The 262,782-nt window shown below is 45.9% G+C and overlaps 1 protein-coding gene, 1 long non-coding RNA gene, 1 other non-coding gene and 1 pseudogene across 4 annotated transcripts; 3 read left to right on the forward strand and 1 right to left on the reverse strand.

The window, feature by feature from the left end:
• The first annotated feature begins 64,755 nt into the window (after nucleotides 1-64,755).
• On the forward strand, nucleotides 64,756-198,258 carry LOC143764693 (uncharacterized; annotated as a pseudogene). The gene is made up of 7 exons (XR_013213252.1): nucleotides 64,756-64,803; nucleotides 117,846-117,995; nucleotides 118,337-118,516; nucleotides 118,600-118,720; nucleotides 118,804-118,901; nucleotides 119,398-119,488; nucleotides 194,706-198,258. The product of XR_013213252.1 is annotated as an uncharacterized LOC143764693 (transcript).
• Nucleotides 78,813-82,862, reverse strand: LOC143764702 (uncharacterized). The gene is made up of 2 exons (XR_013213253.1): nucleotides 82,578-82,862; nucleotides 78,813-79,825 (listed from the first exon to the last, which is right to left on the reverse strand). It is a non-coding gene; the product is annotated as an uncharacterized LOC143764702 (long non-coding RNA).
• On the forward strand, nucleotides 122,964-125,042 carry LOC143764699 (uncharacterized). The gene is made up of 5 exons (XM_077250550.1): nucleotides 122,964-123,113; nucleotides 123,244-123,330; nucleotides 123,405-123,615; nucleotides 123,703-123,859; nucleotides 123,983-125,042. The coding sequence occupies exons 1-5, from the start codon at nucleotides 123,030-123,032 to the stop codon at nucleotides 124,944-124,946; spliced, it is 1,503 nt and encodes a 500-aa protein (XP_077106665.1). The 5' UTR covers nucleotides 122,964-123,029; the 3' UTR covers nucleotides 124,947-125,042.
• A 37,804-nt stretch (nucleotides 198,259-236,062) lies between the features above and the next one.
• Nucleotides 236,063-236,135, forward strand: TRNAF-GAA (transfer RNA phenylalanine (anticodon GAA)). Its single transcript has one exon. It is a non-coding gene; the product is annotated as a tRNA-Phe (tRNA).
• The last annotated feature ends 26,647 nt before the right edge of the window (nucleotides 236,136-262,782 follow it).

A 262,782-nucleotide genomic window follows, 5' to 3' on the forward strand; every position in this document is an offset into this window, starting at 1 on the left:
AACCTACCTGTGGGTATTAATCTTGTCTTTAAGTTTGGCATGTGGTTCAGAGATCGATGTATCTACGTCCCTCAGGTCGTCCGTCTGCAGATCCTCAAGTTGGTACATGACTCCAAGGTGGCTGGTCACAGGGGGGTACAGAAGACACAAGAATTCCTGAGCCGATTCCTCTGGTGACCAACTTGCCTGAAGGATACCAAGGACTATGTTCTCTCCTGCGAGGTATGTGCTCGTTACAAGACTCCTCATGTGGCACCTATGGGTCTTCTACAAACATTACCTGTTCCGTCCCACCCTTGGGGGTCTATATCAATGGACTTTATTGTGGCGCTGCCTACATCGGGGGGCATGAATACAATCATGGTGGTAGTTGATCGCCTGACTAAAGCTGCTCATTTTGTTCGGTGCACCGGCCTCCCCTCAGCTAAAGATACAGTGAACTTGGTTATACAGAATGTCTTTGGGTTGCATGGGGTTCCGGATGAGATCATCTCTGACCGTGGAGTGCAGTTCACTTCAAGATTCTGGAAGGGGTTTTGCTCTGCACTCGATATTAATGTCTGTCTCTCTTCCGCTTACCATCCCTAGACAAATGGTCAGACTGAGCGTACCAACCAGACGCTGGAACAATATCTAAGCTGCTATGTCAGCCATCTCCAGGATGATTGGTTGGAGTTGTTGCCGTTAGCCGAATTTTCATATAACAATTCTCAGAGCGCCTCCACTAAATTTACACCTTTCTTTGCCAATCTGGGTTATCATCCGTGTATCTTACCTAGGTCTCCAATTAATTCTCCGGTTCCGGCAGTGGAGGAAAGGCTGACTGCGATGAGGCAAAATCTGGAGGTTCTGAAGGAATCCCTGACCACAGCTCAAGAACGTTATAAGAGATCGGCTGATAGATTCCGTAAACCTGCACCCATTTTCAAGGTAGGAGATTCCGTGTGGTTAGCAACTAAGAATCTGAAGTTAAACGTTCCTTCACAAAAACTTGGACAGAAAATTGGCCCTTTCAAGATCAACAGTATTGTGAGCTCTGTGGCCTGCCGGCTGAAGCTGCCTAGGACTATGAAGGTACACCCAGTTTTTCATGTATCTTTACTAAAGCCTGTATCTCCTAATACCTTCAAGGGATGTGTTGTGCCACCTCCGCAGCCTGTGGTGATTGATGGGCAAGAACAATTTGTGGTGGAGGAAATTGTTGATTCCAGGATTCGCAGGAATCGGCTCCAATATCTGATAAGATGGCAGGGATATCCACCTGAGGAAGACTCTTGGGAACCTGTGGAAAACAATCAATGCCCAACAGAAGATTTCTCCTTTTCATCAGAATTTCCCTGAGAAACCAGGTGCAGGATCATCCTGAGGCTGCTTCTAAGGAGGGAGTAATGTCAGGACTCTGAACATTTTTTATTACCTTTTGTGCATTACTGCCCTTTTCTTTGGTCTCATATGCACTGTGTCTTCCTGCTATAAAACTCCACCCCAGCCTTAAGTCTGTGCTAGAGTATTCTGCCTTGCATCCAGCTCCTGACCTCTGGTTACTCCCTGGCTATATACCTGCTCCTGTGAACCTGTGTGGTTATCCTGCTACTCTGCTCTGAGTTCCTGCTGCATACACCGGTTCTAATAATCCTCCTTCATCTGTATTTGCTTCCATCTGCATTTGCTGGACATGTAAGCTGTTTGCTGCTCTGCAAGAGCCTGAGACTATTACCCAGGCCTCCTTGGTTGAGCTAAGATATTATTTGAACTGCCTTATAGCATATCTATCTGTGTTTTGGACTAAGGAAGGACTTATTCGTGTCAAGTATCCTCAAGAATAATTGTGCTTCATAGACTTTCTGCGTGATTGCATTTTCCTCTGAAGTTTCCTATAGACTGCTAAGCTGCCTTTGATATTTACACCAAGTGTTGTGGACTTGAGTTTCTCTCTGCACCTGTTTGAATCACCGTGTGATAATATAGACTTTACCACTTATAAAACTGTGTCCTGTAGTTGTCTTGTTCCACGCAAAGAGTCTCCTGAGTTATCCCCTATAATTATTACAGTGTGACAGTCTTCTTACTGTGCCTTCTTAGTTAACCTCATACACTTTGAAGTTGTAGACTCGGCGATGTGGTGTGCTGGTTCCAATGGGTCATCTTGTGAGCATGGTATTGCTGTTAAGACTGCAGATTTCTGTTTCCGGCGCTGTTGTTGCCTAATGGCATCCTGTGATAATCTAATGACTTTTGCATCAGGGGACTCATGTGCTTGATGCTTACACCTATATATATATTGTTTTTGTCCCAGCAATGCTGTTGCTTTTCAAGAGTCTCATTTGCCCATTGTTGTCTTCGACATTGTGCCTTTGCTGCTTTCCTTTTATTGTCATTGGTGCAATTTTTAGGAGGAGCCATGTTGGCATTGATATTTGCTTTTTGAAGGGGTTTTCCCACGGATGAAAGTTCATTTTAAAAATTCTGTGTCTGACCGTGTACAGAACATACCACAACTCCTGGGCAGGGGAGGAAGCAAAAGACAATACTGACATTACAGCAGGAGATCCCAGAGGATACATTTTGTGAGGTAAAATATTGTTTAAAAACAGTCAGTGAAATATTTTACCTCACAAAATGAATCCTCTGTGATCCCCTGCTGTAGTATCAGTATTGTTTTTTGCTTCCTTCCCTGCCAAGGAGATGTGGTATGCTCAGTACACGATCAGACAGACAATTTTTAAAATGAACTTTCATCCGTGGGAAAACCCCTTTAATGTGATCGGCTTCCTCTGCCTGTAGACACGTCATGCATCTGCCGCCGGGATCAGCCGAATGATTCACTGCACCTGCGTGGAATTCACGCAGGAGCAGTAAATCAGACCGCCGCCATCTTTGTGCAGACAGATAGGGGCGGTCACATTAAAACAGTGCATGCACACCTCCAGTACAAAGATGGCAGCGGTCAGTGAATCATTCAGCTGATCCCGGCGGCAGCTTGTTCACGACGGTGTTCCCTTGGTGGTACTGTGCAAGAGGCTGCGTACGGCGTATACATTGTGTGTGTGTGGTGCGTACGGCGTATACAGTATGTGTGGTGTGACAGTATTCCGCTGGTTGTATCGCGCAAGAAGCTGGTAACACCAGCAGTTTACATATTGAGACACCCATCACTTGATTTTTTCAATATGGTGGTCGGTGAACTTCCGCCAGCTACTTATTCAAATGGCCAAAATCAACTGCCCACATTGATGCCAGTTCTGATGGCCAGAACCCCTTTGGGCCAGACTGAAGAGACCTTGTTTTGATGTTGGGCCTCCTGTTCTATATGTTTGCACTGTGATATCAGTGGGCCAAAGTCATTTAACCCCTTAAAACATCAGTTACCGTATATACTCGAGTATAAGCCGACCCGAGTATAAGCCGACCCCCCTAATTTTGCCACAAAAAACTGGGAAAACTTATTGACTCGAGTATAAGCCTAGGGTGGAAAATACAGCAGCTACCGGTGAATTTCAAAAATAAAAATAGATGCTCCATACCGTTCATTATGGCCCCATAGCTGTGCCATATAGTGCTCTGCACCATTATTGCCCCATAGCTGTGCCATATAGTGCTCTGCACCGTTCATAATTGCCCCATAGCTGTGCCATATAGTGCTCTGCACCGTTCATAATTGCCCCATAGCTGTGCCATATAGTGCTCTGCACCATTATTGTCCCATAGCTGTGCCATATAGTGCTCTGCACCATTATTGCCCCATAGCTGTGCCATATAGTGCTCTGCACCATTCATTATTGCCCCATAGCTGTGCCATATAGTGCTCTGCACCATTATTGCCCCATAGCTGTGCCATACAGTGCTCTGCACCATTATTGCCCCATAGCTGTGCCATATAGTGCTCTGCACCATTTTTGCCCCATAGCTGTGCCATATAGTGCTCTGCACCGTCCATTATTGCCCCATAGCTGTGCCATACAGTGCTCTGCACCATTATTGCCCCATAGCTGTGCCATATAGTGCTCTGCACCATTATTGCCCCATAGCTGTGCCATATAGTGCTCTGCACCATTATTGCCCCATAGCTGTGCCATATAGTGCTCTTCACCATTATTGCCCCATAGCTGTGCCATATAGTGCTCTGCACCATCCATTATTGCCCCATAGCTGTGCCATATAGTGCTCTGCACAGTTCATTATTGCCCCATAGCTGTGCCATATAGTGCTCTGCACCATTATTGCCCCATAGCTGTGCCATATAGTGCTCTGCACCATTATTGCCGCATAGCTGTGCCATACAGTGCTCTGCACCATTATTGCCCCATAGCTGTGCCATATAGTGCTCTGCACCATTCATTATTGCCCCATAGCTGTGCCATATAGTGCTCTGCACCATTATTGCCCCATAGCTGTGCCATATAGTGCTCGGCACCGTCCATTATTGCCCCATAGCTGTGCTGCTGCTGCTGCAATAAAAATAATAAAACACATACTCACCTCTCTTGCTTGCAGCTCCTCACGTCCCGTCCCGGCGTCTCTCCTCACTGACTGATCAGGCAGAGGCCGGCGCGCACACTATATGCGTCATCGCGCCCTCTGACCTGCACAGTCAGTGTGGAGAGAGAGACGCCGGGAAGATGGAGACAGCGCCCGGCGTGTGGAACGAGGACAGGTGAATATGCGATACTTACCTGCTCCCGGCGTCCCGCTCCTTCCCCCGGACAGCTGGTCTTCGGTGCCGCAGCCTCTTCCTCTGTCAGCGGTCACCGGCACCGCTGATTAGAGAAATGAATTATGCGGCTCCGCCCCTATGGGAGGTGGAGCAGCCTAGTCATTTCTCTAATGAGCGGTCCCATGTGACCGCTGAACCGGGAGAAGAGCTGCGGCACCCGGAGACCGTGGGACGGGCAGGGGGAGCGCCAGGATCGCCGGGACTAGGTAAGTATGCCTCAGCGCCCTCTCCCCCTCACCCGCCGACCGTGACTCGAGTATAAGCCGAGGGGGCACTTTCAGCCCAAAAATTTGGGCTGAAAATCTCGGCTTATACTCGAGTATATACGGTACTTACTAAAATCTGTGAAAATGGGCCGTTTGCCCACTGTGATGCCAATTCTGATGCCCAGAACTCATTTGGGCCAGGTTAGAGGGACCTGGATTTGATGTAGGGCATCACTGTCTATGTATTCTGAGTGTGAAATCAGCAGCCCAAAGTCATTTAACCCCTTAAAAACATCAGTTATTTATTCAAATCTATCAAAATCAGCTGTTTGCCCACTTTTATGCCACTTTGATGCCCAGAACCAATTAGGGCCATGCTGGAGGGACCTGGGATTGATGCAGGGCATCAATGTCTGTGTATTATTTGTGTGTGATCAGTAGCACACTGGTTCCACAAACCACGTCCGTGACAGGTTTGTGCTGTGCTTTCCTGTGTCTTGAGGTTTGTATGCTTGATCTGTTGCCTGAGCTTGGACTTTGTTCTGATCATCTGCCTGTATAACCCCTTCAGCTTTGATCCGTTATCCTCCCGGCACTCTGACTTTGGAACATTACCTGACTACGCTTTTGTCTCTTCCTTTTGTTTATGATGTACCCTCCTGACTAGCGTCACAATACGTCTGACCGACACGTTTTTCTTTTTCGACAGTATGGATCTTGTTCACACGCTTTGTGACCAGGTGGCGAATTTGATGCAGATGACTCAGGATCTGGCAAAGGATTGCCAGAGTCTGGAGTTGTCGCAATATCAGTTGCAGGGTTAGATAATTTGATGAAGAGCCCCCATAGTTCCCCCCCACCCGGCAGTGGCTGTGAAGTCAGTAACCTCTGATGTACAGTTGGTCTCTCCCAAACCTGTGATATACCTCCTTGATAAATTTTTTAGACAGAAATACCAGTTTACGGTATTCAGAGAGAGCAGTAAGTCATTTTTTACCCTGCGCCCCCAGTTTTCAGGGGAGAAGATCCAGCGGGTGGGAATAATCATGTCCCTACTTTGAGCTGGTCCTCAGACATGGGCATTTTCATTGTCCCCACATGCCCCAGAACAGTTTTCTGTTGATGCCTTTTTTGACCGTTTAGGTCCGATATATGATGAACACGACAGAATCAAGGTCGTTGAGGCTAAGATCATGAACTTGGAACAGGGGGGTCGCACAGCTAAGGACTACTGTACTGAGTTCCAGCAGTGGTCCACCAAAGTTCTATGGAACGATGCTGCTCTCAGATGCCAGTTCCAAATAGGCCTTTCCGAGACACTCAAGGATGCTCTGGTCCTCCATGATGCCCCTTTTTCTTTGATAGAGTCCATGACTCAGGCCATACAAATGAACCTCAGAATCCATGAGAAACATGGTGAACAGCAGGCCACATGTTATACTTCCCTGGAGCAGGTCCACTTACCCGAGGTCCGCGCTACAGAGAGAAGATGGAGACAAGATCTCAGACTCTTTCTATTACTGTGGTCTCTCTGGACATTTTCTTAAGAATTGCCCAACTCGTCCTCAAGCTATCAAACCATTGGGAGAACGTCTGAGTCTGGGTGATGGCCGAGGAGGTCACCCAGATTCCCAGGTATTTCCTTCCTCTAATAAAGTACTGCTAAATACGATGATTTCCTTTGAGAACCAGGTGTTATCAACATTGGCATTTATTGCCTGTGTCCACTACTATCTTTTTTGATTCTGGACTGGTTCTGAAGTTAGGGTTAGGGACAGTTAGTTTAGAAAGACCTATTCAAATCATCGCTCTTGAAAAGACACCGTTAGCTTGTAGTGAGCTGGCCGGCTGTGACTGTTCTATTATCATTGACATAGAATCTGTGACAGACACTGCCCCCGTGTGGCCAGAAGTTATACCTATGCCGAATGTGATTACAGAGAAACAAACTGTATTGGCTAAACTTCCCCCTGTTGTGTCATGTGAACAGGAAGGGGAGGGAAAGAGAGAGCCCGGAAAACTTTTGGGTGCAGAGAGAAGTCTGTGTGTGCTGGCGTCCTCCTGTAGATGCGATATAAAAGATTGCCTGGATGACCTCTCTCTCTTGGAAGCTGACATCCAGATTGTTCCCAGCTCCCACACTGCGGAGCACTCAGCGGTGACATATTCACAGATTCTGGAGCCCATGAACTGTAAGCGGGTCCTCTGTTGAGAGGCCGAACATTCCACCCTTACCTGCTGAACCCCAAGGACTACAGTCTGGACCTGAGAGACAGAGTTTGTTTAATCCCTGTTGTTTTTCTCTTCGGCCGGAGCGTCTCCCTGCAGTGACAGACAGGCCTGCGACGTGGTAAGATAACCTCCTGGAGCAAAGGAACTGGTAACGTGTGGATAGGGACAGTGAGGGACAGTTTGTTATTACACGTTATCTCTGTGAATAGGCATATTTTGTATTGTCTATTATTGTGTTCTGCTGTGTTAAGGAAAATGTATAACAGTAAAGATACGTTTGTTAAGATGGAATCTGAGTGTGGAAGTTTTGCTGGGCCAGATCATGGATATACATGGGCGACCTTACCCTCGGCCACTTCATCTGGCGTAGTCGGCAGGATCTGTGCCCAGCAAGATTCCCACCCAGGCCCAGTGTACAGTCAGAAACCGCCGCCGGTGTCCATTGTAAACCAGGTCAGGAAGTTTGGCGGGCGAAACTACCCCGTACCAGAGTGGGCGGAACAAGTGCGGATACTGGGAGAAATGTATAATATTGACCCTAAGACCTTGGCAGAAATGGCGGTACTGACGCTAGAGGGGGAGGCATGGACGACAATCAGACTGGAGACGGTCAGGGGGCAGCGTGCGTTGGAGGATTTGGTGCGGGTACTGGAAAAGACCTATGGGCCTACTACATACCAGGGAACACTGCGATACCTGTTCTTTAGACGGACACAGCTTGAATGGGAGGACATTCCCCAATATGCAAATGCCCTTCAGGTACTCCTTGAACAAGTCTGTGCAAAAGGGGAACAACTGGCTAATATAGCTCCTCGTGACCTGTTACTGAGAGACCAATTCGTTATAGGGCTGAGAGACCAGTACCTTAACCGTACGCTACAGGACTTGATTCGGATGATGCCGACTCTCACCTTTGCTGAAGTCAAGCAGGAAGCCATAGAACGTTCTAGGGGACCCGTCATGGATGTGGGGACTCAAAGCGCTGCGTGCAGATCCATATTAGACATTAAACAGCCCAACAGTGACACTGAGGAGCTGAAACAGATGGTAGCAGATTTACAGCAACAGGTGTCACAGTTAACACTAGAACGACAGAGAGACCAGCGGATGCAACCTAGCCGTCCCGCGGGACCGTGTTGGTCATGTGGTGACCCTCGCCATAGGGCGAATCGTTGTCCTCAACGAACAAACCATCAGTTACCACGACGAACAGAATATCAGCTACATCCACGAGCAGAGCCACCACGCCAGGTCTCACCACAATGGCCGCCGTTAAACTAGACACCCCTGCAGCTGAGGTTCGAGCAGCAGGGGGGGACAGAGAATGGGGTGTAGAAAAACAGAGCCAGCAGCGGAATACTCTTGCCTCAAGTAGTCCTACACTTGAAGTTATTCTGGAGGGAGTTGCAGTGCAAGGATTGATGGACACTGGGTCGCAAGTGACCACGATCTCTGAACAGTTTTATGAAAAGTACCTCAAACCAAGAACTGCTTGTGATCCAGATACCACCATTAAGATAATTGCGGCTAATAACCTACCCATTCCAGTAACCGGAGTCACCTGGATGGATACGAAGGCCTGCGGACAAGACCTAGGGAAACGAGGAATCGTCATTGTCAAGGAAGGCTTCGGCTCCAAGACCCCAGTAATAATCGGAATGAATATCTTGAAACACCTGGATCTTATGCTGTTGACAAGAAAAGGGCCCAAGTACTGGCAGAAAGTTACCAAACATAAACCGACTCGTCTGGCGTTCCAGCGCGTAATCCGGACCGTTGAACTTCAACAGATGGCAAAGGAACAACTACCTCTAGCAGCCATTAAAGTGTCCTGCTGTACCCGGATTACTTTGCCCGCTGAAAAAGAGACAGTCATTTCCCTATCTCTTAACACCAACCGACAGCTTGAAGGAGTTGAAGTGTTAATCGAGCCGAGGGCTCCAAGTGGGAGTAAGCTAAACCCACTAGTCGCCCGCACCCTAGCCATCGTGAGGAACGGAAGAGTCCCTGTCAGGCTGAACAACACCGCAGACGTAGGTGTAGCCCTTGAAGCTGGCACGCAACTTGCCAGAGTATATGCTCTATCCACAGAAGTGAACCCCATGGGACCCTTACAATTCACCCCGTCTACAGAAAATGGCTGGACGGTAACTGTCTCAGCCATAAATGCTCAAGCAGATGATGAAGACATTGGGCGAAAACTACTAGAAAAAGTGCAACTGGACCCGTCCCAGCACACCAAACAGGAAGTGTCTCAAGTGGAGAAACTACTGCGAGAACACCAAGACTCCTTTGCAAAGCATGACACCGACTTCGGGTACACCACCAGTATCCAACACGGGATTCCCACGGGAGATACTGCCCCTATTCGCGAGAGGTACCGACAAATACCACCTCAACAATACCAGGAGGTGAAAAGCCTCTTAGAATCTATGCTACACGCCGGAGTGGTACGGGAGAGCCAGAGCCCATGGGCTGCACCCGTGGTGATAGTCAAAAAGAAAGATGGATCCCTGAGATTTTGCGTAGACTACTGTCGGCTGAACGCTTGCACGATCCGGGACTCCTATCCACTCCCCCCGATCGAAGAGTCACTGACCGCCCTGAAAAAGGCCAAATATTTTTCGTCTCTAGACTTGGCCAGTGGATATTGGCAGGTCCCCATGAGTGAGAAGGACAGAGAAAAGACCGCCTTTATCCTTCCCATGGGCCTGTACGAGTTTGACCGGATGCCATTCGGCTTGAGTAACGCACCAGGGACCTTTCAGAGACTGATGGAACGCTGCCTGGGAGATTTCAACTTCAAATTCACGCTGATATACCTTGATGACATCGTGGTATACTCCGCCACTTTTGAGGATCATCTTCACAAGCTTGGCAAAGTGTTCCAGCGCTTGAAGAGACATGGCTTGAAGTTGAAGCCCAGCAAGTGCCATCTATTCCAGCAGGAGATCGATTACCTGGGACACCGGATCTCGGCTGAAGGTGTCCAACCCTCTCCAGAGAAGATAGCAGCTGTCTGAGAGTGGCCACAACCAACTACCATCAAAGAAGTCCAGGCTTTCCTGGGGCTAGCGGGCTATTACCGCCGATTTGTCAAGGACTTTGCCCGGCTTGCGGAACCACTGCATGAGACCCTCCGAGGGACTGCGAACAGTCCCAGAGGACGACGCATCAGCTGGGGCCCGACCAAGAAAAATCCTTCCGGGCGCTTCAAGCTGCTCTGACATCACCCCCTATTCTGGCATATGCAGACTACACCTTGCCGTTCCAGTTATACACCGACGCCAGCCTTCAAGGTCTCGGGGCGGTCCTCTCCCAAGTCCAAGATAACAAGGAACGCGTAATAGCCTATGCCAGTAGATCCCTCCGCGACACCGGAAAGAACCCCGTCAACTACAGCTCTTTCCACCTGGAACTCCTGGCCCTGACCTGGGCTATGACAGAGAAATTTGCTGGCTACCTGATGGGGGCGGAGGTGCTGGTCGTGACAGACATCAATCCTCTTGCCCACCTAGAAAATGCCAAACTAGGGGCAATGGAACAGCGCTGGATGGCAAGGCTCTTTAGATTCCAATACAAAATTAAATACAGAGCGGGGACGGAGAATCAGAATGCTGACAGCCTTTCCAGAGTGACATCATCCCCGCCAGTGGGGGACCGGGATGAAGAGTTGGAGGAAGATGAACTGCCCGACTTTGTCCGGCTAGCTAAACAAATAGAAGATGGTCGCCAGTATGCTGTAGGCGGGATCGAAGCCGTAGTGGGGTCCCCCCTGTCCCAACAAGAATGGGCCAAGCTTCGAGATCGAGACCCTGAACACGTCTTACTGAAACAGTACGTGAAGACACAAGAGAAACCACCCTCCGAAGTAAGGGCCCGACTATCAACCAGGGCCTCTGCCCTACTTGCCCAATGGGATCGGCTGATCGTGAAGGATGGAGTCTTGTATCGCAGGGCCCTTTTATCCCATATGCTGGAAGAATGTTTGCAGATTGTCGTCCCGGTGCAGCTAGCCCATGAGATGGTGGCTGAAGCCCACAGAAGGAACGGCCACTTCGGCATAGACAAGACCCAGCAATTCATTTTTTGCCCAGGACTCCGTAAGCTGGTTGAAAACGTCTGCTTAAGATGTCGTACATGTGAACTCCACAAGTCTACTGAGCAGCGTGCACCCGTCCAGACTATTAGCACATCCAGGCCCCTCGAATTGTTGATGGTGGACTATCTGTTGATCGGAACGGCGAATAGTGGCTACCAGTACAGTCTGGTGATGGTGGACCACTTCACGAAATTCGCCGTCGCTGTTGCTACCAAAGATCAGACTGCCGAATCAGCTGCACAGGCCATCTGTCAACACTTCGTTCGGGTCTACGGGTGTCCGGAGCGGCTACACTCTGATCAGGGGGCGTGTTTCGAAAGGCGAGTCATTGAAGAACTTCAGCAGATGTATGGAATCAAGAAGTCCAGGACCACCCCGTATCATCCACAAGCGAATGGCGCGTGTGAATGTTTCAACCGGACCCTCTTACAACTGATCCGAACCTTAGCAGAAGACAAAAAACCCGACTGGCCTCGATTCCTCCCAGAACTGCTGTGGGCCTATAACAATCAAGTCCATTCTGTTACCGGATACACGCTTTACACCCTCCTTTTTGGCCGCCCAGGCAAAGGCATCCATGAGCTACACCTGTCTAACTCTGATGAAGACACCTGTGGTACCTATCCTTCCTGGCTACAAGCACACCGCCAAAGGATGGAGACTGTCTACCGGCTGGTGGAACAGCAGATCTAGGACCAGGTCCATGCTGATCCACTTCCAGTACAAGAAGACCTACTGAATGTGGGTCAACTGGTCCTAGTTCGTATAAAGAAACCGCAAGGAAAACTCCGGCCCAAGTGGGAGACCGAAGTCTATCGAATAAATGGACACCCGTACCCTGGTGGCCCCGTCTACCAAGTACAAGGCGAAGACAGTGGCAGCCTCCGCACCCTGCACCGTAACATGTTGCGCCCCTGTCGTTCTCAGTCTGACTTCCCTCCTGTGATACCTAGAAAGATAGATATCACTAATACTGTGGGAGACACCGATACCGGGGATGTAGAGGTGGAAGACATCCCTACCCCTGCTCGCCTGACTGACTTACCGACTGGGGTAGAGGGTGGGGTGACCGATCGGGGAGAGAGACTAGCACCCATTAGGCGGACAGCGAGGACCACCGCAGGAGTGCCCCCGGGACAGTCCTACAGAGACCAATATGTGTGGCCCTCTTCACAGCCGGGTCCTACAACCTCCACAGCAATCGCCGCCCTGGAGTCAGTCGTTGACAGGGACTGCCAACCTTTGAGTGGGGGGGCATGTAGTGAGCTGGCCGGCTGTGACTGTTCTATTATCATTGACATAGAATCTGTGACAGACACTGCCCCCGTGTGGCCAGAAGTTATACCTATGCCGAATGTGATTACAGAGAAACAAACTGTATTGGCTAAACTTTCCCCTGTTGTGTCATGTGAACAGGAAGGGGAGGGAAAGAGAGCCCGGAAAACTTTTGGGTGCAGAGAGAAGTCTGTGTGTGCTGGCGTCCTCCTGTAGATGCGATATAAAAGATTGCCTGGATGACCTCTCTCTCTTGGAAGCTGACATCCAGATTGTTCCCAGCTCCCACACTGCGGAGCACTCAGCGGTGACATATTCACAGATTCTGGAGCCCATGAACTGTAAGCGGGTCCTCTGTTGAGAGGCCGAACATTCCACCCTTACCTGCTGAACCCCAAGGACTACAGTCTGGACCTGAGAGACAGAGTTTGTTTAATCCCTGTTGTTTTTCTCTTCGGCCGGAGCGTCTCCCTGCAGTGACAGACAGGCCTGCGACGTGGTAAGATAACCTCCTGGAGAAAAGGAACTGGTAACGTGTGGATAGGGACAGTGAGGGACAGTTTGTTATTACACGTTATCTCTGTGAATAGGCATATTTTGTATTGTCTATTATTGTGTTCCGCTGTGTTAAGGAAAATGTATAACAGTAAAGATACGTTTGTTAAGATGGAATCTGAGTGTGGAAGTTTTGCTGGGCCAGATCATGGATATACATGGGCGACCTTACCCTCGGCCACTTCCAGGGCCGGTTTTAGACAAAGTGGGGCCCTAGGCAAAAGTTTAAAATGAGGCCCCCAATGCTCACATACATATTGCACCATGACGCTCAAACATTTTGGTTGCATTTACATGCGTTGAGTTCAGACCGTTCGATGCGTGCGATTGACAACATTGAAGTCGTTTGGCTCTTGTTTCTCGGCCTCTTTACATCGTCTGAGGACGAATCGAATGATGGGGACAGAACACTAGTAGATCAATCTGTCCCCATATAGTATCATGCTATAAGCAGCAGGGCTGTGTGTGTGTGTTATATATATATATATATATATATATATATATATATATACACTCTAGTCTGTTCAACCATTATTTTAAAATGTGCATGGAACACACACACACACTATCACTGTATGTTTATATAGAATAATGCAAAAAAGTATATATATATATATATATATATATATATATATATATACACACACACACAATTAAACACACACGCACATGACACATGCTTATACACACACACTTATACACACATTCATACATGTACATGGCACGCACGCATACACACATACACGGCACACACTTATATACACACACATATATATGGCATGCACTTATACACAGACACATACATAGCATTCTTATACATACACACATACATAGCATATATATATATATATATATATATTTTACACACACATAAACACACACATGGCATGCACTTATACACACAAATATATACATGGCATGCATTTATACACATACATGGCACGCATTTATACACACATACATACACACACATATATATACACACATACAATATATATATATATATATATATATATATATACATACACACACACACGGCAAGCAAAGACACACTTATACATGCACACATACACGGCACACACATGCAGCACAACAAATGCTCATTTGATACATGTGATTCACATAAGCACACACTACACATGACACACGCTATACACACCACACACACACACACCTTTATGCTGGAGGGAATGAGATGATGCACACTATCAGATGCAGCTCCTCCTGCTCCCAGCAGACACCTTTCTGCCCTCTCCTCTGCTGGGACTGCCGACAAGAGCAGGAGTTGCTGACAGCAGGACAGGAGCCATCGTCACCAGGAGCAGCACACACACAGTGGGACGGTGCTCTTTACTTATCTGCCGGCTCAGGTTGTTACTGGTGCTGGGTCTCTCTCCCTTCCCCTCAGAGGCTCCGTGCAGGAGGACAGGGCGCTGGCCAATGAGCACTTCTATCACGCTGATGGGGGAGGTTCAGTGGCCGCTGCTCCTGTGCTTCACTGCAGGCTCCTATTTTACTGCTACAAACATTCCCAGAGTACATGGCCTGTGGTGACATCACGGTCACATGGCAGGTCACCTGATCGTGATGTCACTACAGGTCCTTAACCAGTCTCTACTCGGAAGCTTCACTGATAATGCTATTATCAGTGAAGCTTCTGCTGTAGATGCTGGGGGCCCCCAAGGGAGTGGGGGCCCCAGGCAGCTGCCTAGTCTGCCTGGCCCTAACGCCGGCCCTGGCCACTTCAAGCTCACAATTTGGTCAAGAGAGCAACGGTGGATTTCACTCTCCAAGTGGGAGCACTCCACTCTGAGTCCATCTCCTATTTTGTTTTGGCTAAATTACCTGCTGGAATGTTACTGGGGTTTCCATGGTTGCAGATTCACAATCCAGTTATTGATTGGTGTCAGAAGGAGATTGTGAAACGGAGCCCCAATTGTTGCAAGAAATGTCTAAAAAATGTACAAATATGCTCTGCTAGTCTGGAGGGTCTTCCGTGGTACCTGAAGGACTTCAGGGATGTATTCTTGGAAAACAGGCGGAGATACTACCTCCCCATCATCCCTATGATTGTGCTATTGATCTTATTCCTAGCGCCAAGTTGCCAAAAGTTCGCCTTTACAATTTGACAGTGTCTGAGCGGACCACCATAAAAGAATATGTTAGCGAATGTTTAAGGAAGGGTCATATCTGTCCTTCCTCCTCCCTTTAGCTGCTGGATTTTTCTTTGTTAGAAATCAAGGCAAGGATGGAGACCCAATCTTTTTTTTTTGAGAACTAAATAAGATCACGGTTTAAATTACTTACCCACTTCCACTCATCCCTGACCTATATAATCAGCTTCTGGGGGCCAGGGTATTTTCTAAACTTGATCTTAGAGGGGCTTACAATTTGATACGCATCTGGAAGGGAAAATCGTGTTTTTAACGTCTGAGGGTCTGTTTGAAAACCTTGTCATGCCTTTCAGATTATCTAATGCACCTGCTGTGTTTCAAAATTTTATGAATTATATTTTCTCTGATTTCATTGGAAGATTTGTTATTTACCTCAATGACATTCTAATTTTCTCACCAGACTTGGTTGTGTTACAGAGATTGAGGCTATATGCACACGTTGCGGATTAGACTGTGGAATTTTCTGTGCAGACTCTGCATTTCTTGGCAGAAAACGCAGGTCAAAATCTGCATTTTTTTTGCGGATTTTGTGTGTTTTTTTTTTAGGATTTGCTGCAGATTCTGTGCGGATTTCATACGTTTTTTACTCCTTTGGATTTCTATCATGGAATGGGTGCAGAAATGCTGCAGATCCGCAAAAAGAATTGACATGGTCCTTTTTTGAATATGCTGCGTTTTCCGTGCAGATTTTTCTGCACCAATAGCACAGCATTTTTTTTCCCCATTGATTTACATTGTACTGTAAATCACTTGCGGATCTGCAGCGATTCTGCTGGGAAAATAACGCTGCGGATCCGCAACGTATGCACATACCCTGAGGGAGAACTCTCTGTTTGCCAAAATAGAGAAATGTGTTTGTGCAAGAAATCTTTCTTGGGGTTTATCTTGTCAGTAGAAGGGTTTAGGATGTACCCTAGGTAGGTGCAGGCCATAGTTGATTGGGTTCAACCTCGTGATCTTAAAGCTTTGCAGCGTTTTCTGGGATTCGCCAATTATTATAAAAATGTATCAAGGGGTTTTCACAGATCGCTAAACCACTTACTGACCTTACATGTAAGGTGGCAAATCTCAAGGTTTGGTCGCCAGGTGCTATCAGGGATTTTGAAAAACTAAAAGAGTCTTTTATGTCCACACCCATTCTGATCCAACCTCATCTCCAAGAACCTTTTCATTGTGGAGGTGGATGCTTCGGAGATTGGAGTGGGGGCAGTCTTATCGCAGAGGCCCAAAACTCTGACTAGCCTGCGTCCATGTGATTTTCTTTCTAAAAAATTTTCACCAGAGGAGAGAAATTAGGATGTTACTGGCTGTCAAATTGGCCTTTGAGGAATTGAGGCCTTTTTTTTTGGAGGGGCTGTTCATCCAGTTACGGTGATCACGGATCACAAGAATTTAGCTTACATTGAATCGGCTAAAAGGATAACTCCTAGACAGGCCAGATGATCCTTGTCTTTCTCTCGGTTTAATTTTTCTTTTACATTCAGGCCAGGGTCTAAGGGTACTGTCACACAGAGCAATTTTGATCGCTACGACGGCACGATCCGTGACGTCGCAGCGATCGTATGATTATCGCTCCAGTGTCATAGACTGCGGTCACACGTTGCAATCACGGCGCTGGAGCGATGCCGAAGTCCCCGGGTAACCAGGGTAAACATTGGGTTACTAAGCGCAGGGCCGCGCTTAGTAACCCGGTGTTTACCCTGGTTACCAGCGTAAACGTAAAAAAAACAAACAGTACATACTTACATTCCGGTGTCTGTCCCCTGGCGTCTCAGCTTCTCTGCACTGTGTAAGCACAGCAGCCGGAAAGCAGAGCGGTGACGTCAGACGTCACCGCTGTGCTCGCTTTCTGGCTGGCCGGCGCTCACAGTGCAGAGAAGCTGAGACGCCGGAGGACAGACACCGGAATGTGAGTATGTACTGTTTGGTTTTTTTACGTTTACGCTGGTAACCACGGTAAACATCGGGTTACAAACGCGGCCCTGCGCTTAGTTACCCGATGTTTACCCTGGTTACAAGCGAACACATCGCTGGATCGCTGTCACACACAACGATCCAGCGATGTCAGCGGGTGATCAAGCGACGAAAGAAAGTTCCAAACGATCTGCTACGACGTACGATTCTCAGCAGGATCCCTGATCGCTGCTGCGTGTCAGACACTGCGATATCGTAACGATATCGCTAGAACGTCACGAATCGTACCGTCGTAGCGATCAAAATTGCACTGTGTGACAGTACCCTTAGAATGTGAAAGCTAATGCTTTATCTCATAGTTTAGATTACAGTTCTCCTCCAGAATCTCCATCCTCCATTATTCCTCAAGGTATTGTGGTGTCTATGATAACCTCAGAGCTGGAAGAGGAGATTCATAAAGCCCAGTCACTGGCCCCTTCCACTTCCCCAGGGTCCAAATTATTTGTCCATGTGTACCTAAGATTGCAGATGTTACAGGAATTTCATATTTCCATTTTAAGTGTTCATCCTGGGGTTACTGCCACAAGGAAAGCCATTGCTAGACTTTTTTGGTGGCCATCCATGCTTAATGATGTTAAAGATTTTGCATCTGCTTGTGAAGTCTGCGCATTCGCCAAAGTCAGTCATAGCCGGCCAGCTGGGGAATTCAGCAAACAAGCTCATTTTGCTCCTTTGTCAGGATACCTAATTCAGAGACACTCTCCACATTGTTTATTTCACATATTGTAAGTTTACATGGGATCCCTCTGAATATTGTGTCTGATAGGAGAGTACAATTTGTCTCTAAATTTTGGAGAACTTTTCGCAGTAAACTAGGGATTGACTTGTCATTTTCATCTGCTTATCACCCTGAAACCTATTGTCAGACTGAGAGGACAAATCAATCACTGGAACAAATTTAAGGTGCTTTGTGGCAGTGCGACACGAGGACTGGTCTTCGTTTTTACCTCTTGCTGAGTTTGCTTTTAACAGATGAGTAAATCAATCTACCGGTACCTCACCGTTCTTCTGTAATTTTGGTTTCCATCCCACTTTGATGAATTCTCTAGAATTCTGAATGCCCTGGGGTGGAGGTCACCGTGCAGAGACTTGTGGATGTCTGGAGGGAGGTTGAAAAGAATATTGGGACTGCCCAGATTCGACAAAAACGAAAGGCCGATAGAACACGTTCGGTGGGTCCTATTTTTTAAGATTGGTTGATAAGGTTTGGTTGTCTTCCAGAAACATTAAACTTAAAGTGCCATCGGTGAAGTTGGGTCCAAAATGTATTGGTCCATATGAGATCCTAAAGGTGGTCAATCCTGTGGCATTTAAATTAAAACTTCTTCCATCCCTTCACATCCCTAACGTATTCCACAAATCCCTATTAAACAAGTATGTCCTCCCTCTTCCCGCCTCCTCCGCTTTCAGTATGTGGTGGCCTGGAGTATGAGGTTCAGAGGGATGTGGATTCTTGGAGGGTCCGAAATTCCCTCCAGTGCCTCATCATCTGGAGGGGATATGGACCAGAGGAGATATCCTGGGTCCTTGCTTGATATTTGAAGGCCAATTGGTTAGTCAGGGCCTTCCATCTAAAATTTCCTGGGAAGCCTGGGGGTCCAATGGCCCCCCTAGAAGAGGGGGTCCTGTCACAGTCTGGGATGCAGCTAATGTCAGCATGGCCGTTAAATCTGGTTTAGGGGTGTGCTGAAGCTGTCAGTACTTTGGATGGTCAAGCTGTCAATCAATCTGGTACAGGGGCATGCTGAGCTGTCAGTGTGTTGATTGACAGCTCAACTATCCACTCTGAGACTGTGATGCATCGGTGGTCTTTATTATTCCAGTTAATTGCCATGCTTCTTAACTGAGCTGACTCCCAGAACTCTGCTAGACGTACTTTCAGCTTGTGATGTTTGTGCTGCGCTTTCCTGTGCCTTGAGTACTGTATGCTTGATCTGTTGCCTGACTTTGGACTTCGTTCTGACCAACCACCTGTTTAACCTCTTCAGCTCTGATCTGTTATCCTCCCGGTACTCTGACTTCGGAATGTTACCTGACTATACTTTTGTCTCTTCCTTCTGTTTATGAAGTACCCTCCTGGCTTCTGACCTTGGACTCCTTGAACACTTAGACTCACGGCTTTGCCGTGAGAAGTGACTAGCGTCACACTTATCAAATGGTATGCATCAAGGATGCCCAATATCCCTAACACTCTATTTCAATAATGGAACCATTTGTAGAATTATTAAGATGCAACCAATTAATCAAAGGCATCCCAGCCTGTTTGAGGCATCATAAAATGGGTCTTTCCGCTGACAACATTCTACTCTTCATCACCTTTTTGGAAGTGCATTGAACAGCAAGGTGGATTGCTGCTGAGGGGAAAAAGAAAAAAAAAATCTTTAAGGGTATGTGTCCACGTTCAGGAAACGCTGCGTTTTTGACGCAGCGTTGAGCAGCATGCATAAAAAACGCAGCGTCCAGATGTTACAGCATAGTGGAGGGGATTTCATGAAATCCTGTCTCCACTATGCAGTAAAAGACGCATGCGGCACACCCGAGAAAACTCACATGCGGCGCGTCTTTTAAGAACGCAGCATGTCCTTACATTGCAGAAAAAACTCAAGGACAACGCAGGTGTCCTGCCAGTGACCTCAGGTGCAGATTTGGTCAGGATTTTACCTGTATAAAATCCTGACCAAATCCTGAAGCAATCCTGAAAGTGGACACATACCCTTAATCTTCAGCTTAGCGAGTGTGACGTGAGCGTAAGCGTGAACGGCCGTAAGTGTGACTTGTGATTCAGTGACTTTGGATTCAGGGAGTTTCCAAGGGAGGAATTTCTGTCTGTATTTTATTAATACTTTGTATTTATTTTTATTTAACGCTTCTGTCTGATGCAATCCCCATTAGGAAATGTGCTCCACTATTGTTAATGTCATCCAGTGTACATCTTGCCACATGTATGCAGTCCTTGATCAGCCGGTCGAGGGTGCATACTGCTGTGCGAGATGTGAGCACGTTGTGCATTTGGAAGCCCAGATTCTGGATCTAAATGTGCAGCTGGCAACACAGATCCATAGACAATATGGAGAGGAGTCTTCTGCTCACTGAGCAGACGCTCAATGGGATAGAGGAGGCAGGGGATGGTAGGATGGAGCTGCAGGACAGTGAAGCAGTAAGCTGGGTGACAGAAGGCTGGGTAGAGGGAAGAGTGCCAGGGAGGCTAGTCCTGATCTGGCACACCCCAATAAGTTTGCTAAGTTGGCAGATGAGGGGGGTGCCAGTACAGGGGTAGCACTGCTGCAGCCAGGCATGTCCTCTGAAAGCCGGAGGAGTGACTGCTCCAGTAAGGAGGGAAATAGGTGAGCAGGGCAGGCCAGACAGGTGCTGGTAGTGGGGGACTCAATTATTAGGGGAACAGATAGGGCAATCTGTCACAAAGACAGGGATCGTCGAACGGTGTGCTGCCTACCTGGTGCTCGAGTCCGACACATCGCTGATCGGGTCGACAGATTACTGGGAGGGGCTGGTGAGTACCCAGCGGTCATGGTGCACATTGGCACAAATGACAAAGTTAGAGGTAGGTGGAAGGTCCTTAAAGATGATTTCAGGGAATTAGGCTGAAAGCAAAGACCTCCAACGTGGTATTTTCCGAAATACTGCCTGTACCACGCCAGAGAGGCAACGGGAGATTAGGGAGGTTAATAAGTGGCTCAAGAATTGGTGTAGGAAGGAGGAGTTTGGGTTCCTGCAGAACTGGGCCGACTTCTCAGTGGGCTACAGGCTCTACGCTAGGGACGGGCTGCACCTCAATGGGGAAGGTGCAGCTGTGCTGGGAGAGAAAATGGCTAGAAGGTTGGAGGAGTGTTTAAACTAGGGATTGGGGGAGGGTATTCATCTTATAGCAGGGAAGATAGTGCAGATAGAGACCTGGGCAGAAATAAGGAAGTTGGGGGTGGCAGTGGCATGGGGGGTGGAGTTAGAACAGTTAATAATTTAAGAAATAATAGAGGTACAGAGAGGAACATCAAGTGCATGTATACTAATGCCAGAAGCCTCGCCAACAAAATGGACGAATTAGAATTAATGTTGTTGGAGCATAATTATGACATGGTGGGGATATCTGAAACTTGGCTGGATGAGAGCCATGACTGGGCTGTTAACTTGCATGACTATAGCCTGTTCAGAAATGACCGTACAGATAAGCGAGGGGGAGGGGTGTGTCTATATGTAAAATCGTCCTTAAAACCCATTCGGCGTGATAATATAGGTGAATTTAATGAAAATGTAGATTCCCTGTGGGTGGAGATAAGGGGAGGGGAAAAAAATAATAAATTACTCATAGGGGTTTGTTATAAATCTCCAAAAATAATGGAAGCAATGGAGAATATCCTCGTAAAGCAAATAGATGAAGCTGCGACTCAAGGAGAAGTCATTATTATGGGGGACTTCAACTACCCTGAAATAGATTGGGGAACAGAAACCTGCAGTTCCAGCAAAGGTAATCGGTTTTTGACAACTATGAGAGACAATTACCTTTCACAACTGGTTCAGGACCCAACAAGAAGGGGGAACTGCTAAACCTAATATTAACCAACAGGCCAGACCGCATATCAAATATAAGGGTTGGGGGTCACTTGGGGAATAGTGATCAGTGATCACAAAATAATAAGTTTTCATGTATCCTTTAATAAGATGGGTAGTAGTTGGGTTACAAGAACACTAAACTTCAGGAGGGCAAATTTCCAACGGATGAGAGCGGATCTTGGTGCAATTAACTGGGACGATATCCTGAGACATAAAAGTACACAAAGAAAATGGGAGACGTTTATTAGCATCCTGGATAGGACCTGTGCACAGTATATACCATATGAGAATAAACATACTAGAAATAGGAGGAAACCAATATGGCTAAATAGAGCTGTAAGGGGCGCAATAAGTGACAAAAAGAAAGCATTTAGAGAATTAAAGGAAGTAGGTAGTGAGGAGGCATTAAATAAATACAGAAAATTAAATAAATTCTGTAAAAAACTAATCAAGGAAGCAAAAATTGAGACAGAGAGACTCATTGCCAGAGAGAGTAAAAATAATCCCCAAATGTTCTTTAACTACATAAATAGTAAGAAACTAAAAAATGATAGTGTTGGCCCCCTTAAAAATAGTCTGGGTGAAATGGTGGATGAGGATGAGGAAAAAGCCAATATGTTAAATGACTTTTTTTCATCAGTATTTACAAAAGAAAATCCCATGGCAGACAATATGATCAGTGATAACAAAAATTCCCCATTAAGTGTCACCTGCTTAACCTAGCAGGAAGTACGGCGGCGTCTAAAAATCACTAAAATTGACAAATCTCCGGGCCCGGATGGGATACACCCCCGAGTACTGCAGGAATTAAGTACAGTCATTGATAAACCATTATTTTTAATCTTTAGAGACTCCATAATAACAGGGTCTGTACCACAGGACTGGCGTATAGCAAATGTGGTGCCAATATTCAAAAAGGGAACAAAAACTGAACTCGGTAATTATAGGCCAGTAAGCTTAACCTCTACTGTGGGTAAAATCCTTGAGGGCATTCTAAGGGATGCTATACTGGAGTATCTGAAGAGGAATAACCTCATGACCCAGTATCAGCATGGGTTTACTAGAGACCGTTCATGTCAGACTAATTTGATCAGCTTCTATGAAGAGGTAAGTTCCGGACTGGACCAAGAGAACCCAGTAGATGTAGTGTATATGGCCTTTTCAAAAGCCTTTGATACGGTGCCACACAAAAGGTTGATACATAAAATGAGAATAATGGGGATAGGGGAAAATATATGTAAGTGGGTTGAGAGCTGGCTCAGGGATAGGAAACAAAGTATGGTTATTAATGGAGCACACTCGGACTGGGTCGCGGTTAGCAGTGGGGTACCACAGGGGTCAGTATTGGGCCCTTTTTCTTTTTAACATATTTATTAATGACCTTGTAGGGGGCATTCAGAGTAGAATTTCAATATTTGCAGATAACACTAAACTCTGCAGGGTAATCAATACAGAGGAGGACAATTTTATATTACAGGATGATTTATGTAAACTAGAAGCTTGGGCTGATAAATGGCAAATGATCTTTAATGGGGATAAATGTAAGGTCCTGCACTTGGGTAGAAGTAATAAGATGTATAACTATGTGCTTAACTCTAAAACTCTGGGCAAAACCGTCAATGAAAAAGACCTGGGTGTATGGGTGGATGACAAACTCATATTCAGTGGCCAGTGTCAGGCAGCTGCTAGAAAGGCAAATAAAATAATGGGATGCATTAAAAGAGGCATAGATGCTCATGAGGAAAACATAATTTTACCTCTATACAAGTCACTAGTTCGACCACACTTAGAATACTGTGCACAGTTCTGGTCTCCGGTGTATAAGAAAGACATAGCTGAATTAGAGCGGGTGCAGAGAAGAGCGACCAAGGTTGTTAGAGGACTGGGGGGTCTGCAATACCAAGATCGGCTATTACACTTGGGTTATTTAGTTTGGAAAAACAAAGACTAAGGGATGATCTTATTTTAATGTATAAATATATGAGGGGACAGTACAAAGACCTTTCTGATGATCTTTTTAATCATAGACCTGAGACAAGGACAAGGGGGCATCCTCTACGTCTGGAGGAAAGAAGGTTTAAGCATAATAACAGACGCGGATTCTTTACTGTAAGAGCAGTGAGACTATGGAACTCTCTGCCGTATGATGTTGTAATGAGTGATTCATTACTTAAATTTAAGAGGGGACTGGATGCCTTTCTGGAAAAGTATAATGTTACAGGGTATAAACACTAGATTCCTTGATAGGGCATTGATCCAGGGAACTAGTCTGATTGCTGCATGTGGAGTCGGGAAGGAATTTTTTTCCCCAATGTGGAGCTTACTCTTTGAAACATGTTTTTTTTTTGCCTTCCTCTGGATCAACATGTTAGGGCATGTTAGGTTAGGCTATGGGTTGAACTAGATGGACTTAGTCTTGCTTCAACCTTAATAACTATGTAACTATGTAACCAACCCAATGAATTCCCTTCGCGAATTGTGTTAATTAATAATTTCTCATTTATATCTCATTATAAAATTAATGAGAAAAAAATGCAAAAATGCAAATTCTTTAGCTTTACTTTAGACCCAGAAACAGTGAACTTTTAAGTCATTCAAATCTTAATCAATAAATATGACAAAACAAATACCTCACTGTTGGGTAGAATTGTGACTTAACCCCTTCATGACCTTGGGATTTTCCATTTTTCCGTGTTCGTTTTTCGCTCCCCTCCTTCCCAGAGCCATAACTCTTTTATTTTTCCGTCAATATGGCCATGTGAGGGCTTATTTTTTGCAAAACAAGATATACTTTTGAACAACATCATTGGTTTTAGCATGTCGTGTACTGGAAACCGGGAAAAAAAATTCCAAGCACGTTGAAATTGCAAAAAAAGTGCAGTCCCACACTTGTTTTTTGTTTGGCTTTTTTGCTAGGTTTACTAAATGCTAAAACTGACCTGCCATTATGATTCTCCAGGTCATTATGAGTTCATAGACACCAGACATGACTAGTTTATTTTTTATCTAAGTGGTGAAAAAAAATTCCTAACTTTGCTAAAAAAAAAAAAAATTGCGCCATTTTCCGATACCCGTAGCGTCTCCATTTTTCATGATCTGGGGTCGGTTGAGAGCTTATTTTTTGTGTGCCGAGCTAGCATTTTTAATTATACCATTTCGGTGCAGATACGTTCTTTTGATTGCCCGTTATTGCATTTTAATGCAATGTCATGGCGACCAAAAAAAGGAATTCTGGCGTTTCGAATTTTTTTCTCGCTACGCTGTTTAGCGATCAGGTTAATGCTTTTTTTTTGATAGATTGGGGAATTCTGAACGCGGTGATACCAAATATGTGTAGGTTTGATTTTTTTTTTTAATTGATTTATTTTGAATGGGGCGAAAGGGGGGTGATTTAAACTTTTATATATTTTTTTTTCACTTTTTTTTACTTTTTTTTTTTTACTTTTGCCATGTTTCAATAGCCTCCATAGGAGGCTAGAAGCTGGCACAACTCGATCGCCTCTGCTACATAGCAGCGATCATCAGATCGCTGCTATGCAGCAGAAATGCAGGTGTGCCATGAGCGCCGACCACAGGGTGGCGCTCACAGCTACCGGGGATCAGTAACCATAGACGTCTCAAGGACCTCTATGGTTACTATACAGAAGCATCGCTGACCCCCGATCATGTGACGGGGGTCAGCGATGCGCTCATTTCCGGCCGCCCTGCCGGAAGCGCTGGTTAAATGCCGCTGTCTGCGTTGGACAGCGGCATATAACTAGTTAATAGCGGCGGGTGAATGACGATTTCACCCGCCGCTATTGCGGGCACATGTCAGCTGTTCAAAACAGCTGATATGTCCCGGCTTTGATGCGGGCTCACCGCCGCAGCCCGCATCAAAGCGGGGGGTTCTGACCTCGAACGTACTATCCCGTTCAAGGTCAGAAAGGGGTTAAAAGATGCTAATCCTTCCTAGACTTCCATATATTTTTAGGAATGTCCCTTTAATTATCGCTTCATCCTGGATTCAAAAATTTCACAATCAACTATCATGTTTCATTTGGCATAAAAAAACACCAAGAATAACTCCAAATATCCTTTTCAAAAGTAAGGATAAAGAGGGTATAGCCCTCCCTAATTTACAAGCTTATTATGAAGCAAATATTACCCTACAGAGTGGAAAGTGGCTTATACTCAACATGAGACACAATTGGGTTGCTTTGGAAGAAGATCAAAATAATTAAAAACCATTAATATCCCTCATTTTAGTACATTTGTTAATTCCCTCCCTTCCACTACCTTCCCATTCATTATTAAATGCCACAATTACACAATGGAAAAAATTAAATAAATTAACATCTCAATCTGTCCTCTTTTCCACCAGAAAAATTGCCATTACATATTTTCTTTCCAATTTTTCCTAATTTTCTATACAGTAAATGGTCTAAACTAGGCATCAAAGACTGTTCACGTCTACTTACAGGTCCCAATAAAAATATTATAGCAAATTTTCAAACTTTAACATTTGCATTCGGTCTACCAGATGAGGAGCTCTACAACCTCCTAGATCTTAGAAAAGATGTGAGAAATAAAATCTCTCTTCCCTTAGTTTTACCTAAGGCTATTAATACTCTTTGAAGAATTCCCCATTTGGTTTCAGTGTGGAATATGAAAAATATATATAATCTTTTTAGTTCAGACACAAACTTGTCAAGCAAAATCATATAATCAAATGGGAACAAGATGTAAATCAAACATTTTCTAATAAAACTTGGCAACAAACTTTTAAATTGATATATAAAAAAACAATATACCGTAAACTCTAGTATTCAGGAAAATTATTTTAAAATTCTTGCAAGATGGCATCTTACCCGTTAGACTCAACTCAGCTTTCCCGTCTTATCCAGTCACATGTTGGATAGGATGTGGATTTAAAGGCAATATAATGCACATTTTTTGGTTGTGTCTACAAAGAAGACCCTTTTGGAAGGAGGTTTACGATCTTATTTTTATAATAGGGAAATACAAATTAATTATGTCTCTCAAATCTCTCTTTTGTCCAAAATGCTTATAGGCGCCTAGTGGAAATCCGATACCATTGCTAGTCTCAATATACTAATAGACAGATTAGCATCCCATAACACCTTCCAATTAGTTTTTGCCTTCAACAACAACTCCCTTACAAAGAATAAATCTAAATGGGCATTATGGAACTCATTTTTTTCTCCACATGCAGAGTCCTTTACAACTCACTGATATGACTCTATAGCCAGTGGATATGTCAAGAAGATAGTGGGGAAGAGGCAGAAGGTAGGGGGCGAGGCGGCGGCTCTGGCGATGGCGAGGCGGCAGAATGGTTATTGCAGGCTGTAGGCTTTCTTGAAGAGATGGGTTTTCAGGTTCCGTCTGAAAGATCCGAGGGTGGTGGATAATCTGACATGTTGAGGCATGGAATTCCAGAGGATGGGGAATATTCGGGAGAAATCTTGGAGGCAAATAAGTGTGAAGGAGAGTAGGAGGTCTTGGGAGGATCGGAGATTACGTGACAGAAGATATTGGGAGATTAGTTCAGAGATATACACTGTGTTCCAAATTATTATGCAAATTGGATTTAAGTGTCATAAAGATTTAATTGTTTTGTTTTTCAAATAAACTCGTGGATGGTATTGTGTATCAGGGCTCAATGGATCACTGAAATCAATCTTAAACACATGTGATAATTGGTTTTCCAGGTGATTCTAATTAAAGGAAAACTACTTAAAAATGATGTTCCACATTATTAAGCAGGTCACAGTTTTCAAGTAACATGGGAAAGAAAAAGGATCTCTCTGCTGCTGAAAAGCATCAAATAGTGCAATGCCTTGGTGAAGGGATGAAAACATTAGAAATTTTCCAAAAACATAAGCTTGATCATCGTACTGTTAAGAGATTTGTGGCTGTATCTGAGCACAAATGTGTTTGTGCTGATAAAGGCATAATGAGGAAGATTTCTGCCAGGCAAGTTCATCGGATTAAGAGAGCAGCTGCTAAAAAGCCATTACAAAGCAGCAAACAGATATTTGAAGCTGCTGGTGCCTCTGGAGTCCCTCAAACCTCAAGGTGTAGGCTCCTTCAAAGGCTTGCTGTGGTGCATAAACCTACTATTCGGCCACCCTTAAACAGTGTTCACAAGCAGAAATGGTTGTATTGGGCCCACACATACATGAAGACTAATTTCCAAACAGTCTTGTTTACTGATAAGTATTGAGCAACCCTGGATGGTCTAAATGGATGGAGTAGTGGATGGTTGGTGGATGGCCACCATGTCCCAACAAGGCTGCAACGTCAGCGAGGAGGTGGAGGAGTCATGTTTTGGGCCAGAATCATGGGAAACTGGTAAGGCCCTTTAAGGTTCCTGAAGGTGTGAAAATGACCTCTGCAAAGTATATAGAGTTTCTGACTGACAACTTTCTTCTATGGTCTAAAAAGCAGAAACGTGCCTTCAGGAGAAAAATCATCTTCATGCTGACAATGCCCCATCTCATGCTGCAAAGAATACCTCTGAGTCATTGGCTGCTATGGGCATAAAAGGAGATAAACTCATGGTGTGGCCACCATCTTCCCCTGACCTCAACCCTATATAGAACCTTTGGAGTATCATCAAACAAAAGATCTATGAGGGTAGGAGGCCGTTCACATCCAAACAGCAGCTCTGGGAGGCTATTCCAACTTCATGCAAAGAAATACAAGCAGAAACTCTCCAAAAACTCACAAGTTCAATGGATGCAAGAATTGTGAAGGTGACATCAAAGAAGGGTCCTATGTTAACATGTAACTTGGCCTGTTGGGATGTTTTGGCGTTAAATAGCTTTTTTGTACAGTGAATGTGACCTCCTAATGCTGCAAATTCCACAAATGAGCATTTTCAGTTCTTTAAAACATATCAAATGTTTAGAAATTCTACTGTGCATAATAATTTGGAACAGTGCATTTTGAGTTTTTATTCATTTTGGAGATTATACTGTTATCATTGGGAGGTTTCTTCAATAAAATTTGATGTATAATCTAACGGGTGATGACTTTTATTAGACTGACTGTCATTTGCACCAACCATTTAGGATAATCTGATAAAAATGTAATTTGCATAATAATTTGGAACATAGTGTAGGGAGGGGACAGGTTGTGGATGGCTTTGTAGATCAGTGTTCGTAATTTGAATTGGATTCGTTGGGGAATTGGGAGCCAGTGGAGGGATTTGCAGAGGGTAGAAGCAGGGGAGTAGAGAGGAGAGAGGTGGATTAGCCGGGCAGCAGAGTTGAGGACAGTCTGGAGCGGTGCAAGAGAGTTAGCAGGAAGGCCACAGAGGAGGGTGTTGCAGTAGTCGAGGCGGAAGAGTTTTGGTAGATTGTGGGCTGAGGAAAGAACGGATTCTGGCAATATTTTTGAGTTGGAGGCGACAGGAGGTGGCAAGAGTTTGGACGTGCGGTTTGAAGGACAGGGCAGAGTCGAGAGTTACCCCGAGGCAGCGGATTTCAGGTGCGGGAGAGAGCGTGATGCCGTTTACCATAATAGACAGATCAGGTAGGGGGAATACGTGAGATGGGGAAAGATGATGAGTTTGGTTTTGTCTACATTGAGTTTTAGGAAGCGAGAGGTGAAGAAGGAGGATATAGCTGACAGACATTTTGGGATTCTGGACAGCAGAGAGGTGACATCTGGGCCAGAGAGGTAGATCTGAGTGTCATCCGCATACAAGTGGTACTGGAAGCCATGGGACTTTATGAGTTGTCCTAGGCCAAGGATATAGATGGAAAAACGTAGGGGCCCTAGGACAGAGCCTTGAGGGACTCCAACAGAGAGAGGGTGTGATGAGGAGGTGGTGTGGGAGTGGGAAACGCTAAATGTGCAGTCAAAAAGGTATGAGGCAATCCAGGACAGGGCAAGGTCTTTGATGCCAAGGGAAGAAAGAATCTGTAGCAGTAGGCAGTGATCGACTGTGTCGAAAGCAGAGGACAGGTCAAGAAGGAAGAGGATGGAGAACTGTCTGTTAGCTTTGGCTGTGACTAAGTCATTAATAATTTTTGTCAGGGCAGTTTCGGTGGAGTGGTGGGGGTGGAAGCCAGATTGGAGGTGGTCAAGGAGAGAGTTAGATGAGAGGTGGGAGGAAATTTGAGCATGGACATGCTGCTCCAGGAGTTTTGAAGCAAACGGGAGCAGTGATATGGGGCGGTAGCTGGGCATAGCAGTTGAGTCAAGGTTAGTTTTTTTGAGGATGGGTGTGATGGTGGCATGTTTGAAGGCAGAGGGGAAGGTACCAGAAGATAGCAATAGGTTGAAGAGATGGGTTAGGGCTGGAATGATGTTAGTGAAGTTGGGGAGCAGGTGGGAGGGGATGGGGTCAAGTGCACAGGTGGTGAGGTGTGATTTGGAAAAGAGGCGAGTAAGCTCTCCTTCAGTGATGTTGGAGAGGGAGGTTACCAGGGAAGGGCAGATGTCTGGTATATGGAGTGGTTGGGGTGGTGGAACAGTTAGGGTTTGCCTTGTTTGGTTGATCTTGTTTTTGAAGTAGGTGGCAAAGTCCTCGGAGGAGATGAGGGGAGTTGGAGGTGGCAGTGGTGGGTAGAGGAGGGAGTTAAATGTGCTGAATAGTTGTTTTGGGTTGTAGGATAGTGAAGATACAAGGTTAGTGAAATAGGTCTGTTTAGTGGAGGTGAGGGCTAATTTGAAGTCAAATGTAGCTTGTTTGAAAGCAGTGTAGTCGTCTGGTAGGCGTGTTTTCTTCCAACGCCGCTCCGCAACCCTGGATGCTTGTTGAAGTTTTTTTGTGAGATTGTTATGCCAAGGTTGCCTATTGGTTCGTCGCACTGTGCCATGCATGAGATGGGCGACTGAGTCTATGGCTGAAGTAAAAGTGGAGTTATAGAAAGCGGTGGCGCTGTCTGTGTCGTGGAGTGAAGATATGGAGGACAGGGGTAGGATAGAGTCTGAGAGTCTGTGAATGTCTAGATGTGTGAGGTTTCTGTGAGGATGTTGTAGTGGCTGGACATGGGGGGCAGGTGAGGATGACAAGGATGAGAAGGTGACTAGATGGTGGTCAGATAGGGGGAAGGGAGAGGTTGTGAGATTAGATAAGGAACAGGGGCGGGTGAAGATGAGGTCTAGCGTATGTCCGTCTGTGTGGGTGGCTGTGGAGGACCACTGAGTGAGTCCAAAGGATGAAGCAAGGGCCAGTAGCTTGGAGGCTGCTGGCTGGTGGTTGTCAATAGGGATATTAAAGTCACCCATGATGATGGTGGGGATGTCAGCGGAGAGGAAGTGAAGGAGCCAGGTGGAGAATTGGTTGATGAAGGCAATGGCTGAGCCCGGTGGTCGGTATATGACAGCCATTTGGAGGTTGTAGGGAGCGTAGATACGGACAGAGTCAACCTCGAAAGAAGGGAGGATAAGGGAGGGTGGGGGTTGGACAGGGTTGAAGTAGCAGTTTTTAGAAAGAAGGACACCCACTCCTCCACCATGTCTTTTGCCAGAGCGAGGAGTGTGGGTAAATTGGAGGCCACAGTAACTCAGTGCTGCAGGTGAGGCCGTGTCAGGGTGGGTCAGCCAGGTCTCAGTGAGGGCCAGGAAGGAAAGGTTGCGGGAAGTAAAGAGATCGTGAATCACGTGGAGCTTCCTGCATATAGAGCGGGCATTCCAAAGTGCCCCAGAGAGAGGAAGCAGGGGGGTAGGGGTCAGTGGCACAGATTTTAAGTGTGAGGGGTTGCGATAGTTTCTCATAGTGTGAAAAGGATAGGGTGAGGATTAGTGATGAATGAGGTGGGGAGGCAGGGTTGGGGGAGGTGTCGCCAGCAGTGAGAATAAGCGCAGAAAGAGAAGCAGGTGACTGAAGGAGAGGGATTGGCTTATATTATATTTTGGTAGTAGAGGTCACTTAGAACAGAGGGAGAGAAGTACATGGGATTCAGTGGTGCAGTGGCTATTCCAGAGTAGGAGATAGTTCAGACGTACCACTTAGAACAGAGGGAAAGAAGTACATGGGATTCAGGGTTGCAGCGGCTATTCCAGAGTAGGAGATAGTTCAGACGTACCACTTAGAACAGAGGGAGAGAAGTACATGGGATTCAGGGGTGCAGTGGCTATTCCAGAGTAGGAGATAGTTCAGACGTACCTGTGAATGAAAGCAGATGGATCAGGGCATGACAGCATGAAGGAGAATATGCCATGGGTTATCATTGTGGTATATTTCAGATGATACACTTAAAATGTCACTTAACACATATGACACTTAAATCATCTGAGATAACTGCCATGCTTCCAACTTACTGGGGGTCAGGATATTTCTAATAGTGGGCGCTCTCCTAAAAGTAATGCCAGGGTTTCTGGGCAGGGGCTTGCCTAAAGTTTGATCATTGGCTAATATACACTGCTCGAAAAAATAAAGGGAACACTAAAATTCCACATTCTAGATATCACTGAATGAAATATTTCCGTTGCAAATCTTTTTTCTTTACATAGTGGAATGCGTTGAGAACAATAAAACATAAAAATGATTGCAGCGCCCCCACTGCCGCAGGGCCGGGCCTGTGAGTCTCTGCTCTGGGGTTATCACGGTGGCTAGGCCCGGTCCGTGACCCTGCCGAGGGGCGTACAGTGATAGATATGATGGATGATGGTAGTGATGAGGCTGTGGTGGTGCGGTGCAGTAAATAACGAGGACACCAGGTTGTAGTCTCTTTACCTCTTTACTGAAGATCTCTGGGTCCTCAGTCCAGAATCTGGATTACCAGGCTGCGCAAGTCCGGCCGGTCCAATGGCACCTCCAGAGTTCTCCTAGCAGGTGGAAATCTGTACCTTCCTGCTAGCGCTATGTGTTGCGGTCCTTCCCTGCTGTGCTTACAGAAAGTCTCCACAACTGTTGTGTCTGTTTCTTAAGTTCCCTCACAACTCGATTAGATGATGTTCTGCTAATCCTCCGTCCCTCCCTGATGTTCTGGTTGGGACGGCACCCGTTTGCCGGGTAGGCTCGGAGCTCTTCCGGGACCCTAGAGTCGCCCCTCTCCACAAGTTGCCCCCCAAGACTGCATAGGTGATTTAAGTTAGACAGCCTGCCTTAGACTGACTGTCCTGCCGCTGTTTGGAGTATTGCTTGAAGCTGAATGTTATTATACTCCCTCGGCGTTCCGGCCACCGGTAGTGCGCCTCAGTAGGGTGTTACTTCGGTCTTACAGCACGACCCCTACTGGTATTTCTCCTTTTGCTTGATCTCGTTTCTCACTCAGCACAATCTATCTCGCTTCTAATCCTTCCTTGGGCACCGCCGCTACCTGGAGCAGGCACGGTCCCGTTACGTTCGTTCAAGTTGCCAAGCCTCTGTCAGGATCCCACCCCTTACAGAGACCCTACTGTATCTTCCCCACAACACCCTCTGCCACCAGGTGTTGCCTGGTTCCAACCCAGTCAGCTTTCTCATCTAACTTCCTGCCTAACCCCCAGTTTACCCACTATGGTGGGGAGTGGCCTAGTGAATAGAACCCTTAGCTCCCCCCGGAGGCCCGACTGTGAAATGTATTGGTGTCTGTGATACCTGATCAGATGAACTCCTTCAGTGCCATCAGACGCACCATAGCTCCCCATAGTGGCGGAGCCACAGTACTGCAACGACCAGGACTCTGGGGCGCTGCACTCCCCCCTGGTTAAACACAGTACTCCGGGTCTGAGAAGAAAACAACAATACAAGTTAGCAAAAAGACATACAGTTTTGTTGAGTGCAATAACAATAAGTATACTTAAACAGAGCTTCCCTTTATGGGAGGTGAGGACACTTGAACGTTACAAACATGGTTAGATATCATAGCAACATGCTATAAATAGTAGAATACCCGGTTGGGTAAGAAAAGTTAAGTGCAAAATTGTTGAACAATAATTTAACATTGCCTTTAAGGACATACACTCTGAATTCACTAAAGACCTTCTTATAATCACATTATAAGGTAATTTAACTTTTTCATTCTCCTACTTTAAATCTGCAGGACCGCCTGTCCTAACGGCACCAGACCTACTGCCTCTCCTTTCTATTACAGGACCGCCCCGTTCAGCCCGGGCCTACTGCCTTTTCAACTACTATACACAGTATAGAGCATAACATGTTGTGAATTTGGATTCTGGGCTCCCCCGGTGGCTACTGGTGGAGTTGAACTGTGTCTTCGTCTTCTCTGTTCGCCTGTTCCCGTCAAGATGTGGGAGTCGCTATATGACCTTGCTGCTCTGTTAGTTGCTTGCCGGTCAACAATGTTATCAGAAGCCTCTCTGTGCTTGTTCCTGCTCCTAGACAACTACTAGATAAGTTGGACTCTTGTCCATGTTTGTTTTTGCATTTTTGTTCCAGTTCACAGCTGTAGTTTCGTTACTGTGTCTGGAAAGCTCTTGTGAACAGGAATTGCCACTCTGGTGTTATGAGTTAATGCCAGAGTTTTAAAGTAATTTCTGGATGGTGTTTTTGATAGGGTTTTTAGCTGACCATGAAAGTGTCCTTTCTGTCTTCTGCTATGTAGTAAGTGGACCTCGAGTTTGCTAAACCTATTTTCATACTACGTTTGTTATTTCATCTCAACTCACCGCCAATACATGTGGGGGGCCTCTGTCTCCTTTCGGGGTATTTCTCTAGAGGTGAGCTAGGACTAATATTTTCCTCTGCTAGCTTTATTTAGTCCTCCGGCTGGTGCTGGGCATCTAGAATCAACGTAGGCATGCTACCCGGCCACTGCTAGTTGTGCGTTAGGTTTAGTTCATGGTCAGCTCAGTTCCCATCTTCCAAGAGCTAGTTCCTATATATGCTTATGCTATGTTCTCTTGCCATTGAGATCATGACAGTTTGACCGGACCTCAAAGTGTTAATTGTTTGGGCTGAAGCAGGAGAAAAAGAAGTGTTGAAGGGAAATTTTTTTTTTTTTTTTTTTTTCCCCTCAGAGTTTTGCTGCCTAGCCCTTAATTGCTGTCTAGCTGCTTCTTACCTCCTCTTAACCCTTGAATGGCTCTGTGTCCACCTGTTTGTAATGGATCTTCAGAGTGTAACTGCAGGTTTGAATAATCTCGCCACGAAGGTACAAAGTTTGCAAGATTTTGTTTGTCATGCACCTGTATCTGAGCCGAGAATTCCTTTGCCGGAATTTTTCTCGGGGAATAGATCTGGGTTTCAGAATTTTCGAAATAATTGCAAATTGTTTTTGTCCTTGAAATTTCGCTCTGCCGGAGACCCTGCACAGCAGGTCAGGATTGTGATTTCCTTGCTCCGGGGCGACCCTCAAGACTGGGCTTTTTCATTGACACCAGGGGATCCTGCGTTGCTCAATGTGGATGCGTTTTTTCTGGCCTTGGGGTTGCTTTATGACGAACCTCATTTGGAGCTTCAGGCAGAAAGGGCTTTGATGTCCCTATCTCAGGGGCAAGATGAAGCGGAAATTTACTGCCAGAGATTCCGTAAATGGTCTGTGCTTACTCAGTGGAATGAGTGCGCCCTGGCGGCGACTTTCAGAGAGGGTCTCTCTGATGCCATTAAGGATGTTATGGTGGGGTTCCCTGTGCCTGCGGGTCTGAATGAGTCCATGACAATGGCTATTCAGATCGATAGGCGTTTGCGGGAGCGCAAACCAGTGCACCATCTGGCGGTGGCCACTGAGAAGTCGCCAGAGAGTATGCAGTGTGATAGAATTCTGTCCCGAAGCGAGCGGCAGAATTTTAGACGGAAAAATGGGTTGTGTTTCTATTGTGGTGATTCTACTCATGTTATATCAGCATGCTCTAAGCGCACTAAAAAGCTTGATAAATCTGTTTCCATTTGCACCTTACCGTCTAAGTTTATTCTATCTGTGACCCTGATTTGCTCTTTGTCATCTATTACCACGGACGCCTATGTCGACTCTGGCGCCGCTTTGAGTCTTATGGATTGGTCCTTTGCCAAACGCTGTGGGTATGATTTAGAGCCTTTGGAGACTTCTATTCCTCTGAAGGGGATTGACTCCACCCCATTAGCTAATAATAAACCACAATACTGGACACAAGTAACTATGCGTATTAATCCGGATCACCAGGAGATTATTCGCTTTCTGGTGTTGTATAATCTACATGATGATTTGGTGCTAGGATTGCCTTGGCTGCAATCTCACAACCCAGTCCTCGACTGGAGAGCTGTGTCTGTGTTGAGCTGGGGATGTAAGGGGACTCATGGGGATGTACCTGTGGTTTCCATTTCATCATCTATTCCCTCTGAAATTCCTGAGTTCCTGTCTGACTATTATGACGTCTTTGAAGAATCCAAGCTTGGTTCGTTACCTCCGCACCGAGAGTGCGATTGTGCCATAGATTTAATTCCGGGTAGTAAATACCCAAAGGGTCGTTTATTTAATTTGTCTGTGCCTGAACATGCTGCTATGCGAGAATATATAAAGGAGTCCTTGGAAAAGGGACATATTCGTCCATCGTCATCTCCCTTAGGAGCCGGTTTTTTCTTTGTGTCAAAAAAAGACGGCTCTTTGAGACCATGTATTGATTATCGGCTTTTGAATAAGATCACTGTTAAATATCAATACCCATTGCCGTTGCTGACTGATTTGTTTGCTCGCATAAAGGGGGCCAAGTGGTTCTCTAAGATTGACCTTCGTGGGGCGTATAATTTGGTGCGAATCAGGCAGGGGGATGAGTGGAAAACCGCATTTAATACGCCCGAGGGCCACTTTGAGTATTTAGTGATGCCTTTTGGTCTTTCAAATGCTCCGTCAGTTTTCCAGTCCTTTATGTATGATATTTTTCGCGATTATTTGGATAAATTTATGATTGTGTATCTGGATGATATTCTGATTTTTTCGGATGACTGGGACTCTCATGTCCAGCAAGTCAGGAGGGTTTTTCAGGTTTTGCGGTCTAATTCTTTGTGTGTGAAGGGTTCTAAGTGTGTTTTTGGGGTACAGAGGATTTCCTTTTTGGGATATATTTTTTCCCCCTCTTCCATTGAAATGGATCCTGTCAAGGTTCAAGCCATTTGTGATTGGACGCAGCCCTCTTCTCTTAAGAGTCTTCAGAAATTTTTGGGCTTTGCTAACTTTTATCGTCGATTTATTGCTGGTTTTTCGGATATTGCTAAGCCATTGACCGATTTGACTAAGAAGGGTGCTGATGTTGCTGATTGGTCCCCTGATGCTGTGGAGGCCTTTCGGGAGCTTAAGCGCCGTTTTTCCTCTGCCCCTGTGTTGCGTCAGCCTGATGTTGCTCTACCTTTTCAGGTTGAGGTCGACGCTTCTGAGATCGGAGCTGGGGCAGTGTTGTCGCAGAAAAGTTCTGACTGCTCCGTGATGAGGCCTTGTGCCTTCTTTTCCCGTAAATTTTCGCCCGCTGAGCGGAATTATGATGTTGGGAATCGGGAGCTTTTGGCCATGAAGTGGGCTTTTGAGGAGTGGCGCCATTGGCTTGAGGGGGCCAGACATCAGGTGGTGGTATTGACTGACCACAAAAATTTGATTTATCTTGAGACCGCCAGGCGCCTGAATCCTAGACAGGCGCGCTGGTCATTATTTTTCTCTCGGTTTAATTTTGTGGTGTCATACCTACCGGGTTCTAAGAATCTTAAGGCGGATGCCCTTTCTAGGAGTTTTGAGCCTGACTCGCCTGGTAACTCTGAGCCCACAGGTATCCTTAAGGATGGAGTGGTATTGTCAGCCGTTTCTCCAGACCTGCGGCGGGCCTTGCAGGAGTTTCAGGCGGATAGACCTGATCGTTGCCCACCTGATAAACTGTTTGTTCCTGATGATTGGACCAGTAGAGTCATCTCTGAGGTTCATTCTTCTGCGTTGGCAGGTCATCCTGGCATTTTTGGTACCAGGGATTTGGTGGCAAGGTCCTTCTGGTGGCCTTCCCTGTCACGAGATGTGCGAGGCTTTGTGCAGTCTTGTGACGTTTGTGCTCGGGCCAAGCCTTGTTGTTCTCGGGCTAGTGGATTATTGTTGCCCTTGCCTATTCCTAAGAGGCCTTGGACGCACATCTCGATGGATTTTATTTCAGATCTGCCTGTTTCTCAGAAGATGTCTGTCATCTGGGTGGTGTGTGACCGTTTTTCTAAGATGGTCCATTTGGTTCCTCTGCCCAAGTTGCCTTCTTCTTCCGAGTTGGTTCCTCTGTTTTTTCAAAATGTTGTTCGTTTGCATGGTATTCCTGAGAATATCGTTTCTGACAGAGGGACCCAATTCGTGTCTAGATTTTGGCGGGCATTCTGTGCTAGGATGGGCATAGATTTATCTTTTTCGTCCGCTTTCCATCCTCAGACTAATGGCCAGACCGAGCGGATTAATCAGACCCTGGAGACATATCTGAGGTGTTTTGTGTCTGCTGACCAGGATGATTGGGTTGCTTTTTTGCCATTGGCGGAGTTCGCTCTCAATAATCGGGCCAGCTCTGCCACTTTGGTGTCCCCGTTTTTCTGTAATTCGGGGTTTCATCCTCGATTTTCCTCTGGTCAGGTGGAATCTTCGGATTGTCCTGGAGTGGATGCTGTGGTGGAGAGATTGCATCAGATCTGGGGGCAGGTGGTGGACAATTTGAGGTTGTCCCAGGAGAAGACTCAGCTTTTTGCCAACCGCCACCGTCGTGTTGGTCCTCGGCTTTGTGTTGGGGATTTGGTGTGGTTGTCTTCTCGTTTTGTCCCTATGAGGGTCTCTTCTCCTAAGTTTAAGCCTCGGTTCATCGGCCCGTATAAGATATTGGAGATTCTTAACCCTGTTTCCTTCCGTTTGGACCTCCCTGCATCCTTTTCTATTCATAACGTTTTTCATCGGTCATTATTGCGCAGGTATGAGGTACCGGTTGTGCCTTCCGTTGAGCCTCCTGCTCCGGTGTTGGTTGAGGGTGAGTTGGAGTACGTTGTGGAGAAAATCTTAGACTCTCGTGTTTCCAGACGGAGACTCCAGTATCTGGTCAAGTGGAAGGGATACGGCCAGGAGGATAATTCTTGGGTGAATGCATCTGATGTTCATGCCTCTGATCTGGTTCGTGCCTTTCATAGGGCCCATCCTGATCGCCCTGGTGGTTCTGGTGAGGGTTCGGTGCCCCCTCCTTGAGGGGGGGTACTGTTGTGAATTTGGATTCTGGGCTCCCCCGGTGGCTACTGGTGGAGTTGAACTGTGTCTTCGTCTTCTCTGTTCGCCTGTTCCCGTCAAGATGTGGGAGTCGCTATATGACCTTGCTGCTCTGTTAGTTGCTTGCCGGTCAACAATGTTATCAGAAGCCTCTCTGTGCTTGTTCCTGCTCCTAGACAACTACTAGATAAGTTGGACTCTTGTCCATGTTTGTTTTTGCATTTTTGTTCCAGTTCACAGCTGTAGTTTCGTTACTGTGTCTGGAAAGCTCTTGTGAACAGGAATTGCCACTCTGGTGTTATGAGTTAATGCCAGAGTTTTAAAGTAATTTCTGGATGGTGTTTTTGATAGGGTTTTTAGCTGACCATGAAAGTGTCCTTTCTGTCTTCTGCTATGTAGTAAGTGGACCTCGAGTTTGCTAAACCTATTTTCATACTACGTTTGTTATTTCATCTCAACTCACCGCCAATACATGTGGGGGGCCTCTGTCTCCTTTCGGGGTATTTCTCTAGAGGTGAGCTAGGACTAATATTTTCCTCTGCTAGCTTTATTTAGTCCTCCGGCTGGTGCTGGGCATCTAGAATCAACGTAGGCATGCTACCCGGCCACTGCTAGTTGTGCGTTAGGTTTAGTTCATGGTCAGCTCAGTTCCCATCTTCCAAGAGCTAGTTCCTATATATGCTTATGCTATGTTCTCTTGCCATTGAGATCATGACAGTTTGACCGGACCTCAAAGTGTTAATTGTTTGGGCTGAAGCAGGAGAAAAAGAAGTGTTGAAGGGAAATTTTTTTTTTTTTTTTTTTTTCCCCTCAGAGTTTTGCTGCCTAGCCCTTAATTGCTGTCTAGCTGCTTCTTACCTCCTCTTAACCCTTGAATGGCTCTGTGTCCACCTGTTTGTAATGGATCTTCAGAGTGTAACTGCAGGTTTGAATAATCTCGCCACGAAGGTACAAAGTTTGCAAGATTTTGTTTGTCATGCACCTGTATCTGAGCCGAGAATTCCTTTGCCGGAATTTTTCTCGGGGAATAGATCTGGGTTTCAGAATTTTCGAAATAATTGCAAATTGTTTTTGTCCTTGAAATTTCGCTCTGCCGGAGACCCTGCACAGCAGGTCAGGATTGTGATTTCCTTGCTCCGGGGCGACCCTCAAGACTGGGCTTTTTCATTGACACCAGGGGATCCTGCGTTGCTCAATGTGGATGCGTTTTTTCTGGCCTTGGGGTTGCTTTATGACGAACCTCATTTGGAGCTTCAGGCAGAAAGGGCTTTGATGTCCCTATCTCAGGGGCAAGATGAAGCGGAAATTTACTGCCAGAGATTCCGTAAATGGTCTGTGCTTACTCAGTGGAATGAGTGCGCCCTGGCGGCGACTTTCAGAGAGGGTCTCTCTGATGCCATTAAGGATGTTATGGTGGGGTTCCCTGTGCCTGCGGGTCTGAATGAGTCCATGACAATGGCTATTCAGATCGATAGGCGTTTGCGGGAGCGCAAACCAGTGCACCATCTGGCGGTGGCCACTGAGAAGTCGCCAGAGAGTATGCAGTGTGATAGAATTCTGTCCCGAAGCGAGCGGCAGAATTTTAGACGGAAAAATGGGTTGTGTTTCTATTGTGGTGATTCTACTCATGTTATATCAGCATGCTCTAAGCGCACTAAAAAGCTTGATAAATCTGTTTCCATTTGCACCTTACCGTCTAAGTTTATTCTATCTGTGACCCTGATTTGCTCTTTGTCATCTATTACCACGGACGCCTATGTCGACTCTGGCGCCGCTTTGAGTCTTATGGATTGGTCCTTTGCCAAACGCTGTGGGTATGATTTAGAGCCTTTGGAGACTTCTATTCCTCTGAAGGGGATTGACTCCACCCCATTAGCTAATAATAAACCACAATACTGGACACAAGTAACTATGCGTATTAATCCGGATCACCAGGAGATTATTCGCTTTCTGGTGTTGTATAATCTACATGATGATTTGGTGCTAGGATTGCCTTGGCTGCAATCTCACAACCCAGTCCTCGACTGGAGAGCTGTGTCTGTGTTGAGCTGGGGATGTAAGGGGACTCATGGGGATGTACCTGTGGTTTCCATTTCATCATCTATTCCCTCTGAAATTCCTGAGTTCCTGTCTGACTATTATGACGTCTTTGAAGAATCCAAGCTTGGTTCGTTACCTCCGCACCGAGAGTGCGATTGTGCCATAGATTTAATTCCGGGTAGTAAATACCCAAAGGGTCGTTTATTTAATTTGTCTGTGCCTGAACATGCTGCTATGCGAGAATATATAAAGGAGTCCTTGGAAAAGGGACATATTCGTCCATCGTCATCTCCCTTAGGAGCCGGTTTTTTCTTTGTGTCAAAAAAAGACGGCTCTTTGAGACCATGTATTGATTATCGGCTTTTGAATAAGATCACTGTTAAATATCAATACCCATTGCCGTTGCTGACTGATTTGTTTGCTCGCATAAAGGGGGCCAAGTGGTTCTCTAAGATTGACCTTCGTGGGGCGTATAATTTGGTGCGAATCAGGCAGGGGGATGAGTGGAAAACCGCATTTAATACGCCCGAGGGCCACTTTGAGTATTTAGTGATGCCTTTTGGTCTTTCAAATGCTCCGTCAGTTTTCCAGTCCTTTATGTATGATATTTTTCGCGATTATTTGGATAAATTTATGATTGTGTATCTGGATGATATTCTGATTTTTTCGGATGACTGGGACTCTCATGTCCAGCAAGTCAGGAGGGTTTTTCAGGTTTTGCGGTCTAATTCTTTGTGTGTGAAGGGTTCTAAGTGTGTTTTTGGGGTACAGAGGATTTCCTTTTTGGGATATATTTTTTCCCCCTCTTCCATTGAAATGGATCCTGTCAAGGTTCAAGCCATTTGTGATTGGACGCAGCCCTCTTCTCTTAAGAGTCTTCAGAAATTTTTGGGCTTTGCTAACTTTTATCGTCGATTTATTGCTGGTTTTTCGGATATTGCTAAGCCATTGACCGATTTGACTAAGAAGGGTGCTGATGTTGCTGATTGGTCCCCTGATGCTGTGGAGGCCTTTCGGGAGCTTAAGCGCCGTTTTTCCTCTGCCCCTGTGTTGCGTCAGCCTGATGTTGCTCTACCTTTTCAGGTTGAGGTCGACGCTTCTGAGATCGGAGCTGGGGCAGTGTTGTCGCAGAAAAGTTCTGACTGCTCCGTGATGAGGCCTTGTGCCTTCTTTTCCCGTAAATTTTCGCCCGCTGAGCGGAATTATGATGTTGGGAATCGGGAGCTTTTGGCCATGAAGTGGGCTTTTGAGGAGTGGCGCCATTGGCTTGAGGGGGCCAGACATCAGGTGGTGGTATTGACTGACCACAAAAATTTGATTTATCTTGAGACCGCCAGGCGCCTGAATCCTAGACAGGCGCGCTGGTCATTATTTTTCTCTCGGTTTAATTTTGTGGTGTCATACCTACCGGGTTCTAAGAATCTTAAGGCGGATGCCCTTTCTAGGAGTTTTGAGCCTGACTCGCCTGGTAACTCTGAGCCCACAGGTATCCTTAAGGATGGAGTGGTATTGTCAGCCGTTTCTCCAGACCTGCGGCGGGCCTTGCAGGAGTTTCAGGCGGATAGACCTGATCGTTGCCCACCTGATAAACTGTTTGTTCCTGATGATTGGACCAGTAGAGTCATCTCTGAGGTTCATTCTTCTGCGTTGGCAGGTCATCCTGGCATTTTTGGTACCAGGGATTTGGTGGCAAGGTCCTTCTGGTGGCCTTCCCTGTCACGAGATGTGCGAGGCTTTGTGCAGTCTTGTGACGTTTGTGCTCGGGCCAAGCCTTGTTGTTCTCGGGCTAGTGGATTATTGTTGCCCTTGCCTATTCCTAAGAGGCCTTGGACGCACATCTCGATGGATTTTATTTCAGATCTGCCTGTTTCTCAGAAGATGTCTGTCATCTGGGTGGTGTGTGACCGTTTTTCTAAGATGGTCCATTTGGTTCCTCTGCCCAAGTTGCCTTCTTCTTCCGAGTTGGTTCCTCTGTTTTTTCAAAATGTTGTTCGTTTGCATGGTATTCCTGAGAATATCGTTTCTGACAGAGGGACCCAATTCGTGTCTAGATTTTGGCGGGCATTCTGTGCTAGGATGGGCATAGATTTATCTTTTTCGTCCGCTTTCCATCCTCAGACTAATGGCCAGACCGAGCGGATTAATCAGACCCTGGAGACATATCTGAGGTGTTTTGTGTCTGCTGACCAGGATGATTGGGTTGCTTTTTTGCCATTGGCGGAGTTCGCTCTCAATAATCGGGCCAGCTCTGCCACTTTGGTGTCCCCGTTTTTCTGTAATTCGGGGTTTCATCCTCGATTTTCCTCTGGTCAGGTGGAATCTTCGGATTGTCCTGGAGTGGATGCTGTGGTGGAGAGATTGCATCAGATCTGGGGGCAGGTGGTGGACAATTTGAGGTTGTCCCAGGAGAAGACTCAGCTTTTTGCCAACCGCCACCGTCGTGTTGGTCCTCGGCTTTGTGTTGGGGATTTGGTGTGGTTGTCTTCTCGTTTTGTCCCTATGAGGGTCTCTTCTCCTAAGTTTAAGCCTCGGTTCATCGGCCCGTATAAGATATTGGAGATTCTTAACCCTGTTTCCTTCCGTTTGGACCTCCCTGCATCCTTTTCTATTCATAACGTTTTTCATCGGTCATTATTGCGCAGGTATGAGGTACCGGTTGTGCCTTCCGTTGAGCCTCCTGCTCCGGTGTTGGTTGAGGGTGAGTTGGAGTACGTTGTGGAGAAAATCTTAGACTCTCGTGTTTCCAGACGGAGACTCCAGTATCTGGTCAAGTGGAAGGGATACGGCCAGGAGGATAATTCTTGGGTGAATGCATCTGATGTTCATGCCTCTGATCTGGTTCGTGCCTTTCATAGGGCCCATCCTGATCGCCCTGGTGGTTCTGGTGAGGGTTCGGTGCCCCCTCCTTGAGGGGGGGTACTGTTGTGAATTTGGATTCTGGGCTCCCCCGGTGGCTACTGGTGGAGTTGAACTGTGTCTTCGTCTTCTCTGTTCGCCTGTTCCCGTCAAGATGTGGGAGTCGCTATATGACCTTGCTGCTCTGTTAGTTGCTTGCCGGTCAACAATGTTATCAGAAGCCTCTCTGTGCTTGTTCCTGCTCCTAGACAACTACTAGATAAGTTGGACTCTTGTCCATGTTTGTTTTTGCATTTTTGTTCCAGTTCACAGCTGTAGTTTCGTTACTGTGTCTGGAAAGCTCTTGTGAACAGGAATTGCCACTCTGGTGTTATGAGTTAATGCCAGAGTTTTAAAGTAATTTCTGGATGGTGTTTTTGATAGGGTTTTTAGCTGACCATGAAAGTGTCCTTTCTGTCTTCTGCTATGTAGTAAGTGGACCTCGAGTTTGCTAAACCTATTTTCATACTACGTTTGTTATTTCATCTCAACTCACCGCCAATACATGTGGGGGGCCTCTGTCTCCTTTCGGGGTATTTCTCTAGAGGTGAGCTAGGACTAATATTTTCCTCTGCTAGCTTTATTTAGTCCTCCGGCTGGTGCTGGGCATCTAGAATCAACGTAGGCATGCTACCCGGCCACTGCTAGTTGTGCGTTAGGTTTAGTTCATGGTCAGCTCAGTTCCCATCTTCCAAGAGCTAGTTCCTATATATGCTTATGCTATGTTCTCTTGCCATTGAGATCATGACAATAACATTACTTTCAGTTTAAGAGCACTGAGCCATCTCTATTTGGCTCTTAGGAGGACTCAGGGTTCACCTTCTATCCTCGTTGTCTATCAACATTATCAAACGTTTTCCTTTCAATTAACTAGTTGGATACATATAACTTTCCCAAGTAAACATTATCATCACTTTCTTTCGTCCAAACATTATTGCTACCTGTCTTAAAGCAATATCACCATTTAAGTGCAACAAATGAACATCCCCTTTAAGAGGGGACCAAGTCTCTATGAGGTAGCATATCTTCTCAAGCTACCAGTCCATACTCGGCAAAGGTTCCAGTGTGGTATCTTCACAAAGAGTCCTCTTTGAAGTAAAACCAGTAGGGAGCACCTTTAATAAGGTGCAAACTATCTACGAAAAGTTTGTATCATGCACTGTTCATGATTGCGGCAGTTCTGGAAACTTGTGCAAAACTTAGAAAAAACAAACAAAACAATAGGGATCCCGGGTGAACAAAGGGATCCCTTTAAGAGTTAACCCTGGACGGGTTTTAGCAGCAACATAATAGAACAGTAACTATTTACATATTCAGAATACGGAGACATTTACTCAAACCACCCAGGAGGCAGCACCGGCGGAGGCAACCTCTTTGGGTATTGCGAGCCGCCTGGTACTGCATAAGGGGGTCTGTCGTCCCATCTGGGGGTCTGTGTACCCACAGTCTTCAGTTCCGCGGCAGCATGGGCACCACCCTCCGAGAGAGGTGCCTCCTTGGCCACGAGGGTGGTGGAGGTGACAATGCTGCATGTCGTGGTCTTGACCATAGTGCACGTGGGGGTGTCTTCGGTGGTCCTGGCCACGACCACGGGCTGACCGCAGGGGGACACCTTTGCTACAGGGGTCAGCTTTACTGGCACTCTAATCGGAGGCATCGCAGGGGCTGGCTCCTTATGGACATTCAGAGCAAACCACCCCTTTTCCCCAAAGTGCCTGGTGTATGAGACTTCATCCCCCGGATAGAGATCCCGGCCTGGGTGGCCCTCCCGGAGGTGCGACTCAACATCCCTCCGGTTCACAAATACCTCCGCATACAGACCCAGTTCTTTGATAAAGCCCCACCCCCCACGGAGCTTGAAGGTGGTGATGATGCCCTGCCTGCGCAGGGCCTGGTGGGCAGTGGGGTCCTTGCGGGCCCGGTCCTTAACCGCCAAGTCTTTCCGATGGTAGGCCTCCAGCCCGGCCTGGTATTTCTTTTCTTTTTCCTTCCACTGCTGCTCTAGCTGGACCTGATATTCTCCCCAGCTTAGGGCCTGCACCATCTCTCCCTCTTGGGTCTCCACCCCGGGGAACCCCATGAGATTGGATCCGGGGTTCACCCAGCGGCACACTGTGCGCTCCGCGTGGACCTCACACAGCAGGGGAGTGGGGGCGATTGGGGTTTGCATACGGTGTTCCATGCCCGTGGCTTCCTCCCATGGTAGCAGGCGCTGGAGTCTATGGGTTCCCGGGAGAGGTGGTGCTGCTACGGGACCCACCAGCAAACCCTCGGCCAGCGGGACGGGGTCGGCGGACTCACCAGCCGATGCAGGTTCCTCCGGCGGTGTCAGCGAGGATCCCAGCGGCTGCTCCAGTAACGGTGCAGGATCCGGCGCCTGAGGACCTTCTTCCGGCGCTGCCTGGTGCGGAGCCTGGGCCTTCATGTTCCGCTGAAGGAGCTGGTCGAGCAAGCTCTCCATCTCGACTCGCAGGAGTTCGGTGCTGTCCACGGAGAACGGGCCGCTGTGCTCGTCCGGGTAGTTGGGGGAAACTTCCACTTCAACCCCACTGTCGGGTTCGGAGCTGCTGGCCATGGCGTCCTCCACGTGGGTCGCTTCCTGGTCTTTTTCCCGCTCTCTCCTTCGTGGGCGGTGTCGTTTTCTCGATCTCCGCCCCCCATTGAGGATCAGGAGGTGGATCTCCGCTGCTGACGGACACGTCCTCACAGTGCAGAAATATTTAGACTGGGCGGCCATCGCTGTTCGCGCTCTCCAGCTTGCCTACGCCCATTCCACGCCCCTCTTCTTCTCCTGCGCTCTCCTCAGCGCTATAATGGCGGCGGATTTTCTGCGGTAAATGGCACAGCACAGTCTTTGTAATAAAGTACAGTCCAAGCACAACAAATCACAGTCCCAAGGCACACATGACCTGATTCTTCAGGCTTAAGTAGATCCTGTTTGTGACGCCAAATTGCAGCGCCCCCACTGCCGCAGGGCCGAGGGGTACCCGGTACCGGGCCTGTGAGTCTCTGCTCTGGGGTTATCACGGTGGCTAGGCCCGGTCCGTGACCCTGCCGAGGGGCGTACAGTGATAGATATGATGGATGATGGTAGTGATGAGGCTGTGGTGGTGCGGTGCAGTAAATAACGAGGACACCAGGTTGTAGTCTCTTTACCTCTTTACTGAAGATCTCTGGGTCCTCAGTCCAGAATCTGGATTACCAGGCTGCGCAAGTCCGGCCGGTCCAATGGCACCTCCAGAGTTCTCCTAGCAGGTGGAAATCTGTGCCTTCCTGCTAGCGCTATGTGTTGCGGTCCTTCCCTGCTGTGCTTACAGAAAGTCCCCACAACTGTTGTGTCTGTTTCTTAAGTTCCCTCACAACTCGATTAGATGATTGTTGTGAATTTGGATTCTGGGCTCCCCCGGTGGCTACTGGTGGAATTGAACTTGTGTCATCATCTTCTCTGTTCACCTGTTCCCATCAAGATGTGGGAGTCGCTATATAACCTGGCTTCTCTGTTAGTTGCTTGCCGGTCAACAATGTTATCAGAAGCCTCTCTGTGCTTGTTCCTGCTCCTAGACAACAACTAGATAAGTTGGACTTTTGTCCATGTTTGTTTTTGCATTTTTGTTCCAGTTCACAGCTGTTGTTTCGTTACTGTGTCTGGAAAGCTCTTGTGATCAGGAATTGCCACTCTGGTATTATGAGTTAATGCCAGAGTCTTAAAGTAATTTCTGGATGGTGTTTTGTTAGGGTTTTCAGCTGACCATGAAAGTGTTCTTTCTGTCTTCTGCTATCTAGTAAGTGGACCTCAAATTTGCTAAACCTATTTTCCTGCTGCGTTTGTTATTTCATCTTAAATCACCGCCAATACATGTGGGGGGCCTCTGTCTCCTTTCGGGGTATTTCTCTAGAGGTGAGCTAGGACTAATATTTCCCTCTGCTAGCATTATTTAGTTCTCCGGCTGGCGCTGGGCATCTAGGGATAAAAAGTAGGATATGCTACCTGGCCACTTCTAGTTGTGCGGTAGGTTTAGTTCATGGTCAGTTCAGTTCCCATCTTCCAAGAGCTTGTTCCTATATATGCTGATGCTATGTTCTCTGGCCATTGAGATCATGACAGTTTGACCGGCCCACTAAAGGGTTAAAATCCTTGGCTGAGAAAGGAGAGAAATAAGAAGTCTGCTGAGATTTTTTTTTTTTTTTTCTCTAGTTTGGAGTGTGCTCTTAATTGGACCTCTTGCCAGTCTGTCTATGCTGCAGCCTTTTTTTTTTTTTTTTTTTTCTTTCTCTCCTTCTAATCTTTGAATGGCTCTGTGTTCACCTGTTTGTAATGGATCTTCAGAGTGTAACTGCAGGTTTGAATAATCTCGCCACGAAGGTACAAAATTTGCAAGATTTTGTTGTTCATGCTCCTGTATCTGAGCCGAGAATTCCTTTGCCGGAATTTTTCTCGGGGAATAGATCTGGTTTTCAGAATTTTAGAAATAATTGCAAGTTATTTTTGTCCCTGAAATCTCGCTCTGCCGGAGACCCTGCACAGCAGGTCAGGATTGTGATTTCCTTGCTCCGGGGCGACCCTCAAGACTGGGCTTTTTAATTGACACCAGGGGATCCTGCGTTGCTCAATGTGGATGCGTTTTTTCTGGCCTTGGGGTTGCTTTATGAGGAACCTCATTTGGAGCTTCAGGCAGAAAAAACTTTGATGTCCCTATCTCAGGGGCAAGATGAAGCTGAAATTTACTGCCAAAGATTCCGTAAATGGTCTGTGCTTACTCAGTGGAATGAGTGCGCCCTGGCGGCGACTTTCAGAGAGGGTCTCTCTGATGCCATTAAGGATGTTATGGTGGGGTTCCCTGTGCCTGCGGGTCTGAATGAGTCCATGACAATGGCTATTCAGATCGATAGGCGTCTGCGGGAGCGCAAACCAGTGCACCATCTGGCGGTGTCCACTGAGAAGACGCCAGAAAGTATGCAGTGTGATAGAATTCTGTCCAGAAGCGAGCGGCAGAATTTTAGACGGAAAAATGGGTTGTGTTTCTATTGTGGGGATTCTACTCATGTTATATCAGCATGCTCTAAGCGCACTAAAAAGCTTGATAAATCTGTTTCCATTGGCACTTTACAGTCTAAATTTATTCTATCTGTGACCCTGATTTGCTCTTTTGTCATCCATTACCACGGACGCCTATATCGACTCTGGCGCCGCTTTGAGTCTTATGGATTGGTCCTTTGCCAATCGCTGTGGGTATGATTTAGAGCCTTTGGAGACTCCTATTCCTCTGAAGGGGATTGACTCCACCCCATTGGCTAATAATAAACCACAATACTGGACACAAGTAACTATGCGTATTAATCCGGATCACCAGGAGATTATTCGCTTTCTGGTGCTGTATAATCTACATGATGTTTTGGTGCTAGGATTGCCATGGCTGCAGTCTCACAACCCAGTCCTCGACTGGAGAGCTATGTCTGTGTTGAGCTGGGGATGTAAGGGGACTCATGGGGACGTACCTTTGGTTTCCATTTCATCATCTATTCCCTCTGAAATTCCTGAGTTCCTGTCTGACTATCGTGACGTCTTTGAAGAACCCAAGCTTGGTTCGCTACCTCCGCACCGAGAGTGCGATTGTGCCATAGATTTAATCCCGGGTAGTAAATACCCAAAGGGTCGTTTATTTAATCTGTCTGTGCCTGAACATGCTGCTATGCGAGAATATATAAAGGAGTCCTTGGAAAAGGGACATATTCGTCCATCGTCATCTCCCTTAGGAGCCGGTTTTTTCTTTGTGTCAAAAAAAGACGGCTCTTTGAGACCATGTATTGATTATCGGCTTTTGAATAAAATCACGGTTAAATATCAATACCCATTGCCGTTGCTGACTGATTTGTTTGCTCGCATAAAGGGGGCCAAGTGGTTCTCTAAGATTGATCTCCGTGGGGCGTATAATTTGGTGCGAATCAGGCAGGGGGATGAGTGGAAAACCGCATTTAATACGCCCGAGGGCCACTTTGAGTATTTGGTGATGCCTTTTGGTCTTTCAAATGCCCCTTCAGTCTTCCAGTCCTTTATGCATGATATTTTCCGCGATTATATGGATAAATTTATGATTGTGTATCTGGATGATATTCTGATTTTTTCGGATGACTGGGACTCTCATGTCCAGCAAGTCAGGAGGGTTTTTCAGGTTTTGCGGTCTAATTCTTTGTGTGTGAAGGGTTCTAAGTGTGTTTTTGGGGTTCAGAGGATTTCCTTTTTGGGATATATTTTTTCTCCCTCTTCCATTGAGATGGATCCTGTCAAGGTTCAAGCTATTTGTGATTGGACGCAGCCCTCTTCTCTTAAGAGTCTTCAGAAATTTTTGGGCTTTGCTAACTTTTATCGTCGATTTATTGCTGGTTTTTCGGATGTTGTTAAGCCATTGACCGATTTGACTAAGCAGGGTGCTGATGTTGCTGATTGGTCCCCTGATGCTGTGGAGGCCTTTCGGGAGCTTAAGCGCCGTTTTTCTTCTGCCCCTGTGTTGCGTCAGCCTGATGTTGCTCTTCCTTTTCAGGTTGAGGTCGACGCTTCTGAGATCGGAGCTGGGGCAGTGTTGTCGCAGAAAAGTTCCGACTGCTCCGTGATGAGGCCTTGTGCCTTCTTCTCCCGTAAATTTTCGCCCGCTGAGCGGAATTATGATGTTGGGAATCGGGAGCTTTTGGCCATGAAGTGGGCTTTTGAGGAGTGGCGCCATTGGCTTGAGGGGGCCAGACATCAGGTGGTGGTATTGACTGACCACAAAAATTTGATTTATCTTGAGACCGCCAGGCGCCTGAATCCTAGACAGGCGCGCTGGTCATTATTTTTCTCTCGGTTTAATTTTGTGGTGTCATACCTACCGGGTTCTAAGAATATTAAGGCGGATGCCCTTTCTAGGAGTTTTGAGCCTGACTCGCCTGGTAACTCTGAGCCCACAGGTATCCTTAAGGATGGAGTGATATTGTCAGCCGTTTCTCCAGACCTGCGGCGGGCCTTGCAGGAGTTTCAGGCGGATAGACCGGATCGTTGCCCACCTGATAAACTGTTTGTTCCTGATGATTGGACCAGTAGAGTCATCTCTGAGGTTCATTCTTCTGCGTTGGCAGGTCATCCTGGAATTTTTGGTACCAGGGATTTGGTGGCAAGGTCCTTCTGGTGGCCTTCCCTGTCACGAGATGTGCGAGGCTTTGTGCAGTCTTGTGACGTTTGTGCTCGGGCCAAGCCTTGTTGTTCTCGGGCTAGTGGATTATTGTTGCCCTTGCCTATTCCTAAGAGGCCTTGGACGCACATCTCGATGGATTTTATTTCAGATCTGCCTGTTTCTCAGAAGATGTCTGTCATCTGGGTGGTGTGTGACCGTTTCTCTAAGATGGTCCATTTGGTTCCCCTGCCCAAGTTGCCTTCTTCTTCCGAGTTGGTTCCTCTGTTTTTTCAAAATGTTGTTCATTTGCATGGTATTCCTGAGAATATCGTTTCTGACAGAGGAACCCAATTTGTGTCTAGATTTTGGCGGGCATTCTGTGCTAGGATGGGCATAGATTTATCTTTTTCGTCTGCTTTTCATCCTCAGACTAATGGCCAGACCGAGCGGACTAATCAGACCCTGGAGACATATCTGAGGTGTTTTGTGTCTGCTGACCAGGATGATTGGGTTGCTTTTTTGCCATTGGCGGAGTTCGCCCTCAATAATCGGGCCAGCTCTGCCACCTTGGTGTCCCCGTTTTTCTGTAATTCGGGGTTTCATCCTCGATTTTCCTCCGGTCAGGTGGAATCTTCGGATTGTCCTGGAGTGGATGCGGTGGTGGAGAGATTGCATCAGATCTGGGGGCAGGTGGTGGACAATTTGAAGTTGTCCCAGGAGAAGACTCAGCTTTTTGCCAACCGCCACCGTCGTGTTGGTCCTCGGCTTTGTGTTGGGGATTTGGTGTGGTTGTCTTCTCGTTTTGTCCCTATGAGGGTCTCTTCTCCTAAGTTTAAGCCTCGGTTCATCGGCCCGTATAAGATATTGGAGATTCTTAACCCTGTTTCCTTCTGTTTGGACCTCCCTGCATCCTTTTCTATTCATAACGTTTTTCATCGGTCATTATTGCGCAGGTATGAGGTACCGGTTGTGCCTTCCGTTGAGCCTCCTGCTCCGGTGTTGGTTGAGGGTGAGTTGGAGTACGTTGTGGAGAAAATCCTAGACTCCCGTGTTTCCAGACGGAGACTCCAGTATCTGGTCAAGTGGAAGGGATACGGCCAGGAGGATAATTCTTGGGTGACTGCATCTGATGTTCATGCCTCCGATCTGGTTCGTGCCTTTCATAGGGCCCGTCCTGATCGCCCTGGTGGTTCTGGTGAGGGTTCGGTGCCCCCTCCTTGAGGGGGGGGTACTGTTGTGAATTTGGATTCTGGGCTCCCCCGGTGGCTACTGGTGGAATTGAACTTGTGTCATCATCTTCTCTGTTCACCTGTTCCCATCAAGATGTGGGAGTCGCTATATAACCTGGCTTCTCTGTTAGTTGCTTGCCGGTCAACAATGTTATCAGAAGCCTCTCTGTGCTTGTTCCTGCTCCTAGACAACAACTAGATAAGTTGGACTTTTGTCCATGTTTGTTTTTGCATTTTTGTTCCAGTTCACAGCTGTTGTTTCGTTACTGTGTCTGGAAAGCTCTTGTGATCAGGAATTGCCACTCTGGTATTATGAGTTAATGCCAGAGTCTTAAAGTAATTTCTGGATGGTGTTTTGTTAGGGTTTTCAGCTGACCATGAAAGTGTTCTTTCTGTCTTCTGCTATCTAGTAAGTGGACCTCAAATTTGCTAAACCTATTTTCCTGCTGCGTTTGTTATTTCATCTTAAATCACCGCCAATACATGTGGGGGGCCTCTGTCTCCTTTCGGGGTATTTCTCTAGAGGTGAGCTAGGACTAATATTTCCCTCTGCTAGCATTATTTAGTTCTCCGGCTGGCGCTGGGCATCTAGGGATAAAAAGTAGGATATGCTACCTGGCCACTTCTAGTTGTGCGGTAGGTTTAGTTCATGGTCAGTTCAGTTCCCATCTTCCAAGAGCTTGTTCCTATATATGCTGATGCTATGTTCTCTGGCCATTGAGATCATGACAGATGATGTTCTGCTAATCCTCCGTCCCTCCCTGATGTTCTGGTTGGGACGGCACCCGTTTGACGGGTAGGCTCGGAGCTCTTCCGGGACCCTAGAGTCGCCCCTCTCCACAAGTTGCCCCCCAAGACTGCATAGGTGATTTAAGTTAGACAGCCCGCCTTAGACTGACTGTCCTGCCGCTGTTTGGAGTATTGCTTGAAGCTGAATGTTATTATACTCCCTCGGCGTTCCGGCCACCGGTAGTGCGCCTCAGTAGGGTGTGGCTTCGGTCTTACAGCACGACCCCTACTGGTATTTCTCCTTTTGCTTGATCTCGTTTCTCACTCAGCACAATCTATCTCGCTTCTAATCCTTCCTTGGGCACCGCCGCTACCCGGAGCAGGCACGGTCCCGTTACGTTCGTTCAAGTTGCCAAGCCTCTGTCAGGATCCCACCCCTGACAGAGACCCTACTGTATCTTCCCCCACAACACCCTCTGCCACCAGGTGTTGCCTGGTTCCAACCCAGTCAGCTTTCTCATCTAACTTCCTGCCTGACCCCCAGTTTACCCACTATGGTGGGGAGTGGCCTAGTGAATAGAACCCTTAGCTCCCCCCGGAGGCCCAACTGTGAAATGTATTGGTTTCTGTGATACCTGATCAGATGAACTCCTTCAGTGCCATCAGACGCACCATAGCTCCCCATAATGGCGGAGCCACAGTACTGCAACGACCAGGACTCTGGGGCGCTGCATGATCAATGTACCATATTTTTCAGACTATAAGATGCACTTCTTTGCTCCAGAAATGTGGAGTAGTGGTGAGTATTCCGGCAGCTGTCCTCGGCTTGTAAGCAGCACATGGCGTCCCTGCCATGCACTGCTTACAAGCATAAATCAGCTGCTGGCTTCGTAACAAGACGCTGCGAGGGAGCACAGGAAGGTAAGGTATAACGGTTTATGGGGTTTTTTATGTTTTTCTGATGGGGGCCAAACATATCAGGACAGAGATGGGAGGCAATCATACCAGGATAAGGATGGGGCCATGCCTACCAGCCTTGGGATAAGGGTGTCATGCATACCAGGATATGAATGAGGGGGCCATGCATACCAGGATGAGGGATATTAGTACAGAATTGACCACATTTTCTGCTTCAATTTTTTTTCTAATTTCCTCCTTTAAAACCTAGGTGCATCTTATGATCCTGTGCATCTTATAGTCCGAAAAATTATGGTTAATCAAAATAAAAATCAAATAAAGGTCTGGATTTGGAATAATACTCAAAATCAAAGTGGAAAATCAAATTACAGGCTAATCCAACTTCAGTGGAAATGCCTCAAGACAAGGAAATGATGCTCAGTAATGTGCGTGGCCTCCATGTGCCTGTATGATCTCCCTACAACACCTGGGCATGCTCCTGATGAGGCGGCGGATCTTCTTCCAGATCTGGATTAAAGCATCAGTCAACTCCTGGACAGTCTGTGGTGCAAAGTGGTAGATAGAACGAGACATGATGTCCCATATATGCTCAATTGGATTCAGGTCCGGGGAACGGGTGGGCCAGTCCATAGCATCAATGCCTTCATCATGCAGTAACTGCTGACACACTTCAGCCACATCAGTCCTAGCACTGTCCTGCTTCAGAAGGAACAAAGGGCAGACTGCACCTTCATATGGTCTCACAGTGGGTCTGAGGATCTCATCCCAGTACCTAATGGCAGCCAGGGTACCTCTGGCGAGCACATGGGGTAACATTATCTCTACAGAGACATCCGTATAGAAATAAATGCACAGCTCAGCTCCATATACCTTGTACACACATGGCTCCGCTCCGTTCACCTCATACACACGTGGCTCCGCTCTGTGCACCTCGAACACACACGCATCTCTGCTCCGTACAGCTCATACATATGTGGCTCCGCTCCGTACACCTTGTACACACGCGGCTCCGCTCCGTACACCTCGAACACACGCAGCTCTGCTCTGTACACATGGCTCCGCTCCATACACATTGTACACACACTTCTCTGCTCCGTGCACCTCGTACACACGCTGCTCCGCTCCGTACACCTCATACATATGCAGCTCTGCTCTGTACACCTCATACATATGCAGCTCTGCTCTGTACACCTCGTACATACGTGGCTCTGCTCCATACACCTCGTACACACGCTGCTCTGCTCCGGACACAAGTTCCGTACACAAGCGGCTCTGCTCCATACACCTCGTACACAAGCGGCTCCGCTCCATACATTTATGGAATCACTCAATTCTGAGGAAAAAAATATGGAATCACCCTGTAAATTTTCATACACAAAAATAACAAATGCATCAAATTAGATCTGCTCATTAGTCTGCATCTAAAAAGGAGTGATCACACCTTGGAGAGCTGTTGCACCAAGTGAACTGACATGAATCTTGGCTCCAACACAAGAGAGGTCAATTGAAACAAAGGAGAGGATTATCAAAGTCTTAAAAGAGGGTAAAGGCCCCGTCTCACATAGCGATTTACCAACGATCACGACCAGCGATACGACCTGGCCGTGATCGTTGGTAAGTCGCTGTGTGGTCGCTGGGGAGCTGTCACACAGACAGCTCTCTCCAGCGACCAACGATCAGGGGAACGACTTCGGCATCGTTGAAACTGTCTTCAACGATGCCGAAGTCCCCCTGCAGCACCCGGGTAACCAGGGTAAACATCGGGTTACTAAGCGCAGGGCCGCGCTTAGTAACCCGATGTTTACCCTGGTTACCAAAAAAAACAAACAGTACATACTCGCCTTTCGGTGTCCCTTGCCGTCTGCTTCCTGCTCTGACTGAGCCGCCGTACAGTGAGAGCAGAGCGCAGCGGTGACGTCACTGCTGTGATCTGCTCTCACTGTACGGCCGGATCTCAGTCAGTGCAGGAAGCAGACGGCAAGGGACACCGAAAGGCGAGTATGTACTGTTTGTTTTTTTTGGTAACCAGGGTAAACATCGGGTTACTAAGCGCGGCCCTGCGCTTAGTAACCCGATGTTTACCCTGGTTACCAGTGAAGACATCGCTGGATCGGTGTCACACACACCGATTCAGCGATGTCAGCGGGACCTCAACGACCAAAAAAAGGTCCAGGCCATTCCGACACGACCAGCGATCTCACAGCAGGGGCCTGATCGCTGGTACGTGTCACACATAGCGAGATCGCTACTGAGGTCGCTGTTGCGTCACAAAACTAGTGACTCAGCAGCGATCTCGCTAGCGATCTCGCTATGTGAGACGGGGCCTTAAATCATCACGCAATGTTGCAAAAGATGTTGGTTGTTCACAGTCAGCTGTGTCTAAAATCTGGACCAAACACAAACAACATGGGAAGGTTGTTAAAGGCAACTATACTGGTAGACCCAGGAAGCCATCAAAGCGTCAAGACCGGAAACTTAAAGCAATATGTCTCCAAAACAGGAAATGCACAACAAAACAAATGAGGAACGAATGGGTGGAAACTGGAGTCAACGTCTGTGACCGAACTGTAAGAAACCACCTAAAGGAAATGGGATTTACATACAGAAAAGCTAAACGGAAGCCATCATTAACACCTAAACAGAAAAAAACAAGGTTACAATGGGCTAAGGAAAAGCAATCGTGGACTGTGGATGACTGGATGAAAGTCATATTCAGTGATGATTCACGAATCTGCATTGGGCAAGGTGATGATGCTGGAACTTTTTGTTTGGTGCCGTTCCAATGAGATTTATAAAGATGACTGCCTGAAGAGAACATACAAATTTCCACAGTCATAGATGATATGGGGCTGTGCAGCGCCCCAGAGTCCTGGTCGTTGCAGTACTGTGGCTCCGCCACTAAGGGGAGCTATGGTACGTCTGATGGCACTGAAGGAGTTCATCTGACCAGGTATCACAGACACCAATACATTTCACAGTCGGGTCACCAGGGGGAGCTAAGGGTTCTATTCATTAGGCCACTCCCCACCATTGTGGGTAAACTGGGGGTCAGGCAGGAAGTTAGACAGAAAGCTGACTGGGTTGGAACCAGGCAACACCTTGTGGCAGAGGGTGTTGTGGGAGAAGATTCGGTAGGGTCCCTGTCAGGGGTGGGATCCTGACAGAGGCTTGGCAACTTGAGCGAACGTAACGGGACCGTGCCTGCTCAGTATAGCGGCGGTACCCAAGGAGGGATTGGAAGCGAGATAGATTGTGCTGAGTGAGAAACGAGATCAAAGCAAGAAGGAGAATACCAGTAGGAGTCGTGCTGTAAGACCGAGGCAACATCCTACTGAGGCGCACAACCGGCGGCCGGAACGCCGAGGGAGTATTACAATATTCAGCTTCAAGCAATACTCTAAACCAACGGCAGGACAGTCAGTCTAAGGCGGGCTGTCTCACCTAAATCACCTATGCAGTCTTGGGGGGCAACTTGTGGAGAGGGGCGACTCTAGGGTCCTGGAAGAGCTCCGAGCCTACCCGTCATACGGGTGCCGTCCTAACCGTAACATCAGGGAGGGACGGAGGATTAGCAGAACATCATCTAATCGAGTTGTGAGGGAACTTAAGAAACGGACACAACAGTTGTGGGGACTTTCCGTAAGCACAGCAGGGAAGGATCACAACACATAGCGCTAGCAGGAAGGCGCAGATTTCCACCTGTTAAGAGAACTCTGGAGGTGTCATTGGACCGGCCGGACTTGCGCAGCCTGGTAATCCGGATTCCGGACTGAGGACCCAGAGATCTTCAGTAAAGAGGTAAAGAGACTGCAACCTGGTGTCGTCGTTATTTACTGCACCGCACCACTACGGCATCACCACCACCATCATCTATCCACATCTATTACTGTACGCCCCTCAGCAGGGTCACGGACCGGGTCTAGCCACCGTGACAACCCCAGAGCAGAGACCCGGTACCGGGTACCCCTCGGCCCTGCGGCAATGGGGGCGCTACAACTTGGCGTCACGAACAGGATCTACTTAAGCCTGAAGAATCAGGTCATGTGTGCCTTGGAACTGTGATTTACTGTGTTTGGACTGTACTTTATTGCAAAGACTGTGTACTATTGTTTGCCGCCAGAAGTTCCCGCCAAAAAAACGCCGCCATTGCTACACCAAAGGAAAAGGAGGGCGTGCCATGGGAGGAGACTACCAAAGTGGCGCCAGAAGCGGCGACCGCCCTCTGCGCCTCTTGCTGCAAAGCGAAGACCTGCCTCAAAGCAGAGGACCACCCCTTGATTTGCAACGGCGGGAATCGGGTGACGGAGAAGCTCAACCCCGGAGAAATGGCAGAGCTAGGTGCATGCATTGCCACCGATTATCAGATAGCGACGATGAACAGCAAGTGCCGGAACGAGGAAGGAGCAAACCCGGCTTGCCCTCAACCACCGCAGCGGGAGAATCTGAACTCCTTGGAGCCTGCGACAGGGGAGCTGAGCCCACCTATCCCGACATCGGAGCCAGCCGAGGAGGAGCCATGGAAAGCGGAGTCGTATCCGGGGGCCGCAGAGGAAGAGCCGCGGTCCGGGCTGCAGCCGATTCCAGCGTCCTCGTTAGTGGACCGGATCGACATCGGTGGAATCACATCAGGCGCAGGTATGGAAGACGCCCCTGCTCCCCCGCTCGATCCCGCTCCCGCGACCGACCCTCACCCCAGTAAAAGCCGTCTCCTCTCGGCCGAGTTAATGGTGTTAAACCCCGACGCAATGGGGAAGCTGGTACCACCGCTGCCGACTAGGATGGGGGAACCCATAGACGTGGGCCCAGATGGGGTGATCCTCCAGTGGGACACCCCCCGGATTGGGCCGGATGGAGCTCGGGAGGAAGGGTTCACCCTTGCTGTGCTTACCTGGGAACAATACAAACAATGTTTGATCTTACTTTGGAAAAGGCAAAAAGAGGCAGAGCTGACTGACCCATCGAGAGTACAACAATCACCTCTTGCATGTAGTGATAAGGACGTGGTAAAGCGGGGAACTGTACTGGCCTTCCACCCGAAGAGGGGATGGGGCTCCATACAGGAACCGGGGCTACCAACTGACGTCTTCGTTACTAGTTGCAACGTGAAGACTCCCTGCTGCAGCCGAGATGGTGATTCATTGCAAAAGGGGGATCAGGTGACCTACACCCGTCATCGGAATGCATACGGGTGGTATGCCTGGAACGTTCGCCGCTGTGAACCTGGGAGAGTGTCATCTGTTACTTCAACCATGATGGAACCAGACGTGACAGATCTTACCAATATTGCCGCCGTATGTCTCATTGCAGCGACTGAGCTGGCGGCTAGAGTCCGCCTTCAGGTTCAGGCATCAGGCGGTCTGACTGCACCCGGGAAATCCACCAGTGACACTGGTGTAGCATCAGCCGTTGATCAAGGATCGAAGCCTGCACAGTCGGAAGGTGTCCACTTCCGGCTGATGTCTTGTGATCTACTAGGAAAGTAAACCTCGATACCATGAGAATGTAAATAGTTACTGTTCTACTGTTTTGCTGCTAGACCCGTCCAGGGTTAACTCTTAAGGGGATCCCTTTGTTGACCCGGGATCCCTATTGTTTTGTTTGCTTTTTCTAAGTTTGCACAAGTTTCCAGAACTGCCGCAATCATGAACAGTGCATGATACAAACTGCTTGTACATAGTTTGCACCTTCTTAAAGGTGCTCCCTACTGGTTTTACTTAACAAGAGACTCTTTGCGAAGATACCGCACCGGAGCCTTTGCTGAGTACGGACTGGTAGCTTGAGAAGATATACTACCTTATAGAGACTTGGTCACCCCTAAAGGGGACGTTCACCTGTTGCACTTAAAGGGTGATATTGCTTTAAGACAGATAGTAATGATGCCTTGATAGAAGGAAATGATGATGATGTTTATATGAAGAAGTTATGTGTATTTAACAAGTTAATGGTGAAGAATGTTTAATAATGTTGATAGAAACATGGGGTCAGACAGTGAACCTGTACGGGGTTAGTTAGTGAGTCCTCTTAGGAGCCATATAGAGATGGCCCGTTGATCCAAAACTGAAAGTAATGTTATGTTCTATACTGTGTATAGTAGTTGAAAAGGCAGTAGGCCCGGGCTGAAAGGGGCGGTCCTGTAAAGAAAGGAGAGGCAGTAGGTCTGGAGCCGTTAGGACAGGCGGTCCTGCAGATTTAAAGGGGAATGAAGTTAATTGCCTTATAATGTGTTATAAGAAGGTCTTTAATGGATTTAGAGTGTACATCCTCAAAGACAATGTTAAATTATTGTTCAACAATTTTGCACTAAGTAGAACACCCGGTTGGGTAAAAGAAAGTTATCTATAGCATGTTGCTATAATATTTAACCATGTTTTGTAACGTTCAAGTGTCCTCACCTCCCATAAAGGGAAGCTCTGTTCAAGAATACTTATTGTTATTGCACTCAACAAAATTGTATGTCTTTTTGCTAACCTGTATTGTTGTTTTCTTCCCAGTCCAGGAGTACTGGATTTAACCGGGGGGGGGGGGGGGGGAGTGCAGCGCCCCAGAGTCCTGGTCGTTGCAGTACTGTGGCTCCGCCACTAAGGGGAGCTATGGTACGTCTGATGGCACTGAAGGAGTTCATCTGACCAGGTATCACAGACACCAATACATTTCACAGTCGGGTCACCAGGGGGAGCTAAGGGTTCTATTCATTAGGCCACTCCCCACCATTGTGGGTAAACTGGGGGTCAGGCAGGAAGTTAGACAGAAAGCTGACTGGGTTGGAACCAGGCAACACCTTGTGGCAGAGGGTGTTGTGGGAGAAGATTCGGTAGGGTCCCTGTCAGGGGTGGGATCCTGACAGAGGCTTGGCAACTTGAGCGAACGTAACGGGACCGTGCCTGCTCAGTATAGCGGCGGTACCCAAGGAGGGATTGGAAGCGAGATAGATTGTGCTGAGTGAGAAACGAGATCAAAGCAAGAAGGAGAATACCAGTAGGAGTCGTGCTGTAAGACCGAGGCAACATCCTACTGAGGCGCACAACCGGCGGCCGGAACGCCGAGGGAGTATTACAATATTCAGCTTCAAGCAATACTCTAAACCAACGGCAGGACAGTCAGTCTAAGGCGGGCTGTCTCACCTAAATCACCTATGCAGTCTTGGGGGGCAACTTGTGGAGAGGGGCGACTCTAGGGTCCTGGAAGAGCTCCGAGCCTACCCGTCATACGGGTGCCGTCCTAACCGTAACATCAGGGAGGGACGGAGGATTAGCAGAACATCATCTAATCGAGTTGTGAGGGAACTTAAGAAACGGACACAACAGTTGTGGGGACTTTCCGTAAGCACAGCAGGGAAGGATCACAACACATAGCGCTAGCAGGAAGGCGCAGATTTCCACCTGTTAAGAGAACTCTGGAGGTGTCATTGGACCGGCCGGACTTGCACAGCCTGGTAATCCGGATTCCGGACTGAGGACCCAGAGATCTTCAGTAAAGAGGTAAAGAGACTGCAACCTGGTGTCCTCGTTATTTACTGCACCGCACCACTACGGCATCACCACCACCATCATCTATCCACATCTATTACTGTACGCCCCTCAGCAGGGTCACGGACCGGGTCTAGCCACCGTGACAACCCCAGAGCAGAGACTCAGAGGCCCGGTACCGGGTACCCCTCGGCCCTGCGGCAGTGGGGGCGCTACAGCTGCATGTCAGGTAAAGGCACAGGGGAGATGGCTGTCATTACATCTTCAATAAATGCACAAGTTTATGTTATTTTGGACACTTTTCTTACCCCATCAGTAGATGATAATGCATCGTGCCATAGAGCAAAAAATGTGAAAACATTCCTTGAAAAAAGACACATAAGGTCAACGTCATGGCCTGCAAATAGTCCGGATCTCAATCCAATTGAAAATCTTTGGTGGAAGTTGAAGAAAATGGTCCATGACAAGGCTCCAACCTGCAAAGCTGATCTGGCAACAGCAATCAGAGAAAGATGGAGCCAGATTGATGAAGAGTACTGTTTGACACTCATTAAGTCCATGCCTCAGAGACTGCAAGCTGTTATAAAAGCCAGAGGTGGTGCAACAAAATACTAGAGATGTTTTACAGAGTTTTTTTGTTTGTTTGTTTTTCATGATTCCATAATTTTTTCCTCACAATTGAGTGATTCCATAATTCTTCCCTATGGTTGGTTAAAGAAAGTTAAAAATTACTGACTACCACATTTTTTGTTCTTGATTTCTTTTAGTGTTTCTTGAAGCCAGAAAGTTGCCATTTGAAATGACTTTAGTTTTGTGCCATGGCTGCGATCTGCTTTTTTTTCAAAAAAATTAAACAACTTAATGAACATCCTCCAAGGCCGGTGATTCCATAATTTTTGCCAGGGGTTGTACACAAGTTCCGTACATCTCGTGCACACACGGCTCCGCTCCGTACACCTCGTACACACGCGGCTCTGCTCCATAGACCTGGTACACACGCGGCTCCGCTCCATAGACCCCGTACACACGCGGCTCCGCTCCATAGACCCCGTACACACGCGGCTCCGCTCCACAGACCTCGTGCACACATGGCTCCATTCCGTACACACGCAGATCCACTCTGTACAACTCATACACAATCAGCTCCGCTCCGTACACATGCTGCTCCGCTCTGTACACACACGGCTCCACTCCATACACCTTGTACACACACGGCTCCACTCACTAAACCCCCCGCACACGCCGCTCCGCTCTATAAACCTCGTACAGAAGCGGCTCCGCTCCATACACCCAGGGGTGAACCTAGCCTTTCTGCTGCCTGAGGCGAACTGCAAAATGGCGCCCCCCCACGTAGTAAAATCAGTACAAATAAATCTGGTTAAGGCTATGTGCACATGTTGCGGATTAGGCTTAGGAATTTCTGGTGCGGATTCTGCCTCTCCTGGCAGAAAACGCACCTGCGTATTTGATTTGTCGCGTTTTTTGTGCGGTTCCGCAGGATTTTTTTGTGTGTTTTTGCTGCGGTTTTCTTGCTGATTTGCTGCGTTTTTTACCCCTGCTGTTTTCTATAATGGAATGGGTACAAAAACACTGCAGATTCACAAAAAAGAAGTGACATGCTACTTCTTTTAAACCGCAGCGGATTTGCATTTTTTTTCTCATTGATTTACATTGTACTGTAAATCACTTGCGGATCTGCAGCGTTTCTGCACCACAAAAAACGCTGCGGATCCGCAGAGAATCCGAAACGTGTGCACATACCTTTACTCTTTACTCGCCTAACCTGACGCACATGTAAAATATATTCCTATTTAAAAGCGTAGAGCCGGTAGATGATCGCCGGAGATGTAGCAGAGCCGGTAGATGATCGCCGGAGATAACTCTCCAGCGATCACCTACACTGCAGCGTTCTAACAATCAGCTGATCAGCTGACCGTGAGAACCAGACTAGTGACCGGAGATAAGTCCCAGTCACGTGCACGGCAATTCTCACAATAAGTTATCGCGAGAACTGCAGTGGACGAGGGACTTCCGGCGGCGGGACAGGTGAGCCGGCAGACATGCGTGGTAAGCTGCATTTACGCAGTTACTACGCATGTGACTAATCATTAGATGTGATTTTATCGCATCTAATGATAGTCTATGGTACATTTACGGCTCAGCGAAGGAGCGTCGCCGCATTGTAAACAGACATGCTGCGTTCTGAAAAGACGCGCCGCATGTCAGTTTACGTGGGTCTGCCACCTGCGTGTTTTATCGCATAGTGGAGACGGGATTTCATGAAATCCCCTCCACTATGCTGTAACATCTGGACGCTGCGTGTTTGACGCTGCTGCTCTAACGCAAAGTATTCAACTCACCTCATGATAGCAGCGCTAGTGCATACACCTCTTACACACACGGCTCCACTCACTAAACCCCCCGCACACGCGGCTCCGCTCCATACACCTCGTACACACACGGCTCGGCTCCGTACACCTCGTACACACACGGCTCTGCTCCATACACCTCGTACACACGGCACACACGGCTCCGCTCCGTACACTTTGACACACATGGCTCCACTCCATACACATGCGGCTCAGCTCCGTACACACACACGGCTCTGCTCCATACACCTCGTACACACACGGCTCCGCTCCGTACACCTCGTACACACACGGCTCGGCTCCGTACACCTCGTACACACACGGCTCCGCTCCGTACACTTTGACACACATGGCTCCACTCCATACACACGCGGCTCAGCTCCGTACACACACACGGCTCAGCTACATACACCTTGTACACACACAGCTCCGCTCCGTACACCTCGTACACCCACGGCTCTGCTACATCCACACCGTAAACCCCTCCTGACCCCACACATAAACTTCCCCTCATCCAGCACCATGACAACCAGCACAGCAGAGTCCTGCTGCCTGATGTGTTGTTCCTGAATGATCCTATACAAAGAGCCGGCTCCCTGCTGTGAATGAAAAGAGTGAGCTCTGCAGTGTGAGGGAGCCGAGGTTTTTTTTTTTTCCTTTCTTGGCTGGTGCCTCCAGCTTATCAGATTCAGGTGAAGCCTGACCACTGTGAGTCCTGTGGGAGGAGGAGAGAAGTATGTGTGGACTGTTAGTAAATGCCTGTGAGTACTGGAGAAATGGCGCAGACAAGCACAGGACAGGGTGGATGGGAAAAGAAAAAAAGGGCTTCCAAGTGTTAACCCTTAAGTGCCCCCAGACTGCAACATCCTTCAGTGCTGGAGTCAGGATGTGAGTTACCTTAGTCCCAAATAAAGCTATAGTTTACCGGCCTCATCATGGCCTATACGTATATATAGTGTGTACAGGAGGACGACTCAGCACATTGTTTGGTATCATAGCATTAGTCAGGACTGAGGAGGCACTGAGGCCATGTGATCATGTGACCCCCTGACTCCTCCCCTCCTGTGACCTCATCACAGGTCCTGTGCGCACACAACAACCTGCTGTGTAGGTGGTGTGGGGCTCTGCAGGTGGAGGTATGGTTGTGGCTAAATCCAAGTCGGCTAAAGGACCTGGTCCTTCTGTGCACTGGGATTTAGCTTTCTCACACAGAGTCGGCTATTTCCCAGTCGGCAGAGGGACCAGGTCCTTTAGCCGACTTGGATTTAGCCTGCTCTATATAAGAATGCTAAATCCCAGTAGATAGAAGGACCCTTATTGTATATAGATAGATATGAATCCTGTCATGTGATTTTTTTGCAGTAATATTGAGCCGCAGACTAGATATGACATCTGATTACACATTTATTTATATGTGACAATTATACACACAAATTTTCCCCCTAATCCCAGTGTGTACAATATTCTGCGCCAATCTCATCTGCGACACGTTTTATTTACTGGTGATAATTTTTGTAGATCACACAACCACAGATTTTTTTCCATGCATGCTCCTAGGAGTGTTTTAACCCTCGGGTGATTTTCCGTTTTGTTTTTTTTTTAAATTTTCTTCCCATAACTTATTTTTCCATCCACATCGCCATTGGGATTTTTTATTTATTTTGGCCCCGGGACGTTCTTATTTATACCATTTTGGCGGGGATTTTTTATTTTTTATTTTTTTTTTGTAATGGAGCAAATGCAATTTTTTTTGTTTCTTATATTTTTATGATATATGACGTAACTTGTAGATCATGCAACCACAGATTTTTTTCCATGCATGCACCTAGGAGTGATTTAACTCTTTGGCGATTTTCATTTTTTTTTACATTTTTCTTCTTTCCCATAACTTATATTTTCATCCACATCACCGTTGGGATTTTTTTGTTATTTTGGCGGGACGTTCTTTTTTATACCATTTTGGCGCGGATACCATGTTTTGATCACCTCTTATTTCATTTTATTGCAATGTTGCGGCGACCAAAAAAAACGTAATTATGGCGTTTCTAGTTTTTTTCTCGTTATGCCGTTTACCGATCAGATTATTTTACATTTTGATTGGTCAGACCTTTCTGAACACGTCAATTCCAAATTTATTTATTTTTTTAAATGGAGCAAAAGCGATATTTTTTTTTCTGATATTTTTATGTTATATGATGTAACTGCATCATGCGTTGTGAAGGGGTCAATACTATAATTATTGGCCAAATGGACCAGGTCCTTCTGCTGACTTGGATTTAGCCTGCTCTCTGTGAGAAAGCTAAATCCCAGTCGGCTAAAGGCCCAGGTCCTTCTGTGCACTGGGATTTAGCTTTCTCACACAGAGTCGGCTATTTCCTAGTTGACAGAGGGACCAGGTCCTTTAGCCGACTTGGATTTAGCCTGCTCTATATAAGAATGCTAAATCCCAGTAGATAGAAGGACCCTTATTGTATATAGATAGATATGAATACTGTCATGTGATTTTTTGCAGTAATATTGAGCCGCAGACTAGATATGACATCTGATTACATATTTATTTATATGTGACAATTATACACACGAATTTTCCCCTTAATCCCAGTGTGTACAATATTCTGCGCCAATCTCATCCTCGTCCCGTTTTATTTACTGGTGATCATTTTTGTAGATCACACAACCACAGATTTTTTTCCATGCATGCACCTAGGAGTGTTTTAACCCTCAGGCGATTTTCCGTTTTTTAAATTTTTGTTCCTTCCCATAACTTATTTTTCCATCCACATCGCCGTTGGGAATTTTTTTTATTTTGGCGGGACGTTCTTATTGATACCATTTTGGTGCGGATACCATGTTTTGATCATCTCTTATTTCATTTTATTGCAATGTTGCGGCGACCAAAAAAAGTCATTATGGCGTTTCGAGTTTTTTCTCGTTATGCCGTTTACTGATCAGATTATTTAACATTTTGATTGGTCAGACGTTTCTAAACATGTCAAGTCCCAATTTGTGTATTTTTTTAATTGAGCAAAATCAATATTTTTTCTTATATTTCTATGATATATGACGTAACTGCATCATGCGTTGTGAAGGGGTTAATACTATAATTATTGGCCAAATGGACCAGGTCCTTCTGCCAACTTGGATTTAGCCTGCTCACTGTGAGAAAGCTAAATCCAAGTGGGATAAAGGACCAGGTCCCTTGGAGTGGTTTAATACCAGACTTAGTAAGCTAAAACACCAGGTCCTTCTGCCCACTTAGCTTTAGCTTGCTGTATATAACAAAGTCTAGTGGGCAACGCAGTCCACCAGAGATTCACCAATCTGATGCACTGTAATGATCCCACTGGTTCACTGTTGGACTTCCGTACTGTAGTGCCCCTGTGTCACGCAGGGGGCAGTCCGGCAATCCAACCTACTACAATGTTTCCGCCAGGTTATGCGTATTGCCGGTCACTGTGCTCCATGAGTTCACCTCAAGTGACAGCTCAGAGGGTACTGTGATAACCGCAAACTGTCATCTCCAGTGACCTCACAGGTGGCGGCTTCCATGCCACCCTTAGTGTGTACGGCGGACACGGGGAGGGGTCACGTTTTATGATGTCACTATGGCTTCTGTATGTATTGGAGCAGGGGATCATCTTGGGACCTCGATGTGGATTACGCTGGACCTTGTGGATCTCATTGAACCTGCAGGTGTTTTTTTTTTGGGTAAATGGGTGAAAGAGGGTGTCTGTTTTTATATTTTAATTACATGTTTTTAATCTGTGTTTCTTTAGTTTTACTTACAGTGTTAGTAAACGGGGTGTTTCATAGACACCTCTCTATTACTAACCCTGGGCTTGATGTCAGCTGTGATTTTTGACAAATCACAGTTGTAATTATACTTACAGCCCTGGCAAAAATGAAGAGACCACTGCAAAATGTCCAGTTTGTCTGATTTTTCTCTATAGGTATATTTTTGAGTAAAATGTAAATTGCTCTTTTATTCTATAAACTTCTGACATGCCTCAGAATTTTCAAGCAATAAATTTAGTATTTTTTTCTAACAAAGAAAAATGGTCAAAATAAAAATAACCCAGTGCTTTCAGACCTCAAATGATGCAAAGAAAACAAGTCCATAGTCATTTAGAAACAACAGTACTAATTTTTTAACTCCGGAAGAGTTCAGAAATAGTGATGAGTGAACATGCTTGCCACTACTCGTTACTCGCCCAGGTATCGGTGTACTCGGCGAGCAGCGAGCATTTCCGGTATTATTCGGCGGTAACTGCAGTCTTCACCCAGCAATTTTGGCGGACTTAAGAGACCCAATCACGGTGCAGGGATTGTCTGCCAGGCCATGAAACGCGGCAGCCATCTTTGTTGTGTCGTGCAGTGATTGGCTGGGCCGTACAGCATCATCCCGAGTATAAGAGACCTTGTGCCGCCCTGCTCGCCGCATTCTGTTCCTGTTTCAGCGAGAATAGGGAGAGCTGCTGCCGAGATAGGGTCAGAATCGTGGTTTTAGAGTTAGTGTAGGCCTGCAACTCTTACATCCACAACTCCTCAGAAACCAAAAGTCCTTTGTAGGGCTAATTTGTGGGTCCCGATATTGCAGCGCTAGGCAGGCAGGGCACAGCATATCCACATCAGTGCAAGGCCTGCAGGCACTGTATGTGCGTCCATTGCTCCCACTGCATCCCTCCCAAAGCTCCATAACCGCCTGCTGCTGCTGCAGCTTCTTTACTGTCTATATACCTATTTTTCCTTTTTTTTTCCAAAAATTCCCCCCCCCCTAAAAAAAAAAAAATACAGTCTGTTCTGTCAGACTGAGGCCTGTTGAAAAGTTATAGTTTGTCAGGCATACGTAGCATAGTTGTCTGTGCGACCCTTGTGCTCCCTTTTTTTTGGTGTTTTAAATTCACTGAAAAAGGCCTCATATATCTGCGTCCTCCATGTTTGGTCATTGGAGGCCTGTGTACTTATTTTTTGACTGTGTGATACTCAAATTCTATACGGCGCTATTTCGTATCAAAAAATTCAAAGGCCACAGATTTGCCAGTGTGGTATTTCCGTTAGAGCCGTCATATATCTCTGTGCTCCTAGTTTGGGCATTGGAGACCAGTGTACTTATTTTTTGGCTGTGTGATACTCAAATTCTATACAGCACTATTTTGCATGAATTAACTTAAAAAAATTGAATACAGTCTGTTAGGTCAGGCTGAGGCCTGCCTGGTGTTTGGGTTTGAAAAATCATAGATTTGCAGGCATACTGATCACATATTATTTCGCTACTAATAAAGACATTTGTGTTGAGCATTTGAAATAGTGCAGTAGTCCATTTAAAATGGTTAAGGCAAGGGACAGGGAAGTGGATGTGATGCTGATGGTGCATCCAGAGGATGAGGCCATGGGCAAGGTGAAAGTGCGCAAAACAAAGACCCACATCTTCTCTCTCGGCATTCCTGTCCCAGTTTCTAGGGGACCACAGCACACAACTATTGAAGCCACAGCAGTGTGTAACGGTGGTTGGCTGGATAGCGGAAAAAGCTTCCAGTCACTTAGCCACCACCACCTTGTCTTCCACACAGTCAAGTCTGAGTAGCCGTCAGTGAGGCCAGGATATTCCTCACCCTGATCCTCTTTCCTCCCACCATGCCGAGTGCCCTGAGACAACTGATCCCACATTGGACACTCTGAAGAGCTGTTCAGTTTTCCATTTCAAGATTCAGAAATCTCTCCCAGTCAACTTGAAGTGGGGAAAGATGAGATCGCATGTAGAGCTGCCCAAAGCTTTGACCAGCCCCAGTCACACGAAGGCAATGGTGGGAAAGTGTCACAAGAGGTGGACCATGATGAGACACAATTTCTAGAAAGTCAGGAGGAGGATCAGGGTGCAGATGTGGAAGACGAGGTGGTGGATGACATAGTAACTGACCCAAGCTGGCAGGAGGACATGCGTAGCGAGGACAGCAGCACAAATGGGGAAGGAGGCATATCCCCCAACAGGCAGGAAGAAGCAGTGTGGTGGCCACAGACAGAGGGCATGCATCCGTTCCTTGTAACACCAACATGAGTGAAGTTGCCATCCCACCTGTGAGATCTTCCAGAGTCTGGCTATTTTTTCAAGACTCTGCCGATAACCCTAAACAGGCCATTTGCAGCACCTGCCATGCCTGCTTCAGCAGGGGTAGTAAAACAACCAGCCTGACCACCAGCATGATCAGGCACATGCAAGCAAAGCACCTGACTTTGTGGGCCGAACCCCAGGCTCGAGGACCACTGCCTGCTGGTCACACCACTGCTTCTTCCACTGTTTTGCATAGAAGCCAATCCCAAGTACACCGTGCATGTGAAGATGCCTCTAGCCCTGCACCTGTTGTGGCCCACAGTCAAGCAGCACCATCAGCAAGCCCGTCCACGTCCTTGACCCAGCACAGCGTTCAGTTGTCTATAACCCAGTCTTTGGAACGCAAGCAGAAATACCCAGCCAACGCCCCACAGGCCACAGTCCTCAATTCTAATATTTCTCTTCTGCTTGTGCTAGAAATGCTGCCTTTTAGGCTTGTTGAGACAGAAGCATTCCGCAACCTGATGGGGGCGGTTGTCCCAAGGTACTCGGTCCCCAGTCGCCACTATTTCTACCGGTGTGCCGTACCGGCATTACACCAGCATGTGTCCCACAACATTACCCGTGCCCTCAACAATGCTGTTACCGGGAAAGTCCACCTAACCACGGACACGTGGACAAGTGCTTGTGGGCAGGGACGGTACATCTCAATGACGGCACACTGGGTTAACATAGTGCAAGCCGGGACCCAGTTGGACCTTGAGATGGAACACTTCCTCCCCACGCTGAGGATTGCTGGCCCTATGTCAATCAGGGTTGCCCCCACAGTCTACAGCTCCTGCACCTCCTCCTCCTCCTCTTCATCCTCCATCTATGAAATCAACACATCAGTCAGAAACTGGAAGCACTGCAGCACTGCCTCAGTCAAGCGGCAACAGGCTGTGCTGAAGCTAATCTGCATAGGTGACAAACCGCACAATGCAGAAGAGTTGTGGACAGCGCTGAAAAAGCAGTCAGATGTTTGGATGACACCACTGAACCTACAGCCAGGCATGGTCGTGTGTGACAATGGCCGTAACCTGATGGCTACTCTGAGGCAAGGTGAGCTCATACGCACACCTTGCTTGGCCCATGTGCTTAACCTCTTGGTTCAACGATTTCTGAAAAGCTACCCGGAGCTGCCGGATCTGCTAGTGAAAGTATGCCGTCTGTCTGACCATTTTAGAAAGCCAGCTACAGCTTCAGCCGCCCTTGCCATGCTTCAGCAGCGTTTTCAGATTCCAGCTCACCGACTATTGTATGATGTCCCCATCCCCACGCGCTGGAACTCTACGCTGCATATGTAGGAAAGGATTTGTGAGCAGAAGAGGGCCGTTGTTGACTACCAACATCAACAAGGCCATCGAATTTCAGGTCAGACTCCACACATAAGACCTCAGGAGTGGACATGGATGTAAGACATATGTAACATCCTCCAAAACTTTGAGGACTGCACTAAGATGGTGAGTGGTGATGATGCCATAATTAGCATCACTATCCCGCTTCTCAGCATTCTGAAAAACTATCTGCTCACAATCAGAGAGGATGCATTGCAGGCGGAGCACGAGGACATGGAGCAAGGAAACATACAGGGGGATTACACTCAGCCCAGCCTCATGTCTTCTCAACCTGGATTGTTAGGCAATGAGGAGGAGGAGGAAGAACAGGAGCTACTTTCATGTGCTATAGATGGTACTACAAACACATCTGTATTAGCTTCTGTTCAGTGGGGATGACCTGAGGACAGGGAGGAGGAGGAGGACAGCATCATCAGGTGTCCTGTTGATGAGGACACGGAAGTCTTGCCTGTTAGCAGTCTGGCACGCATGGCTGACTTTATGTTGCACTGTATTTCACGTGACCCTCGGATTATCAAAATTTTGGGTGACACTCATTACTGGTTGGTGACACTTCTAGACCCACGCTTCCAGGAGAACTTTCAATCTCTTCTGCCTGAGGCAGAGAGGTGTACTAAAATTTTGCAGTACCACAGGGCCCTTGTAGCGGAATTACTTAGAAAATTCCCATGTGAGAACGCTGGCAGCAGAAGTCAAGAGTTTGTTGTACAACCAAGGACTCCAAGCAAGAGAGAGACAGAAGTACAATCCAGCTCAGGCAGGGGAACAATGGCCAAGTTCTGGGACAGTTTTCTCAGACATTCCCATCGTGGCGGCACAGAGGCAAGGGGCGCTGTCACAAGAAGTGCAATGTTTGGGAAGATGGTGAGGGAGTACCTTGCAGATCGTACAAACATCCTCCGGGATTCCTATGTGCCTTTGAATTATTGGGTATCCAAGCTGGACACGTGACATGAACTGGCGCTCTACACCTTGGAGGTCCTGGTCTGCCCTGCTGCTAGCGTTCTGTCAGAGAGGGGTTTTAGTGCCGCTGGTGGAATTATAACAGAAAAGCGCATCCGCCTGTCAACTGAAAATGCTGACAGGCTGACTCTTATAAAAATGAACAAGGCCTGGATTGGGAAAGACTTCTGTACACCACCAAGTGAAAACAGCGAAACATAACCTCAAATACATTCTCTCTTTTGGGGAGGCGTATTCTCATGCACCTCTTCACAACCCCACATGGGTATACGCTTACAGATTTGGTCTGTTTGTTCTTATCCTCATCCTCCTCATCCAGAACCAATATATCACCAGGGTGAACGTGGTCTGTACGGTGCATTTTGGCAAAGGATGCTGTGATGGCACTTATTTTTTTTTAAAAAAGGACAACACATTGGGGAACTGGGCATGACATTACATTGGGCCTACTTCTTAACTCGGTCGCCTGCAATCTATCCTGTATCTGCCAGTAGATCACCAGGGTGAACGTGCTCTGTACGGTGCATTTTGGCCAAGGGGGCTGTGATGGCACTCTCTTATTTTTTTTAAAAAGGATCCCACATTGGGGAATTGGGCATGACATTCCATTGGGCCGACTTCTTAACTTGGTCTCCTGCAATCTAAAATGTTCCTGCCACTAGATCACCAGGGTAAACGTGCTCAGTACTGTTATAGGCCGTTGATATTTGGGCTAGGGGCATGCGATGGCAGTAGTGTACTTTAATAAAAGGTAACCCCATTGGGGAATTGTTTGGCAGATCATGCACTGCATTACAAGTCTCAGAGACCCACACCACTACATTGGCCCTAATTCTTAACTGTCTCCTGCAATGTCTCTTCCTTATCTCTGACGACATGACCTGGGTGAACATGCTTTGAATTGTTATAGGCCCGTAAAGTTTGGGCATGGGTGGCTGTGATGGCAATAGTATATTTTTAAAAAAGGTACCCCCCATTGGTGAAACCAGATCCTTGATGGCAAACACTTCACATTTGTGTACCTTAAAGAGCTCACTGGAAAAGCTCCTTTTTGTGTTGCCTGGTTGCGCAAATTGGACACAATACACTTCATATAAATTTGATAATGCAATGATGTTAGTTTGGCTCAGTAGTTCATTACAAATATTTCTTTGTCCACTATATTAGTTTCTCTCCTTGAGAGCCATAACTTTGGCTGCCTCAAATGTACAAATGGCGAATATACAAATGGCGATTTGTAAACAAGATTTAAATACTGTATACCGAATGCATTCAGACAATCACATAGCTGCATTTCTTGTAAAACATTTACAGATGTGACAGACAATGCTCATAGTGACACAATCTTGATAAATGTTTGTTTTCTCACTTCAGAAACAGTTCGAAGCCTCTATATGTTTGCGGTTTGTCATTGTAAAACATTAAGGTTTACTGAAACTCTGCCTGTGGTGGTTTGGTCTAAATCCTTGTGGCTTTTATATTCTAGTGGTTTATGGCCACTCGTCTGATGACTCCATGATATCTCAGTTTAACCCTGTTTTCTATTTTCTGTAAAAGTACTTTAGTTAGAATTTTGAAAATCTAGGTAATCCTCAGGTATATAGTTGTTAGTAATTTCCAGTTAGTCATATATTTTTATGTTACAGACATTTCGGTATAACAACCTTTTTTTGGGACTACCCCATATTCACGCTCCTGGGGCCTTTTAGGCCTGTACTAGGTTTACATGTGATACTCAATCTTTTTGTCTGTATTGTTGCTGGGGAAGAACTTTTATGACTCTGCTATTGCTGGGAAGAGTGTGGATTCTGCATGACAGCGCTGCTGTATTTGTCCAGCAAAGAAGGAAAGAAAATCGGAGCGTTTCTGTTCTACTTGCGGACAAAATGTATGCAAGGAACATTCAGCCGAAAAAATAATATGTGAGAATTTTCGGGGGAATATGTAAAGTTACAAATAAATATTCCTGCACCAAGTTTGCTACAACCAAAAAATGTTTTCATAAAAAAATTGCATATAAAATGCCTATATTTGGCATGCCCATTTACTTACTTTTTTGTTGTTTTATGCACATAATTATGTTTTGAAATATACACATCTTAGGCTGTGTTCCCAGTAGCGCTGGGGATCGCCAGAAGGGGATCCGTAATGGATCTGACCTCCTGGTAACTCCAGGATTCCGCCAGCCTTAGCTGGGGTCACCAGGAGGTCAGATCCATTACGGATCCCCTCCTGGCGGACCCCAGCGCTAGTTGGAATGCATCCTTACCTTGCAATTGTAAAATAAATTTTGAAAAGTATTTTTGACATTTCCCAGTGAATGCATTTGTAGTGGTTGAAAGCAATGTTAAAGTTGAAAAACGCTTCAAAAACGCTGCGTCTGAACTAAGCCTAAAGGCCCCGTCTCACATAGCGAGATCGCTAGCGAGATCGCTGCTGAGTCACAAGTTTTGTGACGCAACAGCGACCTCAGTAGCGATCTCAATATGTGTGACACGTACCAGCGATCAGGCCCCTGCTGTGAGATCGCTGGTCGTGTCGGAATGGCCTGGACCTTTTTTTGGTCGTTGAGGTCCCGCTGACATCGCTGAATCGGTGTGTGTGACACCGATCCAGCGATGTCTTCACTGGTAACCAGGGTAAACATCGGGTTACTAAGCGCAGGGCCGCGCTTAGTAACCTGATGTTTACCCTGGTTACCAGCGTAAATGTAAAAAAAACCAAACAGTACATACTCGCCTTTCGGTGTCCGTCAGGTCCCTTACCGTCTGCTTCCTGCTCTGACTGAATGCCGCCGTACAGTGAGAGCACAGCACAGCAGTGACGTCACCGCTGCGCTCTGCTCTCACTGTACGGCGGCACTGTCAGAGCAGGAAGCAGACGGCAAGGGACCTGACGGACATCAGATGGTGAGTATGTACTGTTTGTTTTTTTGGTAACCAGGGTAAACATCGGGTTACTAAGCGCGGCCCTGCGCTTAGTAACCCGATGTTTACCCTGGTTACCCGGGTGCTGCAGGGGGACTCCGGCATCGTTGAAGACAGTTTCAACGATGCCGAAGTCGTTCCCCTGATCGTTGGTCGCTGGAGAGAGCTGTCTGTGTGACAGCTCCCCAGCGACCACACAACGACTTACCAACGATCACGGCCAGGTCATATCGCTGGTCGTGATCGTTGGTAAATCGCTATGTGAGACGGGGCCTTAAGAGGGAGAGGAAATTTTCGGTCTGGGGTTAAATATTTGGCCTTACAGGCAAGTGATTAACCTACAAAGGATGTACCTTGACATATTTCGCAGCAAAACCTGTTTTGGTTTCGTTTTAATGTGTTTTTTGTGGCACCGGGAAAAATGGCATGAATCTCGGAAAAAAATGATTAAGGCCGGTTTCACACTTGCGTTGGTAGCAGCTGCGGAGGGCTGCGGACTTCCTCCTTGAAGCCCTGCCCTCCGCTGCTAGCTCCGCCTATTTCTGCATGCGGCCGGTATACAGCCTGTGTACCTATATTTAACATTAGGTACGCAGGTCGTGCCGCAGTATGCAGATGTTGCCGCATGCGTCGTTTTGACGATGCGGAGACCAGCATAGGACGCAGCTTGTAGCAATTTTTCTTCTCTGCATCGTCAAAACGACGCATGCGGAAGCATCCGCATACTGCGGCACGACCTGCGTACCTAATGTTAAATATAGGTATACAGGCTGCATGCCGGCCGCATGCAGAAATAGGCGGAGCTAGCGGCGGAGCTTCACGGAGGAAGTCCGCAGCTGCTACCAACGCAAGTGTGAAACCGGCCTAAGGCTGTGAACTAGGAGTCAGGAATGCTTCTAGGGCTTATCCCCATGATGTTCCTGTGTCTTTTGAGCAGTGTTTCTATCATTTTCAGATGTTTTTTGAAATTAAAAGGACCCCCGGGGGGATCGCAGTAAAAATACTTTGGTCTCACGTAGGCTTATATTGGGTTCGCTGTTCTGGCCGAGTACCTGAGAATTCCAATTTGCCCGACCCGAGCAACGAGCACCCGAGCATTTTAGTGCTCGCCCATCACTATTCAGAAATTAATATTTTGTGTAATAACCATAATTTTTAATCACAGTTACATGCATCTTGGCATGCTTTCCAGCAGTGTTTCAAATGTAAGCAGTTCTTCTTTGTTTGATGGCTTGTGACTATCCATCATCCTCTTGATTACATTCCAAGTTTTCCAATTGGGTTCAGGTCTGGAGAATGGGCTCCCCATGACAGGGTTTTGATGTGGTGGGTTCTTAATTTTGGCCAGAGCTGTATATATTACCCCAATTGCCACTGCACAAAAGCAATCAGGATGCTCCATTTCTCGTGCAGCTGAGGACTAGTCTTATTAGTGTTGGTAGGGGCCAATATCCATGGACCTTCACAGCTATTTAACATCAGCCCTTAGCGGTCTGTTTTGCCTTAGCTGGTTATTAAAAATGGAGGGGGCCCAATTAATTTTTTGGGTGAGTCCACCCATTTTTTAATAACCAGCTAAGAAAAAGCAGAGAGCTGTTCACTGATTAATAGGCTGAAAAGGTAAATGTTTATTGGGCCCTTCCCAGCATAATGAGACCATCTCACAGCCAATGTGGTCTCGAACTTTCGTGCTGTAAAATGGGGGTAGTAAGCGGTAAAGGTGAAAAATGGAACAACAGAGAATAAAAAGTAATAATAATAATAATCTTGAAAAAAGAGACATAGGTCCAAATGTAGGAGGTGTAGTAGGTGGAGGAGCTTGAGGCGAATGTGGCGATGAAGGTGGAAGAGGTAGGGGATGAGGTATCCAAGTTTTTTTTTTTTTAGGGACAGCACTTAGAAGAACATAATATAAAATAAAAAAGAACAATGTAGATACAGTAGTCGGATGTCCTAGTGGAGGAGGAGGTGGTGTAGGTGGACTAGCAGGAGGTGGACATTGCAGTGTAGGTGGAAGAGGCAGGTCTGATGGTATCCAACATTATTTTTGTGGATTTTATTTCTCTTCCTTTTTGGTAAGGCCCCAAAATAAAACAAATGGCAAATAAAATATAACAATGTCTGGGTGCAGATGGTACATTTGTCTGGTTTGCCAGAGGTACAGACAAGTCCTGTGGACTCCACTCCTGGTTTCTTTTAATGAATGCGAGAGTGGCCACGTTGGCTTTGGACAGGTGGATGCGCCTATGTGTGATATACACATGTTCCAACATTACACTTGCCACGGGGCATGCCGGCACTTCCAAGTCAAAAAGTACAAGCCTAGGCCATGTGTCCAGTTTGGAAACCAAGAAGTTAAATGGGCAGACCCAACTTAGTACATGCAGACGTGTGGACATAGACATGTACTCTTCCACCATGTTGTTATAACGCTGGCACCTGGTTGTATAGACCGTATCAGATGGTGGTGCTGGATGATGTGTCATGCTGATGAATTTTTTTCACATTTTAGCCATGTTAACGCTCCCTTCTGAGGTGGTGCCCCAGCTGCGTTGGCGACTTCCTCCTCCTCTGCCTTGTGTTTCTTCTGTCAGGTGGGAATGCCGTCAGTAGTGCCCCTACCAGCATGTGCTTGTATTCACACATTTTGCCATCCCGCTCCAGTGACGGAAGTAATAATGGTACTTTGTCTTTGCAGCAGAGATGCAGCAGGGTGGCCACCCAGTAATCAGTAGGCGTATGATCTGGGCAACTCTGCGGTCGTTGGGCAGGCACAGCAGACTGTATTGGCTCATTCCGCCCTCTCTCTGTTGGAGTCCCTCAAGGCTCTGTCCTGGGGACCCTAATTTTTTCCATCTATACCCTTGGCCTAGGATAACTCATAAAGTCCCATGGCTTCCAGTATCACCTGTATGCTGATGACACTCAGATCTACCTCTCTGGCCCAGATGTCACCTCTCCGCTGTCCAGAATCCCGAAGTGTCTGTCAGCCATATCCTCCTTCACCTCTCGCTTCCTAAAACTCAATGTAGACAATGCCAATCTCCCCTACCTGATCTATCTATTATGGTAAGCAGAATCACGTACTCTCCCACACCTGAAATCCGCTACCTCACGGTAACTCTCGACTCTGCCCTGTCCATCAAACCGCTCGTCCAAACTCTTGCCACCTCCTGTCGCCTCCAACTCAAACATATTGCCAGAATCCGTCCCTTCCTCTGCCCTCAATCTACTAAAATGCTTGAGCATGCCCTTATCTCTCACCTCGACTACTGCAACATCCTCCTCTGCGGCCTCCCCGCTAACTCTCTTGCACCACTCCAGTCTGTCCTTAACTCTGTTGCCCGGCTAATCCACCTCTCTACTCCCGTTTCTCCCCTCTGCAAATTTCTCCACTGACTCCCAATTCCACAACGAATCCAGTTCAAACTACTAACACTGATCTTCAAAGCCATCCACAACCTGTCCCCTCCTTATATCTCTGAACTAATCTCCCAATATCTTCCCTCACGTAATCTTCGATCCTCCCAAGACCTCCTACTCTCCTCCACACTTATTCATTCCTCACACAACCGCCTCCAAGATTTCTCCCCAATATCCCCATCCTCTCGAATTCCACGCCTCAACACGTCCAATTATCCACCACCCTTGGATCCTTCAGACGGAACCTGAAAACCCACCTCTTCAGGAAAGCCTACAGCCTGCAATAACCATTCTGCCGCCTCACCACCACCCGAGCTGCTGCACCCCCGACCTTTTGTCTCTTCCCCATAGAATGTAAATCCGCAAGGAAATGAAATTTCAACTCATAGCTGTCAAACAAGTTTATTACAAGTCAAATAGTTAGAAATAAAAAAAAAGAGAAATATATAAGTATGCATACATACAAATCAATAATAAAGAGTTTTAGAAATTAAAACAATGAATTAAACATTAAAGACAGATTAATTACAAAAAAGAAAAACACATTTTGTACCAAAGTCCCCTGTGCTTTAGCTGCAAAAATTGTATTGTGGTGCTTAAAGGCAACCTGTCACCCCCAAAATTGAGGGCGAGCTAAGCCCACCAGCATCAGGGGCTTATCTCCAGCATTCTGTAATGCATTCTGTAATGCGGTAGATAAGCCCCCGATGTATCCTTAAAAATTAGAAAAAGAGGTTATATTATACTCACCCAGGGACAGTCCCAGTCCTGTACGATGGGCATCGCGGGCCGGTCTGGCGCCTCCTATCTTCATCGGATGATGTCCTCTTCGTGTCTTCACGCTGCGGCTCCAGCACAAAGTACTGCAGTGTGCAGGCCCCAGGCCTCTCTGACCTTTCCCGGCGCCTGCGCACCGCAGTGTGAAGACAAGAAGAGGAAGTCATCCTATCAAGATGGGAGGCCCAGGACCGGACCGCGACTTGGATCAGACCGCCCGCGTGAGTATAATATAACCTCTTTTTCTCATCTTTTAGCATACATTGGAGGCTTAGCTACAGCATTACAGAATGCTGTAGATAAGCCCCTGATGCGAGCGAGCGCGGGGAGACAGAGCGAGCGCGGGGAGACAGAGCGAGCGCGGGGAGACAGAGCGAGCGCGGGGAGACAGAGCGAGCGCAAATCGAGAAAAAGGGTTTTTTTTTTTGTTTTTTTTAAAGTAATTATACTCATCTATCTGACATTATCAGATGCACACGGTGTCATCCCTTTGGGTCCTCACATGGATTGTGGGGGCACCGCCATTCCACTTGGTGAAAAGAAGTCCAGTGATGTAATGACATCTGCAGGGAGGTCACTGCTCTGGGGGGGGGGGGCACAGGATGGGGAAAAGTCAGAATACCTAGAATAAAACAGAAAAAAAAATAATGCAGAAAACTGGATACAAGTAGTGGCTGACACCAGTGGCCACCGGGCTAATACTGAGTAGCACAGCGTGCGAGGGGAGAATAAAGCCAGGGATCTGGAGACATTGTTGTAAAGCTGTTTCGCTCCCAGAGGTCATAGGTCAGTCATCAATCTGACAGCATGTGTCCCCAATAATATTAATATTAACAGGACCGACTCCTCACCATCAGGCAGAGATTCTCATGCCAAGTAATATCAATCCCTCAGATCTCCATCATCATTCATCCCCTCCCGTTCGCCCCCACACACGTAGCACTATACTTCCCTGCACCCCCCACCGCAAGTGACATCACACACTGACCTGCACAGCACGTGACATCAGCTCCCCACACCACATAGACCCATGCGAGTAACATCAGCCCCATTCTGCAGGTAGACCCCCCTGCACGCAGATCCCCGCAGATCCCCCACGCAGGCAACATGACCCCCTTCCTAACAGAGACTCCAGCACACAGCCTCTCTTCCCCAGAGACCTGCAGCCCCCCTTCACAACAGACACCCAGCCCCGCTAGCAAGAAACATGACCCCCTTCCCACTGAGACCCCAGCATGCAGTCACCCTTCCCCAGGCAGGCCCCTCCAGCATGCAGTCCCATGCAAACAACATCTCCCCCTTCTCCCCAGGCGGACCCCCCGTCCAGCATGCACATGCAGCCCCATGCAAGCAACACCACCCGATTCTCCCCAGGCAGCCCCATGCAAGCATCACCACCCCATTCTCCCCATGCAGCCCCATGCAAGCATCACCACCCCATTCTCCCCATGCAGCCCCATGCAAGCATCACCACCCCATTCTTCCCATGCAGCCCCATGCAAGCATCACCACCCCATTCTCCCCAGGCAGCCCCATGCAAGCACCACCACCCCATTCTCCCCAGGCAGCCCCATGCAAGCATCACCACCCCATTCTCCCCATGCAAGCATCACCACCCCATTCTCCCCATGCAAGCATCACCACCCCATTCTCCCCATGCAAGCATCACCACCCCATTCTCCCCATGCAAGCATCACCACCCCATTCTCCCCATGCAAGCATCACCACCCCATTCTCCCCATGCAAGCATCACCACCCCATTCTCCCCATGCAAGCATCACCACCCCATTCTCCCCATGCAAGCATCACCACCCCATTCTCCCCATGCAAGCATCACCACCCCATTCTCCCCATGCAAGCATCACCACCCCATTCTCCCCATGCAAGCATCACCACCCCATTCTCCCCATGCAAGCATCACCACCCCATTCTCCCCATGCAAGCATCACCACCCCATTCTCCCCATGCAAGCATCACCACCCCATTCTCCCCATGCAAGCATCACCACCCCATTCTCCCCATGCAAGCATCACCACCCCATTCTCCCCATGCAAGCATCACCACCCCATTCTCCCCATGCAAGCATCACCACCCCATTCTCCCCATGCAAGCATCACCACCCCATTCTCCCCATGCAAGCATCACCACCCCATTCTCCCCATGCAAGCATCACCACCCCATTCTCCCCATGCAAGCATCACCACCCCATTCTCCCCATGCAAGCATCACCACCCCATTCTCCCCAGGCAGCCCCATGCAAGCACCACCACCCCATTCTCCCCAGGCAGCCCCATGCAAGCACCACCACCCCATTCTCCCCAGGCAGACCCATGCAAGCAACATCCCCCATTCTCCCCAGGCAGCCCCATGCAAGCACCCCCCCCCCCATTCTCCCCAGGCAGCCCCATGCAAGCACCACCCCCCCATTCTCCCCAGGCAGCTCCATGCAAGCACCACCACCCCATTCTTCCCATGCAAGCATCACCACCCCATTCTCCCCATGCAAGCATCACCACCCCATTCTCCCCATGCAGCCCCATGCAAGCATCACCACCCCATTCTCCCCATGCAAGCAACACCACCCCATTCTCCCCAGGCAGCCCCATGCAAGCAACATCCCCCATTCTCCCCAGGCAGCCCCATGCAAGCAACACCACCCCATTCTCCCCAGGCAGCCCCATGCAAGCAACATCCCCCCATTCTCCCCAGGCAGCCCCATGCAAGCAACATCCCCCCATTCTCCCCAGGCAGCCCCATGCAAGCATCACCCCCCCATTCTCCCCAGGCAGCCCCATGCAAGCATCACCCCCCCATTCTCCCCAGGCAGCCCCATGCAAGCATCACCACCCCATTCTCCCCAGCAGCCCCATGCAAGCATCACCACCCCATTCTCCCCAGCAGCCCCATGCAAGCATCACCACCCCATTCTCCCCAGCAGCCCCATGCAAGCAACACCACCCCATTCTCCCCAGGCAGCCCCATGCAAGCAACATCCCCCATTCTCCCCAGGCAGCCCCATGCAAGCATCACCCCCCCCATTCTCCCCAGGCAGCCCCATGCAAGCATCACCCCCCCATTCTCCCCAGGCAGCCCCATGCAAGCATCACCCCCCCATTCTCCCCAGCAGCCCCATGCAAGCAACACCACCCCATTCTCCCCAGGCAGCCCCATGCAAGCAACATCCCCCATTCTCCCCAGGCAGCCCCATGCAAGCATCACCCCCCCCCCATTCTCCCCAGGCAGCCCCATGCAAGCATCACCCCCCCCCCCCATTCTCCCCAGGCAGCCCCATGCAAGCATCACCCCCCCATTCTCCCCAGGCAGCCCCATGCAAGCAACATCACCACATTCTCTCCAGGCAGACTCCCACTTACCTGATCTATGACTTTGGAGAATGAGCCCCATAATACCCCAAATCTTGCACAAAAATCCTCGAAATCCAGCCATGACATCCACAGCCTCCTCCTGTCTGCTCTGCTCTATGGAGGAAGAGGCAAATCCTGCACAAACCACTCCAAAACCAAATCCTGCACGAAATCCCGCCATGACATCCACAGCTTCCTCGTGTCTGCTCTGTCTGTTCTATGGAGGAAGAGGCACCGCCCCTTCCGGTCACATGGGCAGAGGTCCTTTAGCCGACTTGGATTTAGCCTCTACCGTGGAGGTATGTGGAAGTTCTCCATTACTGAGCGAGTGGGACATTAACCCCTTCAGCACTTAGACTCTTCAGGTTTTTTTTTTGCCACTTTATAAGAATCATAACGTTTTTGCTCTGTTTCCTGTAATATATATGTACGACCCAACTATGGAAGACAGGAAGTGAGGAAACTGTTCGCATAGTACAGGGCCCCTTGCTTGGCCCCACACAGTGTAATGCCTTCATTATGTACAATATGCAGTATGTATGATGCCCCATACAGTATAACGTTCCAACAGTACCACCATCCACCCATCAACAGCATAATTTTCCCACAATATTATGTTCCCACAGTACAGTCATCCCCAACACACAGTATAGTGTTGCCACAATACCGCCACACCCCCACAAACAGTATAATGTTCCCACATTACCGCCATCCCCCAAACAGTGTATTTTCACTGTACCATCATCCCCACCACCCAAGCTATATTGCATACCTCCCAACTTTCGAGGAAGGGAAAGAGGGACAAAGTTAGCCGAGCGCGCAGCGCGTCGCGGCCAGTTTTAAGGCCACACTCTGACCACACCCATTTCACAACTAGTCACGCCCCAACCACACCCATTTAGCAATTCTGATCACAATTCTGATATTGTTTCATAAACAATAATTATAAACCAAAAAAAATATGGCCACACAGTGCTCCATACTGTATAATGGCCACACATGATGCTCCATACAGTATAATGGCCCCAAATGATACTGCATACAGTGTACTGGCCCCACGTGATGCTCCATACAGTATAATGGGCCCACATAATGCTGCATACTATATAATGGCCACACATGATGCTCCATACAGTATAATGGCCCCAAATGATGCGTACAGTGTACTGGCCCCACATGATGCTCCATACTGTATAGTGGCCACACATGACTCTCCATACTGTATAATAGCCCCAAATGATGCTGCGTACAGTGTACTGGCCCCACGTGATGCTCCATACAGTATAATGGGCCCACATGATGCTGCATACTGTACAATGGCCACACATGATGCTCCATACTGTATAATGGCCCCAAATGATGCTGCGTACAGTGTACTGGCCCCACGTGATGCTCCATACAGTATAATGGGCCCACATGATGCTGCATACTATATAATGGCCACACATGATGCTCCATACTGTATAATGGCCCCAAATGATGTGTACAGTGTACTGGCCCCACGTGATGCTCCATACTGTATAATGGCCACACATGATGCTCCATACTGTATAATGGCCCCAAATGATGCTGCGTACAGTGTACTGGCCCCACGTGAGGCTCCATACTGTATAATGGCCACACATGATGCTCTATACAGTATAATAGTCCCAAATGATGCTGCGTACAGTATACTGGCCCCACGTGATGCTCCATACAGTATAATGGGCCCATATGATGCTGCATACTGTACAATGGCCACACATGATGCTCCATACTGTATAATGGCCCCAAATGATGTTAAGTACAGTGTACTGGCCCCACGTGATGCTCCATACAGTATAATGGGCCCACATGATGCTGCATACTATATAATGGCCACACATGTTGCTCCATACTGTATAATGGCCCCAAATGATGCTGCGTACAGTGTACTGGCCCCACGTGATGCTCCATACAGTATAATGGCCCCAAATGATGCGTACAGTGTACTGGCCCCACATGATGCTCCATACTGTATAGTGGCCACACATGACTCTCCATACTGTATAATAGCCCCAAATGATGCTGCGTACAGTGTACTGGCCCCACGTGATGCTCCATACAGTATAATGGGCCCACATGATGCTGCATACTGTACAATGGCCACACATGATGCTCCATACTGTATAATGGCCCCAAATGATGCTGCGTACAGTGTACTGGCCCCACGTGATGTTCCATACAGTATAATGGGCCCACATGATGCTGCATACTATATAATGGCCACACATGATGCTCCATACTGTATAATGGCCCCAAATGATGTGTACAGTGTACTGGCCCCACGTGATGCTCCATACTGTATAATGGCCACACATGATGCTCCATACTGTATAATGGCCACACATGATGCTCCATACTGTATAATGGCCCCAAATGATGCTGCGTACAGTGTACTGGCCCCACGTGATGCTCCATACTGTATAATGGCCACACATGACGCTCTATACAGTATAATAGTCCCAAATGATGCTGCGTACAGTATACTGGCCCCACGTGATGCTCCATACAGTATAATGGGCCCATATGATGCTGCATACTGTACAATGGCCACACATGATGCTCCATACTGTATAATGGCCCCAAATGATGTTAAGTACAGTGTACTGGCCCCACGTGATGCTCCATACAGTATAATGGGCCCACATGATGCTGCATACTATATAATGGCCACACATGTTGCTCCATACTGTATAATGGCCCCAAATGATGCTGCGTACAGTGTACTGGCCCCACGTGATGCTCCATACAGTATAATGGGCCCACATAATGCTGCATACTATATAATGGCCACACATGATGCTCCATACAGTATAATGGCCCCAAATGATGCGTACAGTGTACTGGCCCCACATGATGCTCCATACTGTATAGTGGCCACACATGATTCTCCATACTGTATAATAGCCCCAAATGATGCTGCGTACAGTGTACTGGCCCCACGTGATGCTCCATACAGTATAATGGGCCCACATGATGCTGCATACTGTACAATGGCCACACATGATGCTCCATACTGTATAATGGCCCGAAATGATGCTGCGTACAGTGTACTGGCCCCACGTGATGCTCCATACAGTATAATGGGCCCACATGATGCTGCATACTATATAATGGCCACACATGATGCTCCATACTGTATAATGGCCCCAAATGATGCGTACAGTGTACTGGCCCCACGTGATGCTCCATACTGTATAGTGGCCACACATGACTCTCCATACTGTATAATAGCCCCAAATGATGCTGCGTACAGTGTACTGGCCCACGTGATGCTCCATACAGTATAATGGGCCCACATGATGCTGCATACTGTACAATGGCCACACATGATGCTCCATACTGTATAATGGCCCCAAATGATGCTGCGTACAGTGTACTGGCCCCACGTGATGCTCCATACAGTATAATGGGCCCACATGATGCTGCATACTATATAATGGCCACACATGATGCTCCATACTGTATAATGGCCCCAAATGATGCGTACAGTGTACTGGCCCCACGTGATGCTCCATACTGTATAATGGCCACACATGATGCTCCATACTGTATAATGGCCCCAAATGATGCTGCGTACAGTGTACTGGCCCCACGTGATGCTCCATACTGTATAATGGCCACACATGACGCTCTATACAGTATAATAGTCCCAAATGATGCTGCGTACAGTGTACTGGCCCCACGTGATGCTCCATACAGTATAATGGGCCCATATGATGCTGCATACTGTACAATGGCCACACATGATGCTCCATACTGTATAATGGCCCCAAATAATGTTAAGTACAGTGTAATGGCCCCACGTGATGCTCCATACAGTATAATGGGCCCACATGATGCTGCATACTATATAATGGCCACACATGTTGCTCCATACTGTATAATGGCCCCAAATGATGCTGCGTACAGTGTACTGGCCCCACGTGATGCTCCATACAGTATAATGGGCCCACATGAAACTACATAAATAGTAAGAAATTAAAAAATGATAGTGTTGGCCCCCTTACAAAATAGTCTGGGTGAAATGGTGGATGAGGATGAGGAAAAAGCCAATATGCTAAATGACTTTTTGTCATCAGTATTTACAAAAGAAAATCCCATGGCAGACAAAATGACTAGTGATAAAAATTCCCAATTAAATGTCACCTGCTTAACCCAGCAGGAAGTACGGCGGCGTCTAAAAATCACTAAAATTGACAAATCTCCGGGCCCGGATGGGATACACCCTCGAGTACTGCAGGAATTAAATACAGTCATTGATAGACCATTATTTTTAATCTTTAAAGACTCCATAATAACAGGGTCTGTACCACAGGACTGGCGTACAGCAAATGTGGTGCCAATATTCAAAAAGGGGACAAAAACTGAACTCGGTAATTATAGGCCAGTAAGCTTAACCTCTACTGTGGGTAAAATCCTGCAGGGCATTCTAAGGGATGCTATACTGGAGTATCTGAAGAGGAATAACCTCATGATCCAGTATCAGCACGGGTTTACTAGGGACCGTTCATGTCAGACTAATTTGATCAGCTTCTATGAAGAGGTAAGTTCCAGACTGGACCAAGGAAGCCCAGTGGATGTAGTGTATATGGACTTTTCAAAAGCTTTTGATACGGTGCCACACAAAAGGTTGTTACATAAAATGGGAATAGGGGAAAATATGTGTAAGTGGATTGAGAGCTGGCTCAGGGATAGGAAACAAAGGGTGGTTATTAATGGAGCACACTCGGACTGGGTCGCGGTTAGCAGTGGGGTACCACAGGGGTCAGTATTGGGCCCTCTTCTTTTTAACATATTTATTAATGACCTTGTAGGGGGCATTCAGAGTAGAATTTCAATATTTGCAGATGACACTAAACTCTGCAGGGTAATCAATACAGGGGAGGACAATTTTATATTACTGGATGATTTATGTAAACTAGAAGCTTGGGCTGATAAATGGCAAATGAGCTTTAATGGGGATAAATGTAAGGTCATGCACTTGGGTAGAAGTAATAAGATGTATAACTATGTGCTTAATTCTAAAACTCTGGGCAAAACCGTCAATGAAAAAGACCTGGGTGTATGGGTGGATGACAAACTCATATTCAGTGGCCAGTGTCAGGCAACTGCTACAAAGGCAAATAAAATAATGGGATGTATTAAAAGAGGAATAGATGCTCATGAGGAGAACATAATTTTACCTCTATACAAGTCACTAGTTCGACCACACTTAGAATACTGTGCACAGTTCTGGTCTCCGGTGTATAAGAAAGACATAGCTGAACTGGAGCGGGTGCAGAGAAGAGCGACCAAGGTTATTAGAGAACTGGGGAGTCTGCAATACTAAGATAGGTTATTACACTTGGGGCTATTTAGTTTGGAAAAACAAAGGCTAAGGGGTGATCTTATGTTAATGTATAAATATATGAGGGGACAGTACAAAGACCTTTCTGATGATCTTTTTAATCATAGACCGGTGACAGGGACAAGGGGGCATCCTCTACGTCTGGAGGAAAGAAGGTTTAAGCATAATAACAGACGCGGATTCTTTACTGTAAGAGCAGTGAGACTATGGAACTCTCTGCTGTATGATGTTGTAATGAGTGATTCATTACTTAAATTTAAGAGGGGACTGGATGCCTTTCTGGAAAAGTATAATGTTACAGGGTATATACACTAGATATCTTGATAGGGCGTTGATCCAGGGAACTAGTCTGATTGCCGTATGTGGAGTCAGGAAGGAATTTTTTTCCCCAAGGTGGAGCTTACTCTTTGCCACATGGTTTTTTTTTGCCTTCCTCTGGATCAACATGTTAGGGCATGTTAGGTTAGGCTATGGGTTGAACTAGATGGCCTTAAAGTCTTCCTTCAACCTTAATAACTATGTAACTATGTAACATGATGCTGCATACTGTACAATGGCCACACATGATGCTCCATACTGTATAATGGCCCCAAATGATGCTGCGTACAGTGTACTGGCCCCATGTGATGCTCCATACTGTATAATGGCCACACATAATGCTCCATACTGTATAATGGCCCCAAATGATGCTGCGTACAGTGTACTGGCCCCACGTGATGCTCCATACAGTATAATGGGCCCACATGATGCTGCATACTGTACAATGGCCGCACATGATGCTCCATACTGTATAATGGCCCCAAATGATGTTGCGTACGGTGTACTGGCCCCACGTGATGCTCCATACTGTATAATGGCCGCACATGATACTCCATACTGTATAATGGCCCCAAATGATGCTGCGTACGGTGTACTGGCCCCACGTGATGCTTCATACAGTATAATGGGCCCACATGATGCTGCATACTGTGTACTGGCCCCACGTGATGCTCCATACAGTATAATGGGCCCACATGATGCTGCATACTGTGTAATGGCCGCACATGATGCTCCATACTGTATAATGGCTCCACATGATGCTCCATACTGTACATTGGCCACACAGTGCTCCATAATGTATAATGGCCACACATGATGCTCCATACTGTATAATGGCCACATGATGCTCCATACTGTATAATGGCCACATGATGTTCCATACTGTATAATGGCTACACATGATGCTCCATACTGTATAATGGCCACACATGATGCTCCATACTGTATAATGGCCACATTATGCTCCATACTGTGTAATAGCCCCACATGATGCTTCGTACTGTATAATGGCCACACATGATGCTGCGTTCTGTATAATGGCCACACATGATGCTCTATACTGTATAATGGCCACACATGATGCTCCTTACTGTATAATTGCTCCACATGATCCTCCATACTGTATAATGGCCACACAGTGCCCCATACTGTATAAAGGCCACACATAATGCTCCATACTGTATAATGGCGACATGCTCCATACTGTATAATGGCCCCACATGATGCTGCGTACAGTATACTTGCCCCACGTGATGGTCCATACAGTATAATGGCCCCACATGATGCTTTGTACAGTATAATGGCCCCACATGATGCTGGGTACAGTATAATGGCCACACATAATGCTGGGCACAATATAATGGCACACATGGTTACCCCACCCCCATCATTGCCTTCTCCATCACTACACACAAACACCTTTCACCACGCACCCTCGCAGCAGCCGGCAGCTTCCACTCCCACGGCGCTGAATGATGTCATCCAGCTGCGCCGCTGACTGCTCACGTCGCTGCAGCTGTGATATGCCACTGATAAAGACCTCTCCGTGTCTCCTGTGCCAGTCAGTGTCAGAGTGAGGAGCAATATCTGCTCCGATCCGACACAGCCAGCGTCCGCTCCGTACACCTCGTACACATGCGACTCCGCTCCATACACCTCGTACACACACTACTCCGCTCCATACACCTTGCACATGCGGCTCAGCTCCGTACACCTCGTACACACACGCCTCCACTCCGTACACCTCGTACACACACGGCTCCGCTCCATACACCTTGTACACACACGGCTCCGCTCCATACACCTCATACACACACGGCTCTGCTCCGTACACCTTGCACATGCGGCTCCGCTCCGTACACCTCGTACACACACGGCTCCACTCCGTACACCTCGTACACACACGGCTCTACTCCGTACACCTCGTACACACACGGCTCCGCTCCATACACATTGCACACGCTGCTCCGCTCCGTATACCTTGCACACACGGCTCCGCTCCGTACACCTCGTACACACATGGCTCCGCTCCATCCACCTCGTACACAGACGACTGCGCTCCATACACCTTGCACATGCTGCTCCGCTCCGTATACCTTGCACACACACGGCTCTGCTCCGTACACCTCATACACACACGGCTCCTCTCCATACATCTCGTACACGGCACCACTCCATACACCTCGTACACACATGGCTCTGTACACCTCTTACACACACGACTCCGCTCCATACACCTTTCACACGCTGCTCCGATCCATACACCTCATACACACATGGCTATGCTACATCCACACTGTAAACAACTCCTGACCTCACACATACCCGCTTACCCTCGTCCGGCACCAGGACAACCAGCAGAGTCCTGTACACGGTGTTCCTCTCGATCATGTGACCCCCTGACTCCTCCCATCCTGTAACTTCATCACAGGTCCTGTGCGCACAAAGCAGCCAATAGGTGGTGTGCTGCTCTGCGGGTGCAGGGACTCAGGGAGCTGACCGGGTGAGATTACACACCTCCCAATCAGTGCGGAACAACTAATGTCTCGCCCGGGATCGCGGGGCTGACTGTCAAAATCGGGACAGTCCCGCTGGATCCGGGACGGTTGGGAGGTATGAATATTGTTCTCACAGTACCGCTATCCCCAGCACCCTCAGTATAATGTTCCCACAGTACTGCCATCCCCCACACACAGTACAATCTTCCCACAGTATCTCCATCCCCTACACGGTATAATATTCCCAGACTACCGCCATCCCCCTAAACACAGTATAATGTTTCCACATTACCGCCATACCCCACACACTGTATAATGTTCTCACTGTACAGCCATCCCCCCAAACAGTATAATGTTCTCACAGTTCCACCATCCCTCCACACAGTATAATATTCCCACAGAGCCGTCATCCCCCCAGACGGTATAATGTTCTCACAGTACAGCCATCCCTCCACATACAGTACAGTATAATGTTCTCACAGTACAGCCATCTCCCCTCACAGTATAATGTTCTCACAGTACAGACATCCTCCACACAGAGTATAATGTTCTCACAGTGCTGCCATCCCCCCCACACAGTATAATGTTCTCACAGTGACGTCAAGTAAATAAGGCAGCACACTGCAGCGCTGAAACATGCAAACATGAAACATGAAAACTGAACTGCATTACTGCACTAGAAATATGAAAAATTAGAGCGTTTAGCGCATAAAAATGGCCAATTTTATGTGTACCTGGTAGCCACTTTAGGGCATCTCTCGTATACCTGGTCCTACGCTTTCCTTTCCTCGCTGAGAATAAACGTCTCCATCTGAATGGGTACCTGTGAAACCTCTTCTTAGACTAACATTCTCTCTTTCTGTGGAGGGGTAATGGACCTGTTGCGATTAAAACATTTGTGGCTAAGAGGCGGAGTGATCGGTCAGAAGGCTAAAGAATACATTTCAAAAAACTGACCGTCACATCCAAACATAGACTAAGTGTGAACAGGTGCTGAACCTAGAGTCACCAACTCGTATACAGTCAAGTAAATAAGTCAGCACACTGCAGTGCTGAAACATGCAAACATGAAACATGAAAACTGAACTGCATTACTGCACTAGAAATATGAAAAATGAGAGCGTTTAGCGCATAAAAATGGCCAATTTTATGTTTACTTGGTAGCCACTTTAGGGCATCTCTCGTATACCAGGTCCTACGCTTTCCTTTCCTCCCTGAGAATAAATGTCTCCATCTGAATGGGTACCTGTGAAACCTCTTCTTAGACTAACATTCTCTCTTTCTGTGGAGGGGTAATGGACCTGTTGCGTTTTAAACACCTGTGGCTAAGAGGCGGAGTGCTCGGTCAGAAGGCTAAAGAATACATTTGAAAAAACTGACCGTCACATCCAAACATAGACTAAGTGTGAACAGGTGCTGAACCTAGAGTCACCAACTCGTATACAGTCAAGTAAATGTGGCGGCGGCCGGTGCGGCGGCGGCCGGTGCGTCGGCGGCCGGTGCAACGGCGGGGTCTGCGCGGTGAAGGTCTGTGCCGAAGGTGCTGGAGTGTGCGGGGGTCTGCGGGGCTGTGCGGCGGCGGCGAGCGTCTCTGTGTGCAGGCATCGTCCGATGGGACTACAAGTCCCATCGGGCTCTGCCTGCTACAGTGACAGTGAGTGACACATTAGCCAATGATGGGACAGCAGTAGTCCCATCGTCCGGCTAGTGTGTTGAATGTAAAAAAAAACAAAACACACATATACAATACATACATAGAACACACATACAGGACATGCAACATGAGACATGCAGCATGCAAGGGCATGTGACAGCATGCGACATGTACCATGTGACGAAATGCAGCATGCGACATGTGACGACATGCGCCATGCAGCATGCGACGACATGCACCATGTGACGACATGCAACATCTGACATGCACCATGCGACATGTGACAACATGCAGCATGTGACAACATGCGACGGCATGCGCCATGCGACGGCATGCAACATGCGGCGACATTCGACGACATGCAGCATGCGACGGCATGCAACATGTGACATGCGATGACATGCAGCATGCGACATGCACCACGTGACGACATGCAGCATGCGACGACATGCACCATGCGACATGTGACATGCACCATGTGACAACATGCGACATGCGACGACATGCAGCATGCACCATGCGACGACATGCACCATGCAATGACATGCGACGACATGCAACATGTGACATCATGCGACATGCGACGACATGCGGTGACATTCGACGACATGCAGCATGCGACATGCAGCATGTGACATGCAGCATGCGACAACATGCACCATGTGACATGCAGCATTCGACGACATGCGACATGTGACATGCAGCATGCAACATGCACCATGTGACAACATGCGACATGCGACGACATGCAGCATGCGACGACATGTGACAACATGCGACGACATGCAGCATGCGACGACATGCACCATGCGATGACATGCAGCATGTGACATCATGTGACATGCCACATACGGTACATACATACAGTACATACATACAACATACATACAGACATACAGTACATGTAACATAGAGTACATACTCACCACCACTTGTCACTTTGTTTCCCGAAGCCAGTGTCACCTATAAAAAATATTAAAATAATAAGCAAACAATATACTCCCTGATCCGCAGAAATCCAATAAAAACGAGTGTCCCACGACGATCTCCCGTGGAGAGCAGGAGCATCAGCTGATGCGACTGCTCTCCAGGGGCTCCAGGAACACACTGAGGGGAGGAAGGTATCCTTCCACAATGTATTCCTCACAATGTATTCCTACACCCCTGTGAGATAATAGTCCCTGGTCTCACTTTTGGCATTGCTGTGTGAAAAAGTTCCCACGCAGCTTTTTGCCATAAAGTGAGACCAGTGAACTATAGTAACCTCTCAGTGATGCACTGCAGGAGCCATTGCCTCCTGTAAGTGTGTCACTGAAGGTCCTATAGAGCAGTGACATCACCCAATGTCACTGTTCTATAGGGGAGATCGTCGTGGGACACTCGTTATTAATTGGACTACGGCGGACAGGTAGTATACGGTTTATTATTTTACGTTTTTTGCAGGCGAAGAACTTTGGTAAGTATGGTGAAATGAAGAATATTAAAATACTTTTTTCCTAATGTTTTTGTGTTTTATTAACCCTTTATTACTATTGGATTAATAACGGATAGGCGTCTTATTGACGCCTCTCCGTTATTAACCCGGCTTAATGTCACCTTACAATAGCAAGGTGACATTAACCCCTTATTACCCCATATCCCACCGCTACACGGGAGTGGGAAGAGAGGGACTAAGTGCCGGAATTGGCGCATCTTACAGATGCGCCATTTCTGGGGCGGCTGCGGACTGGTATTTGTAGCCGGGGGGGGGGCCAATATCCATGGCCCCTCTCTAGGCTATGAATATCAGCCCGCAGCTGTCTGCGTAGCCTATCTAGCTATGAAATATAGGGAGACCCCACGTCATTTTTTGGGGGGGGTACCCCTATTTTAATAGCCAGTAAAGGCTACGCAGACAGCTGCGGGCTGATATTCATAGCAGGCTGCAAATATTTGCCCCCGGCCGTCGGCTTTCCCCCTCTGGCGCAGAAAATTTCGTGGGAGCCCACGCCATTTTTTTTTTTTTTTTTTAACTGAAACATTTTGTTCATTAACCCCTTTCTGCCAGATGACGGAATAGTACGTCAGCTGGCAGTATCCCCACGCTTTGATGTGGGCTTCGGCGGTGAGCCCACTTCAAAGCCGCAACATGTCAGCTGTTTTCAATACAACAAAAAAAATGTACTTGATCGCTAAACGGCATAGCGAGAAAAAAAAATCAAAAGCCAAAATTATGGTTTTTTGGTCGCCGCGACATTGCACTAAAAAGAACGTATCTGCACAAAAGTGGTATCATTAAAAACGTCAGCTCGGCGCGCAAAAAATTAGCCCTCACCCGACACGATATCTCAGAAAACATAGGCGCTACAGGTATCAGAAAATGGCGCAATTATTTTATTTCTTTTTAGCAAAGTTTTGAAATTTTTTTTACCACTTAGATAAAAAATAACCTAGACGTGTTTGGTGTCTATGAACTCGTAATGACCTGGAGAATCATAATGGCAGGTCAGTTTTATGCTCTGTGCACACGTTGCAGATTTGGGTGCAGAATTGTCTGCACAAAATCTGCATCTCCTTGCAGAAAACGCAGCTGCGTTTTGGATGCATTTTTTTCACGTTTTTTTCATGTTTTTGCGTGGTTTTGATGCGGGTTTTTTGTGTGGTTTTGATGCTGTTCTTGGTGCGGTTTTTGGTGTGTTTTTTACGCGGTTTTGATTCAGTTTTTGCTGCAGTATTTGTTGCTTTTTTTTTGCGTGGTTTTGATTCAGGTTTTTGATGTTTTTTTATGCAGTTTTTGGTGAAGATTTGATGCAGTATTTGGTGCGGTTTTGGTGCGGTTATGATGCAGTTTTTGGTGCAGTTTTTGCGCGCTTTTGATGCATTTTTTAATTTTTTTGGTGCGGTTTTTGCGTGTTTTTTGTGCGTTTTTGTATGCGTTTTTGAAAGCGAAATAAAGATGTATTATTGAACAAAAAAAAAAGATTTGTGATGTCATTTCTGTCCAACCTCCTCTTTTACATTTGTCCAACCCACACTCAATTACACACAGATATATAGACATATAGATGATAGATGAAATGGATAGACAGAGCTACATATAGATAGATCTATAGATGCATACATCTATCTATTCCTATATCTATCTGTAGATATATGTGGATAGATATATCTATTGATAGATGTATGGATAGTGTAGGGTGCGTGTCCACTGTCCGGATTATATCCGAATTAGCTGCAGATTGGATGCTGCGTACTTGTAGTCCCATTGGATGATCCCCGCACACACCCGAACAGTCCCACACACACCCGAACAGTCCCGCACAGCGTCGCACACGCCTGAGCAGTCCCGCACACACCCAAACAGTCCCGCACACACCCGAACAGTCCCGCACAGCGCCGCACACATTCAAACAGTCCCGCACACATCCGAACAGCCCGCAGACCCCGCACACACCTGAACAGTCCTGCACAGCGCCGCACACATCCGAACAGCCCGCAGACCCAGCACACACATACACGCACACCATCACTGCCCACACACTTCCCTCCTCCCGAACTGCAGCGTTTCTCGGACCAACATCCGCATCTAAACTGCAGATCTTTTTTACATCTGCGGTTTTGCTGCGGATGTGCCCGACTCAATGAAAGACTATGGGTGCAGAAATGCTGTAGTTCGGCACAAAAGAAGTAACATGCTGCAGAAAAAAAAAAAGCTGTGTTTCGGTGCGGCCTTTTTCGCAGCATGTGCACAACAAGTCTGCGGCTCCCATAGACTTACATTGGTTGTTGTGCTCTACACTGCGGATTTGATGCAATTCTGTGCAGCAAAAAACCCTGCGGATCTGCAATCAAATCCGCAACGTGTGCACACAGCCTTAGCATTTAGTGAACCTAGCAAAAAAGCAAAGCAAAAAACAAGTGTCGGATTGCACTTTTTTTGCAATTTCATTGCACTTTGACTTTTTTTCACATTTTCTGTTACACGACATGGTAAAACCAATGGTGTCATTCAAAAGTAGAACTTGTCCCGCAAAAAATAAGCCCTCACATGGCCATATTGACGGAAAAATTATGGCTCTGCAAAGAAGGGGAGCGATAAACGAAAAAAGCTCCAGGGGTGAAGGGGTTTAGAAACATGGATATGGACATATCTATGGAAATAGACATAGATATACAGATATATCTGTATGTATCTATCCATCCCATCTATCTATCTATCTATCTATCTATCTATCTATCTATCTATCTATCTGTCTGTCTGTCTGTCTGTCTGTCTGTCTGTCTATCTGCCTGTCTATCTATCTATCTATCTATCTATCTATCTATCTATCTATCTATCTATCTATCTGTCTATCTCATATCTATCTGTGTGTAATGGAGTGTGGGTTGGACAAATGTAAAAGAGGAGGTTGGACAGGAATGACATCACAAATCTTTTTGAAGCTAGAGGAGTGAGGGGTTTGGGTGTGTTTTGGAGTGGGTTTGCCAGGTGCAGAGTTACAGGCGAGTGCAATGCATCATGGAACTTGTAGTATTAGAGCACAGTAAGTCAGGAGAAAGGAAGTTGTCGATTAACCCCATGAGAGCTGGATCCAGCACTGAAGATGTGCTGCTACAGCATGATAAAAGGTAATATTGCTAAAATAAAGACAGTGGATGTTTTCAGTGGCACATAATAGCAAGATTTATGAAAAAAAAAATGTAGTGGACAACTTCTTTAAGTAGTTAGAAGAACTAAGTGAGCAAATAAGCGACAAATGTCCAAGAGACAGACTCCTGGAAGTAATACCTTCATTACAAAACGCGGCGGGGTTCCTAGCAGATGCCGCCATTGATTCAGTACGATTTGCTGCCTGGGCAAGTGCCCTCTCCAATTCAGGCAGAAGAGCATTATGGTTAAAAAATTGGAATGCTGACTTCCAATCAAAGGTAAAACTCTGCGCGGTACCATGCGAAGAACAATATTTATTTTCAAAGGCAATGGACAAAATTTTAGAGAAAGCGGCAGATAAGAAAAAGCATTTCCCTCCGCCCCCTTCTTTAGACGCTGTTGGACTGACTCAACGATCCTTTCGGGGATCAGGTAAAGCAGGCCGAGGCCGGCCAGGGGATAGATCCATACGAGAAAAGACCTGGAACGACAGAGGATTCCTCTTCAATAAGCCCCCTCATAAATCAGACCCTAAGCAACAATGACGCCAGAGTCCGGGTGGGGGAAGGCTTCAGTTTTTTGTCCATCAGTGGGTAAAGCTACAACCCTCACAATGGGTAATCAACCTATGATCCAAAGGCCTACGGTTAAACTTTATCACCCAGCCTCCTCAGCGAGTAAAATTCACCCATGTGGTCAAAAGAAACCAAATTACACTAGAAAGGGAAATCCATCTCTTTTGGGAAAAATAAGTCCTTGTAAGAGTGCCACCACAAGAGATAGGAAACGGCTCTTACAGCACCCTGTTCCTCACGCCAAAACCGGATGGTTCACTAAGAAAAATTTTTAATCTTAAAGCCCTAAACCGACACATCCGAGTAGAAAAATTCAAAATGGAAACTCTAAAAACGGCAGTAAAATTACTGTATCCGGGCTGTTACATGGCGGTAATAGATCTTACAGATGCTTACTACCATGTACCAATCTGCATAGAACATCAACAGTATCTTAGGTTGGTGGTACAGCTGGAACAAGTTTACACCCATCTGCAGTACCAGTGTCTTCCCTTCGGGGTATCAGTAGCCCCTCGTATCTTCACGAAGATAATTTCGGAAATAGCATCCTACGTGAGGAAAGAAAATATTCTTCTAGTACCCTACTTAGATGATTTTCTTCTTTTAGCAGACAATCAGGAAGACTGCATAAAAGCTGTGACAAGAGTACGAGATATATTGTCCATGTTGGGATGGATAATAAATTTGAAAAAATCGAGAATGGTTCCAACCCAGATACAAGAGTTCCTTGGGATTCAGTTAAATTCAATCAGACAAGATTGTGTCCTTCCAGACAGGAAAGTTGAGGCCATAAAACAAAAGATAAAGCAAACACAGGCGGCCCAGTCTGTCTCAGTGAGTGAGGCCATGTCCCTCCTAGGTATGCTGATGGCAACAATTCCGGCGGTCCAATGGGCACAACTGCATTCAAGGGAATTACAGTGGCAGACCTTGTCAGAACATGCAAAAAAACCCTACAACCTAAATCGGAAAATCACATTATCACCACAAGGGCCATCGCCACATCCTGGGCGGAAAGGGCAAATGCATCTATAAAACAAATCTGCAATTCAGCGGTATGGTCTTCACCCTCTACTTTCATCCACCACTACAGGCTAGATCTGGGGCTATCAAGTCTTGCCTTTGGGAGGAAAGTGCTATCTGCTATTGTCCCACACTAGGAGTCTTTTCTATTTCTTCCTCTCATGTATCGGTGCTGTCATGGCTATCAAGTCTTGCTTTTGGGAGGAAAGTGCTATCTGCTATTGTCCCACCCTAGGAGTCTTTTCTATTTCTTCCTCTCATGTAACGGTCCTGTCATGGGGAAGGGAAAAAATGATAATTACTTACCGGTAATTTGATTTTCCAGATCCATGACAGCACCGCACTAATTCCCGCCCTATATTGGTGATGGTTGTGTGATTCACAAAAAAAAAAAAAAGGATAATATCCACATAAATGTACAAATTAATAATAAGTAAATAACCTTTGGAGGTGAATGTAATGTACATATACCCAAACTAATAAAGCGATTACCTTCCATACTCTGTAAACAAACTGAGGAGAGAGGTACCGCCCCCATCTTTTATCTCCACTGCAGGTTTCCTGTTCCTGGGGGCGGGAGCCATCTCTCATGTAACGGTGCTGTCATGGATCTGGAAAATCAAATTACCGGTAAGTAGTTATAATTTTTCTAGAGGGATTATTCCAACTGTAAAACCTCAGACCTTTTATATATGGCCACGTGCACCTGCTCCCTAGATTATGTAGGCAAAATGAAGAGGATGTAATAATTAGAAAATAAAAAGTCAGCTCACCCATTGAATCTCCAGGAACTGGAGCACGAGAAGTCTGTAGTGCAGCAGGAAAAGTAATCGATCAGGAAAGAAGGTATTTCTGCTCCTTTTGTCCCATAAAATCTGTATTTAATTGAAGTAAATTCTTTAAAATAATAGCATGCAGCATATGTATGTCACCAGCCACCAAGGGGTTAGCTTGTATGGGCACATACGTTTCTAACCTTGCGGTTCTTAGTTATTGCATACCACATAAATGACAAATCGACCTTACATATAACATCCTGCTGCGATCAGGTGGTCAGAGTAATTAATCTAATCAACTGACTTTCACCTGATGAAAGGAACAAATTTTGCTTGCAGAAAATCTAGGTTTAAAAACAAACAACACTGCATCATAATAAGACAATAAAATAATTACCGTAATGTGCTCTATGTGCTAGAATTGCAATGAAAAGTAGGAGAGGGGGAAGACAAGTGAAAATGTATATATAATGATATGTAAGATCATGTTTGATATTCATTCCCATAGGTATTCTTGTACGCCAATTATAATAAATCCACCAGGATTCTCTGTTTAGTAATTTTCTTTGATGAAAATTATTCTCTTACATATACCTATGCCTATACTATACTACACCTCTTAGGCTACTTTCACACTAGCGTTAACTGCAATCCGTCACAATGCGTCGTTTTGCAGAAAAAACGCATCCTGCAAAAGTGCTTGCAGGATGCGTTTTTTCTCCATTGATTAACATTAGCGACGCATTGCGACGGATTGCCACACGTCGCAACCGTCGTGAGACGGTTGCGCCGTGTTGTGGCGGTCCGCCGGGAGCAAAAAACGTTACATGTAACTATTTTTGCTCCCGACGGTCCGCTTTTTCCGACCGCACATGCACGGCCGGAACTCCGCCCCCACCTCCCCGCACTTCCCCGCACCTCACAATCGGGCAGCGGATGCGCTGGAAAAATGCATCCGCTGCCCCCGTTGTGCGGCGGAGACAACACTAGCGTCGGTGACCTCGGCCCGACGCACTGCGACGGGCCGAGCCCGACGCTAGTGTGAAAGTAGCCTTAGAGGTTTGGAGACTCTTTCTATCCCTATAACTTTACACATGGAAGTATCCACATTACGATGTATTGAAAAATGCTTTGTGGCTACTGAACATTTACAGTAACTACTTTTTTGTTGGCAGCATCAGAAAGATGACGTCTGATTCTAACTTTTAATTGATTAGTAGTACAACCTACATATTGAACATTATAAAAACAAACAAGTTAATAGTCCAGTTACACTAGATTTAAATTCATTATTATTAAAAGCATATGATTGCAACATAAACATGTGCGATGTCCACAGTTATAATTACCTATAGTATGTAACCATGTTTTCTCAGGCAACTAAGTTTTCTAGATATAAATATTTGGAGACAAAATATCTCCCAAAGAGAGTGCTTTTTAGCAGAAAACCTAATAGGGCTAGATAATATGGTTTTCAAAGTCTCATCCTGATGTAATATAGGAATAATTTCTGTATAATCTGATATATTATGATGCAGTTTTTTTGCTTGTTTTTAAACCTAGATTTTCTACTAGTAATATTTGTTCCTTTCATCAGGTGAAAGTTGATTAGATTAATTACTCTGACCACCTGATCGCAGCAGGATGTTATATTTAAGGTCGATTTGTCAGTTATGTGGTATGCAATGACTAAGAACCGCAAGGTTCAAAACGCGTCTGCCCATGCAAGCTAACCCCTTGGGGGCTGGTGATATATATGCTGCATGCTATTATGCTGTTATGTTAAAGAATTTACTTCAATAAATTATGGATTTTATGGGACAAAAGGAGCTGAAATACCTTCTTTCTTGATCGAAAACGAAGAGGAAGTTTAAGATGCGAGTGGGGGAGCATTTGGGCAATAAACGCCATGGTCGGGACACCCCATTAGTGAGACACATGAACAGTGTACATCAAGGTGATACAGGAGACGTCTCCTTTTCTGTCATTGAGGTGGTTAAACCCAATGTGAGAGGAGGTGATCACAATAAATGTGTCCTCAAAAAGGAAGCTGAGTGGATTTTAGACTTTATTCACTAGCACCTAAGGGACTCAATGAGCAAATTTCCTATGCCTGTTTTGTTTGAATACAGCCCCATTCTGGATTAAATTTTTGGATTTTATCCTCTACCCATTGCTACTCAGTTCCCTGTGAATGGGGTTCACATATTGTTGTACTTCATCGAGATATCTGAGCTTCTATATCAGAATTATTTCTTATCAGTTATATCCCACATATAATGTTTAGTAATTCACAAGTGTGGTGATCCTTGTGTGGTGATCCTTGTGTGTCTCTAATTATGTAATAGGGGTCACATTTGACCATTTAGGAATATACTGAGGGCTTTCATCCCATATGTTATGTAGTGATAAAGTCCTCATTGGCCCCAATCTTCTCCATCTCATGTCCTGATTCTGCTCTGAAGCATTACAATGAAACCCTGCAAAGTGCCCTGGATGAAGCTGCACCTCCTATACATAGAACAACTCGACACAGACGGCGACAACCGTGGCACACGCTGCAAACACGTTTCCTGCAGCGGTGCTCCAGGTGCGCCGAACGTCTGTGGAGAAAATCTAATCTACCCGAAGATTTCATCCATTATAAGTTCATGCTAAAAACATACAACTCTGCCCTTCACCTCTCCAAACAAACCTATTTCAACACCCTCATCACCTCGCTGTCCAATAACCCTAAACGTCTCTTCGACACTTTCCAGTCCCTACTCAACCCAAGAGAGCAGGCCCCAACCACAGATCTCCGCGCTGACGATCTGGCCAATTACTTCAAAGAAAAAATTGACCACATTCGACAGGAAATCATCTCCCAATCTCTTCATACCATGCACTGTCCTCCCTCCCCCACTGCATCTAGTTCACTCTCTGACTTTGAACCAGTTACAGAAGAAGAAGTAAGCAGGCTTCTTGCATCTTCTCGCCCGACCACTTGCACCAGTGACCCCATTCCGTCACATCTCCTCCAGTCCATTTCCCCGGCTGTCACCTCTCACCTAACAAAAATATTCAACCTTTCCCTCACTTCCGGTACTTTTCCCTCCTCATTTAAGCATGCCATCATACATCCATTACTTAAAAAACCCTCCCTCGACCAAAATTGTGCCGCTAATTATAGACCTGTCTCTAATCTTCCCTTCATCTCTAAACTCCTGGAACGGCTGGTCCACTCCCGTCTTACCCGCTATCTCTCAGATAACTCTCTTCTCGACCCTCTTCAATCTGGCTTCCGCTCTTTACACTCTACTGAAACTGCCCTCACTAAAGTCTCTAATGACCTACTAACAGCTAAATCTAATGGTCACTATTCCATGCTAATTCTCTTGGATCTCTCCGCAGCATTCGACACTGTGGATCATCAGCTCCTCCTCACTATGCTCCGCTCCATCGGCATCAAGGACACCATTCTCTCTTGGCTCTCCTCCTATCTCTCTGACCGATCCTTCACTGTATGTTTTGCTGGTTCCTCCTCCTCTCACCTTCCCCTTACTGTTGGGGTTCCTCAAGGATCAGTCCTAGGCCACCTCCTCTTCCCTTTGTATACTGCCCCTACCTCCTCTTCTCTTTGTACAATGCCCCTATTGGACAAACAATCAGTAGATTTGGTTTCCAGTACCATCTCTATGCTGACAACACCCAATTATACACCTCTTCTCCTGCTTTCACGCTGACCTTCTTAGAAAACACCAGTGATTGTCTTACCGCTGTCTCTAACATCATGTCCTCCCTCTATCTGAAACTGAACCTGTCAAAAACTGAACTCCTCGTGTTCTCTCCCTCTACTAACCTACCTTTGCCTGACATTGCCATCTCCGTGTGCGGTTCCATCATTACTCCAAAGCAACATGCCCGCTGCCTTGGGGTCATCCTTGATTCCGAGCTTTCATTCACCCCCCACATCCGATCATTGGCTCGCTCTTCTTATCTGCATCTCAAAAACATTTCTAGAATTCGCCCTTTTCTTACGTTCGACTCTGCAAAAACTCTTACTGTCTCACTTATTCATTCTCGTCTGGACTATTGTAACTCTCTACTAATCGGCCTCCCTCTTACCAAACTCTCCCCGCTCCAATCTGTCCTGAATGCTGCTGCCAGGATCATATTCCTCACCAACCGTTACACCGATGCCTCTACCTTGTGCCAGTCATTACACTGGCTACCCATCCACTCCAGAATCCAGTACAAAACTACTACCCTCATCCACAAAGCACTCCATGGCTCAGCACCACCCTACATCTCCTCTCTGGTCTCAGTCTACCACCCTATCCGTGCCCTCCGCTCCGCTAATGACCTCAGGTTAGCATCCTCAATAATCAGAACCTCCCATTCCCGTCTCCAAGACTTTACATGTGCTGCGCCGATTCTTTGGAATGCACTACCCAGGTTAATACGATTAATCCCCAATCCCCACAGTTTTAAGCGTGCCCTAAAAACGCATTTGTTCAGACTGGCCTACCGCCTCAACGCATTAACCTAACTATCCCTGTGTGGCCTATAAAAAAAAAAAAAAAAAAAACATAATCAGGTTCCTCGCATCATGTTCTCATACACTTTATGCAGTTAATAGCACTCTGTGTCTGTACTGCTACATACTTAGGCTGTTAACTGGTTCATGCAGCTTTACATGAACACCCGAGCCTTACACTATGGCTGGTCCAAATAACTAAAGCAATTGTTACCATCCACCTCTCATGTCTCCCCTTTTCCTCATAGGTTGTAAGCTTGCGAGCAGGGCCCTCATTCCTACTGGTATCTGTTTTGAACTGTGACTTCTGTTATGCTGTAATGTCTATTGTCTGTACAAGTCCCCTCTATAAGTTGTAAAGCGCTGCGGAATATGTTGGCGCTATATAAATAAAAAATATTATTATATATTATTACATGCCTTTTGCATAATGGGAGGATGTGCAATACTTGTTTTTAGTCTTCCATGACATGACGCTGATATCAGGGACAGGGCTTTTCTATATCCAAATTCGTTATGTGCTCTGGTGTGGAACGCATGCTTCTGGAAACGCGCAGTCACAGATAGGAGACCGTGATTTGCTCCAGCGTGGAGCTCAAATGTCTGGGCATGTGTGGCTCAAAGGCAATCAGTTTATCTGATTTTTCAATTTAAAGCACTTCCATTCCAGACATGTAATCTAGGGGATGGACATTATCGACCTCTAGCGCATGAGAAGTAGGGCAGTACATTATTGTGGACATCCTCCATTCTATATGTCCTTTGACAATTCACCTCTAGGAATGGGAATGGGTCTCCTTGTCTTTGGAGTGGTTTTTGATGAAGTGGGATATTTAAACATGGACACCTGGCTATTAGGCACACTATGCTGAGCATCATGAATTAACATCACTGTATCAAGCCTCCTGATGAAGCTGTTAGGCAAACGCGTCATGGCGGATTATTGAAACATTCTCTGATGAGTACCATACTCTTTCCTTTATTTACACTTTGAGACATATCTGATCATATTTAATTTCTCAGTGTATTTTTTTGATACATATATATATACTGGATGGAGGCCTGATGCTATTGCATCGGTAGGGCGGTAATGTCACGATGGGGGCAGGCTTTGCAGCGTTGAGAATCTCTCCCCCCATGTCTGTGTCTGACCATGTACAGAACATACCACAGCTCCTGGGCAGGGGAGGAAGCAAAAGACAATACTGACATTACAGCAGGGGATCACAGAGGATACATTTTGTGAGGTCAAATATTTTTTATAAACAGTCAGTGAAATATTTTACCTCACAAAATGAATCCTCTGTGTTCCCATGTTGGAATGTCAGTATTGTCTTTTGCTTCCTCTCCTGCCCAGGAGATGTGGTATGCTCTGTACAGTCAGACACAGACAATTTTTTTAAATGAACTTTCGTCCGTAGGAAAACCCCTTTAATGTGACCGGATTCCTCTGCCTGTAGACACGTCGCGCATCTGCTGCCGGGTTCACCCGAATGATTCACTGCACCTGCGCAGAATTAGCTCAGGCGCAGTAAATCTGACCGCCGCCATCTTTGTGCAAACAGATAGCGGCGGTCACATTAAAACTTTGCATGCGCATCTCCTGTACAAAGATGGCGGCGGTCAGTGAATCATTCGGCTGATCCCGGCAGCGGCGTGTTCGCGACAGTATGTATGGCGTATACAGTGTGTGTGTGGTGCGACGGTGTTCCGCTGGTCGTATCGCGCAAGAGGCTGGTACCACCAGCAGTTTCCATATTGAGACACCCATCACTTAGGTGTCCCAATATGGAGGTCGGTGAAATTCCGCCTCTTGGAATTCTGGGATCTGGACACATCTGGATGGAACAGGAAGTGAAGACATTACAAGGTAGTTGTATAAATAGATATCAGGGTTAACTGATAAACCCGTGAGCGGGGCCGCCATTGTCATTCCTTAGTGTGTGAACCTCCATGGCTGGGCAGTGTCAGCTTTGTTTAGGTAAGGGTTAGGGTAAGTTAGTGTCATGTGGATACCGCAACAGAGAGGGTCCAGAAGATTGCAGCATCTGGTTTCACGAACTTCTGCACTGGCTAGAACTATGTCACCGTCTTATTAAACACTGACATTCTTGGTGCAGATACTAATGAACTAAGGACCTATGCAATATTTATCACACAATAGGTGGATAAGCAGGGCTTATTATCCATAGCGGCCTTTATAATGCTCATGAATTAAGAGGGATCGGTGCGGTCCGGCATTGGGCACCTTCTCTTTTGCCATCATAACAATTTAAGTGATATCCACATTCAAATGACGGTGATACCATTGAATAAAAGTGAATCAGGTTGTCGAAAGCTCCTGATCCACCATTCAGCCTTCACCTATAAGTCTGAGCCTATGTGCACACGTTGCGGATTTTGCTGCGGATTTTTCTGCGGATCTGCAGCTGCGGGTCCGCAGCAGCTTTCCATGCGTTTACAGTACAATGTAAACCTATGGAAGACGCAATCCGCAGTGCCCATGCTGCGGAAAAAAACACACGGAAACGCTGCGGTTTACATTCCGCAGCATGTCAATTCTTTGTGCGGATTCTGCAGTGGTTTACACCTGCTCCATAATAGGAATCCGCAGGTATAAAACCGCAGGTAGAATCTGCACAAAATCCGCAGTAAATCCGCACGTAAAACGCAGTGCCTTTTACCTGCGGATTTCTCAAATCCGCTGCTGAAAAATCTGCAGAGCTCAAAAATACGTATGCACATACCCTGAGACTTTGTGCACTGCAGGCTCAATGACGTCACTACATTACATTGAGCCTGAGTACTCACTCTGCACAGGCCATAGCAGCACATCTCAGGAGTTGTTTTTTTTTTTATATCAAGAATTGTAAGGGCTGTGGGTACTCTCATGCTGAGTGGGTGGTGGGGTCATTATACTGAGTGTGGGGCCATGGTGGACTGTAAGGGCCTCCATACTAAGTGGGGTCCTCATTTTGTGTAGCGAGTAGTGTTGAGCGATACCTTCCGATATGCAAAGGTATCGGTATCGGATTGGATCGGCCGATATCCAAAAAATATCGGATATCGCCGATACCGATACCCGATACCAATGCATATCAATGGGACACAAAATATCGGAATGATTCCCAGGGTCTGAAGGAGAGGAAACTCTCCTTCAGGCCCTGGGATCCATATTCATGTATAAAATAAAATAAAAAATATTGATATACTCACCCCTCCGGCGGCCCCTGCTCTTAGCGGTGCCTCCGTTCCTAAGAATGCCGAGTTAAGGACCTTCGATGACGTCGCGGCTTGTGATTGGTCGCGTGACCGCTCATGTGACCGCTCACGCGACCCAATCACAAGCCGCTACGTCATCACAGGTCCTAAACTCGGCATTCTTAGGAACGGAGGCACCGCTAAGAGCAGGGGCCGCCGGAGGGGTGAGTATATCAATATTTTTTATTTTTATTCTTTATTTTATACATGAATATGGATCCCAGGGCCTGAAGGAGAGTCTCCTCTCCTCCAGACCCTGGGAACCATACGCACGGCACACTTCCGATTTCCGATACCGCAAAAATATCTGAACTCGGTATCGGAATTCCGATACAGCAAATATCGGCCGATACCCGATATTTGCAGTATCGGAATGCTCAACACTAGTAGCGAGCTGTTGTGTCAATAATGCTGTATGAAATGCTGTGGGGGCCATCATCCTGTGTGGGGTCTGTGTGGGCCATCATACTGTGTGGTAGCCCTCATTCTGAGCTACAGTGAAGGAAATAATTATTTTATCCCTTGCTGCTTTTGTAAGTTTGCCCACTGACAAAGTCAAGAACAGTCTATAATTTTAAGGGTAGGTAAATTTTAACATTGAGAGATAGAATATCAAAAATAAAATCCAGAAAATCTCATTGTATGAATTATATCAATTTATTTGCATTTTGCAGTGAGAAATATGTATTTGATTCCCTCTGGCAAACAAGACTTAATACTTGGTGGCAAAACCCTTGTTGGCAAGCACAGCTGTAGAGTTTTGCGCACATGTTAGGAGAAAGTTTGGTCCACTCCTCTTTGCAGATCATCTCTAAATCATTAAGATTTTGAGGCTGTAGCTTGGCAACTCCCTCCATAAGTTTTCTATGGGATTAAGGTCTGGAGGCTAGGCCACTCCATGCCCTTAATGTGCTTGTTTTTGAGCCACTCCTTTGTTGCCTTGGCTGTATTTTTTGGGTTATTGTCTTGCTGGAAGACCCAGCCACAACCCATTTTTACCCCTTTACCCCCGAGGGTGGTTTGCATGTTGACCGGGCCAATTTTTACAATTCTGACCACTGTATCTTTATGAGGTAATAACTCTAGAACACTTCCATGGATCCCGGTGATTCTGATATTTTTTTCTCGTGACATATTGTACTTTATGTTAGTGGTAACATTTCTTTGATATGACTTGCGTTTATTTGTGAAAAAAATGGAAATTTGGTGAAAATGTTGAAAATTTCGCCATTTTCCAACTTTGAATTTTCATGTCCTTAAATCACAGAGATATGTCACACAGAATACTTAATACGTAACATTTCTCACATTTCTACTTTACATCAGCACAATTTTGGAACCAAAATTTATTTGTTAGGAAGTTATAAAGGTTAAAAGTTAATCATCGATTTCTCATTTTTACAACACCATTTTTTTTAAGGGCCACATCACATTTGCAGTGTCTTTGAGGGATCTATACTGTAGAAAATACCCAAAAGTGACACCATTCTAAAAACTGCACCCCTCAAGGTGCTCAAAACCACATTCAAGAAGTTTATTAACCCTTCAGGTGCTTCACAGGAATTTTTGGAATGTTTAAAAAAATGAACATTTTAACTTTTTTTCACAAAAAATTTACTTCAGATCCATTTTTTTTTATTTGACTAAGGATAACAGGAGAAATTGGACCCCAACAGTTGTTGTGCAATTTGTCCTGAGCACGCTGATATCCCATATGTACATGTAAACCACTGTTTGGGCACATGGCAGAGCTGAGAAGGAAAGGAGCGCCGTTTTACTTTTTCAACGCAAAATTGGCTGGAATTAAGATCGGACACCATGTCACATTTGGCGAGTCCCTGATGTGCCTAAACAGTGGAAACCCTCCACAAGTGACACCATTTTGGAAACTAGACTGCCCAATGAGCTTATCTAGATGTGTGGTGAGCACTTTGAACCCCCAAGTGCTTCACAGAAGTTTATAACTTAAAACGTATTTTACCAAGGGTAACGGGAAATTGGACCCCAAAAGTTGTTGTGCAATTTCTCTTGAGTATGCCGATACCCCATATTTAGGCTGCCATCACACTATCAGTATTTGGTCAGTATTTTACATCAGTATTTGTAAGCCAAAACCAGGAGTGGGTGATGCAGAAGTGGTGCATATGTTTCTCTTATACTTTTCCTCTAATTGTTCCACTCCTGGTTTTGGCTTACAAATACTGGTGTAAAACACTGACCAAATACTGATAGTGTGACTGCAGCCTTAGGGGAATACTACTTTTGAGGCACAGTGCAAAGCTCAGAAGGGAAGAGGCGCCATATTGGAGTTCAGATTTGCTGGAATGGTTTGAGGGTGCCATGTCACATTGGCAGAGCCCCTAAGGTGCCAGAACAACAGAAACCCCCTATATGTGAACTCATTTTACAAACTACACTCCCCAATGAATTCATCTAGGGGTGCAGTGATCATATTGACACCACATATGCCTCACAGAAGTTTATACCACTGAGCAGCGAAGAAAGAATAAATAACATTTCTACCACTAAAATGTTGTTTTAGCCCCAAGTTTTTAATTTTTCTAAGGGCTAATAGGAATTTTTTTTTACAACAAACTGAGGTCCATTTTTTCTGGCAGAGTAGGGCAGAATGATGAGAGTTACATTTAAGTAACCCGGCGCCGAGGAACAGCGCTTACTGTAACGCTTTTTCCCTGTCGCCTGTCCGTGTGGTACAAATGCCACACGTGTGCTGCAAGTATTACACACACGGACACTGACATCTCAGGTACTGGAAATATCAGAACGTGTAAATAATAGTTTTTGCATCACCACATTTTGAGAGCTATAATTTTTCCATATTTTGGCCCACAGAGTCATGTGAGGTCTTGTTTTTTTGCGGAACGCGTTGACGTTTTTATTGGTACCATTTTTGGGCACATGATATTTTTTGATCTCTTTCTATTTTGATTTTTGGGAGGCAGAATGAACAAAAAACAGCAATTGATGAATTTCTTTTGGGGGGCGTTTATACCGTTCTGCGTGTGGTAAAATTGATAAAGCAGTTTTATTCTTCGGGTCAGTACAATTAGAGCAATACCTCATTTATATCTCTTCTTTTTTATGTTTTGGCGCTTTTATACAATAAAAACTATTTTATAGAAAAAATAGTTATTTTTGCATCACTTTATTCTGAGAGCTATAACTTTTTTTTATTTTTCCACCAATGCAGCTGTATGGTGGCTTATTTTTTACGGGACAAGATGACCGTTTCAGCGGTTCCATGTTTATTTATATCCATCTTTTTGATCACGTGTTATTCCACTTTTTGTTTGGCGGTATGGTGATAAAGGATTGTGTTTTTCCTTGGTTTTTATTTTTTTTATGGTGTTCACTAAAGGGGTTAAGTGGTGGGACAGTTTTATAGGTTGGGTTGTTGCGGATGCGGCAATACCAAATATGTGTACTTTAAGGCCATGTTCACACTTTGCGGGTTTTACCGCGGATCCGCGGCGATTTTGATGCTGCGGGTCCGCAGCAGTTTCCATAGCTTTTACATTTACATGTAAACCCTATGGAAACCGCAATCCGCTGTGCACATGCTGCGGGAAAAAACGCGCAGAAACGCAGCGGTTTACATTCCGCAGCATGTCACTTCTTTGTGCAGAATCGCTGCGATTCTGCACACATAGGAATGCATTGATCCGCTTACTTCCCGCATGGGGCTGTGCCCACGATGCGGGAAATAAGCGGATCATGTGCAGATGGTTCCCGGGATGGAGGAGAGGAGACTCTCCTCCAGGCCCTGGGAACCATATTAGTGTAAAAAAAAAAGAATAAAAATAAAAAATAATGATATACTCACCTCTCAGCGCTGCACGCGGCTGTCCGGTCTCAGGGTTGCTGTGCGAGCAGGACCTGCGGTGACGTCGCGGTCACATGACCGTGATGACGCCGCGGTCACATGACCGTGACGTCACGAAGGTCCTTCTCGCACAGCATCTTTGGAACTGGACCGCCGCGTGCAGCGCCGAGGAGATCGCAACGTCAGAGGGTGAGTATAACCATTTTTTATTATTTTTAACATTACTATTGATGCTGCATATTGCTGCATATGCAGCATCAATAGTATAGGAGTAAACCCGCAGCGGAAACCGCAAAACTAACCGCGATAAATCTGCAGGGATAACCGCAGCGGTTTTGCCCTGCAGATTTATCAAATCCGCTGCGGGAGAACCCGCAGAGGACCCCGCAAAGTGTGCACATAGCCTAATTTTTTAGATTTTTTTTCATTAAAATATTTATTTAGAGATAGAATAAATATTGTTTTTTATTATTATTTATTATTATTTTTTTATTAAATATTTTTACAAGTATGTATATTTTTTTTTTTTTCTTACTTTTTTCTAACTTTTTTACTTTGTTCCACTATGGGACAATCATTTTTTGCAGGCTGATCGCTTCTATAGTTTGCAAATGAAGCAGCATCTGTAAGCCATAGAAGCTGTCAGCTCTGCCCTGACAGGGAGACTTGCTGATCATGCACTACGCATGATCACCAAGTTTCCTGGCTCTGGCCACCCGGATATCATCATGACGACATTGGGTCACCATGGCAACGAAAGGGAGCCCGCGGCACACCACGGGGTCTCCAATCCAAAGGCAGAGGGGCTGTCAGCTGTTCGATCACAGTATTTCGGGGGTTAAAGTGCCATGTATCCATGGTCAAATTAGCCCAGGTCACATGGACAGAAGTAGTATGTCGGATGTCAGAAAGGCGTTAATGGTTATCAAATTTAACTTGTTGTGACTCCTCTGTCCTTTAATCGCTTGTGGTTCAATGGATGTTGGAATGCCGGCGGAGGCCGACACTGCGTCTTCAGGCTTCCCCGCCCAAAACACAGTCGTGCTTCTGGCGGCAATGGGCAGTCATCGGCTTTGCCCGTTGAGCACCTAGTTCAATAAACTGCAGAGCCGAAGTGTGGAACTCTGCACAAGTCCCTGCTTGGCGTGTGCACCGCTGCGTACCCACCGATATCTGGTTACACACACCACGGTATTTTTCCTAGCGCTTGTTCCTCAGTGTACCCGTGGATACCTGGACGCCCGCACCATGCTGCTTCTCTCGACACCTCTTTGCGCACTCACTGGTACCCGTGATCCCTCACTGAACCCCTCCCGGGTCTCTGTTCCACGCTTCACCTCACTTCGCAGAGCGCAACCGGCCTCTGCCTTCTCTTTCCTCTGGCGGGAACTCTCTGGCTTTTTCCGCTCTGCACTCTCCCTCATCCCCCTGCTTGCCATGCCCCTTCTCTTTAGGTCATGGGTCCTGTCCGGCTCCCCCATTTCCTTACCCCCCCTCCAACACTTGATGCAGCCTTGGCAGTTCCGGACTCGGTATTGCACAGGTACCTACAGCCCGGTCTTCCTCCTTACATGGGCACAAAGGAGGGCAAGTTCCTGGTGTTGAGTCAGATAGGAATAAGAGAGAAATACAGACCTTTGGTCCATCTGGTTGCAGTGGTAATTTCAGGCAGGGAGCATAGTGAAAACAATGAGCAGGGTGAGTTCCTTAGCTCAAATCAGGAGGCCTACATAAACAGTGTAGAACCTTGCCCTAGGTGGGCATAAGGCCTAATTAAAGGGGATTAAAGGAAGGATTCCTTATATAAGGATTTAAGCAAAGAATTTTCTATACTAGAGAAATGTCATGACAAAGCTGTCGGGTGACCCAGGACCAGGGGATCCTTCCCTGTCCCTAACACTAGGGGTGTCCTAGCTCTCTCTGCTCCCTGGGATACTTCAGATGGCGAAGATCCCGGGCCTCCGCCCTTGCCTTATCTCCTAAGTTACCCCTCCGTCTGTTCTCTTCCCCCACCCAGGGAAGAGGGGGCGCTACTCTGCACCGTAGTACACCAACCCGACAAACAAGGCAACACAAACAAGAGTTAACAGAAAACTCTAGGCATACAAAATATTCACTCACATATAACAGAGGAATGCATCGGGGTGTGGAGGTAAGGAATTGCCACACATACAAACCAAGCAACAGTCACAGATTATTCCTCCAACTCTCCTTCTCATACCAACTCCTCTCCCTCCATTAGCCATGCAACAATAAAGCTACTCTGACAAGGATTAGTAACAGAGCCCAGATTCTAAAGGGAAAAGAAGTGGCTAACCAAGCACAGCTGTGAGCACAGGGATTTCCAACATGGCCGATTATCCCCTGTTTTACCAAAAGAAATAAACACATTTAACATGAAGGAGAAGTGCTTCTCAGCACTGGAGTAGGAACAATCTGACGCTGCGGTCTTCTGGCTCCATGCTGTCAAGGTAACCCTCATGACATCTTTCAGGTTATATCGGGGGCTTATCTACAGCATTCCAGTATGCTGTAGATAAGCCCCTGATGCTGGTGGTCTTAGCTCACCTTCGATTTTGGGGGTGAGAGGTTCCCTTTAATTGTCTCCTCTCCAAATTGCACCTCACTACCTGTGCGCTGGACCCCATTCCACCTCCTCCTCAACCTCACCACCACTCTTATCCCATCCCTAACCCACCTCTTCAACCTATCACTAACTTCTGGCACCTTCCCTTCTGCTTTCAAACATGCCACAATCAAGCCTATCCTTAAAAAGCCAACCCTCGATCCAACTGCTATGTCCAGCTATCGCCCAGTATCGCTGCTCTCATTCGCTTCCAAACTCCTGGAGCAGCACGTCCACACTGAACTTTCCTCCCACCTCTCATCTAACTTGCTCTTTGACAATCTACAATCTGGTTTCCGCCTACTTACAGCCAAAGCTAAAAGACAATACTCTGTTCTCCTCCTTCTAGACCTGTCCTCTGCTTTCGACACAGTTGACCACTGCCTCCTACTACAGATCCTTTCCTCCTTTGGCATTAAAGACCTCGCCCTATCCTGGATCTCCTCATACCTTTCCAAACGCACATTCAGCGTCTCCCACTCCCACACTACCTCCTCATCCCACCCTCTCTCTCTTGGAGTCCCCCAAGGCTCTGTTCTAGGACCCCTACTCTTCTCAATCTATACACTTGGCCTGGGACAACTCATAAAGTCTCATAGATTCCAGTACCACCTTTAAGCTGATGACACTCAGATTTACCTTTCTGGCCCAGATGTCGCCTCTCTGCTGTCCAGAATCCCGGAGTGTCTATCAGCCATATCCTCCTTCTTCTCCTCTTGCTTCCTCAAACTCAATGTGGACAAATCTGAACTCATCATCTTTCCTCCATCTCATAGATCTTCCTTACCTGACCTGTCTATTGCAATTAACAACATCACGCTTTCCCCCGTACCGGAAGTCCGCTGCCTCGGAGTAACCATTGACTCTGCCCTGTCCTTCAAACCGCACATCCAAGCTCTTTCCACCTCCTGTCGCCTCTAGCTCAAAAATATCTCCAGAATCCATCCTTTCAACCGTCAATCTACTAAAATGCTTGTGCATGCCCTCATCATCTCCCGCCTTGACTACTGCAAAATCCTTTTCTGTGGCCGCCATGCTAACACCCTTGCACCTCTCCAGTCCATCCTTAACTCTGTTGCCCGACTAATTCATCTCTCTCCTCGCTACTCCTCTTCTTACCCCCTCTGCAAATCTCTTCACTGGCTCCCATTCCCTCAGCGTATCCAGTTCAAATTACTAATACTAATTTACAAAGCCATCCATAACCTGTCTCCTCCATATATCTCTGAACTAATCTCACGATTTCTTCCCTCACGTAATCTCCGTTCCTCCCAAGACCTCCTTCTCTCCTCCACACTTATTCGCTCCTCATCTAACCGCCTCCAAGGCTTCTCCCGAATATCCCCCATCCTCTGGTATTCTTTGCCCCAACACTTCTGACTATCAACCACATTCAGATCCTTCAGACGGAACCTGCAAACCCACCTCTTTAGGAAAGCCTACAGCCTACACTGACCCTGCTGCCGCCTCACCAACACCGTAGCTCCTGCAACCCTCAGCCTATTGTCTCCTTCCCCACCATCCTGTAGAATGTAAGCCCTCAAGGGCAGGGTCCTCTCCCTTCTGTGTCAGTCTGTAATTGTTAGTTTGCTTACTGTAAGTGATGTCTGTAATTTGTATGTAACCCCTTCTCATGTACAGCACCATGGAATCAATGGTGCTATATAAATAAATAAATAATAATAATAACTGGCAAACCCCTAATGCTCATTATACCTACTCTGAGACTCCGATTCCCTGTCACTAACGTGCCCCACTTCATCTAATCCCACTATTGTCCTATGCTGTCTTCTATTCTATCCCTAAGCTTATAAACCGTACATTTAAATTACACACATACCAATATTACATGAATATGTTGACATTAGTAAACGACAAGGTACCGCACATAATCCATATGAACATTGTTCAAAGAGGGGAAAAGCAGATGACAACCTCGGATACCTCCTTATACTCCTTCCTTCTAAAATATGGTCGTCCCCGACCATCGCAGCACCTGCAACTTAAAACTGATGGCATTTTTAAAACCTTTATATAATTAATATAGTCTATGTCTAACGCTGCCGGTGGCTTCTGCCCCACTCGGCTGAAACCCTGGAAGATAGAGTTCAGCTTCTTTTAACACTGGTCCGACTGACCCTGGTCCCTTTCCTCCTAGGACCCATACACATAAGATGCTTACTAACAACAGTCCATGTAAACAAGCAGTGGTCATCTCACCACTGCTTCAACAGTCCATACAGTCCTGACCTGGCTCGCTCCACGGGTCCTCCTGCTCAGATTTCCCCCTCCCTCCTTTAGTAGAGTACTTTCCCTTTTAAAACAAGTGTGCTGCTTGTATGTTCTCAGGGGCAGTTCAGGGTTAAAATAGCACCAAACTCAGAGCAGCTACACCCAGTCCATTTTTGTTAGCAAAGGTAATTAACCCTTTCAGGGTTGCAGTCCTGTAATCCAGCAGGGGGTGCGCAACCGTGTGCAAATAAACTTGGAGGAGGGGGAAACAAAGTCACTCAACTGTGACCGTGGTGGCTGAACGGTCATATTGCAGACGGCTTTCTCTCCCGATTCCCCCCACACACACAAATATTCCAGCTTTCCTGTGGTCTGTATGAGAGAGTCGCCTCCAGACTCCTCTAGCAGAGGATTATCTACAGGAAGAACAACCGGATTAGCCTCTGAAATTCAGGATGCCAGATCCTTCTCTGTCTTGACATCATTTGTCAGGAGGCACCCAAATACGTTATATGGTCGCCCAAAATCAATGCTTTCATGTAACTTTAGTCTAATGTGTATGGGGGTGATAAAAGGTAACTTATTGAACGCTGCCTCTGGCCCAGCCTAATAGACCCTTCATACATTGCAGGCTCAGACACCATTATTAGGCATGTAAGTATAGTAGTAATTAGGCCACCCCATACTATCGAGTACTTGTGGTTGGGTTGCATTCAGCTGGACTCACCTTCTTATATGCCATGTTTGCTTTTGGACAGTAGCAAGTGGTTAACTTGCCAGGGTTTTTGTTGCAACCGTACCTGTGCCGTCCCTGCAGTGTACGGCTGTGTGCAAACGTTGCGTGTTTTTCGTGTTTTTTTTCGCTATAAAAACGCACAAAAAGCGCATACATATGCATCCTATCATTTAGAATGCATTCTGCAATTTTTGTGCACATAATGCGTTTTTTTCCGCAAAAAAAACGCATCGCGGTAAATAACGCAGCATGTTCATTAATTTTGCATTTTTTTCGCATTTTTCCTGCTATTTAGAGCATTGGGAAGCTCCGGAAAAAAACGCGCAAAAAACGCGCAAAAAACGCAAACAAAACGCATGCGGATTTCTTGCTGAAAATGTCCTTCTTTCTTCAGGAATTTTCTGAAATCCTAACGTGTACACATAGCCTACATCTATGTTCTGGGGCCCAAAAGGGTTATTTAAAAAAAAGAAAAAAAACAACAAATGTGATAAAAATAAATAAAAGTGTCTTCTCCTTTGTTGTATATTTTTATTCCTTTTCCAATAATTATTGGTCCCAATTTTCTTCGGAAATACTTTAATATGTAACTTTTTCTGGCATTTTTCTTGTAATATTAGAAAGCTTAATGCCAGAAATAAACCCCATAAAACACTGTACATGGAGATATTGGCATCAAATATCTCCTGTCTTGTTGTTCTTACAAAAAAGCTTTTGTAAAAGTCTCAAACTTCTGTGTGTGAGTCAGACATGAGATCTAATGTGATAGAAGATTACAGTGCGGGGAAGACGGGAAACATTCATATGGACGGCTGGTGGTGATGGAGTCAGTGATGGACTCTGGCCAAATATGTTTCTAGAGCCGTAATAGAAGATGAAAATGTCGCCCTCATCATGAAGTAGTTATTTCTCATGTCACGTGTAATGAATATCTCCTGCAGTATTGCTATGCCTATTCCAGTGTCGGTAAATGAGTTGGTAATTAGCGTTATGGAAGATGAGTCTATGAGAAAATGTATTAATCTACTGACTCCGAGGGAAAAACTACTTGTTGTCTGTGGCCTAAAATATATAGGTTTTATGAGTAGATGTAAAGAAGAGAACTAAATACTGTAAAATAATAAATCTTCTCACATGTTTCCCTTATTGTCTCCAGTAATTGTATTATTACACAGGATTTTTATGATGTTACATCGGCTCATCTTCTCATTTAGGTGTCTACAATATCAGATCCTCTCCGTGAAGATCTTCTATATAAGAGAATTTTCCTGATTTACTCATCAAGGATGGATATGGACAGAGACAAGATGGCGGAGAGGATATTACACCTCACCCTAGAGATCCTCTTCCAGCTTACTGGAGAGGTGAGAGATTCTGATGACGTCACATTACATCATTCTTATCTATGGGAATAACAGATGGACAGAACTGGAGAGGTGAGGATTAGAGTTGAACGAATTTGATCAAGTCAGGGCTTATTCGGCAAGTTATAGCGCTTACCAAATAAGCTGCAGAGGGAACCCAGCTTCCTGGATCGCTCCGGCTGATCAGCTGTTCAGCTCCGCAGGTGCATGTGTCGCGGCTGTGTGACAGTTTATGCATGTGTCGTGACTGTCACACAGCCGATCAAATTTGCTCAACTCTAGTGAGGACTCTGGAAATGTCTGTAGTGATATTTATTATTATTGTGTCTCTCCATAACCAGGATTACACAGTAGTGAAGAAGACCTCTACTGAGTGCTGTCAGGACCCTGTGTCTGAGGGATGGGGAAGACCTCTGAGCCCAATCATGGTGCCTCCATCTCACCCCCTGATACAGGAGAACGTTACTGACCAGAAGATCCTAGAACTCACCTACAAGATGATTGAGCTGCTGACTGGAGAGGTGACACTGCTGGGAATGCTGGGACATTATACAGTAACGCTATGAAGGGATCAGGGAGATGACGGTATCATTGTGTGTGTCAGGTTCCTATAAGGTGTCAGGATGTCGCTGTATATTTCTCCAAGGAGGAGTGGGAGTATTTAGAAGGACACAAAGATGTGTACAAAGACGTCATGGAGGTTCCCAAGCCCCTCACATCACCAGGTAATAGACAGGACTAAATACACACGGCCTATAATTATCTGTATGTAAAGAATGAATTCAGTCTTTGTATTTGTTTCCTCCAGATATATCCAGTAAGAGGACAACACCAGAAAGATGTCTCCATCCTCTTCTTCCACAGGATTGTAAACCAGAAGATCCCAATGTTCCTCAGGATCGTCAGGTAGATGGGGAGGTGTCATGAATGGTGATGAGCGAATATACTCGTTGCTCGGGTATTTGTTAGTGTTTGGAGATTTAGTTTTCATCGCGACAGCTGAATGATTTACAGCTATTAGCCAGGCTGAGTACATGTGGGGGTTGCCTGGTTGCTAGGTAATCCCCACATGTAATCAAGCTGGCTAATAGCTGTATATCATGCTGCTGAGGTGATGAAAACTTAATCTCCGAGCAGTCATAAATACTCGGAGACCACCCGAGCGTGCTCGGGAAAACGCGAGCAGGGAAAACGCGAGCAACGAGTACACTCGCTCATCACTAGTCATGAAATCTCCCTTATGATGTGTAGACGGCTGTGTAGGTCTTGTGCTCAGTCTTGTTTTAGCCACTAGTATTATGTTTTATACTTTTGTAATGAGAACGTTGGAGATGGCAGCATTAGATCTGATCATGAATGTGACTTCTCCATCTGTTTGTGACTTTTACAATATTTGTTTCAGGGTGAAGATCTGACCCATATTAATACTACAGATACATATCAGAGGGGTGATGAGCGGTGTAAAGAGGAGATTCCTACATATGACTACCAAGGTGAGTAGTACCGTATATACTCGAGTATAAGCTGAGATTTTCAGCCCATTTTTTGGGGCTGAAAGTCCCCCTCTCGGCATATACTCGAGTCATACCCAGGGGTTGGCAGGGGAGGGGGAGCGGGGAATGTGTAATTATACTTACCTGCTCCCGGCGCGGTCCCTGCACGTCCCTGCTTCCAGCGTTACATCTTCTTCCTGTACTGAGCGGTCACATGGTACCGCACATTACAGTAATGAATATGCGGCTCCACCTCCCATAGGGGTGGAGCCGCATATTCATTACTGTAATGTGCGGTACCATGTGACCGCTCAGTACAGGAAGAAGATGCAGCGCTGGAAGCAGGGACGTGCAGGGACCGCGCCGGGAGCAGGTAAGTATACGGGGAGGGGGAGCGCTGCCCGATAGTCGCCTCTCCTCCGTTCCGGTGTGGCTCCGTCTTCGGCGTCCTCTGGCTGTGACGCTCAGGTCAGAGGGCGCGATGACGTGGTCAGTGCGCGCCGTCTGCCTGAACGTCAGTGCGGAGAACGCTGAAGACGGAGCCACACAGGAAAGAGGAGCAGGTAAATATTAAAAGTGCGGGGGCCTGAGCGACGGAGAGGTGAGTATGTGATTTTTTTTTTTATCGTAGCCACAGCATATGGGGCAAGTGCCTGTATGGATCATCTATGGGGCCATAACGTTTGTGCAGCACTATAAGGGGCAAGTGCCTGTATGGAGCATCTATGGGGCCATAATGTTTGTGCAGCACTATAAGGGGCAAGTGCCTGTATGGAGCATCTATGGGGCCATAATATTTGTGCAGCATTATATGGGGCAAGTGCCTGTATGGAGCATCTATGGGGCCATAATATTTGTGCAGCACTATACGGGGCAAGTGCCTGTATGGAGCATCTATGGGGCCATAATGTTTGTGCAGCACTATAAGGGGCAAGTGTCTGTATGGAGCATCTATGGGGCCATAATGTTTGTGCAGCACTATAAGGGGCAAGTGTCTGTATGGAGCATCTATGGGGCCATTATTAACCTTTTATGCAGGATTATATGGGGCATATTTTAATATGGAACATGTAATGGGGCCCATCAAACTTTATGGAGCATTATATGGGACTCCTGATTCAATATGGATATTCAAAAACACTTAACCTACTGATGTCTCAATTAATTTTACTTTTATTGGTATCTATTTTTACTCTTGAAATTTACCGGTAGCTGCTGCATTTTCCACCCTAGGCTTATGCTCGAGTCATTAATTTTTCCCAGTTTTTTGTGGCAAAATTAGGGGGGTTGGCTTATACTCGGGTCGGCTTATACTCGAGTATATACGGTAACCACTAAATGCAGAGAAGTTACAGATTCTTCTCAGTCACTGACTGTGGCTGCTTTATCGGTGGTGTAGTCCGGCCTTATCACAATCATGTGATCACCATTTTGCTGCTGGAGCACAACATTTTCTTTCACCCAAAACTGCTGCCATTCAGGGCACAGGAAACATCCACAATGTCCTGACACAATGGCTTATGTCATTGGCTTATGAAATCACATGTCCTTCTCTATACAAAGAGCGGACATCTTGTTTTAGTGACATTTTATCACTAGCACAGCGCAGAGAGGCTGCTCTTGATGCTGGGTCTGGGTGCTGATAGATTTTAGCTTAGTTAGCTAGGCGGTTGTTTCTAAGGCCTCTTTCACATTTCCTTCTTTTTAGATCCGTCACAATGCGTCGTTTTGGGGAAAAAACGCATCCTGCAAATTTGCCCGCAGGATGCGTTTTTTCCCATACACTTGTATTAGCGACGGATCGCGACGTATGGCCACACGTTTCGTCCGTCGTGCACTGGATCCGTCGGAATTTGGAGACGTCGTCTGGAAAAAACGTTCAATGTAACGTTTTTTGTCTGCGTCAGAAAAACGTGCCACAACTTATCCTGTGGCATACGTCGTTGGCTAGAATGGAAGCCTATGGACGCAGGATCCGTCGTGGCACGTCGTATGACGGAATCCAGCGCTGGAATACGTCTTTTTACACTGAGCATGCTCAGAATCAGGATTTTGTAACCAATTCACCAGACAGCCCCAAATCTATATAAACCTGTCCTGAGGCTTGACCCCCAAATGTGCCAGCAAGACTCCTGCCAGCATCCAGCCGGAAGCCAGCCAGCGTCCAGCCAGAAGCCAGCCAGCGTCCAGCCAGAGGCCTGCCAGCCAGTGTGAGTCCTGCCATTTTTGCGTGCGTGTGTCTTGTGTGCGTGTCTGTGTGTGCGTCTGTTTGTGTGCGCCTGTGTGCTTTCGTGCATGTGCATGTGTGTGCATCTGTGTGTTTGCGTGCGCCTGTGTGCTTTCGTGCGTGTGCATGCATTGTGCGTGCGTTTGTGTGCTTTTGTACGTGTGCATGCATTGTTCGTGCGTTTGTGTGTTTTTGTGCGTGTGCATGCATTGTGCGTGCGCCTGTGTGCTTTTGTGCGTGTGCATGCGTGCGCGCGTCTGGGTGCGTGCGCGTGCATGTTTTTTTACTGTGATGTATTTAACAAGTAGTGTGGTGTGTGCAGCATGTGGTTTCAGTGTGTGTGTAATGGTGGTGTGAGTGTGTAATGGTGGTGTGAGTGTGTGTCTTGCGCGTGTGTGTGTTTGGTTTTTTATTTACATTTTTTTAATTGTATTGTTGAAAACATTTACAGTTAATGTACTTGTATGTAAAATAAAGAGCATTGTAGCTCCTAATTGTGATGATTAAAAAAAATGAAAATTAAAAAATAATTAGTAAAAATTAATTCAAAATGTCCGTAGTATCATTTCATAAAGGTAAATTTTAAAGTGTGGTGCATGTACAAATGTACACACATGCAATACAGAGTTGGTTGAGGGTTTATTTTTTAATATAAAAGGTTAATGATAATTTTTAATAGGTTTATTTTATTTTTTTAGAAATTTGTAAACGGATCTTTTCAAATCACATATGTGGTCAATACATTTTCAACTAGTGTTTAGGCATTTCAATTTTACGTGAGGGTATTTTTTTTTTTTGGGTGGAGGGAAATGGTTATACAGCTTGCGCATATTATTGAACTAGGTAATCCAGCTCAGACTGGTGTGCCTTGGGTATGTTTTTTTGGGTTGGTTCTCAAAACGTTGTTTGTTGGCCTGCTTCAACATTGCTCAGATCATTTGAGCAGGGTGGTTTTTAAATCTTTTACATTAGCTAGTTTGGGGGGTTTGTGGGTCTAAGTATAAATTCTTTATACTTACAGATCCATCAGGGACCACTCAGCCAGCAGGGACCACCAGGACAGCAGGGACCACCGTGCCAGCAAGACAGTATCCTGATGTAAGTATTAAAGACCACAAAGCTTGGAATTTAATTTGTATAGTAGCTTACAAGTGTCTTTATACTTGCAGATACACCAGAGACCACCGAGGCAGCAGAAAATGTCTTCTTCTGGGAGCCCTCCTCCACAGCATCTGCGTAGTGAGGTAATCTAAAAAAATTTTTAGTTTTTGGTGTTCTTGTTAAAATTTCGGTTAAACACTATATGCATTAATTATGTTTTCACAGGAAGCTGAAGCAGCTGAGGGCCTCTCAGAAGGAGACGGGATGAGTGGAGAAACGCTAGGAGCTGGCGCAAGTGTAAGTTGTGCCGAAACAGTTGCTTCAGACATCACAGTGCACCCAACACATACAAAACAGATCATCATAAATCATAGTACACATACAACATGTGCCTACATCCAACATAATTCATTTTCCTTTTTTTTAGTCTGCTGCACATTCTGGCCAACGCCGTGAAGGTCCTCCCAGCCGCTCCCAGAGTCGGCATCGTAGTCGCCGCAGCGGTCAGCGAGCAGTAAGTTTTTTTTTTCTTTTTTCTCCTGGTAGTTTTGTTTCAGTGTACTAATTTTATTTTTGCTCTTTTCACAGTATTCACAGCGTGCTCCCGACTCAGATGTTGAGAACGGCAGACTAGATGTGGACCGTCTCATCGAGGAGGTCCGCGAGCGGGAGCCGCTGTGGAACATGGTTGACCGCAGCCGTGCAGATCAGTTTGTAACACGTCGGCTCTGGGAGCAAATATGTGTGAACGTTGTGGCCAACTGGGAGGACCTTGATCCAAGGCAGCAGACTCGAGAACGTAAGTAGTCACATTTCAGTAATTTCTGTAGCAGGACGGAGTGTGTTGTAATTAAACCATTTTTTTATTTCACTCTTCTCTTCACAGGTGAAAGGGTTATGAAGCGGTGGCGGTCACTCAGGGATCGCTTCAAGAGGGAGTTCAACAAGGAGATGCAGGCCCCGAGTAGCTCAAGAGGACGCAGGCCACAATACAAATATAGCTGTGCCCTGTCATTCCTCCGGGAAACGATGTTGAGAAGAAGGTAAATATTCAACAGCCTATTTAATAATTCACCATGTTTACCTGTCTAACCTTTTTTTTTTTTCAGGCAGGGCTTTTTCCTATCAATATATTCATTGTTTTTTTTTTGTCTATTATTTCACAGCACCTTCTGCAGCACTCGGGAGCCTGCTTCTACCTTGGACCCCTCTGGAGCGATCCCACAGGAGTCTGCCACCGTGGGCCACGTCGTTAGACCCCACCCCTCTGACCCCTTGTCTGGCCCTTCCCTCATTTCCGGTACCTCTGCCCCATCCACTTCAACCTCCGCCAGCGCTGGAGCATCATCGCAGCCTTCGTTACTTGAAGCTGCTGGTGACGAGTTAGCGTTCCCTTTACCCCATCCCTCTGATCCTGCCACCTCTAGACTACTATTAGGTTCGGGGCGGCAGCGACAGAGGGGTCAGAAAAGGAGTTATGCTCCTGAGTTCTTGCATCTGAATGCATCCTTCCAGAGCTCTTTCAAACTTTTGGGAGAGCAAGTGATTGCTGGGTTCAGCATGGTTAACAAAAGCATCAGTGAACTCAGCAGTCGCTTGGATAGGCTGCATTCAGATGCAAGGGAATCTCCAAACAACCTTTTTTTCCAATCAATGCTCGGGAGCATGGAAAAGCTAACTCTTGACCGGCAGATACATGTAATGCAAGGCTGCCATGCTACTCTAGTGCAGGCCATCACCCAAGCCCCTCCAACTCCCACACCTCCCCACACAGCCACTGTCTCTCCTACCAACCCTTTCCAAACTACTTGTTGTTTCGCAACCCAGGCCCAATTCCCAACCCAGGCCCAAATCCCAATGTCCTCCCCACTGTTTCCTTCCCTATCAAATTTTCCTTCCCCGTTTAGTTTTCCACCTACCCCAACACCACCCCCTGTCCAACCTGACCTCACTGCTCAGCCTCATGTTTTTTCCCCCCCCTTCCACTACAGATCAACCCCAACCCAGGAGGCTTTCCCCCACTATCGACGTGGTCCATCCTTCCAGCCCCTCCGTTATTATATCCACCCCACAATTTACAGATTTATAAAGTGTAATGTTTTAAAATTTTGTGTAATAAAAATTGTTTAAAATATTTTGTTTAACCCAAAAAGGGTTTAAAAAAGTGTTTAACCCAAAAAGGGTTTAAAAAGTGTTTAACCCAAAAAGGGTTTAAAAAAATGTGTTTTACCCAAAAAGGTTAAAAAAATGTTTAATAAAAATATGTAAAATAAAATTTGGTTTTGTTTAAAAACTATTTTATTGTTACTTGTCTTCATTTAAGTATGGTAAGAAAAAAAGGGTACAAAAATATAACACGCGTTGACAAGGTATAACATGTTTGGTTTATTAGAAAACATACCAAACTTTAGGGAACTAAGTAAAACTTGGTGTCAAGAAAATCGTAAGACTTTGTACAGAAACATTATTGACATAGACATCAAAGAAACATCTCAAACTATGTCATCTTGCCATGGAACTCTGCCTTCAGGTGACATGAATTAATCAGCGAAGTGGTCCCTCATTCTGGAAACAGCAACTGCGGTGCAAACAGAGTTGCTTTGATAGTCCCACAAGGTTGTCCGAGAGTCCTCTTCATCCGTGGTAACTGGCTCCTGGGAAATCACATAATTGTGCAGCACCACACAGGCCTTGAAAACCTCATCCACAGTCTCTGTCTGTAGTTTTATGGAGGTTAGCAGCACTCGCCACTTTGCTGTTAAAATGCCAAACGTGCACTCCACCACTCTTCTGGCTCTAGTTAAACGGTAGTTAAACACTTGTTTGGTTCTGGTCAATCCACTGCTTGAATAAGGTTTCAGTAGGTGTGGTGACAGCTGGAATGCCTCATCACCATCACAGACAAATGGCATAGGTGGGCCAGATGTTCCCGGGAGTGGTCTTGGTGGAGGGAAATCATAGATGTCTCCATATAGACAATGGCCCATAGGAGATGTTTTAAAGACCTGTGAGTCGTTTGAGCGGCCATAGGTTCCAATGTCCACAGCAATAAACTTACAATTGGCATCCGCTATGGCCATAAGTACTATCGAAAAGTACTTTTTGTAATTATAGTACTCGGAGTCAGATCCTGCAGGTTTTGAAATCCGGATATGTTTGCCATCTACGGCACCCAAGCAATTAGGGAAATGGCACAGTTTTTCAAAATTTTCAGCACTCTGCAGCCAGATGTCCATAGTCAGATTCGGAATGAATTCCTGGTGCAAAGTATCCGATAGTGCGCGGCATGTCACTTTAACAATTCCAGAAATGGTGGAGATTCCCAGACGAAACTGATAATGCAGTGATGTTAGTGATTCCCTGGTAGCAAGGAATCTGTGAAAAAAAAAAATTATTAAAAAATGCAAGCACCAACATTACATTTTAAAGCAATTTTCACACATATAATAATATCTTTAATTTTTAATTTTTTTTATTTTTTTTATTTTGTTAAACAGCACTGCAGAAGTTTTTTTTCTGTTTTAGTGCACATTTAAACCAGCATTTTTACATCTGTGCATTCCTGTTATGGAGCAGGTGTTAAACACTGTGGAATGGGCACAAATAATAAAATAATTGACATGCTGTAGAATATGCAACGCAGTGTTTCAGCGCAGCATTTTCTGCAGCATGTTCACTGCTGATGTGGTTTTCCATAGGTTAACATGTGCACATGGCATTAACTATGAACAATGATAAAAAAAAAAATACATAAAAATAGGCTTACCGCAGTGTCACCATCAGCTGCTCCGCCGGTAAGATGGAAAACCTCAACTGTGTGTCCTTCCTTCGGATGACATCCCCAACAAGTTCCAACAAAACATCAAAGTGTTCCTGTCTCATTCGCACATTGTTAAAGAATTTATCCGGGTTCTGCCGCAACTCCATGTAGAGTGTTGAATACAAGCCCCGGGTCATTCGCTGTGCGTTTATGGGATGTATCCATAGGCGGCGACGTCGCTGTCGAAGAATCTTCTCTCTTGCTGCTGCCTCCTTTTCCCGAACTATTATTGTCAGCCTATTGGTCTCAAAAATAACATCAGAACATATGGTTGCAATCTTCAGTAGTACTCCTTCCATCTCTGCCACTCTCTCTAAACCCTGTCAAAGATGGGGTGTAAAAACAATCAATATATAGGTTTTCCTTATTTTTCAGTAGCCAATCACATTTGGGAGACTCCCATTTTTAGGCATGGAAAACGGATCCGTCAAAAAAACGGGTGAAACGGATGGTAAAAACGGACAAGGCGGATGCAACGGATCCAGTTTTTCAACGGAACCGTCTAGCGGATCTGTCGAAATACTGTATGCTTTGCATCCGTTTTTCACTACTTTTGACGCATCCATCGATACGTCGCGCCGATGCATTGTGACGGCCGCCAGACGACGGAAGTGTGAAAGTAGCCTAAGTCAGATAGTTGACATAACTAATGTCCTATGTAGCTGTGAAATCGACCTTCCAGCAGATTTTTTTTGTGCCATTACTGAGGTCCAGAGACAAAGACAGCAGGGCACATTTCATAGAAGTGTGTTGTGTACTGCTTCTATTGCGCTCCATGCACAAGTAGACCTTCTAAATCTTATTTTTTCAGTGGCTAAACGTGATACAGCACACCATATCCCTTGTTTAGTAGCAGTGAAATTGTTCTGTGATTTAACCTGTTACACAGTAAAAAAATATATTTTTGGCAGTTGCTAACGTGATTCAGCACGCCATATCTCACTTAATTTAGTGGCGATGAAATGCACAACTGTTGCAGAGTAAAATAAACAATAATTTTCTGTTGCTAAACGTGATACAGCCCACCACATCCCACCTTGTCATTTAGTGGCAGTGAAATTCAGCTGTGTGCAGAACTCATGCAGAGTAAGAAAAAAACATTTTTTTTCTGTTCCTAAATGTGATACAGGCTGCCATAACCCACTTTTTGTCATGATCCAGGCTGGGTTTTGAGTCCTGTCTAACTTTTTCCCAGGCTGTTCATGTCAAGATTTAACTTTGCTCTGCCTCATTCTGGTTTCAGGTTTGCTATTTAGCTCCGTTGCATCCTGCAGGCGGTGTCAGTTATATTTTCTGCCCTCGGTGTGAGTACCTGACTCCGGTAGTACCCTGACTTGTCCTGCTGCGCTTTATGACCTTGCCCGTGTCTATTCCGCCTTCCCTGCCCATCTTTTCTTAGTGTTTCCTGATTGCTTTTGGATTTCTGTGTTTGACTCGACTTTGACTCTTACTTTACTCTCCCTCTAGTCCCTGGTACTTCTGCCTCTTGTCTGGTATTTGACCCTTTTGCTTTCTACTGACTCTGCTATTGTTTTTTCCCTTTGTACTGCGTGATGGTCTAGGTTTACTCGGCTTGTTTGACTATTCTGCTGCCACCTGGTGGTAACTTCGCTGCAGCACTGCAGGTCTGCCCTTGGAGACTTGTTACTTTCCTTCCACTCTGTTGCCATCTGGTGGAAGTTGCAGTTACCTGCATAGCTGCAGTTTGACAGTCATTCAGTGGCGGTGAAATTGTTCTGTGATTTGACCTGTCGCACAGTAAAAAAAAAAATTGGCAGTTGCTAACTTGATTCAGCACGCCATATCCCACTTTGTCATTCAGTGGCGGTGAAATGGTTCTGTATGCAGAGCTGTTGCACAGTAAAAAAAATAATTTAAGCATTTAGCAATTGCGAACGTGATTCAGCACTCCATATCCCACCTTGTCATTTAGTGGTGGTGAAATTCAGCTGTGTGCAGAGCTCATACAGAGTAAAAAATATTTTTTTCAGTTAAAAACGTGAAACAGCATGCCATATCCCTCCTTGTCATATAGTGACGGTGAAATTCAGCTTTCTGCACAGCTGTTGCAGAGTAAAAAAATACATTATTTTTTGTTGCTAAATGTGAACAGCATGCCATATCCCACCTTGTCATACAGTAACTGTGGAATTGTTCTGTGATTTGAGCTGTTTACAGTAAAAAAAATATATTTTTGGCAGTTGCTAATGTGATTCAGTATGCTGTATCCCACCTTGTCAATTTATTGGGGGTGAAATTCAGTTGTATGCAGAGTAAAAAAAATCTATTTTCGAGGGTTACAAATGTGATACCACCTTGTTATTTAGTGACAGTGAAATTCAGCTGTGTGCAAAGATCATGCAGAGTAAAAAATATATATTTTTCTGTGCCATGCGTGATACAGCAGGCTAGATCTGAGATGGAAATTGCTTTGAGCATATATTCTATTGTATACAGGCCTCCCACAGTAAAAAAAAAATACTTTCTTCTGTTAGTAACATTATACAGCAGGGGCTAGCTGTCAGTTTGAAAATTTTCAGTGCAGATATTGTTGTCCATACAGGGGTACACATGATAAACTATAAATTTGTTCGGTTACTACCGTGCTCCAAAAATTTGGCCACGTCTGAGGTTGTAATTCTTTGTGCTCAGATTCTGCTGTATTTATCTATTTTTTTCTGTTACTACCGTGCTACATAATGCAAACCACATTTTATATTTTAATTATTTTGGGTTGGTATTGTGCTTCAGCCAGGAGTCCACATTTCACAAAATAAGTTATTTGTGCTAATAGCATGGTATTTAAACCATGCCACATTTAAGCATTGCACAGAGCTTGGAGCAGTATTTCTTGCTTAAAGTTTGATCAGTATCTGGTGGACGAGTGACAAGTGTAGGCCTGGTGCTCTGAGAGCTGTGCCAAATTCAGGCAACACAAATGAAGGAGACCTATCTTGGATACCAAACATTTCCAAAAATTATGGACAGATACCACTAAAAGTGGCATCAGTTTCTATTTCTTTATTTATTTTACTCACTTATATAGCGCCAATAATTCCACAATGCTTTATAGACATTTACAGATATTAATGGCATTGTCCCCATTGGGTCTCACAATCTAAATTTCCTATCAGTAGGTCTTTGGAGTGTGGGAAGAAAAATGAGTACTCAAAGGAAACCCTCGCAAACACAGGGAGAACATACAAACTTCTTGCAGATGCTGTCCTTAGTTGGAACCTAGGACTCCAGCGCTGCAAGACTGCTAAAGTTTTTGCATTGACGAGTCAACGTTCCCAGGGTTGGAAGCCTATTACTGCGATAAACACTGTGTGCCACACTGCTGTCTTGGGGAAAACCACTGTCAAGATTGTCTTCAAGCATGTTTTGAAACTGCAGCATGGGCACGCCCCTTTCCAGGGGGGGAAGCAACTGGCAAAATGTACTTTTGTATCGTATATTGAACAGACTGACTAACCAGTAGTGAGCACTATTTTGAATCCTAACAATACGGGCAACAATCATATTGCAGATAGTATTGCAAGAAAGCGCTCATGGGTCGGTCTCTTTCATGAGGTCCAAGTCCATAGTGTGTTGGTGGCGGGATAACACTCAAGCTTGTTACCTCCATCCCCTACTGGCAACCACGGACAACAGAGAGGGAATCATTATCCTCTTCCTCACCTAACTGTTGCGCGCCCATAACCTCTTCCTCCTCTTCCTTCTCAGTTTGTTTCTCCCATAGCAACTGCCAGTGATATGACAGTCCGGAACATAGAGATATTGTTAACCCTTCCACATCCTCCTCTGCTTCCTCCTCTTTTCCCGGGACAACCACCACCTCCTCCCATAGACTATTCAAAGTGTAATCCAGCATGTAGATGACCAGAATAGTGATGCTGATGACGACATTGTCAGCGCTAACCATCTTAGCCATTTCGAAAACGTGCAGAAGGGTGCAGAGGTCTTTCATCTGTGACGATCCACAAGTGTGAATTGCACCAGGTCCGTACTGCATTGTGCCAGGCTGTTGTGAATTAGACTTTTTGGCTCCCTCTTGTGGTTACTAGTGATATGACTCTGGGATTGTCTTTCCTCAGTTTGGCACTCACCTGGGTCGTTAGTCCAGGGGTGTTGCTATATAAGCTTCCTGGATCCTTAGTCCAGTGCCTGGCATCGTTGTAATCAGATCCTTTCTGTTTGCTCCTGTCTGCTGGTCCTGGTTCGTGCAAAATTAAGCTAAGTCCTGCTTCTTTGTTTTTTGGTTATTTGCTTGCTCTCATTTTTGTCCAGCTTGTACTAAATGTGATTCCTGACCTTGCTGGAAGCTCTAGGGGGCTGGTGTTCTCCCCCCGGGCCGTTAGACGGTTCGGGGGTTCTTGAATATCCAGCGTGGATATTTTGATAGGGTTTTTGCTGACCATATAAGTCATCTTACTATATTCTGCTATTAGCTAGTGGGCCTCTCTTTGCTAAATACCTAGCTCATTCTTACGCTTGTCTTTTCCTCTTACCTCACCGTTATTATTTGTTGGGGGCTTGTATCCAACTTTTGGGGTCTTTTCTCTGGAGGCAAGAAAGGTCTTTCTTTTCCCTTCTAGGGTTAGTTAGTTCTCCGGCTGGCGCGAGACGTCTAGAACCAACTTAGGCACGTTCCCCGGCTGCTGCTATTTGTGGTGATAGGATTAGATATATGGTCAGCTCAGTTACCACTGCCCTATGAGCTGGTTTTTTGTGTTTGCAGACTTAGTAATTATTCCTGAGACCCTCTGCCATTGGGGTCATAACAGTATGCCAGGCCAACATTGAATGTTTAATGTATTGCAGAAGTGGGATAATAAGAAAGGAAATTCTGAGTTTTTTTTTTTTTTTTTTCCTCTCTCCCTCCCCTTTACCTCTGAGTGGCTTGTGCTTGCTGCAGACATGAATGTCCAGACCTTGATTACAAGTGTAGACCAGCTTGCTGCTCGTGTGCAGGGCATACAAGATTTTGTTACCAGTAGTCCAATGTCTGAACCTAAAATACCTATTCCTGAATTGTTTTCTGGAGACCGATTTAAGTTTAGGAATTTCAGGAATAATTGTAAATTGTTTCTATCTCTGAGACCCCGTTCATCTGGAGATTCAGCTCAGGAAGTTAAAATTGTTATCTCTTTTTTACGGGGCGACCCTCAGGATTGGGCTTTCTCGCTAGCGCCAGGAGATCCGGCATTGGCAAATATTGATGCGTTTTTTCTGGCGCTCGGATTGCTTTACGAGGAACCCAATCTTGAAGTTCAGGCAGAAAAAGCCTTGCTGGCTATTTCTCAGGGCCAGGATGAAGCTGAAGTGTATTGCCAAAAATTTCGGAAATGGTCCGTGCTTACTCAGTGGAATGAGTGTGCTCTGGCCGCAAATTTCAGAAATGGCCTTTCTGAAGCCATTAAGAATGTGATGGTGGGTTTCCCCATTCCTACAAGTTTGAACGATTCCATGGCGCTGGCTATTCAAATTGACCGGCGTGTGCGGGAGCGCAAAACCGCTAATCCTCTGGTGGTGTTGTCTGAACAAACAACTGATTTAATGCAATGTGATAGAATTCAGACTAGAAATGAGCGGAAAAATCATAGACGTCAGAATGGGTTGTGTTTTTACTGTGGTGATTCTACACATGTTATATCAGTATGCTCTAAACGCCTAACAAGGGTTGTTAGTCCTGTCGCCATTGGTAATTTGCAACCTAAATTTATTTTGTCTGTGACTTTAATTTGCTCATTGTCTTCTTACCCTGTTATGGCGTTTGTGGATTCCGGCGCTGCCCTGAGTCTTATGGATCTGTCATTTGCCAAGCGTTGTGGTTTTGTTCTTGAACCGTTGGTAAATCCTATTCCTCTTAGAGGTATTGATGCTACGCCATTGGCGGAAAATAAACCGCAGTTTTGGACGCAGGTAACCATGTGCATGACTCCTGAACATCGGGAGGTGATTCGTTTTCTTGTTCTGCATAAAATGCATGATTTGGTCGTTTTGGGTCTGCCATGGTTACAGACCCACAATCCAGTCTTGGATTGGAAGGCAATGTCTGTGTCAAGTTGGGGCTGTCAGGGAATTCATGCTGATTCTCCGCCGGTGTCTATTGCTTCCTCTACTCCTTCGGAAGTTCCTGAGTATTTGTCTGATTATCAGGATGTATTCAGCGAGTCCAGGTCCAGTGCTCTGCCTCCTCATAGGGACTGTGACTGCGCAATAGATTTGATTCCAGGTAGTAAATTTCCTAAGGGAAGACTATTTAATCTGTCTGTACCTGAGCATGCCGCAATGCGTTCGTATATCAAGGAGTCTCTGGAGAAGGGGCATATCCGTCCATCCTCTTCCCCTCTTGGTGCGGGATTCTTTTTTGTGGCCAAGAAGGACGGATCTTTGAGACCTTGTATTGACTATCGGCTTCTGAATAAAATCACTGTTAAATTTCAGTATCCTTTGCCTCTGTTGTCGGACTTGTTTGCCCGGATTAAAGGTGCCAAGTGGTTCACCAAGATAGATCTTCGTGGTGCGTACAACCTTGTGCGCATTAAGCAAGGAGATGAATGGAAGACTGCATTTAATACGCCCGAAGGTCATTTTGAGTACTTGGTGATGCCTTTTGGGCTCTCTAATGCTCCCTCAGTGTTTCAGTCCTTTATGCATGATATTTTCCGGAAGTATCTGGATAAATTTATGATTGTTTATCTGGATGATATTCTGGTTTTCTCTGAAGATTGGGACTCACATGTGGAGCAGGTCAGGATGGTGTTTCGGGTTTTGCGTGAGAATGCTTTGTTTGTTAAGGGCTCAAAGTGTCTCTTTGGAGTACAGAAGGTTCCCTTTTTGGGGTTTATTTTTTCCCCTTCTGCTGTGGAGATGGACCCAGTCAAGGTCCGAGCTATTCATGATTGGACTCAACCCACGTCAGTTAAGAGTCTTCAGAAGTTCTTGGGTTTTGCTAACTTCTACCGTCGTTTTATCGCTAATTTTTCTAGCGTTGTTAAACCTTTGACGGATATGACCAAGAAAGGTTCTGATGTTGCTAACTGGGCTCCTGCAGCCGTGGAGGCGTTCCAAGAGTTGAAGCGCCGGTTTACTTCGGCGCCTGTTTTGTGCCAGCCTGATGTCTCACTTCCCTTTCAGGTCGAAGTGGACGCTTCTGAGATTGGGGCAGGGGCCGTTTTGTCGCAGAGAGGCCCTGGTTGCTCTGTAATGAGACCATGTGCTTTCTTCTCTAGGAAATTTTCGCCTGCTGAGCGGAATTATGATGTTGGCAATCGGAAGTTGCTGGCCATGAAGTGGGCATTTGAGGAGTGGCGTCATTGGCTCGAGGGTGCTAAGCATCGTGTGGTGGTCTTGACTGATCACAAAAATTTGATGTATCTCGAGTCTGCTAAACGCCTGAATCCTAGACAGGCCCGCTGGTCATTGTTTTTCTCCCGTTTTGACTTTGTGGTCTCGTATTTACCAGGTTCAAAGAATGTGAAGGCTGATGCTCTTTCAAGGAGTTTTGTGCCTGACTCTCCTGGAGTCGCAGAACCAGTTGGTATTCTTAAAGAGGGAGTTATCTTGTCAGCCATTTCTCCTGATTTGCGACGTGTGTTGCAGAGATTTCAGGCTGGTAGACCTGACTCTTGTCCACCTGATAGACTGTTTGTTCCTGATAAGTGGACTAGCAGAGTCATTTCCGAGGTTCATTCCTCGGTGTTGGCAGGGCATCCGGGAATTTTTGGCACCAGAGATCTGGTGGCTAGGTCCTTTTGGTGGCCTTCCTTGTCACGGGATGTGCGGTCATTTGTGCAGTCCTGTGGGACTTGTGCTCGAGCTAAGCCTTGCTGTTCTCGTGCCAGCGGGTTGCTCTTGCCCTTACCTGTCCCGAAGAGGCCTTGGACACACATTTCCATGGATTTCATTTCAGATCTCCCGGTGTCTCAGGGCATGTCTGTCATCTGGGTGGTATGTGATCGCTTTTCTAAAATGGTCCATTTGGTGCCTTTGCCTAAGCTGCCTTCCTCTTCCGATCTGGTTCCTGTGTTCTTTCAGAATGTGGTTCGTTTACACGGCATTCCTGAGAATATTGTGTCTGACAGAGGATCCCAGTTTGTTTCCAGGTTCTGGCGATCCTTTTGTGCTAGGATGGGCATTGATTTGTCGTTTTCGTCTGCCTTTCATCCTCAGACTAATGGACAAACGGAGCGAACTAATCAGACTCTGGAGGCTTATTTGAGGTGTTTTGTTTCGGCAGATCAGGATGATTGGGTGACCTTCTTGCCGTTGGCTGAGTTTGCCCTTAATAATCGGGCTAGTTCCGCTACTTTGGTTTCGCCATTTTTCTGCAACTCTGGTTTCCACCCTCGTTTTTCCTCGGGACATGTGGAGCCTTCTGACTGTCCTGGGGTAGATTCTGTGGTGGATAGGTTGCAGCAGATCTGGAATCATGTGGTGAACAACTTAAAGTTGTCACAGGAGAAGGCTCAGTGTTTTGCCAACCGCCGCCGCGGTGTGGGTCCCCAACTTCGTGTTGGGGATTTGGTATGGCTGTCTTCTCGATTTGTTCCGATGAAGGTCTCCTCTCCTAAATTTAAGCCTCGCTTCATCGGTCCTTACAAGATATTGGAAATCCTTAATCCTGTGTCCTTTCGCTTGGATCTTCCGGTGTCGTTTGCCATTCACAACGTGTTCCATAGGTCTTTGTTGCGGCGGTACGTTGTACCTGTGGTTCCTTCTGTTGAGCCTCCTGCTCCGGTGTTGGTTGAGGGCGAGTTGGAGTACGTAGTGGAGAAGATCTTGGATTCTCGTCTCTCCAGACGGAGGCTTCAGTATCTGGTCAAGTGGAAGGGCTATGGTCAGGAGGATAATTCCTGGGTGGTTGCCTCTGATGTGCATGCGGCTGATTTAGTTCGTGCCTTTCACGCTGCTCATCCTGATCGCCCTGGTGGTCTTGGTGAGGGTTCGGTGACCCCTCCTTAAGGGGGGGTACTGTTGTGAATTAGACTTTTTGGCTCCCTCTTGTGGTTACTAGTGATATGACTCTGGGATTGTCTTTCCTCAGTTTGGCACTCACCTGGGTCGTTAGTCCAGGGGTGTTGCTATATAAGCTTCCTGGATCGTTAGTCCAGTGCCTGGCATCGTTGTAATCAGATCCTTTCTGTTTGCTCCTGTCTGCTGGTCCTGGTTCGTGCAAAATTAAGCTAAGTCCTGCTTCTTTGTTTTTTGGTTATTTGCTTGCTCTCATTTTTGTCCAGCTTGTACTAAATGTGATTCCTGACCTTGCTGGAAGCTCTAGGGGGCTGGTGTTCTCCCCCCGGGCCGTTAGACGGTTCGGGGGTTCTTGAATATCCAGCGTGGATATTTTGATAGGGTTTTTGCTGACCATATAAGTCATCTTACTATATTCTGCTATTAGCTAGTGGGCCTCTCTTTGCTAAATACCTAGCTCATTCTTACGTTTGTCTTTTCCTCTTACCTCACCGTTATTATTTGTTGGGGGCTTGTATCCAACTTTTGGGGTCTTTTCTCTGGAGGCAAGAAAGGTCTTTCTTTTCCCTTCTAGGGTTAGTTAGTTCTCCGGCTGGCGCGAGACGTCTAGAACCAACTTAGGCACGTTCCCCGGCTGCTGCTATTTGTGGTGATAGGATTAGATATATGGTCAGCTCAGTTACCACTGCCCTATGAGCTGGTTTTTTGTGTTTGCAGACTTAGTAATTATTTCTGAGACCCTCTGCCATTGGGGTCATAACACCAGGCTATGCAAAATTTCATACTGCACCAGGTCTAGGAGCTGCTGCCACAGTCACTGCAACATGTGCAAAGTTGAATTCCATGGTGTTGTCACATCTCATATCAATAGGTTAACCAGTAGCCAGACAGGTCTTTATACCAACTTAAGTGGAATGGTGTAAATGAGCACACAATGATTTCTGCAGCAGCGCATCCAGACTGGAACAGTGGCGGAGGAATTGCGGTACCATCAAGTTGAGCATGCGAGCCATGCAAGTCACTTGTGTAGATAGCTGTCCACAACTCTTATATTGTATGACTAAGATCTCTAAGTCATATTCATATAAACAATGCCTAATTGCTGTGAGCCCTGGCTGTGCTGTACGGAGGTGGGGGGATTCTCTCTGCAGTGTTAGAACGTTTGTCTCATTAAGGCAGAGGTTGAGAACGCAGGTGGAGGCCCTAGAGGAGGTGCAGGAGGCAGAAGCACTGGAGGAAATGTTAGAGTGCCTCCCACTCACTCGACTTTCCCCTCTCCAGTCCATCCTTAATGCAGCAGCCAGGGTCTTCTATCTGGCTAATCGCTACTCGGACGCTTACGCTCTGTGCCAGTCATTGCACTGCCCATACATTATAGGATCCAATTTAAACTGCTTGTTCACACTCACAAAGCTCTCCACAGAGCAGCACCCCCCTACATCTCGTCCCTCAGTTCTGTTTTTTTCTGTTTATCAGCCTACCCGCTCGTTACGCTCTGCAAGCAACTTTCGACTAACATTCACACTAATCCGTACCTCACACGCCCAGCTCCAAGACTTCTCACGAGTTGCACCAATCCTCTGGAATGTTCTACCCCAAGAAATTAGAACTAACCATAGCTTACACAGTTTTAGGCGCTCCCTAAAAACGCATCTGTTTAGGGCGGCCTATCACATTCCCTAATTGAAGTCCTTATATATAGAGTCCATTTTCTATTTATCTGATAATAATCCTCCATCAAACTCCATGGCTCCTTAAAGCACTACAAATATTGGCTGGTGACCAGCTCATGCAGCCTTTATCTACCCCCCATTTCCTCAAGATGGCTGGACCATCACTGTAAATAAGCACATGTAATTTGTCACCCCCACCTCATTGTAAGCTCTTACGGGCAGGGTGATCATTATCGTTGCATTAATTATTGTATTATAGTTAACTTTGCTATGATTGTTGTATATGAACTGTGGAATTGTAAAGCGCTGCGGAAAATGTTGGCGCTATATAAATAAAGATTATTATTGTTATTATTATTAGATACAGAGTTTTGTCCCGCAAGTCCATAGAATTCCACGACCTGTCTAGTGCTTTAGGTCTCCATCCCCTGGTGTGTAGTACTTTAGTTCTCCAACCCTAGCTGTTTAGTAGTTTGGTTCTCCAACCCCTGTTGTCTAGTAGTTTAGTTCCCCATCTTATGGTATGTAGTGCTTTAGTTAGCCAACTGTAGATATTTAGTAGTGTATTTCACCAAGCCCTATTGTCTAGCAGTTTAGTTTTCCTTCTTATTGTGTGTAGCGGTTAAGTTCTCTATCCTGCAAGCCTTGGGGATTCCAAGACTTGTGGAGCAGCCCCTTCCCCGACTGCCCCCACAGCCACCAGAGTCACCCAGTGCACAGTCAGCGAGATGTAACGCCCCTGTCAATGCTTGCTAGTCCAGGTATCAGTGTTGAAATGCACCCTTGCAGACAGAATTTTTCAGGGAACGGGTGATGTTGTCTGTGTTATGCTAGTGTTGCGCAGGCACATATTTCTCAGAATAGTAAGGTTGACTGGGCAACTGGTACTGGGGGACTGCGTAGACCATCAGCTTTCGGAAACCGTCTGTAGCCACAATGCATAAAGGCTGTATTTCCGTGGCCAACAGATTCGATTGTCCATCCAATAATCACAGATATTACAGACCGCGAGTCACGCAGAACCACCCACTGTGATCTTTGGAGCGAAGAGCTCTCAGCTGGCCCCTATCGTCCAGACAATTACACGATTGGGCGATGATCAACCAAGGAGGCTGCAGGCTATTCACAATAATTAGTTTTCCGAAAACTAATAGTGAGTATATGACTCATCCGCCTCCAGATTAGAATAATGCATGGAATATGTGTATGTCCTGCCATGCGATCACTGCTAACGCCACGATAACCCTATGCTCCTTGGTGTGCCAAAACCAATCCTGTTTATTGAAATAAATAAATAAATACAAGCCCATTGAGCACCATTCTTCTTTGGAGGTTCACACCATCAGGGTCTTCCATCCCCTCTCCCTCAGAGTAGCGGTCATATACTGTCCCCCAGGGTCAACCCCCTACTTCCTTGACCACACTTTATGTCCTTGCTGCCACACTTCATGTCCTGAATTGACAACCCTTATCCTGGGAGACTTCAATAGCCCCAGCTTCTATCTCTAGCCACTTCTCGTGGCCTCTCACAACTTTCAACCTCTGAGACACACAAAGATGGTAAAACCCATGATCTGGTCTTTGTCCGGCTCAATCTCCTACCCAGATATCTCACCTCTTACCCTTTCTCCCCCATGAAATTTGGAGTATAACCACAATTTAAACATTTTTAGGCGCTCCCTAAAAACACATCTGTTTAGGATGGCCTACCACGTTCCCTAATCAAAGATATATATATATTTATATATAGTTTGGACACACCTTCTCATTTAAAGATTTTTCTATATTTTCATGACTATGAAAATTGTACATTCACACTGAAGGCATCAAAACTATGAATTAACACATGTGGAATTACCGTATATACTCGAGTATAAGCTGAGATTTTCTGCCCATTTTTGGGGGCTGAAAGTCCCCCTCTCGGCTTATACTCGAGTCATACTACCCAGGGGTCGGCAGGGGAGGGGGAGCGGGGGCTGTCTAATTATACTCACCTGCTCCTGGCGCGGTCCCTGCACGTCTTTTCCCCGGCGCTGGCAGCTTCTTCCTGTACTGAGCGGTCACATGGTACTGCTCATTACAGTAATGAATATGCTGCTTCACCTCTCATAGGGGTGGAGCCGCATATTCATTACTGTAATGAGCAGTAACGGTGACCGCTCAGTACAGGAAGAAGCTGCGGTGCCGGGGAACCGTGGACTGCACCGCGCCAGGAGCAGGTGAGTATAATGGGGAGGGGAGCGCAGTGCTGAGCGATATTCACCTGCTCCCTGTTCCGGCGCCACTCCGTCTTCAGCGTCTTCTGCAGTGACGCTCAGGTCAGAGGGCGAAGTGACATCGTTAGTGCGTGCCCTCTGCCTGAACGTCAGTGCAGAAGACGCTGAAGATGGAGCGGCGCTGGAACGAAGTCAGGTGAATATTGAAAGTGCCGGGGGCCTGAGCGACGGAGAGAGAGTATGTGATTTTTTTTTTTTATCTCGGCAACAGCAAATGGGGCAAGTGTCTGTATGGAGCATCTTATGGGGCCATAACATTTGTGCAGCACTGTATGGGGCAAGTGTCTGTATGGGGCCATAATCTACGCTTGTGCAGCACTATATGGGGCTAGTGTCTGTATGGAGCATCTTTTGGGGCCATAATTAACGTTTGTGCAGCATTATATGGGGCAAATGTCTGTATGGAGTATCTTATGGGGCCATAACATTTGTGTAGCACTATATGGGGCAAATATCTTTATGGAGCATCTTATGGGGCCATAATCAACATTTGTGCAGTATTATATTGGGCAAATGTGTCTATGGAGCATCTTATGGGGCCATTATTAACCTTTATGCAGGATTATATGGGGCAAATATCTTTATGGAGCACCTTATGGGGCCATAATCAACATTTGTGCAGCATTATATTGGGCAAATGTGTCTATGGAGCATCTTATGGGGCCATTATTAACCTTTATGCAGGATTATATGGGGCATATTTTAATATGGAGCATCTTATGGGGCCATCATAAACTTTATGGAGCATTATATGGGGCTCCTGATTCAATATGGATATTAAAAAACACTTAATTGATGTCTCAATTAATTTTACTTTTATTTGTATCTATTTTTACTTTTCGATGTGAATACTTTTCTGCCCAATGATGACAGAAGTATTCTAGGAGTGATACCTTTATTGGCTAACCAGAAAATAATATGTTTGCAAGCTTTCAGAGCACAGAGGCTCCTTCTTCAGGCAAGATTACAAATAGATTAATAAGAGACAAGCACAACATTTAAAGAATAATACAGGAGGACATTTGTTAGGGGGTGGGAAGTGTGATGAGTCCATAGATAAGCCATGGTAATCCAATTAGGCATTTTCTTACAAATGGAGAGGCAGTGGGAAAAATGTATTTTTACTTTTGACATTTACCGGTAGCTGCTGCATTTCCCACCCTAGGCTTATACTCAAGTCATTAAGTTTTCCCAGTTTATTGTGGCAAAATTAGGGGGGTCGGCTTATACTCGGGTCGGCTTATACTCGAGTATATACTTAACAAAAATGTGTGAAATAACTGAAATTATGTCTTATGGGTAAATATATTTTTATTAAAGAGAAGAGAATTTTACAAGAAAAACAGTAGTTGAAAACTACGACAATGATCAAAGTATTTTTTCTTATAATATACAATTCGAGAAGAGTAACACAAAAAACACTCGTTCACAAACCTTGCATAAATCTTACATAAAAGAAAGAAAAAAAACCCGGTAACTTTAACATATAAGCAATAACTCCTTGCCCCCGCAACAGGCGAGGACATTCATTACCGTGAATAAAAGAAAGCATACCTAAAATCAGTTCGCCCATGTCCCCTAGAGCGAGACATGCACGCAAATAGTAACATTATAAAAGTAACTGGTAAATCATGATACAGACCTATCACACCGAGCTGGTGGAAGGTGAACAGCTCACCCAGGGGGGAGATAGAAAGAGGAGGAAATAGAGGGGGGAGCCCACGTAGGTGGGGCTCAAGAAAAGAAATATAAAATGAGAACACGAAAAGAAAAGAAGAGTAGCTTAGTAATCGACTGTAGAATAGACAGGTGTATTCAGGTAAACAGGTCAGGGAAGCGAGCAGAATCTTTAAATAGAATCCATTCAGTCCAGATACCTAAAAAGGAGACCCTTGTCTGTGAAAGGTCTGCATCAATTTCCTCCATCCTAAAGATGGTATCAAATTCTGAAAACCACTCCACAACATCGGGGGGAACCGGGTCTCGCCATCGGCGGGGGATCACCGTCCTAGCAGCCGCTAGGCAAAATTTAAGGATGTCCTTTTTTTGGGATCCCACCGAACCGGGAATCATGAAGAGCAATGCCATCTCCGGAGTACCGGTGATGTGCTTGCCTGTGATCAAACCATAATTTCGGAACACTTGGTCCCAGAATGTTCTAATCAAGGGGCAACCCCACCAGATATGCAAAAGGGAGCCAATGCCATTTCCATACCTCCAGCAGCAGTTTGAAATTGAGGGAGAAAATTTGTGTAACCTGTCAGGTGTGAGGTACCACCTATATTGCAGTTTATACCCCTTCTCCGAGGCCTCACTGGAACTCGGGAGTTTATGGTTCATCAGGAAGCAACGCTCCCATTCCTCATCCGACAAAGTCCGCCCTAAATCCTTCTCCCAAGCAGACTGGAAATAGAGCCTTGCGTCAGAGTCAGGTGTTGAAAAAATTGAGTAGAGGGAAGAGATTCCCCTGCTCGGGGTGTCTCCACCGGCAAACAGCAGTTCCAAGGGAGAGAGTCTACAGTTCGAACCCCTTGGCAAATTCAAAGAGGCCAGGAAGGACCGGACCGGCGAGTACTCCCACCAAAGAAGTTTAGTGGAGGGAGATTGGGTTTGGAGGGAACAGAGGGTGGGAATCTCGCCACGCTGTAAGATATCACCAACCCGTATGTCATCCTCGTATTTCCATCCCATGAAGGCTTTCCTGTGAATGCCCGGAGGAAATGCCGGGTTGCAAAAAATAGGTGTAAGAAGGCTGGCCCCAAGAGGAGCGGACCCCTTCACACCACTGCAGTGCCATGCCCTCATAGCCTCTGAGGTTAAGAAGGAAAATCTCCCCCGTTGAAGAGCATATTGCTTTGGGATCCACTGAAGATAATGAAGAGGCAAATCGGACCATTCTTGTTCCAACTCTACCCATTTTTTAAATTTAATTTTATATTTCCAGTCCAAGAGGCGAACTAATATGGCCGCCCTGCAATAGTTTCGGAGGTTGGGTAGACCCACCCCACCAAACTGGCGTGGCCTAGATAAAACCTTGTAACTCACCCTCGGTGTTTTCCCCTTCCAGATAAAATGGGAAATCAAGGACTGTATTTGAATAAAAAACGATTTATGTGGCCAAATGGGAATCGCCTGAAAGATATAAAGAAATCTCGGCAGGATATCCATCTTAACCACCTGAATCCTACCGAGCCACGACAGCCTCAATGGGCCATGAGACTCCAGAAGGGATCCCACCCTGTTCAAAATGACCTGATGGTTCAAAGAAAATAATTGAAGAGGATCCGAGGTGAGGTTCACCCCGAGATATGAAATCTGATCCTGTTGCCATCTAAAGGGGAAGGCCCGCTTCAAGGAAGCCACCACGGAAGAAGATAGAGAAATGTTTAGGACCTCAGTTTTGGAGTAATTAATCTTGAAGTTACTTAAATCCCCGAAGGATTCGAACTCCTTCATAAGCACTGGAAAAGAGACGACTGGGTTAGAGACGAAGAGGAGGATGTCGTCGGTAAATAGGGCCGTTTTATGGTTAGAGTTTCCAACCTGAATCCCTGAGATACTGTCATTAACTCGGATAGCCTTAGCCAAATGCTCAATAACTAAAACATATAATAGGGGCGACAACGGGCAGCCTTGTCTAGTACCGTTCTGAATATAAAAACGATCGGACAAAGATCCATTGACTCTAACACGAGCTGAGGGTTTTGAATATAATGACATAATTTTCCCCAGGAAATTGGATTGTAAGCCAATATGGGTCAGGGTCTCCCGTAGAAAGTCCCAATGGACTCTATCAAAGGCTTTTTCCACGTCAATCGACAGAAGACAAAGAGGGGACTTTTGCATCTTGGTCCTCTCAATAAGGAGAAGAGACCTGATAATGCTGTCCTGCGCCTCCCGGCCCTTGACAAAGCCCACCTGATCAAGGTCGATAATAGATGGGAGAAGTCCCGACAATCTGTCAGCCAATACCTTGGCAAATAATTTTACATCGACGTTGATCAGGGAGATTGGCCTATAACTCCCGGCCAGCAGGGGATCTTTATTAGGCTTTTTGCAGAACAGAAATATGAGCCTCTAGGGACTGGGGGGTAAAGCTATTCTCCTCAGAAATCGCATTAAAGGTGAGGACCATTTGGGGAAGCAAGTCAGATAGAAGGGATTTATAGAATAAGGGAGTGAACCCATCCGGCCCAGGACATTTAGAGGTGGACGTGGATTTAACAGCTTCTGACAACTCCTCAGGGGTTACGTCCTTTTCCAGGACCGCCAAATCCGCCTCAGGGAGGGACGGGACCTTGATCCTATTAATATAAGATTTAATTTTATTTTTCAACGTGGTGGGATCCAAATCAGCGTACCTGCCCCTAATGTTGTACAGGGATCTATAGAACTTTTGAAAGACCTCTAGGATCTCCTCATTACTATGGACCAGTTGGCCCTTATCATTTTTGAGTGATGAGATAAGGGTGGGACCCGATCTGGGATGAAGCAGTCGTGCTAGAGGGCGCCCACAAACATTAGCTCTTTTGTAGAAAAACCCTTTAGTTCTTTCCTTGTCACCCATAAACCGTCTATCCAGCAGGCCTTTAAGTTCAAGCCTTTTTGTAGTGAGCTCGACCAAAGTCTCAGAGGACCTCGAATTCTTATGCCTGCTTTCCACGGTCTGAATTTGTGACAGCAAAGCGTCTATTTCCTCAGTCTGAAGTTTTTTGATTCTAGCCCCATGTTTGATTAAGGTGCCTCTCATGATGCACTTTAGTGCTTCCCATTTAATTGCCTGAGGTGTGGGATCTGACGCATGAGTATGGGCGAACGCTGCAATGTCAGATTTCAAATCACTCAAACAGGTGGTGTCTCGTAAAAGGTTGCCATTCAATTTCCATGAGAATTTTTTCATAGCCAGCCCGGGTATCTCCAAGGATAGAAAAATAGGGCAATGATCCGATTGAACCATATTACCAATCTTGGCATCAGGCCTCCAAGATAAGACCCCCCCCTGCTGACCAGAAAAAGGTCAATTCTGCTGTAGGAGTTATGTGGAGTAGAATAGAAAGTATAATCCTTACCTCTAGGATTGAGGATTCTCCAAACATCTATCAGATGTAGTTTAAGTAAGAATTTTTGTAGGGCTCTCACCTTTCTCGATGGGACCGCCCCCCCGACCAGAGGAGGTATCTAGTTTGGGATCAAAGACAAAGTTAAAATCACCACCTATCACAACCTGGCCCTCCGCAAATGAAGACAGTTTCAACAATAGAGACTTGCAGACCTTAGGCTATTCCCGGTTCGGGAGATACCAGTTAACTAGGGTCAGGATCCGTTCAGCAACTTTAACTTTCATAAAAATATAGCGTCCCCCTTCATCTATGACCTTGTCTATCAATATGATATTTAAATTCTTACAAAAGGCTATTGAGACACCTTTTGTCCTCGATTCGGGGTTGGAACTATGGGACCATCTATCATAAAGTTTACCCCCGACAACTGGTATCCGGTCAGCTCTAAAATGAGTTTCTTGAAGAAAAAGTATCTGAACCCCTAGCTTGTGCATATCTGAAAGTACGTGGCTTCGTTTTTGGGGAGTATTGAATCCCCGTACATTTAGGGAACCAAATTTTAAGGAACCCATTTTTCAATAGAACGTCAAGTACCCAACCGTTAGGCCCCAAAAAGGGGTTATCCTGCCACCTGAGAGATGAGAGCAGAAAACAAGACGCAGCAAATTAGAAGAAAAAGAAGAGAAAAAGAGTAGGCAAATATAGAAGAAAAAAGGAATGTAGCAGTAAATTGTACCCCTGAGGGAGCTGAAAATTAAAAACTCTTACTTAAGATATGGGGTATAGTCGTTTCACGAATATCACGGTTTGGACCAACCGTATAACCCCTTAATGGGTCGTGTCCTTTCCACTGAAGAAAGGAAGAAAGTCAAAACAATATATAACAAAATAAATCATATACCGACGGATTCGATAAACAATATAACTGTATAACACACCATGTTCCCCGGCGAACTTCCCTGAGACAAAAAAAATACACAAAATTACCCAGTACAACCGAACCACCAGAGGGGGAGGAAAAGGGAGAAGAAAAAAAGGGGGGGGGGAAGGGGTAATCAAAGGAGAGGAGAGGGAGGGGAAAGAATAAGAAGGGGGAAGGAAGAGAATGGAATAGTGGAGAGGGAAGGGAAAATGACCAAGGGAAAAGAGCAAAGCATATATCATCAACACGGCCATTACTGCCTCAAGCTAGACCAAAGACCTAAGGGTCTGCAACCGACTGAACCAAAAATACTGGACGCTTGCTGTTGTGAATTTACCTTTTGGCTCCCTCTAGTGGCTACTAGTGATTTGACTCTGGGTATGTCATTCATCACTTGTATGCTCACCTGGGTCGTTAGGTCAGGGGTGTTGCTATATAAGCTCCCTGGACCTTCAGTTCAATGCCTGGCAACGTTGATATCAGAGCTAATCTGTAGTGCTCTTGTCCACTGATCCTGGTTCCTGCTTGATTAAGCTAAGTCTGCTTTCTTGCTATTTGCTATTTGTTTTTTGTTTGTATTTTTGTCCAGCTTGTATATCATCTGTATCCTGACCTTGCTGGAAGCTCTAGGGTGGCCGGTGTTCTCCCCCCGGGCCGTTAGACGGTACGGGGGTTCTTGAATCTCCAGCGTGGATTTTTGATAGGGTTTTTGTTGACCATATAAGTTATCTTACTACATTCTGCTATTAGTAAGTGGGCCTCTCTTTGCTAAATCTAGTTCATCTCTGTGTTTGTCATTTCCTCTTACCTCACCGTTATTATTTGTGGGGGGCTTGTATCCTACTTTTGGGGTCCTTTCTCTGGAGGCAAGAGAGGTCTTTGTTTTCCTCTTCTAGGGGTAGTTAGCTCTCCGGCTGGCGCGAGACATCTAGCGACCAACGTAGGCATGTTCCCCGGCTACTTCTAGTGTTGGCGTTAGGAGTAGATATATGGTCAACCCAGTTACCACTACCCTATGAGCTGGATTTTTGTACTTCGCAGACTTGCTGATATCTCTGAGACCCTCGCCATTGGGGTCATAACAGTTTGCCAGGACCCTATTAAATGTTAAATGCATTGCAGAAGCGGGATTATAAGAAAGAAAGTTCTGAGTTTTTTTTTCTTTCTCTCATTTTTTTATTTTTTTATTTTCCCCTTTACCTCTGAGTGGCTTGTGATTGCTGCAGACATGAATGTCCAGACCTTGATTACAAGTGTGGACCAGCTTGCTGCTCGTGTGCAGGGCATACAAGATTATGTTACCAGAAATCCTATGTCAGAACCTAAGATACCGATTCCTGAACTGTTTTCCGGAGACCGATTTAAGTTTAGAAATTTCAGGAATAATTGTAAATTGTTTTTGTCCCTGAGACCCTGTTCCTCTGGAGACTCCGCTCAGCAAGTGAAAATTGTTATTTCTTTTTTACGGGGCGACCCTCAGGATTGGGCTTTCTCGCTGGCGCCAGGAGATCCGGCATTGGCTGATATTGATGCGTTTTTTCTGGCGCTCGGTTTGCTTTATGAGGAACCCAATCTTGAGATTCAGGCAGAAAAAGCCTTGCTGGCTATGTCTCAGGGCCAGGACGAGGCTGAAGTGTATTGCCAAAAATTTCGGAAATGGTCCGTGCTGACCCAGTGGAACGAGTGTGCATTGGCTGCAAATTTTAGAAATGGCCTTTCTGAAGCCATTAAGAATGTGATGGTGGGTTTTCCCATTCCCACAGGTCTGAATGATTCCATGGCCCTGGCAATTCAAATTGACCGGCGGTTGCGGGAGCGCAAAACCGCAAATTCCCTCATGGTGTTATCTGAACAGGCACCTGATTTAATGCAATGTGATAGAATCCTGACTAGAAATGAGCGGAAAATTCATAGACGCCAGAATGGCTTGTGTTACTACTGTGGTGATTCTACACATGTTATCTCAGCATGCTCTAAGCGTCTTACTAAGGTTGTTAGTCCTGTCGCCATTGGTAATTTGCAACCTAAGTTTATTCTATCTGTAACTTTGATTTGCTCACTGTCATCGTATCCTGTCATGGCGTTTGTGGATTCAGGTGCTGCCCTGAGTCTTATGGATCTGTCATTTGCCAAGCGCTGCGGTTTTGTTCTTGAGCCATTAGAAAATCCTATCCCTCTTAGGGGTATTGATGCTACGCCATTGGCAGAAAATAAACCGCAGTTTTGGACACAAGTTACCATGTGTATGACTCCTGAACATCGGGAGGTGATACGTTTTCTTGTTCTGCATAAGATGCATGATTTGGTTGTTTTGGGTTTGCCATGGTTACAGACCCATAATCCAGTCTTGGACTGGAAGGCAATGTCAGTGTCAAGTTGGGGCTGTCATGGAATTCATGGAGATTCCCTGCCCGTGTCTATTGCTACTTCTACGCCTTCGGAAGTTCCGGCGTATTTGTCTGATTATCAGGATGTCTTCAGCGAGTCTAGGTCAAGTGCATTGCCTCCTCATAGGGAATGTGACTGTGCAATAGATTTGATTCCAGGCAGTAAGTTTCCTAAGGGAAGACTGTTTAATCTGTCGGTACCTGAACATACCGCGATGCGTTCATATATCAAGGAGTCTCTGGAGAAGGGGCATATCCGTCCTTCTTCTTCCCCTCTTGGTGCGGGATTCTTTTTTGTGGCCAAAAAGGACGGATCTTTGAGGCCTTGTATTGACTATCGGCTTTTAAATAAGATCACTGTCAAATTTCAGTATCCTTTGCCGCTGTTGTCAGACTTGTTTGCCCGGATTAAAGGTGCCAAGTGGTTCACCAAGATAGACCTTCGTGGTGCGTACAACCTTGTGCGCATTAAGCAAGGAGATGAATGGAAAACCGCATTCAATACGCCCGAAGGTCATTTTGAGTACTTGGTGATGCCATTTGGGCTCTCTAATGCACCTTCAGTTTTTCAGTCCTTTATGCATGACATTTTCCGGAAGTATCTGGATAAATTTTTGATCGTTTATCTGGATGATATTTTGGTTTTTTCTGATGATTGGGACTCGCATGTGGAGCAGGTCAGGATGGTTTTCAAGATTTTGCGTGAAAATTCTTTGTTTGTTAAAGGCTCAAAGTGTCTCTTTGGTGTACAGAAGGTTCCCTTTTTAGGGTTCATTTTTTCCCCTTCTGCTGTGGAGATGGACCCAGTCAAGGTCCGAGCTATTCATGATTGGACTCAACCCTCGTCAGTTAAGAGTCTTCAGAAGTTCTTGGGTTTTGCTAACTTCTACCGTCGTTTTATCGCTAATTTTTCTAGCGTTGTTAAACCGTTGACGGATATGACCAAGAAAGGTTCTGATGTGGCTAACTGGGCTCCTGCTGCCGTGGAGGCTTTCCAGGAGTTGAAACGCCGGTTTACTTCGGCGCCTGTTTTGTGCCAGCCTGACATCTCACTTCCCTTTCAGGTTGAGGTGGATGCTTCGGAGATTGGGGCAGGGGCCGTGTTGTCGCAGAGAGGCCCTGGTTGCTCTACTATGAGACCTTGTGCCTTTTTCTCTAGGAAGTTTTCGCCGGCAGAGCGAAATTATGATGTGGGCAATCGGGAGTTGTTGGCCATGAAGTGGGCATTTGAGGAGTGGCGTCATTGGCTCGAGGGTGCTAAGCATCGTGTGGTGGTCTTGACTGATCACAAAAATCTGATGTACCTCGAGTCTGCTAAACGCCTGAATCCTAGACAGGCCCGCTGGTCATTGTTTTTCTCCCGTTTTGACTTTGTGGTCTCGTATTTACCAGGTTCTAAGAATGTGAAGGCCGATGCTCTGTCTAGGAGCTTTGTGCCTGATGCTCCTGGAGTCGCTGAACCTGTGGGTATTCTTAAGGAAGGAGTTATTTTGTCAGCTATTTCTCCAGATCTGCGACGTGTGTTGCAGAGATTTCAGGCTGGTAGGCCTGACTCTTGTCCACCTGACAGATTGTTTGTGCCTGCTAAATGGACCAGCAGAGTCATTTCCGAGGTTCATTCCTCAGTGTTGGCAGGGCACCCGGGAATTTTTGGCACCAGAGATCTGGTGGCCAGGTCCTTTTGGTGGCCTTCCTTGTCAAGGGATGTGCGGTCATTTGTGCAGTCCTGTGGTACTTGTGCTCGAGCTAAGCCTTGCTGTTCTCGTGCCAGCGGGTTGCTCTTGCCCTTGCCTGTCCCGAAGAGACCTTGGACACACATCTCTATGGATTTCATTTCGGATCTTCCGGTGTCTCAGGGCATGTCTGTCATCTGGGTGATATGTGATCGTTTCTCCAAGATGGTCCATCTGGTTCCTTTGCCTAAGCTGCCTTCCTCTTCTGATCTGGTTCCTGTGTTCTTCCAGAACGTGGTTCGTTTGCACGGCATTCCTGAGAATATTGTGTCGGACAGAGGATCCCAGTTTGTTTCCAGGTTCTGGCGATCCTTTTGTGGTAGAATGGGCATTGATTTGTCATTTTCGTCCGCTTTTCATCCACAGACTAACGGACAAACTGAACGAACTAATCAGACTCTGGAGGCGTATTTGAGGTGTTTTGTCTCTTCTGATCAGGATGATTGGGTGACCTTCTTGCCGTTGGCTGAATTTGCCCTTAATAATCGGGATAGTTCTGCCACCTTGGTTTCGCCATTTTTCTGCAACTCTGGTTTCCATCCTCGTTTTTCCTCGGGACATGTGGAGCCTTCTGACTGTCCTGGAGTGGATTCTGTGGTGGATAGGTTGCAGCGGATCTGGAATCATGTGGTGGACAACTTGAAGTTGTCACAGGAGAAGGCTCAGCGTTTTGCCAACCGCCGCCGCGGTGTGGGTCCCCGACTTCGCGTTGGGGATTTGGTATGGCTGTCTTCTCGATTTGTTCCTATGAAGGTCTCCTCTCCCAAATTTAAGCCTCGATTCATTGGTCCTTACAAGATATTGGAGATCCTTAATCCTGTATCCTTTCGCCTGGATCTTCCGGTGTCGTTTGCCATTCACAACGTATTTCATAGGTCCTTGTTGCGGCGGTACGTTGTGCCTGTGGTTCCTTCTGCTGAGCCTCCTGCTCCGGTGTTGGTTGAGGGCGAGTTGGAGTACGTGGTGGAGAAGATCTTAGATTCTCGTCTCTCCAGGCGGAGGCTTCAGTACCTGGTCAAGTGGAAGGGCTATGGTCAGGAGGATAATTCCTGGGTGGTCGCCTCTGATGTGCATGCGGCCGATTTAGTTCTTGCCTTTCTCGCCGCTCATCCTGATCGCCCTGGTGGTCTTGGTGAGGGTTCGGTGACCCCTCACTAAGGGGGGGGGGTACTGTTGTGAATTTACCTTTTGGCTCCCTCTAGTGGCTACTAGTGATTTGACTCTGGGTATGTCATTCATCACTTGTATGCTCACCTGGGTCGTTAGGTCAGGGGTGTTGCTATATAAGCTCCCTGGACCTTCAGTTCAATGCCTGGCAACGTTGATATCAGAGCTAATCTGTAGTGCTCTTGTCCACTGATCCTGGTTCCTGCTTGATTAAGCTAAGTCTGCTTTCTTGCTTTTTGCTATTTGTTTTTTGTTTGCATTTTTGTCCAGCTTGTATATCATCTGTATCCTGACCTTGCTGGAAGCTCTAGGGTGGCCGGTGTTCTCCCCCCGGGCCGTTAGACGGTACGGGGGTTCTTGAATCTCCAGCGTGGATTTTTGATAGGGTTTTTGTTGACCATATAAGTTATCTTACTACATTCTGCTATTAGTAAGTGGGCCTCTCTTTGCTAAATCTAGTTCATCTCTGTGTTTGTCATTTCCTCTTACCTCACCGTTATTATTTGTGGGGGGCTTGTATCCTACTTTTGGGGTCCTTTCTCTGGAGGCAAGAGAGGTCTTTGTTTTCCTCTTCTAGGGGTAGTTAGCTCTCCGGCTGGCGCGAGACATCTAGCGACCAACGTAGGCATGTTCCCCGGCTACTTCTAGTGTTGGCGTTAGGAGTAGATATATGGTCAACCCAGTTACCACTACCCTATGAGCTGGATTTTTGTACTTCGCAGACTTGCTGATATCTCTGAGACCCTCGCCATTGGGGTCATAACAGCTTGCATATCAGCCGTCTTCAGATACATCATTACAGTTCTGTCCTCTACCACGAGATCTAGTGCGGCCTCTTCCACGGTTGCGACGCGCCCTCTTTCGGCGCTGTGGCATAGGGCCCATATCCTGACCAACGGGATAAGGCCAGTCAGGGAATTGTAGGCCCGGATCCTCGAGGTTCAGAAGGGAGAGAAATGAACGATGCTTCCTGGGGTGAGATAAGGACACCATCTGGGTTCCCCGCCGAACCTGAAGGAGGAACGGATATCCCCAAGAATAGGGGATCTGGCTCTGGCGAAGGAGGTTAAGTAGAGGTCGCAGAGCTCTCCTCTTTTGGAGGGTTCTCCGTGACAGATCCGAGAGGAACTGTAATTGACAATCTTGGAAACGGATCTCCTGGGTCTTTCTGGAACAGTTGAGGATTTCTTCCTTCACTTGGTACCTATGAAAACGACAAATCACGTCTCTAGGCAGACCTCCATCCTCAGGGGGAGGACCCAGCGACCTATGAGCTCTGTCAAATTCAATACCCAACTCTGGGGCAGTGTTCCTAACGGAGTTGAACAAAGCTTGAAGAGTCGCAGTTAGGTCACTGGCTTGGACTGATTCCGGTAGACCCCTCACTCTCAGATTTTGCCTTCTCTCCCGATTCTCCAAGTCCTCCATATGGTCTAGAAAGCTCTCAAAGGTGGACGTCTGGGCTGACAGTTTATCCTCAAGGGCTAGGATCTTGCTGGAGAGATTTTCCACAGTAGTGTCAGTAAGTGTGACTCTGCCCGCTAGAGCTGAGACGTCCCCTCTCAGGGCCATTGTTTCAGCTTTAAAGGAGTTCTCCACCCTGGAGATAAAGCCCTCAAGTTCCTCTTTAGTTGGAACGTTGCTAATACGGGCCTTAAAAGCTTCCCACATGTCTGGGTCAGGGCTATCTTGTGGCCGCATATTTGGTAAAATAGGGGAACCACTGGGGCCTCCACTGATGGTCGGCTCCACTCGTCGCTCACCCCCTGTGGCTTCTGTGGGGTGATTTAGTAGAGGGGGGAGATAACCTGCTCCACAGCCCGGTTTCTGACTAGAGAGTTGTTGAAGCACCCCCTCTGCAGGTGTAAGTGGCCGAGGTGACAGGCTAGGAGGCAGCCGAGTCTCCTGCAGCACAGGCCACTCAGTTTGGGAGGGGTAGAGATCAGCTCTCTGTGTCCAGGACCTCACCGCTTCTCCCTCTGTTTGTACAGTCTCATGATCCGAGTCCCCACCATCCTCCCTCTCCCCTGCGGTACCTTCATCTGAGACCCCCTGCAGGGGGGCCTCCAGGGGCCTCTCCTGAGCAAACAGTCTGGTGACAGATGCTCTGGAAACCTCAGTGCAGGCCTGCAGTGTCTCCTTCTCTCTCTGTTTGTTTTTTGCCTCATGTGTAGTGCTGCAGGGCTTGGGGGAGGGATCAGCCATTTTAGGATCAGTGGAGCTCCAAGGCCCCTTCCCAGAGCTTCTTAAAAAGCAAGATATAGTTGCAGAGAACTCCACAGGGGGTCCAGAAGGGGTGTTGGGGCGTGCAGGCTTCCGTTTAGCAGGCATAGACTCCGGTAAAGTCAGTTTCTGGGCTGTTGCAGGGCTTTATTCGGCTGGGGAAGCAGGAGCTCAGGGATTAGCAGCCTTCCTCCATTATGGCCAGGACACGCCCCCTAGAAATTATGTCTTATATTCTAGGTTCTTCAAAGTAGCCACCTTTTGCTTTGATGACTGCTTTGCCCACTCTTGGCATTCCCTTGATCAGCATCAAGAGGTAGTCACCGGGAATGGTCTTCCAACAATCTTGAAGGAGTTCCCAGAGATGCTTAGCACTTGTTGGCCCTTTTGCCTTCACTCTGCGGTCCAGCTCACCCCAAACCATCTCGATTAGGTTCAGGTCTGGTGACTGTGGAGGCCAGGTCATCTGGCTTAGCACCCTATCACTCTCCTTCTTGCTCAAATAGCCCTTACACAGCCTGGAGGTGTGTTTGGGGTCATTGTCCTGTTGGAAAATAAATGATGGTCCAACTAAACGAAAACCGGATGGAATAGCATGCCGCTGCAAGATGCTGTTGTAGCTATGCTGGTTCAGTATGCCTTCAATTTTGAATAACTCCCCAAAAGTGTCACCAGCAAAGCACCCCCACACCATCACACCACCTCCTCCATGCTTCACGGTGGGAACCAGGCATGTAGAGTCCATCCATTGTGCGTCGCACAAAGACACAGTGGTTGGAACCAAAGATCTCAAATTTGGACTCATCAGACCAAAGCACAGATTTCCACTGGTCTAATGTCCATTCCTTGTGTTCTTTAGCTCAAACAAGTCTCTTCTGCTTGTTGCCTGTCCTTAGCAGTGGTTTCCTAGCAGCTATTTTACCATGAAGGCCTGCTGCACAAAGTCTCCTCTTAACAGTTGTTGTAGAGATGTGTCTGCTGCTAGAACTCTGTGTGGCATTGACGTGGTCTCTAATCTGAGCTGCTGTTAACCTGCGATTTCTGTGGCTGGTGGCTTTTCCTCACAAGCAGAGATGACTCTTGGTCTTCCTTTCCTGGGGCGGTCCTCATGTGAGCCAGTTTCTTTGTAGCGCTTGATGGTTTTTGCCACTGCACTTGGGGACTCTTTTAAAGTTTGCCCAATTTTTCGGACTGACTGACCTTCATTTCTTAAAGTAATGATGGCCACTCATTTTTCTTTACTTTGCTGCTTTTTTCTTGCCATAATACAAATTTTAACAGTCTATTCAGTAGGACTATCAGCTGTGTATCCACCAGACTTCTGCACAACACAACTGATGATCCCAACCCCATTTATAAGGCAAGAAATCCCACTTATTAAACCTGACAGGGCACACCTGTGAATTAAAAACCATTCCCAGTGACTACCTCTTGAAACTCATCAAGAGAATGCCAAGAGTGTGCAAAACAGTCATCAAAGCAAAAGGTGGCTACTTTGAAGAACCTAGAATATAAGACATAATTTCAGTTGTTTCACACTTTTTTCTTAAGTATATAATTTCACATGTGTTAATTCATAGCTTTCATGTCTTCAGTGTGAATGTACAATTTTCATAGTCATGAAAATACAGAAAAATCTTTAAATCATGTGTGTCCAAACTTTTGGTCTGTACTGTGTATGTGTGTATGTATGTGTTGTAGCATAGCGCCTACTACGTGTCTTGGGGAACACTCGCTTGGCAGCAGAATCAAAGCACTCGGGCACGGTTTTCTATCAAAAACAGTCTTTTCGGTTTATTTCACATAATGTAAACCACATCCACAGCAACTTGGTAACAGTTTGAACACAGTCTGCATATATTCATCTTTACCACAGTTCGACTCTGACCCCGGACAGCATTATACACGGTTTTCAGACCGATACCCGTTGGCAACCTTTACGGGTTCCTGGACACCCCTTGGCCTCCGAGGTGCCCATACACAATGTCTCTTACTCTGACCCCGGTCAGTATCACACGGTTCCTTCCCGTTACCTGTTGGTGCCACACAGGTTTCCCGGATCCCTCTTCTCCACAGAGGTATCCATCAGACATTTCTCACTCACACTGACTTCAGGTCAGTCCCAGGTCCTCAACACAGACCTCCCAGGTCTACGGTCTCCAGGTGCTTCCAACACCAACCGTCCGTGCTATGTCCAGCACGCAGGCTCTCCAGCCTGGAATGGTCACTGTGTGCTTCCAGGACGTCTGTCCCCACCTGGGACCGTCCAGCACACAGGCCATTCTGCAGTGTCCTGCCAGGACACACGGAAGTGTGTCCACCCTGATAGACACTCACACACTCACTCAATCTTTTTACCATGTGCTCCACACACCTCCTTTACATAGGTGTAACCACACCCAGGTACCTGTCACATGGCTAGTCAGGTGAGCGTGACATCACCACAGGTCCTTGCACACCATATACTGTATATACCCCAATGCATATCTCAAGGAGCACACACAGCGCCCCCTAGCTGCCACAGGGGTCGCTGTTGTGGATTCTGTTTGTGGGCTCCCTCTGGTGGTTACTGCTGGTACTGGGTGACTTTGGTGGGTTGCGGCCTTTGGTTTCCACCTGTCCATCAGAGGCTGGGTGTTTCCTATTTTACCTGGCCTTTCTGTCACTTCCTTGCCGGCTATCAATGTATTCAGATGTGCTCTGTTTGGTTCCTGCCTACCTGCTCCCAGATCTTTCAGGATAAGCTAAGTGCTGATTTTCAGTTGTTTGGTTTTTTGTCCAGCTTGCTTATTATTTCTCTATGCTAGCTGGTAGCTCTAGTGGACTGAGGTTCTCCCCATGTGCCATGAGTTGGCACATGGGTTCTTGTAATCTCAGGATGGTTTTTTGATTAGGGTTTTTTGCTGACCGCTCAGACCCCTTTTGTATCGTTCTGCTTTCTAGTTTACAGCGGGCCTCAATTTGCTGAACCTATATATATCATCTCTATGTGTGTGCCTTCCTCTCATTTCACCGTCAATACATGTGGGGGGCAACTATACCTTTTGGGGTTCATTCCTCTGGAGGCAAGTGAGGTCTTATTTTCTCTGCAGTACTAGTTAGCTCTTAGGCTGGTGCGTGGCGTCTAGAACCAACGTAGGCACGCTCCCTGGCTATCTCTAGTTGCGTTTGTCAGGCGTAGGGCAGCGGTCAGCCCAGGTTCCATCACCCTAGAGCTCGTCCGATATTTTGTATTACTTTGCTTGTCCTTTGCTATCCCTAGCCATTGGGATTCATGACAGTATAGCCGGCCCACAAAGTGTTAATTGTTTGGGCTGAAGCAGGAGAAAAAGAAGTGTTGAAGGGAAATTTTTTTTTTTTTTTTTTCCTTCAGAGTTTTGCTGCCTAGCCCTTAATTGCTGTCTAGCTGCTTCTTACCTCCTCTTAACCCTTGAATGGCTCTGATATTAGCTGTTTAACATGGATGTCCAGAGTTTGGCTTCCAGCCTGAGTAATCTCGCAGCAAAAGTTCAAAACATACAGGATTTTGTTGTTCACACTCCCATGTCTGAACCTAGAATTCCTATTCCAGAGTTCTTTTCTGGGGATAGATCTACCTTCCTGAATTTCAGGAACAATTGTAAATTGTTTCTTTCTTTAAAATCTCGCTCCTCTGGAGACCCTGCTCAACAGGTCAGGATTGTAATATCTTTCCTGCGGGGCGACCCTCAGAATTGGGCATTTGCATTGGCACCAGGGGATCCTGCATTGCTCAGTGTGGATGCGTTTTTTCTGGCATTGGGATTGCTCTATGAGGAACCTAACCTAGAGATTCAGGCTGAAAAGGCTTTGTTGGCCCTCTCTCAGGGGCATGATGAAGCGGAAATATATTGTCAAAAATTTCGGAAATGGTCGGTGCTTACTCAGTGGAATGAGTGCGCCCTGGCTGCAAACTTCAGAAATGGTCTTTCTGAGGCCATTAAGGATATTATGGTGGGGTTCCCTACGCCTACAGGTCTGAATGAGTCTATGGCTATGGCCATTCAGATTGATCGGCGTTTACGGGAGCGCAAACCCGCGCACCAGTTGGCGGTGTCTTCTGAACAGGCACCTGAGACTATGCAATGTGATAGAATTCAGTCCAGAAGTGAACGGCAAAATTATAGGCGGAAAAATGGATTATGTTTTTATTGTGGTGATTCAGCTCATGTTATATCAGCATGCTCTAAACGCACAAAAAAGCTTGATAAATCTTTTGCCATTGGTACTCTGCAGCCTAAGTTCATTTTGTCTGTGACTCTGATTTTTTCACTGTCTTCCATTTCCGTCGATGCCTATGTGGATTCGGGCGCTGCCCTGAGTCTTATGGATTGGTCATTTGCCAAACGCTGCGGTTTTAGTCTGGAACCTCTGGAAGTTCCTATTCCTCTGAAGGGAATTGACTCTACACCTTTGGCTATGAATAAACCGCAGTATTGGACACAAGTGACCATGCGCATGACTCCCGTTCATCAGGAGGTGATTCGCTTCCTTGTACTGTATAATTTACATGATGTACTAGTGCTTGGTCTGCCATGGTTACAAACTCATAATCCTGTCCTAGACTGGAAAACAATGTCTGTGTTAAGCTGGGGATGTCAGGGGGTTCATGATGATGCACCTCCGATTTCAATCGCTTCATCTACTCCTTCTGAGATCCCTGCGTTTTTGTCTGACTATAGGGATGTTTTTGAGGAGCCTAAGCTCAATTCGCTCCCTCCCCATAGAGATTGTGACTGTGCTATAGAATTGATTCCTGGCAGTAAGTTCCCTAAGGGTCGTTTATTTAATCTGTCACTGCCAGAGCATACTGCTATGCGGAATTATATTAAGGAGTCCTTGGAAAAGGGACATATTCGTCCATCTTCGTCCCCTCTGGGAGCAGGTTTTTTTTTCGTGGCAAAAAAAGATGGTTCCCTGAGGCCTTGTATAGATTATCGCCTTCTGAATAAGATTACAGTCAAATATCAGTATCCATTGCCATTATTGACTGATTTGTTTGCTCGCATTAAGGGGGCTAGGTGGTTCACTAAGATAGATCTTCGCGGTGCGTATAATCTGGTGCGGATAAAACAGGGTGATGAGTGGAAAACCGCATCTAATACGCCTGAGGGCCATTTTGAGTATTTGGTAATGCCTTTTGGACTCTCCAATGCTCCGTCAGTCTTTCAGTCCTTTATGCACAATATTTTCCGTGAATATCTGGATAAGTTTATGATTGTGTATTTGGATGATATTTTGGTGTTTTCTGATGACTGGGAGTCTCATGTTCTACAGGTCAGGAAGGTGTTTCAGGTTCTGCGGGCCAATTCTCTGTTTGTGAAGGGCTCAAAGTGTCTCTTCGGAGTCCAGAAGATTTCTTTTTTGGGGTACATTTTTTCTCCTTCTACTATTGAGATGGATCCCGTCAAGGTTCAGGCGATTTGTGACTGGACACAACCTACATCTGTTAAGAGCCTTCAGAAGTTCTTGGGGTTTGCTAATTTTTATCGTCGGTTCATTGCTAATTTTTCCAGTATTGTTAAACCTTTGACTGATTTGACTAAAAAGGGTGCTGATGTTGCTGATTGGTCTCCTGCGGCCGTGGAGGCCTTTCAGGAACTTAAGCGCCGGTTTTCTTCTGCTCCTGTGTTGTGTCAACCAGATGTTTCACTTCCTTTTCAGGTTGAGGTTGATGCTTCCGAGATTGGAGCGGGGGCGGTTTTGTCACAGAGAAGTTCTAATGGCTCGGTGATGAAGCCATGTGCATTCTTCTCTAGAAAATTCTCGCCCGCCGAGCGCAATTATGATGTGGGTAATCGGGAGCTTTTGGCCATGAAGTGGGCATTTGAGGAGTGGCGTCATTGGCTTGAGGGTGCTAAACATCGTGTGGTGGTCTTGACTGATCACAAGAATCTCATTTACCTTGAGTCTGCCAGGCGTTTGAATCCTAGACAGGTTCGTTGGTCGTTGTTTTTTTCTCGTTTCAATTTCGTGGTTTCATACCTGCCAGGTTCAAAGAATGTGAAGGCAGATGCTCTGTCCAGGAGTTTTGTGCCTGACTCTCCTGGAGACTCTGGGCCTACTGGTATCCTTAAGGATGGGGTAATATTGTCCGCCGTATCCCCAGACTTGCGACGTGCATTGCAGGAGTTTCAGGTGGATAAACCGGATCGTTGTCCACCAGAAAGACTGTTTGTTCCGGATGATTGGACCAGTAGAGTCATTTCCGAGGTCCATTCTTCTGTGTTGGCTGGTCATCCTGGAATATTTGGTACTAGAGACTTGGTGGCCAGGTCTTTTTGGTGGCCTTCCTTGTCTAGGGATGTGCGTACCTTTGTGCAGTCTTGTGAAGTGTGTGCTCGAGCTAAGCCTTGCTGTTCTCGGGCCAGTGGGTTGTTGTTATCCTTGCCCATCCCAAAGAGGCCTTGGACGCACATTTCCATGGATTTTATTTCTGATCTCCCGGTTTCACAGAAAATGTCCGTTATCTTGGTTGTGTGTGACCGCTTTTCTAAGATGGTTCATTTGGTGCCCTTGCCTAAGTTGCCTTCCTCCTCTGAGTTGGTCCCTTTATTTTTTCAGAACGTGGTTCGTTTGCATGGGATTCCGGAGAATATCGTTTCTGACAGGGGATCCCAGTTTGTGTCTAGATTTTGGCGGACGTTTTGTGCCAAGATGGGCATTGATTTGTCTTTCTCGTCTGCATTCCATCCTCAGACGAATGGCCAGACGGAGCGAACTAATCAGACCTTGGAAACTTATTTGAGGTGTTTTGTTTCTGCTGATCAAGATGACTGGGTTGCTTTTTTGCCACTGGCCGAATTTGCTCTTAATAATCGGGCTAGTTCTGCCACGTTGGTCTCTCCTTTTTTTTGTAATTCGGGGTTTCATCCTCGTTTTTCCTCTGGTCAGGTGGAGTCTTCGGATTGTCCTGGAGTGGACGTGGTGGTGGACAGGCTACATCGGATTTGGAATCAGGTGGTGGACAATTTGAAGTTATCTCAGGAGAAGACTCAGCAGTTTGCTAATCGCCGTCGCCGCGTGGGTCCCCGACTTCTTGTTGGGGATTTGGTGTGGTTGTCTTCTCGTTTTGTCCCTATGAAGGTCTCTTCTCCTAAGTTCAAGCCTCGGTTCATCGGTCCTTATAGGATCTCGGAGATTCTTAACCCTGTATCTTTTCGTTTGGATCTCCCAGCATCGTTTGCTATTCATAATGTGTTCCATCGGTCGTTGTTGCGGAGGTATGAGGTGCCCGTTGTTCCTTCGGTTGAGCCTCCTGCTCCGGTGCTGGTGGAGGGAGAATTGGAGTATGTTGTTGAGAAGATCTTGGATTCTCGTGTTTCCAGACGCAAACTCCAGTATTTGGTTAAGTGGAAGGGTTATGGTCAGGAGGATAATTCCTGGGTGGTCGCCTCCGATGTTCATGCGACTGATTTGGTCCGCGCCTTCCATAGAGCTCACCCTGATCGCCCTGGGGGTTCTCGTGAGGGTTCGGTGACCCCTCCTCAAGGGGGGGGGTACTGTTGTGGATTCTGTTTGTGGGCTCCCTCTGGTGGTTACTGCTGGTACTGGGTGACTTTGGTGGGTTGCGGCCTTTGGTTTCCACCTGTCCATCAGAGGCTGGGTGTTTCCTATTTTACCTGGCCTTTCTGTCACTTCCTTGCCGGCTATCAATGTATTCAGATGTGCTCTGTTTGGTTCCTGCCTACCTGCTCCCAGATCTTTCAGGATAAGCTAAGTGCTGATTTTCAGTTGTTTGGTTTTTTGTCCAGCTTGCTTATTATTTCTCTATGCTAGCTGGTAGCTCTAGTGGACTGAGGTTCTCCCCATGTGCCATGAGTTGGCACATGGGTTCTTGTAATCTCAGGATGGTTTTTTGATTAGGGTTTTTTGCTGACCGCTCAGACCCCTTTTGTATCGTTCTGCTTTCTAGTTTACAGCGGGCCTCAATTTGCTGAACCTATATATATCATCTCTATGTGTGTGCCTTCCTCTCATTTCACCGTAAATACATGTGGGGGGCAACTATACCTTTTGGGGTTCATTCCTCTGGAGGCAAGTGAGGTCTTATTTTCTCTGCAGTACTAGTTAGCTCTTAGGCTGGTGCGTGGCGTCTAGAACCAACGTAGGCACGCTCCCTGGCTATCTCTAGTTGCGTTTGTCAGGCGTAGGGCAGCGGTCAGCCCAGGTTCCATCACCCTAGAGCTCGTCCGATATTTTGTATTACTTTGCTTGTCCTTTGCTATCCCTAGCCATTGGGATTCATGACAGGTCGCTATACCACAGTGTATATATACTAGCTATTGAACCCGTTCTACGCCCGGGTGGCGAGTATTTATATTGGTATATGGTCTCCATCCTATCATGTGCTGCTCCCATCCTGCGCCCCTGTTTTAATCAGTGATGGCAACAGACGCTGTGGCGGTATTGAGTCTTAAGTGGCTGTCTTGCTCCACAGACGTGTGTTATATATTCTTTAGAAAGTTACTTGGTAGTTTTGCTGACGTATTGTATAGTGTAGACATTCTTACACATGCTCCTGATATCTGTAACGAAATCATTAATGTGGGCAGAAATGCCACGACATCATGAGAGGGCGGGATTGTGACGCAGTAATCAGCGCCTGCGAAGTCCGCGCTGCAGTGTCTCTTCAGATGTATGTAAGTAACGTCATGAGGGCGGGATCGTGTCCCCATGGCCCCTGATTCCAGCCCATAAATGTCCATCCGCTCCCTGAATCGGCGCCTTCGCAGTCCGCGCTTTCCGGCGCCATTTTCTTGAAGACACACTGCAGTATCCAAGAAAATGGCGCCAGAAAGTGCCGTTTCCGGGAGCAGGGGGACATTTATGCCCCCATCCCTAAAGCGAAATATGCAAATGCATGTAGGAAAGCTGCGGAGACACCATCACGTGTTTCTCAACGCAAGCAATGAATAGCCAGGTCTTTCACCGGGAAGGAACAACCACGGGAAGGGCAGCATCCAATAAAGGAAAACCACCTATGCCAAAACATGGTATCCATCCACATGTTCTGTATCACTGCGTTGAGAAACACGTGATGGTGTCTCCGCGGTGTTGGTTGTTTTGATTTCCCTGAGGTCATTCATCCTTATGTTTATAGTCTTTTCACTAGGCACTGCTCCTAATAGCCAGTTTCCTACTCCACACTGATGAGGGGCAAATACCCCTTAAACAGCTGTCTGTGGATGGATACCATGTTTTGGCATAGGTGGTTTTCCTTTACTGGATGCTGCCCTTCCCGTGGTTGTTCCTTCCCGGTGAAAGACCTGGCTATTCATTGCTTGCGTTGAGAAACACGTGATGGTGTCTCCGCAGCTTTTCTACATGCATTTATATACTACCTTGGCGGTGCTATATACTACGTCTGCTGTGCTATATACTACGTGGGCTGTATTATATACTGCATGGGCTGTTTTATATACTGCCTGGGCTGTGTTATATACTGCATGGGCTGTGTTATATACTGCGTGGGCTGTGCTATATACTACGTGGGCTGTGCTATATACTATGTGGGCTGTGCTATATACTTTGTGAGCTGTGCTATATACTTTGTGAGCTGTGCTATATACTACTTGGCTGTGCAATATGCTACGTGGCTGTGCAATATACTACATGGCTGGGCAATATACTACGTGGCTGTGCAATATCTTACGTGGCTGTGCAATATACTATGTGGCTGTGAAATATACTATGTGGGCTGTGCTATATACTGTGTAGCTGTGCTATATACTACGTGGCTGTGCAATATACTACATGGAAATCTTCATAAATAAACTGCATACATATTCTAGAATACCCGATGTGTTAGAATGGGATGGGATGGTGCGGACCACCGTCTAGTATATGTGTATATATATATATATATATATATATATATATATATATATATATATATATATATATATATATATATAATTATAACCCCTAGCAAAAATTATGTAATCACCGGCCTTGGAGGATGTTCGTTCAGTTGTTTAATTTTGTAGAAAAAAAAACAGATCACAGACATGGCACAAAACTAAAGTCATTTCAAATTGCAACTTTCTGGCTTTAAGAAACACTAAAAGAAATCGAGAACAAAAAATGTGGTAGTCAGTAATGGTTACTTTTTTCAACCAAGCATAGTGGAAAAATTATGGAGGATACCGGTGACCTAGTCCAAGTGGTCAGAGATACGATGCAGGTGGAGGAGGTCTCAAAGGCGCAGTCCAGACAGGACATAATGTTTGGGGGTCTCAGAGCTCAAAAGCAGCATGTGTTCCCGGTGAAAAATCACATTTGTACTATGATCCTAGAGGAGTGGACGCTCAGAGGCTCTTGTTGATACCTCAGGACTTTAAGAATTGTCTACCCTTTGATCCTGAGGACGTTAAGATCCGGGAACAGATCCCCAAGATTGATGTGCCAGTCGCCAAGGTCACCAGGAAGACATCCATCCCTTTTGAGGACTCTTCAAGTTTAGAGGACCCTATGGACAGGAAGGCGGATAATCTCCCAAAACATGCTTGGGAGACATCCGCGGCTTTGATCAAAACCAACATAGCCGCAACTTCAGTTGCCAGGTCTATGTTTTTATGGATGTGGCAACTGGAGGAGCATTTAACTAACAAAACCCCGAGGAGATCATAGCCTCCCTCCTTCTAATGAAATCTGCTACTGCCTTTTTGGCAGATATGTCTGCCAAATCTGTAAGATTCTCTGCTAGAAATAGCTTGTTATCCAGTGCAGCCCGTAGAGCTATTTGGATGAAAACCTGGTTGGGGATAACGCCTCTAAAAACAAGCTATGCTCCATTCCCTTCTTCGGGTCAAGGGTGTTCGCGCCGGCATTGGATGACATTTTAGAGAAGGCTTCCAATAAAAAGAAGGGGTTTCCGGAAGATAGATTTAGAAGGAACCAGTCCATTCATAAACCAGGCCCTTCTCGGAGACAATCCAATTACAAGGGTCAAGGGAAGTCCAGTAGAGGAACCTACAGCAGAGGATGGAAGATTAAGGGGTCCCTATTTGGGTCGAGCTCAACATCCAGAAGGCAATGACACCATTCTTATCAGGGGGTGACTAATGTGCTTTGTGGCAAATTTGTTCCAGATTACCCAGGATCATTGGGACCTCAGAACCATAGACTGCTACGCAATAGAGTTTGCTACACTCCCCCCCCCAAAAGGGTTATCGCCTCTTGTACCTTATCGACAGGGTCTCCCATGTTGGCGGACTTAAAGGAGCTGGTCGACTCGGCTGTCATAGTATCGATCCCCCAGGCAGAGGAGGGCGAGTGTCACTACTCCTCTCTGTTCACCATCATAAAGCCATCAGGAGAGTCCCACACCATAATAAACCTGAAACCCCTAAACCTTTGGGTCAAATACAAGAGATTCAGGTAGGAGTTGGTAAAATCTACGGTGCCCCTTATAGACAAAGATGTGCACCCTCGATCTAAAAAGCGCTTATTTATCAGGTTCCTATTCACCTGACGTCCCAAAAATACTTGAGATTTATGGTGAAATTACTGAATCAAAACTGCCACTTCCAGTTTCAGTGCCATCCATTTGGCCTGGCTTCTGCTCACCGAGTTTTTACCAAGTTGGTGTCAGAGATGGTAGCCTACCTAAGAAACCAGGGGATTATCATAGTACCATACTTGGACTACTTCCTTTTGGTGACAAGATCGGCGGAAGAACTCCGACGGCACAGGTAAAGGACCATATACACAATAGAGTACCTGGGATGGTTCATCAACAGGCAGAAGTCGAATTTAGTACCGGAGAACAGGAAGATTTTCCTGGATGTGTTGCTGGACTCCAGTTGCAGAACATACTTCCTACTGGTAGAGAAACAGGAGCTGGTGTGAAACAGAGTCAGAGAGCTCCTGAGAAGTCGTGCTTCCATCAGTTCTGCAATTAAAGTTTTAGACCTCCTGAAGGCTTGCATCCCCTGTGTCCGGTGGACCCAGTTCCACTCGAGCCCTGCAGAGGGAAGTCTTGTCCATCTGGGATTGGCGCCAGTCTTGACACGGCAGAGCACTGTCCTTATCCCCAGCAGTAAGATCACTACTTTAGTGGGCTCAGCCATAAAATCTCCAGGTGGGCATTCCTTGGATAGCCTCTCCATGTGTAGTGACCACCACGGACGCCAGCAAGTGGGGATGAGGAGCGCACTTGGAGGGAAGATTTTTTCAGGGCAGATGGCCATCCGAGATCCATTCAAGATCATACAATTACAGAGAGCTCTACGCCGCTTGGGAGGCCCTGAGACGGAATCAGGCAGTGCTGAGGGGTCAACATGTAAAGATCCTGTCAGACAATGTGACAACTGTTTCCTTCCTATGACACCAAGGAGGTCCCAGACATTGGGCACTCCAGGATCTGGCAGAAAAAAAATTCTTCTGGGCAGAGAGGACGGTCCTGTCAGTGGCAGTGGTTCATCTCGAGGGGTCCCAAAATGTTGTGGCAGATTACTTGAGCAGACGGATGGTCTGGCCATCAGAATGGGAACTGAACGAGGAGGTGTTTGATTACCTGTGTCATCTCTGGAGTACACTTCAAATAGACCTGTTCATGACCAGGAAAAATTCAAAGACAGACAGATTTTACTCGCTGAATCTATCGGACAATCCAGAATTCGTCGATGCGCTGAGTCAGAAATGGAGCAGGTCCCTTTCGTACGCTTTTCCCCCGATGGCACTCATTCCAGGTGTCCTCAGGAAGATCCAGGAGGATCAGGCGAAGGTACTTCGGATCGCCCTATATAGGCTCAAAAGAAGTTGATTTCCACTGCTAAGAGCTATGGCGTTAGAAGACTCGGTTCTGCTTCCTCAGAGGAAGGATATTATCCATCAGGGCCCAGTCTTCCATCAGAACCTGGAAAGACTTCATATATCAGCTTGGATCCTGAGCTGGACATCCTGAGAGCTCAAGGGTTTACGTACCAGGTCATAACCACGATTCAGGCTAGCAGGAAGCCAGTCACTTCCGCAATATACAACAAAATATGGAAGAGATTCTTGTTGTGAACTCTATTTTTGGGCTAACTCTAGTGGTCACAAGCGGTACTGTGTAGTGTTGTCTTTCTGCAGGTTGCAGCATCAGCTGGTTCGTTATCCTTGGTTGGTTTCTTAATTAGCTCACCTGGATACTCAGTTCCTTGCCTGCTATCAATGTATTCAGTGCTCTTCAGATTCCTTGTGTCTACCTTGCTCCCAGTCTCTCCAAGACAAGCTAAGTTTTTGTTTGATCATTTTTTGATTATCAGTGTTCATTATGTTTTTAGTCCAGCTCGCTAAAATGTGATTTCCTCGCTTGCTGGTTGCTCTAGGGGACTGAGTTTCTCCCCCCACACCGTGAGTTGGTGTGGGGGTTCTTGAAATCTCAGTGTGGATATTTTGTAAGGGTTTTTTACTGACCGCATAGATTCCCTTTTCTATTTTCTGCTATCTAGTATTAGTGGGCCTCATTTGCTGAATCTGCTTTCACCCCTGTGTATGTGCCTTCCTCTTACCTCACCGTTATTATCTGTTGGGGGCTTCTATATCTTTGGGGATTATTTCTCTGGAGGCAAGAGAGGTCTTTCTTTCTCTCTAGGGGTAGTTAGTTCCTCAGGCTGGCTCGAGACGTCTAGGATTTTTAGGCACGTTCACCGGCTACTTCTAGTGTGTTTGGATAGGTTCAGATTTGCGGTCAGTCCAGTTTGCCACCTCCCTAGAGCTTGTCCTACGTTTGTTACTTAGCTGGAGTAATTTGTGATCCTCAACCACTAAGGATCATAACAGATTCTGTTTGGAAGGTGGCAGGTCTGACTTTGTGGCAGGCAGACACGATATCCCAGGCATCTTGGATTTCCTTCAGGTGGGTTTTAATAAGGGGCTTAGACCCAGCACCGTAAAGGTCCAGATATCTGCGTTAAGTACATTCTTTGATTATTCTCTGGCCACTCACCCATGGGTAGCTAGATTCGTCAGGGCAATACAGAGATTGTGCCCTACTATTAGGTGGTCAGTAACCCCTTGGGATCTGAACTTGGTTCTTAGAGCCCTCTGTAAGGAACCTTATGTACCAGGGGAAAGGATGTCTATCTCAGTCCGGACCATCAAAATGGCGTTTTTAGTTGCCATTACTATGGCAAAAAGAGTAGGGGAAATTCAGGCCCTGTCCACTCCGGATCCATATCTTCAGATATGGGAGGATCGTATAATCCTAAAGTTAGAACTCGCCTTTGTACCGAAGGTAGTATCTGGTCAGAAGCTAAACCAGGAAATTGTCTTACCTTCCTTTTGTGAGAACCCTTCAAATGAGAAACAGGCCCTTCATGCGTTGGATGTTAGACAGGCAGTAATTGAGTATCTAGAGGCCACTCGTAGTTGGAGACAGGATTTGTTTGTCTTATTTGGAGGTAAAAATAAGGGGAAAAAAGCCTCTAGAACCACCATCGCAAGATGAATTACTTTGGTACTTTCCTTAGCCTATCAGTCAGAAGGCATCAGCCCACCTGAAGGTTTAAGAGCCCACTCTACTAGGGCAGTATCGACTTCCTGGGCGGAGGCTTTGGTTGATCAAATCTGTAAGGCCGCAGCCTGGGCCAGGCTTGATACGTTTTGCAGGCATTACAAGTTAGACATGTTATCTGGCAAACAAACTGCCTTTGGGAGGAAAGTTCTCCAGGCAGTGGTCTCACCCTGAGGAGGTACTTTGGTATTCTCCATGGTGCTGTCAGGAGGGACGTCCTGAAAAATGGGTATTAGACTTACCGGTAATTACGTTTCCAGGAGTACAACCTGACAGAGCGGTTAGTTTCCTCCTTGATTGTTATTTTTTCATGATGTCTTAGTATGATATCGATTGAAATAAATTTGTTAAGTTGCATCAGCCATGGTGTGGTACTTGTTAAAACACTGAGGGAGGTGGGTGGGGAGGGGCCTTTTAACCTCTCATGTGCTTTCCTGTCCCTGTAAGGAGCAGGAGGAGGACTTCCATGGTGCTGTCAGGATGGAATCTTGGAAACATAATTACCGGTATGTCTAATACACATTTTTTAACTCTACTCTGTCGTTTTTAACAAAGTTGGCAAATTGGCAGATAACGTGATTTGTGTCATTTTTGACGGTCTGAAAAAAAGACCCAAGCTAGGCAACTGCAGACCCGTGAACGCTGCTGGCCACTGACGTATTCAGGGTTGAGGATGCATTGCTTGTCATAGTTGCATAACTGTCTGCATGAAGCTGCAACATAACCTCCTCACCTTCCTCCTCCTCTGCTGAGTTACTCAGCTGCATTCCTCTGGGTTTACACCAAGTGGGAACTACAATCTCATCGTCATTCTCTCTGTTCTCCCACTCATCACCCTGGGAGTCACCCTCCTCTTCCTGCTCTGACACCACAGCACAGTCCGTGTGCGCCTCAAGTGTCTGAGTCTCATCAGGATCACCCCCAGGCCCCGGGGTTAACGTCTGTTGACAACAGTTTGGTTTTTGCTTGGACCCAACTTCATACGGCCCTGGATCAAACTGAAAAAAATGTGGGCATCGGTGCAGATGATTTCCTGTTGTGAAATTGGATTTTGGGCTCCCCCGGTGGCCACTGGTGGAATTGAACTGGTGTGCATCATCCCCTCTGTTCACCTGTTCCCATCAGGATGTGGGAGTCGCTATTTAGCCTTGCTCCTCTGTCACTTCCATGCCGGTCAACATTGTAATCAGAAGCCTTTCTGTGCATGTTCCTGCTGCTAGACAACTTCCAGCTAAGTTGGACTTTAGTCCTCGTTTGTTTTTGCATTTTGTTCCAGTTCACAGCTGTAGTTTCGTTTCTGTGTCTGGAAAGCTCTTGTGATCTGAAATTGCCACTCTGATGTTATGAGTTAATACTAGAGTCTTAAAGTAATTTCAGGATGGTATTTTGATAGGGTTTTCAGCTGACCATGAAAGTGCCCTTTCTGTCTTCCTGCTATCTAGTAAGCGGACCTCAATTTTGCTAAACCTATTTTCATACTACGTTTGTCATTTCATCTAAAATCACCGCCAATATATGTGGGGGCCTCTGTCTGCCTTTCGGGGAAATTTCTCTAGAGGTGAGCCAGGACTATATTTTCCTCTGCCAGGATTAGTTAGTCCTCCGGCCGGCGCTGGGCGTCTAGGGATAAAACGTAGGCAAACGCTACCCGGCTACTGTTAGTTGTGCGGCAGGTTTAGTTCATGGTCAGTTTTGTTTCCATCCTTCCAAGAGCTAGTTCTTATGTTTGCTGGGCTATGTTCTCTTGCCATTGAGAACCATAACAGTTTGACCGGCCACAAAAGGGTTAAATTAATTGACAGAGAAAGGAGAGAAAAGAGAAGTCTGCTGAAGATTTTTTTTTTTTTTTTTTTCCCTTCAGTTCTGAGTGTGCTTGTAATTGAATCTCTTGCAAGTCTGCCTATATTGCAGCCTTTCTCTCTCTCTCTCTCCTTCTAATCCTGGAATGGCTCTGTGTTCACCTGTTTAAAATGGATATTCAGAGTTTAGCTGCAGGTTTGAATAATCTCACCACGAAAGTTCAAGATTTACAAGATTTTGTTATTCATGTTCCTATATCTGAACCTAGAATTCCTTTGCCTGAATTTTTCTCAGGGAATAGATCTTGCTTTCAAAATTTCAAAAATAATTGCAAGTTGTTTTTGTCCCTGAAATCTCGCTCTGCTGGAGATCCTGCTCAGCAGGTCAGGATTGTGATTTCCTTGCTCCGGGGCGACCCTCAGGATTGGGCTTTTGCATTGGCTCCAGGGGATCCTGCGTTGCTCAATGTGGATGCGTTTTTTCTGGCCTTGGGGTTGCTTTATGAGGAACCCCAGTCAGAACTTCAGGCGGAAAAGGCCTTGATGTCCCTATCTCAGGGGCAAGACGAAGCTGAAATATACTGCCAGAAATTTCGTAAATGGGCTGTGCTTACTCAGTGGAATGAGTGCGCCCTGGCGGCGAATTTCAGAGAGGGTCTCTCTGATGCCATTAAGGATGTTATGGTGGGGTTCCCTGTGCCTGCGGGTCTGAATGAGTCCATGACAATGGCTATCCAGATCGATAGGCGTCTGCGGGAGCGCAAACCTGTGCACCATTTGGCGGTGTCTACTGAGAAGACGCCAGAGAATATGCAATGTGATAGAATTCTGTCCAGAAGTGAACGGCAGAATTTTAGACGAAAAAATGGGTTGTGCTTCTATTGCGGTGATTCAACTCACGTTATATCAGCATGCTCTAAGCGTACTAAGAAGCTTGATAAGTCTGTTTCAATTGGCACTTTACAGTCTAAGTTTATTCTATCTGTGACCCTGATTTGTTCTTTATCATCTATTACCGCGGATGCCTATGTCGACTCTGGCGCCGCTTTGAGTCTTATGGATTGGTCCTTTGCCAAACGCTGTGGGTATGATTTGGAGCCTCTTGAAACTCCTATACCCCTGAAGGGGATTGACTCCACCCCATTGGCTAGCAATAAACCACAATACTGGACACAAGTAACTATGCGGATTAATCCGGATCACCAGGAGATTATTCGCTTTCTTGTGCTGTATAACCTACATGATGTGTTGGTGCTTGGATTGCCATGGCTGCAATCTCATAACCCAGTCCTTGACTGGAAAGCTATGTCTGTGTTAAGCTGGGGATGTAAGGGGACGCATGGGGACGTACCTGTGGTTTCCATTTCATCATCTATTCCCTCTGAGATTCCTGAATTCTTGACTGAATATCGTGACGTTTTTGAAGAACCTAAGCTTGGTTCATTACCTCCGCACCGGGAGTGCGATTGTGCCATAGATTTGATTCCGGGTAGTAAATACCCTAAGGGTCGTTTGTTTAATCTGTCTGTGCCTGAACATGCTGCTATGCGAGAATATATAAAGGAGTCCTTGGAAAAGGGACATATTCGTCCTTCATCATCTCCCTTAGGAGCCGGTTTTTTCTTTGTGGCTAAGAAAGATGGCTCTTTGAGGCCGTGTATTGATTATCGGCTTTTGAATAAAATCACGGTTAAATATCAATATCCGTTGCCACTGCTGACTGATTTGTTTGCTCGCATAAAGGGGGCCAAGTGGTTCTCTAAGATAGATCTCCGTGGGGCGTATAATTTGGTGCGAATTAAGCAGGGGGATGAGTGGAAAACCGCATTTAATACACCCGAGGGCCACTTTGAGTATTTGGTGATGCCTTTTGGTCTTTCAAATGCCCCTTCAGTCTTTCAGTCCTTTATGCATGACATTTTCCGTGATTATTTGGATAAATTTATGATTGTGTATCTGGATGATATTTTGATTTTTTCGGATGACTGGGACTCTCATGTCCAGCAGGTCAGGAGGGTTTTTCAGGTTTTGCGGTCCAATTCTTTGTGTGTGAAGGGTTCTAAGTGCGTTTTTGGGGTTCAAAAGATTTCCTTTTTGGGATATATTTTTTCCCCCTCTTCCATCGAGATGGATCCTGTCAAGGTTCAGGCTATTTGTGATTGGACGCAACCCTCTTCTCTTAAGAGTCTTCAGAAATTTTTGGGCTTTGCTAACTTTTATCGTCGATTTATTGCTGGTTTTTCTGATGTTGTTAAACCATTGACTGATTTGACTAAGAAGGGTGCTGATCTTGCTGATTGGTCCCCTGCTGCTGTGGAGGCCTTTCCGGAGCTTAAGCGCCGCTTTTCTTCCGCCCCTGTGTTGCGTCAGCCTGATGTTGCTCTTCCTTTTCAGGTTGAGGTCGACGCTTCTGAAATCGGAGCTGGGGCGGTTTTGTCGCAGAGAAGTTCCGATTGCTCCGTGATGAGACCTTGTGCTTTTTTCTCGCGTAAACTTTCGCCCGCCGAGCGGAATTATGATGTTGGGAATCGGGAGCTTTTGGCCATGAAGTGGGCTTTTGAGGAGTGGCGTCATTGGCTTGAGGGGGCTAGACATCAGGTGGTGGTATTGACTGACCACAAAAATTTAATTTATCTTGAGTCCGCCAGACGCCTGAATCCTAGACAGGCGCGCTGGTCGTTGTTTTTCTCTCGGTTTGATTTTGTGGTGTCCTACCTGCCGGGTTCTAAGAATGTTAAGGCGGATGCCCTTTCTAGGAGTTTTGAGCCTGACTCCCCTGGTAATTCTGAACCTACAGGTATCCTTAAGGATGGAGTGATATTGTCTGCCGTTTCTCCAGACCTGCGGCGGGCCTTGCAGGAGTTTCAGGCGGATAGACCTGATCGTTGCCCACCTGGTAGACTGTTTGTTCCTGATGATTGGACCAGTAAAGTCATTTCTGAGGTTCATTCTTCTGCGTTGGCAGGTCATCCTGGAATCTTTGGTACCAGGGATTTGGTGGCAAGGTCCTTCTGGTGGCCTTCCCTGTCTCGAGATGTGCGAGGCTTCGTGCAGTCTTGTGACGTTTGTGCTCGGGCCAAGCCTTGTTGTTCTCGGGCTAGTGGATTGTTGTTGCCCTTACCTATTCCGAAGAGGCCCTGGACGCACATCTCGATGGATTTTATTTCGGATCTTCCTGTTTCTCAGAAGATGTCTGTCATTTGGGTGGTGTGTGATCGTTTCTCTAAGATGGTCCATTTGGTTCCCCTGCCTAAGTTGCCTTCTTCTTCCGAGTTGGTTCCTCTGTTTTTTCAAAATGTGGTCCGTTTGCATGGTATTCCGGAGAATATCGTTTCTGACAGAGGTACCCAATTCGTGTCTAGATTTTGGCGAGCATTCTGTGCTAGGATGGGCATAGATTTGTCTTTCTCGTCTGCTTTCCATCCTCAGACTAATGGCCAGACCGAGCGGACGAATCAGACCTTGGAGACATATTTGAGGTGTTTTGTGTCTGCAGATCAGGATGATTGGGTTGCTTTTTTGCCTTTAGCGGAGTTTGCCCTCAATAATCGGGCCAGCTCTGCCACCTTGGTGTCTCCCTTTTTCTGTAATTCGGGGTTTCATCCTCGATTTTCTTCTGGTCAGGTGGAATCTTCGGATTGTCCTGGAGTGGATGCTGTGGTGGAGAGGTTGCATCAGATTTGGGGGCAGGTAGTGGACAATTTGAAGTTGTCCCAGGAGAAGACTCAGCTTTTTGCCAACCGCCGGCGTCGGGTTGGTCCTCGGCTTTGTGTTGGGGACTTGGTGTGGTTGTCTTCTCGTTTTGTCCCTATGAGGGTTTCTTCTCCCAAGTTTAAGCCTCGGTTCATCGGCCCGTACAGGATATTGGAGATTCTTAACCCTGTGTCCTTCCGTTTGGACCTCCCTGCATCTTTTTCTATTCATAATGTTTTTCATCGGTCATTATTGCGCAGGTATGAGGTACCGGTTGTGCCTTCCGTTGAGCCTCCTGCTCCGGTGTTGGTTGAGGGCGAGTTGGAGTACGTTGTGGAAAAAATCTTGGACTCCCGTGTTTCCAGACGGAAACTCCAGTATCTGGTCAAATGGAAGGGATACGGTCAGGAGGATAATTCTTGGGTGACTGCCTCTGATGTTCATGCCTCCGATCTGGTCCGTGCCTTTCATAGGGCTCATCCTGATCGCCCTGGTGGTTCTGGTGAGGGTTCGGTGCCCCCTCCTTGAGGGGGGGGTACTGTTGTGAAATTGGATTTTGGGCTCCCCCGGTGGCCACTGGTGGAATTGAACTGGTGTGCATCATCCCCTCTGTTCACCTGTTCCCATCAGGATGTGGGAGTCGCTATTTAGCCTTGCTCCTCTGTCACTTCCATGCCGGTCAACATTGTAATCAGAAGCCTTTCTGTGCATGTTCCTGCTGCTAGACAACTTCCAGCTAAGTTGGACTTTAGTCCTCGTTTGTTTTTGCATTTTGTTCCAGTTCACAGCTGTAGTTTCGTTTCTGTGTCTGGAAAGCTCTTGTGATCTGAAATTGCCACTCTGATGTTATGAGTTAATACTAGAGTCTTAAAGTAATTTCAGGATGGTATTTTGATAGGGTTTTCAGCTGACCATGAAAGTGCCCTTTCTGTCTTCCTGCTATCTAGTAAGCGGACCTCAATTTTGCTAAACCTATTTTCATACTACGTTTGTCATTTCATCTAAAATCACCGCCAATATATGTGGGGGCCTCTGTCTGCCTTTCGGGGAAATTTCTCTAGAGGTGAGCCAGGACTATATTTTCCTCTGCCAGGATTAGTTAGTCCTCCGGCCGGCGCTGGGCGTCTAGGGATAAAACGTAGGCAAACGCTACCCGGCTACTGTTAGTTGTGCGGCAGGTTTAGTTCATGGTCAGTTTTGTTTCCATCCTTCCAAGAGCTAGTTCTTATGTTTGCTGGGCTATGTTCTCTTGCCATTGAGAACCATAACAATTTCCTTCTCTTGTGAATCTTTGGAGTACACTTCGGATGCCCTTGACATAGAATGTGTGAACAGATCTGCAGAGTCAGCCATCTGTTGTTCCCTACAGTCGGGAGGTTGGAGAGTTGTGGCACGGGGTAAAACAAGTGTGTGATGTTAAGGTGGAGAAAGAGGAGGAGAGACCACTTGATGCAGCACTTGCAATCTACTGGTGCACATGTTCTTTCTGGTCCTCATCTACAAAGCGTACCGCTGTGCGTCTGCCAAAAAAAGGGAGTGGAGTAGCCGTCCAATGACAGAAGTTGTAAAAATGCTGCACAATTGCTCTCTGCAGCAAAACAAACTCACTTCTCATCTCTCATATCATACCTGTCTCACAACGCTAAACAGCTATTAAGTACTTTCAATTCTCTCCTCTGTCCACCAGCTCCCCCTCCCTTTCATCTCAGCTGAAGACTTTACCTTATTCTTCAAGCAGAAGATTGACATGTAAGGGAAAACTTTTGCTTAAAGTCCACACAGGCCCTCCTCAAAAGTACTTAACTCTCCTCCCCCAAAACCAACTTCACCATCACGAAAGATCAACTTTCCTCTTTAGACAAGGGTCACACTACCGTAGAATATGGAAGAGTGCTATGCGAGAAAACCATCGCATAGCACTCGGACCAGTGTTAATCTATGGGACAGCTCACATCACCCTATTTTTTCTCAGGCGCATTCGACGTGTGTGTAAAATCGCAGCATGCTGTGATTGTATGCGTGTGACGTCTGAGACTCGCCAATGCAAGCCTATGGGTGCGAGAAAAACTCGGATGCCACACAGACCATCTGTGTAGCTTGTGACAAATACGCACACATTTTCCTAATTTCAGCCCATTATGCCATTAAATTCAATGGGGAAAAGCAGTGAGAAATGTAAAGCCATGTGCATGTCATATGGATGTCATACGGATGCATAGGTGTGAGAAAATCGCATTACACACGGATGACCATACGGAGAACACTTGTGCGACTCTCGGCAGGGAGACTCGGACTGATTTTTCATACTTTAAGTGTGACCCCAGCCTTACTCTCCAAATCACCACCTGTGAACTTGACCCAATAACGTCCCACCTCATTCCAAACCTTACCACAGTCTTCATCTCAAGCCTAACCCACCTCTTCAACCTGTCACTGACAACTGGTGTCTTCCCCTCATGGTTAAAAAAAAACTCGATCACGACCATCCTGTGTGTCTACCTATCGCCCCATCTCACTTCCCCCTGTGCCTCCAAAATACTGGAAAAACATGTCCATTTTGAACTGTCCCCCCACTTCTCCTCTTGCTCTCTTTTTGACCACCTGCAGGTGGCACCCTGCATATGGCTTCCAACCACACCATTCCACTGAGACCGCCCTGACTAAAGTCACTGTCAACTTACTAACCGCCAAATCAAAGTGACGCTAGTTTCTCCTTCTCCTGGACCGGGCATCTGCCTTTGACACAGTGGACCATTCCCTCGTACTACAGACTTTCTGTTGTCTTGGCATTAGACTTGGCCCTTTCTTGGATCTCCTCGTACCTAACAGACAGAACATTCAGTGTCTTCCACTCACACACCACCTCCTCATCTCACCCCCTATGTGTCTGTGTCCCCCAAGGTTCAATTGTAGGCCCGGGCACTATTCTTAGGGCGTGCGCACGTGTTCCCTTCCACTTAAAGTGACTGTGCATTGCCCTAAGGTGTTCCCAGCCAATAGCTGGGCGATACTTTCTATTTAAGGCTCCTCCAATATGGAGGTGCCTGAGCAATGTTAGTTTGTCTTGCATGCTTGCTAGTTGTCAGGTTCCCCAAGTCAGCCCATCTGCTTGTCTACCCTGTACCCGTCTGCTCGTACCTGTCTGTGCACATCTGTCCAACAGCTGGTCTAGCCTGCTCCTGCCAGTGTGCTCCTCTGTCTAAAACCTGGTCCAGCCCGCACCTGCTAGTACCCATCTGTGTAACACAGTCCAGTCCACACCTGCCAGTGCCCTCCTATTCCTCAGGCAGTCCAGCCCGCACAAGCCATTGCTCATCTGTTTAACTCCCGTTCCAGCCCGCACCTGCCAGTGCCCATCTGTGTAACCCAGTCCAGTCCGCACCTGCCAGAGCCCATCTGTGTAACACCCGGTCCAGCCCACATCTGCCAGTGCTCATCTGTTTAACTGCCAGTCCAGATCGCAGCTGCAAGTGATGATCTGTGTGACACCTGGTCCAGCCCGCACCTACCAGTGCACATCAGTGTAGCACCCAATCCAGTCAGCACCTGCTAGGGTCTATCTGTCTAACACCCAGTCTGCACCTGCCAGTGCCAATCTGTGTAACACCTGGTTCAGTCCGCACCTGCCAGGGCCCATCTGTGTAACACCCGGTCCATCCTGCACCTGCCAGTGCTTTTCTGTTCCTCAGCTGTTAGCATCTGCACCCATGGTTCCAGTGTCCCTACAGTGCCTGCCTGCATTCTTAATCCCTCCTTCGGGCTGTACCGGCTTCCCCACTCTAAGGGGTCAGCTGCCACCCTCTAAGTCAGCCCTGGAGTAGCACCCGGTGCCACCTCCTTGTCCCTCCTTGGGTCACGGGTTTTTTGCCTGCTGCTGCTTATCCAGGGTGGGATTTGGTAGGCAACCTAGTTATGCCACTCCACAACCTTGCCCATTACAGTCTCCATCTGTTCAGTTGGCTGTAGTGAAAGAGGTGTAGGTCCCCATTATACTAGTTCTACTCTGGTGAAATTGATGCCATTTCTACTCTGGTGAAATTGATGTCACTTTTGTAGTGTCTGCCACTAATTTTTGGAAATGTGTAGTCTGGTTGGGTCTCCTTTATGTGTGTTGCCTGTAGCAGTAGGCCTTCGAGACCGGCAGGCCTCCACTTATTTTCAGTCAACTACCCGTGTTACAATCCTTACATTTTTCTTACAATAGCAGTCTATGAAACTAATATTTGTGCTACCTCAGTGTGGCTGAGCATAAAGGCAGGTTGAGCTGTTGCATGTGGTATCAGGTCTCCCATCACAGCAGGCCTACACCAATGCCTCACCCACCTCGTCTTAATTTGAAGTTCAATTCAAAGCTGTAAATGCTGGCCCAGACCCTGATACCTCATGCATGGCTTTTTTCTGCTGTGCCATTCTAAAATTTGTACTGTTGGTGAATTGAGGCCACTTTCCTGGTGTCTGCCCATAATTTTATGTATTTTTGGCAGCTTTTGGGCCCGTTTGAACTTGTTGTGTATGCGTTTGTTTTTGCCTCCCATTGACTCTAATGACGTTCGGCTATGTTCGGTGAATATTCGACAAATAATTTGGCGAGTGTTGCAAAATCGGTGATTGTAATCTGAACAGAACATTGAAATATTTGCTCATCTCTAGCCAAAAGCCATCGAAACCCCATATCCCAGAGAGGTTTCACCACTAGTTACTCATTTTTTACTGAAAAAGACTGTTGAGTTTGATCATTTCAGTAGATGTTATTGTCTTTAATCACAGTTTTTGACTACAGTACCGTATTTTCTGGTGTATAAGACGACTGGGCGTATAAGACGACCCCCAGCTTTTCCATATAAAATATGGAATTTGGGATATGCCTGCTGTATAAGATGGGGGTCATCTTATACGCCCAGTCATCTTATACGGCGTGTGGTTCCCAGGGTCTGAAGGAGAGGAGACTCTCCTTCAGGCCCTGGGATCCATATTCATGTTAAAAATAAAGAATAAAAATAAAAAATATGTATATACTCACCCCTCCGAGAAGCCTGGCTGTCACCGCTGCAAGCGTCTGCCTCCGTTCCTAAGAATTGCAGAGCATGAAGGACCCTCGATGACGTCACGGTCAGGTGACTGGCCTGTGATTGGTCCGTGACCGCTCATGTGACCAGTCACCTGACCGTGACGTCATCGAAGGTCCTTCACGCTCTGCAATTCTTAGGAACGGAGGCAGACGCTTGCAGCGGTGACAGCCAGGCTTCTCAGAGGGGTGAGTATATACATATTTTTATTCTTTATTTTTAACATGAATATGGATCCCAGGGCCTGAAGGAGAGTCTCCTCTCCTTCAGACCCTGGGAACATCCAGGATCGCTCCCTGCACATGCCGTACCTGGCGTATAAGACGACCCTCGACTTTTGGGACAATTTTTAGGGGTTAAAAAGTCGTCTTATACGCCGGAAAATACAGTAGTTAGTTTTCAAAATCCTCTGATTTCACCACTTCCTGCAGTTTTGTGTTCCTAATCATGTCCCATTTTTCATATCTGACATGGGTCACTTTATGTGGTGAAAACTTTGGAATTCTTCATAAAGGACAATAAGAAACAAATGGACCTTCTCTTGAATGCGACAATACCCTATACACAGTTTTTCACTACTGTCTGCGCACATGGCAGGGTTAAGAAGGGAAGCAGCATTCAGCTATTTTTTTAAACTCTTTTTTTTTTTTAATTGAAAAATACCTCAGAATAAACAGCATACATTAACAAGATATGGATCAGATTATGTTAGCAATGCTAACAGATATCAGGATACCATTATAAATATTACATCATATTTTGAATAGTATATTTCGCTGTAGCATATTACAATTTATTAATGTATAACTATATACAGTTGTGCTCAAAAGTTTACATACCTCGGCAGAATTTTTGCATTCTTGGCCTTTTTTCAGAGAATATAAATAACACCAAAACGTTTTCTCCACTCATGGTTAGTGGTTGGGTGAAGCCATTTATTGTCAAACTACTGTGTTTCCTCTTTTTAAATCATAATGACAACTCAAAACATCCAACTGACCCTGATCAAAAGTTCATATACCCCATTTCTTAATACCATGTATTGCCCCCTCTAACATCAATGACAGCTTGAAGTCTTTTGCTGTAGTTGTGGATGAGGTACTTTATTTTCTCATATGGTAAAGCTGCCCACTCTTCTTGGCAAAAAGCCTCCAGTTCCTGTAAATTCCTGGGCTGTCTAGCATGAACTGCGTTCTTGAGATCTCCCCAGAGTGGCTCAATGATATTGAGGTCAGAGACTGAGATGACCACTCCAGAACATTCTCTTTGTTCTGATGTAGCCAATGACAGGTCGACTTGGCTTTGTATTTTGTCCTCTTGCAACGTCCAAGTATGTCCCATGTGCTGCTTCCGGGCTGATAAGTGCAAATTTGTCTCAAGTATTTGCTGATCAGGTGCTACATTCATCTTTCATTCAACTTTGATAAAGTTTCCTGTGCCTTCGTAGCTCACACATTCTCAAAACATCAGCGATCCACCTCCGTGCTTTACAGTAGGAATGGTGTTCCTTTCATCATAGGCCTTGTTGACCTCTCTCCAAATGTAACGTTTATGGTTGTGGCCAAAAAGTACAATTTTGGTCTCATCACTCCAAATGACCATGTTCCAGAAATTTTGAGGCTTGTCTCTGTGCTGTTTTGCGTATTGTAAGAGAGATACTTTGTGGCATTTGCGCAGTAATGGCTTTCTTCTGGTGACTCGACCATGCAGCCCATTTTTCTTCAAGTGCCTCTGGAGCGTCCCCCACTGCCGCAGGGCCGAGGGGTACCCGGTACCGGGCCTCTGAGTCTCTGCTCTGGGGTTGTCACGGTGGCTAGACCCGGTCCGTGACCCTGCCGAGGGGCGTCCAGTGAAAGGTGGTGGATCGATATGATAGATGATGGTAGTGATGAGGCTGTGGTGGTGCGGTGCAGTAAATAACGAGGACACCAGGTTTGCAGTCTCTTTACCTCTTTACTGAAGATCTCTGGGTCCTCAGTCCGGAATCCGGATAACCAGGCTGCGCAAGTCCGGCCGGCCCAATGGCACCTCCGGAGTTCTCCTAGCAGGTGGAAATCTGTGCCTTCCTTCTAGCGCTAGGTGTTGTGGTCCTTCCCTGCTGTGCTTACAGAAAGTCCCCACAACTGTTGTGTCTGTTTCTTAAGTTCCCTCACAACTCGATTAGATGATGTTCTGCTAATCCTCCGTCCCTCCCTGGTGTTCTGGTTGGGACGGCACCCGTTTGACGGGTAGGCTCGGAGCTCTTCCGGGACCCTAGAGTCGCCCCTCTCCACAAGTTGCCCCCCAAGACTGCATAGGTGATTAAAGTTAGACAGCCCGCCTTAGACTGACTGTCCTGCCGCTGTTTGGAGTATTGCTTGAAGCTGAATGTTATGATACTCCCTCGGCGTTCCGGCCACCGGTAGTGCGCCTCAGTAGGGTGATGCTTCGGTCTTACAGCACGACCCCTACTGGTATTTCTCCTTTTGCTTGATCTCGTTTCTCACTCAGCACAATCTATCTCGCTTCTAATCCTTCCTTGGGCACCGCCGCTATCCTGAGCAGGCACGGTCCCGTTACGTTCATTCAAGTTGCCAAGCCTCTGTCAGGATCCCACCCCTGACAGAGACCCTACTGTATCTTCCCCCACAACACCCTCTGCCACAAGGTGTTGCCTGGTTCCAACCCAGTCAGCTTTCTCTTCTAACTTCCTGCCTGACCCCCAGTTTACCCACTATGGTGGGGAGTGGCCTAGTGAATAGAACCCTTAGCTCCCCCCGGAGGCCCGACTGTGAAATGTATTGGTGTCTGTGATACCTGATCAGATGAACTCCTTCAGTGCCATCAGACTCACCATAGCTCCCCATAGTGGCGGAGCCACGGTACTGCAACGACCAGGACTCTGGGGCGCTGCACTCCCCCCTGGTTAAACACAGTACTCCGGGACTGAGAAGAAAACAACAATACAAGTTAGCAAAAAGACATACAGTTTTGTTGAGTGCAAGAACATTAAGTATACTTAAACAGAGCTTCCCTTTATGGGAGGTGAGGACACTTGAACGTTACAAACATGGTTAAATATCATAGCAACATGCTATAAATAACTTTTCTTACCCAACCGGGTATTCTACTAAGTGCAAATTTGTTGAACAATAATTTAACATTGCCTTTAAGGACATACACTCTGAATCCACTAAAGACCTTCTTATAATCACATTATAAGGCAATTTAACTTTTTTCATTCTCCTTCTTTAAATCTGCAGGACCGCCTGTCCTAACGACACCAGACCTACTGCCTCTCCCTTCTATGCAGGACCGCCCCGTTCGGCCCGGGCCTACTGCCTTTTCAACTACTATACACAGTATAGAGCATAACATTACTTTCAGTTTAAGAGCACCGAGCCATTTTTACCTGACTCCTCTGAGGACTCAGGGTTCACCTTCTATCCCCACTATCTATCAACATTATCAAAAACAGTTTCTTTTATCGAACATTAAACCTTCTCATTATCTTTCTCACTAACATGCATGCTGGACCCCACGTCTACCCCTACGGGCCCACTGCATCCTTCTTCCATCTTTCACTTTTTCTTTTCAGAGAACATCATCAGCATTTCTTTACAATTAACTGGTTGGATACATATAACTCTCTCATATAAACATTATCATCACTTTCTTTCATCAAACATTATTGCTATCTGTCTTAAAGCAATATCACCATTTACGCGCAACAAATGAACATCCCCTTTAAGAGGGGACCAAGTCTCTATGAGGTAGCATATCTTCTCAAGCTACCAGTCCGTACTCAGCAAAGGCTCTGGTGCGGTATCTTCGCAAAGAGTCTCTTGTTAAGTAAAACCATTAAGAAGCCCCTTTAAGAAGGTGCAAACTATTTACAAGCAGTTTGTATCATGCACTGTTCATGATTCAGCAGTTCTTTTCAACAATGAGGAAACAGGAAACAAAAGCAAAAGCAGAGGAAGGGATCCCGGGTAAACAAAGGGATCCCTTTAAGAGTTAACCCTAGTCGGGTTTAAAGCAGCAAAAAGCAGGGAAACAAACAGTTAACTATGTACAGTTTCAGGTTTCCGAGGTTTAGTGGGACGGCTTCCAGGGCTGCACCTGGCACTTAACCCTTCCTGGCCTGGGAAAAGTGAGGTCCAGGGTTACACCCAGTGCTGGACAAACGCCGTTAATCCGTCTTTCATGTACGGTTAAATCATGCGCAGCTATGGAGGTCTGCGCAGCTTGAGTATGGGCATTTGCTGCAGCAGAGATAGCGGCTGCTGCAAGATCAGTCACTGGAATGGAGTCAGCAGTTGTGGCACTAGTAGTCACTGGAGTGGTGTCGGTCGTCAGGGCAGGGTCGTCCTTCATACCTGCTTCAGATGCGGTCCCTCCGGTGCCGGTCTGCTCTGCCTCCGCTGGGGTCTGGAACGCTGGTTGCAGGGCCTCGTGCTGCGACGTTGTCATCTCTGCTCGCAGCATCTCGCTTTCCGGCAGGGCCTTGCTTTCTGGCTTCGGAGCGCTGGAACTTCTTTCTTGCTCCGGACCAGATGAGGCTGCCGACAGATGTCTGGTGAGGCTCCTGATGATGGCCTTCTTCCTCCCGGCCCCAGTGCTCAGCTGCGTCCGCCGGGGTCGGTCGCTGAGCTCGTCCACTCCGGTCTGTAGGAATTCAGCATCAGCGGTGGAGGCCTGGTTGCGGTGCCCCTCTGGGTGGCTGGGGGAGTCCTCTGCTCCGATCCCACGCTCCGGCTCCGGGCGGCTCGCCATGGCGTCCTCCATGTCGCTCACTTCTTCTTCCTGGTCCTTTTCCCGCTCTCTCCTTCGTGGGCGGTTTCGTTTTCTCTGTCTCTGCCCACCATCGAGGATCAGGAGGCGGATCTCGGCTGCTGACGGACACGTCCTCAAGGGGCCGAGATATTTAGACTGGGCGGCCATTGTCTTTCGCGCTCTTCAGCTTGTTCACGCCCACTTCCACGCCCTTCTTCTTCTCCTGCGCTCTCCTTAGCGCTGTAATGGCGGCGGTTTTGGCGCGAACTTTTGGCGGCAAGTGACAATCCACAGTCTTTGCAATAAAGTACAGTCCAAGCATAATAAATCACAGTTCCAAGGCACACATGACCTGATTCTTCAGGCTTAAGTAGATCCTGTTCGTGACGCCAAAATGGAGCGCCCCCCACTGCCGCAGGGCCGAGGGGTACCCGGTACCGGGCCTCTGAGTCTCTGCTCTGGGGTTGTCACGGTGGCTAGACCCGGTCCGTGACCCTGCCGAGGGGCGTCCAGTGAAAGGTGGTGGATCGATATGATAGATGATGGTAGTGATGAGGCTGTGGTGGTGCGGTGCAGTAAATAACGAGGACACCAGGTTTGCAGTCTCTTTACCTCTTTACTGAAGATCTCAGGGTCCTCAGTCCGGAATCCGGATAACCAGGCTGCGCAAGTCCGGCCGGCCCAATGGCACCTCCGGAGTTCTCCTAGCAGGTGGAAATCTGTGCCTTCCTTCTAGCGCTAGGTGTTGTGGTCCTTCCCTGCTGTGCTTACAGAAAGTCCCCACAACTGTTGTGTCTGTTTCTTAAGCTCCCTCACAACTCGATTAGATGATGTTCTGCTAATCCTCCGTCCCTCCCTGGTGTTCTGGTTGGGACGGCACCCGTTTGACGGGTAGGCTCGGAGCTCTTCCGGGACCCTAGAGTCGCCCCTCTCCACAAGTTGCCCCCCAAGACTGCATAGGTGATTAAAGTTAGACAGCCCGCCTTAGACTGACTGTCCTGCCGCTGTTTGGAGTATTGCTTGAAGCTGAATGTTATGATACTCCCTCGGCGTTCCGGCCACCGGTAGTGCGCCTCAGTAGGGTATTGCTTCGGTCTTACAGCACGACCCCTACTGGTATTTCTCCTTTTGCTTGATCTCGTTTCTCACTCAGCACAATCTATCTCGCTTCTAATCCTTCCTTGGGCACCGCCGCTATCCTGAGCAGGCACGGTCCCGTTACGTTCATTCAAGTTGCCAAGCCTCTGTCAGGATCCCACCCCTGACAGAGACCCTACTGTATCTTCCCCCACAACACCCTCTGCCACAAGGTGTTGCCTGGTTCCAACCCAGTCAGCTTTCTCTTCTAACTTCCTGCCTGACCCCCAGTTTACCCACTATGGTGGGGAGTGGCCTAGTGAATAGAACCCTTAGCTCCCCCCGGAGGCCCGACTGTGAAATGTATTGGTGTCTGTGATACCTGATCAGATGAACTCCTTCCGTGCCATCAGACTCACCATAGCTCCCCATAGTGGCGGAGCCACGGTACTGCAACGACCAGGACTCTGGGGCGCTGCACTTCCATATTGTGCATCTTGAAACAGCCACACCACTAGTATTCAGAGAGTCCTGTATTTCAGCTGATGTTATTTGTGGGTTTTTCTTACCATATCGAACAATTTTCCTGGGAGTTGTGGATGACATTTTTGTTGGTCTACTTGACCGTGGTTTTGTTTTTACAGAGCCACTGATTTTCCATTTGTTAATCACAGTTTGAACGCTACAGACTGGCATTATCAATTCCTTGCATATCTTTTTGTATCCCTTTCCTGTTTTATACAGTTCAACTGCCTTTTCCTGTAGATCTTTTGACAGTTATTTTGCTTTCCCCATGACTCACAATCCAGAAACGTCAGTGGCTTGATGACTGATGAAGAGTCTGTCTGGATCCCAGAAACTCACTCAGCTTTTATGCACACACTGATTACAAGCAAACAGGTACAGGTGAGGATGTTACATTTAGTAGCCATTCAAACCCATTTGTGTCAACTTATGTGCATGTTATTGTTGGGTTGGTGGATTGCACTAAATAAAATTAAATAATAAAGTGCAATCGCAACCCGGGGTCCACTGTGCAGAGATGGATAACTGCTGCTAGTGAACAACGACAGAATGAAGCAGTGAGTGTTAACCTTAATCAGACTGCGTTTACTCACACAATATGAACAGAACGCAAAATACCAAGCTCAGTTACTTCACTGAGAGGTACTGCACTCAGAATACTGAGTACTATACCCTGTTAAACGTCACAAGGACGATAGCACGTGGATTGTGCTCGCTCTGCAACTAAGCTGTGCTCTGCACACAAGAGAAGCAGATGTTGATCCAAAATAAATAACTAATGTGACGCTAGGTGCAAAGCTCTGTCGCTCTCCCTGAAAGATGTAACCTGAGGGTTGGACGTGCTCTGTAACTCTACTGTGCTAACCACACACATGAAGGAAACAGATGCTAAGCCAAGGGGAGTTGTTGGTTTTTACCCAGTGGAGCTACCCAGTCCTAACCCTACCTGCGTAAGCAAGGACTGTGAGTATAGAGCGACACATGCAAGCAGAGTGGTAGTGTATCCACTCACATACACCACACATAAGTGATACTAGCGTGCCCACATGCGCCGCTGGGGTTGTTTTATATACAAGGTTCCACCCCAAATACTCATGCCCAGTCAGCCGAGACGTCACCCGTGGGCGAATCCAGAACTGCCACCTCGTCGGTGCAGCAACTGTCTGACAAGCAATGAGCAGACGCCACATCACAGACATGCTTAGTAGGGTGATCTCTGGACTTAGACTCCCGAGCATCACTTAGATTCCCGAGCATCAGGCTGTACGTGTCTATCGCTGGTTACCATAGGTTTGACTGGAAAGCCAGTAGTAACCAAATGAATACCATGAGCCTGAGCAAGACACTGGGACCGATGTCTGTGCTGAGCAGCACCCACAGAGGCTGGACCAGAATGGGAGACCACAGCACCAGGCAATGCTTGGGATCTATCCCACACAGTGGGAAAATCCCGATGCCTGGCAGTTATCAGGCCAAAATTAACAGGGGATGTGAACTTTTGATCAGGGTCATTTGGATGTTTTGGGTTGTCATTATGATTTAAAAAGAGAAAACACAGTAGTTTGACAATAAATGGCTTCACCCAACCAAGTTTTGGTGTTGTCATTCATATTCTCTGAAAAAAGGCCAAGAAAACAAAAATTCAGCTGGGGTATGTGAACTTTTGAGCACAACTGTATTTTACACAATAAGGACAATGCTCTCATCCAATTGTTAGAACAATAATCAATTTGCAAATTTAAGAACTTAATGATTTAGAGGCTAGAAATGGCAACACACTCATAGGTTCTTTTGTATCTGGAATCGTATCTCATCCTGTTGAAAACCTGAAACCTACCAGGGTACATAATGTGAAATTGAAAAAGCTAAAACATTGGGAGATAAGTGCGTCAGAGGTGAATCACACCACTTCTCCCAGATTCTATGGAATTTTTGGGGACATCCTCTATTCCTATACACTATATTCTCATACAGTATTATATTTACTAATTTTTTTCCATTGATTAACGGAAGATGCCCTTACCCCCATCCTTCTCCATGCTATTGCTTTCCTGGCAAGGAGCAGAGTCTCACAAATAAGAATTATGTCATAATGTGACCAAATTTCCCCATCCAAAATTCCCAACACACAGTCTCGGCACACAATCAAGCGGTACCCCAATTATTCTTGATAATGTAGAAACCACTTCACTCCAATGTGTCATCACTGTACAATTCCAGATAAGATGCCCAAAAATCCACGCCCAATTCCCCACATCTATGACAACCATCCGAGGATAATTTATCAAACTTATCTAGTTTGGATGGGATTAGGTAAGATTGATGCAAAATATATAATTGTATTAATTTATTATTGGCAACCGGTGATAGATACCATTCTGTGGGCTTCTAAAGCGTCACTTCAGTCCTTTGTTCTTCAGTTAATGAGGGTATCAATTGTCGCCATTTGTCTTCCACAGGAAGTTGAGTGGATGCAATTTTTGAATTAAGCACAAAAGTATATAGTGTGGGAATTACACCCGTAGGGCCCTGGGCAGTAACTACACCTATTAGCAGGTATCTTGATATCTGCATTCTGGGATGTGGAAACTGGTGCGTAATAGCATGTCTCATTTGCAGAAATTTATAAAAATCCCTATCCCATATTTTGTATGTATTTGGTCAAATGAGAGCAATACTTCATTTTCAAATACCTTGCCTATTTGTTGTTATTCCATATTGCTTCCAAGATATAGGATCTTGTAATATCTTAAGATGTGGAAATTCAGGGTTGTCCCATAACGGAGTCTCGCCCACTTGGTCAGTGAATTTCAAAATTCATTTACTTTCCTTCCAGATCTGTATCGCAAATTTATGCACAAATAGTAATCCCTGTGGTGGTTTATAGGATCCCTCCAATATTGCCCATATTGAAATCCTATTTAAAAGTTGCAAAATATGAGCCTCCGCATTAGACGGCTTATCATCCCTCAACCAACTTTTTAAATAGTACAGCTGGCCAGCTAGATAATATGAAAATAAATCAGGTACTGCATGTCCACCCTGGCACTTAGGTCTCTGTCGGGCTCGAATACTAATTTTAAGCCTTGATGAGCCCCATATGAAGGATGCCATCATACTGTGCATTCGCTTAAAGAATACCTTGGGGATCTTAATTGATGAGTGCTCCAATATATTGAGACACTTTGGGAGAATAGTCATTTTAAGAAAACTAATTCTTCCTGCTACAGAAAGGAGTTGGGACCATTTCTCATTTTTTTAAATTATCTCAGTGAGAGGGTATACGTTGTCTATCAAATCTATAATTGGGCTTTTATTAATAATTATACCAAGATATTTAAATTTGTTGACTACTTGTAAACCATATTCCGAGGGTCAATGTACACTGCTCAAAAAAATAAAGGGAACACTTAAACAACAGAATATAACTCCAAGTAAATCTAACTTCTGTGAAATCAAACTGTCCACTTAGGAAGCAACAATGATTGACAATCAATTTTACATGCTGTTGTGCAAATGGAATAGGCAACAGATGGAAATTATTGGCAATTATCAAGACACACTCAATAAAGGATTGGTTCTGCATATGAGGACCACAGACCACATCTCAGTACCAATGCCTTCTGGCTGATTTTTTTGTCACTTTTGAATGTTGGTTGTGCTTTCACACTCATGGTAGCATGAGACAGGCTCTACAACCCACACATGTGGCTCAGGTAGTGCAGCTCATCCAGGATGGCACATCAATGTGAACTGTGGCAAGAAGATTTGCTGTGTCTGTCAGCGTAGTGTCCAGAGTCTGGAGGCGCTACCAGGAGACAGGCCAGTACACCAGGAGATGTGGAGGGGGCAATAGGAGGGCAATAACCCAGCAGCAGGGTTGCTGCCTCAGCCTTTGTGCAAGGAGGAACAAGAAGAATACTGCCAGAGCCCTGCAAAATGACCTCCAGCAGGCCACAAATGTGCATGTTTCTGCACAGTCGGTTAGAAACTGACTCCGTGAGGATGGTCTGAGTGCCCGACATCCACAGATGGGGGTTGTGCTCACAGCTCAACACCATGCCGGACACATGGCATTTGCCACAGAACACCAGGATTGGCAAATTCGCCACTGGCGCCCTGTGCTCTTCACAGATGAAAGCAGGTTCAAACTGAGCAGATGTGACAGAGTCTGGAGACGCCGTGGAGCGCGATCTACCTGCAACATCCTTCAGCATGACCGGTTTGGCAGTGGGTCAGTAATGGTGTGGGGTGTCATTTCTTTGGAGGGCCGCACAGCCCTCCATGTGCTCGCCAGAGGTAGCCTGACTGCCATTAGGTACCGAGATGAGATCCTCAGACCGCTTGTGAGACCATATGCTGGTACGGTTGGCCCAGAGTTCCTCCTAATGCAGGACAATGCCACACCTCATGTGGCTGGAGTGTGTCAGCAGTTCCTACAAGATGAAGGCTTTGAAGCTATGGACTGGCCCACCCGTTCCCCAGACCTGAATCCGATTGAACACATCTGGGACATCATGTCTTGCTCCATCCACCAACACTCATCAGGAGCATGCCCAGGCGTTGTAGGGAGGTCATACAGGCATTTCAAGGCCACCCACACTACTGAGTATCATTTCCTTGGCTTGAGGCATTTCCACTGAAGTTGGATCAGCCTGCATTTTGATTTTCCACTTTGATTTTGAGCATCATAACAAACGCAAGACCTCCATGGGATATTAGTTGTGATTTACATTGATCATATTTAGGTTTTACTGTTCTCAGCGCATTACACTATATACCGGTAATGAATAAAGATTTACAACTGGAATATTTCATTCAGTGATATCTAGGATGTGGGATTTTAGTGTCCCCTTTATTTTTTTGAGCAGTGTAAATTCTCAGTAAGCAGCATAACTGAGGAATTGTCACAGTTTATTTTAAGACCCCCAAATTGATTAAAGTGTTGTGATTCTTTCTACCATAGGGTATTGCCTGATTTTAAGAACAGTAGGCGCTGTTGGTAGGGCAAAGAGCATTGGGGACAGGGGACATGGTAGTAGCCATTTAGCTATTTAAATGCAGAACTTCCTGGAATAATTTGCAGACATAATGTATTGGGTGCACTGTTCATGGTCACTTGGCAGCTCAAAAGATGGCCACCACAAAAAGGCTTGGCTCTGTCTACTGCATTTTCCAGATCCCAGGGATTGTCTTGCTCATCACTCTTTAAACCCTTTATATGGATCTAGACTTACACAGAGACCCCTAGCTGGGGCCACGGTGTTACCTACTGTTCTGTGGTGTGAGATGGCAACATGCATAACCAGGTAGACAGGTCAGAACCAGGAGGGCAAAGAAAATACATTATCAGAAGACACAAAAGTAGTTAGTACACTGGCCGGGGTCCCCACAGGAAACAAATACACAAGCCGGGAGCTGAGCACAGAGGGCTGAACCAGAGGAGAACCAGGCTGCATCTGGAAGCTTCTGGCAATATGCTTCGAGCTCCAATTGTCTGAAGCAGGGAGCAGATTACTTCAGCTGGACATCACGCTCACCTTAATTGCAAGGCTGGATGGTGCTACAGGTCCCAGGCACCCTATTCTTAGTGGCTGGGCAGAGCCTGTGCCACCCAGAGCTTCTGGGTCCGACATGTTCTCCATTACCAGCGCTGCCTGCAGAATAAATAAATCCTGGTGATAAAAACAGATGTTGCAGGAGCAGATCCCAGAGGAGATGGGACACATCCTCTGCAGAAGCCCTAATATGACAAAATAACAGAAAACCAGAGCAGTAGAAATCCCCATAAAGTGACTCCATTTTGAAAATTATATCTCTCAGTTAATTTACTGAGAATTCATAGGAATAGAGACTATTTTGACTCCACAGGCACTTTCCGCAAATTATCACGCAATGGATTTTGGAGAGTGAAAATTGCAATTTTGTAAATTTAAGTGGGTTATCCTCACTATAGTAATACTAAATACATGGAAGCTAAGTGTGGTTTGAGCACACTGCAAGGCTCAAAAATGAGGGGGATATTTGACTTTGAGAGAGTGGATATTGCTGGATTGGTTTATGGAAGCCATGTTGCTTTTCTAGAGCTTTTATGCCACAAATAATGTAGACACCCTCTGTATTCCCACTGACAGATGACGGACCTGAGTGGGGGTTTGTTTTTTTGCTAGATGAGTAGAAGTTTTTATTGGTATTATTTTCGCCTACTTAACATTGTTTTGTGACTTTTTATTTCTTATTTGGGAGTCAAAATAAACAAACATCCTTTGAGGTTTTCTTTTAGACTGTCAACTGTCATTGTCTTGGTGAATAATTCAGTATTTTTACATAACTTACCATTTTTATAGTCAGTAAGTACAAATGTTAAAAAATATAAAATTCCTCCTTGACTCCTCAGCTCAAAACAGACACAAAGCTCTGACCTTAAACAATTGGCTTCACCAAAACGAGTTGTATGATATTTTCAGATGTCTCAACACCACTTCTATTGAGTATACCCACTTTTCCGATGTGCATCAGACGGCTTCCAGAATCGACCTGATGATCTCCAGCATTTTTTCTTTACCTAAATTCAAAAAAATCTCAATTAAAAAATCTCAATTCTACCCAAAACAGTATCAGACCATTCACCCGTCACTGCAGAATTGATTTACGGCCCCGCTTCTAGAACTCATGTCTCATGGAGGTGTAATTCATCTATTCTCAGCAACCCAATTCATAAGAGTATGATTAACCAGACCATTAGGAATTATTTCCGAGAGGATGAGTCGGAATCAACCGACCCGTTCACTCTTTGGAATGCCCATAAGGCCGTGATCAGGGGGGCCCTAATTCAAATCTCGGCTAAAGAAAAAAAAACAAAACAGGGCCAAAATAAAGGAGTTACAATCAAAAATTAAACATAAGGAATCAGAAATTGCTATCTCAGCCATTCATTCTTCCAAAATACAAACTGAAATCATTTCGCTTAGGCAGGAACTGAGGGCTTTGATCTTCTCATTCTATGATGCGTCAATCAAGTCCTCAAAATTCAAACAGTATGCCTCCCTAAATAAGCCGACCAGGTATATGTTAAATAGACTGAAAAGGCAAAGAATTCAAAATAGGATCGCAAAAATCACATCCCCTAATGGACGATCGATTACCCACCCGCAGGACATTGTGGACGCGTTTGCGACCTTCTATTCTTAACTATATAACCTTAATCTAAATCCCCAACAAAAACAACCAGAAGATTCTGAAATCAAAAAATTCCTTTCTAAACTCACTTTGCCAAAGCTCACGATTGAGGACTTGGATAATCTTACTGCCCCGTTCTCACCTGAAGAGATCTCTGAAAACATTAAAAATTTAAAAACACTAAAAGCTCCAGGGCCGGATGGCTTTACTAATGAGTATTTCAGGTCATTTAGTGAAAGTTTAGTTCCATATATTTCCAAAATGTTCAACTCTGCAGCATTATCTGGCAAATTCCCGAAAGAGATGTTGGAAGCCACAGTTATTTCGATACCCAAAAATAAAGGAGACCCCGCCCAACTCCCAAACTATAGACCAATTTCTTTAGTCAATACGGACATTAAATTGTACTCTAAAATTCTCGCAAATAGGATCAATAACTTTTTACCCAAACTGATAATTAATGACCAGATGGGGTTTGTCAGGGGCAGACAATCTGTCTGCCCCTGACAAACCCCATCTGGTCATTAATTATCAGTTTATTATTATAAATTATTATTATTATTATTATTATTATTATTATTATTACAATTATTAATTGTCGATGGTACAAGGAGGGTTATAGATCTGATGAAAATTATTAACTCAAAAAAAGTCCCCTCGATTATTGCTTCATTGGACGCGGAAAAGGCGTTCGACCGCCTAAACTGGTCATATCTAAAACTCACCTTACAACAATTCGGCTTCAATCCAAATTCTATCTCTATTATGGCTCTTTATTCAGGTCTTACAGCTAGGGTCTTCTCCAACAATCACCTCTCCTCACCTTTCTCAATTATGAATGGGACGCGTCAGGGTTGCCCCCTGTCTCCTCTGTTGTTCGCGCTGGCAATTGAGCCGTTAGCTCAGTCAATAAGAGAGGACAAAAACATAACAGGTATCCAAACAAAAACCAGAGAGTTTAAAATCGGCCTCTTTGCTGACGACGTCATCCTGACCCTGACGGACCCTCTAACATCTGTTCCTGCAACCCAAAATTTACTAGACTTATTTTCCCAGCTATCATATTTTAAAATCAATAAAATCAAGTTCCAAATTCTTCAATATAACCTAGATCCCCACCAGATTGGAGAGTTGAAAAAAGCAACTTCATGGAGCTGGGCAACAAGTGATTTCGTTTATCTAGGGATCAAAATCACCAAAAATATGGACTCACTCATCCCAACAAATTTTGATTGCTTAACCAGAAATATTTCACTCGATTTGAATTATTTTGCAGGGAAAGATTTGTCATGGTGGGGGAAGAATTTGTCAGTCAAAACCTTCATAATCCCCAAAATTTTGTATATATTTAGGTCCATCCCCATTCCTATCCCAACTCCTTATTTAATCAACATTCAGTCTCTGATTAACAAGTTTCTATGGAACAATAAAAAAGCGAGGGTGGCCATGGCAACACTTTATAAAAAGAAATCCTCAGGGGGAATGGGTTTACCTAACATCGTGGCCCACTACTACACAAACTTGATTAGACAGAGCTTCCATTGGTGGTCTAAAACAGAATCCCCAGCTTGGTTGGAGATAGAAACCTCTCTAAACTTAGATAAAGCACCCAGGGAACTGATCTTGAAACAGTTAATGAACATAAAAAATGTCAGCTACAAATCACACCCAATCTTTATAGCAGCTAGCAAAGCTTGGTCTAAATTAGCCAGGCCTAAAAGAGGCACAGGGAGATCTGATTCTCTAGGTAATTTGGCTATCTCATTTATTTTTGAGCTACATAATAATCTGGTCAACCCCAAATGGGCTGAGTATAAAATTATGAAACTGATACACATTTTCGACGGGGAAAAATTTCTACCCTTTTCTGCCCTCAAAAGTAGATACAGTATTCCTTCCTCTATGTGTTGTGATTACCAGATCATTAAAGATCAATGCCAGAAATTTCTTTCAAACAGACCCCTCTTCTCTGAAGCTGTACAAAACCTTATCTGCAACCCCGACCATAATATATTCTGGAGCTACAAGTATGTATATGGCTGGTTTAATCACGATTCTGATTTTGCTAAATCTTTATCCATGTTGAAATGGGAGCAAGAGCTCCAGTTAACAATTGACTCAGATGAATGGGAAAAAGCCTTGGTCCACACCTACTCTGCTACTGTTTCAATGTCTCTACAGGAGTCCTTTTTTAAACTCGTCTCTCGTTGGTATCTTACCCCTGCAAGGCTGTCCATGATGGGGGGTAGTATTTCCCAAAGCTGCTGGAGGGTTTGTGGCCTCAGGGGCAATTTGCTCCATATTTTCTGGAGCTGTCCTAAAATCAAACCACTTTGGGTCAGAATCTCTGCCCTAAATGGTGTTTTACTAGGCAAAAGCATTATTTTAACTCCACAGATGGCTTTGCTTTCTGTGGGATTGAGCTTCATACATTTTCCCCTGAAGGCGTTGGTCATTCATATTCTTCTAGTCACAAAAAACGCTATCGCCTATAATTGGAAAAACGCTTCACCGCCGTCATTCCAAGAGATCAGAGAACGTGTTGCCCTTCACAAAACTTATGAGCAAAAATTTGCCTTAGCTAACGACAACCTCAAAATTTTTTCGGAGAAATGGGCCCGTTGGGAAGAAGTTTTCCCGTAACATCCCGTGGCAGAATATGTTACATAGTGTTCTGGAGATTGTTCAGATTCGTTAATTATGTTAGACTGGCTTGTCTGTTTGCCTATCATTAATATGTTATTGCATGTACTTTGATTATGCACCATCTTAATGTATTTTTACTTCTTGGTAATTGTGTATACCTGTTGACACATATTACAAGTGTCTTCTCTCCCCTCTTTTTCCCATTCTTTCCCCCCCCCTTCTATCCAGCCCCCCCTCCTATTTCCCTTCCCTCCCCCCCATCCCCCTTATGCCTATCTCTTTCCCGCCCTGTTAATTATAAAACCCAATAACGTTTATTTGAGAAAAAAAATATATAAAATTCATGGGTATTTTATTCAAAAATAATATTTGGCTTTATTCTTGGCAGATTACTATACCAGGAGATTAGAAAGACAGCTGACATCTTCATTTTTTAAATCAGATGATCTTGAGATTCCGCAAGATAAAATTGAAGTGAATGCCATTACTCCAGATATACCATCATCCCTTCACAGCAAAGATCTGTCATCTGATCCTTTGAAACAGGTCATGTCTTCTGATTCATTACCAACTACTAAGGAAAATCAAAGTCACAAAATAAGCATTAAAAAACAAATTGCTCCTAAGGGAAAAAAGCCAGAATGCTCAGCATGTGGAAAAAGTTTTACAAGGAAATCAAGTCTTAACACACATCAGAGAACTCACACAGGGGAGAAGCCATTTTTATGTTCAGAATGTGGGAAATGTTTTACAAAGAAATCAAGTCTTATCACACATCAGAAAACTCACATTGAGTCAAAGCCATTTTCATGTTCAGAATGTGGGAAAAGTTTTGCAAAGAAATCAAGTCTTATCACACATCAGAAAACTCACATTGAGGAGAAACCATTTTTATGTTCAGAATGTGGGAAAAGTTTTACAAAGAAATCAAGTCTTATCACACATCAGAGAAATCACCTTGGGAAGAAGCCATTTTTATGTTTCGAATGTGGGAAAAGTTTTACAAAGAAATCAAGTCTTACCACACATCAGAGAACTCACATTGGGGAGAAGCCATTTTTATGTTCAGAATGTGGAAAATGTTTTACAGAGAAATCAGGTCTTCTCAAACATCAGAGAATTCACACAGGGGAAAAACCATTTTCATGTTCAGAATGTAGAAAATGTTTTAGACAGAAATGGAGTTTTGTTATGCACCAAAGAACTCACACAGGGGAGAAGCCTTTTTCATGTTTAGAATGTGGGAAATGTTTTAATTGGAAATCCTGTGCTGTGGTACACCAGAGAACCCACACAGGGGAGAAGCCTTTTTCATGTTTAGAATGTGGGAAATGTTTTAACCAGAGATCAGAACTTGTTAGTCACCAGAGAATTCACACTGGGGAGAAGCCTTTTTCATGTTCCGAATGTGGAAAATGTTTTGTTCAGAAATCATATCTTGTTGGTCACCAGAGAATTCACACTGGTGAGAAGCCTTTTTCATGTTCAGAATGTGGAAAATGTATTGCACTGAAATCAAATTTTTTAAAGCACCAAAGAATTCACACACGGGAGAAGCCTTTTTCATGTTCAGAATGTGGAAAATGTTTTTCAAAGAAATCAACTCTTGTTACACATCAGAGAACTCACACAGAGGTGAAGCCATTTTAATGGAAAATGTTTTGTGAAGAAATCATCTCTTCTTAGTCACCAGAGCAGTCACACAGAGGATAAACCTTTTTTTTATATTCTTAATGGTGGAAATGTTTTACTTGGAAAGACACACTTTTAGCAATATAAAAATCTTGCTAATAAGTGAGTGCAACTTATACACTGGAGGCAGCTTCCTGTTACAAAGGAAAACAATAAGACTGTGTCCTTCCTGATCACTGAGAAAACTGCTCTTTCCTGCAGCCCCACACTTATGTAATTAATTGGTGCAGAGCAGGAGAGGAAGGTGCTGGGACCTTCACAGAGGCTGCACATCCTGAATGTGCAGCTAAAGAACCCGACTAGCTTATGAACCTTTCAGATCATGTAACACTGTTATACATATTTTCAAAAGTTGTCAGGTTCAGTAATGAAATGAGCTATTTCTTAATTATTTTGATCTCTTGAATTCAAATCTGACAATGAAAGTTTTTAGATCTCACTTGTTCCTAGGATATAACAGTTTTCCTTTTACTGCTACATATAATTAATGCATAAAACATTATTACTTTTGCAAATATAAAGATGTACAATATTTTGTGTAAGTTGCTGGCCACTTACTAAAGACTATTGGACCAATGCACATAGAGCAGAATCCGCGGCTTTAAGGGATGCAGACTTTTTCCAGCACAGAGCACCAGTTATGTCAATCTTATTGTTATGTTTTATTAGAGATTTGCTTGCTTGTCAGTTCAACCTCAGGAATCAATGTTTCCATTCAGTGACAGTAAGGGTATGTGCACACGTCCGGATTTCTTGCAGAAATTTCCTGAAGAAAACCGGAAATTTTCTGCAAGAAATCCGCATGTTTTTTTTCCGGTTTTTTTAGCATTCTGCAAGCGTAATTAGCTTGCAGAATGCTAAAGTTTTCCAAGCGATCTGTAGCATCGCTTGGAAAACTGACTGACAGGTTGGTCACACTTGTCAAACATACTGTTTGACAAGTGTGACCAACTTTTTACTATAGATGCTGCTTATGCAGCATCTATAGTAAAAGATAGAATGTTTAAAAATAATAAAAAAAATAAAAAAAATGCTTATACTCACCTGCAGACCTCAGCGGCGTCCGTTCCGTATAGATGGTGTGTGCGCACGACCTTCCATGACGTCGCGGTCACGTGAGCAGTCACATGACCGGTCTCGACCAATCACAGGACCGTGACGTCATCGCAGGTCCTTCACCGCACACCAGCTACAGGAACCGAAGCGGCAGCATGCACCTGAGAGGCGGGAAGACATCGAAGGTGAGTATATCACTATTTTTTATTTTAATTCTTTTTTTTTTACCACTTATATGGTGCCCAGTCCGTGGAGGAGAGTCTCCTCTCCTCCACCCTGGGTACCAACCGCACATAATCTGCTTACTTCCCGCATGGTGTGCACAGCCCCGTGCGGGAAGTAAGCAGATCAATGCACTCCTAGGTGTGCGGAATCCCCGCAATTCCGCATTTTTAATGAACATGTTGCTTTTTTTTCCGCGATGCGATTTTTTAGCGGAAAAAATCGCAACATTTGCACAAAAAATGAGGAATACACTGTAAATAATAGGAGGCATAGGTTAGCGTTTTTTTTCGCGTTTTTATCACGTTTTTATAGCGAAAAAAACGCGAAAAATCCTGAACGTGTGCACATGGCCTTAGGAGAGGAAGACATGCTGGTTGGATACTATGTAAATATAAGGCAAGACAGAATATTGCTACAGGTTACTGTAAAGCAATCATTCTATTAATCTCATCTGTATCTCAGGAGACTCAAGCTATTGTTCTACCAGCTGCTACACCCATTGTGTAAATGAGGATAGTAAACCCAGGAGAGCTGTCACCACACATGTCTCAAATGCAATCCCAACATTTCTGCCCATTCAGGGGGCTGATCCCAGAGAGAGGAACAGAAGCCACATGTATAGTCAAGGAATTGTTGGAGTGATGTCGAGGGGCAAACATCTATCGCTGAGGTCCTGGAGCGTATGGATGGATGGCCTATGGAGTTTGGGGATCGGTTGTTGACTGGTGGGGTGCTACTTGCTACGGTTATGATATCCGTCATCTGGAGGAATATAGGCTGTGACTACACACTATACCACCAGGAGATACCAAACGCTTTGGGCAAACCAAAAGTTGGGAGACAGAGTGGGTATCACCTGGTACTGGGCAGTGGAACTACCGATCGGGGTTGAGTACTTGTGGACTGAGGGCATTGTATTTTGGCCATCTACCTGAATTTGCTGTATAACCGTGGATTGAAGAAATAAAGCTAGCTGCATCGTTAACCTGCCTGGGTGATTATTAGAACCCACAACCTCAGATCTTCACATTGTGTTGTGCCAATTTTATGATATTTATTCAGAGGAAACGTAGCAACCATATCAAATAACTAAAACCTCTCTAAACACTATAATGACTCAGTTGTCGGGTATTCTGGGACCAGGGGTTCCTTCCCTTTCCCTAATGCTAATGGCGCCCTATCTCGGCCTGTTTCCCGGCTTACTTCTGATGGAGAAGGCGCCGGGACCACGCACCTTATCTTAGCTCTTGAATCTGCCCCCAGTTTGTACCCTCTCCCCACCCAGGGAAGAGGGGAGTGATAGTGTACAGTAATTCATCAACCAGACTAACAAGCTAATACAAACAGATATAAAGGAAAATACCAATCATACAAATATGCTCACACAAACAGCAGAGGTAAACAGTGAGGAGTGGAGGATAGCTTAAAACCAAAGTAGGAGAAGGAGAGGATTAGCACACAACTTAAACCACTCAACAGTCTCCGATAAATCCACCAAACGCCTTCTCAAACAACAAACCACCATCTCTAAACCATGCAGCATAAGCTTGTTCTGACAATAAGTGTTAGCCAGGGCCAAGATTATATAGATGGAAGTGGCTAACAGTTAACAGCTGAGAGCTTAATGTTGGAAAGCTTCCAAGAGCTTTAAACTGAGCATATGAACCCCTGCACTTCTAAAGGAAACCTGCACCATTTAATATGAAGGTGAAGTGCTTTTAAACAGTGCAGGAGTAGGAGAAATGAGGAGGGGATGAGTCAGGGGTCACATGATCAGGGGCCTCAGTGAATGATATCCGGAGAGAGGACGCTACATGGAAACTTCTCAGTCAGTGACATTTCCGGCATTATTTGCCCTTCACTACTGGCACAATTACCCCACACCGCCTTTTTTACAGTTTCATGTATGGAATGTAACATGTGATTTCTGTCATGACTCCCGGGTATTACTGCTGCGGGAATAACTGCACACAGCAGCAAGGGAGCTGAGGAAAGCACTGGATAACTAACCAGGTAACAACCAGGACCTGAACCATGTGACAGAGTAGGAGGTGGTTAGAGGCGAGCCACATGCTGGGGTGCAGAGGAGACGATAAACACAGGAGAGTAGTCAAACAAGCTAAGATCATAGCTAGGATATCACGAGGTACCAAAAGGGTGAGACAGGAGAATGGGTCAGGCACACAGACAAGACAAAGTTATAGCTGACAAGGAAGCCTAGTCTGGAGTGAGTATAAATACCCCTCCCAGATTCAAAGGGAGGCCAGCAAAATTAACCCTGAGAGAATAGGACATTAACCATGTCCTAACCATGACAGTACCCCACTCTTAACGGTGGGCCACTGGACCCCCAGGCTTTTCAGGGTATATGGCATGAAAAGCCTACACCAGTCAATCAGCGTGCACGGAACTGGCCGGAACCCATGACCGATGCTCAATGGAATATCCCTTCAAGTGGATTAGGTACTGAAGCCTCCGGCGCACCCACCGTGAATCAATGATATGCCCTACCTCTTACTCCAGCTGACCCTCTACCAACACTGGCGGGTCACTGGACCAGGAATTCTCTCTAACCGTCCCTACAGGTTCTAATAGGGATCTGTGGAAGACATTAGATATTTTGAAGGAGGCGGGCAACTACTGTATAGGCTACCGGGTTGATCACCTCTACAATCTTGTATGGACCTATAAACCTGGGTCCCAACTTCATAGAGAGTATCTTAAGTTTGATGTTAGGGGTAGACAACCACACCTTCCCCTCAGCCAATGCAAGAGCTGACCCCCTCCTGTCCACAAAATGTGTTTACTTCTTCTGGGCTTTGGAAATGTTCCCCTGAACCTCCCTCCAAAGGGTTCTTAACTGTTGCACCATACCCCCGGTACCAGGGCAACCAGAATCCATGCGGGAAAATTCTCCAAACTGCGAAACAAACCTATAATTGACCTGAAAGGGAGATTTACCAGTAGATTGATTAATACAACAGTTGAATGCAAATTCTGCCATGGGCAATACTTCAAACCAGTTCTCCTGTCTAGAAGAGGCCAGGCATCTCAAAATTTGTTCCAACGACTCGTTTGTGAGTTCAGTCTGTCTGTTAGATTCTGGGTGATAAGCAGAGGAGAATGACAACATAACCCCCAACTTCTTACAAAAAGCCCTCCAAAACCTAGCCATAAATTGCACACCCCTGTCAGACACCACATTCACAGGTACCCCATGCAACTGAACTATGTGCTGTATAAACAAACGAGCCAAGGTTTCAGCAGAAGGTAAACCACTACCCATACTACTGAGTTCCCCTTGGAAGACGGAAGATTAGTGATAAAGTCCTGTGGTCCATGGTTTATCTGGAATTGGCAAAGGTACCAATTCCCCGGCCAGCCGGACCTGAGAGCTCTTAGAGCGAGCGCACACCCCACGAGTATTTACAAACCTTTTGATATCAGTACCCATAGAGGACCACCAAAAACTCCTACCTATCTCCGAGTATTTTGTAGTGCTCGTACATTTAGTTTTCATCGCTTCAGCTGCATGATTTACGGTTGCTGGACAGCCTGAATACATGTGGGAATTCCCTAACGAACAGGCATTCCTCACATGTATTCAGCCTGGCTAGCAGCCATAAATCATGCAGCTGAGGCGGACGAAAACGAAATGTCTGAGCACTACAAAATACTCGGAGATTACCCAAGCATGCTCGGGGAGACCCGAGCAACAATGCTATTCACTCATCACTAGTGTGCACTTAATACAGAATCATGAAATTCTTGCAGGAGTGGGTTTATTCCTGGGAGCTTGAACTTGTGCTTCCAAAATCTCTCTCTGTAACTCAGATGAGACTTCTGCCACAACCACTCCCGGTTGAAGAATGGAGGAAGGAGGTTCTAGAGGAGACACAGAATCAAAACTTCAGGATAAGGCATCCACCTTTACATTTTTAGACCATGAAATGAAGTAGAGAAAAAAACTGTCTGGGGGTCAATCTCTTAGCGGACTCGATATAGGCCAGGTTATTATGATCAGTGATGACCGTAATGGGATGAACAGCCCCCTCCAGAAAATGCCTCCATTCTTCGAAGGCCAATTTAACCGCCAACAATTCCCTGTTGCCGACAACATAATTTCTCTCTGCCGAAGAGAATTTTTTAGAGAAAAAGAAAAGGTTTTAAGGTTAGTAAGGGTGGACGGACCCTGGGACAACACTCCTCCCACCCCCACCTCCGAAGCGTCGACCTCCATGATAAAAGGTCTTGACGGATCGGGTTGTATCAACACGAGTGCTGAAGTAAAACATTTCTTCAGTGTCTGGAAGGAATTTTTTTGTGGCCACATACCAATTTTTTACATCTGCCCCTTTAAGAGTGAGGTCCGTCAAGTGTTTCACCACCTGCAAAGTGTTATGGACCTGGTGGTTAGGAGCACCCGGAATGACCTGATGAGTAAACTCAAAATCGGGACTAGCTCTGGGGAAGTGGAAACTCTGCTGACCGCAAACCCTACTCCTATCACACACACTAGAAATAGCCGTGGAGCGTACCTAACTCTTCCTAGACGCCTCTTCACAGCCTAAGAGCTAACTACACCTAAAGATAGAAATAGAAGCCTTACCTTGCCTCGGAGAAATTCCCCAAAGGTAAAGGCAAACCCCCACATATATTGACTGTGAGTTAAGAGGAAAGTCACAAACACAGGAATGAAACAGGTTTTAGCAAAGGAGGCCAGATTTCACTAAATAGTCAGAGGATAGAAAAGGGATCTATGCGGTCAGCACAAAAGACTACAAAAAACCACGCAGAGTAAGCAAAAAGACTCCCCACACCGACTCACGGTGTGGAGGTGCCACTCTGCACCCCCAGAGCTTCCAGCTAGCAAAGGAATATCATGATAGCAAGCCGGACTAGAAATAGCAGTACTAAGAAATATATTCAGGAAGCAGTAACAACAAATGAACTAGCAAAAACTTAGCTTCTGCTGGAGTAGACAGGTCCTCAGAGAAGTCCAAGAGAGATCTGAACCAATACTGAAACATTGACAGCTGGCATGAAGTAACGATCTGAGTGGAGTTAAATAGGAAGCCAGCATAGAAATAAATGAGAGCAGCTGATAAAGCCAACCTCAGTGACCAGCAGTTCCGCTCGAAGCCACCAGAGGGAGTCCAAGAGCAGAACTAACCAAAGTACCATTCATGACCACAGGAGGGAGTCCGAGAACGGAATTCACAACAGTACCCCCCCTTGAGGAGGGGTCACCGAACCCTCACCAGGGCCCCCAGGCCGATCAGGACGAGCCAAATGAAAGGCACAAACTAAATCGGCAGCATGGACATCGGAGGCAACAACCCAGGAATTATCCTCCTGACCATAGCCCTTCCACTTAACCAGGTACTGAAGCTTCCGTCTCGAAATACGAGAATCCAACATTTTTTCCACCACATACTCCAACTCCCCCTCAACCAACACCGGAGCAGGAGGATCAACGGAGGGAACCATAGGCGCCACGTACCTCCGCAACAACGACCTATGGAACACATTATGGATGGCAAAAGAAGCTGGAAGGACCAAACGAAATGACACAGGGTTGAGAATTTCAGAAATCTTATAAGGACCAATGAAACGAGGCTTAAACTTAGGAGAAGAAACCTTCATAGGAACATAACGAGAAGACAACCAAACCAAATCCCCAACACGAAGTCGGGGACCAACACAACGACGGCGGTTAGCGAAACGTTGAGCCTTCTCCTGGGACGTCAGATTGTCCACTACGTGAGTCCAAATTTGCTGCAACCTGTCCACCACAGAATCCACACCAGGACAGTCAGAAGGCTCAACCTGCCCTGAAGAAAAACGAGGATGAAAACCAGAATTGCAAAAAAAAGGCGAAACCAAAGTAGCCGAACTAGCCCGATTATTAAGGGCGAACTCAGCCAATGGCAAGAAGGTCACCCAATCATCCTGATCAGCAGAAACAAAGCATCTCAGATAGGTTTCCAAAGTCTGGTTGGTTCGTTCGGTTTGGCCATTTGTTTGAAGATGGAAAGCCGAAGAAAAAGACAAATCAATGCCCATCTTAGCACAAAAGGACCGCCAAAACCTAGAGACAAACTGGGAACCTCTGTCCGACACAATGTTCTCCGGAATGCCATGCAAATGAACCACATGTTGAAAAAATAATGGCACCAAATCAGAGGAGGAAGGTAATTTAGGCAAGGGTACCAAATGGACCATCTTAGAAAAGCGATCACAAACCACCCAGATGACAGACATCCTTTGAGAGACAGGAAGATCTGAAATAGAATCCATGGAAACATGCGTCCAAGGCCTTTTCGGGACTGGCAAGGGCAAAAGCAACCCACTGGCACGAGAACAGCAGGGCTTAGCCCGAGCACAAGTTCCACAGGACTGCACAAAAGAACGCACATCCCGTGACAAGGAAGACCACCAAAAGGACCTAGCCACCAAATCTCTGGTACCAAAAATCCCAGGATGACCAGCCAACACCGAGCAATGAACCTCAGAAATAACTCTGCTAGTCCATCTATCAGGGACAAACAGTTTCTTCGCTGGACAACGGTCAGGTCTATCAGCCTGAAACTCCTGCAGCACCCTCCGCAAATCAGGGGAGATGGCAGACAAAATTACCCCCTCTTTGAGAATACCAGCCGGCTCAGGGACTCCCGGAGAATCAGGCACAAAACTCCTAGAAAGGGCATCCGCCTTCACATTCTTAGAACCTGGAAGGTATGAGACCACAAAATCGAAACGGGAGAAAAACAGCGACCATCGAGCCTGTCTAGGATTCAACCGCTTGGCAGACTCGAGATAAGTCAGATTTTTGTGATCCGTCAAGACCACCACGCGGTCCTTGGCTCCCTCAAGCCAATGTCGCCACTCCTCGAATGCCCACTTCATAGCTAGCAGCTCCCGATTGCCAACAACATAATTACGCTCAGCAGGCGAAAACTTTCTAGAAAAGAAGGCACATGGCTTCATCACAGAGCCATCAGAACTTCTTTGAGACAAAACAGCCCCTGCTCCAATCTCAGAAGCATCAACCTCTACCTGAAAAGGGAGCGAAACATCTGGCTGACGCAACACAGGGGCCGAAGAAAAACGACGTTTCAGCTCCTGAAAAGCCTCAACGGCCGCAGAGGTCAAATCAGTCAAAGGTTTAACCACACTAGAAAAATTAGCGATGAAGCGACGGTAAAAATTAGCAAAGCCCAGGAATTTCTAGAAGCTCTTCACAGATGTAGGTTGAGTCCAATCATAAATGGCCTGAACCTTAACAGGATCCATCTCGATAGTAGAAGGGGAAAAAATGAAGCCCAAAAAGGAAACCTTCTGAACTCCGAAGAGACATTTAGACCCCTTCACAAACAAGGAATTAGCACGAAGGACCTGGAATACCATTCTGACCTGTTTCACATGAGACTCCCAATCATCCGAAAAGACCAAAATATCATCCAAATATACAATCATGAATCTATCCAGATACTTTCGGAAGATGTCATGCATAAAGGACTGAAACACAGATGGAGCATTTGAAAGCCCGAATGGCATTACCAGGTACTCAAAATGGCCCTCGGGCGTATTAAATGCTGTTTTCCATTCATCGCCCTGTTTAATACGCACAAGGTTATACGCCCCTCGAAGATCTTTCTTGGTGAACCAACTAGCCCCCTTAATCCGAGCAAACAAATCAGACAGCAGAGGCAAAGGGTACTGAAATTTGACCGTGATTTTATTGAGAAGGCGGTAATCTATACAGGGTCTCAGAGAACCATCCTTCTTGGCCACAAAAAAGAACCCTGCTCCCAACGGTGATGAAGACGGGCGAATATGCCCTTTCTCCAAGGACTCCTTTATATAACTCCACATAGCGGCGTGCTCTGGCACAGATAAATTAAAAAGTCGGCCCTTAGGAAACTTACTACCAGGAATCAAATTTATAGCACAATCACAATCCCTATGAGGGGGTAGGACACTGGATTTGGGCTCATCAAATACATCCTGGTAATCCGACAGAAACTCAGGGACTTCAGAAGGAGTGGAAGCAGAAATTGACACCAACGGAACATCGCCATGTACCCCTTGACAACCCCAACTAGACACAGACATTGATTTCCAATCCAATACTGGATTATGAACCTGTAGCCATGGCAAACCCAACACGACCACATCATGCAAATTATGCAACACCAAAAAGCGAATATCTTCCTGATGTGCAGGAGCCATGCACATGGTCAACTGAGTCCAGTACTGAGGTTTATTCTTGGCCAACGGCGTGGCATCAATTCCCCTTAATGGAATAGGATACTGCAAAGGCTCCAGGAAAAAACCACAGCACCTGTCAAACTCCAAGTCCATCAAATTCAGGGCAGCGCCTGAATCCACAAATGCCATAACCGAGTAGGATGACAAAGAGCAAATCAGAGTAACAGACAAAAGAAATTTAGGCTGTACAGTACCAATGGTGACAGACCTAGCGAACCGCTTAGTGCGCTTAGGACAATCAGAGATAGCATGAGTGGGGTCACCACAGTAAAAACACAGCCTATTCTGACGTCTGTGTTCTTGCCTTTCAGTTCTGGTCAAAGTTCTATCACATTGCATAGGTTCAGGCCTCTGCTCAGAGGACACCGCCAAATGGTGCACAATTTTGCGCTCGCGCAAACGCCGATCAATTTGGATGGCCAAGGACATTGATTCATTCAGACCAGCAGGCATGGGGAATCCCACCATAACATCCTTAAGGGCTTCAGAAAGACCCTTTCTAAAAATTGCTGCCAGGGCACACTCATTCCATTGAGTAAGCACAGACCATTTTCTAAACTTCTGACAATATATCTCCGCTTCATCCTGACCCTGACACAAAGCTAGCAAGATTTTCTCTGCCTGATCCACTGAATTCGGTTCGTCATAAAGCAATCCAAGCGCCAGAAAAAACGCATCTACATTAAGCAATGCAGGATCTCCTGGCGCAAGGGAGAATGCCCAGTCTTAAGGGTCGCCACGCAACAAAGAAATAATAATTTTTACTTGCTGAATGGGGTCACCAGAGGAGCGGGGTTTCAAAGCAAGAAACAGTTTACAATTATTTTTGAAATTCAGAAACTTAGATCTATCCCCAGAAAACAAATCAGGATTTGGAATTCTAGGCTCTAACATCGGATTCTGAACTACATAATCTTGAATGCTTTGTACCCTTGCAGTGAGATGATCCACACAAGAGGACAGACCTTGAATATCCATATCTACACCTGAGTCCTGAACCACCCAGAGGTTAAGGGGAAAAGAGAGACAAAACACACTGCAAAGAAAAAAAATGGGTTCAGAACTTCTCTTATCCCTCTTTTGAGATGCATTAACACTTTATGGGCCATCTGTACTGTTATGGACCTGGTGGTTAGGAGCACCCGGAATGACCTGATGAGTAAACTCAAAATCGGGACTAGCTCTGGGGAAGTGGAAACTCTGCTGACCGCAAACCCTACTCCTATCACACACACTAGAAATAGCTGTGGAGCGTACCTAACTCTCCCTAGACGCCTCTTCACAGCCTAAGAGCTAACTACACCTAAAGATAGAAATAGAAGCCTTACCTTGCCTCAGAGAAATTCCCCAAAGGTAAAGGCAGACCCCCACATATATTGACTGTGAGTTAAGAGGAAAGTCACAAACACAGGAATGAAACAGGTTTTAGCAAAGGAGGCCAGATTTCACTAAATAGTCAGAGGATAGAAAAGGGATCTATGCGGTCAGCACAAAAGACTACAAAAAACCACGCAGAGTAAGCAAAAAGACTCCCCACACCGACTCACGGTGTGGAGGTGCCACTCTGCACCCCCAGAGCTTCCAGCTAGCAAAGGAATATCATGATAGCAAGCCAGACTAGAAATAGCAGTACTAAGAAATATATTCAGGAAGCAGTAACAACAAATGAACTAGCAAAGACATAGCTTCTGCTGGAGTAGACAGGTCCTCAGAGAAATCCAAGAGAGATCTGAACCAATACTGAAACATTGACAGCTGGCATGAAGTAACGATCTGAGTGGAGTTAAATAGGAAGCCAGCATAGAAATAAACGAGAGCAGCTGATAAAGCCAACCTCATTGACCAGCAGTTCCGCTCGAAGCCACCAGAGGGAGTCCAAGAGCAGAACTAACCAAAGTACCATTCATGACCACAGGAGGGAGTCCGAGAACAGAATTCACAACACAAAGACCCTTTAATGAACTTCCTATAGTAATTAGCGAAGCCCAGGAATCATTGTAACCCCTTCAGGTCATGAGGTTGAACCCAATCTGAAATGGCCTGAACCTTCCCTGGATCCATACGGAATCCTTCCCCTGATACAATTAAACCCAGAAAAGACAGTTCTTGCATAAAGAATGAACACTTCTCCAGCTTAGCGTATAAATGGTTCTCCCGGAGTCTCATAAGAACCATACATAGATGGTGTAAGTGTGACTGTTATCCTCTGAGTATATCAAGATGTCACCAAGGTAAATGACCACATAGCGCCCAATCGGGTCAGAAAAAACAACATTAATGAAACTCTGGAAAACAGCAGGGGTGTTATTGAGACCAAAGGGCATAACCAAATTTTCAAACAACCCCTCGGTCGTCAGAAACGCTGTTTTCCTTTCATCACCCTCCCGGATCCTTATAAGCCCCTCGTAAGTCAAGCTTAGAAAACCATTTGGCCCCTGTGAGTTGATTACATAAATCGAGAAGAGGAGGAAGAGGGTACGTGTTTGTCACAGTAATTTTGTTCAGTTCCCGAAAGTTGAGGCACGGTCGCAAACCACCATCTTTTTTCTTCACAAAGAAAAACTCTGCTGCCACGGGTGAAACAGAAGGCCGAATATGCCCCTTGCTGAGGCTCTCTGTGATGTACTCTTTCATGGCTTGGCGCCTAGGCCCGGACAAATTAAACAGACGAGTCTTGGGTATTTTGGCTACCGGGACTAAATCAATAGCACAATCACCAGGTTGATATGGTAGAAGCGCCACAACCTCGCTTTCAGAAAACATGTCTTCATGTTCTCCGGAATACCCTCCAGACCAACAGACAACATAGATACAGACTTTACCGGGTTAACAAAAGGTCCCAGGTTACAACACGGACCATTACATCCCCAATGAGTGATCTCCCCCGCCACCCAATCAATGACAGGATTATGGCGTTGCAGCCAGGGCATCCCAAATACCAGTCAGCAGGCAGATTATTCATAACAAAACAACTTAATTTTTCCACGTGAGTGGAACCCACTTGCAGAGAAAAGACCTCAGTCCTGAAACAAATTCCATCCTGGGTAAGAGAGGATGAATCAAAAAGCCACAATTTTAAAAAGGGTCTTTCAGCCTGACTGTTCCTATCTTATTACGAGTCACAACTTGGGCTTCAATAAAATTAATGGAAGAACCGCAGTCAAAAAAGGCGGTAGTCACCAAAGGACTGCCAGCAAGCTCCAATTCAACCTCCTCGATTGTTGCCCAGACTCAGTCGTTTCTCTGACGGTTTCACTGAAGAAGGGCAGGAGGAGCAGTTCCTTTTCCAATGTCCAGAAGCTCCACAGTAAAAGTATAGTAGGTTGTCTCTACGGTGCCTTCTGTCTTCTTAACCGAGAGTGACCCAATCTCCATGGGCTCAGATACAGGTGCAGTGTCACACAATTTGGAGTACAAGGGAGTCTGTTGTTGCATCACTCTAGCAAGGAGTCTCCGGTCCATCCGGACCGCCTGCGTCATGGCATCCTCCAGGGTATCAGGAGGAGGATGAAGTGACCTTGAGACGGTCAGACAGGCCCTTGCAGAACAACCCCCTTAGGACAGCATCTTTCCAAGATACTTCGGCTGCCCAACGTCTAAATTCTGAGCAGAACCATTCAGCGGGGTGCCTCCCCTGTGTCACACTCATCACCATATCGTCTGCCAGACGCACTATATCAGGCTCATCATAAATGTGCCCCAGAACCTCAAAGAACAGGTTCACAGACATACTTTCAGGAGCAAAGGAAGAGAGAAAGCCCATGCCTGTGGAGCCCCCCTTAACAAGGACATTACGACCCCCACCCTCTGCCTTTCATTCCCATAGGCCCGGGGACGCAATTCAAAGAACTTGCATCCCTCCTTAAAGACCCTAAACAATTTTTTATCTCTGGAAAAATTGTCGGGTAACTTTAATGGTGGCTCGGGGTCCACTAGGTATATATCAGTGGGGCCCCCCTCCCAGAACCCCAACAGAGCAGACCACTGTAAAGCACCTGCCACATCTCTGCACCTGTTGGTGAGTGGACCAGGGCTTCCTGCTCCAGGGGAGAGGTCATTAACCTGCCCAGTGAGAGCCTGTACCAGATCCATAGCATGCTAACACCCCCTACCAGGGAAAAGGCTGTACGGTCAGCTCTAATGTCACAAGTCCCGGGTATTACTGCTGCTGGGAGAGCTGCACACAGCAGCAAGGGAGCTGAGGAAAGTGATAGATAACTAACCAGGTAACAACCAGGACCTGAACCATGTGACAGAGAAGGAGGTGGTCGGGGCTGAGCCAATCATGGGGTGCAGAGGAGACGATTTAAACAGGAGAGTAGTCAAACAAGCTAAGATTAGAGCCAGGAGATCACGAGGTATCAAATGGGTGAGATAGGGTATTGTCAGAAGGGAATCCAGAGGTCAGAAATCCAAAAGAACAAACAAGCAGAGTACTGCACAGAGAGCAAGCAAATCAATTGCAAACCGGGCACACACTCCAGGGGTCAGGCACACAGACAAGACGAAAGTATAGCTGACAGGAAAATCCTAGTCTGGAGTGAGTATAAATACCCCTCCCGGATCCAAAGGGAGGCCAGTAAAATTAACCCTGAGAGAACAGGACATTAACCATGTCCTAACCATGACAATTTCTCAGCTTGGAGTCAAATAGACCCCACACATGAAGGAATTATTACCAGTTACCGGATGTCTACTATATGGCGGCATATGATTTTGCTATCGATTTCACACCAGGAGCTAAAATAACAACATCTCATTTGTTTAACCCCTTCCAGGGAGGGCAACTTTGAAAGACTATGTTCAGAAGAGTCCAGATAATGGTTATATAAGACCATCCACCTCTCCAGTCGCCGTGGGTTTTTTTTTTCTTAAAAAAGGACGAAGGCTTGCATACATGCAAGAGATTAATAAAATCACGGTTCACAATCCTTATCCTTTACCCCTTATACCTGACCTGTTTAACCAATTATCTGAAGCTAAATGGTGTTCCAAACTTGACTTGAAAGGGGCATATAATCTTTGCAATGTGTTCCCGAAAACATTAGATCTGATAGAGGGGTTAAATTTCTGGCTAGCGTTTGGCTTAGTTTTTGCTCCAGATTGAGTATCAAGCTTTTTCCTCAGGCTATCATCCAGAGATTAATGTAGAAACAGAAAGGATGAACCAGGAGGTATATGTCATGATTCTCAATGGCGAGAGAACATAGCCCAGCATATATGAGAACTAGCTCTTGGAAGATGGAAACTATACTGACCATGAACTAAACCTGCCGCACAACTAGAAGTGGCCGGGTAGCATGCCTACGTTTTTTTATCCCTAGATGCCCAGCGCCAGCCGGAGAACTACCTAATCCTAGCAGAGGAAAAGACAGTCCTGGCTCACCTCTAGAGAAATTTTCCCAAAAGGCAGACAGAGGCCCCCACATATATTGGCGGTGATTTTAGATGAAATGACAAACGTAGTATGAAAATAGGTTTAGCAAAATCGAGGTCCGCTTACTAGATAGCATGAAGACAGAAAGGGCACTTTCATGGTCAGCAGAAAACCCTATCAAAACACCATCCAGAAATTACTTTAAGACTCTAGCATTAACTCATAACACCAGAGTGGCAATTTCCGCTCACAAGAGCTTTCCAGACACAGTAACGAAACAGCAGCTGTGAACAGGAACAAAATGCAAAAACACACAAGGACAAAAGTCCAACTTAGCTGGGAGTTGTCTAGTAGCAGGAACATGCACAGAAAAGCTTCTGATTACATTGTTGACCGGCATGAAACTGACAGAGGAGCAAGGTTATATAGCGACTCCCACATCCTGATAGGAGCAGGTGAACAGAGGGGATGATGCACACAAGTACAATTCCACAAGTGGCCACCGGGGGAGCCCAGAATCCAATTTCACAACAGTACCCCCCCCTCAAGGAGGGGGCACCGAACCCTCACCAGAACCACCAGGGCGATCAGGATGAGCCTTATGAAAGGCACGGACAAGATCGGAGGCATGAACATCAGAGGCAGTGACCCAAGAATTATCCTCCTGACCGTATCCCTTCCATTTGACCAGATACTGGAGTTTCCGTCTGGAAACACGAGAGTCTAAGATCTTTTCCACAACGTACTCCAACTCACCCTCAACCAACACCGGAGCAGGAGGCTCAACGGAAGGCACAGCCGGTACCTCATACCTGCGCAACAATGACCGATGAAAAACATTATGAATCGAAAAGGATGCAGGGAGGTCCAAACGGAAGGATACAGGGTTAAGAATCTCCAATATCTTGTACGGGCCGATGAACCGAGGCTTAAACTTAGGAGAAGAAACCCTCATAGGGACAAAACGAGAAGACAACCACACCAAGTCCCCAACACAAAGCCGAGGACCAACACGACGACGGCGGTTGGCAAAAAGCTGAGTCTTCTCCTGGGACAACTTCAAATTGTCCACCACCTGCCCCCAAATCTGATGCAACCTCTCCACCACAGCATCCACTCCAGGACAATCCGAAGATTCCACTTGACCGGAGGAAAATCGAGGATGAAACCCCGAATTACAGAAAAACGGGGACACCAAGGTGGCAGAGCTGGCCCGATTATTGAGGGCGAACTCCGCCAAAGGCAAAAAAGCAACCCAATCATCCTGATCCGCAGACACAAAACACCTCAAATATGTCTCCAAGGTCTGATTAGTCCGCTCGGTCTGGCCATTAGTCTGAGGATGGAAAGCAGACGAAAAAGACAAATCTATGCCCATCCTCGCACAGAATGCCCGCCAAAATCTAGACACGAATTGGGTCCCTCTGTCAGAAACGATATTCTCCGGAATACCATGCAAACGAACAACATTTTGAAAAAACAGAGGAACCAACTCGGAAGAAGAAGGCAACTTAGGCAAGGGAACCAGATGGACCATCTTAGAGAAACGGTCACACACCACCCAGATGACAGACATCTTCTGAGAAACAGGCAGATCCGAAATAAAATCCATCGAGATGTGCGTCCAAGGCCTCTTCGGGATAGGCAAGGGTAACAACAAACCACTAGCCCGAGAACAACAAGGCTTGGCCCGAGCACAAACGTCACAAGACTGCACAAAGCCTCGCACATCTCGTGACAGGGAAGGCCACCAGAAGGACCTTGCCACCAAATCCCTGGTACCAAAGATTCCAGGATGACCTGCCAACGCAGAAGAATGAACCTCAGAGATGACTCTACTGGTCCAATCATCAGGAACAAACAGTCTACCAGGTGGGCAACGATCAGGTCTATCCGCCTGAAACTCCTGCAAGGCCCGCCGCAGGTCTGGAGAAACGGCAGACAATATCACTCCATCTTTAAGGATACCTGTGGGCTCAGAATTACCAGGGGAGTCAGGCTCAAAACTCCTAGAAAGGGCATCCGCCTTAACATTCTTAGAACCCGGTAGGTAAGACACCACAAAATTAAACCGAGAGAAAAACAACGACCAGCGCGCCTGTCTAGGATTCAGGCGCCTGGCAGACTCAAGGTAAATTAAATTTTTGTGGTCAGTCAATACCACCACCTGATGTCTGGCCCCCTCAAGCCAGTGACGCCACTCCTCAAAAGCCCACTTCATGGCCAAAAGCTCCCGATTCCCAATATCATAATTCCGCTCGGCGGGCGAAAATTTACGGGAAAAAAAAGCACAAGGTCTCATCACGGAGCAGTCGGAACTTCTCTGCGACAACACCGCCCCAGCTCCGATTTCAGAAGCGTCGACCTCAACCTGAAAAGGAAGAGCAACATCAGGCTGACGCAACACTGGGGCGGAAGAAAAGCGGCGCTTGAGCTCCCGAAAGGCCTCCACAGCATCAGGGGACCAATCAGCAACATCAGCACCCTTCTTAGTCAAATCAGTCAATGGTTTTACAACATCAGAAAAACCAGCAATAAATCGACGATAAAAGTTAGCAAAGCCCAAAAATTTCTGAAGACTCTTAAGAGAAGAGGGTTGCGTCCAATCACCAATAGCCTGAACCTTGACAGGATCCATCTCGATGGAAGAGGGGGAAAAAATGTATCCCAAGAAGGAAATCTTTTGAACCCCAAAAACACACTTAGAACCCTTCACACACAAGGAATTAGACCGCAAAACCTGAAAAACCCTCCTGACCTGCTGGACATGAGAGTCCCAGTCATCCGAAAAAATCAGAATATCATCCAGATACACAATCATAAATTTATCCAAATAATCGCGGAAAATGTCATGCATAAAGGACTGGAAGACTGAAGGGGCATTTGAAAGACCAAAAGGCATCACCAAATACTCAAAATGGCCCTCGGGCGTATTAAATGCGGTTTTCCACTCATCCCCCTGCTTGATTCGCACCAAATTATACGCCCCACGGAGATCAATCTTAGAGAACCACTTGGCCCCCTTTATACGAGCAAACAAATCAGTAAGCAGTGGTAACGGATATTGATATTTAACCGTGATTTTATTCAAAAGTCGATAATCAATACACGGCCTCAAAGAGCCGTCTTTCTTAGACACAAAGAAAAAACCGGCTCCTAAGGGAGATGACGAAGGACGAATATGTCCCTTTTCCAAGGACTCCTTTATATATTCTCGCATAGCCGCGTGTTCAGGCACAGACAGATTAAATAAACGACCCTTAGGGTATTTACTACCCGGGATCAAGTCTATGGCACAATCGCACTCCCGGTGCGGAGGTAGTGAACCAACCTTGGGTTCTTCAAAAACGTCACGAAAGTCAGACAAGAATTCAGGAACCTCAGAGGGAATAGATGATGAAATGGAAACCAAAGGTACGTCCCCATGAGTTCCTTTACATCCCCAGCTTAACACAGACATAGCTCTCCAGTCGAGGACTGGGTTATGAGATTGCAGCCATGGCAATCCCAGCACCAAAACATCATGTAGATTATACAGCACCAGAAAGCGAATAATCTCCTGGTGATCCGGATTAACACGCATAGTCACTTGTGTCCAGTATTGTGGTTTATTACTAGCCAATGGGGTGGAGTCAATCCCTTTCAGAGGTATCGGAGCCTCCAATGGCTCCAAATCATACCCACAGCGTTTGGCAAAGGACCAATCCATAAGACTCAAAGCAGCGCCAGAGTCGACATAGGCGTCCGCGGTAATAGATGACAAAGAACAAATCAGGGTCACAGATAGAATAAACTTAGACTGTAAAGTGCTAATTGAAACAGACTTGTCAGGCTTCTTAGTACGCTTAAAGCATGCTGATATAACATGAGTTGAATCACCACAATAGAAGCACAACCCATTTTTTCGTCTAAAATTCTGCCGCTCGCTTCTGGACAGAATTCTATCACATTGCATATTTTCTGGCGTTTTCTCAGTAGACACCGCCAAATGGTGCACAGGTTTGCGCTCCCGCAGACGCCTATCGATCTGAATAGCCATCGTCATGGACTCATTCAGACTCGCAGGCACAGGGAACCCCACCATAACATCCTTAATGGCATCAGAGAGACCTTCTCTGAAAATCGCCGCCAGGGCGCACTCATTCCACTGAGTAAGCACAGACCATTTGCGGAATTTTTGGCAGTATATTTCAGCTTCATCTTGCCCCTGAGACAAGGACATCAAGGCCTTTTCCGCCTGAAGCTCTAAATGAGGTTCCTCATAAAGCAACCCCAAGGCCAGAAAAAACGCATCCACATTGAGCAACGCAGGATCCCCTGGTGCCAATGCAAAAGCCCAGTCCTGAGGGTCGCCCCGGAGCAAGGAAATTACAATCCTGACCTGCTGTGCAGGGTCTCCGGCAGAGCGAGACTTCAGGGACAAAAACAATTTGCAATTATTTTTAAAATTTTGAAAGTGAGATCTATTCCCCGAGAAGAATTCAGGCAAAGGAATTCTAGGCTCAGACATAGGTGCATGAACAACAAAATCTTGCAAATTTTGTACCTTTGTGGCGAGATTATTCAAACCTGTAGCTACACTCTGAAGATCCATTTGAAACAGGTGAACACAGAGCCATTCAAGGATTAGAAGGAGAGAAAGAGAGGAAGGCTGCAGTATAGGCAGACTAGCAAGTGATTCAATTAAGAGCACACTCAGAACTAGAGGAAAAAAAAAAAAAAAAAATTGTAGCAGACTTCTTTTTTCTCTCCTTTCTCAGCCAGTACTTTAACCCTTTTTTGGGCCGGTCAAACTGTCATGATTCTCAATGGCGAGAGAACATAGCCCAGCATATATGAGAACTAGCTCTTGGAAGATGGAAACTATACTGACCATGAACTAAACTTGCCGCACAACTAGAAGTGGCCGGGTAGCATGCCTACGTTTTTTTATCCCTAGATGCCCAGCGCCAGCCGGAGAACTACCTAATCCTAGCAGAGGAAAAGACAGTCCTGGCTCACCTCTAGAGAAATTTTCCCAAAAGGCAGACAGAGGCCCCCACATATATTGGCGGTGATTTTAGATGAAATGACAAACGTAGTATGAAAATAGGTTTAGCAAAATCGAGGTCCGCTTACTAGATAGCATGAAGACAGAAAGGGCACTTTCATGGTCAGCAGAAAACCCTATCAAAACACCATCCAGAAATTACTTTAAGACTCTAGCATTAACTCATAACACCAGAGTGGCAATTTCCGCTCACAAGAGCTTTCCAGACACAGTAACGAAACAGCAGCTGTGAACAGGAACAAAATGCAAAAACACACAAGGACAAAAGTCCAACTTAGCTGGGAGTTGTCTAGTAGCAGGAACATGCACAGAAAAGCTTCTGATTACATTGTTGACCGGCATGAAACTGACAGAGGAGCAAGGTTATATAGCGACTCCCACATCCTGATAGGAGCAGGTGAACAGAGGGGATGATGCACACAAGTACAATTCCACAAGTGGCCACCGGGGGAGCCCAGAATCCAATTTCACAACAGGTATAGCAGTGTTTGAGAGGTTCTGTTTCTTCTAAATAGGAAGATTGGGTGGAATTTCTGCACCTTGTCAAGTTTGTTCTTAGTAACCATTTCTTTACAGCTACTGAGATCTTGCCTTTTCTTTGCTTCAGAGTCTTTCATCCACTGTTTAGGAACTTTTCTGGAGTACAATCTTCCGTGCCAGAGGAGGAGAGATTTTCTTCCAGATTAATTAAGGTCTGGAAGAAGGTTGAAAGGGGTTTTTTGGTAGCTAGTGACTGGGCCAAGAGATGTACTAAGATGCAGCATTTCTCTGAGCTGACTGTCATTACAGATGTGAGTCGAATTGAAGCTCTAATCACCAGGTCAGAGCAACACAAGCAGCGTGATCATGTCATGTGATCATGCTGCTGATGCCACTCGCCCGCGATGCCGAGGCGCACATTGGTGCAGTGGTCCAGTGGAGCTGAAGACACCATAGATCAAGTGCACAGAGGAGGATGGAGATTTGGAGTGGGGATGGGGGATTGAGGGTATGTGCACACGTTGCAGATTTTGCTGCGAATCTGCAGCGGATTGGCCGCTGCGGATTCGCAGCAGTTTTCCCTGAGTTTACAGCACCATGTAAACCTATGGAAAACAAAATCCGCTGTGCACATGCTGCGGAAAAAACGTGCGGAAATGTAGCGTTGTTTATTCCGCAGCATGTCAATTCTTTGTGCGTATTCCGCAGCGGTTTACACCTGCTGCATGATAGGAATCCGCAGGTGTAAAACCGCAGTTGGAATCCGCACAAAATCCGGAAAACAAAACACTGTAAATCCGCTGTAGTTCCGCAGGAAATCCGCAGTGCGGTTTACCTGCGGATTTACCAAAATCAGTCCGGAAAAATCCGCAACATTTTCCGCAATGTGTGCACATGGCCTTAATGTGTGTGGTGAGATTTGGGGTGGGGAAGGGAGGATTTAATGAGTGGTGGGATATTTGGAGTGGGGATGGGAAGATTTAATGTGTGGGGAGATTTGGAGTGTGGATGAAGGGATTTAATGTGTGGTGAGAGATTTGTAGTGGGGATGGGGAGACTTAACCCCTTCATTACCCAGCCTATTTTGACCTTGATGACCTGGCCATTTTTTGCAATTCTGACCAGTGTCCTTTTATGAGGTAATAAATCATGAACGCGTCAAAGGATCCTAGCGATTATGAGTCTGTTTTTTCGTGACATATTGGGCTTCATGTTAGTGGTAAATTTAAGTCGATAATTTTTGCGTTTATTTGTGAAAATAACAAATTTGGCGAAAATTTTGAAAATTTTGCAATTTTAAAATTTTTAATTTTTATTCTGTGAAACCACAGAGTTATGTGACACAAAATAGTTAATAAATAACATTTCCCACATGTCTACTTTAGGCTAGTTTCACATTTGCGTTATAATCCGCAGCGTTTAAACTGCAACCTGAAACGCACGATAAACCGCATTCAAACGCGAGCAAACGCAGCGTTTTTTAGATGCGTAAAGTAACGCATGCGGTTAAAAAAATGCGTTTTCACGCTTTTTCATACATTTTGCATGCGTTTGCATTTTCTGTGCGCATGGTGAAAATTTAGCAGGAGAAAAATCTAGATAAACAGACACCGCGGGCGTGTATTATGGGATATCTTTATATAGACCCTTAGATTGCTGAAATCTACAGATTTTGCTACTGTATCCTGTGTCATGATGGATCTTCGCATGGAGAGCTTTTATTTCAACCTGGATTTCAGTATCAAGCTGTTTCTTGCCTGTGCGTTTGCTTGGAAGCAACAAAGAAATAGAGAACGACAGAGAAGGACACGGCGTAGGCGTTTTTGGAGACACCTCATTATTGAACTCCGGGAGAGCCGTGGAGCCTACCACACGCTATATGTCGAGCTTAATGCCAACCCGGACAAATTCCTGGAATATACCAGGATGTCTCAAGAGTCTCTGTTCGGGATTTGCTTGGTCGTTTCCAAGGAGCCATTCGGAGACAGGACACCCAGCTCCGTAGAGCGATTCCTGCAGAGGAACGTCTCCTGGTCACATTAAGGTACTTAATAATTCTAAACAAATGCCAGTCATAATTATTGTTTGTCTGCCATGTATTATTTATATTTTCCTTTATGTCTTTAGCTAAACACCACCGTAAATAGAATTGTTTGTAAAAAAATGTTATTTTATTTCAAGTTTCTGGCTACCGGAGAGAGCTTATCATCGCTACACTTTCAGTATTGGCTTGGAATTTCCACCTTGTCTGGAATAGTTCTAGACACCTGCCGGGCTTTGTGGAATGTTCTCCGGGATGAATTTATCCCCCTACCCACTGCAGACATGTGAATGGAAATTGCAGAAAAATTCTGGAGTGTGTGTGATTTCCCCAACTGTTTGGCAGCGGTGGATGGAAAGCACATACGCATTATCAAACCCGCCAGAACTGGATCAGAGTACTTCAACTACAAAAAATATTTTTCTGTAGTGCTCATAGCTATAGCAGATGCGGACTGTCGCTTCATTGCTGTGGACATTGGAGCTTTTGGCCGTGGAAATGACTCACAGACTTTCAAGTACTCTGATATGGGCCGACGTGTGTATGGCAAAAATTTTAATTTCCCCCTTCCACGACCTCTCCCCAACACTCAAGGCCCACCGATGCCATTTGTTATGGTTGGGGATGAGGCTTTTCAGATGTGTGAGAACCTACTGAAGCCATATTCCAGTCGGGACTTGAACCACACTAAAAGGATTTATAACTACAGACTGACCAGGGCTGGAAGAACAGTGGAGTGTACCTTTGGGATTCTTGTCTCAAAATGGCACATTCTTGCGACAGCCATTAATCTAAAAATGGAGACAGTCAATGAGGTGGTCAAAGCCTGTGTGGTTCTCCACAATTATATAATGGCTAAGGAGCGACCCAACATTGAACTGGATGAACCAGTTGCAAACCCATTGCCAGATTACCGGCATCACCCGCTGCGGTCAACTGTTGAAGTTGGCCACATGCGGGACCAATTTGCTGCCTATTTTGATTCTGATATTGGACGTGTGGCATGGCAAGATAATATTGTCTAAAATGTGCTGTTGGCTTTGGGTCTGTACCAGTTATGTTTTAAATGTTACTAATATTTTTTGTTAATAAACTACGTGTTTTGATATCTTTACCGAGTCTCCTATGTATTTCCTCTAAAAACCACTTATGTTCTTAGTGGTAAGGTAGTTGACGTCATTACATCCTGATTCTGTTCTGTAGTATCTATTGGACGCAGACTGAAGAGACGATGGAGGTATAATACAAAGCAGATCTATACTCACCAGGTCAGGTGTCAGAAATAATGAATTCATGATGCGCAAAACCCAGCCTCATGAATTCACTATTTCTGACACCTGTCCAGGTGAGTATAGATATGCCTTGTATGACCTCCATCGTCTCTTCAGTTTGTGTGAAATAGATTACGTAGACTGAAGAGAAAATGGAGGTTATACAAAGCAGTTCTCTACTCTCCAGGTCAGGTGTCATAACTAATGAGTTTTTTGACACATGACCTGTTGAGTATAGTTCTGCTTTGTATTACCGCCATTGTCTCTTCAGTCTGCGACACAGATTAAGCAGACTGAAGAGATTATGGAGAAAATACAAGTATTTTTTTGACAACTCATAGCTCCATACCAAACACACAAAGCTGCAGTGTTGTACTTAATAACTACTGGAGCTATGAGGTGACAAAAAATCAAAGTGTACGGCACAGTGTGTTTATTTGGCACACGGTGTGTGTTGCCGGCTGCAAAATGCACAAGTAACCAAACTGTATTGGGGCAAAAAACATTAACATTTATTTTTAAACATAGAAAAAAAAATTAACTGCGCCTGCTTGGGGTAGAGTGACGGAACTGGGGGGGTGTAGCTGTGAGGCCTGGCTAACTGTGGACGATGCAGTGGTGGCAGGAGAAGGGGCAATTAAAGTACTGGGGTCTGGGAGTTCGGGGATGGTGCTTGACGCATGAGAAGACAGAGACACACTGGAAGGGTGAGACAAACCTGACATTACAGACACATTGGGAGGTGAGGGGGGAGGGATAGCGATAGTCCGCTGTTTCTTTTTCCCATTCTGGGATCGGTGCTGCGGTCTGGGGAGCCTCAGTGGGCTAATTTCTTGTGGCCTGGTCATGGTGGCTGACCTGTCAGGGTCCGTGTGCTGCTGCATGGTTGTGGTGGTGGGAAAGGCTATGCCAGGGTCCTGCTGCTGCATTGTGGTGGGGAAGGCCATGCAAGGGTCCTGCTGCTGCATGGTGGAGGGGAAGGCCATGTCAGTGTCCTGCTGCTGCATCGTGGTGGTAGAGTGGAAGGCCATGCCAGGGTCCTGCTGCTGCATCGTGGTGGTAGAGCGGAAGGCCATGCCTGGGTCCTGCTGGTGCTGCATCATGGTGGCAGTGAAGGAGGTCCAAGCAGTTGCAGCAGTTGTCATGGTGGTGGCGCTGGGCTGTCCAATAGCACTCGGCATGGTGGTGGTGCTGTGGGGTCCGGCAGTGCTTGGAATGGTGGTGGCCGTGCAGTGGTATGCAGCAGAGGTCGGCATTGAGGTCAAGCGTTATAGTGTTGGTACCTTTGGAAATGCCACCACTGTCTGCTGGAAATACCGACTTTGCTGCATAGCCTGCACATAAGCAGCTTTTTGGCCTGCATGACACTAAGCTGGAGATCAGGAGTAAGGTGTTCCGACATGCCGTTCTCTATTTGATTAAAAAAATGTGCTGGCCTCTGGGGGTCGGCTTTCACTTGTTCAAGGCTTTTGGTGACCTCCTGGATAAGTGTATTCATATCGTTTATGGCACTATCCAGTCGGTTACCCATCTGTTGTGAATTCTGTTGTGGGTTCTGCTCTTGGGCTCCCTCCGGTGGTTATAAGTGGTAGTGCTGCTGTTTGTCCTTCACAGCAGTCATCAGCTGCTTCCACTTTGGATGGGGCTATTTAGTCTGGCTCCTTCCTTTAGTGAGTGCCAGTTGTCCATTGTTTTCTAGGGATCCACATCTCTGCTTGGTTTCTCCTTCTGGATTGTCCAAATCATCAAAGATAAGTCCTGGCTCTGTTTTTGCAGTCCACATGCAGTGGACTTAATAGTTCTGTGAATTGCTATGTTTTTTCTTGTCCAGCTTTGTCTGTGTAAAGATTTATTCAGCCAAGTTGGAAGCTCTGGAGTCGCAGAGTTACCCTCCATGCCTTTAGTTAGGTGTGGAGATTTTTGTATTCTCTGTGGTGGATTTTGTAGTATTTTTTATACTGACCGCACAGTACTCTGTCCTGTCTTTTCTTTCTAGGTAGCGTGGCCTCCTTTGCTAAATTCTGTTTTCAGTCTGCGTTTGTAATTTCCCTCTCCTCTCACAGTCAATATTTGTGGGGGGCTGCCTTTCCTTTGGGAATTTTCTCTGAGGCAAGATAGTATTCCTGTTTCTTTCTTTAGGGGTAATTAGTCCTCCGGCCATGACGAGGTGTCTAGGGAGTGACAGGAACATCCCACGGCTACTTCTAGTTGATGTGTTAAGTTCAGGGTCTGCGGTCAGTATAGAGGCCACCTACTCCAGAGCTCGTCCATGCTGCTCCTAGGCCACCAGTTCATAACACCCATCGCCTTGAGTCCATCATGAAAGATCGAGCTCAAGTGCAAAAACTCGGGCATGGGTGACCTGTCCGAGGCCCTCTGCCGCTGCCGGGAAGAGCCTAAAAAAAGAGGAAGAGGCAGAGGACTGGGACAGGGGAACACCTGATGGACCAGCTTCCTGGTCTCCAGTCTGTGTTGCAGGCCCACTTGCTGCAGCGCTGCTGGATGGCTGGGACGGATCCGTGGCTGTTTGACGAAGGACCGCTCCAGAACCGGGGTCATGAGTGCTGCTCCATGTGCTGTGAAAAAAAAAAAAACATTTACAATAGTAAAGCGCCAACTCCTGTGGAATAGAAAAATACAGATTAGGCAATACAACATAACCCATTACACCACAAAAAATACTTACGTTCTCTGGGCAAGGACTGGTCTCAAAAATGCAAGGATGTGGTGATATTTGTATTTGCGGATCCTTGCTACAGAACCACTAGGAACCCGACTCTCTTGACGAAGGTTCTTGTTGAAGCGATCCTTCATCGAACGCCAACGTGTTTTGACTTTGAGCACTGTTGAAAAATATAAAGAATGATTAGACAATGCACTTTTGACCATGATCACACAACTGTGTGTGATCAGAGAAACTCTTAGGAGTTTCTCTCATCACACACAGTTGTGTGATCCCGGCCAAGGTCACTGCTGCAGCACACCGCATTGCAATACTTACAAAAAGCATTGCGGACCCGAGTCGGGGCGTTGTCCCAGCCATCCCACATTGCTTTGGCCACCTCATTCCATAGCCGCCGGATCATCACGTTGTCCGAGTGCTGCGGAACCTGGGTGTCCCACAACAGGACTCGCTCATGGACCAGGGAGATTAGGAGGTCATTTTCAATGAGGTCCTCATCCCGTTCTGGAACCTAAAAAATAAATAAAGACATTTATGTTGGAGACATTAACATAAGGAAAAGAAAGAAAACAACAGAGACAGAAAACTGGCATGAATATTCAAATTCAAGAAAAAAAGGAGTCAAGAAGAAAAAGGTAAAGAAAGAGGAAAGTAAAGAAATGCACATTCAAGAATAGTAAAGTCAGGATACAATAAACAGTCAGCCAGGTATACTTACATGCTACCGCCTTGCCACCCGACCATCTCCACGCTGCTCCTGATCAGCCTCTGCCACATTGGAAGAACTGCTCTAAAAAAAGGAAAAAAAAAACATTTGTCATGTATAGATGTGACAGAGAATACTTACCAATCTGAAGAGGTGAGTACTCACTTCACTTTCAATTTCACCTTGTGCAGGTCCAAGCCCTTGCTCCTCAGAAGAAGATGACATTCTGATGCATGCAGAAAGAAAAAAACAATAGAAATTAGGACATATAGAGACAGAAAATAGAAAATAAAGACATTGGCTTTGATACATTGTTCAGAGCGTGGTTTCCTCCAAGGTGCTTTGCTGCGTCTCCTCTTGTTCCCAGTCTACTGTGTAGTGACCTGCCAATGCCCACTCCCTCCTTTTATCAGTTTGTATGTGGGGGGTGGCTAATCAGTGTCTAGATATGTTTTTCTGTGGTAAAACGCATGCTTTGACAAATGCAAGCAAACGCATGTGCTTGCGAACGCATGTGTTCACATAGACCGTAATGCGTTTTTTTGCTGCATTCCTTCCGCTAACAACCGCAAACGTTTTGAGGTGGCAAATTGATGCCTCTAAAATTACTACATGTAGCGTTTACCGGGCCAAGCCACAGACATCGAAACGAAGCATTCGTCGTCAAACGCGGCAAAAAGCAAACAATCGCAGGCACCTGCGTCCCTAATGTTAAAGATAATAGCAGAAAAAAAGGAACAGCACAACTTCTATCTTATCTTCGGGTGCAAAGCCCACAGACCACCCGTCCACCGGTCGTCTTTAGTTAATACGTTACAAAAAAAGCAGGCAGCACTCCATTTTCATTAAAGATAGTATGTAGGATTTTAATGGACCCACATGTCTCCGCGACGTTTCGGCTCAAATGAGCCTTTCTCAAGCAGTGAGCATTACAACTTAGTGCATATATATAGACAATTCAATCATCCAATTAAAGTGCCATGTTTAACTTATCCTTATTAATATTAGTTACATAAAGTGCTTAGGTGCTAATTAGTGTCCGGTGTTCACACATTTCATCTGGTGAGTAAATAATAATCTCTGCGGTTATACCGGCTTACCTAGGGAGAGACATGCTGTCAATGGAGGAATCAGCGTTCTAAATTGATCACTGCGCATGTCTCAGTGCTTAGTATTACATCATAATCACATGTGTGACTGAAGGCCAATCGAATGCTAAAGGGCGGTACCCAGAACCCGGCGCATGCGCTGTAGCATCCATAGGCGCCATATTGGATGTGGCAAACCGCGCACAGTTCTATTTATTGCCATCTTGGTTGTGGAAAGTGTAAACACTAGTAAAAAACATATATTTTATATAAAATCAACCGCCTCTATATCGCTTCCACATAGAGGCGCACATATAAGGTGCCTATTATCGCTCACTGGATACTTCGTGACCATACTACAAACTAAAATCCCTATCAGTATATAACTCATTCTTTAACTGCCGTTCGGACATTTGCATGCTTATTCCCGCCCTGGCAACCAAAATCGGCCTTATTATAGACCATCTTCCAGTGACCAGACAGTGTTTGGAGAGTGCACTAAGCCTTTCATGGCTAACTGCCTCACCTCCTAACTACTGCATAGCGGTGGCAATATAGTCCCGGCCATCTTACATTGACAATACTCATAAATTACTGCCCAGACATTATTATGCTTAGTCCCGCCCTAGCAACCAGAGCCGGCCTTATCACAGACCATCCTCCAGTTACCAGACAGTGTCTAGAGGGTGCATTAAGCCTTGAATGGCAAACTACCTCACCTCCTGACCCCTGTATAGCGGTAGCAAAATAAAGTCCAACTATTATAGATGGAGAAGATTTATAGATATGGGTCACAAGAAAAATATCTATCCTTTTAGATAACATCGCTATTTCTAAAATATAATAAGGAAAAAACTTTAATATCATTTTGCAAAAATTTATTCATTGGCCCTCAATCACAACAAGATAAATGAAAATTTAACATAATTCCATTTCTTGAAAATAATCTCTTAAAAGAGGATTCAACTTCTCTCCATCACCGCACGTCCCTCCAACCAGAACTGATAACATAAGCAGCAGAATCACCTAGATAAAACAAATATATAAAATTAGGAACATAACCACAACCGATCAAATATTCCTAAGTATAAAATTACAGTAACAGTAATAAACCATCACTTCTGTGTCTTCAACAATATAGTACAAGATAGGGAAAAGTACATTACAGAATTGCATGCATTTTAAAGTCTACATTTAGACCATTAGGTCTGAGGGTATTCAATTTATGAATCCACATTAATTCCCTCTTTTTGAGGACTTGCTCCCTATCACCTCCCCTCCGATCCACTGGTATCCTATCTATAATTTTAAATTTCAAGTCTCTCTCAGAATGATTACATTCAGTAAAGTGTTTAGGCACAGGGAGATCAGTTCTCTTTTTTCTGATGGTATAACGATGCTGATTCATCCTAACTTTAAACTCACAGGTCATCTCACCTATATACCACAGATTGCACGGACACATCAGGAGGTAGATAACATAGTCTGAATTACAGGTCAAATAGTGTTTAATTTTGTATATCTTTCCCGTTGTCGGGTGTTCAAAAGTTCCACCTTTAACCATATATATACAGTTCACGCAACTCAAGCAGGGAAAACAACCACTATTTCTGGATCCCGTCAAAAACAACTGTTTACTTATTTTACTTGGACCTATATCGGATTTAACCAAAAAGTCCCTAATATTTTTGTTCTTTCTATATGAGTACAGAGGTGGCAACTTCAACTCTTTTACATCCGGCAAGCACCTCCCCAACATACCCCAATGTTTAGTTATCACATTTGCTACTACCTTACTCTCTTCTCCATACGTAGTAACAAACGGAACACGTCTTTGTTTTCTTTTACTTTCATCTTTTATATCCTTCTGTATAAGGTTTTTCCTATCTACTTGTAATACCTTCTTTTTGGTTAATTCCAACAACTTTCTAGGGTAACCCCTATCTAGAAATTTTTTAACCATGTGGTATACTGCCATATCTAGATCTTCATCTTTTTTAACAATACGTCTCACTCTAAGTAGCTGACTCAACGGAATGGATTTTATCATAGACCGTGGGTGTTGACTATCAAACAACAAAAGGTTATTTTTATCAGTGTTCTTTACAATCAATGTGGTACTTAATTTTCCTCTGTCTAGACTGACAGGTACATCTAGGAACTGGATACTTTCCCTAGACATAGCCAATGTGAACTTGATAGTATCGTTAACGGTATTTAGAAATGAATGGAAATCCTCCAACTCACTCTGAGACCCTGTCCATAGGAGGAAGACATCATCTATGTATCTCCACCACACCAAAACATGTCGGAAGTGGTGGGATACATAGACGAAGTCCTCCTCCAGGACCTCCATGACTAAATTTGCGTATGCGGGGGCCATATTGGCCCCCATAGCGGTTCCCCGCTTCTGCGTGTAAAACGCATCACCAAACATAAAATAATTTCTTTTCAGAATAATTTCCAACATTTTCAACAAAAAAGTTTTTCCTTCCAGTGTGAACCCTGATGGATCTAAATTCCCTTCTATTGCCCTCAGACCCTGTTCATGGTCAATAGAAGTATACAGAGACACTACATCGAAGGACGCGAGTATCACCTCGCCCTCCAGATGCAGTGCCTCTAATTTATTCAAAAAGTCCGTTGTATCCCTAATATAGGACTTGCATTGTTTGGCCATAGGGTTGAGGATTTTGTCAAGGAAGATACCCATCTTATTAAAGACAGATCCCACCCCCGACACTATAGGTCGCCCTGGCGGATTGTCAATGTAAGATGGCCGGGACTATATTGCCACCGCTATGCAGTAGTTAGGAGGTGAGGCAGTTAGCCATGAAAGGCTTAGTGCACTCTCCAAACACTGTCTGGTCACTGGAAGATGGTCTATAATAAGGCCGATTTTGGTTGCCAGGGCGGGAATAAGCATGCAAATGTCCGAACGGCAGTTAAAGAATGAGTTATATACTGATAGGGATTTTAGTTTGTAGTATGGTCACGAAGTATCCAGTGAGCGATAATAGGCACCTTATATGTGCGCCTCTATGTGGAAGCGATATAGAGGCGGTTGATTTTATATAAAATATATGTTTTTTACTAGTGTTTACACTTTCCACAACCAAGATGGCAATAAATAGAACTGTGCGCGGTTTGCCACATCCAATATGGCGCCTATGGATGCTACAGCGCATGCGCCGGGTTCTGGGTACCGCCCTTTAGCATTCGATTGGCCTTCAGTCACACATGTGATTATGATGTAATACTAAGCACTGAGACATGCGCAGTGATCAATTTAGAATGCTGATTCCTCCATTGACAGCATGTCTCTCCCTAGGTAAGCCGGTATAACCGCAGAGATTATTATTTACTCACCAGATGAAATGTGTGAACACCGGACACTAATTAGCACCTAAGCACTTTATGTAACTAATATTAATAAGGATAAGTTAAACATGGCACTTTAATTGGATGATTGAATTGTCTATATATATGCACTAAGTTGTAATGCTCACTGCTTGAGAAAGGCTCATTTGAGCCGAAACGTCGCGGAGACATGTGGGTCCATTAAAATCCTACATACTATCTTTAATGAAAATGGAGTGCTGCCTGCTTTTTTTGTAACGTAATGTTAAAGATAGGAATGCACGACGCATGCAGAAAATTGTGGTTTAAACGCTGTGGACACAGCCGCAAATGGGAAACCAGCCTAACATCAGCACAATTTTGGAAACAAATTTTTTTTTTGCTAGGAAGTTATAAGAGTTAAAATTTGACCAACGATTTCTCATTTTTACAACAAAATTTACAAAACCATTTTTTTAGGGACCACCTCACATTTAAACTCACTTTGAGGGATGTATATGACAGAAAATACCCAAAAGTGATACCATTCTAAAAACTGCACCCCTCAAGGTGCTCAAAACCACATTCAAGAAGTTTATTAACCCTTTATGTGCTTCACAGGAACTGAAGCAATGTGGAAGGAAAAAATTAACATTTAACTTTTTTTTTACAAACATTTAACTTCAGAACCAATTTTTTTTAGTTTCACAAGTGTAAAAAGAGAAAATGAACCACAAAATCTGTTGTGCAATTTCTCCTGAATACGCTGATGCCCCATGTGTGGAGTTAAACCACTGTTTGGGTGCACAGCAGAGCTTGGAAGGGAAGGAGTGCCTTTTGACTTTTCAATGCAGAAATAGCTGGAATTGAGATCGGACACCATGTCGCGTTTGGAGATCCCTGATGTGCCTAAACAGTGGAAACCCCCCACAAGTGACACCATTTTGGAAAGTAGACCCCTTAAGGAAACTTATCTAAATGTGTGGTTTGCACTTTGAATCCCCAAGTGCTTCACGGAAGTTTATAACGCAGAGCTGTGAAAATAAAAAATCATTTTTTTTCCTCAAAAATGAGGATGGAGTTGCAGGACAGTGGAGCAGCAAGCTGGGTCACAGTTAGAAGGCCGGGTAGAGGGAAGAGTGCCAGGGAGGCTAGTGCTGATCTGGCACACACCAATAAGTTTGCTAAGTTGGCAGATGAGGGGGGTGCCAGTACAGAGGTAGCACTGCTGCAGCCAGGCATGTCCTCTGAAAGCCGGAGGAGTGTCTGCTCCAGTAAGGAGGGAAATAGGAGAGCAGAGCAGGCCAGACAGGTGCTGGTAGTGGGGGACTCAATTATTAGGGGAACAGATAGGGCAATCTGTCACAAAGACAGGGATTGTCGAACCATGTGCTGCCTACCTGGTGCTCGAGTCTGACACATTGCTGATCGGGTGGACAGATTACTGGGAGGGGCTGGTGAGGACCCAGCGGTCATGGTGCACATTGACACAAATGACAAAGTTAGAGGTAGGTGGAAGGTCCTTAAAAACAATTTCAGGGAATTAGGCTGCAAGCTGAAAGCAAGGATATTCAACGTGGTATTTTCTGAAATACTGCCTGTACCATGTGCCATGCCAGAGAGGCAAAGGGAGATTAGGGAGGTTAATAAGTGGCTCAAAAATTGGTGTAGGAAGGGGGGTTTGGGTTCCTGCAGAACTTTTCCGACGTCTCAGTTGGCTACGGGTTCTACGCTAGGGACGGGCTGCACCTCAATGGGGAAGGTGCAGCTGTGCTGGGGGAGAAAATGGCTAGAAGGTTGGAGGAGTGTTTAAACTAGGGATTGGGGGAGGGTATTCATTTTATAGGAGGGGAAGATAGTGCAGATAGAGATCTTGGCACATATAAGGAAGTTGGGGGTGGCGGTGGCATGGGGAGTGGGGTTAGAACAATTAATAATTTAAGAAAGAATAGATTCATTAAGTGCATGTATACTAATGCCAGAAGCGTCGCCAACAAAATGGACGAATTAGAATTAATGTTGTGACATGGTGGGGATATCTGAAACATGGCTGGATGAGAGCCATGACTGGGCTGTTAACTTGCAGGGCTATGGTGTGTTCAGAAATGACCGAACGGATAAGCGAGGGGGAGGTGTGTGTCTATATGTAAAATCATCCTTAAAACCCATCCTGCATGATAATATATGTGAATCTAATGAAAATGTAGAGTCCCTGTGGATGGAAATAAGGGGAGGGGAAAAAATAATAAATTACTGATAGGGGTTTGTTATAAGACTCCAAAAATAATGGAAGCAACGGAGAATATCCTCATAAAGCAAATAGATTAAGCTGCGACTAAAGGAGAAGTCATTATTATGGGGGACTTCAACTACCCTGAAATAGATTGGGGAACAGAAACCTGCAGTTCCAGCAAATGTAATCGGTTTTTGACAACTATGAGACAATTACCTTTCACAACTGGTTCAGGACCCAACAAGAAGGGGGACACTGCTAGACCTAATATTAACCAACAGGCCAGACAGCATAGCAAATATAAGGGTTGGGGTCACTTGGGGAATAGTGATCACAACATAATAAGTTTTCATGTATCCTTTAATAAGATGTGCAGTAGAGGGGTTACAAGGACACTAAACTTCAGGAGGGCAAATTTCCAATGGATGAGAGATGATGTTGGTGCAATAAATGAACTGGGACGATATCCTGAGACATAATAATTCACAAAGGAAATGGGAGACGTTTATTAGCATCCTGAATAGGACCTGTGCACAGTATATACCGTATGGGAATAAACATACTAGAAATATGTGTGGAGGGAGCAGGAGAAATTGCCGGATACACAGCAGGGGATCAGCTGATGTTACTGAACCCCAATAACACGGCAGCAAGTGTTGATGGCAGACGGCACTTCCGAGCAGCAACTGGTGATGTTGGAGGTCACGGTCAATGCTAGAAGCAGAGCGTAGGCCGAGGCCTAATTGGAGTAAGTTTAATATCTGTTGTAGTCTTAGTGTGGAGGGAGCAGTAGAAATTGCCGCACACACAGCAGGGGAGCAGCTGGCGTTACTGAGCCCCAATAACAGAGGAGCAACTGTTGACTGTGCAGACGGCACTTCCGAACAGTAACTGGTGGTGTTGGAGCCCAGGTTCAATGCTAGAAACAGAGTGGAGAAATTGCCGCACACACAGCTGGGGAGCAGCTGGCGTTACTGAACCCCAATAACAGAGGAGCAACTGTTAACTGTGCAGACAGCACTCCCGAGCAGCAACTGGTGGTGTTGAAGCCCAGGGTCAATGCTAGAAGCAGAGTGTAGGCCGAGGCCTAATTGGAGCAAGTTTAATATCTGTTGTAGTCTTAGTATGGAGGGAGCAGGAGAAATTGCCGCACACAGCAGGGGAGTAGCTGGCGTTACTGAACCCCAATAACAGAGGAGCAACTGTTGACTGTGCAGACGGAACTTCCGAGCAGCAACTGGCGGTGTTGGAGCCCAGGTTCAATGCTAGAAACAGATTGGAGAAATTGTCGCACACATAGCAGTGGAGCACCTGGCGTTACTGAACCCCAATAACAGAGGAGCAACTGTTGACTATGCAGATGGCACTTCCGAGCAGCAACTAGCGGTGTTGGAGCCCAGGGATTACAGGAGAAACAGAGTGTAGGCCGCGGCCTAATTGGCGCAAGTTTCATATCTCTAGTAGTGTGTGGAGGTAGCAGGAGCAATTGCCGGATACACAGCTGGGGATCAGCTGATGTTACTGAACCCCAATAACACGGGAGCAACTGTTGACTGTGCAGACAGCACTTCCGAGCAGCAACTGGCGGTGTTGGAGCCCAGGGATTACAGGAGAAACAGAGTGTAGGTCGAGGCCTAATTGGAGCAAGTTTCATATTTGTTGTAGTGTGAGTGTGGAGGTAGCAGGAGCAATTGCCGGATACACAGCTGGGGATCAGCTGACATTACTGAACCCCAATAACACGGCAGCAAGTGTTGACTGTGCAGACGGCACTTCTGAGCAGCAACTGGCGGTGTTGGAGCCCAGGGAATCCAAGAGAAGCAGAATGTAGGCTAAGGCCTAATTGGAGCAATTTTCATATCTGTTGTAGTCTTAGTGTGGAGAGAGCAGGAGAAATTGCCACACACACAGCAGGGGAGCAGCTGGCGTTACTGAACCCCAATAACAGAGGAGCAACTGTTGACTGTGCAGACGGCACTTCCGAGCAGCAACTGGCGGTGTTCGATCCCATGTTCAATGCTAGAAACAGAGTGGAGAAATTGCCGCACACATAGCAGGGAAGCAGGTGGCGTTACTGAACCCCAATAACACAGCAGCAACTGTTGACTGTGCAAACAGCACTTCCGAGCAGCAACTGGTGGTGTTGGAGCCCAGGTTCAATGCTAGAAACAGAGTGGAGAAATTGCTGCACACACAGCAGGGGAGCAGCTGGCATTACTGAACCCCAATAACAGAGGAGCAACTGTTGACTGTGCAGACGGCACTTCCGAGCAGCAGCGGGCGGTGTTGGAGCTCAGGGTCAATGCTAGAAGCAAAGTGTAGGCCGAGGCCTAATTGGAGCAAATTTAATATCTGTTGTATTCTTAGTGTGGAGGGAGCAGGAGAAAATGTCACACACACAGCAGGGGAGCAGCTGGCATTACTGAACCCCAATAACAGAGGAGCAACTGTTGACTGTGCAGACGGAACTTCCGAGCAGCAACAGGCGGTGTTGAAGCCCAGGTTCAATGCTAGAAACAGAGTGGATAAATTGCCGCACACATAGCAGGGGAGCAGGTGGCGTTACTGAACCCCAATAACAGAGGAGCAACTGTTGACTGTGCAGACGGCACTTCCGAGCAGCAACTGGCGGTGTTGGAGCCCAGGTTCAATGCTAGAAACAGAGTGGAGAAACTGCCGCACACACAGCAGGGGAGCAGCTGGGGTTACTGAACCCCAATAACAGGAGCAACTGTTGACTGTGCAGACGGCACTTCCGAGCAGCAACTGGCGGTGTTCGATCCCATGTTCAATGCTAGAAACAGAGTGGAGAAATTGCCGCACACATAGCAGGGAAGCAGGTGGCGTTACTGAACCCCAATAACAGAGGATCAACTGTTGACTGTGCAGATGGCACTTCCGAGCAGCAACTGGCGGTGTTGGAGCTCAGGGTCAATGCTAGATGCAGAGTGTAGGCCGAGGCCTAATTGGAGAAAGTTTAATATCCATTGTAGTCTTAGTGTGGCGGGAGCAGGAGAAATTGCCACACACACAGCAGGGGAGCAGCTGGCGTTACTGAACCCCAATAACAGAGGAGCAACTGTTGACTGTGCAGACGGCACTTCCGAGCAGCAACTGGCAGTTTTGGAGCCCAGGGTTAATGCTAGAAATAGAGTGGAGAAATTGCCGCGCACACAGCAGGGGAGCAGCTGGCGTTACTGAACCCCAATAACAGAGGAGCAACTGTTGACTGTGCAGATGGCACTTCCGAGCAGAAACGGGCGGTGTTGGAGCCCAGGGTCAATGCTAGAAGCAGAGTGTAGGCCGAGGCCTAATTGGAGCAAGTTTAATATCTGTTGTAGTCTTAGCGTGGAGGGAGCAGGAGAAATTGCCGGATACACAGCAGGGGATCAGCTGACATTACTGAACCCAAATAACACGGCAGCAAGTGTTGACTGTGCAGACGGCACTTCCGAGCAGCAACTGGCGGTGTTGGAGCCCAGGGTCAATGCTAGAAACAGAGTGGAGAAATTGCTGCACACACAGCATGGGATCAGCTGACATTACTGAACCCCAATAACACTGGAGCAGGTGTTAACTGTGCAGACAGCACTTCGGAGCAGCAACTGCCGGTGTTGGAGCCCAGGGATTACAGGAGAAACAGAGTGTAGGCCGAGGCCTAATTGGAGCAAGTTTCATATCTGTAGTAGTGTGAGTGTGGAGGTAGCAGGAGCAATTGCCGGATACACAGCAGGGGAGCAGCTGACATTACTGAACCCAAATAACACGGCAGCAAGTATTGACTGTGCAGACGGCACTTCCGAGCAGCAACTGGCGGAGTTGGAGCCCAGGGTTTATGCTAGAAACAGAGTGGAGAAATTGCCGCACACACAGCAGGGGATTAGCTGACATTACTGAACCCCAATAACACTGGAGCAGGTGTTGACTGTGCAGACAGCACTTCCGAGCAGCAACTGGCGGTGTTGGAGCCCAGGGATTACAGGAGAAGTAGAGTGTAAGCAGAGGCTTAATTGGAGCAAGTTTTATATCTGTAGTAGTGTGAGTGTGGAGGTAGCAGGAGCAATTGCCGGATACACAGCTGGGGATCAGCTGACGTTACTGAACCCCAATAACACGGGAGCAGGTGTTGACTGTGCAGACGGCACTTCTGAGCAGCAACTAGCGGTGCTGGAGCCCAGGGTCAATCAGGGTGTAGGCCGACGCCTAATTGGAGCAAGCTTAATATCTGATGTAATGTGAATGTGGAGGGAGCTGGAGACATTGCCAGCCACACAGCAGGGGAGCAGCTGACATTACTGAACCCCACTAACACAGGAGCTAGTGTTTTTCTCTGTGCAGATGGCACTTCTGAGCAGCAACTGGTGCTGTTGGAGCCCAGGGAATCCAGGAGAAGAAGAGTGTAGGCTGAGGCCTAACTGGAGGAAGTTTAATATCTGTTGTAGTGTGAGTGTGGATGGAGCAGGAGAAATTGCCAGATTCACAGCTGGGGAACAGCTGACTTTACTGAAACCCAATAACACTGGGTCATGTGTTGACTGTGCAGATGGCACTTCTGAGCAGCCACTGGTGGTGTTGGAGCCCAGGGATTACAGTTCAGGTGGTAGAATCATGAACACAACAGGAGACCTGGATACTGTTGCCAACCAATTATTTAATCTGGAAGAGGAGTGGCAAAATCCTGTGATATCCAGGCCTTGTTCATTTTCAGGAAAGTAAGCCGGTCAACGTTGTCGGAGGATAGTCGCATGTGAAGGTCTGTTAGTACACCACCTGTGGCACTAAAGACGAGTTCCGATAATACACTAGCAGCAGGGCAAGCCAGCACCTCCAATGCATACTGGCTAAGCTCTGGCCATGTACCCAGCTTAGAGACCCAAACCTTGAAGGGGGAAGAGCCGTCTGGGAGTACACTGAGGGGACAAGACATGTAGTCTGTCACCATTTGACTGAAATGTTGCCTCCTGCTGACTGGAGCCGTCTGTGATGTTGTAGGCATTTGTGGCGGGCACACAAAACTTTGCCACATTTGGACCATACTGGCCTTGCCTTGTGCTGAGGCACTGCTTCTGCTCTCTCTTTATGCAGAGCTTCCTCCACTGCTTCAACACACTGAGCTGCTTTGTAAAGCACTAGCAGCACTGCTCTCGGTTGGAATGGAGAACATGATGGAATGTACCAGTGTGTCTTGGTACTCCCGCATTTTACGCTCCCGGGTCAACGGTGTTATGAGGCTTTGTAAGTTGTCCCGGTAGCGAGGATCTAGGAGGGTGTACATCCAATAATCAGCCGTGTTGAGAATGTGGGCGATGCGGCGGTCGTTTCTCAGGCACTGCAGCATGAAATCAACCATGTGCTGCAGACTGCCAACTGGCCAAGAAACGCTGTCCCCTGCTTGAGGCGTCATCTCTGCCTGCTCTGCATCACCATACCCTCGCTCTACATACTGACTACTAGAGCATTGTGTAAATCCCTCCACTGGACAGATGTCTTCCTCCTCCATTGACTCCTCCTCATCCTCCTCACAAAGTGTCCCCTGCCAAGGCCTTTGTGAGGAACCATGTTGCGCAGACTGTCCAGAAGCAGATGGCGTTTGTGACTCCTCATCCTCCACCTCTTCCACAACCTCCTTAGTGTGCTTATTCCTGAACAGCTGCTAACGGGTATAAGAAACACTAATTTTATAAAGTGTGGACTAGACTTTAATGTGAGCTAATGTGGCCTACACAACTGTAAAGTGGAGTGTTTGGTGAACCTTATTAACTTTTTGTTTTTTTCACAAAAAGACACTGGATGTCCCCAAAGATGTAAAACCGATAGTATTGCAAACTTTTTGTAGCGATTACATTGCAGGAAGGTAACCTACAATGCAATAGATGAGGCTCCAAAAAATAGGCTAAGGGTATGTGTCCACGTTCAGGATTGCATCAGGATTTGGTCAGGATTTTATGCAGTATATAACCTATAAATATGATGCACGACTCAATATATATATAGAAAATCATGATTTTGTTAAAGAAAAATAATATTAAATAAATAATGAAGGGGATAACAAACAAGGTAGATAAAATACAGGGTATCACAGGATATCTGTAGAGTGCCACATCATATATAATAACAAATAACAGATGTATTCAGAACTATATAGCAAATTATATTACAAGATTTATTATTGTGTGGACAATACAGTCAATATAGTTTCTCATATATATATATATATAGTTTTGTGTTTGGCCGAAATAGCTCAGATGGGAGAGCGTTAGACTGAAGATCTAAAGGTCCCTGGTTTGATCCCGGGTTTCGGCAACATCATTTTGAACTCAGTCAAGGGGTTCAAGAGAGGCCTGGATGTCTTCCTGGAGCAGAACAATATTGTATCATACAATTATTAGGTTCTGTAGAAGGACGTAGATCTGGGGATTTATTATGATGGAATATAGGCTGAACTGGATGGACAAATGTCTTTTTTCGGCCTTACTATGTTACTATGTTACTATGTTAGATAACCACATTAAATAATCTCAAACCTCTGATAGGGTGATGGCATATAGGGTGAGTAGATAAATAAATATAATAATATATAAATAGTATATGAGAAATGCTGGGCATACCAGAATAGATATATAAATAATATCACCCTTGAGTAAATTTACTATTATAAATTATAAATTTATAAATTATAAATATAAGGAAATACTCCTAGAAAGTGTCATAGTGCCATAAACATATAATGAGATAAAGTGGAATACTAACCAGTATGAGAGCCTGTGAGAGCCTGGACCTGCCCGACGCGCGTTTCGCCTGAGCTTTGACGAGGGAAATATCAAGGGTGATATTATTTATATATCTATTCTGGTATGCACAGCATTTCTCATATACTATTTATATATTATTATATTTATTTATCTACTCACCCTATATGCCATCACCCTATCAGAGGTTTGAGATTATTTAACCCCTTCCCGACCCATGACGCCACATAGGCGTCAAGAAAGTCGGTGCCAATCCGACCCATGATGCCTATGTGGCGTCATGGAATGATCGCATACCTGCAGATCGGGTGAAAGGGTTAACTCCAATTTCACCCAATCTACAGGGACAGGGGGAGTGGTACTTCAGCCCAGGGGGGGTGGCTTCACCCCCCCCCCCCCCGTGGCTACGATCACTCTGATTGGCTGTTGAAAGTGAAACAGCCAATCAGAGCGATTTGTAATATTTCACTATGAAAACTGGTGAAATATTACAATCCAGCCATGGCCGATGCTGTAATATCATCGGCCATGGCTGGAAACCCTGATCTGTCCCCCCCACCACCACCGATCTCCTCCCCAGTCCTCCATCCTGTGCTCCGCTCCCCTCCGTCGTCCTGTCCACTCCCCCGACCTCCTGTCTGCTCCCCCCGTGCTCCGATCCCACCCCCGTGCTCCGATCCCACCCCCCCGTGCCCTGATCCCCCCCCCTCATACTTACCGAGCCTCCCGGTGTCCGTCCGTCTTCTCCACGGGCGCCGCCATCTTCCAAAATGGCGGGCGCATGCGCAGTGCGCCCGCCGAATCTGCCGGCCGGCAGATTCGTTCCAGCTACATTTTGATCACTGTGATAACACCTATCACAGTGATCAAAATAAAAAAAATAGTAAATGAACCCCCGCCTTTATCACCCCCATAGGTAGGGACAATAATAAAATAAAGAAAATATTTATTTTTTCCACTAGGGTTAGAACTAGGGTTAGGGTTAGGGGTAGGGTTCGGGTTAGGGGTAGGGTTAGGGGTAGGGTTAGAACTAGGGTTAGCATTAGAATTAGGCTATGTGCACACGGTGCGGATTTGGCTGCGGATCCGCAGCGGATTGGCCGCTGTGGATTCGTAGCAGTGTTCCATAAGGTTTACATTACCATGTAAACCTATGGAAAACCAAATCCGCTGTGCCCATGGTGCGGAAAATACAGCGCGGAAATGCTGCGTTGTATTTTCCGCAGCATGTCAATTCTTTGTGCGAATTTCGCAGCGTTTTACACCTGTTCCTCAATAGGAATCCGCAGGTGAAATCCGCATAAAAAACACTGGAAATCCGCGGTAAATCCGCAGGTAAAACGCAGTGCCTTTTACCTGCAGATTTTTCAAAAATGGTGCGGAAAAATCTCACACGAATCCGCAACGTGGGCACATAGCCTTAGGGTTGGAATAAGAGTTAGGGTTGGAATTAGGGCTAGGGTTGGAAATAGGGTTAAGAATAGGCTTGTGGTTAGGGTTATGGTTAGGGGTGTGTTGGGGTTAAAGTTGTGGTTAGGGTTAAGGTTGGGATTAGGGTTAGGGATTAGGGTTAGGGTTGTGGTTAGAGGTGTGTTGGGATTAGGGTTGTGATTAGGGTTACGGCTAGCGTTGGGATTAGGGTTAGGGGTGTGTTGGGGTTAGTGTTGGAGTTAGAATTGAGGGGTTTCCACTGTTTAGGCACATCAGGGGTCTCCAAACGCAACATGGCGCCACCATTGATTCCAGCCAATCTTGCGTTCAAAAAGTCAAATGGTGCTCCCTCCCTTCCGAGCCTCGACGTGCGCCCAAACAGTGGTTTACCCCCACATATGGGGTACCAGCATACTCAGGACAAACTGGGCAACAATTATTGGGGTCCAATTTCTCCTGTTACCCTTGCGAAAATAAAAAATTGCTTGCTAAAACATAATTTTAGAGGAATGAAAAATTATTTTTTATTTTCACAGCTCTGCGTTATAAACTTCTGTGAAGCACTTGGGGGTTCAAAGTGCTCACCACACATCTAGATAAGTTCCTTGGGGGGTCTAGTTTCCAAAATGGGGTCACTTGTGGGGGGTTTCTACTGTTTAGGCACATCAGGGGCTCTGCAAATGCAATGTGACACCTGCAGACCATTCCATCAAAATCTGCATTTCAAAACGTCACTGCTTCCCTTCCGAGCCCCGACGTGTGCCCAAACAGTGGTTTACCCCCACATATGGGGTACCAGCATACTCAGGACAAACTGGGCAACAACTGTTGGGGTCCAATTTCTCCTGTTACCCTTGTGAAAATAAAAAATTGCTTGCTAAAACATCATTTTTGAGGAAAGAAAAATGATTTTTTATTTTCATGGCTCTGCGTTGTAAACTTCTGTGAAGCACTTGGGGGTTAAAAGTGCTCACCACATATCTAGATAAGTTCCTTGGGGGGTCTAGTTTCCAAAATGGGGTCACTTGTGGGGGGTTTCTACTGTTTAGGCACATCAGGGGCTCTGCAAACGTAACATGATTCCCGCAGACCATTCTACCAATGTCTGCATTCCAAAACGTCACTACTTCACTTCCGAGCCCCGGCATGTGCCCAAACAGTGGTTTTCCCCCACATATGGGGTATCAGCGTACTCAGGAGAAACTGGACAACAACTCTTGGGGTCAAATTTCTCCTGTTACACTTGGGAAAATTAAAAAATTCTGGGCTAAAAAAATATTTTTGAGGAAAGAAAACACATTTATTATTTTCACGGCTCTGCGTTATAAACTTCTGTGAAGCACCTGGGGGTTTAAAGTGCTCACTATGCATCTAGATAAGTTCCTTGGGGGGTCTAGTTTCCAAAATGGGGTCACTTGTGGGGAGTTTCTACTGTTTAGGCACATCTGGGGCTCTGCAAACGCAACGTGACGCCCGCAGAGCATTCCATCAAAGTCTGCATTTCAAAACATCACTACTTTCCTTCCGAACCCCGACGTGTGCCCAAACAGTGGTTTACCCCCACATATGGGGTATCAGCTGTTATGGACCTGGTGGTTAGGTGCACCAGGAATGACCTGATAGTTAAACACGGAATCGGGACGAGCTCTGGGGAAATGGGATCTCTGCTGACCGCAAACCCTACTACTATCAACACAACTAGAAATAGCCGTGGAGCGTGCCTGACTCTGCCTAGACGCCTCTTCACAGCCTAAGAGCTAACTACCCCTAAAGAAAGGAAACAAAGCCTCACTTGCCTCAGAGAAATTTCCCCAAAGGTAAAAGCAGCCCCCCACAAGTATTGACTGTGAGTTAAGAGGAAATCACAAACAGGATGAAATAGGCTTTAGCAAAGAGAGGCCAGTCTATCTAAACAGATTGAGGATAGAAAAGGGATCTTTGCGGTCAACACAACAAACTACAAAAACTACGCAGAGTGTGCAAAAAATACCCCCGCACCGACTCACGGTGCGGTGGTGCCACTCTGCACCCCCAGAGCTTCCAGCTAGCCAGGCAGTTTCATGATAGCAAGCTGGAGTAGAACTTAGCAAGAAAAACCATAAGTAACAAATGAACAAGCCGGAACTTAGCTTTTGCTGGAGTAGACAGGTCCTCAGAAAGATCCAGGAGAGATCTGAACCAGTACTAGAACATTGACAGCTGGCATGGACTAACGATCTGAGTGGAGTTAAATAGAGAATCCTAGCCTAGCCCTAAACGAGGGCAGCTGGGGAAGGAATCTCAGAACCAGCAGCTCCACTCACAGCCACCAGAGGGAGTCCAAGGACAGAACTCACCGAAGTACCATTCATGACCACAGGAGGGAGTTCGAGAACGGAATTCACAACAGTACCCCCCCCCTTGAGGAGGGGTCACCGAACCCTCACCAGAGCCCCCAGGCCAATCAGGACGAGCCAAATGAAAGGCACAAACTAAATCGGCAGCATGGACATCAGAGGCAACAACCCAGGAATTATCCTCCTGACTATAGCCCTTCCATTTGACCAAGTACTGAAGTTTTCGTCTCGAAATACGAGAATCCAAAATCTTCTCCACCACATACTCCAACTCCCCCTCGACCAACACCGGAGCAGGAGGATCAACAGAGGGAACCATAGGCGCCACATATCTCTGCAGCAACGACCTATGGAACACATTATGGATGGCAAAAGAAGCAGGAAGGGCCAAACGAAATGATACAGGATTAAGAATTTCAGAAATCTTATAAGGACCAATGAAACAAGGCTTAAACTTAGGAGAAGAAACCTTCATAGGAACATAACGAGATGATAACCAAACCAAATCCCCAACACGAAGTCGGGGACCAACACGGCAACGGCGGTTAGCGAAACGTTGAGCCTTCTCTTGGGACAAGGTCAAATTGTCCATCACATGAGTCCAAATTTGTTGCAACCTGTCCACCACAGAATCCACACCAGGACAGTCCGAAGGCTCAACCTGCCCTGAAGAAAAACGAGGATGAAAACCAGAATTACAAAAAAAAGGCGAAACCAAAGTAGCCGAACTGGCCCGATTATTAAGGGCGAACTCAGCCAATGGCAAGAAGGTCACCCAATCATCCTGATCCGCAGAAACAAAGCATCTCAGATAAGTTTCCAAAGTCTGATTGGTTCGTTCGGTTTGGCCATTTGTCAGAGGATGGAAAGCCGAAGAAAAAGACAAATCAATGCCCATCTTAGCACAAAAGGACCGCCAAAACCTTGAAACAAACTGGGAACCTCTGTCAGACACGATGTTCTCCGGAATGCCATGCAAACGAACCACATGTTGGAAAAATAATGGAACCAAATCAGAGGAAGAAGACAATTTAGGCAAGGGTACCAAATGGACCATTTTAGAGAAGCGATCACAAACCACCCAGATGACCGACATCCTTTGAGAAACAGGAAGATCTGAAATAAAATCCATGGAAACATGCGTCCAGGGCCTTTTCGGGACCGGCAAGGGCAAAAGTAACCCACTGGCACGAGAACAGCAGGGCTTAGCCCGAGCACAAGTCCCACAAGACTGCACAAAAGAACGCACATCCCGCGACAAGGAAGGCCACCAAAAGGACCTAGCCACCAAATCTCTGGTACCAAAAATCCCAGGATGACCAGCCAACACCGAACAATGAACCTCAGAGATAACTCTATTAGTCCATCTATCAGGGACAAACAGTTTCTCCGCTGGACAACGGTCAGGTCTATCAGCCTGGAACTCCTGCAGCACCCGCCGCAAATCAGGGGAGATGGTAGACAGAACTACCCCCTCTCTGAGAATACCAGCCGGCCCAGGAACCCCAGGAGAATCAGGCACAAAACTCCTTGAAAGGGCATCAGCCTTCACATTCTTAGAACCCGGAAGGTACGAAACCACAAAATTGAAACGGGAGAAAAACAGCGACCAACGAGCTTGTCTAGGATTCAACCGCTTGGCAGACTCGAGATAAGTCAGATTCTTGTGATCTGTCAAGACCACCATGCGATGCTTGGCTCCTTCAAGCCAATGTCGCCACTCCTCGAATGCCCACTTCATAGTCAACAACTCCCGATTGCCAACATCATAATTACGCTCAGCAGGCGAAAACTTTCTCGAAAAGAAAGCGCATGGCTTCATTACAGAGCAATCAGAACTTCTCTGAGACAAAACAGCCCCTGCTCCAATTTCAGAAGCATCAACCTCGACCTGAAAAGGGAGCGAAACATCTGGCTGACACAACACAGGAGCTGAAGAGAAACAACGTTTCAACTCCTGAAAAGCCTCAACGGCCGCAGAGGACCAATTCACCACATCAGCACCCTTCTTGGTCAAATCAGTCAACGGTTTAACAACACTAGAAAAATTAGCGATGAAGCGACGGTAAAAATTGGCAAAGCCCAGAAATTTCTGAAGGCTCTTCACAGATGTAGGCCGAGTCCAATCATAAATAGCTTGGACTTAAACAGGATCCATCTCGATAGTAGAAGGGGAAAAAATGAAGCCCAAAAAGGAAACCTTCTGAACTCCAAAGAGACACTTAGATCCCTTCACAAACAAGGAATTAGCACGAAGGACCTGGAACACCATTCTGACCTGCTTCACATGGGACTCCCAATCATCCGAAAATACCAAAATATCATCCAAATATACGATCATGAATCTATCCAGATACTTTTGGAAGATGTCATGCATAAAGGACTGAAACACAGAGGGAGCATTAGAAAGGCCGAATGGCATCACCAGGTACTCAAAATGGCCCTCGGGCGTATTAAATGCTGTTTTCCATTCATCGCTCTGTTTAATACGCACAAGATTATACGCCCCTCGAAGGTCTATCTTGGTGAACCAACTAGCCCCCTTAATCCGACAGACAGTAGAGGCAAAGGGTACTGAAATTTGACCGTGATTTTATTAAGAAGGTGGTAATCTATACAAGGTCTCAGAGAACCATCCTTCTTGGCCACAAAAAAGAACCCTGCTCCCAATGGTGACGATGACGACGATGGGCGGATATGCCCTTTCTCCAAGGACTCCTTTATATAACTCCGCATAGCGGCGTGTTCTGGCACAGACAAATTGAAAAGTCGTCCCTTAGGGAACTTGCTACCAGGAATCAAATTAACAGCACAATCACAATCCCTATGAGGAGGTAGGGCACTAGACTTGGGCTCATCAAATACATCCCGGTAATCCGACAAAAACTCAGGGACTTCAGAAGGAGTGGAGGAAGAAATTGACAACAATGAAACATCCCCATGTACCCCTTGACAACCCCAACTGGACACCGACATTGATTTCCAATCCAATACTGGATTATGGACCTGCAGCCATGGCAAACCCAACACGACCACATCATGCAGATTATGCAACACCAAAAAGCGAATATCCTCCTGATGCGCAGGAGCCATGCACATGGTCAACTGGGTCCAGTACTGAGGCTTATTCTTGGCCAAAGGCGTAGCATCAATTCCCCTCAAAGGAATGGGATGCTGCAAGGGCTCCAAGAAAAAACCACAGCGCCTGGCAAACTCTAAGTCCATCAAATTCAGGGCAGCGCCTGAATCCACAAATGCCATAACAGAATAGGATGACAAAGAGCAAATCAGAGTAACGGACAAAAGAAATTTAGGCTGTACAGTACCAATGGTGACAGACCTAGCGAACCGCTTAGTGCACTTAGGACAATCAGAGATAGCATGAGTGGAGTCACTACAGTAAAAACACAGCCCATTCTGACGTCTATGTTCTTGCCGTTCAGCTCTGGTCAAAGTCCTATCACATTGCATAGGCTCAGGCCTCTGCTCAGAGGATACCACCAAATGGTGCACAGTTTTGCGCTCACGTAAGCGCCGATCGATCTGTATGGCCAAGGACATTGATTCATTCAGACCAGCAGGCGTGGGGAACCCCACCATAACATCCTTAAGGGCTTCAGAAAGACCCTTTCTGAAAATTGCTGCCAGGGCACACTCATTCCACTGAGTAAGCACAGACCACTTTCTGAACTTCTGGCAATATACCTCCGCTTCATCCTGACCCTGATACAAAGCCAGCTAAATTTTCTCTGCCTGATCCACAGAATTCGGTTCATCATAAAGCAATCCCAGCGCCAGAAAAAACGCATCTACATTATGCAATGCAGGATCTCCTGGCGCCAGGGCGAATGCCCAGTCTTGAGGGTCGCCACGCAACAAAGAAATAATGATTCTCACTTGCTGAATAGGGTCACCAGAAGAGCAAGAAACAGTTTACAATTGTTTTTGAAATTCAGAAATTTAGATCTATCCCCAGAAAACAAATCAGGAATTGGAATTCTAGGCTCCAACATAGGATTCTGAACTACATAATCCTGAATGTTTTGTACCCTTGCAGCGAGTTGATCTACACTAGAGGACAGACCTTGAATGTCCATATCCACACCTAAGTTCTGAACCACCCAGAGTTTAAGGGGAAAAGAAAGGCAAAACACACTGCAGAGAAAAAAAAATGGTCTCAGAACTTCTCTTTTGCCTCTATTGAGATGCATTAACACTTTGTGGGCCAGCTGTACTGTTATGGACCTGGTGGTTAGGTGCACCAGGAATGACCTGATAGTTAAACATGGAATCGGGACGAGCTCTGGGGAAATGGGAACTCTGCTGACCGCAAACCCTACTCCTATCAACACAACTAGAAATAGCCGTGGAGCGTGCCTGACTCTGCCTAGACGCCTCTTCACAGCCTAAGAGCTAACTACCCCTAAAGAAAGGAAACAAAGCCTCACTTGCCTCAGAGAAATTTCCCCAAAGGTAAAAGTAGCCCCCCACAAGTATTGACTGTGAGTTAAGAGGAAATCACAAACACAGGATGAAATAGGCTTTAGCAAAGAGAGGCCAGTCTAACTAAACAGATTGAGGATAGAAAAGGGATCTTTGCGGTCAACACAACAAACTACAAAAACCACGCAGAGTGTGCTGTTGTGAATTTGGTTTTGGGCTCCCCCGGTGGTCACTGGTGGTACTGGACTTGTGTCCTCATTTTCTCTGTTCACCTGTTTCCTCCAGGATATGGGAGTTTCCTATTTAGCCTTGCTGCTCAGTCATTGCCTTGCCGGTCATCAATGTAACCAGAGCTTTCTGTTGCATGTTCCTGCTCCTAGACATCTGATCAGCTAAGTTGGACTTTTGTCCTGAGTATTGTTTTTGCATTTTTGTTCCAGTTCACAGTTCTGTTTTATTTCTGTAGCTGGAAGCTCTTGTGAGCTGAAATTACCACTCCAGTCTCATGAGTTGAGACTTGAGTTTAAAGTAATTTCAGGATGGTCTTTTGAATAGGGTTTTCAGCTGACCGTGAAGTTCCCTTTTCTATTTTCCTACTATCTAGTAAGTGGACCTCGCTTTGCTGAACCTGCCTTCATACTACGTATGTCTTTTCCCTCTGAACTCACCGTCAATACATGTGGGGGGCTTCTGTCACCTTTTTGGGGAATTTCCGCTAGAGGTAAGCCAGGCCTGTTTTTCCTCTGCCAGGGTTAATTAGTCCTCCGGCTGGCGCTGGGCGTCTAGGGATATAACGTAGGCACGCTACCCGGCCACTGTTAGTTGTGCGGTAGGTTTAGCTCACGGTCAGCTCTAGATGCCATCATCCAAGAGCTAGTCCTTATTTATGTTTTTCAGTAGTTCTCTTGCCATTGAGAACCATGACAGTATGACCGGCCCATGTTAAAACTATTGGCAGAAGAAAGGAGAGAAAAAGAAGTCTGCAGATTTTTTTTTTTTTTTGAGCTTGCTCATTAGTTGGCTCTTTAGCATTTCTGCTTATACTGCAGCCTTTGTCTCTCTCTCTCCTTCTAACCCTTGAATGGCTCTGATCTCACCTAATTAAAATGGATCCTCAGAGTCTGGCTACTGGTTTGAATAATCTTTCTATGAAGGTTCAAAATTTACAGGATTTTGTTATTCATGCTCCTGTATCTGAACCTAGAATTCCTTTACCAGAACTTTTCTCCGGGGATAGATCTCGTTTTCAGAATTTCAAAAATAATTGTAAGTTGTTTCTGTCTTTGAGATCTCGCTCCGCTGGAGACCCCGCACAGCAGGTCAGGATTGTAATTTCCTTGCTGCGGAATGACCCTCAGGATTGGGCATTTGCATTGGCACCAGGGGATCCTGCGTTGCTCAATGTGGATGCGTTTTTTCTGGCTTTGGGGTTGCTTTATGAGGAACCTAATTTAGAGATTCAGGCTGAAAAAGCCTTGATGGCCCTATCTCAAGGGCAAGAGGAAGCTGAAATATACTGCCAAAAATTTCGCAAATGGTCTGTGCTTACTCAGTGGAATGAGTGTGCCTTGGCGGCGAATTTCAGAGAGGGTCTCTCTGATGCCGTTAAAGATGTTATGGTGGGGTTCCCTGTGCCTACAGGTCTGAATGAGTCCATGACAATGGCTATTCAGATTGATCGGCGTTTGCGGGAGCGCAAACCTGTGCACCATTTGGCGGTGTCTCCTGAGAAGGCGCCAGAGAATATGCAATGTGATAGAATTCTGTCCAGAAGCGAACGGCAGAATTTTAGGCGAAAGAATGGGTTGTGCTTCTATTGTGGTGATTCAACTCATGTTATATCAGCATGCTCTAAACGTACAAAAAAAGTTGATAAGTCTATTTCAATTTGTACCTTGCAGTCTAAGTTTATTTTATCTGTGACCTTGATTTGTTCTTTGTCGTCAATTACCGCGGACGCCTATGTTGACTCTGGCGCCGCTTTGAGTCTTATGGATTGGTCCTTTGCCAGGCGCAGTGGGTTTAATTTAGAGCCTCTGGAAGTTCCTATACCTCTGAAGGGTATTGACTCTACGCCATTGGCTAGTAATAAACCACAATACTGGACACAAGTGACTATGCGTATGAATCCAGACCATCAGGAGACGATTCGCTTCCTTGTGTTGTACAATCTACATGATGTTCTGGTACTTGGATTGCCATGGCTGCAAGCCCATAATCCAGTCCTTGACTGGAAAGCAATGTCTGTGTTAAGCTGGGGATGTCAGGGGGCTCATGGGGACGTACCTTTGGTTTCCATTTCGTCATCCATTCCCTCTGAGATTCCGGAGTTTTTATCTGATTATCGTGATGTTTTTGAGGAGCCTAAGCTTGGTTCACTACCTCCTCACAGAGATTGCGATTGTACCATAGATCTGATTCCGGGCAGTAAATTTCCAAAGGGTCGTTTATTTAATCTATCTGTGCCTGAACATGCTGCTATGCGAGAATATATTAAGGAGTCCCTGGAAAAGGGACATATTCGTCCATCTTCCTCTCCCTTAGGAGCCGGTTTTTTCTTTGTATCTAAAAAAGATGGCTCTTTGAGGCCGTGTATTGATTATCGACTTTTGAATAAGATCACAGTCAAATATCAGTATCCTCTGCCACTGCTGACTGATTTGTTTGCTCGAATAAAGGGGGCTAAGTGGTTCTCTAAGATTGATCTCCGTGGGGCGTATAACTTAGTGCGAATTAAACAGGGGGATGAGTGGAAAACCGCATTTAATACGCCCGAGGGCCACTTTGAGTATCTAGTAATGCCTTTTGGTCTTTCAAATGCCCCTTCGGTTTTTCAATCCTTTATGCATGACATTTTTCGTGAATACCTGGATAAGTTTATGATTGTGTATCTGGATGATATTTTGATTTTTTCGGATGACTGGGACTCTCATGTCCAACAGGTCAGGAGGGTTTTTCAGGTTTTGCGGTCTAATTCCTTGTGTGTGAAGGGTTCTAAGTGTGTTTTCGGGGTCCAAAAAATTTCTTTTTTGGGGTACATTTTTTCCCCCTCGTCCATTGAGATGGACCCTGTCAAGGTTCGGGCTATTTGTGATTGGACGCAGCCTTCGTCTCTTAAAAGCCTTCAGAAATTTTTAGGCTTTGCTAATTTTTATCGTCGATTTATTACTGGTTTTTCTGATGTTGCTAAACCTTTGACTGATTTGACCAAGAAGGGTGCTGATGTTGCTGATTGGTCCCCTGCTGCTGTGGAGGCCTTTCGGGAGCTTAAGCGCCGCTTTTCTTCTGCCCCTGTGTTGCGTCAGCCTGATGTTACTCTTCCTTTTCAGGTTGAGGTCGACGCTTCCGAGATTGGAGCGGGGGCAGTTTTGTCGCAGAAAAGTTCCGACTGCTCCGTGATGAGACCTTGTGCTTTCTTTTCTCGAAAGTTTTCGCCTGCGGAGCGAAATTATGATGTTGGTAATCGGGAGCTTTTGGCCATGAAGTGGGCTTTTGAGGAGTGGCGTAATTGGCTCGAGGGGGCCAGACATCAGGTGGTGGTATTGACCGATCACAAAAATTTGATTTATCTTGAGTCTGCCAGGCGCCTGAATCCTAGACAGGCGCGCTGGTCGTTGTTTTTCTCTCGATTTAATTTTGTGGTTTCATACCTACCGGGTACTAAAAATGTGAAGGCGGATGCCCTTTCTAGGAGTTTTGAGCCTGATTCCCCTGGTGATTCTGAGCCTACTGGTATTCTTAAGGATGGTGTAATATTGTCTGCTGTCTCTCCGGACCTGCGACGGGCCTTGCAGGAGTTTCAGGCGGATAGACCTGATCGATGCCCGCCTGGTAGACTGTTTGTTCCCGATGATTGGACCAGTAGAGTCATTTCGGAGGTTCATTCTTCGGCGTTGGCAGGTCATCCTGGAATCTTTGGTACCAGGGATTTGGTGGCTAGGTCCTTCTGGTGGCCTTCCCTGTCTCGAGATGTACGAGTTTTTGTGCAGTCTTGTGATTTTTGTGCTCGGGCCAAGCCTTGTTGTTCTCGAGCCAGTGGATTATTGTTATCCTTGCCTATTCCTAAGAGGCCTTGGACCCACATCTCTATGGATTTTATTTCTGATCTCCCTGTTTCTCAGAAAATGTCTGTCATCTGGGTGGTGTGTGACCGTTTCTCTAAGATGGTTCATTTGGTTCCCTTGCATAAATTGCCTTCCTCATCCGAGTTGGTTCCTCTGTTTTTTCAGAATGTGGTTCGCTTGCATGGCATTCCGGAGAATATCGTTTCTGACAGGGGGACTCAGTTCGTGTCTAGATTTTGGCGGGCGTTCTGTGCTAGGATGGGCATTGATTTGTCGTTTTCGTCTGCGTTCCATCCCCAGACTAATGGCCAGACCGAGCTAACTAATCAGACATTGGAGACTTATTTGAGGTGTTTTGTGTCAGTGGATCAGGATGACTGGGTTGCCTTTTTGCCGTTGGCGGAGTTTGCCCTCAATAATCGGGCTAGTTCTGCCACTTTGGTTTCTCCATTTTTTTGCAATTCGGGGTTTCATCCATTTCAGGTGGAGTCTTCGGATTGTCCTGGAGTGGATGCTGTGGTGGATAGGTTGCATCGGATTTGGGGGCAGGTGATGGACAATTTGGAGTTGTCTCAGGAGAAAACTCAGCGTTTTGCCAACCGCCGTCGTCGTGTTGGTCCTCATCTTCGCGTTGGGGACTTGGTGTGGTTGTCTTCCCGTTTTGTTCCTATGAGGGTTTCTTCCCCTAAGTTTAAGCCTCGGTTCATCGGCCCGTATAAGATTTTGGAGATTCTTACCCTGTGTCCTTTCGATTAGAACTCCCTGCATCTTTTTCTATTCATAATGTCTTCCATCGGTCATTATTGCGCAGGTATGAGGTACCGGTTGTGCCTTCCGTTGAGCCGCCTGCTCCGGTGTTGGTTGAGGGTGAGTTGGAGTACGTCGTGGAGAAGATCCTGGACTCCCGTGTTTCCAGACGGAAACTTCAGTATTTGGTCAAGTGGAAGGGTTACGGTCAGGAGGATAATTCTTGGGTGACAGCCTCTGATGTTCATGCCTCTGATTTGGTCCGTGCCTTTCATAGGGCTCATCCTGATCGCCCTCGGGGTTCTTGTGAGGGTTCGGTGCCCCCTCCTTAAGGGGGGGGTACTGTTGTGAATTTGGTTTTGGGCTCCCCCGGTGGTCACTGGTGGTACTGGACTTGTGTCCTCATTTTCTCTGTTCACCTGTTTCCTCCAGGATATGGGAGTTTCCTATTTAGCCTTGCTGCTCAGTCATTGCCTTGCCGGTCATCAATGTAACCAGAGCTTTCTGTTGCATGTTCCTGCTCCTAGACATCTGATCAGCTAAGTTGGACTTTTGTCCTGAGTATTGTTTTTGCATTTTTGTTCCAGTTCACAGTTCTGTTTTATTTCTGTAGCTGGAAGCTCTTGTGAGCTGAAATTACCACTCCAGTCTCATGAGTTGAGACTTGAGTTTAAAGTAATTTCAGGATGGTCTTTTGAATAGGGTTTTCAGCTGACCGTGAAGTTCCCTTTTCTATTTTCCTACTATCTAGTAAGTGGACCTCGCTTTGCTGAACCTGCCTTCATACTACGTATGTCTTTTCCCTCTGAACTCACCGTCAATACATGTGGGGGGCTTCTGTCACCTTTTTGGGGAATTTCCGCTAGAGGTAAGCCAGGCCTGTTTTTCCTCTGCCAGGGTTAATTAGTCCTCCGGCTGGCGCTGGGCGTCTAGGGATATAACGTAGGCACGCTACCCGGCCACTGTTAGTTGTGCGGTAGGTTTAGCTCACGGTCAGCTCTAGATGCCATCATCCAAGAGCTAGTCCTTATTTATGTTTTTCAGTAGTTCTCTTGCCATTGAGAACCATGACAGTGTGCAAAAAATACCCCCGCACTGACTCACGGTGCGGTGGTGCCACTCTGCACCCCCAGAGCTTCCAGCTAGCCAGGCAGTTTCATGATAGCAAGCTGTACTAGAACTAAGCAAGAAAAAACATAAGTAACAAATGAACAAGCCGGAACTTAGCTTTTGCTGGAGTAGACAGGTCCTCAGAAAGATCCAGGAGAGATCTGAACCAGTACTAGAACATTGACAGCTGGCATGGAGTAACGATCTGAGTGGAGTTAAATAGAGAATCCTAGCCTAGCCCTAAACGAGGGCAGCTGGGGAAGGAATCTCAGAACCAGCAGCTCCACTCACAGCCACCAGAGGGAGTCCAAGGACAGAACTCTCCGAAGTACCATTCATGACCACAGGAGGGAGTTCGAGAATGGAATTCACAACAATCAGCCTACTCAGGAGAAACTGGACAACAACTTTTGGGGTCCAATTTCTCCAGTTACCTGTGGGAAAATTAAAAATTGTGGGCTAAAAAATCATTTTTGAGAAAAGAAAAATTATTTTTTATTTTCATGGCTCTGCGTTATAAACTTCTGTGAAGCAACTGGGGGTTTAAAGTGCTCACTATGCATCTAGATAAGTTCCTTGGGGGGTCTAGTTTCCAAAATGGGCTCACTTGTGGGGGAGCTCCAATGTTTAGGCACACAGGGGCTTTCCAAACGCGACATGGTGTCCGCTAACGATGGAGATAATTTTTCATTCAAAAAGTAAAATGGCGCTCCTTCCCTTCCGAGCCTTACCATGTGCCCAAACAGTGGTTTACCCCCACATATGAGGTATCTGTGTACTCAGGAGAAATTGCCCAACAAATTTTATCATCCATTTTATCCTGTTGCCCATGTGAAAATGAAAAAATTGAGGCTAAAATAATTTTTTTGTGAAAAAAAGTACTTTTTCATTTTTACGGATCAATTTGTGAAGCACCTTGGGGTTTAAAGTGCTCACTATGCTTCTAGATAAGTTCCTTGGGGAGTCTAGTTTCCAAAATGGGGTCACTTGTGGGGGAGCTCCAATGTTTAGGCACACGGGGGCTCTCCAAACGCGACATGGTGTCCGCTAAAGATTGGAGCCAATTTTTCATTCAAAAAGTCAAATGGCGCTCCTTCCCTTACGAGCACTGCCGTGCGCCCAAACAGTGGTTTACCCCCACATATAACATATCAGCGTACTCAGGACAAATTGGACAACAATGTTCTTGGTCCAGTTTCTCCTTTTACCCTTGGGAAAATAAAAAAATTGTTGCTAAAAGATCATTTTTGTGACTAAAAAGTTAAATGTTCATTTTTTCCTTCCATGTTGCTTCTGCTGCTGTGAAACACCTGAAGGGTTAATAAACTTCTTGAATGTGGTTTTGAGCACCATGAGGGGTGCAGTTTTTAGAATGGTGTCACTTTTGGGTATTTTCAGCCATATAGAACCCTCAAACTGACTTCAAATGTGAGGTGGTCCCTAAAAAAAATGGTTTTGTAAATTTTGTTGCAAAAATGAGAAATCACTGGTCATATTTTAACCCTTATAACTTCCTAGCAAAAAAAATTTTTGTTTCCAAAATTGTGCTGATGTAAAGTAGACATGTGGGAAATGTTATTTATTAACTATCTTGTGTCACATAACTCTCTGGTTTAACAGAATAAAAATTCAAAATGTGAAAATTGCGAAATTTTCAAAATTTTCGCCAAATTTCCATTTTTTTCACAAATAAACTCAGAAATTATCGACCTAAATTTACCACTAACATGAAGCCCAATATGTCACGAAAAAACAGTCTCAGAACCGTTAGGATCCGTTGAAGCGTTCCTGAGTTATTACCTCATAAAGGGACACTGGTCAGAATTGCAAAAAACGGCCAGGTCATTAAGGTCAAAATAGGCTGGGTCATGAAGGGGTTAATGTGGTTATCTAACATGAGAAACTATATTGACTGTATTGTCCACACAATAATAAATCTTGTAATATAATTTGCTATAGAGTTCTGAATACATCTGTTATTTGTTATTATATATGATGTGGCACTCTACAGATATCCTGTGATACCCTGTATTTTATTTACCTTGTTTGTTATCCCCTTCATTATTTATTTAATATTATTTTTCTTTAATAAAATCATGATTTTCTATATATATTGAGTCGTGCATCATATTTATAGGTTATATAGTATCTGGTGGATGCACTCTATTTATTATATGTTGTTTTTTTGGTTTGTGTACAGGATTTTATGCAGGTAAAATCCTGACTAAATCTGCAGCTGAGGTCACTAGCAGGTCACCTGCGTTTTACATGCGTTTTTTGACTCGTTTTTTTCATGTGGATTTGTGTGTGTTTTTGGAAGCTCAATAAAGATATACCCCCCAAAAAAAGGGTGATGTCATTTCTTGTCCAACCTCTTCATTTACATACTCCATTAAAGAATAATGTTTACACACACAGACAGATAGTTGATAGATATCAGATAGATTGATAGATAATAGATGATAGATAGATATATGATAGATATAGGATGGATAGATAGATAATAGATAGATCTATCGTATCTATTGTATCTATCTATCGTATCTATCTATCGTATCTATTATCTATCTATAAATATATCTATCGATAGATATATCTATAGATAGCTAGATATATATCGATAGATAGATAATAGATAGATGATAGATATCTATAAATATATCTATAGATAGATTATCCATCTATCTATATAATCATCTAAGGGGTACTTCCGTCTGTCTTTCTGTCTGTAACTGAAATCCCGAGTTGGCCCCTCCCTACTCCCCATCCCGGACCAACTTTTTTACTATTGGTGCTGGCTATGCAGCATCAATAGTAAAAAGATATAATGGTAAAAGTAATAAAAAAATAAAAAATCATGCTATTCTGACCTTCCGTCGCCTCCGCAGCTTTCCCGCTCCTCCTGATGCTCTCGGCAGCTTCCGTTCCCAGAGATGCATTGCGAAATTACACAGATGACTTAGCGGTCTCTGGCAAAGACCGCTAAGTCATCTGGGTAATTTCACAATGCATCTCTGGGAACGGAAGCTGCCGGCCCCATCGCAAGGAGCGGGACAGCATCGGTGGACGACGGAAGGTGAGTATATAACTATTTTTTATTTTCATTCTTTTGTGGGCTGTGTTATTTACTACGTGGCTGCTATATACTACGTGACTGTGCTATCTACTGTGTGGGCTGTGCTATATACTACGTGGCTGTGCTATATACTACGTGACTGTGCTATGCGTGGCTGTGCTATCTACTGCGTGGGCTGTGCTATATACTATGTGGGCTGTGTTATATACTACATCGCTGTGCTATATACTATGTGGCCCTGCTATATACTACGTGGCTGTGCTATATACTATGTGGCTGTGCTATCTACTGCGTGGGCTGTGCTATATACTACGTGGGCTGTGTTATATACTACATCGCTGTGCTATATACTACGTGGCTGTGCTATATACTACGTGGCTGTGCTATATACTACGTGGCCGGCCGCGACCAATCAGCGATATTGGGCTGGAATTTAACCCCCACTCACAGCGCGACGTGCATACATACATATTCTAGAATACTCGATGCGTTAAAATCGGGCCACCATCTAGTAGATATGTAATAGCAAGGCCGATGTTTATGAATATACAAAAGGTATGTTAAAACCATATTCATGCAGAGATACCTAAGTTGAATAATGTCAATGTGAACAATACCTAAGGTACCTCAATACATATATAGCCAGACTATAGTCAGGAAAAAACTGCCAACCCTAGGGTAGAAAACCTCACATACATGCAGTCACAAATTTCCCATTAAAATATATCTTTATTAATACAAAAGTACATACATAAAAATGGAACAAGTGGATGGACAACAGAGGGAAACAAAATGCGCCCTAAATAACGGTCCCTAAGCCCACAGGCTCCAGGCTAGCTGGCTACAGTACCATCAGTGTGGTGGGAGCACACAATGCCAAAACATAAGGGGCTTGTAATAAGTACTTAGAAAAATCATTACCCCCAACCACCGCCACAACTAGCCATGAGATGCAAAGCAATATATATGGTATAATTACCAGATGGTGTCAGGGCCAGCAGCCAAGCCCCTTATGTTTTGGCACTGATGGTACTGTAGCCAGCTAGCCTGGAGCCTGTGGGCTTAGGGACCGTTATTTAGGGCGCATTTTGTTTCCCTCTGTTGTCCATCCACTTGTTCCATTTTTATGTATGTACTTTTGTATTAATAAAGATATATTTTAATGGGAAATTTGTGACTGCATGTATGTGAGGTTTTCTACCCGATGTTTATGAATGAATGTTTAATTTAAAAAAAATGGGGGAAAAATACGGCGTGGGCTCCCGCGCAATTTTCTGCACCAGAGGGGGAAAGCCGATGGCTGGGGGCCAATATTTGTAGCCTGGGAAGGGGGTAATACCCATGGCCCCTCTCTAGGCTATGAATATCAGCACGCAGCTGTCTGCGTAGCCTTTACTGGCTATAAAGATAGGGGGAACCCCCCCAAAAAAGACATGGGGTCCCCCTATATTTTATAGCCAGAAAGGCTACGCAGACAGCTGCGGGCTGATATTCATAGCCTAGAGAGGGGCCATGGATATTTCCCCCCCCCCGGCTACAAATACCAGCCCCCACCCGCCCCAGAAATGGCGCATCTGTAAGATGCGCCAATTCCGGCACTTAGCTCCCCTCTTCCCACTCCCGTGTAGCGGTGGGATATGGGGTAATAAGGGGTTAATGTCACCTTGCTATTGTAAGGTGACATTAAGCCAGCTTAATAACGGAGAGGCGTCAATAAGACACCTATCCATTATTAATCCTAGAGTAGTGAAAGGGTTAAAAAACTAAATAAAGACACAGCCAGAAAAAAGTATTTTATTATTCTTAATTTAACCATACTTACCATACTTCAGCGCCTGCAAAAACCGTAAAATAATAAACCGCATACTACTTGTCCGCCGTAGTCCAATTATTAACGAGGGTCCCACGACGATCTCCCCTATAGAACAGTGACATCAGGTGATGTCACTGCTCTACAGGACCTTCAGTGACACACTGACAGGAGACAATGGCTCCTGCAGTGCATCACTGAACTATAGTAACCTCTCAGTCTCACTTTATGACAATTGCTGCGTGGGAAAATTTCTCACACAGCAATGCCAAAAGTGAGAATAGAGACTATTTTCTCACTGGGGGGTAGGAATACATTGTGGGGAATACATTGTGGAAGGATACCTTCCATCATTGTATTCCTGGAGCCCCTGGAGAGCAGTCGCATCAGCTGATGCTGCTGCTCTTCATGGGAGATCGTCATGGGAGACTCGTTTTAATTGGATTTCTGCGGATCAGGGAGTATATTGTTTGTTTATTATTTTAATATTTTTTACAGGTGACACTGGCTTCGGGGATCAAAGTGACAAGTGATGGTGAGTATGTAATCTATGTTTAATGCACTGTATGTCTATATGTATGTACTGTATGTATGTGTTGTATGGTGTATGTTGCATATTGTATGGTGCATGTTGCATGTTGTTGCATGTCGCATGTTGTTGCAAGTCGCATGTCTACGCATGTTGCATGTCGTCGCATGTTGCATGTCACATCTTGCTGCATGTTGTCACATGTTGCATGTTATAGCATGTTGCATGTCGCATGTCGTCGCATGTTGCATGTCGTGGCATGTTGCATGTTGCATGTTGTCGCATGTTGACGCATGTTGTCGCATGTTGCATGTCATTGCATGTTGCATGTCATTGCATGTTGCATGTCACATGTTGTCGCATGTTGCTGCATGCTGCATGTCTCATGCTGTCGCATGTCTCATGCTGTCGCATGTCGTTGCATGTTGCATGCTGTCGCATGTCGACGCATGCCGTCTCATGTCATCGCATGTTGCCGCGTGCTGCATGTCGCATGCTGTTGCATGTCACATGTCGCATGTTGTCGCATGTTGCATGTTGTCGCATGTCGTCGCATGCTGTCGCATGTAACATGTTGTTGTATGTCGTTGCATGTTGTTGCATGTCGCATGTTATCGCATGTTGCATGCTGTTGCATGTCATCGCATGTCACATGTCATTGCATGTTGCATGTTGCATGTTGTTGCATGTCGCATGTTGTTGCATGTCGCATGTTGCATGTCGTTGCATGCTGTATGTTGTATGTTGTATGTCGCATGTTGTATGTTGCATGGTGTATGTTGTATGGTGTATGCTGTATGTTGTGTGGTGTATGTGCACACAGTCTAGACAAGTCCGGCTCTGCTACATCTCGATGCCTGACATCCAGATGTAGCAGAGCCGGTAGATGATCGCCAGAGATAACTCTCCAGCGATCACCTACACTACAGAGAACCAGACTAGTGACCGGAGATAAGTCCCGGTCACGTGCACGGCAGTTCTCGCGATAACATAAGTTATCGCGAGAACTGCAGTGGAGAAGGGACTTCTGGCGGCGGGACAGGTGAGCCGGCACACATGCGTAGTAAGCTGCTTGTACGTAGTTTCTACGCATGTGACTAATCATTAGATGCGATTTTATTGCATCTCATGATAGTCTATGGTAAATATACGGCGTGGCGACGGAGCGTCGCCGCTTTGTAAACAAACATGCTGCATTCTGAAAAGACGCGCCGCATGTCCGTTTACGCTGGTCTGCCGCCTCTGTGTTTTACCGCATAGTGGAGACGGGATTTCATGAAATCCCCTCCACTATGCTGTAACATCTTGGACGCTGAGTGTTTGACTCTGCGGCTCTCGTGGAAACATACCCTAATACTAATCTGGCTGGGGCTGCAGGGCACAAGATTGCAGAAAGGTTCCTCTATGTACTCCTACAGTAGTGGCCAAAAGTATTGACACCCTTGCAATTCTGTCAGATAATACTCAGTTTCTTCCTGAAAATGATTGCAATCACAAATTCTTTGGTATTATTATCTTCATTTAATTTGTCTTAAATAAAAAAACACAAAAGAGAATGAAGCAAAAATCAAAACATTGATCATTTCACACAAAACTCCCAAAATGGGCCAGACAAAACTATTGGCACCCTCAGCCTAATACTTGGTTGCACAACCTTTAGCCAAAATAACTGCGACCAACCGCTTCCGGTAACCATCAAGGAGTTTCTTACAATGCTCTGCTGGAATTTTAGACCATTCTTCTTTGGCAAACTGCTCAAGGTCCATGATATTTGAAGGGTGCCTTCTCCAAACTGCCATTTTTAGATCTCTCCACAGGTGTTCTATGGGATTCAGGTCATGGATTCATAGAAGTCTCCAGTGCTTTCTCTCAAACCATTTTCTAGTGCTTTTTGAAGTGTGTTTTGGGTCATTGTCCTGCTGTAAGACCCATGACCTCTGAGGGAGATCCAGCTTTCTCACACTGGGCCCTACATTATGCTGCAAAATTTGTTGGTAGTCTTCAGACTTCATAATGCCATGCACACGGTCAAGCAGTCCAGTGCCAAAGGCAGCAAAGCAACCCCAAAACATCAGGTAACCTCTGCCATGTTTGACTGTAGGGACCGTGTTCTTTTCTTTGAATGCCTCTTTTTTTCTGCTGTAAACTTTATGTTGATGCCTTTGCCCAAAAAGCTCTACTTTTGTCTCATCTGACCAGAGAACATTCTTCCAAAACGTTTTAGGCTTTTTCAGGTAAGTTTTGGCAAACTCCAGCATGGCTTTTTTATATCTTGGGGTAAGAAGTGGGGTCTTCCTGGATCTCCTACCATACAGTCCCTTTTCATTCAGACGCCGACGGATAGTACGGGTTGACACTATTGTACCCTCGGACTGCAGGGCAGCTTGAACTTGTTTGGATGTTAGTCGAGGTTCTTTATCCAACATCCGCACAATCTTGCGTTGAAATCTCTTGTCAATTTTTCTTTTCCGTCCACATCTAGGGAGGTTAGCCACAGTGCCATGGGCTTTAAACGTCTTGACACTGCGCACGGTAGACACAGGAACATTCAGGTCTTTGGAGATGGACTTGTAGCTTTGAGATTGCTCATGCTTCCTCACAATTTGGTTTCTCAAGTCCTCAGACAGTTCATTAGTCTTCTTTCTTTTCTACATGCTCAATGTGGTACACACAAGGACACAGGACAGAGGTTGAGTCAACTTTAATCTATGTCAACTGGCTGCAAGTGTGATTTAGTTATTGCCAACTCCTGTTCGGTGCCACAGGTGAGTTACAAGTGCTGTTAATTACACAAATTAGAGAAGCATCACATGATTTTTCGAACAGTGCCAATACTTTTGTCCACCCCTTTTTTATGTTTGGTGTGGAATTATATCCAATTTGGCTTTGGGACAATTTTTTTTGTGTTTTTTTCATTTAAGACAAATTAAATGAAGATAATAATAACAAAGAATTTGTGTTTGCAATCATTTTCAGGAAGAAACTGAGTATTATCTGACAGAATTGCAGGGGTGTCAATACTTTTGGCCACAACTGTATATAGTGTTTTTCCGCAATCTAGCAGGATACGGATGGAAACCCACTAATAGGATAAATCAGAAAAATGTGCAGCAGGCAGCACTAATTGAAAAAAAGGACAATGGAACAGTATGAGGCAGTGACACACTCTGAGCTGACTACAACCAGCTGTGGCTGCAGAACAGGCTACATCATGAGCTGCACTCACACAGAGACCTTGCAGACAGCCGTGAACAGCGCTGCAAGGCCATAAAAAGCTCCTCTATGTACTCCTATATAGTGTTTTTCCACAATCTAGCAGGATACGCATGGAAACGCACTAATAGGATAAATCAGAAAAAATGTACAGCGGGCAGCACTAATTGAAAAAAGGACAATGGAACAGTGTGAGGCAGTGACGCACGCTGAGCTGACTATAACCAGCTGTGGCTGCAGAACAAGCTACAGCGTGAGCTGCACTCACACAGAGACCTTGCAGACAGCCATGAACAGCGCTGCAAGGCCAAAAAAAGCTCCTCTATGTACTCCTATAGTGTTTTTCCACAATCTAGCAGGATACGGATGGAAACCCACTAATAGGATAAATCAGAAAAAATGTGCAGCAGGCAGCACTAATTGAAAAAAGGACAATGGAACAGTATGAGGCTGTGACGCACGCTCAACTGACTACAACCAGCTGTGGCTGCAGAACAGGCTACAGCATGAGCTGCACTCACACACATACCTTGCAGACAGCTGTGAACAGCTCTGCAAGGCCAAAAAAAGCTCTATGTACTCCTATATAGTGTTTTTCCACAATCCAGCAGGATACGGATGGAATCCCACTAATAGGATAAATCAGAAAAAATGTGCAGCAGGCAGCACTAATTGAAAAAAGGACAATGGAACAGTATGAGGCAGTGACGCACGCTGAGCTGACTACAACCAGCTGTGGCCGCAGAACAGGCTACAGCAAGAGCTGCACTCACACACAGACCTTGCAGACAGCTGTGAACAGCGCTGCAAGGCAAAAACAAGGTTCTCACACAGCGGTTGCTAAATTAGCCTGGGTAAAGCACTATGAAGCAAATCGTTACCTCAAACTATCCTTCAGTCAGAACAGCAGCGTCCTGTCCCTAACTGAATTCAAAGCAGAGTGAACCCAAAATGGCGACAGCGGCTTTTATAGTGCATCATGACATCATTTCAGCAGCCAATCACAGCCATGCCCTTACTTACATGCCTAACATGCATAACAGGATGTGCCCACACTTCTTAGGATTCCTCATTGGCTGAATTAAATCAAACTGGCTCATTGCACTATGGGAACTTCCGATTCCGGTATTCGATATACTGAAAGTATCGGTACTCAGTATCGGAATTCTGATACCGCGAATATCAGCCGATACCTGATATTTGCAGTATCGGAATGCTCAACACTACTCATCAGTCACGGTATTTAGTGCTCTTCAGTCACTGTATGTAGTGCCGAGCATTCACAGTATGTAGTTCTCATCTGTCACTGTATATGGTGATAATCAGTCACTGTATATAGCGCTCATCAGTCACTGTATACAGTGCCCATCAGTCACTATATAGTGCTCATGAGTCACTGTATATAGTCCCCATCAGTCACAGTATATAGTGCTCATCAGTAACTGTATATAGTGTTCAGTCACTGTATATTGTGCCCATCAGTCGCTGTATATAGTGCTCAATCACTGTATATAGTGATCAGTCACTGTATATAGTTCTTATCATTCACAGTATATAGTGCTCATCGTCACTATATAGTGCTCATCAGTCACAGTATGTAGTGCTCATCACTCACTGTATATAGTGTTCATCAGTCACTGTATATTGTGCCCATCAGTCGCTGTAAATAGTGCTCATCAGTCACTGAATGTAGTGCCCATCAGTCACCGTATATAGTGCTCATCAGTCACTGTATATAGTTCTCATCAGTCAGAGTATATAGTGTCCATCAGTCACAGTATATAGTGCTCAGTCACTGTATATAGTGCCCATCAGTCACTGTATATAGTGCTCATCATTCACTGTACAGTAGTGTTCAAAATAATAGTAGTGTGTTCAAAACATGCGTTAATCACAAAATCTTTCCCCTAGTTCTTTCCTGCATTTGGAACATCGCACACTGTTTACTACTAATTCAAAACATGAAGAGAAATGTTTATAATTTGTAACTACTTTTCAAAAAATAACAAAAAATGAACATTGTGCTGTTCCAAACATTAGCAGTGTCTGCATTTGTCTTTACAAACTCACTATATATTGTACTTACCTGCACGCAACCTCCGATCCTCACAAGATCTCCTTCTCTACTCCCCTCTTATCTCCTCTTCCCACAATCGTATACAAGATTTCTCTCGCGCATCACCCCTACTCTGGAACTCTCTACCACAACATATCAGACTCTCGCCTACCATCAAAACCTTCAAAAAGAACCTGAAGAACTACCTCTTCTGACAAGCCTACAACCTGCAGTAACCACCAGTCTACAAAACCGCTGCACGACCAGCTCTACCCTCACCTACTGTATCCTCACCCATCCCTTGTAGATTGTGAGCCCTCGCAGGCAGGATCCTCTCTCCTCCTATACCACTTGTGACTTGTATCATTTAAGATTACTGTACTTGTCTTTTATTATGCATGCCCCTTCTCACATGTAAAGCGCCATGGAATAAATGGCGCTATAATAATAATTATATTTTTTATCATGATTTAGCATTCATATGAATCACGAACTTAATATTTATTAACCCACAGGTTTTTTTTTAGAACTGCTTCAGATCCATGTTGCAGTCACCAAGTTCTGTCCCATGTCACCTGTTATTCCAGCCCAGGATGCTTGGACTACATCCCACAATTTTTTGGCATTTATTGGCTCAGATGTCACAGATTGAGGTCCGGGGATTGGGCTGGCCACTCCATAACCTCAATTTTGTTGGACTGGAATGAAGATTTTGCTAATTTACTGGTGCATTTAGGGTCATTGTCTTGTTGAAGCCCCCATTTCATGGGCATATCCTCTTCAGCATAAGGAAACATGACCTCTTCAGGTATTTTAATATATGCAAACTGGTCCATGATCCCTGGTATGCGGTAAATAGGTCTGGCACCATAGTAAGAGAAACATGCCCATATCATGATGCTTGCACCACCATGCTTCACTGTCTTCAGAGTGTACTGTGGCTTGAATGCAGAGTTTGGAGGTCGTTTGACGAACTGCGGCCCTTGGACCCAAAAAGAACAACTTTACTTTCATCGGTTCACAAAATTTTTCTCCATTTTTCCTTCCTGTGGGACTTTGCGGGGACTTCTTGCTAAGAGATTAGCTTCACATAGGCGTCTTGTAACTGTCACAGTACTCACAGGTAACTTGTGACTGTCTTTGATCATCCTGGAGCTGATCATTGGCTTAGCCTTTGCCATTTTGGCTATTCTTCCATCCACATGAATGGTAGTCTTCTGCTTTTTTCCGCGTCTCTGAGACTTGGCTTTCCATTTAAAAGCTTTGATGATCATTTTAGCTAAGCTGCCAATCATTGTTTGCACTTTATAAGTTTTACCCTCTCCAATCAACTTTTTAATCAAAGTATGCTGTTCTTCAGAACAATGTCTCATATGACCCATATTT

This window comes from Ranitomeya variabilis, chromosome 4, assembly GCF_051348905.1.
Source record: "Ranitomeya variabilis isolate aRanVar5 chromosome 4, aRanVar5.hap1, whole genome shotgun sequence".
Lineage (NCBI taxonomy): Eukaryota > Metazoa > Chordata > Amphibia > Anura > Dendrobatidae > Ranitomeya > Ranitomeya variabilis.

Excerpts from the sequence above, each read along its gene's own strand:
- LOC143764699 (XM_077250550.1), top strand. The coding sequence starts at position 123,030 with ATGTTTTCACAGGAAGCTGAAGCAGCTGAGGGCCTCTCAGAAGGAGAC. Across the intron at positions 123,114-123,243 it reads CGCTAGGAGCTGGCGCAAGT|TCTGCTGCACATTCTGGCCA; the intron begins GTAAGTTGTGCC and ends CCTTTTTTTTAG. Across the intron at positions 123,860-123,982 it reads GAAACGATGTTGAGAAGAAG|CACCTTCTGCAGCACTCGGG; the intron begins GTAAATATTCAA and ends ATTATTTCACAG.